This window comes from Grampus griseus, assembly GCF_964374135.1.
Source record: "Grampus griseus genome assembly, chromosome: 19".
In the NCBI taxonomy this organism is placed as follows: Eukaryota; Metazoa; Chordata; class Mammalia; order Artiodactyla; family Delphinidae; genus Grampus; species Grampus griseus.
In genome coordinates this window covers 18,089,626-18,377,983 of record NC_139013.1, presented here as the reverse complement: position 1 = coordinate 18,377,983, position 288,358 = coordinate 18,089,626, and the positions used below count along the sequence as shown (strand labels likewise).

Genomic DNA, 288,358 nt, shown 5'->3' with positions numbered 1-288,358 from the left:
CTGCTGCTTTTACGCTTGCATCGGAACACCCTGGGCTTGAAATAAAGATACTGTACTACCGTACCCTATACATTACTATAAAGTACACAAAAGCACAACCACTGTAGAGGATGCACACACATGACAATGTACGCAAGATATGTGAACTAACTTACGTGACTGGACATGCGAACACACGTTTGCATCTTTGAAAGTTTACAACTTGAAGGTTTGTATGTAGGGGACTTACTGTATATAAAATACTCCACACAACAACAGCGGCGTATACATTTTTTCAAAGGGCTCATGGAATATTCACCATAAACCAAATAATGGGACCATAAAACAAACCTCAACAAATATAAAACAATTTATGTCATACAAAGTATGTTTTCTGACCATATCAGAATCAAACTAGAAATCAAATAATGAAAAAGGAAGGAAAGAAGGAAGACACAAATTCCATACAATCTACTCCAGAAAAAAAGAATAAGAGGAAACACTTCCAAACTCATTTTACAAGGTCAGTATTACCCTTCTACCAAAAACCAGACAAAATAGTAAAAAAAAAAAAAAAGAAAAGAAAGAAAGAGAAAATTACAGACTAACAAACTTAGACACAAAAATGCTCAACAAAATATTAGCAAATCAAATCTAGCAATGTATTAAAATAATTACCCACCATGACAAAATGAAATCTGTTCCAGATACGTAAAGCTGGTTCACCATTCAAAACTCAGTCAGTGTAATCAACCATATCAATAAGCTAAAGAAGAAAAACTGTGTGATCATATCAATCAAAGAAAAACATTTGACAAAATATAATACCCGTTTAGGATAAAAACTCTCAGCAAGTTAGGACTAGAGGGGAAATATCTCAACTTGATAAATACCATCTACAAAAACACTGTAGCTAACATCAAACTTAATGGCAAAAGACTGAGTGCTTTCTCTCTAATATCAAGAACAAGGCAAGAATGTCACTCTCTCCACATTTATTCAATATATTCCTGGGAGTTCTAGCCACCGCAAAAGGAAATGAAAAGAAACAAAAGGCATACAGATTGGAAAGGAAGAAATAAACCATCCTTATTTGAAAATGATATGCTTATCTACAGAGAAAGGGTTTTACAAAAGCATTCCAAGAACAAATAAGTGAGTTTAGTAAGGTCACAGGATAAAAGATCTACACAAAAATCAATTGCATTTCTATATATCAACAATTAACATGTAGAGACCAAAATTTAAAACGCAATACCACATAAAATCACTCCAAGGAAAATGATACATTTAGGTATAAATTTACAAAAGATATCCATGATCCAAATGCTGAAAATTACAAAACGCTAGTAATGAAATCAAAGACCTAAATACGTGTAAAGACATACCACATTCATGGATTATAAGACTCAAGATAGCAAAGATATCAATTCCCTCCAAACTGATTTATAGTTTTAATGCACTTTCTATCAATTTATATGGAAAAAATAAATTCTAAAACTTATATGGAAAGGCATAAAATTTAGAATGACTAAAACAATCTTGCAAAAGAATAAAGATAACAAATAAAAGACTAAATAAGGAATTACTCTGCCTGATAACAAAGCTACTATAGAGCTACAGCAATCAGGACAGTGTGTTACTGATGGAGGGGATAGACACACAGATAGAACACAACAGAGAACCTAATAACAGACCCACACAAATACACACAAATGATGTTTAACACCACCATTCAGTGGTGCTGGAGCAAGTAAAAATTCATAGTCAAAAACCAAGCCCTTCACATCTTAAAAAAAAAAGACTCAAAATATATTATGGACTTAAACATAAAAGATAAAACTTTCAGAAAAAATATAGGAGAAAATTTGGAGGATCTATGGCTAGGCAAGCATTCTTTGACTTGACACCAAAAGCATGATCATAAAAGGAAAAATTTATATATTGGACTTCAGAAAAATTTAAAATTTTTGCTCTGCAAAAGCCCATGTGAAGAGGATGAAAAGATATGCTATAGATAGGGAGAAAATACTTTCAAACCATATATCCAACAAAATACTAGTTTCTAGTACATAGAAAGAACTCTCAAAACTCAACAGTAAAAATACAAATAATTGAATTAGAAAATGAGCAAAAGACATAGCATCATTTCACTGAAGAGTACACACAGCTGTCAAATACGCACACGAAAATTCAGTCAACATCATTAGCCTTTAGGGAAATGTAAATTAAAAGCACAGTGACATATTACTACACACCTATCAAGGTGGACAAAATTAAAAATAGTGGCAATACCAAATGCAAGTGAAGATGCACAGAAACTGGGTCACTCATACATGGCTGATGGGAATACCAAAAGGTAAGCCACTCTGGAAAACTCTTTGGTAGTTTCTTAAAGAACTAAATATGCAACTACCATGTGACCCAACAACTGTACTCATAGGTATTTATCCCAAAGAAAGAAAATTTATGTTCACATAAAAACCTGTACATAAATGTTTATAGCAGATTTATTTGTAATAGCCAACACAGGAAACAGCCCAGATGCCCTTCAATAAATAAATGGTTAAGCAAACTGTGGTACATTCATACCCTAGAATACTACCCAACAGAAAAAAAGGAATGAGTATTGATTACATGCAATGCCTCTGATACATCTCTAGGGAATTAAGCTGAGTGATAAAAGGTCAATCCCAAAGGGTTACCTACTAGGTATATAGTTCTATTTATATAACATTCTTAAATAGCAAAATTATAGAAATGGAGAACAGATTCTTGATTGTCGGGGCTATAGCCAGCCAGCCAGCTGTGGGCATGTGGAAGAGCAGGGTAAGCGATCCTTACAGTGTAGAACTGTTATGTATCTTTTGAGTAGCTCAATGTCAATATCTTGGTTGTTATATTACACTGTAGTTTTACCAGATGTTACTATCGGAGAAACTAGGTAAAGAGTACATGTGATGTCTCTCTTTTATTTCTTACAACTGCATATGAATCTATGATTATCTCAACATTCTTAAGTCATAGCCACTTGGAAAACATTTTGACAGTTTCTTGTAAAGTTCAGCATATAATTACCATATGACCTAGCCATACCTAGAATACCTACTTCAAGGTATTCACCCAAGAGAAATGAAGACATAGGTCTACACACACAAAAAAACTTGTATGTAATTTTTCATGATCACCGGCATTTAGAAACCACCCAACTGTTCATCAACCAGTAGCACATCTATACAATGGAATCCTACTTAGCAATACAAAGGAAGAAGCAATGGACATATTGCAACAACATGGATGAAGCCCAAAAGCCTTGTGCTGAGTGAATGAAGCCAGACTTGAAAGGATACATATTGTATGATTCATTTTATGTCACATTCTGGAAAGGCAAGACTCTACGGATGGAAAATAAATCGGTAGTTCTCAGGGTAAGGGGAGCAGAATGACTGAAAAGGATCCCAAGGGAATTTTGGGTTAAAAGAAATAATGTATATGTAGATCATGGTGGTATTTACACACTGTCTACACTTGTCAAAATTCATTAAACTGTAAGTCTAAAAAGTATGAAAAAATTAACTAAGGATCCTAATTATGAGACAATGATGCAGCCAAAAACTACCAAACATTTGAGGAAACCTAGCCAAACAATGAGGGGCACCAAATTCAATAAACAGAAAAATAATGAGTGTAAATTGAGTCAATAGACAAGTAGAAACCAACTTTAAATGTAGTATTAACAAAATACTATATCTTCAGAGTAACTATGAAAATGGCTATTTCAAACAATCAACTTGAGATCTTGTGAAGAAAAACATAACAGTTAAAATTTAAAAGAAGAAACTCAACAACAGGTTAAATAGAGAATAGACACATGTGAAAAGCAAATTAATGCATTGAAATACTGATTCCCCAGAATAAAACACAGGACAAAAAGATAGCAAAAAAGGAAGGAAGGAAGTGGTGGAGGGAGAAAGGGAGGAAGGAAGGGAGGGATGGTGAGAGAGAGACTTTGAAGGTAGATCCAGAAGTCCTGAGATCTTCCTAATTCCAGAGGCGAAACAGAGAGAATGGAATGGAAGAAAAAGGCAGAGAAATAACATGTGAAAAATCTCCTGAAGAAAAATTGAAATGGTCCATAAATACTAAGCAGAATAAAAGAAAAAACTGTAATTAAAATTACATCTGTGAAATTCAGAGAGCCAAGTAAAAGCCCTAAAGTATCCCAGAAAAAAAAAAAAATGTTACCTGTAAAAGAAAAAGGATCAAAAACAAAACAAAACAAAAAACAACAAGGATCGCACTGGCAACTGATTTCTTTTCAGCAATTCAGAATACTGAAGAGCAACATTATAAAATTTCTGAGAAAATAATTATATTGAATTTACATTTCTATATCCAGCCAAAATATCAGTCAAGCATTTTAAATCATTCAACGACTCGAAGTTTACCACACACAAATCCTTCCTGGAAGAATTACAAGGAGATGTATTGAAGCAAGATAAAATAAAGTAAGACCCAAGACTATTGGAAGATAAAAATAGTGCACAAAGAATTTGGTAAAATTTATAGTTGGGTCTAAATAATCGAAAGAAAATTATACAACAAATGGGGAATAAAACTTCAACAGATAACATACAGGAGGTGGCAGGGGACAGTGGGAGAAGAAGTAGGGAAAGAAATAGTAGGCAGAAGATCTCAATTAAATCTAGAGACAAAAATAAAATCTAATCAATATTTTCAGAGTATATACAAACAAAATTTTTTAATGCTTTAACTGCCAAAATATTGGAGAGAAAACATGTATGTAAAATGTGTAGGAAAAGTTGTAGAGGGACAGGCGCTGGCAATGTTGAGTCCCTGTGGGGGAGATACAGGGGAGGACTGAGGGTTGGTCTGAGGGATTTCAGCTTTATCTGTAGTATGCTCATTTTTACAAGACTGTGTTTGTGTACTTTTGTGATGTTTAACAAAATAAAGTAAATACATATAAAGCACAGAGAGAATGATAAATGTCATCACTGCCCAGAGATAATAAATTTTAACTCTGTAGTGCTTTTCTATCTAGGTTTATTTACTCACACATACACTATTTAGAGATAAATAGAGATAAAGTTAGAGATAACCTTATATGTATTCACATACAGCAGGGTTTCCTATCTTTTTATAAAATTAAGCCTTTATATTTATTGACGTTTTGCAGTTCTTCCATATATTCATAACATATTTCCATACAAGTAAATAGTCTTCAACAGCATTATTTTTAATGGCTGAATAATATTCCATACTTTATGCACCATGATTTATTTAACAATTTATTGGATCAAGATGCTGGAGGAGTAGGACGTGGAGCTCACCTTCTCCCACAGAAACATTAAAAATACATCTACAGGTGGAACGATTCACACAGAACAGCTACTGAATACTTACAGAAGGGTATTGTCAGTGTGGGTGGGGGCTGAGTGCTGAAGCTCCGGCTTCAGAGGATGGACCCAGGGAGAGGACCAGGGCTGGCTGTGGGGAAACAGCCTGAAGAGGCTGGGCTGTGGCAACTAAGGGTGTACGTGGAAGAAGCCTGGGCCTGCCAGGGAGCCAAGGCTCCATATTCAGGGACACATGAGGAGAGGGGCAGGACTACCATAAGAGCTTCTTCTCCTGTGAGCGCTCCCAGGGAACAGGACACCGCCTACAAGCGCTCCCAGGGCAGGCGCAAGTCACCACCACCATCATGGGCTCCAGAGGCGGGCATGGGCCGGCAGTACCAGACCCACGAGCAGAGCCCAGGCCCTGATCCTGCTGTCCTGGGAGGACACAGATAGCACCTGCCCCTAGGAAATCTGTGAGCAACCGCCAAGCCCTGCCCCCAGTGTCCCAGGAGAGGCCAAGGGCGCTGTGCCTGCACACCCCATATCAAGGGGATAATGGTCAGCACACACTAAGGGAAGAGGCAGCAAACATCCAAAGTAAAAGCAGCCCCTCGATTCCAGAAAAGAGGGCTGAGTAGAAGAACCTGAGCTCACCTCCTCTCATAAAGACACCAAAATCACAGCTAACTCCCCAACAACCATCCACAAAAAAGACCGGAACCTACCAAAAAGATATTTTACACTCAAAGACAAAGAAGAAGCCACCATGAGGCAGCAGGAGGGGCACTTTCACGACATAATCAAATCCCATACCTGCCGGATGGGCGACCCACAAACTGGAAAATAATTATATTGCAGAGGTTCTCCCACAAGAGGGAGAGTCCTGAGCCCCACGTCAGGCTCCCCAGCCTGAGAGTCTGGTGTCAGGAGGAGGAATCCCCAAAGCATTTGGCTTTGAAGGCCAGTGGGGCTTGAGGGCAGGATCTCCACAGCGCTGAGGGAAACAGAGACTCCACTCTTGCAGGGCGCACACAAGTTTTCACATACACTGGGACCCAACACAAAGCAGTAACAACTCCATAGGAGCCGGGACTAGACCTACCTGTGAGTCTTGGAGGGTCTCCTGAGGAAGTGGGGTCAGTTGTGGCTCACTGGGAGGGCAACGACACTGGTGGCAGAGGCCCCAGAGAATATTGATCAGTGTGAGCTCCCCCAAAGGTCGTCATTTTGGCATCAAGGCCCAGCCCTACCCAACAACCTACAGGCTCCAGTGCTGGAAAGCCCCAGGCCAAACAACCAGCCGGATAGGAACACAGTCCCACTCATCAGCAGACAGGGTGCTTGAAGCCATACTGAACTCACAGCCACCTATACACACACCACTTGACACGGCCCTGCCCACCAGATGGACAAGACCCAGGTCCACCCACCAGTGGTCAGGCACCCAATCCCTCCCACCAGGAATCCTGAACAAGCCTCGGAACCAGCCTCACCCACCAGACGGCAGATACCAGAAGCAAGAGGAGCTACAGTGCTCCAGCCAGCAGAAAGGAGAACACAAACACAGAAAGTTAGACGAAATGAGATGGCAGAGAAATATGTTTCAGATGGAGGAACAACATAAAAACCCACAATAACAACTAAATGAAGAGGAGATGTTTAACAATTTATTATTGGATATTTAAGTAGTTTTCAATTTTTTGCTAATTTAAATAACACCACAATGGACATCATTATACATGGACCTGTGTGCACATCTGTGATTATTCCACTTGAATTTCTAGAAAATCAATCAGAATATACACATTTTTAAGACATTTAATGTTTACAGCAAAACTATCTTGCATAAAATATATCTCATCTAATATGGAATAAAATCATATTCATCAAACTTCCTTCAGCATTTATAATATTTTTTCTAAATTTCTGACAGTAAGTTAAGACTATTCAGAAAAACTACAATGTGAGACTTCCAGGAAGATGGCAGAAGAGTAAGACGCGGAGATCACCTTCCTCCCCACCGATACACCAGAAATACATCTACACGTGGAACAACTCCTACAGAACACCTACTGAACGCTGGCAGAAGACCTCAGAACTCCCAAAAGGCAAGAAACCCCCCCACGTACCTGGGTAGGGAAAAAGAAAAAAGAATAAATAGAGACAAAAGGATAGGGACGGGACCTGCACCAGTGGGAGGGAGCTGTGAAGGAGGATACGTTTCCATACACTAGGAAGCCCCTTCGCGGGCAGAGACTGCGAGTGGCGGAGGGGGAAAGCTGCGGAGCCGCGGAGGAGAGCACAGTAACAGGGGTGCAGGGGGCAAAACAGAGAGATTCCCGCACAGAGGATCGGTGTCGACCGGCACTCACCAGTCCGAGAGGCTTGTCTGCTCACCCGCAGGGGCGGGCGGGGCCTGGAGCTGAGGCTCGGGCTTCGGTCGGAGCACCGGGAGATGACTGGGGTTGGCGGCGTGAACACAGCCTGCAGGGGGTTAATGCGCCACGGCTGGCCGGGAGCGAGTCCGGAGAAAAGTCTGGAGCTGCCGAAGAGGCAAGAGACTTTTTCTTCCCTCTTTGTTTCCTGGTCCGCGAGGAGAGGGGATTAAGAGTGCTGCTTAAAGGAGCTCCAGAGGCGGGCGCGAGCCGCGGCTAAAAGCGCGGACCCCAGAGACAGGCATGAAACGCTAAGGCTGCCGCTACAGCCACCAAGAAGCCTGCGTGTGAGCACAAGTCACTAGCCACACTCCCCTTCCGGGGAGCCTGTGCAGCCCGCCACTGCCAGGGTCCCGTGATCCAGGGACAACTGCCCCGGGAGAACGCACGGCGCGCCTCAGGCTGGTGCAACGTCACCCCGGCCGGTGCCTCAGGCTGGTGCAACGTCACGCCGGCCTCTGCCGCCGCAGGCCCGCCCCGCACTCCGTGCCCCTCCCCACGGCCTGAGTGCGCCAGAGACCCCGAATCAGCGGCTCCTTTAACCCCGTCCTGTCTGAGCGAAGAACAGACGCCCTCCAGCGACCTACACACAGAGGCACGGCCAAATCCAAAGCTGAGCCCCTGGGAGCTGTGAGAACGAAGAAGAGAAAGGGAAATCTCTCCCAGCAGCCTCAGAAGCAGCGGATTAAAGCTCCACAATCAACTTGATGTACCCTGCCTCTGTGGAATACATGAATACACAACGACTCATCCCAAATTGAGGAGGTGGACTTTGAGAGCAACATTTATGATTTTTTCCCCTTTTCCTCTTTTTGTGAGTGTGTATGTGTATGCTTCTGTGTGAGATTTTGTCTGTATAGCTTTGCTTCCACCATTTGTCCTAGGGTTCTATTAGTCCGTTTTTTTTTTCTCTTAATAATTATTTTTTTATTTTAATAATTTTATTATATTTTATCTTATTTTATTTTAGTTTACTTTATCTTCTTTCTTTTTTTCCTTCCTTCCTTCCTTCCTTCCACCCTCCCTCCCCCCCCTTTCTTTCTTTCTACTTCTACTAATTCTTTCTTTCTACTTTTTCCCCCTTTTCTTCTGAGCCGTGTGGATGAAAGGCTCTTGGTGCTGCAGCCAGAAGTCAGTGCTGTGCCTCTGAGGTAGGAGAGCCAACTTCAGGACACTGGTCCACAAGAGACCTCCCAGCTCCACATAATATCAAACGGTGAAAATCTCCCAGAGATCTCCATCTCAACAGCAGCACCCAGCTTCACTCAACGACCAGCAACCTACAGTGCTGGACACCCTATGCCAAACAACTAGCAAGACAGGAACACAACCCCACCCATTAGCAGAGAGGCTGCCTAAAATCATAATAAGGCCACAGACACCCCAAAACACACCACCAGACATAGACCTGCCCACCAGAAAAACAAGATCCAGCCTCATCCACCAGAGCACAGGCACTACTCCCCTCCACCAGGAAGCCTACACAACCCACTGAACCAACCTTAGCCACTGGGGACAGACACCAAAAACAACGGGAACTACGAACCTGCAGCCTGCAAAAAGGAGACCCCAAACACAGTAAGTTAAGCAAAATGAGAAGACAGAGAAACACACAGCAAATGAAGGAGCAAGATAAAAACCCACCAGACCTAACAAATGAAGAGGAAATAGGCATTCTACCTGAAAAAGAATTCAGAATAATGACAGTAAAGATGATTCAAAATCTTGGAAATAGAACAGACAAAATGCAAGAAACATTTAACAAGGACCTAGAAGAACTAAAGATGAAACAAACAATGATGAACAACACAATAAATGAAATGAAAAATACTCTAGATGGGATCAATAGCAGAATAACTGAGGCAGAAGAACGGATAAGTGACCTGGAAGATAAAATAGTGGAAATAACTACTGCAGAGCAGAATAAAGAAAAAAGAATGAAAAGAACTGAGGACAGTCTCAGAAACCTCTGAGACAACATTAAACGCACCAACATTAGAATTATAGGGGTTCCAGAAGAAGAAGAGAAAAAGAAAGGGACTGAGAAAATATTTGAAGAGATTATAGTTGAAGACTTCCCTAATATGGGAAAGGAAATAGTTAATCAAGTCCAGGATACACAGAGAGTCCCATACAGGATAAATCCAAGGAGTAACACGCCTAGACACATATTAATCAAACTGTCAAAAATTAAATACAAAGAAAACATATTAAAAGCAACAAGGGAAAAACAACAAATAACACAAAAGGGAATCCCCATAAGGTTAACAGCTGATCTTTCAGCAGAAACTCTGCAAGCCAGAAGGGACTGGCAGGACATATTTAAAGTGATGAAGGAGAAAAATCTGCAACCAAGATTACTCTACCCAGCAAGGATCTCATTCCGATTTGATGGAGAAATTAAAACCTTTACAGGCAAGCAAAATCTGAGCGAGTTCACCACCACCAAACCAGCTCTACAACAACGTCTAAAGGAACTTCTCTAGGCAAGAAACACAAGAGAAGGAAAAGACCTACAACAATGAACCCAAAACAATTAAGAAAATGGGAATAGGAACATACATATCGATAATTACCTTAAATGTAAGTGGACTAAATGCTCCCACCAAAAGACACAGATTGGCTGAATGGATACAAAAACAAGACCCATATATTTGCTGTCTACAAGAGACCCACTTCAGACCTAGAGACACATACAGACTGAAAGTAAGGGGATGGAAAAAGATATTTCATGCAAATGGAAACCAAAAGAAAGCTGCAGTAGCAATTCTCATATCAGACAAAATAGACTTTTAAATAAAGACTATTAGAAGAGACAAAGAAGGACACTACATAATGATCAAGGGATCAACCCAAGAAGAAGATATAACAATTGTAAATATTTATGCACCCAACATAGGAGCACCTCAATACATAAGGCAAATACTAACAGCCATAAAAGGGGAAATTGACAGTAACACATTCATAGTAGGGGACTTTAACACCCCACTTTCACCAATGGACAGATCATCCAAAATGAAAATAAATAAGGAAACACAAGCTTTAAATGATACATTAAACAAGATGGACTTAGTTGATATTTATAGGACATTCCATCCCAAAACAACAGAATACACATTTTTCTCTAGTACTCATGGAACATTCTCCAGGATAGATCATATCTTGGGTCACAAATCAAGCCTTGGTAAATTTAAGAAAATTGAAATTGTATCAAGTATCTTTTCCGACCACAATGCTATGAGACTAGATATCAATTACAGGAAAATATCTGTAAAAAAATACAAACACATGGAGGCTAAACAATACACTACTTCATAACGAAGTGATCACTGAAGAAATCAAAGAGGAAATTAAAAAATACCTACAAACAAGTGACAATGGAGACATGACGACCCAAAATCTATGGGATGCAGCAAAAGCAGTTCTAAGAGGGAAGTTTATAACAATACAATCCTACCTTAAGAAACAGGAAACATCTCGAATAAACAACCCAACCCTGCACCTAAAGCAACTAGAGAAAGAAGAACAAAAAAACCCCAAAGTTAGCAGAAGGAAAGAAATCATAAAGATCACATCAGAAATAAATGAAAAAGAAATGAAGGAAATGATAGCAAAGATCAATAAAACTAAAAGCTGGTTCTTTGAGAAGATAAACAAAATTGATAAACCATTAGCCAGACTCATCAAGAAAAAAAGGGAGAAGACTCAAATCAATAGAATTAGAAATGAAAAAGGAGAACTAACAACTGACACTGCAGAAATACAAAAGATCATGAGAGATTACTACAAGCAACTCTATGCCAATAAAATGGACAACCTGGAAGAAATGGACAAATTCTTAGAAAGGCACAACCTGCCAAGACTGAATCAGGAAGTAATAGAAAATATGATCAGACCAATCACAAGCACTGAAATTGAAACTGTGATTAAAAATCTTCCAACACACAAAAGCCCAGGACCAGGTGGCGTCACAGGCGAATTCTATCAAACATTTAGAGAAGAGCTAACACCTATCCTTTTCAAACTCTTCCAAAATATAGCAGAGGGAGGAACACTCCCAAACACATTCTATGAGGCCACCATCACCCTGATACCAAAACCAGACAAGGATGTCAAAAAGAAAGAAAACTACAGGCCAATATCACTGATGAACATAGATGCAAAAATCCTCAACAAAATACTAGCAAACAGAATCCAACAGCACATTAAACGGATCATACACCATGATCAAGTGGGGTTTATTCCAGGAATGCAAGGATTCTTCAATACATGCAAATCAATCAACGTGCTACACCATATTAACAAATTGAAGGAGAAAAACCATATGATCATCTCAATAGATGCAGAGAAAGCTTTTGACAAAATTCAACACCGATTTATGATAAAAAACCCTGCAGAAAGTAGGCATAGAGGGAACTTTCCTCAACATAATAAAGGCCATATATGACACACTCACAGACAACATTGTCCTCAATGGTGAAAAACTGAAAGAATTTCCACTAAGATCAGGAAGAAGACAAGGTTGCCCACTCTCACCACTCTTATTCAACATAGTTTTGGAAGTTTCAGCCACAGCAATCAGAGAAGAAAAGGAAATAAAAGGAATCCAAATCAGAAAAGAAGAAGTAAAGCTGTCACTGTTTGCAGATTACATGATACTATATATAGAGAATCCTAAAGATGCTACCAGAAAACTACTAGAGCTAATCAATGAATATGGTAAAGTAGCAGGATACAAAATTAATGCACAGAAGTCTCTGGCATTCTTATACACTAATGATGAAAAATCTGAAAGTGAAATCAAGAAAACACTCCCATTTACCATTGCAACAAAAAGAATAAAACATCTAGGAATAAACCTACGTAAGGAGACAAAAGACCTGTATGCAGAAAATTATAAGACACTGATGAAAGAAATTAAAGATGATACAAATAGATGGAGAGATATACCATGTTCTTGGATTGGAAGAATCAACATTGTGAAAATGACTCTACTACCCAAAGCAATCTACAGATTCAATGCAATCCCTATCAAACTACCACTGGCATTTTTCACAGAACTAGAACAAAAAATTTCACAATTTGTATGGAAACACAAAAGACCCCGAATAGCCAAAGCAATCTTGAGAACGAAAAATGGAGCTGGAGGAATCAGGCTCCCTGACTTCAGACTATACCACAAAGCTACAGTAATCAAGATGGTATGGTACTGGCACATAAACAGAAAGATAGATCAATGGAACAGGATAGAAAGCCCAGAGATAAACCCACGCACATATGGTCACCTTATCTTTAATAAAGGAGGCAGGAATGTACAGTGGAGAAAGGACAGCCTCTTCAATAAGTGGTGCTGGGAAAACTGGACAGGTACATGTAAAAGTATGAGATTAGATCACTTCCTAACACCATACACAAAAATAAGCTCAAAATGAATTAAAGACCTAAATGTAAGGCCAGAAACTATCAAACTCTTAGAGGAAAACACAGGCAGAACACTCTATGACCTAAATCACAGCAAGATCCTTTTTGACCCACCTCCTAGAGAAATGGAAATAAAAACAAAGATAAACAAATGGGACCTAATGAAACTTCAAAGCTTTTGCACAGCAAAGGAAACCATAAACAAGACCAAACGACAACCCTCAGAATGGGAGAAAATATTTGCAAATGAAGCAACTGACAAAGGATTAATCTCCAAAATTTACAAGCAGCTCATGCAGCTCAATATCAAAAAAACAAACAACCCAATCCAAAAATGGGCAGAAGACCTAAATAGACATTTCTCCAAAGAAGATATACAGACTGCCAACAAGCACATGTTGAATGCTCAACATCTTAATCATTAGAGATATGCAAATCGAAACTACAATGAGATATCATCTCATACCAGTCAGAATGGCCATCAACAAAAAATCTAGAAACAATAAATGCTGGGAGGGTGTGGAGAAAAGGGAACACTCTTACACTGCTGGTGGGAATGTGAATTGGTTCAGCCACTATGGAGAACAGTATGGAGGTTACTTACAAAACTACAAATAGAACTACCATATGACCCAGCAATCCCACTACTGGGCATATACCCTGAGAAAACCAAAATTCAAAAAGAGTCATGTACCAAAATGTTCATTGCAGCTCTATTTACAATAGCCAGGACATGGAAGCAACCTAAGTGTCCATCAACGGATGAATGGATAAAGAAGATGTGGCACATATATACAATGGAATATTACTCAGCCATAAAAAGAAATGAAATTGTGCTATTTGTAATGAGGTGGATAGACCTAGAGTCTGTCATAACTGTATGCTAACACATATATATGGAATTTAAGGGAAAAAATGTCATGAAGAACCTAGGGGTAAAACAGGAATAAAGACACAGACCTACTGGAGAACGGACTTGAGGATATGGGGAGGGGGAAGGGTGAGATGTGACAAAGCGAGAGAGAGGCATGGACATAAATACACTAACAAACGTAAGGTAGATAGCTAATGGGAAGCAGCCCCATAGCACAGGGAGATCAGCTCGGTGCTTTGTGACCCCCTGGAGGGGTGGGATAGGGAGGGTGGGAGGGAGGGAGACGCAAGCGGGAAGAGATATGTGAACATATGTGTATATATAACTGATTCATTTTGTTGTGAAGCAGAAACTAACATACCATTGTAAAGCAATTATAATCTAATAAAGATGTTAAAAAAAAAATCTAGAAACAATAAATGCTGGAGAGGGTGTGGAGAAAAGGGAACCCTCTTGCACTGTTGGTGGGAATGTAAATTGATACAGCCACTGTAGAGAACAGTATGGAGGTTCCTTAAAAAACTACAAATAGAACTACCATATGACCCAGCAATTCCACTACTGGGCATATACCGTGAGAAAACCATAATTCAAAAAGAGTCATGTACCAAAATGTTCATTGCAGCTCTATTTACAATAGCCCGGAGATGGAAACAACCTAAGTGTCCATCATCAGATGAATGAATAAAGAATATGTGGCACATATATACAATGGAATATTACTCAGTCATAAAAAGAAATGAAATTGAGCTATTTGTAATGAGGTGGATAGGCCTAGAGTCTGTCATACAGAGTGAAGGAAGTCAGAAAGAGAGAGACAAATACCGTATGCTAACACATATATATGGAATTTAAGAAAAAAAAATGTCATGAAGAACCTAGGGGTAAAACAGGAATAAAGACACAGACCTACTAGAGAATGGACTTGAGGATATGGGGAGGGGGAAGGGTAAGCTGTGACAAAGTGAGAGAGTGGCATGGACATATATACACTACCAAATGTAAGGTAGATAGCTAGTGGGAAGCAGCCACAAAGCACAGGGAGATGAGCTCGGTGCTTTGTGACCACCTGGAGGGGTGGGATAGGGAGGGTGGGAGGGAGGGAGACTCAAGAGGGAAGAGATATGGGAACATATGTATATATATATAACTGATTTATTTTGTTGTAAAGCAGAAACTAACACACCATTGTAAAGCAATTATATTCCAATAAAGATGTTAAAAAAAAAAGACTATTCAAAGCTGCATATCTTTGATTACTACTAAGGTAATAAGGTTAAACAATTTTTGCCTGTATTTATTGTCCAGTTATATTTCTAATTTTGGTAATTGCCTGTTTATTCTCTTCTTTTTTCTACTTCATATTAATCTATAAAATCTATTAATATTATAAATAATAGCTTTATCCCTTTGATATGTATATTTACCCTTTAATTTCATCTGTGACATTATTTGAAAACAATTTATATTTTTATGCCATCTAATGTATCAGTTTTTTTCTGTCTTTGATGTCATGTTAAGGACACTGTCCTCACTATTACATCAACATTTACCTTATTCTTATTCTATTTTGGTTTCATTTTTGTGGTCTAATCTCTAATACATCTGGGACTATCTAGCTTTACGGTAAGGCTCTACCTTTACTTTTTCCAAATGATTAAATCGTTGTCCCAATATCATTTCTACTTTCCCCACTGATTTTTTAATAAATATCATTTATATTAATTCCAAAAGAATATTAGTATATATCCTTATTTTAAAAGTCAAACAATCCAGACAAAGCAAAAATTCTCTTTGACCAAACCCTTATTCAACTTCCAGTTGCATTCTCTCATCAGAAATAACTGTTGCTATCAGCTTGATATGTGGAAACCCAGAGTTTTTTTCATAGTAAAAATAGCTAACTTATGAGTGCTTACCACATGCCAGGCAATGCTCTAAGTGCTTTACATATATTAACTTGTATAATCGTCCCAACAGCCTACAAAGTAGATGCAACAGCTATTTTACCATTTTATGCAAAAGAAGAAACTGAGACAAGAAGTTGGAGGGGGCGGGGACTGAGGAACTTTCCCAGGGACACCCAGGTGGCAGAATCAGAATTTGAACCCCAGGGAATCCAGCTTCAGAATTAGCCAGAACATTAATCGATGTCCTGCTGTCTCACAATACACTTACCTGCACATCAGTGAAAAATACACAGCATTATTTACTTTTAAAAAGAGAGTTTGGGAATTTGATATGATACGACACATATTATGCTGCAACTTACTTTTTCCAAATGTCAACTTATCTGGTTTGTTTTTCCATATCAATTCATATAAATCAACTTCATTTTTTTACCACTGCTATTCAGTTTATTTAACCCTTCTATCAAGTACATGTATATTTTGGTTGTTTCCAGTCTTTTGTCATTGACAAGGCTGCAAAGAACAGCCATCTGAGCTTGATGTTGTCTAGAAGAGTATACTTTTGACTAGCTTACTAATTTCTTCAATAGAAATTAACATATCTACATTTTTTATGACTTCTTGAGCTAAGTTTGGTAATTTGGTTTTCTTAAACAAAATTCATTTCATCTACTTTTTAAAAGTTATTAATATAAAGGAAGTATCTTATAAAACTTAATTCCCTCTGTATCTGTAGTTACTGCCCCTTATCTTATTCATGGTGCTGTTTATTTATACTCTCTCTTTTTTCTTTATTACATTTGAAGATTTTATTGATCAATTCTAATGGCTTTGTTTTTCTTGTTTGTTTTATTAATGTCAGTTTTTATCTTTATTACTTTCTTCTACTTTCTAGAGCTCTGATAATTTTTTTGTTCTTTTTCTAGTATCCTGAATATTATGTTTGGTCCATTTGATTTCAATTTCCCTCATTTTCTAATGTGTGCATTTAAGTCCATAAATTTTCCTCTGATTGCTGCTTTGGCCACATCTCATAGGTTTTAATATTTAATGATCTCTTGCTTATTTCTAAATAGTTTGTAGCTTGCACTTTTTATTTCCTTATTAACACAAGAATTTTTATAAGTATTTTTATAGTTATGATCATAGGGATCTATTTCCTCTCTCCTTGAGTTGTTATTTCCTTATTTGGTCAGTGAATAAGCCTATATGATCTCTACTTTTTACAAGTTGCTGAGATATCCTGTGTCAAGAATTTTATCAGTTTGTATGAGTGGTTTATACATGTTTGAAAAGATTGAGTATTAGATGTTTCTTAGTGCCAGGTTGTTCATTGTGCCAATTAAATTCTATTTTTAAAATAGTCATTTATTTAAAAAGTGTGCAATTTGTCCTCCTATGATTGCAGATTTGTTAGTTTGTCTTTGTTTTTCTATTTGTTTTTGTTTTATATTTTCCGAAGCTACATTTTTAAGGGCACAGGTACATAATTGTTACATCATCTTGGTGGATACTTTTAACAATATGAATCCCTGTGCATACTCTTTAATGTGTCCCCTCTGACTTAAATAAAATGGCACCTAAATTACATTGAAAAATTTTTGATACAGTTAGACTTATTTCTTAACTCTCTGCTTCTCTCCATTGATTTAACTTATTATTTGGGGGCCACTATCATTTTTTGTTCATTGTGGCTTTATAAATTAATGTATTGGATAGATAAATTATTGGTTGCTCTAGTATATTCATTCATCCATATTAACTTTAGATTTACTTCATAAAATTCCCAAAAAAATCCAATTAAAATTTTTTCTAGAATAGAATTATTTACAACCAATTTGGGGAGATCTCAATGTACTTAAGTCTTCCCACACAAGCCTCAGGAAATTTTTATTTCTTTCATATATGCCTGGTCCACTTCTTAATTACTTTCTTTTTTTTGGATATTTTCTATTTTGTGTCATCTATATAAATAAAATATTTTTCTTTCTCTTTTATCTCTGTTATTATTGTTTTTATTTTATATAGAACATCTTTTGATTTCTATTATGTGTTTTATAATTGGACATATTATTGAAAATGGTATTGGAATATTTCAGACAATGCTCTTAAGGTTTTTTAATACTGTCATAAAATAGCAATAATTTTTATTTGACCATTCCGATCTTTATTCCACAATTTTTTATTACTTTGACTATAATGTTCATTGTGTAACTATCTTAGACTTTGTTTGTTACTATAACAAGAATTCTTTTAAGTTTTCTATTTTGAGTATAGTATAGGCTGTCATTTTCAGATAGAGTATCTTTATCATGCAAACCAGGATTTCTCAAACTTGGCACTTTTGATATTTCAAGCAGGATAATTCTTTGGGGGGTGGGGTGGGGGAAGGAAGCTGTCCTGTGCATTGTAGGATGTTTAATAGCCTCCCTGACCTCTACCAAATAGATACTAGTAACACCAACCCCAAATCACAACTATTAAAAATGTATCCAGATGTTGTTAAATGTCCCCTTGATGGCAAAATTTTCCCTGGTTGAGAACTACTAGTGTAATGATTTATCCTTCTATTACTATTTTAATCATAACTTTCAGAAACACTGGATATTGAACTTTATCAAATATCTTTTTGACATATGATTACATATTTTTCTCCAATGGCCTATGGATATGATAAATTTTTAATTACATATTTCCTAATTTGATCCATTCTTATCATACTAGAATAAGCCTTATTGGTCAAGGTATATTATTTTTTAATAGTGCTCTTCTCTCTGAAGATCATTTTGGCTATTTGGGGTCTTTTGTGGTTCCATGTGAATTTTAGAATTGTCTTTCTATTTCTGTAAAAAATGCCATTGAAATTTTTATAGAGACTGCATTGAATCTGTAGATCACTTTGGGTAGTATGGATATTTAAACAATATTATTTCTTCTAATCTATGAACATGGGATGTCTTTCCATTTATTTATGTCTGCTTTAATTTTTTTCATCAGTATTTTATAGTTTTCAACAAGTTTTTCCTCTCCTTAGTTAAGTTTATTTCTAAATATTTTATCCTTTTTGGTGCAATTGTAAGTGGGATTGTTTTCTTAATTTCATTTTCAGAGAGTTCACTTTTAGTGTCTAGAAATGCAACTGATTTTTGTGAAAATAAATAAGGAAATACAAGTTTTAAATGATACATTAAACAAGATGGACTTAACTGATATTTATAGGACATTCCATCCAAAGACAACAGACTACACCTTCTTCTCAAGGGCTCATGGAACATTCTCCAGCAGAGACCATATCTTGGGTCACAAATCAAGCCTCGGTAAATTTAAGAAAATTGAAATCGTATCAAGTATCTTTTCCGACCACAACACTATGAGACTAGATATCAATTACAGGAAAAAAGTCTGTAAAAAATACAAACACATGGAGGCTAAACAATACACTACTTAATAACAAAGTGATCACTGAAGAAATCAAAGAGGAAATTAAAAAATACCTAGAAACAAATGACAATGGAGACACGATGACACAAAACCTATGGGATGCAGCAAAAGCAGTTCTAAGAGGGAAGTTTATAGCAATACAATCCTACCTTAAGAAACAGGAAACATCTTGAATAAACAGCCCAACACTGCACCTAAAGCAACTAGAGAAAGAAGAACAAAAAAACCCCAAAGTTAGCAGAAGGAAAGAAATCATGAAGATCACATCAGAAATAAATGAAAAAGAAATGAAGGAAATGATAGCAAAGATCAATAAAACTAAAAGCTGGTTCTTTGAGAAGATAAACAAAATTGATAAACCATTAGCCAGACCCATCAAGAAAAAAAGGGAGAAGACTCAAATCAATAGAATTAGAAATGAAAAAGGAGAAGTAACAACTGACACTGCAGAAATACAAAGAATCATAAGAGATTACTGCAAGCAACTATATGCCATTAAAATGGACAGCCTGGAAGAAATGGACAAATTCTTAGAAAAGCACAACTCTCTGAGACTGAACCAGGAAGAAATAGAAAACTATAAACAGACCAATCACAAGCACTGAAATTGAGACTGTCATTAAAAATCTTCCAGCAAACAAAATCCCAGGACCAGATGGCTTCACAGATGAATTCTATCAAACATTTAGAGAAGACCTAACACCTATCTTTCACAAACTTCCAAAATATAGCAGAGGGAGGAACACTCCCAAACTCATTCTATGAGGTCACCATCACCATGATAGCAAAACCAGACAAAGGTGTCATGAAGAAAGAAAACCATAGGCCAATATCACTGATGAACATAGATGCAAAAATCCTCAACAAAATACTAGCAAACAGAAACCAACAGCACATTAAAAAGATCATACACCATGGTCAAGTGGGGTTTATCCCAGGAATACATGGATTCTTCAATATATGCAAATCAGTCAATGTGATACACCATATTAACAAACTGAAGGATAAAAACCATATGATCATCTCAGTAGATGCAGACAAAGCTTTCCACAAAATTCAACACCCATTTATGATAAAAAAAAAAAAACCTCCCAGAAAGTAGGCATAGAAGGAACTTACCTCAACATAATAAAGGCAATATATGACAAACCCACAGCCAACATCATTCTCAATCGTGAAATACTGAAAACATTTCCTCTAAGATCAGGAACAAGACAAGGTTGTCCACTCTCACCACTATTTTTGAACATAATTTTGGAATTTTTAGCCACAGCAATCAGAGAAGAAAAAGAAATAAAAGACAACCAAATCAGAAAAGAAGAAGTAAAGCTGTCACTGTTAGCAGATGACATGATACTATAAATACAGAATCCTAAAGGTGCTACCAGAAAACTACTAGAGCTAATCAATGAATTTGGTAAAGTAGCAGTATACAAAATTAATGTGCAGAAATCTCTTGCATTCCAATACACTAATGATGAAAAATATGAAAGAGAAATTAAGGAAACACTCCCATTTACCATTGTAACAAAAAGAACAAAATACCTAAGAATAAACCTACCTAAGCAGACAAAAGTCCTGTATGCAGAAAACTATAAGACACTGATGAAAGAAATTAAAGATGATACAAACAGATGGGGAGATATACCATATTCTTGGATTGGAGGAATCAACATTGTAAAAATGACTATACTACCCAAAGCAATCTACAGATTTAATGCAATCCCTATCAAACTACCAATGGCATTTCTCACAGAACTAGAAAAAAATTTTTCACAATTTGTATGGAAACACAGAAGACCCTGAATAGCCAAAGGAATCTTGAGAAAGAAAAACGGAGCTGGAGGAATCAGGCTCCCTGACTTCAGACTATACTACAAAGCTACAGTCATCAAGACAGTATGATACTGGCACAAAAACAGAGATATAGATCAATGGAACAGGATAGAAAACCCAGAGATAAACCCACGCACATTTGGTCGGCTTATTTTTGATAAAGGAGGCAAGAATATACAATGGAGAAAAGACAGCCTCTTCAATAAGTGGTGCTGGGAAAACTGGACAGCTACATGTATAAAGAATGAAATTAGAACACTCCCTAACACCATACACAAAAATAAACTTATAATGGGTTAAAGACCTAAATGTAAGGCCAGAAACTATCAAACTCTTAGAGAAGAACATAGAGAGAACACTCTATGATATAAATCGCAGGAAGATCCTTTTTGATTCCCCTCCTAGAGTAATGGAGATAAAAACAAAAATAAACAAATAGGACTTAATGAAATTTAAAAGCTTTTGCACAGCAAAGAAAACCGTAAACAAGACGAAAAGACAACCTTCAGAATGGGAGAAAATATTTGCAAATGAAGCAACTGACAAAGGATTAATCTCCAAAATTTACAAGCAGCTCATGCAGCTCAATATCAAAAAAACAAACAACCCAATCCAAAAATGGGCAGAAGACGTAAATAGACATTTCTCCAAAGAAGGTATACAGACTGCCAACAAACACATGAAAGAATGCTCAACATCACTAATCATTAGAGAAATACAAATCAAAACTACAATGAGTTGACCACCTCACACCAGTCAGAATGGCCATCATCAAAAAATTTAGAAATAATAAATGCTGGAGAGGGTGTAGAGAAAAGGGAACCCTCTTGCACTCTTGGTGGAAATGTAAATTGATACAGCCACTATGGAGAACAGTATGGAGGTTCCTTAAAAAACTAAAAGTAGAACTACCATATGACCCAGCAATCCCACTACTGGACATATACCCTGAGATAACCATAATTCAAAAAGAGTCATGTACCACAATATTCACTGCATCTCTATTTACAATAGCCAGGACATGGAAACAACCTAAGTGTCCATCAACAAATGAATGGATTAAGAAGACGTGGCACATATATACAATGGAATATTACTCAGCCATAAAAAGAAATGAAAATGAGTTATTTGTAGTGAGGTGGATGGACCTAGAGTCTGTCATACAGAGTGAAGTAAGTCAGAAGGAGAAAAACAAATACCGTTTGCTAACACATATATATCAAATCTAAAAAAAAAAAGATAAAAAGGTTCTGAAGAACCTAGGGGAAGGACAGGAATAAAGATGCAGACATGGAAAATGGACTTGAGGACATGGGGAGGGGGAAGGATAATTTGGGATGAAGTGAGAGAGTGGCATGGACTTATATTTACTACCAAATGTAAAATAGATAGCTAGTGGGAAGCAGCCGCATAGCACAGGGAGATCAGCTCAGTGCTTTGTGACCTCCTAGAGGGGTGGGATAGGGAGGGTGAGAGGGAGACACAAGGGGGAACAGATATGTGGATATATGTATATGTATAGCTAATTCACTTTGTTATAAAGCAGAAACTAACACACCATTGTAAAGCAATTATATTCCAATAAATGTTTTAAAAATTAATTTAATTAAATTAAATTTTAAAAAAGAAATGCAACTGATTTTTGTATGTTGATTTTTTATCCTGCAACTTTTCTGAATTTGCTTATTAATTCTAGCAGTTTTTTGTGGAGTCTTTAGTGTTTTCTATATATAAGATCGTATCATCTGCAAACAAGGACAATTTTTTTTCTTCCTTTCTGATTTAGATGCCTTTTTTTTCCTTTTCTTGCCTAATTGCTGTGGCTAGGAAATCCAGTATTATGTCAAGTATAAGTGACAAGAGTGGGAATCAAATCCTCGTCCTGTTCCTGCTCTCAGAGGAAAAGCTTTCAGTTTTCACTGTTGAGTATGTTAGTTGTGGGGTTGTACTATATGGCCTTTATTACGTTGAGGTATATTCCTACTATACCTAATGTGTTGAGTGATTTTTTTATTGTGAAAAGGTGTTGAATTTTGTCAGATGCTTTTTCTGCATCTATTGAGAGGATCATATAAATTTTACCCTTCTTTCATTCATTAATTTTCATATATTAAGCCATCCTGCATCCCAGGGATAAATCTCATTTGATCATGATGTGTGATCCTTTTAATGTGCTGTTAAATTATGTTTGCTAGAATTTTTTAGAGGAATTTTGCATCTATGTCCACCATGGATATTGGCCTGAAAATGCTGGAGGCATCACACTTTCTGGTTTCAAAATACATTACAAAAGCTATAGTAATTAAAACAGTATGATGCTAGCATAAAGATGATATATAGACCAATGGAACAGAATAGAGAACCCAGAAATAAACTCACGCATATATAGTTGACTGATCTTCGACAAAGGTGCCAAGAACATATTCAACAAATAGCGCCAGAAAAATTGTATATTCGCAGGCAAAAGAATGAGATTTGACCCCTTTCTTACACTATACACAAAAATCAACTCCAAATGGATGAAAGACTTAAAAATAAGACCTGAAACTGAAAAAGTCCTTGAAGAAAAGAGGAAAAACCTTCTTGACATTGGTCTTGGCAATGATTTCTTGGATTTGACATCAAAAGTATACGCAACAAAACCAAAAATACACAAGTGGAAATATATCAAACTAAAAAGCTCCTGCACGAGAAGGAAACAATCAGCAGAATGAAAAGGCAGCCTACAGAATAGGATAAAAACTTTGCAAACCATCTGTCTAGTAAGAAGTTAATATTCAAAATACATAATAATCTCCTACAACTCAATAGCAAAACAAAAACAAAAATAACCCAAGTAAAATATTGGCAAAACACTTGATATTTCATTAAAGAAGATATACAAAAGGCAACCAGGTATAAAAACAGATATTCAACATCACTAATCATCAGAGAAATGCAGATAAATACCACAACGAGATAGCACCTCACACTTGTTAGGATGGCCATTATAAAAAAACAAAAGATACATGTTGGTGAGGACATAGAGCAACTGGGTCCCTTATATTGGTGAGAATGTAGAATAGTACAGCCACTATAGAAAACATTATAGAGATTTCTCAAAAAATTAAAAACAGAGCTACCATACGATCCAACAATCCTGCTTCTGGGTATATATCCAAAAGAATTGAACACCAGATCTTAAACAGGTATCTGTAACCCCATGTTCATTGTAGCATCATTAACAATAGCCAAGATATGGAGACAACTCAAATGTCCAGCAACAGAAGAACGGATAAGGAAAATGTGGTATATATGTACAATGAAATATTATTCAGCCTTAAAAAAAAAGAAATCCTGCCATTTATGACAATATGGATGAACCTAGAGGACATTATGCTAAGTGAAATATGCCAGTTACAAGAGGACAAATACTGTATGATTCTACTTGTATGAGGTATTTAAAATGGTCAAACTCATGGAAGCAGAAAATATAATGATGGTTGCCAGAGCTGGGAGGCAGGGAAAATAGGGAGGTGTTGTTCAATGGCTATAAAATTTCAATTATGCAAAATGAATAAGTTCTAGAGATCTGCTGTACAATATAGTACTTACAGTTACCAATACAGTATTGTGTACTTTAAAATATATTAAGAGGATAGAATTTATATTAAGTGTTCTTACCACCAAACACACACACACACACACACACACACACACACACACACACACACAAGAACATAAGGAAATTTTTGGAGGTAATGGATATGTTTAGTACCTTAATTGTGGTGATAGTATCATAGGTATATGTGTATGTCTAATCTCATCAAGATGTATTGATAAATACTAAATGTGCATAAAATTTTGTATATCGATTATAACTCAATAAAGTTCAGATACAGACATAGATAATGTTCTTTTTTTATTACTTTTACATTTATGTTTACATGTAAGTTTGACCTATAGGTTTTGTTTGTTTGCTTACTATTTTTGTTGGGTTTGGTATAAGATTATGCTTGTAAGGTGAATTGGGAAGTTTTCCATCTATAATTATTAGCATAATGATCCCCTATCTCTAAGGAGGTTTAAGTGGATTTCCTACACAACTATCTGTTTTAACATTCTTTTCCTTTCTTCCTTTGTTATTCAACTATTCTACAATTAAAATTTGTAATTTAAGGGGGGGAAGGGATAATTGGGAGATTGGGATGGACATATACACACTACTATATATACAATAAAACAGATAACTAATAGGGTCCTACTATATAGCACAGGGAACTCTACTCAATATTCTGTAATAACCTATATGGGAAAAGAATCTATAAAAGAGTGGATATATGTATATGTATAACTGATTCACTTTGCTGTACAGCTGAAACTAACATAACATTGTGCATCAACTATACTCCAATAAAATTGTTTTTAAAAAGGAAAAATTTTTTGTAATTTAAAATTTCCTAAAAAATCATCCAACAAAATTTTCTATGTTAATACATATTATATTTTCTACCATTTTTTTTAACTTTTTGGAATACATGAATATTTTTTCTTTTTTATTTCTAATGTTTTATATGTTTTCTCACTCTATTTTACTTGAATATTTACTCAAATATCTTTACCTAGTTCTCAATCTTAGATTTGACAATCTACTATCTGTTTTCTGATTCACTAACAGGTTTTGTCTTTATCAGTATCTTCCTAGGTTTATTTTGTTGTTGTCTTTCTAATGTACTGACTTTAATGCTTAATTAATTTATTTTTATTCTATGTTAATAATGTTGATATTTAAAGCTATGTATGTATTTTACCTTGAGTACATCTTTGACCAAACATCATAAGTTTTGATATATGGAATTCTCATTGCCATTATTTTCTAATTGGTCCCTAAGTATAGCTTTGATTTCTTCATTAGCCTAAGAGTTATTTCAGAGAGGCTTTAATAGTTATTTTTAAATTGGTAATTAATATTTTAATGACTTTTTTGTAAAATATATCTGTATACTTTTTTATGTTTAATTTTTTTAACATCTTTATTGGAGTATAATTGCTTTACAATGGTGTGTTAGTTTCTGCTTTATAACAAAGTGAATCAGCTATACATATACATATAACCTCATATCTCTTCCCTCTTGTGTCTCCCTCCCTCCCACCCTCCCTATCCCACCCCTCTAGGTGGTCACAAACCACCGAGCTGATCTCCCTGTGCTATGCAGCTGCTTCCCACTAGCTACCTATTTTACGTTTGGTAGTGTATATAAGTCCATGCCACTCTCTCACTTTGTCACAGCTTACCCTTCCCCCTCCCCATATACTCAAGTCTATGCTCTAGTAGGTCTGTGTCTTTATTCCTGTCTTACCCCTAGGTTCTTCATGACCTTTTTTTTTTTCTTAGATTCCATATATATGTGTTAGCATACGGTATTTATTTTTCTCTTTCTGACTTACTTCACTCTGTATGACAGACTCTAGGTCCATCCACCTCACTACAAATATCTCAATTTCATTTCTTTTTATGGCTGAGTAATATTCCATTGTATATATGTGCCACATCTTCTTTACCCATTCATCTGTTGATGGGCACTTAGGTTGTTTCCATGTCCTGGCTATTGTAAATAGAGCTGCAGTGAACATTTTGGTACATGACTCTTTTTGAATTATGGTTTTCTCTGGGTATATGCCCAGTAGTGGGATTGCTGGGTCCTATGGTAGTTCTATTTTTAGTTTTTTAAGGAACCTCTATACTATTCTCCATAGTGGCTGTATTAATTTACATTCCCACCAACAGTGCAAGAGGGTTCCCTTTTCTCCACACCCTCTCCAGCATTTATTATTTCTAGATTTTTTGATGATGGCCATTCTGACTGGTGTGAGATGATATCTCATTGTAGTTTTGATTTGCATTTCTCTGATGATTAGTGATGTTGAGCATTCTTTCATGTGTTTGTTGGCAGTCTGTATACCTTCTTTGGAGAAGGTCTATCTAGGTCTTCTGCCCATTTTTGGATCAAGGAGAAGACCTATCTAGGTCTTCTGCCCATTTTTGGATCAAGACAGTATGGTACTGGCACAAAAACAGAAATATAGATCAATGGAACAGTATAGAAAGCCCAGAGATAAACCCACACACATATGGTCACCTTATCTTTAATAAAGGAGGCAAGAATATACAGTGGAGAAAAGACAGCCTCTTCAATAAGTGGTGCTGGGAAGACTGTACAGGTACACGTAAAAGTATGAAATTAGAACACTCCCTAACACCATACACAAAAATAAACTCAAAATGGGTTAAAGACCTAAATGTAAGGCCAGACACTTTCAAACTCTTAGAGGAAAACACAGGCAGAACACTCTACAAAAGGATCTTGCTGTGACATAAATCACAGCAAGATCCTTTTTGACCCACCTCCTAGAGAAATGGAAATAAAAACAAAAAATAAACAAATGGGACCTAATGAAACTTAAAAGCTTTTCCACAGCAAAGGAAACCATAAACAAGACCAAAAGATAACCCTCAGAATGGGAGAAAATATTTGCAAATGAAGCAACTGACAAAGGATTAATCTCCAAGATTTACAAGCAGCTCATGCAGCTGTATACTTTTTTTTCTTTCTTTCTTTTTTTCGGTACGTGGGCCTCTCACTGTTGTGGCCTCTCCCGTTATGGAGCACAGGCTCCGGACGCACAGGCTCAGCAGCCATGGCTCACGGGCCCAGTCGCTCCGTGGCATGTGGAATCTTCCCGGACCGGGGCACGAACCCGTGTCCACCGCATCGGCAGGCGGACTCTCAACCACTGCGCCACCAGGGAAGCCCTGGGGTTTTGTTTTTTAATTGAAGTATACTTGGCTTACAATATTATATTAGCTTCAGGTGTACAACATAGTAATTCAATATTTTTATAGCTTATACTCTATGTAAAGTCAGTATAAAATATTGGCTATATTGCCTATGCTGTACAGTACATCCTTGTAACTTTTCTACTTTTCTACTTTGTAGTTTGTAGCTCTTAATCCCCCTCACCCATTTTGCCCATCTCTCCCCAACTCTGTCCCCTCTGGCAACCACCAGTCTGTTCTCTGTATCTGTTAGTCTTTTTCTGTTTTGCTATATTTGTTCATTTGTTTTATTTTTCAAATTCCACATATAAGTGAAAACAACAGTATTCGTCTTTCTCTGTCTGACTTACTTCACTAAGCATAATACCCTCCAGCTCCATCTATGTTGCCACAAACGAAAAAATTTTCTTTTATATGGCTGAGTAATATTCCTGTGTGTGTGTGTGTGTGTGTGCGCGCGCGTGTATATCACATCTTCTTTATCCATTCATCTGTTAATGGGCATTTAGTTTTTACATTTAAATTTAGTTTTTCAAACAACGTCTCAATTATTTAGACCAATACTTCCTAAACATAAATTATGCCTTAAAGTTTGTTCTGCCTCTTCCAGGCAAAGACCTGGGCCTTTTTCCTCCTACACTGACCATCCGTGGCTATGGGCCACACCAGGTGCTGGGAGATGACAGAATTCCCTCAGGCAGTTCCAACTCTCCTTACAGGCCAGGAGACTTCAGTGCCAAAAAGGCACTGAAAGGGGTGATGGTGAACAGGGAAGCTAACAGCAAAACACACAGAAGCTGCTAAAAAGAGAAAAGGGGTCTGGACAGAGCACCAATGGTGTCTGCCACACCAACACTTCAGTGCAGACAGCAGGTGGGAGCAGCGGTCCCTTGGGGGAATGAACCAGCTGTACTTTCTGCAGGCGACCCCTCACCCCGCCCTCCTCACTCTCTGTCGCCCCTCCTATCAGAAGCGGAGGCGCTGAAGAGGTCACACGTGGACTTACCATCACTGCCAGGCTTTGCATCAACTGCATTTGGGCAGAAACTTCGATTCATGGGTAATTCTATCACCTGCGAACCAGAGGGAAGGAGGGCTCTTCTAAAATTCTCAAGTGAAAAGTGAGGGTGTCAGATGCGGGATGTGCGACCGTGGGGTTTACCACTTTATTAAAACTGTGATTGCCCACGTAAAGACTCAACCAGGTCACATATTAATAATTATCCCTGACAATCTTTAACATCAGCCGAAGCCCACAAGTGAAGCAATATTACATCTCTCGGTCTCATTTATCTTACTGCTTATGGCCCCTCTGTGGTCAGCACGCCATGAGCTTCGTGGACATTTAATTATGAGCACGTCGTAAATGTAGCTGACAAGGCAGAGGCTGCCTGGGGAGGCTCCTGGCAAGGGGGTCAGTGTGGAAAGTGGTGACTTCATGCCCCCACGACAGGGAGAGGTGAGAGCACTTCTCTGCGATGTCCCTCTGCGGCGTCCTGTTGCCCGCTGGGATGATACCTGCTTCTCACCAGCCCCTTGAACGTTCAGGTGCATCAGTCATATAGTCTTAAAACTTAAGGCCGGTTTTTTGTTTTGGAGTGTTTTTTGCAGATTATATTCCATTATAGGTTGTTACAAGACATTGGGTATAAATCCCCGTGCTATGCAGTAAGTCCTTGCTACTTATCTGTTTTATATACAGTCATTTTTATCTGTTATTCCCATACTCCTACTTTGTCCCTCCCCCTTCTCCCTTTCACTTTTGGTAACCATAGTTTGTTCAATTTAAAAAAACAAAAACCAAAAGAAACCTAAGGCCAGCTGTGTTCTCTCCTGTCCACTCAGCTCTGAGAGTACCTTGACCCTCTTTTGCTGTTGTACCTGACCCTTACTTATCCACCGTGGGTTAAGCCTCCACCCCAGAGCCCAACGATCCAGGAAGCCCACCTGGACCACCTTCTACCCAAACCACTCAGTTCTAACAGGGGCAAAGGCCAGTGATGGTGCTGAGAAGCCCCCACCAGCCAGGCCTACTCCAGCAATAGCTTTCCACTAAATCAGACAGAGAGGCCCCCTGCAAGACAGACCTGGCATCTGTGTCTAATTAGCCACCACTCTGCCATGAGGGCCACTGCGGCGCACGCATGAGTCCGCGCCCCTCTGCGTGGGCCGGGGGAGCAGCGAGACCAACTGGCATGACGTTGGTCAGAGCCTGTCCCCGTCCTCAGAGGGGGTGAGGGCTCCCCCAGCATCCCCGCCACCCAGCAGACTCGGGCAGACCAGACAAAGCGTATAATCAGGGGGCGCAATGGAGGAGCTCCTAGGAGAATGCTGAAAAGTAGCTATCATGTTGGCAGATAAATTCTACACACAATTATTCATTCCTAGCCTCTTGACATGTAGATTAATGAGTTTGATAACCCAGGCTTCTAAGAAGTAGATTTCACTCTGTTCGCAGGCTTTCTCCCCCTCCACCTACAAACAGCACACGGGTCTATGGAGAAAAAACAAATCGATACATTTGCAGTAGCCATCGCTGCTTTTTGTGATTGGAGCCCTACGTCAAAAAGATGATGTGTGTTCTCAAAATGGCCTCTCCTTCTCGGCCTGGGAGAAGCTGGCAGTGGCCGGGCAGACGCTGGAGGGGACAGGGGACCTCCGACCTTGACCGCGCTTGCGCCCTGGACCATCTGTGGTGGGCTGGGCAGGGAGCACTTCCCACGCTGACCCCAAAGGGAAAGGGCTGTTTGTTGACACAGCAGTATATAACCTGTAGTCACAACTCGGGTCGGAGTCCCACTGGATGTGGCACTGCCCATCCCTGGTGGGCACCAAGACACCCTTGCCAAGAAGGGGTTCTGTGTGAGAAAAGGGCACACAAGAGTGAGACATGTACCCACAGCCTCTCCTGGCATTTCACTGTGGATGGACCGCCCCGAGCTGCATTTTCTGTTCCTTCCAACCCCGATGGAAGGAGTTCAAATCCTCGCAAAGGCGAATTGGGTCCACATTTATCGTCATGATTTGGTTTTTATGCCGTGATTGCACCATCATCCCCAACCAGGAGTGGGTAAATGTCTGAAGATGTATTTGGAGTGTCAGGAGAGTGTTCCCTTGGCCATTGGGCAAAAGCGTTTCTTGATCATCAATGGTGTTTATACTCTAAAAATAACACATGCTTTTTGCAACAAATTCAAACCATATGGAAGGAAACAAAATATTGGGTTGGCCAAAAATTCGTTCGGGTTTTTCCATAAGATATTATGGAAAAACCCGAACGAAACTCTTGGCCAACCCAATAATAAAGGTAGATGTTTCTCCACTCACCCTCAATCCCACTCACAAGGGACAGTCATGGGTTAAAAGGCTGGTGTGGGGCTTCCCTGGTGGCGCAGTGGTTGAGAGTCCGCCTGCCGATGCAGGGGACGCGGGTTCGTGCCCCGGTCTGGGAAGATCCCACATGCCGTGGAGTGGCTGGGCCCGTGAGCCATGGCCGCCGAGCCTGCGCGTCCGGAGCCTGTGCTCCGCAACGGGAAAGGCCACAACAGTGAGAGGCCCGCGTACCGCCAAAAAAAAAAAGGCTGGTGTGTACCCCGTACCCCTCAGGACTTTTCCCTACACCTTGGCCTGTGCTGAAAGAGGATGAGTGGGGCTATGGTGCTGGGTATGGGGGAGGTGGAGGGAATACAGAGGAAGGCCCCTCACCTGCTAATCTGCTACCTGCTAGGAGGCTTTGCCACCACCTTCCCCTGCCAGGCAAGCCCTGTGGGGACCAGAGCAGACTTCAACAACCTGGACAGAGCTCTCCCTGGGTACCAGGTGAGCACATTTGATTCTGTGGGATCTCTGTGGGTGCTGGGGGCACAGGGCTACAGGTGGCATTCTGCAGGCCCCTTCCCGTATCCTATAGAAATAGGAATTAATGCAGCAGAAACCCACCCAGCTCACAAAAACCCAATGTGAGCTTTGATTGGCAACATGGACTAGTTTAAGCATTCCTGGAGAGACAACAGAATTTCAGCATAACCTCCATCCTGCGTCTAAACAGACAGCCATAAGCTATGCCAAAAAGGTCAAGAGTTCCTCCCTGTCCAAGCAGCCGTGAGGTGCAGGGTCATGGTGTCTCAAGCACACAGAGTCTCGGGGTCAGCGCTGCCAGGTTTCCCAAGTAAAAATTCAGGAAGCTGGGGAAATTTGAATTTCAGGTAAACAACAAATAAATTTTTAGTATCAATGTCTCAAATATGCATGAGACATACTTATGCTAAAAAAGTTCCACTATATACTAAATACTAAAATAATACACTAAGAAAATAATCGTTAGTATTAGTATGTCTATAGTATATTAGTATGTATATTAGCATTATATTTGAGACATAGGTATGCTAAAAAATGATTAGTTAGGGACTTTGGGATTGACATGTACACCCTGCTATATTTTAAATGGATAACCAACAAGGACTTACTGCATAGCACAGGGAACTCTGTTCAATATTATATAACAACTTAAATGGGAAAAGAATTCGAAAAAAAATAGATACGTGTATATGTATAACTGAATCACTTTACCGTACACCTGAAACTAACATAACGCTGTTAATCACCTATACTCCAATATAACATAAAAAGTTTAAAAAAATAGCATCTATCTCATGGAGTTTTATGAGAATTAAATGAGATAATCCATGTAAAGTACTTACTTTGTTAGTACTCAATAAATGCTAGCATAGACCTTTGGGGGAAAAACAATGATTTGAAATTCAGATTTAACCAGACATCCTATCTTTCATCTGGCAATCTTAGTCAGGGCGTCCCTGTGAAAGTACTCAGGGCAGAACCTGAGTGGGGCCAGGGAGAGGAAAGCAAAAACAGTTCAGCTACACACAGGAGCCCCGTCCACCCTCCATCCAGCCCCTCCTCAAACTCCCAGCCTCCTGAGCCCAGAGCCCAGATCACTGGAGGAAGCTCTGGACCTCAGGTCCTGAGCAGGTGAGAAGCCCCCATGTCTGGATTCTGGGGCACTGTATATGGCAGCCTAAATGGGGGGTGGAGGGAGTTGGGGAGGTGTATCTCAGACTGGATACCAAGGCAGCAGCACAAGGGACCATGGCCCAGGGAATTCTGGACAAATCTCTTCCCGCTCCCAGAACACAGAGCATCAGCAATGCCCCACAACCTGGCTGGGGCTTCTTCTAGAAGACGGTGGAAGTTTGGAGGTCCTAGTCTCCACCTGGCCAGGCAGCCATCCCCGAACAGAAAAATGTAATGCACTTGGGGGGAGGTGGGGAGAATAGCCAGCTCTGTTTCTTTTTCAAGTCAACTATGGCCAGACTGACTCATCTTCTCTCATAGACCAGAAAGTCTCACATCTTGCTGCTCCTTAATCATATGGAAACCTAAATATAGATATGTCTGCAGAAGGACAAGCCTGAGAAAACTGGTGTCCTTGTTCTCCTGGGGGAAAGCTCGAGTCTCACGATTTTCTCCTGAATTGTGAGTGCTGGGCTGCCAGCGAGACTGAGTTGGGGACAGTGTCCTAGGCAGTGATTCTATCACGGTGGGTGGAGCGGGGGCCTGTCAAAGCCAGAGCAGTAACTCAGACCTGGCTCCAAGTCAGCTGCTGTGCGGGGGTCCCACACACCCCCACTTACTCCCCTCTGGACAAATCTCCAGCTTCACCCTGCCTTGATAGCGGCATAGTGACAAGGACACAGGCATGTTGGTTGCATCACAGCAGAATGCCTGGGCCAGAGGAACCCTCACTGCCATCTGACCTGGAGCATCAGCCCAGGGCTGCAGGCTGCAGCAGAAACGCACTGAGCACCCAGCTGCTTAGGACCCAGTGTAGCCCAGCACCCAGGAACCAGCAGGACCCCCGCAGCACCAGGCTTTCCTACGTTCTGCATCTGAGTCCAATTCACTTCACTCAATTCTGTGAAGTAGCACAAAAGATGCACCTTTTTTGAGAAATAGCTCAATATCCTTCAGGAAGTTTCTCTAGGCCTGAAGGTTCCACAAGCTAGGGTACAGTAGCAAAGAGAGCTGTGTTGAAGAGAACACAGATACAAATGAGATAGCCATCAACACTGTCCCACCAAACATCGATTTGTCCAGAGAAAAATTTTAGAAGAGATAAACGTCCTATCAGATTAGCCACTAAAGGCTTTTCCAGAACACAGTGGTCAAGTTAAGCAGTGAGAATAATGAGACCTGAGAGCCAGGCCAACAGCCTGGTATTCCAAGCCTTCACTGCCCAGCCCAGTGCAGGAGGACCCGGGATAACCCTCCTCTGTCTCCACTGCATGTCCAGAACACAACACGCATGTCCTCTCAGCGTCCCTCGACGAGACACCAAAGCCTGGCAGCTCCCAGTCCTCAGTGCAGGCCACGGTCTTGCTACATTTGCACAGTAGCTCATAAATGTTGGAATTAATTGCCAATATTTAAAAATCAGGATATTTCCCAAGAAAATACTGATTTCCAGGTTCCCTTGGAAAATCAGAAGTTCTGACAATACCGGGCCTGGGTCTGTCCAGTTGGCGAGAACCGGGGAATAGCTGCCCCCTTCGATGGGGCACCAGGCTTAAAAATGGCTGCCAGGTCTCTGCAGTCCCCAAATGCCCTGCGGAGGGGCACCATGGCGGCTCCACCCATGGCCTGAGGACCAAAACAGGACACGGACAACCACTGCCCTCCGCCGTGGTCCCTCCCACCTCTCAGAAGAACCATCATCTAAACATCTTCCCTCCCATAACCACAGGTTCACTCCCCTTTAGATCCCCCAAAGCCTGAGATTTACCATCTGTAATCTCAATAGCAGCATCAATTAATAAGACAAACAACTCCAGAGTCTTGGTAACCATCTAGAAAATAATTTAAATTGAAGAAGAATGGCTTTTGCCAAAACCAGAACAGCCATGCCCAGGGCCCAAGGCAACAGTGATAGCATAGCTTATGTGCCCATTTCACAGACTGTGGCAACAGAGGTCACAGTCCTATTTCCCCCAACTCTATTCCTCTTAACTTCTGGGATGAATGGCCCACCAATGGGGCTGGAGGGGAGGGAGGCTTCTTCAATATGTTGTGTTGAAGGGGAAAAAAAGTTCTGATTGGCTGATTCAGGAATTGGGATTCTGGACAGAGCTTTACAAAAGGATAATGTATCTTTAAGCCTAGGTGCCCTTCAGGGAATGTATTGGATAAATGTCTTCTGAAAAGCCTGTAAATATTCCATCGCCTCACTGTCATTACTACCATGAAATGATAATGAAGCATGAAAGAAATATAATTCCATATTCAGATGACAGCATTAGCCTCCATAAGCAAACTGAAATATTTATTAGTAAAATGTTCAGTATCTACGCCTGTAATCTAAAAAAAGGACCAAAATGTTTTATAATAAAAAAGAGATTGAATGCAGAGGTAAAATCTGGTTGGCTGATTTTATTGCTTATTATTAAATCCTGGCAAAACAATTATTTTTTTCTTTTCATTAGTAAGACACCCAAATTAAAACTATGCCCTCTGGCTGCAAGGTTTACAGTAGTGATTAAAAACAAGGAATTGTGATGCATGGGGCTTTTGACAATGGCATAATCAAATTCATTCATATTGTTCAATCTTCCACTGACAAATATTTTTACAGTGAAATATACCAAACAAAGACTCGCATACAACAACTATCAATACAGAGAAATTAGGAAACCTTGTTATTATTTAAATAGTGAAGTGATACAATGTTGCCATAATCTTGAATACAAACATTAGAGTGTAGTTAATTAGGGTAATTATTGCCTAAATTGTGCTTAATTGTCTTATACTGAATAGGATGTGTGAATGAAGCTTTTTGAGCTTTTTACAATACGTTAAGTGCTGCGGAACTGCTTAGTTATAATTTAATAAGTTCTGATGGTATTTCCTATAAATCAGGAAATACATCTGAATACAAACTGGGAGATAAACAGGAGTCACAGGCCTTGACCTCTGTTTCACCTTACTGAAAAAGAGGCATAAGAGAGTCGTTTAGTAGACCAGCATCACAGAACGTTCCGTAGCTAGAGCGCATTCCTTCAAGGAAAGGGGAAAGAAAAAAATCAGGGTCTTTGAAGTGAATGAAAAATTAGAAATTCAAGTGACCACGATCAATTCTGAAACACTGCACAAAATTAATTACAGTTTTGCATCAAAAGCAAGAATGTAGATTTCAGACCGTCGGTGTCATTTATCTCAAGCTGCACAATATACAAGGCGATTAAAAAGCCAAATCTGTCCCCACCTCCCAAGTCTGAGGCCTCTCAGAAGCTGTGAAGTACAAATGATTAACTCCAAATTATGCAAGGGATTGTGCGGACGCTCCAGCTTGAGTGCAGCGTGTGGCAAGTCGCAGAAGCTGGAGAGGGACAGATTTTGCGGCTCTTTATCAAAATCCAGTCCGGCCACCGATGATGGAATTCAGATGAATTGCACAGAGATCTGACAGTGGCTGTAGGAAGCTTGCTCGGCAAAATCCAAATCTCTAATTTCTATCTGCTTTTAATTGCTCGCCTTAAAATTTGCATTTTTCTACAATTGGTTTAAAGGATTTACTCTATTCCATAGGCTACTCTGACCAAATTGCTTCCCATTTCACATGGAGTTGCAGGATCCTGTCTTGGGGGCTGGGGGTGGAAATTTAGCTTGGTACTCACCTTTCACAAGCAAGCTTAGTGTCCAAAATACACCTCAACTAGGGAGGTGCCCTGCCCTCTCTGACACTCAGGGCTAACCCAAGGAGCCATCGGCATCCAGAAAGCACACAGATGCCCCAAGCCTTTATCCCCAGAGGAAACCCAATGAGCAAATAGCCCACAGAGAAACCCAGCTGCACCCTCCTCCTTCCTCTGGGGCCCCGTTCTCATTAGCCCCCCTTTGGAAAAGGCAGGACGGACATGTGTTCAAAATACATCTTATTCTGTTGTCAAAACGAACTCAATATCAGAAAGGCTGACAGATTTTCCCCGACTCCAAGAAACCACACATGGTGTGTCACACACACCCGCACAAGCACACACAAGCTGGGTGCCTGCTTCATTTAACCCTGCATTCATAACCGACTTATTAACACATGAACATTGCCAAATGAAAAACTATCATTTTAAGATTTGTAAATTGAGCCTCACCTAATGAACTCTTTGATTCTGAGCAATTGGTTCTGGGTCCTGTTGAAACCCCAGCTGTCCTCAACCAGCTGTACCTTAATAAGCTCTACCTGACTTACCCCAGGTCTCCCCAGGTCCTCCCCTGGTGCCTCTGCTGAATCCCCTCAAACCTGTCCCCAGGGGTTTCTTGAACACATCTGGAGACATCACATCACAGAAGCATCTCTTCATCCCACTCTTTCATCTAAGGAAGTCTGTTTATCCCCATGTTCTCGGAAGCAAATGGCTGCTGGGTCCAGGGAGGCCACGTAGTGGGGAAGACTGGTTGTGAGAAAAGACCATTTCCCATTTCCCCTTTGGGTAAAGACATGGAAACAGAGAGTTCTTCATGTCCTGTCAGAAAAAAACAACAATATAAACAGTGGTGGACACCCTGCCCCAATGCCAGGGATACTAGGGAGGGGTGAGGACCGTGGCTAACTTTAAACACACGATCCCTCTGAAGGGGCAGATATTTGCTCAAATAGATGTTGAAATAGATGTTGCTCAAATAGATGTTGCCATGAAGACAAGCCGCTCTATATGGCCAGATATTTCGAATCTTTTATGGAAGCCGAACTGTTTTGGAGAATTCCTTCATTTTTTTCACATTGATTCACATTTTTAAAGTAAATAAAAGAACCATTCTGAATAAAAGCACTTGATGGCCAAATCTATCAGGGCCCCCAACTTGTGATTTTAGGTCCACACCTTTGATGGATATATGCGTTTTCATTGCTGAATGGCTGTAAAGGATACACCTCAAGATTCTAAAGGGCAGATCATCCCCTTAACCCGCGTGATAGTCAGAAAGACACTGTAACAGGAGCCCCTGAATCCCTCCCTGTGTTGTACTAACCACTGCCTAAGAGCCCCACCCTGTAGTGACCACCACTGCTCATAACACTGGACAACTTGTGGGCTATGGCCCAGCTCAGGGTCCATCCCCACGTGGCTTTCAGGTTCTAGAACCAGCCTTGATTCACCTTTTTTTTTTTTTTCCAATCCTTGGACTTTTAGAGAAGTTAAATAAATGCCTAAAAGCACGAGCCCAAGACTTGTACTCAAGTGTGCTGGCCTGGCCACCCCTGATCCCTGCTGCTCCAGGCTGGGCCCTTCCCTGTTATGTGCAAGCCTGGGCTTCCACCCCTCTGCTCCCGCTGGCTGGGATGTGTTCCCTCTCTAGATGGACTTTCCCACGGCCTCAAGCAGCTCAGTAGCACCTCCTGGAGAGAGAAAGATGTGCTCATCTACTGCGGAGTGCCCTCAAGCTGCCCCCTGCCACTGCCCATCACCCTTACAGAGTGAGGTATACAGAAGGCACTGCACTGGGTGCCCAACCAAATGCCGCCCCAAAGCAACCGATAACTCACTGCTGATCACTGGCTGAGAAAACACGCAGCTCCCACACTCTGGCTGCTCCCTGTCCCGGCTCTCCTGACTGTCGAGGCCACGACAGAGACCACATGAACCCAGGAATCTCTGGATAACACCCTGTTCTTGCATTGAATCATTTATGCTCCACCCTGTGGCTGAGGAGGTGTGGCCTGAATGTAGGTTCAGAAGCATGTGGTAGCTGTAGCACCCTGGGCAAGTCACGTGAGCTCAGAGCTTCTGTGGGCGCATCCAGAGAGTTTATACCACCTGCCTTGCAGGTGCTGGAAGAATTAAATTTGCTGTTCAAAGACTTCATATCATCATGTAAACACCAGGGTGAGTCTTTTCTTTTTTTAGGATTACGTGGCAGTGGGGACAATGCACAGTAACTGGGTTCAGCCCTGAGCCACAAAACTTCCACTTTAGGAGAGCAGTGCAATGCACCTTTGAAATGAAATTGGTAAAAATATATTTTTCTAAGAAACTCACTCTGTAATAATTTTAAGATGCATTTTAGGAAGCCCTGGGAAGAACCTAATAAAATAAGAGTGCATGATTCCTACCCTCAAGGAGCTTCTAATCTCTTTTCAGGGCAGAGATGGTGGTGGGATAAAGTGGCTGTGAGGTCCAGGCACCTGAGATCAGGCCCCACTGGCTGGGGCTGCTGTCCTTACTTCCTAAGCTCTGAGAAACAGCTTACCAAAGGCCCATACCAGAGCTGAAAATGGAGAACTTTTTTTTTTTTTTTGCGGTACACGGGCCTCTCACTGTTGTGGCCTCTCCCATTGCAGAGCACAGACTCCAGACACGCAGGCTCAGTGGCCATGGCTCATGGGCCCAGCCGCTCCGCGCCATGTGGGATCCTCCCGGACCGGGGCACGAACCCGTGTCCCCTGCATCAGCAGGCAGACTCTCAACCACTGCGCCACCAGGGAAGCCCGAGAACTATTATTTTTGATGCTTATATTATTTGAATCTCCTGAAAATAAACATTTACCTTCCTAAAGGCAGGGAGAGGCCCAGGCAGGGGTCTTTTTGCCTCTGCACCGCAAGGTGGCTAGATGAGGAAGGAATCCAGGCGGGTTTGCTGCTCCAAGTCTAGTCCATCACCAGGATTTGATTAAATGAGATGACATTTGAGAAAGGGTCTTATAAACTATTCTAGTCATTTAAAATATTCCAGTATTGTCTCCATCAAAGGGATTATAGTGTATAATCTCAGAGTAGTAAAGAGAAAAGAGAAGTGTTGGCTTTGGGAAATCTATGAATCAGAGAGCTCAGCATTTAACAATTTAGGAAATCATTTTTTGTAATATCACAAGTTTGAGTCTGTTCAGGCAATATTTATCTATTTTTTTCACTCTGCATCATGATATAAGCTGTAAGAATTTACTATGAAATTAACAGAATGTCTATCTTGCCATTGATTACATGAAATTAGGACCACCGACATTCATGTTAATACCTCCCAATTACCACTCCTGGTAATTTGGTCTAGGATGCCTCAAATTTACTTGAATAACCAAATTCTCTTCAAGGCAGAAAAAGACAACGTGCCCTGCAGAAGAGACCAGCACCTGGTTCACCCTCTCAAGCTTTGGTTTTCAGAATCAGGGAGCGGCCTTACAATGAGGAAATGAAGGATCAGAGAGATGGAATGACTTACAGAAAGCCTCACAGCAAGTTGGTGACCTAAGACTAGAATGCCCATCTAGAGCTCACTCTCTGCTCCCCCAGGGTAAGGGAGCCCCTCTACTGACACTTGAATATCTCCATGTTCACAGGGGATTGTCTTAGACCTTGGGGAAGGGAAAGGTCATTCATCCTCCAGCCTAAGGGCAGTCCTTACTTGACTGCAGTTCCTGAGTTCCACATCAGCTTCATGCTATGGATGGGTGCTGTCAGAGAGGAAATGCACATCAAAGGCACTTCAAGTCATCTGCAGGGCTGGAAGTGGTAAACTATGTGGAATATTCTCAAGGCCTTCAGGAAAACATGGGTGAAACAAATCTCAAATTACAGGAAAACTTTCCTGAGCATAGCTGTTGAGAGGGTATGTGTGTGGTTGTCTCTGAAAATTTCCAGAAAAAGGGAGACCCCAATTAAATTAGAAAGAGATGGGCTTCCCTGGTGGCGCAGTGGTTGAGAGTCCACCTGCCGATGCAGGGGACACGGGTTCGTGCCCCAGTCTGGGAAGATCCCACATGCCACGGAGCGGCTGGGCCCGTGAGCCATGGCCGCTGAGCCTGCGTGTCTGGAGCCTGTGCTCCGCAACAGGAGAGGCCACAACAGTGAGGCCCGCTCATCGCAAAAAAAAAAAAAAAAGAAAGAAAGAGATGCACAGAGACAAAGTTCATGGGCTATTTTTCATTGACTCTGTCCTTGGCAATGTACCTTAGAGAGATTCTGACAATAACAATGCAAATAAGATGATTTTCATTTCAAATTAGCTATTGGATACCTCACAACCCAAAGCTTAGTATTCTAGGAGAATATCTGTAGCCAAAAGCAATGCATCACACTGTTAAATAAGAGCCAAATAAGTTTCACTAGCAAAGAGAACGATCCAGGGGTCATAGTGGGCCACTACTGATGAGAGTCAGGATTGTGAAGCAAAATGGAAAAACAATGAAACTTAGAGTCAGAATTCCCTACTCTGCAACTGACCTTGGACATTCCTCTCCTCATGTCTCAGTTTTTTCAACCATAAAGTGAGGGTTATATGATACCCCTCTTACCTTTCTCACAATGTTGGTTTGGAGGCTCAAGAGAGAATGCAGATGACAGCATTTGGAAAGCCTAAGGTGCCACACATGCATCAGGCTTTACTGCTGAGATGCTGGCTGGCCCTGGGGACTAGCAAAGTTACAGACTTGATCCTCCTTAACGTGATTTTTTTACATTTTTTAAGAAGAAAATTAATACATGTATACAATGGAATATTACTGAGCCATAAAAAAGAAGAAAATAATGCCGTTTGCAGCAACATTGTTATTCTGAGTGAAATAAGTCAGACAGAGAAGGACAAATATCGTATATCGCTTATATGTGGGATCTAAAAAATGGTACAAATGAACTTACTACAAAACAGAAATAGAGTCATGAATATAGAAAGCAATCTTATGGTTACCAGAGGGGGAAGGGAGGGAGGGATAAATTGGGAGATTGGGATTGACATACACACACTACTATATATAAAATAGATAACTAATAAGGACCTACTGTATAGCACAGGGAACTCTATTCAATACTCTGTAATGACCTATATGGGGAAAAAATCTATAAAAGTTAATATATGTATATGTATAACTGATTCATTTGCTGCACAGCAGAAAGTAACACAACATTGTAAATCAACTATACTCCAATTAAAACAAAAAGAAGAAAATTAAGAATGTCCCCAACATGGAATTTGTCCTTGTGTTGTTTCTTTTCCACTTTAACACAGGAACTTCATGAATAACTGTGGTGTCAGTAATAATATCTATTATTATTAGAGAATTCACTCCAAGCCCACACATGGAGAGAGATTACTTCTGCATGTCAGCATAAGTTAAAGGGTTAGATCAGAGGCCCAGCCAATGGCAGAAGTGGGGAAAAGAGAGGGCAGTGCATACTGTCTGCCCCATAGCCCACTCCTACCCCGGAGGATGAGAGCCCACGTAGAGGAGAACAGAGGTGCCCTAGCCAAGCACTGGTCCACCTCCAGACACTGGAGCGAGGCCAGCCTAGACCATCGGCTGCCCAGTAACCTGCCAGCTCACTGCGAATGTACAAGGAAGCCCGGCAGACCCAGACCAACCAGGCTGGCCCAGACAGTGCAATTGCCCAGCGATCCACAGAACGGTAGTTCCCTGAAACCACTGTTTTGAAGTGCTTTGTTATGCAGCTGAGACATCAAACAACCTCATCGTTATAGATGAAGCAATAGGGCCCAGAAGAACTTCCTCCTCTCCCCTCTGCAGCCCCAGCCAGTCCAATCCACGCCTCTCTCAGCCTCCAGAGTGTCAGTTCCAAATTCAAAACTTAACCATGTCTCTGCCTCCCAGGAGCCTTGCATTCCAAAGAATTGCCCCAACTCCGCCCCACCCAGCTGGCTGTCCCGGGCCCAACTTTCCACCCATGTCTCTCCAGATTGATTTCTCCAGCAGAGGATCCTCAGCCACTACCACTGGTTCTTCGAGAACAATTCCCACCAAGCCTGGTGCTTTCTCAGGGGATCAAGGCTCCAGAGAGACCAAGGTGGCTGACTTCCAGGACCCAAGAGTGGGCTCTTGTCTAACACTCGGAAATAAGTTGCAGAGGAGACACACGTACTGACAGAGCAAAAGGCTTTATCGGAAAGGGGTGCTCAAGTGGAGAGCAACAGGGTCAGGGAACCCAGGAGAACTGCTCTGCCACATGGCTCGCAGTCTCAGGGTTTATGGTGGTGGAGTTAGCTTTCCAGTTTGTCTCTGGCCAGTCATCTTGCTTCTGCCCTTATTTGGTCTGACTCGGGGCCCTTCCTGGTGGCGTGCATCTCTCAGCCAAGATGGATTCCAGCATGAGGGTTTCTGCAAGGTTGGCCAGACGTATTATGGGCTGGCGTCTCCTCCGTCATTTTGACCTCTCCCGAATTCTCTGGGTTAGTTTTCAGCAGCAGCACAGTTCTCCTTATCCCGACCTCCTGTTGTGAGACAGCTCATGCTGGGGGTTATTGTCGTGCCTGGCCGAGGCGGGCGGTTTCCGTCAATGGTTTCCTAACAACCCTGCTCTGGGCTGGTGGCTCCCTTCTCCTCGGACTAGGAGGCTTGTCCTCCATCCACCACTGCCGTGCTCTCACTGCTTCTTGTACCGTCACTCAGCAACTGCCCTGTCCTCAGAGCTCAGTCCGCAAAGATCCAGGGCCTCTGCCTCACCTCGAACACCCCCACAGAACCTGGCATGGGGTCTCAGATTCCCTGGACGCTGCTAAGAGTTTGCTGTAGCTACTGCAGCTGCTGGTGGTGGTGATGCTTACTAACCCTAGCAGGTGTGACACAGGGAGGATTCCAAATGTGTGACGAAATGGAAAGAACCCCGGGTTCAAGTCGTGCCCCTTGCCACCTTGTGATCAAGGGGCAGGTTGCCAAAGAGCTCAGAGTTCTGGTTTCCTCGTTTGCGAAAGGAAGCGGATGAATCTTGGCCCATCCACAGGGACACGGACTGAATTGAACGGAATGCAGGTTCCTCCGTAACACGGTTCACCTGACCAGCTGACGCCGTAGCACGCTCCCCGCCCCTTCCACTGAGTGATGGCAATGCCCAACCTTCACATCCTCTCCCCAGCCGCCTCCGCCACCTACCAGGATGAAAGTTGTGATGCGCATGCGTAAACACGCCCTCTCCTCTTCCTGCGCTTCCCTTCCGGCTGGGAAAAGCCACCCCGGCACCCTTAGTCGGACAAAGGCGACCTGTCCGTCAGCTAATTGGATTCTGTTTCGGAAATCTGCAGGAGGCAGTCCCCAGAATGGAGGCGGCTTCTCTTACGCACCCTGTTTTGTCTCTCCCGGCCCCAAGCAGGGAGTCTGGGAGCGTCCCACGTTCTGCCGAATTGACCCATTTTACAGATTTCCAACAGTCCTTAAAAACCACAACTCCGGTCGTTGGCAACATGCATAGTAATCCTTAAAAACAGAAGGCCTGCCCTAGACAGAGCCTGCCGATCGGGGTGGCACAGATGACAGTGCCACCTAGAAAGTGGGGGTTAAAAGCAGCGCCTCCCCACCCTGCCTGCACTACGTGTACAGCCCCTGCCCCCAGGCTCCATTCCCTAGACTTTCCACCGCATGCTTGGTGGGCACACAGGAGCTATGAGGAGCTGCTTTAGAGAAATGAAAACGCCATCGTCTGACCAATAAAAAGCATCCCTGTACTAAATTTTTAAATTCTCGGTGCTGAGACACTGTTATGTGTTCATGGTTATTATCTGTCCACTTCCAAACCTTAAGAGGTTAGATTGTTTAAAGATTTGTTAGCTATGAACTACTTAAGGAAGGCCAAGTAGAAAACTCCTGGCTAATTGAAAAATAACATTTTATCAGATTCTCCTCTGATATGATATTGTAATGGTCGTACTTAGAGTACTCTCAATACTTCAATAAGTGGTGAAATTTAAAAAATAACATCGTCAGGGCTTTGCAGAAAATGTGCTGTTACCCATTTATACTGCTTTTTTAACCATTATTTTCTTATATTTCCCACAATGCCTCGGATCAGAAGCAAACAGAAACTGAGTGATTACCCCAAAGTGTGCTAGATGAACTGGAAAAAGTCTATTCAAACAAAGCTCATTAGTTCTGATACCTCCAGGGCTATGACAAATTAAGCGGCTGGTGAGTGTGCTTGCAGACAAAAGGAGGATGCCGAAACGAGGGCTGAGCTAGGCACGGTGTCAATAAATTCCCCTGAAAAAGGTAAAAATTACAATTGGCGCTAAAGTGGAATCCCTTTAAGGAGCGTGTACAAAATAGATCATCCCTTCTTTCTTAAGTACATTTGTGAACCCGCCTGTGATGAATTATCGCAGCCTGGAAAGTGGCCACTCCAGAAGGGCTGCCGGGCCAGGTGTGCATCGGCACTGGCTGTTCCAGCGCGTCCGCCCTCTCGCCTCCGCAAAGACTTGGCCCGGCCCAGAGGAAACGGGTTCCAAGCTCAACAAGCAGAGGGCGGACTTTCAAAGCCGCAGGGCGGGGATTGGGCTTGCCTGCCGTGCTCCAGGAGGCAGCTACCCAGCTTCAAAGGGCTCCACGACCTTAAGATAACCTTGGCCAAAAAAAGGAGTAGCCATAGAACCGCGGCTCTCCTTTCCCTGGTTTGTGAATCCATCGATATGAAGAATCTTAGAAAATTCTAAAATGGCCATTGTACTTGCAACGGCTCTGGCACCAAGAAGCTCTAATAATTATTTGTTGAATGAACGAATGAAGGATGAACAAGCCAGGCCTTCCGGTGGGGCCACCCGGTGAGGAAGTGGGAGTATCAAGACTGGGCCCAGATTCTCGAGACTGTCCTTGGGTTTTCTGGTGCACCTACGTGTGGCCACATATGCCCTCCTGGCTTGTGGGAGCCTCACAATGCATTTTTACCTCCTTGGCAGGGTTTCTGTGCCACAGAGAATCATGGTCTAACAGTAATTCTCAGACCAACAGAGTAGGGAAAACCCACAGAGAGCTCCCAGTGCCCTGGTCAAACACTAGAAGAGCCGGGACCAAATCTGACCCACAGACTTTTTGCCCCATGCAGCGCTGCCCTTCCTTTTTATTTGAAATACTTGCCACTTAAAAATTTGGAGATTTCTCACAAAAGTTCATATTCCCAGCTTCTTTGGAAACTTGAAAGATCTGGCCAAACTGGGCCCATATTGCCACATGGCACAGATGACCAGGATGGAATTGCAGTTTCCCCATTCAACAATGATGCCCACCCCAGTGTGCCAGCCTCTCCCAGTGCCCTGCACCCAGATATTTTACCCACTGGCCCCTGCAGGCATCTGAGTTAACAGCCTCTGGTCTAATCAATCATCAGTCTAGTAGACACAGGGAAAATAAGACCCAGAAACTGGGAGTGGTTTCTAGGACCGACAGAGTGCCCGTGGCTGTGCCAGGATTAGATGCCAAGTCTGAGTATTCTCAATGCCAGGCTCACTAGAGCCCTCTACCCCACTCCCCTGCCCCATCCCCAGCAGAGTGAATTTTTCCCTCTTTTGGTTTTACTACTGTACCTTGTTCCTGCCTCTCTCAATGTCCTATCCAGCCATCCAGCCACGCAGGCAAGAGCTAGACTTTGGGCTATCGTGCACTCACCTGTTTGTGGTTCTGTCTCCACCACTAGATTGGGAACCATTCAAGGGCAGGAGGATGGTGATAACTATCTCCATCCGCAGTGCCTGATACGCAGGAGAACTTCAGCAAAATCTTGTTTCCCTTTCATCATAGTCTCATGGCATCCTTCAGGTTCCGGGTCCCAAATGTTGATGGGTGCTTGTAGTAACTTGGGTAGGTAGCCCAAGACCACCATAACCCCTAGTCTCTTCTTCAACCCTAGACTCGTCACCCCTAGACTCATCACCCATTTCCAGCCCCACTTCTGATGCAGACCTCCACATTCTGGCTTTCCTTAGCTTTACTGAGGCTACCAAGAGAAGCACCCGGTGGCCCCCGAAGGTTCATTCCATCCACACAGGCAGGGAATAATTCCCTTCTTTGTGATCCTCCTGATTTATTTACATTTTCAGAACCAAAGATACTGAGAGGCAGTTCTTCTCAAGCTGATGTGTACTCTCACCTCCACGTGAACTTGCCATTGTCTTTGTAAATCTGCCTCAGCATGGCTGTGGCTTGGAGGCGTGTGGCATGTGATCATGGGGCCTGAGAACCACAAGGGAAGCAAGAAGCAGGAGCTATGGGCACCTGTGATGAGGAAACACCAACCCCATGAAATACGGACCCCTGTGCTCCCCCCCATACCACCTTCCACTGCATAGGCAGCTCAGTGCAACACATCTGTTGTTGTAGAGAAGTTAAAAACAAAGGCATGGACAAGAGAGAAAATGAAGAGCAGAACACGCTAAATAAGGAGCACCTTTGCATATAAAAGCCAAGAAAAAGGGATGAAGACTTGGGCTTTCACAATACAATTAGATCCCTTCTGCTGGTTTCTTTTTGTAAAAATACTTTCAATAAACTAAAGAAAATTTTTCTGAAAAAAATTTTTTGTTTACTTTTGTCTTTCAAATGTTGACAAATGGGTGGGAAAAAATTAGGAGTAATGTGCAATCCAGGTGTTCCCCTCACCTAGTCAAAATTGGTCTAGGGAAGAGGAGAGAGTCAGAGCGGGCAACAGTACAGAGCCTGAGGCCCACGTGGGCATCTGAGCAAGACCCCGGTCCCACGTAGCTCAGTCTAAGCACGACCCAACAGACTGCTGAACTCCCTGGAGCACCAACAAAAAGGATGGGACAGAGATGGGCTTGTGGGGCTGGAGCTGGCAGGTCTCCATCAACCCCTCCGAGTTCCCAGGGGCTCCGGAGCAGCTCTGGAAGGCCACCCACGTTTCCCACGCACCCGGGAAGAAAGTGCAATTAGCTGGAAGAGAAAGCAAGCAGCACGGGGGCACCTTCTGCAGGATGAGGCGCTGGCAGGTGTGGGCACATCATGGACCAGTGAGAAATCTCTAGGCAGCAGCATCGAAGGCTATCTCCACTGCCTGCAAGCAAGCCAGCTCCTCTATCCCCTAGATAAGAAGGCGGGAGATCCCTGACTTGACTGAGGAACTCCAAATTAACTGTTTCTCCAGAATTGATTAGCTTGAGTTTCTACCACTGGCATGACGTTTATAGCAACATAAAAAAGTTAGAGTATGTCCCCCCTTTGGTACATCTGACTTGGTGGGCTGAGAACTCGCCCCCATCACCTACTGGTTCATCACCATTTTCGCTTGCTGCCACCACGAGGCATGTTGGAAAGCATCTCTCCCAGGAAGAGCCCCCTGGCCTGGGAGAAGGAGGAGACCAGGTCCAGCTGCTGCCTAATGACTGCAGGGAGGACCGCCGAGGGGAGGGCACCTGAGGGCGGGCGGCAGGTCGCTTGAGTCAAACAGGGAGAGGATGTCTTCCACCTGGTGTGGCAGAAAGACTCTAGCGCTGAGGCCAGCCCACAGGGCTTTGCAGGTGGCCAGGATGGTGGCCTGGGTGCTGGGCCAGTGGGAAGCTCTCTGCAGCCCACCATGGAACCCGAGTATCCCTTCTTCCCAGAAGGGCAGAGTCCACATCTGTCCCCAGCCAGAGACACCCGGGAGCAGGCCAGCCATGACCGCTGACGTTCCCAAAGGGCTTCCCGCAACTGCCACCAAGAGGGGACAGGAGGACAATCCTGTGACACATGGGCTCTGCTCAGCGCTGCTCCACGGGCCTCCCCCAGGGCGGCTCCAAGCCTGGGAACACTGCACAGAGGGGGCAGGCACACAGACAGCTCAGCGGGGCCCTCCCTGTCCTTCTATCCCCAGGCCCTCCCCCCAGCCCCTTGCCAGCTCAGCTCCTCTTGTCTCTGGAGTTGAGGGGTCCTTCTCCCCTGCTTCACCCTGCTCCTCCCCCACCTCCCTGACCATCCCTTCCCGGGCCTCCTAAACGTAAGGATGCCCTGAGATTCTGACCTCCTCGCTCCCGTGTCTCTGCCTGGTGGCCTCGTGCCCATACCTCCGTGGGAGCAGCCTCCGCGTGTCCATTCCCGCCCCCGCCCCTCCCCTGGAGCCAGCCTCCTGCCCCTGTCGCCCACCGGGCATGCCCGCTGAGGGCTTCCATTCAGACTCACAGTGGCCGTTTCTCCAACCTCCCATCCATGTGTTTCTCCAGAGTATTATCATCATTTCAACATGGTATCCTTCCAAAACTGGCAAACAGGGGTCTCTTTTGTAGGAAGTGATCAGGGAGGGCACCACCCCTCCTGGCCAACCACATCTTGCTCACCCCTCCTTCTTCACATCCCTGCTTCAATGCCACCCCCTCCAGGAAGCCTGCCCTGACCACCAAGACGGGTGAGTCCCTCACTATATGTTCCCTTTCTTCAAGATATTTATCAAGATTCTGATCAATAAATTGTCTGTGCAATAATTAATCTGAGTCTTCTCCCTGCTAGAGAAGCAGCAGCAAAGCAATGGGTGATCTCTTGCTTGCACGGTACCTGTATGCAATAAGTACTCAATAAATGCTTGAACGGGAGAGAGCCAGGCACATTTATTCATTCAAGCATTTATAATGCTTGGTGAAAACTAGCCGTATGCAAATTGGAATTTGTATTACATATCCTTATTTGTGATAAATCTGTACCAACAGCACCTATCTAGGAATCTTGCAGGCTAGACATACAGGGCCCACATCTTCTAGTTATTTCTTCATCACAAGTTTTTGCATTCATTTTGACTTTTTCAATACTGCATTCAAATATAATTTAGCCTGATTGCCGTTTGTTTTCACTCCCTTAAATTTTGCTCCTGCGGTGAGAACCTCCTGTGCCTGAACCCAGCCCCTGACCCCCGCCTTGGTCACCACCGTGCAGCCAGCCGCCAAGCCACATACCTCGTGTTTCTGGCATCTCCGGCCACTTGCAGACTTGCAGGAAACACCTCACCTCTGGGTATGGGGCTGGCGTGGTGAGAAGCTGCCGAAGGTGCAACCCAGAAGATGCATCGTGGAAATGCAGAGGAGATACCACCCAGGGGATGAACTGTGACCAGGGGGAAACAGGAGATGGGAGGGAGCCAGGCACACAAATGCCCTCTTCGCCTTCACTCCCAGCTACTCAGAGACGGAGTTTCTGCAGGCACAGCCCATCTGGAGAAGACCACAGAGCCAAGCAAAGCCACCTACAGAGTCACCTGCTGTGTCTGTCCGTCACCACGCAGGACCGCACGTGGCTTCCCATCCCTCCTTGCCTTGCTTCCCCCCGCCTCACTCTCTCTGCCCAGTTTGCGCCTCCCAAATAAAACATCGGCACTTTCATCCCTGCCTCGAGCCCTATTTTCTAGACAGTCTGGGCTATGACAGGTCTGCGTTTGGATTTTATGTTTTGTTATCTTGATCTATTTCGTGGCTTTAAAATGCGTTTCAATATCTAATACAAATTCTCCATCTCTCTTTTTCCCCCAAAAAATGTCCTTGCCTATTATTAATCATTTAATCATCCAAATGAACTTTCCCAGAAGTTGAATTCTGGGGGAAAGAAATGCCTTTCTATTTTTTAAGTCATCTTCACATTTATTATCTTTTTCTAAATCCAACACAAATATTTATTAACAGCTTGGATGAAAGCACAGTGGGCTCTGGGGCTCTAGGGGATCCCAAGGGAATTGTATTCTAACCGGGGCACGAAAGGGAATGATAAACGACCTTTGTGTAAGCCCTCAGGGTAGACGGCAGTAGCCCTGGTTTGCATAGAGCCGGACCCAGAAGTTCCAGAACTGCCTGAGAGGAATGGTGGGGGGAGCCCCGGTTAAGGCTAGAGCCCTGGTCCCCCAACCCCCAAGTCTCTGGTCTGTACACTTGCCAGCCTGGAAGAGTGATGACTGCAAAGGCAGTGAGCCTCAGGAGGGTGTGGTGATGTCACAGGAGGCTTCACGAAGAACAGATAAGATTCAAGGAAATGAGGAAACATCCTTCCAAGGAAAGAGAACATCTGTGGAAGATTCCAAAAGCAAATGGAATTGGATTCCAGAGAGGACCCGGAAGCATCCAGACCCCAGTGGACAAGGCACACATAGAGCAGGCACGCGTAAGTCCTGCGGGTGCACAGCTGGTGGGCAGCCATGGCTTCCTGTCCTAAGTGCTCACTCCTGTCCCCTGAGAATTTTCCTCTGAACCCCCTCCCCTTGGCCGCAGACTAGGCAGAGCCCTCAGCTTGTCCCACACACTGTTTGGTGGCCCGTGTCTCCCAGCCAAAAGTTTCCAGGGAGATGGTCCAAAGCCAGGACAGCAATGCCCCACCCTTGTTTTGCAGGATTTTTAAAATCATCTTCAAATGTGCGATTTTCTTGAGCCTCTCAAAATTTGACTTGAAAATAATACCTCTTATTATGGTAGTGGTCTGCGTGCTTCTTAAAAATTCTCCAATCGAAAATCGATTCGCACGACGATGGGATGACAATGTCTCATCCATGCAGTCCCGTGCACAGGACTCATCATGGGCGCCACCTCCAAGAAATGTAGGACCCGCCTCGCCTTTGTGGGCGGGGACGTCTCCCTGCGTCCTAAGCAGTTATCACAGTGCCCGGAACGTCGTGGACGCCTCAGTGAGTGAAAGAATGAGTAAACTAATATGAACCATGGAGCAGACTCTGAGCCCCTGGTGCCGTGTGAAAAGAGTGCCAGGGAAACACAGGAGAGGGAACAGCCACACACGCAGGGGACACTGTTGAAGCCTCTTTACCCAATTCCGGCTCAGCAGCCAGGGGACCGGGACGGCCCATATCATCCAAGGAGCAGTGTGAAATGATGAACCAACCTCGATTCCTCAGAAAGCAAATGCCACCTTAGGGGATGCGAGTGTGTATGGGTGGGGGGAAGGGACAGATTCCTGAAACAGGACTTTTTTAGAACCCTCTGGAAGATCCTGATTTGGATATTTCAAGGAGCTGGGAAGGCCTTTGCAAAAGCGTGAGGCTAGAGCCGTGAGTGTGCTTTGAGCCTGCAAAGTGGTCCGAGGTAACTGGAGCCAGTGACTGCACAGCATGCAGCCGGGAGGGAGGGAAGGAGGGTCGGGGAAGCCAAGGAGGAAAGCATGGGCGGAAGAATGGATGACCTTGAATGCTGGCGGAGGGGGAGGGGGGCCTCTGAAGGTACTCTGTGTGCCCCTACACTGCCTCCAAGAGAAAGGCTCCGAGAGGTACGTTCATCCCTCGAATATTGGCGGTGCACTTCCTACGGGCCAGGCGCTGCTCTGGTGCTGCAGATGCAACACTGGGCAAGAGAGGTGAGATGCCTGCCCTCATGGAGCTGATGTTCTAACAAGGAGATGAAGCCTTCTGGACGTAAGAGCTTTGAAGAAATGCAACACTGTGGTTTGATGGAGAGATAGCCATCAGGAAGTCAAGACCCCAGTGACAAACTGCATTTCGCGAGCAGAGGGAACGGCAAGTGTTAAGGCTCAAATTTAAGGAACTAAAAGGTCAGTGGCTGGAGGCTCCCAAGCGTCAGAGGAAGTGGCGTGGGGTCAGAGGTCAGGCCTGTCTGAATCATGGAGGTCTGCCGAGGCTGTGATGAGAGGTAGGGGGTTATTCTAATGCAATGGGGAGCTATTGGAAGGGTTTAGGCAGGGTAGTGGCAGGACCAGATTTCTGTTTTAATGATCATTCTCTCTCCCACGTGAAAACACAGGGAGAAGGTGGTGTCCGCAAGCCACGAAGAGCGCTCTCACCAGAACCTGACCGTGCTGGCACCCTGATCTCAGACTTCCAGCCTCCACAACTGCAAGAAAATTCATTTCTGTTGTTCAAGCCTCCCGGTCTGCGGTATTTTGTTATGGGAACTTGAGCTGACTAATATAGGGGTCCTACTGCCATATGGCACTCTGCCCCGCTCCACTCTCTTTCCAGAGAATGCCATGGAGTGCTGGGATTGAGGGGAGTCCAACTTTCAGAGTGTCAAACTCCCCAGAAGCCAACAGCCCCAGCCCGCACTGTACGCCCTGTAGCGGGGGACCTTCTCACCTTTCCCAGCTCTAGCGCCAACTCGTTCACGTGTTTCATTATAATCCCCATCATTATGGGGCATCCAAAAGCTCCCACAAGCTTCTTCCCTGAACACAGAAAAAAGAGAAAGAAAAAACACCTCCACCAAAGATCTCAGAAAAATGTATAAGTGGTCTCAGATACTCCAAAGGAGCTCAAGCAGGGGGGTGTCGAGACCTTCACTCTTGCAATTTTGAGTCACAAGATCTGGCCGTGCACACCAGGCCGATTGCGGGGCTGTTGTTTTTGTCCTTGGATATGGCAATCTACCAACATTCATAGGCACGTGTATAGGGCACATGAGTACAAGATGAAAGACGAAACAACTGCGTAGGGAGTAAATCTGCTTCAGCGTTTAGACTCTACAAGGTGGTCCTACATTGATTGCTATGACTGCAGCCCACAATGCCAACGCAAGACCCAGAAATGTCCACACTTTTCTTTCCAGGATTCTGCAAGATGCAGAGCTTCACTATATCTTGCTACTTGGATCTGATACCTTGTCCCAGGTGGGCATGTGGACGAGACGTCTAAAGAGGGAGCGTTGATCTTGAGGTGGCAGGACGACCGACCTCATTAACAGGGTACACGAGCAAGCCCAGAAGCCAGCACAGCCTCTTCACACACCCGCTCGTTCAACATCAGCCAGCACCGTGACTAGAAAAGCCATCTTGACACAGCTGCTGTCACAATGGGGACCTCATGTGCATATGCCGTGTTGCATGTGCATGTGTACAATGATGTCACAGGGTTGCCTATGCAGGGAAAGCGTAGGACATGCACGAAGCATCTGTCAGAGGCAACTACCTCTTCTACAGGTGTGTCCTCACATCTGGACCACCCCCACCCAGCCCGGATTTTACCCCCTAATGACCCTTCTGGCTCCCAGACCATGCCCAGGTAGGGTGACCAACCATCCTGTTTGCGTGGAACCGAGGGATTCCCTGGATGTGGACGTTCAGTAGCAAAACCCAGAAAGTCCTGGGCAAACCGGGATCAGTTTGTCAAAGCCCAAGGGCCCGGGAGACGAACAGCCCACAGTGCAAAGCCTGGGGCCTCCAGGACAGAGTGGAGCTGCCTTGCACTGCTGGGCTCCCCTCTTGCCTGAGGGCTGGGCAGTAATGGCCAGTCCCCTATCAGGGCCGAGGTGCTCTGCGGACCTTTTTGGCTTCATAGGGCTCCTCAGTCTCCCTCAGGACCCCTTTCTTGCTGGAGAGTTGCTCAAACTGGCAAACACCTCACTACCCCAGTGGTTTCCGCTCAGAACCATGGAGGCAGGCAGGTGTGGACGGTGATTTCTTGCAGGCTCTGACTTACAGAGGGACCCGGGCCACAGAAGAGAGGCCAGCAGGCAGGCTCCCGGGTCTGCAGGAGAGGCAGGAGGGAGCCCTCAGGCACTTGTGTGCTTTTGGAAACCCAAGCCCTGACTGTGGACAAAGGGCACCATCCCAGAGTCTGGGTAGGAAGGTCCCAGATCCACGTGGCTGGCATTGCAAGTTCAGTGTTTGTCCTTCCCCAGCAGGCCACCTGCCGCCTCCCCAATCCACTTGACCTTCAGACGGAATGGCTTTCTTCAGCCTGGTTTTCCATATGGCAACCTTTCTGAGAATCAGGACAGAGTCTCCAAAGGAAATGACATAACAGATCAAGAGAATTTCTTCTCAGGGATATGGGGGACTCTCCTAGAGTTTAAATCCGGGGTACCCTTGTTAATGCAGCAGGTCGGCAACAGAGCCTATTCTTAGGTGAAGGTTATACCCCCAGACCTCCCCCTCCCAAGTGAAGGCCACAGGTGGGTCCCAGAATGCAAGGACATCCCTGAGACAGGCGGTCCCATTGCATAAATCCAGCTCCAGAAACTCTCAGCAAAGGGACCCTCTGTACCTGGTGCAGCTAAACTCCAATCCACCACACGGCGGGGGTGGAGGGGGGCTTTCCGGAAAGCAGTGGCCCTGGACTGTGTGCAAAGCAACATTTAACCTGATGCTGAAGGCTGCATATTCCCACTACTGCATACATTACCCTCTATCTAATTCAACTGGGCCCCAACCCTACCGAACGGCCAATTAATAAGGCAGTATTGGAAAGGTGGGTTGTTCCCGTAGTTGGACATTGTGGCAGTCCCCTGTCCTTGCTTTCACCATCTTCCTATTAGTATGAAAACTTTGTCCCTGCCTCGCCAGAACGTCATAGGCGAGCCAACACCTGCTGGGAAGCAGAGACGGCGCCCTATAGAATGGCCTGAGGGACAAAGAGAGTTTGCGGGAGGCACGGTCTTCTTCATGGGCCCAAGGACAATAAGCAAGAGGCCCCTGGGCCCTGACTTTGTCTCTCGGCTCTCGGACCTACAGACGTCCTACAGGGCATAGGCCCTGTCGAGGCAGCAAGAGCGCCAGCTCAGCGGCCCTTCCTCAGTGGAGTCACTCAGGAAACATCCCTGCCTTCCAGCCTCCCCCCAGCCAGGGAGGCAGGCCTTGGGCAGGGCGTGAGCTGGACTCCAGGAAGTGGCTGCCGTGCAGAGCTGAGGCTTCATCCCTTTTGAAGGGTCAGGTGTGCCCTGTTACAGGCTGCTCCAGCTGCCAATCATGGGAACAGGTGGAGGAAAGAAACAGAGTTTAGGGAGCGTGCTTTTCAAAGGTAAGATCTTAATGATGCAAATGCATGTTTCAGCAAGTAGGGGCCAAGGGCAGTCGGCAAGATCTCTGTGCACCTGACCACTGTCCCCTCTCCCTACCCCTCCTCTCTCTGCCCCCACTCTGCTCTCAATAAGCAATAAGAAATGTCTAGGCTAATAACTTGATCATCAGCGTAAGTCAAGCACTTCCACAGAGCCCAGGGAAGGGGTGGGAACACATGGCGTGGACACTTCCCATCTATGCCCTTCTCCATCCCCCGTCACTGGGCCATCTATGATCAGCAAAGCGCCATCAGAAACTCCTGAGGAGAAAAGAGGCAAAATGCCTATGGGAGCCAGGCAGGCAACCCAAAGGAGTGATGCCAGCCAGGTGTACGAAATACAGCCGTGAAAATCCAACTTTATGTGGACCGCCACTCACAGCAGGGCTAGGAGAAGGTACAGAGCTGTGGGGACCAAGGCAAACGACAGAGCATGGCCTCGCCTGAAAGGAGCAGCCCTATTCGGCACCCCAGTCGTGTTCATGTGGGAATCTCTGGATTTTTTTTCAAGAGAAGTCAGAAATTTGGATTTTACGTGCAAACTTGCGATTTGTAAAGGCTGGAACCTAATTCAGGTTTTGCTAAAAGAATGCAGAGGGAAAGAAAGAAAAAGAGAGACAGAGAGAGACGAGAGAGAGAGAGAGAGAGAGGAAGAAAGAAAGAAAGGAAGGAAGAAAGAGAGACAGAAAGGAAGAAAGAGAGAAAGAAAGGAAGGAAGGAGGAAGTGAGGAAGGAAGGAAGGAGGAAAGAAAGAAAGAAAGAAGGAGGGAAGGAAGGAAGGAAGCAAGGAAGGAAGCAAGGAAGGAAGCAAGGAAGAAAGAAAGGAAGAAAGAAAGAAAAAGAAAGAAAGAAAAAGAAAGAAAGAAAGGAGGGAACTACCTCGACCTGAAGACAGCCCATGGACCATCTGTTTGCAACCTCTGTAGTCCCCAGGGAAAGCCAACTAGTAAGGGATCCTGGGCAGGCTAAAACCCCAGTGCAGGTCCTGACTCAGGGATCTGCCCTCCCGGGAATTGGCATGCCCAGAACCCCTCTTCTGGTCTGTGAGACTTGATCTTGGAGAACAATAGAGAGACCAGGGAGAGAGGACCTTGTCCAACTCAGGCGGCTCACTGCTGGCACACTCTACACAGTGAGCTTTGCAGGGGTGCTGGGGGGCGGATGGAGGGGCCCATCCACATGCAGCGGGAGCTGGAGGAGGATGTGAGTTCCCCTCTCCATGGCCCCGCTGTCAACCCAGTGGAAAAAGGTATTTGAACGAATTAAATTCCACGAAAAAGTTCTGTTTCCCTGTCAAGGCAGCACCTATTTCCAAGTGTCTATGATTGACATGACCCTTCATGTGTGTTTTTAAACGAGACCATTTTGTGTGCAAATATGGCAGGAAAAAGAATTCCCTGGTCCAGCGATCCTGAGGCTTCCTCTCCTGGTGAGACGCCCAGAGATGAAATTGCCCTTGAATGTTATCCTCTTCTTCTATTATTTTTATCTTAGGTTCCAGACCACAAATGAAACACATTGGGGAAATAAGATTCTGTCACCACTTCTGGATGCCTGTCGAAGGTGCTTGCATCCTGGCTGAACCAGTGGCCTTCCCCGCGCCCCGTCAAGCTGTCCTGGCCACAGCTGAGGTAGAAGAGGACCAGTGCTGTAACCAGGGGGACACCAGGCTCCAACTTTGGGTCTCTTCTCTCTAGCCATGGACAGAGGCTGCCACCTGTGCAATGCACAGAGTCCCTCACTCAGATGGGCTCTGCACTGGGTTGAAGAATCTGCGGCTGTGCCTTGAAATTCTTAATTTTGTTAACAAGGGGCCCTGAATTTTCATCTGACCCTGGTCCCCACAAATCATGCAGCCAGTCCCGCCCTGAAGGGCGCACACCGTGACAGCTGCCCTGCTAAGGGGCTCGGCTCTTGAGGGAATTCCCTACCCCAGAAGGTGAAGGTACATTTACTCTGAACTGGGGGCCACCATCACATCCAAGGAAGCCTCATCTAAAGCTGTTTTTTGTGTGGTTGTGTAAGGAGCCCAGAAGCCTGAAGAGGGGGAGAACGTATGCATAGACACAGCGTTGGAAAAGCAGAGCTCGCTGTGGGCTTCCTGGAGGAGGGGACCCAGAGCTGGGAATGAATTGGACAGATAGGCAGGGTCTGGAAGAGCCATGAGGATGGAAGGTGGGGTATGTGGTGCACAGGAAGCAGAAGTGGGATCAGCAGGCCGGGGCCCCTTGATTGTGGGGGAGGTCTTGGAACCCCTGTCCCCAGCCACCCCAGCCACTGAGCAGTGACTTCACTCATCCTCCCAGGGCCACGGCACCTGCCACCCCTCAAGCACCCCCGGCCCCTCATCTCTCTGCACAAAGGCTGCTCTAATTCCCCTTGCAGCCCGGGTGAGAGGCAGTCAGGGAACAATGCTATCTGCGCGTGGTGGCGCCCAAAATACGACTGTCATTTATTTCGTTATATGAAATTAGAGCACGCCTTGTAGCCATAATGAATCATTTCCTTCTTGCCTCGGCCATGGTGTCAGGCAGGAGCTCAGCATCTCCCATTCAGGGCCTTTCACTTCATCGCAGGCTAATAATAACCCACCCGGGTGAGCACACATCTTCCCAAGACAATGGAGGGCCCAGACGGGCATCGTGGGCAGGAGAGCAGTGCCCGCAGGGGAGGGGGAAAGATCAGGGTGTCATGGCAGGAAGAAGACAATGTCCATGGGGAGGGGAGGGAAAGCCTTAGGGCGGTGGCTCTGGTGGGAACCTGGGTCCCCCAGGTCCCTTTTCCAGCTGCTCCACCTGATGGGGGCAGGGAATAGAGCCCACTCCTAGGCTGCCCTTCTACTAGCACTTTTTTCAATCATTGCCCAGGTCCAGCTCAGAAGCCTCCTTCTTTGTTTTTTTTTTGTTTTTTTTTTTTGGCGGTACGCAAAAAGACCTAACATTCATTTCACCAGGGCCTCTCACTGTTGTGGCCTCTCCCACTGTGGAGCACAGGCTCCGGATGCGCAGGCTCAGCGGCCATGGCTCACGGGCCCAGCTGCTCCACAGCATGTGGGATCTTCCCGGACCGGGGCACGAACCCGTGTCCCCTGTATCGGCAGGCGGACTCTCAACCACTGTGCCACCAGGGAAGCCCTCAGAAGCCTCCTTCTTGAGGAAGCCATATCCTGATCCCCCACCACCACTAGCACCTGCATCTTCCATTCGAGTGTGAGCTTTCAAGGCATTAACTGTTCCCACAGCCTTGTCCCAGTCCTGCCCAGGCCTGGAGCTGCCAGGAGTTGGCCTCACCTCTCTCATCTCACATCCCTGCCCAGTGTGGGCTCACTGTGTGCCCAGTGGCAGACGCTCAGTACATGAGTAAGTGTGTCCTGATGGGGCCAGACCTCCAGTTGTCTCCCACTGGGACTGTGACCAGGAGCCCCATCTCATCCTGGGCAGGAGAAGCAAGGCTCAGACCCTGTCCCCTAGAACCTCCTCCTCCAGGACAAGGCAAGGCCAGCCAGGGGAAATTATAGGGTCTACCCAGACACTGTGATTACCGTCTCTTCCATTAACTATAACTTAAGATCTTTTAGTCACCGTATCTGCAGGAACAGACACAGAGCCAGTTTTGTTGAATGAAAGAGTAAATGAATAAATGAATGAGCACCAAAGGCCATGTGCCAAATGACAGAGAACAAACGCAGGGGTGAAGTGATCAGAGAAGGGAGGCTGCTCACTGGTCCCAGAGGCAGACTGGGTTAGGACCTCAAGACCCAAGAAATGTAGTCAGTTCCCTTGGTTTTCCTTTTGCTTCATATATGTTAGACTTGGAAGAGAAGAAGTCAAAAATCTGGAAGCTACAACAAGCACAGACACAAAACAAAAGCCCCAACAAAAGCCTGATCTCTCTAGTCAAAGGACAAAGCAAGGGGCAGCTTAGCAAGACCAAAAACTTTTATACAATAACCAGTCTACTCCACCCAAACACTAGAAGGAAAGAAAACAAAAAACTCTGGCCCCACTCATACCCATACCCACAAAGACCAAATGGAGGAGTCTAGACTTCCATCCTCAAGAGGCTATAACAAGGAACCCCAGAGTCCCCACTGAGGTAATGTCAGAGAAGGACAGGTATGGAAACAGGATCTTCATCCCCACTGGGCTCTCTCTCCCAACAGTGTCAGTGGAGGCTGTGGGGAGCCTGAACTTCACCTCTCTCTTGCCAGTAACAAAAACAGCCCTCCCATTCTTGATGGAGTCAAAGCAGGCCTAGTGGGGAATCAAGACTTTCATCATCACCTAGCAAACAAGGCCACGTCATCACTGTATCAGTGGTGCCCACATGGGGAGCCAGTTTTCCTACCCACACCCAAAAGTAGTAAGGATCCTATTCCCTCCAAAGGCAACAGAGTGGGGAACTTGGAGGTAGACTATATCAGATAAAATAGACTTCAGAGCAAAGAAAATTATCAGAGACAGAGACATTATATCATAATAAAAATGTTGATTCACCAAGAAGATACATCAATCCTAAATGTGTGTGCACCAAACAGAACTGCAAAATATGTGAACTCAAAACTAATGGGCAGCATCCCCCCTCCCCTACTAGAGCAGTGGCAGAGAAAACCATCTAAAACAAAAGGTTTAAGTAAGATCCAGAATCTCCTAAGATAATGCAAATTCCCAGGTTTCAATAAAAAGTCATCATCATACCACAAAAAAGAAAGGTCTCAAACTGAATTTAAAAAGACAATCAGGGGCTTCCCTGGTGGCGCAGTGGTTGAGAGTCCGCCTGCCGATGCAGGGGACACGGGTTCATGCCCCGGTCCGGGAAGATCCCACATGCCGCGGAGCGTCTGGGCCCGTGAGCCATGGCTGCTGAGCCTGCGCCTCCAGAGCCTGTGCTCTGCAATGGGAGAGGCCACAACAGTGAGAAACCCGCGTACTGCAAAAAAAAAAAAAAAAAAAAAAAGACAATCAGATATCAACAACAATATGAAAAAAATGTCAGAATTATCTGACAAAGATTTTAAAGCACTCATCACTTTTTAAATGCTTCAATGAGCAATTACAAGCCCATTTGAAATAAATGAGGGGAAGAAAGAATCTCAACAGAGAAACAGAAGATATAAAGAAGAACCAAAGGGCAATTTTAGAACTGAAAAATACAGTACCAAAAAAACAAACTCAGTAGTTGGGCTTAAGAGCAGAATGTAGAAGAAAGAGGAAATAATTAGTGCACTGGAAGAAAGGACAATAGGCATTACCCAATCTGAACAATAGAGAGAAAAATAAACTGAAAAACTAGTAGAGCCTCAGGGTCCTGTGGGATTATAACAAATGACCTAACATTCATTTCACCAGAGTCCTGGAAGGAGAGGAGAAAGAGGACAGGACTGAAAAGTATTCAAAGAATGACACGGCGACCTAAGACAGCAGGCCACATCAGCCGGGCATGGCAGCATGGAGCTCAGCCTTGGCAGCACCTCTGCTCTGTGGAACCTGCCGGCTTCCTCTTCTCCACTGTGCCCAGTGAATGTTTGCCTTGCAGACTGAGGGGGGAGATCAAAGAGACCCAAATTCTCAAAGAAAAGTTTCCTCGAGCTACAGCTATCAAAGTCACTGACATTTCAGGAGACTGTAGGACAATGTATGAAATTCAAGTCAAATCGGAAGAATTTAAGAAGAGAACTGTCCAGCAGCACCAGATGGTAAATCAGACACTAAAAGAAAAGATCAAATGTATGCATGGATTGTGGATATTTACCTCTGTCCCCAGACACTGACCACGTCCTGGCTACATAGATATTGCTGCTGAAACCTTGGATGAATCTTATTGCCACCATTCTTTCCTAGGCATATGACAAAAAATTTATCTATTTTATTCATAGACATTTCCATATTGTAATTATAGAAGAATATGGTATCTATTTAGATGTTAATTAAAGGCGACAGACAATTAAAAAATTTTTTCATTACAAAAAAAAAAGTATTCAAAGAAAGAGTGGTTGAAAACTTCCCAGGTTTGACAAAAGACATAAACCTTCAGATTCTAGGAGCTAATTTTACCCAAAGAGTATAAATACAGAAAAAGCCATACAAGACACACCATAAATAAACTTCTGAAAGCGAAAGACAAAGACAAAATCTTGAAAGCAGCCAGAGAAAAATGATATGTTAATACTGGGGGAAAGCAATGAGAATAATAGTAGATTTCTCATCAGAAACTATGGAGGCCAGTGGAAGTGACACAATGTTCTTCAAGTGCTGAAAAAAAGGCTGCCTAACCCAAAATTTTATACCCAGCAAAAATGCCCTTCTTTAATTAAAGGGAAATCAAGACATTCTCCAGTGAAAATAAACTAAGAGAACTTGTCCCCAGCAGACCTACCCTAAAAGAAAGGCTTAAAAAGTTCTGTAAAGAGAAAGGATGCTACTAAACAAAAAAAAACCTTGGAACATGAGGAAAGAAGAAAGAATACAGTGAGCAAAAATGTGGATAAATACTATAAGTTTCCCTTCTCTTGAGTTTTCTAAACATGTTTGATTATCAAAGCAAAAATTACAATACCGTTTGATGTAGTTCTAAATGTATGTAGAGAAAATATTTTAAACAACAATATTATAAGTGGAGAAAATAAAGGTAGTTAAAGGGAGGTAATGTTTCTATACTTTATTCAAACTGGTGAAATGATGATATTCTAAGTTATATATCAAGCATGTAATGCCTAGAGCAACCATTAAAAAAGTTACACAAAGAGATACACTCAAAAACATTACAGATAAATCGAAGTGGAATTTTTTAAATGTTCAAACTAACCCACAGGCACACAGAAAAAAGAAAACAGAGAAACAAACCACAGAAAATAAACGAAAGACAATGGCGGAATTAAGCTCTAATATATCAATAATTATATTAAATATAAATGGTCTAAGTATACCAATTGAAAGAGGTGGCAGAAATGGATTAACAAACATGACCCAACTACATGCTGTCAACAAGAAACTCATTTCAAATACAACAACATAGGCAGGTTGAAAGCAAAGGGATGGAAAAAAATATATCATGCAAACATTAAATAAATAAAAGGAGTATAATAATATCACATTACATAGACTTCAAAGAAAATTACTATAGATAGAAAAGGATAATAATGGTAAAATGATCAGTCCACCAAGAATGCATTCTGTTTTTCTATTTTTGTTTTTTTTTTTTGGCCATGTGGCACAGCATGTTGGATCCTAGTTCCCTGACCGGGGATTGAACATGTGTCCTCTGCAGTGGAAGAGTGGAATCTTAACCACTGGACGGCCAGGGAAGTCCCAAGAATGCATTCTTATATACATTATTCTTGTATACTTGTGTATACACTTAGAATGTGTATATATCCTAAATGTGTTTATACCAAACAAAAGAGCTGCAAAATATAAGAAGTAAAAACTGACAAAACTGAAAGGAAAAAGAGATAAATCCACAATTATAGTTGAGTGCTTTAAGTCTCCTCTCTCAGAAACTAGACAGAAAAGCAACAAGGATATGGAAGAACTCAACACCATCAACCAAGAAAATGAACTGACATTTAAAGAACAATCCACACAACAGCAGAATACACATTTCTTTCAAGTGTCCATGGAACATATAGAAAAATAGGGTATACCCTAGGCCATGAAAAAAAATCTCAACAAATTTGAAGGAATTTAAGTCATTCAGAGTGTGCTCTTCAACCACAATAAAACCAAATGGAATGGAAATCAATAGCAGAAAGATAACAGAAAATTTTCCAAACATTTGGAAACTAAACAACACACTTCTAAATAACCCATGGATCAAGAAAACAGTCTCAAGGGAAATTTTTTTAATGAAACAATGAAAATGAGAATACAACAATCAGAAGTTGTAGGACACAGCTAAAGCAGTGCTGAGAGGGAAATTTATAGTACTGAATGCATACATGAGAAAAGAGGAAAGGTCTCAAATAAATAATCTAAGCTCCCACATATAAAAGAAGAGCAAAATAAACCCAAAGGAAACATACAGATGGAAGGAAATAATAAGGTAAGAACATAAACGAAATTAAAACAGAAAAACAATAGAGAAGATCAATGAAACAAAAAACTACTTCTTTGGAAAGATCAATAAAATTGACAAATCTCTGGCAAACTGACCAAAAAAAAAAAAAAAAGAAAGAAAAAAAATTAGGAAAACACAAATTGTCTTAATAGGAATAAAACAGAGGATATTACCACAAACTCTGCAGATACAAAAAGAATGATAAGGCAATATGTAAACAACTCTATACCCATAAATATGACAACTAAAATAAAATGGGTTGATTCCTCAAAAAAACACAAGGTACCATAATTCACTCAATATGAAAACAAGAATGTGAATAGCCCTATAATGATTAAGAAATTTGAATTTGTGATTTAAAATTTCTAAAAAGGAAACCTCCAGGCCCAGATAGTGCTACTGATGAATCCTATCAAATGTTTAAAGAAAAATTAATGCTATTCTATAGGATTTCTTCCAGAAAATAAAGAGAAGGGAACACTCCCCAATTCATATTATGAAGCTTATATTACTCTGATGCCAAAACCAAAGACTGTGAAAGAAAGAGAGGCGGGAGGGAGAGAGAGAGAGGGGGAGGGAGGGAGAGAGTGGAGAAAGGAGGGAGCGAGAAGGGGAGAGAGGGCGAGAGGGAGGAAGGAAAGAAAGAAACTACATGAATGTAGATGCAAAAATCCTTCCCAAATATTAGCAAATAGAATTCAGCAATATATATAAAGAATTACACACAGTAACCAAGTGGGATATGTTCCATGGATGCAAAGCTGGTTCAGTATTAACAAGCTAAAAAATAAAAATCAGGGGCTTCCCTGGTGGCGCAGTGGTTGAGAGTCCGCCTGCCGATGCAGGGGACACGGGTTCGTGCCCCGGTCCGGGAAGATCCCACGTGCCGCGGAGCGGCTGGGCCCGTGAGCCATGGCCACTGAGCCTGCACGTCCGGAGCCTGTGCTCCGCAACGGGAGAGGCCACAACAGCAAGAGGCCCGCATACCACAAAAATTAAAAAATATATATATAAATAAAAATCATATAATGATATTAATTGATGTTGAAAGAGTATTTGATAAAATTCAACATCCATTTATGATATTTTAAAAAAGAATGATGCTCTCAAAAAACTAGGAATAGTGGGGAACTTACTTGACTTGATAAAGGGCATCTATAAACAACCTACAGCTAACATTGCAGTTAATGGTGAAAGACTGAATGTTTTTCCCCTGAGTTCTGGAACAAGGCAAGGTGTCACTCTCACCATTCTTATTTAACATATTGGTGAAAGTTCTAGCTAGTGCAATAATGAAACAAAAAGGGAAATAAAAGACATGCAAATCAGAAGAGAAGAAATAAAACTGTTTCTATTAGTATTTGTAGATGACCTGATTATCTATGTAGAAATCTACAAAAATTCTCTTAGAAATAACAAGTGAATTCAGCAAGGTTGCAAGATACAAGGAAACATGCAAAACTCAGCCGCATTTCTATATACTAGCAGTAAACACATGAACACCAAAATGTTTAATATAATAATTGCTCAGATATAATTTATAATTGCTCAGAAATAATATATTAAGATGTAAATCTAACAAAACATGTACAAGGCTTGTGCAGACAACTACACAGTGCTGATGAAAGAAATCAAAGAAGATCTAAATAATCATTCAAGGATTAGAAGACTCAACAAAGAGATCAATTCTCCTCAAATTGATACACAGTTTTAATGAAATTTCTATCAAAATTCTAGAAAGACAAAGACATACATATATAATACACACACACAATGGTATTCTAAAATTAATTTCAAATGCAAAGGAACTAGCATAGCTAAAACAATTTTAGAAAAAAGGAATAAAGTGAATGGAATTGGTCTACCCAAGTTCAACATTACTGTACAGCTACAGTGATCAATACGGCATACTGGCAGAGAGATAGAACTGTATATCAATGGAATAGAATAGAGAGCCCAAAAGTAACTCACACAGATATGCCCAGCTGATATTTTTTATTGAAATATAGTTGATGTACAATATTATATGTTACAGGTTTTCAATATGGTGACTCGCAATTATTAAAGGTTATACTCCATTTATAGTTATTATAAAATATTGGTTGTATTCCCTATATTGTACAATATATCATTGTAGCTTATTTTATACATAATAGTTTGTAACTCTTAATCCCTTACTCCAGAGTCCCTCCCCCATTCCCTCTTCCTGCTAATTAGTGATGACCACTAATTTGTTCTCCGTATCTGTGAGTCTGTTTCTTTTTTGTTATATTCACTAGTTTGTTGTATTTTTTAGATTCCACATATAAGTGATAACACGGTATTTGTCTTTCTCTGTCTGACTTATTTCACTTAGCATAATACCCTCCAAGTCCATCCATTGTTGCAAATGTCAAGGTTTCATTCTTTTTTATTGCTGAGTAGTATTCCATTGCATATATATATATATATATATATATATATATATATATATATACACCACATCTTCTTTTTCCATTCATCTGTTGATGGGCACTTAGGTTGCTTCCATATCTTGTATGTGCAGCTGATTTTTTACAAAGGCACAAAAAGCAATCTAATGAAGGAAAGATACAGCCTTTTCAACCAATGGCTGTGGAGCAATTTGACATCCATAGGCAAAAACAACAAAAAAGAGAATATTGATCTAAGTTTAACACTTATAAAATAAACTCAAATTGATCACAGACTTAAATGTAAAATGTAAAACTACAGAACTAGTAAAAAGCATGGGAGAAAAATCTTAGAATCTAGGGCTAGGCAGAGTCCTTAGACTTGATAGGAAATCGTAATCCATAAAAGGAAAAATTGATAAAGTATACTTCATCAAAATTAAAAGGTTTTGCTCTTCAAAAGACCATGTGAAGAAGATGAAGACAAGTTCCAGAAAATATTGTATATCTTAAAAAGAACTAGTATCTAGACTATAGAAAGAACTCTCAAAACTCCTCAGTTTAAAAAAAAATCAGTCGTATTTTTTAAATGGGCAAAACCCAAAATATCATTATATGTGCATATTCATTAGCTTATCAAATAACAAGGTCTAATGGCAGATCCAATAATTTCTAAACAGAGATGAACACAAATTATAGTTCGAGACACCTACGATAGCTATAATGCTATATGGAAATATCTCTGGTTTCTATTGGTGACAAAGTCACAGGATATACAAGAGACATAAAAACATAAGTGACACAAAAACAAAGCAATCAGCAAAATCAAGTCTGTAGGAAATGGTACAATTCATCCAGTTCCTTCAATAAATTCCAAGGGTAAAAAAATAAAAATAAATTCCAAGGAAAAAAGAGAAAGAGAAGGTGGGGACTTAGAGATGAAAAACGATGTTATGTCAACCAATTGCAATGGATGGAACTTATCTGATTCAAAGCCCCCAAAAAACAGCTTAAAAGAAAAAAAAAGATTATGAGACAAAACTGACCATTGCCTGGATGTTTGACAATATGAAGGAATTTTTGTTAAAGTGAGATAAAGTTATTGTACTTATGTTTTTCTAAGGAGTCCTTATCTGTTAGAGATGCATTCTGAATCATCGATGGAGGAAGTGACAAGGTACCTGAGATATGCTTCAGTAAACCAGGGTACAGGAGGGAACCCGGGAGTTGGATCTGGGGAATGGGTACATGGGGGTCTGTTTTTCTGTTCATGCTACTTTTGTACATTTTTTAGTTTTCTATAATAAAAAGTCAAAAATAAAGTTGCAGTAAACATCATTGTACATGATTCTTTGTTTTCATTTAAGATTATTCCCCGCAGACATTTCCTAAAAGTAGAATTGTGGCATTCAAGGCTGTGCACACCAAAATGCTTTTGAAATGCACTGCTTGAGTGAATTAGCAGAACATGAAAAACCAGGCACCCATCTGCTGCATTTAAATCATTCATTCATCTAGTCTAGTGGTTAAACATATATGTTTCATCAGTACCTTTCTTTTATACTAGATGCCGTAACAACACACCTATAGTAAATTGCTATGCTCATTTGTAATAATGTCCTCAGGATAAACCCCTAGAGAGGTCTCCCTAGGTCAGAAGAAAGCGTACTTTACCCTCCTGGTAACTTCTCCTGTTCCTTGCCACCACCCCCGGCAGCCAGCCATGCTGCTGGTTCCTCGCCTCTGACTACATACCATCAAGTCCACAAACAACACTGACAAATTTGGTGGGTTAAAATAAGATCACTTTGCCGTTAACATTAGCATCTTTTATTACTGGGAGGTTGAATCTTCTAATTGTGGCAAACCCTTAGGAGCACCGGAGAAAAATTAATCCCTTAGACTCCCGAGGAAAATAAGGTCTAGCATGGATCCTTCCTCTGGAGAGTGGATTTTCTGTTACCAACCCCTCCACAGCCAAAGCCCCCATGTGCCCTGAGCTGTGATCCCAGCGTGGGCCCCAGCCCCTGGCATGGGAACCGCTGGAGAGGAGGTCCTCAGGGAAAACTCCAGGAACGGAGTCTCTGGGAGTAAAGACCGAGCATCACTGAGGGACTCTGATGAAGACTTCTGACCAGCGCCGCATCCCGAAAAACTTAGCGGGGCGCTGTTTCCCAGGAGGCAGCCCGAAACTCTTCTTACTAAATGAGCCAACAAGGAATTAGAGAAGGAAGGAAGGGAGGGAGGGAGGGAAGGAATTGCTAAATTAACTGACCAATATATTCATGAATGAACAAATGAGTGGATTCATCAACAAATGAATAAATGAGGGAGTTGGTGGGCTAATAAATGAACGTCTATGAGAGAGTTGGGGAACCCGGCAGAGATGGAAGCCTGCCAGCCTTCCCGCTGTCACAGGCAGCCAGGTTGGAGGAAGAGGCAGAACCACAGCCCACCACCAACCTCCCTTTAGGCACCCGGGGATGCCTACTGGTGCGCCCCGGGACCAGAGCACCAAACTCCACCCACGATGCTTCTCATAAAACGACAGAGTTTTACGTTTTCTACACACTTTTTCAAGGATATTTTGTATGTGTCCTCACTACTAATGAAATAATTATTTCGGGGCGAAGGGGGAGGAAAACGTTCAACATCTGAAATAAAATAACACAAGCTGCTGAGAAAATGAACACTTGCCTTGTGAGTAAGCAGAATGGATTTTCCAAATTTCCACCAGGGAAGAGAGATCTGAGCAGCTTGGGAGCTGGCAGCTCCTCTCTCCCTTCTCTCCTGCCTACCCCCACCTCCACCTTTTCCTTCTTTATCTTCTAAGAAGGCTTAGCACAGGTGAGAATAAAGCTACTCAACATCCCCTAGGGCTCCCCGATCCCCTCCATGCAGCGTGCAAGAGGCAGGCCTGCACCCCTTGCCAATCCCCACCCAGAGGCTAGAGGAACAAGGACATGTCTGGGGTCCCAGGGCAGCTCACAGGCACTGAGGTCTGGCGTCTCTGCTGTCTGTGTTCAAACCCCGACCCCAGCTTATTCAGGGACCCACAGGCACCTGGGGTGGGATGAGACCCCAGACTTGGAAATCAGGGATAGGCCAATGGCCACAGGCCGGCAGGGCACACACTGCTTCACGTTTTCAGCAGCCCTTGGCTAGAGCAGACTCCTCTCCATAGAAAATCCAGGAATTACTCATTTTTATTGCTTGTTCCTCCAAGTTCTTGAAAATGAGTGGCCCAGAACTTGGGCAGGTTTTCCCAAGGGGTTTCTTTTGCCCCTCTGCTCTGTCTTCTGGAATACACCTCCCCCTCCTAGCAAAGCAGTGGGGCCTCTGCACCCTGGGAAAGCAAGAAGTGCTCAGCCAGTGCCTCACTATTTCCATAGTCTGAGCACCACCACCTTTGTGTGCGTCACTGTCTAATTCTGTGGCAAAGAAACGGCTCCAGCTACACCTGCCCCTGTCTCCACCCCAGGAGGCGAGCCAGGGTGGCAAAGATGAGGCTCTCCCCGTCGGCACCCAAGATGCTCATCGCCTCTCAGCCCAGCTGTCCCTACTCCAGCCTCTGCCTTTGCTGCCAGCCTGTCCTCCTCCCTCACTTTCAGGGGAGCCGTCCGGCCATGCACCTCTTCCCTCCAATGTTACTTCAACTTCTCGTCATAAAACGAAATGATTCCACTGTTGGTGCTGTTAGCTACATTTATCTTTAAGAGCAAAATGTTGAGTTTAGTTTAGTGATGAAAAAAGCCTTTCAAAGGATAACTCATTGGAACTCATTATGTACCATAAAGGCCACTATTTAAAGATTCAGTAATTCCAGTGATGATCTTTTTAAAGCAGATTTATAGCAGAAAATAGTTAGATTCTTTGACTTCGGTTATAATTTTCCATTTTGTAATTTAATACTCCTTTAGTTTATATTTGCACATTAAAAATACAGCATCTAAAAGTCCATCATTAAATACTTTTAATAAGTGCAATAAATAAGTTTTACAGTGCGCATAAATCTAAAAGCAAAACCCAACCTAAATTGTTAATCTTACACTTTTTCTCATTAATTGCAATACATAAACATATGTTTTATACAAAGATATTTGCTACAAAATAAGTATAATAAATACAGTTTACCACATGTATTAATCTTAATAGTTACAAGCTGTTAATCTTATATATTAGGTAATAATTTGCAATAAATAATTGTTTATTATCTTGATGTTTGCTTGTCTTGGGTTTTAGCAAGATGCAATAAAGAAATGCAATTTTGAATAATTTGATTGTAAGACTGCTGGGGAAATAATGTATGTTATAATTAGCTGGGAGACGATTCTGTTCACAAGAAGACAGTGGAAATGGGGTGAAATAACCAAAACATACGTTAGTGAGTCCATAAATAATTTAAGAAAAGTTCACTTTCAAATAATATATTATTTTGAACACTTAAATGCAAATGCAATGAGTGAAACATGTCACATTCTCTTGTGCTTTCATCCTTACATAGTCAAGGAAGATGGAGAAAGTGGTAAGCCTCATGGAAACTACCCAGTTCCAAGCTGGGATGCAAGTACGGCTGCCTTTGGTGAAAAGAGCGAACTGCCCGCCCCATCGGCCAGAGGCTCCCCGCAGCCTGTAAATGCAGCTTCTGGAACAGCCCGCAGAGCATGCACAGATGCAGCACCCTCCAGACCCAACCTTCAGCCAGCACTTGTCCAATTCCACGTGAAAACCGCATATCCATTTTCAGGGAGGGGTTGTCACCTTTACCGAACTTAATAGAAACGGTTCATCTCATACGTAAAGGTAATAATTTGTCATAAATAATTGTTCATTATCTGGGTATTTGCTTGTCTTGGAGTTTAGCAATATGCCATAAAGCTGTGCAATTTTGAGTAATTTGATTGTAAGACTGCTGGGAAAATGAGGTGGGTGGTAATGAGCTGAGGGAGGGTCCTGTGGGTGAGAGACATCAAGAGAGAACCAGACCACTGACTACCAGCGAATGTAAAATCAGGGTCCTCGCCAATGACAACATGGGGTCTTTGCAAATTCACTCAAAGACAGAGAGTGAATCAGTTTCCCTTTCTTCCCTTTTGGAGGCAACCAGCTCTGGCTGAAAGAAGACTTGATCCCTCAGTGATGATGCAGAGATAGCCCCAGGGATGCTCAGGTCCTACTTATGGGTGCTGGGGGTGCAGCTGCAGAGGTACGTCTTGGCCAAGACCCCACAAGGCTCTTGTGCTGGCCAGTTGGTGTCAAAGGCTCACCTGTTGGTCTGATGCTTCTCACTGCAGCAACCACACACTGTCACACCCCTGCAGGCACAGAGCCGGATGGGTCCCAGTCACGATGAGGCTGTGCTGGCCGGGCGCTAAGACCGTGAGAGCTCTGCCCTCATGCGATCCCAAGGGCACAGTCTCTTTAGGAAAACCTCCCCCAGCCAAGAAAGGAAAGGAGGAAGGGAGGAGGGAAGGAAGGGAGGGAGGGAGGGAGGGAGGAAAGAAGGGAGGGAGGGAGGAAAGAAGGGAGGGAGGGAGGAAAGAAGGGAGGGAGGGAGGAAAGAAGGGAGGGAGGGAGGAAAGAAGGGAGAGAGGGAGGAAAGAAGGGAGGGAGGGAGGAAATGGAGAAAAATAAAGAAACAGAATCCCAGATCCATTATAACCATGAACAACTTTTCCAACTGTAGACAATATTAGCAACCCCACAAAGATACACACACACACATACCTGCACACGCACGCATGTGCATCAAGTGATGCAAAAGTCTCCACACCAAAGCACACTAGTAATGTGCTCATGTCAGTAGTTCCTGTGGCTTTAACACCTCCTTCTTCTATGCTTCTGTCACTACGTGTCCCTGGTACAGCCAGCCTGGCTTCTTTTTTTACACCCAGCTCCTTGGACAGCCCTCCCAGCCTCACCTCGAGGGTAAGCCCCTGGCACCCTCTGGCCAGGCTGGGTGTGGCCCACAGGCTGGGAGGAGGCTGTTCATCAGGGCAACAGATCAGCTCAGTCCCTGGACGTTCCTGCCTAGGGTGGGGCTTCAGGCAGAGCTGGTTCCAGGTTCCTAGGAGCAAGTTCCATGAGCCTGAGGCTCAAGGGATCTTAAGATATCACAGACTCACTGACTTGTCCTCTCCTTGGTCACAGCCAGCAGCTTCCATCCCGCTGCCCTGCTCTCTGCTGGACAGGGAGGAAGCCCACCCCACCCCCAACCGTCCCACCTCCACCCAGGCGCAGTCCTCAGTTCTCACTACCCCAGGCTCCCCAATCTCCACGCTGGATATGAGATAACGGGTCTCAGGATGCAGCTAGCACTACGGGGGCAGGGACTGGCCCACTCCCACCCCATCCCCCCATATCATGACTTTGGAGAGGCCTCCTAAGGTTCGTGAGGGGTCGGTAGAGCCGCACCCCAGCTCGCTGAGGGGAAGGAATTTTAGAACATCACTGGATAGTCGGGAAATCCTGACTAATCTGGACTTCCGGTGGAGGGCCCGGCTTGAAGTGGGGACCACTCTGATACCCCAGAAGATGATGTGAAAGCCCCAAAGGGGGAGCCTTGGGCTCCTCTCAAACTCAAGGAGAAGGAAAAGGAGTCAGGAAAAGTCTGCTGCTCAGAGGCAACTGCCTCTAAAACCCAAGATGACGAACACTAAAGCTCGTTTCGGCAGATGGAAACGTGCCTGCCTCCTCGCCTGAAGATGCGAAAAGCAATCCGAGTCCCTGGGCGGCGCAGGGCAACTGCGGAAATCTCGCAGCCAGATGAAGCTCATAAATTTCCCCTATGAACAATTGTTTTCATTTCCCTCCCATGCCACTAGATATTATAAGTGGAAAGCAAAACACAAGTAAATATGTTCATTCCACTCTTGTGATCAGTGATAAACGAGAGGCCGCCGAGGCTGACAAAGGTCAGCGGGCCGCGCGATGGGTCTGCGGGCAGACACTGCCACCCTCCGGCCGCGTGCGGGACTGCACCTGTCGGCGCCGCCCGACTCGCCTGCCTGCCCGCCAGAGCCGCAAGCGCGGTCTGCAGGCTCACTTCCCATAAACGTTCACTTTGCTCCAGTTAGGGCATCAATACATACGAAGTGCAGAAAAGTGAGAAAGTACAGAAAACCCCAAATTAAAAATAGACATCATCCATAACCCTTCTAAATCTAACCGCTCCTATTAACATTTTTGTACATTTTTCTCTTATTCTGTGACCATCCTACAATGCATGCAGAAGTTGTACATACAACATTTTAAAGTGTCCATATAATGTTCAATCCTGATTTTCTATGGAACGTTTCAACTAGAACAATTTCCATAAATAGCTCATGAATATCTTTTTAGGGGCTGCATAGTATTTCAACTTGTGACTGTATGAAAAGTTATTTAACCATCCCCCAATTATTGCTCATTTTAAATGTTTCTGATTTTAAATCTTTGTAGATCATGCTGTGACTGAAATCTTTATGCATAGACTTTCGTTCACATTGTTAAGACTGATCACTGAAGGTGGAATTATTAAGGGAATTAATTTTTAAGGCTCTTAATGACATTATTTCTAGATGTGTAATACCCGTATGAAGAATATTACAGGAAATGATGGGTGAGCATAAAACAGTGCCCAAGTGAATAATGAAAGGTGATACACTAGCTCCTGGACAGAAAGGCTCTGTACTGTCAACATGTCCATCTTCCCCCACCTAATCTTGCAATTTAATGCAAGTCCAATCCAAATTCCATCAAAACTTTTTTGAGGTTTTGTCACAATGATTTCCAATTTTATTTGAAAGCATGAATAAGTAAAAAAAACTGTTCAAGAAACATTTAAAAAAAGAAAAGAAAAGGGAGATGAAGAAATGAAAAGCAAGTTTCTCAACCAGGTATTAAAATATGTTGCAGGAAACAACAATAATTAAAACAGTGAACAATTATGTCGGTGAGAAAAGGATGGCTAATTGATGAGGTTGTAAGTACATTCTACCACTCATTCAAAAAACAAACTAAATCAGTGCCCTGCTTCACACCACATATCAAAACAAATCCTATAGGAATTAAAGATTTTAATTTTTAAGTGAAACTACAGAAGTACCATTTATATAAATTGTAATGGGGAAGCTCTTTCTAAGACCAATTCCAAAGGTAGAAACTAGAAAGATAAAAGATAGCTAGATTTGAATTGTGCATTTAAAATAACCATATGTGAAAAATGCAACTTTGAAACTGAAAGGTAAACCAAAACCAGGAAAAAATATTTTCAACATATATAACAGAGAGGAGGTTAATGATGCCCCTAATGTAGAAAGCTTTCTCACAAATGAATAACAAAGACAAATATTTCAACAGGAAAAAAATGTATGGAGGACATGAGTAGCAATTCACAAAAGAATAAATACAAATGACAAACACATAAAAGATACTCAGCCTTATTAGTAATCAAAGACATTGCAAATTGAAACAAAAATGAGAGATCATTTTTGCTCCTATATTGGTAAAGATGAAAACAATTGATAATATATGGTGTTTTCAAGGAGGGGAGAAATGAATCGTTTCAACACCACTGATGATAGGGTAAATTGGGTAACCTTTATGAAGGGTAATTTGGTAATACTATCAAAATCCTTAAAACTGCATGACCCAAAGATTCTACTTCCAAAGGAATCAATTATGGATGTGTATAAAGATTTAGCTGTAAGTTGTTCATTGCTATTGGAAACAAATCCAACGCCCAGCGATGGACGAGTAGAGAATTATATATATTCTCCATACAATAGAGTCCTTAAAAATAATGTTATACAAATGTACCTAATAACATGTAGGGATGTTCATAACATAATGTTAAGTAATAAAGAGCAAGTTACAAACAATGTAACTATGTTTCCTACACACACAGGAAAAAAACTATAGGGGTGTACCTCCAAAAAATAATGGCAGGTGAGACTACAAGTAATTTTTTTGCATCCATAGTACTGAATCTGTGTGGATAATCGATACAGATAAACAGCCACACCTCACATACAGTCACCAATACTTTTCTTTATTTTATTGACGTATAGTTCATTTACAATGTTGTGTTAATGTCTGCTGTACAGCAATGTCTGCTGTGATTCAGTTATACATATATACATTCTTTTTCATATTCTTTTCCATTATGGTTTAGCACAGGGTATTGAATATAGTTCCCTTTGCTATACAGGAGGACCTTGTTGTTTATCCATCCTATACATACTAGTTTGCATCTGCTAGTCTGGGAATTTGGGATTAGCAGATGCAAACCAATACTTTCTTATACAGTTCATGTTTCAGTACTTCGACACTATTCTATTTACACTCTGTTTATGTACGTTAGAGCCTTTCTAAAGTCAGTGCGTTGTCAACACATTTTATACAGTAATTCATGAGGCGAATGTAGTTAATAGTTAATTTCATATATAAGTAATTTTTAATATTTTTTGCTGATTGGTGTTTGCTAATTTTCTCCATTTAACGATTTCTTATCGATCGTTAATGAGAAAAACAGTTTTTAGAGGTTTCTAGAAAGGTCAGAGGAGAATTTGTGATCTCCATCATCCTCACCCAAAGTTGGATCTGCCTGCTCTGTGTGTATCTAGAGGACCATGTGCTCGGGATAGGGGCAGGGGGGTTCTTTTGTGAAAGGCAGATCAGGAGTTTAATCAGCGTCCTAATGCCCAGAGGCATCACCTGGTTGAGTAGATGCAAAGGCACCAGAAAAGGAGGTGCCTGCGTGGATACAGATACTGGGACTCTAGTTTGGGGTCCCCTTAACCACTTAATTGTAATCCATCTGTCCCAAGTAAGGTATGTGCTAAGAGAAGGGCAGCCCCAAAAGAGTCCCCTGGGCACAGTGCTATGAGAACCCACTGCATTGGCATGGAAAGGTCTCCTAGGGAGTGACACACAGAGCCTACCACGGACATCTTAGGACCAGCAGTCTCTGACATGTCCCAAGGTATCACAATTGACCAAAAGCCACAGCCCAGCCTGGACGACATCACCACACCCAGGCAGCCACGGCATGAAGTCAGAAGGCCTTTCCTTTCCACTCTGGCTGCATCAACAAAGGAGCTCACCTAAAAGACGCCTTAAGAACACACGCATCATCTGTGAGCATCTCAATCCACTGCTCGGCCCTGGCGCTCAGTGCAATGCTTGGCACGTGGTAGACACTGAACAAGTGTTTACTAAATATAGGAAGGCACGGGGAGAGTGGAAGGGAGGTGCAAACACAATCCAATGGCTTGTTTCCCTCCCAGTTTCGTATCCAAAGGCAACATAGCATTTCCGGGTCGAATTCAAGTGCCGTCATCAATTTCATACTGAGCATCTGCTGTGGGAGAGAAGACCATGCCCACAGTCTGGGTGGCTCTTACCTCCATGACAAATCACCTTCCAAAAGACACTCCCCGAGTGCTGCTGGGGAAAAGCATGACAGAGTCAGAACTGCCCTCGGGGACCGCTGCAGCGCAGAGGCAGGTGGGCGGGAAGTTGAGCACATGCTACTCACCTGGCAGTGGGGAAACCTGGACAAAGCTGGGTCTCTGCTTCCCCATCTGTGAGATGGTGTTAATTACCCAGGCTTGTCCCAAGACTCTAATGACGGAATGAGCACAAAAGCCCCTCATTAACCAGGGCTAAAGACATCGCTGTGCCATGTTTGAGAGAAGCCCTGTATGCCACTGGCCAGAGCAGGAAGGGGGACGAAGGGACGAGTACCCCTACCTGCAACACACCGAGCCCAGAATTTCAGCCCTGGGGCTCCTGTCCCTCCTCTTGGGGACCAGAACTGCCTGATGGCTGAGTCCCTACGGAATGCTCAGGTGTACGTCGCTCTGCCCTGGAGGATGGGAAGGGCTCATGGTTGGGGGGCAAGGGAAGGCAGCCCCCCATTTAAGGGTCTGTGCTCCAAGTACCTCCTTTCCTTTGTGCAAGGAGGTGGGGGTGGGGCACAGGGTGGGTACAAGGCTGCCCCCGGTTCAAAAGGCCTCTCCACTGGCTCATCCCAGGGTCCTCACAGGGAGCCCACGGGTCCCCACACGGCACTCAGGCGGCTCCACCATCACTGGACGTGGCAATAGAATGTCCAGCAGGTAGGATGGATAAACAGCAGGGACCTACTGTAGAGCACAGGGAGCTATATTCAATATCCTGTGATAAACCATAATAGAAAAGAATATAAAAAAAGAATGTCTGTATGTGTATAACCGAGTCACTTTGCTGTACAGCAGAGATTGGCACACCATTGTAAATCAACTATACTTCAATTAAAAAATTAAATTAAAAAAAAAAAGAATGTCCAGCAGGGACTCCTCAACTCTCTCTGTCTCAAAATGGCTAAGGGATGAGAGGTGACACAGATTAGGAAGTAGATAAGCACATTTAATAGACACTGAGATGATAGACTCATATTTTTTTTTACCCTGGCGTGAGATCCCTAAGCCGACACAGCCACGCCCACTCCCCAGGATTAGTGTGGGATGTCCCCACCAGGCCACGTGCTCTGGGAAGGGTCTGCGTCCTGCTGCTTCCATGACCACAGACGAGCCCCCAAGCTGGAAACGCAAGGATGAGGCCCGCACCAACACTAAGCCTGCCAAGACGCGACAAAGGCCGTGCCCCTCCCGCACCCGCTGCCATGAGGGTGCCCCTGCAGTCCCCTTCACCACACTCGGGCTCACCGAAGAGACACACACGTTTTAATCCAGAATGCCCCCCTCAAGCTGCTCCACTCAAGGACCCAAGGACAAAACCGGGGAGCTGCAGATTGGCAGGTGTATCCAGACAGCCTGCGGCACCCTCACCCTCCTCAGGCCTGAGGAGGTCACCAGAAAAGGAAAAGAGGCAGTTCCGGCCCGGGGAGTTCACCGTGCGCCTGGGGAAGAAGACCCGAGCTAGCAGGGAACACTGGAGGAAGCAGCGAGCGGGGCACCGCCCTGCGCTGCGTGGCTCCACGCAGAGCAGCGGAGCTGAGCGGGCAGCAGAGGCCCGCCCAGGCTGGGCAGTCAAGGCCTCTACCAAGCGTGTCAGGTCTAAAGTGGCCTTGGAGGAATGTGCTTAATTGGACTCCCTGGCCTGGATGCGCCTGGTGGCCCAGAGGAACTGGCTGGGCCTCTCCGCGTCTCTCCTCTGGGAAGAGCATGGGAACCACAGAGCAGATCTTGTTTTGTGCAAGGCCACACCTGCTGCCCAGCACGTCCTACTCACACCTCCAAAAACCAGGCATCGGTGAGGGACGAGGGGCGGTGTGTCACTCACAGGAAGCCACGAGCGGAGGGCACAGGGCATTTTGCTGGGAGTCTGAGGGCTCACCCAGCCCCCCGTTCTGCCTTTGCTTCCACCTCACATTGAGCACACCAAGCCCCCTTCCATCTACAACTGAGTGGATGTGTCCCCTTTCTCTGGAATGTTCTCCTTGGTCACGTGATAGCCATGCGTCTGGTTGCAGGTCAACCCCCCTTCCTCAGGGGCATCTTCTCCACCCACCCCAGGCCTGGTCTAGTCGCCCCGATTCACAGGGACAGGGACAGGGTGAGGGGAGTAAGGCACTCACCTCCAAGTTTAAGGGGGCACCAAAACACTCAACATTTAGGGTAAGTACAATATTTTGAAAAATCAAAATTAATGTGAAAAAATCCATATGAGCACAATCTCAAATTTTAAAATAACGCTGACCCCGCCTCAGCGGCCTCCCCCAGCCCCAGCCCTGCCGTTTCACATGTCACCATGCCCAGTGCTTTGTCCTCACCACGGCCGTAAATCAGTATTCACAGGGTGACAGCTGGATCCGTCTCTGATCCCACAAGGGCAAGGACAGCGTGCTTCACCAACCCTGGTGTCCCGGGCACCCAGCTGAGAGCTTGGCACATAGTAAAGACGTACCTGGGAATCCCAGAGTGAACATCACAGGTGGAAAATAGCCCTGACAGCTGTGTGGCGTCTGCTCAGATGCTACAACCCGCTAGAGGCTTCGTCCCCCAGCCCTGGGAGACTCGCCCGCTGGACCAGTCACTGCCACCCAACAAGCCCCTATCTTCCCGCAGGAAGGAGCCAGGGCTGGGCTCTGACAACCCCTTTGCTGTCATTTGTGAAATGATACATTAAGGGCAGAGCCGATGGGATGCAAAAGCCAGTAAGACTCGCAAAACAGGCAGATCCTGAGAAAATGTATCACCTATTCATTTCCTACGGATCCCGTGACTTTTTTCCACCTTTCTCCCAAGGGCCACCACCAAATGGCGTAGGAGGGTGTGTCCTGCCAGTCCAGGCGCTTCGGTACCTGGGCTTCCACGGCTGGGGACCCAGGTTGGCTCCATTCCAAGGCAGTTGCTCCCTGTCCACTTCTTCACAGAGAACATTTCTATTTTGAAGAAGCATTATTTGAGGCCGGCCGGAATCACAGTGGATAGGTTTGCCTGAAACATGCTAAAATGCAGGCAACTGCTAAATAAAAATCCCTAAATAACCATGCTCTATTTTTGTGCTTTTATAAATTCTTTGAAAGGAAAAAAAGAAAGATATTAAGAAATGCAGCATTTTTCCATTTTCTTACCTGATGTCCCAGTCGCAGGAAAAATAGGAAGTGGGGGGCGGGCACACGAGAGCAGGGGGAGTCCCACATGGGCCGGCACTCCTGGTCTGCGGGTGGGCACTGCCTCAGCCCTCCTGATGCACCTGTCCCTCTGGTTTGGAGGGGCAACTGTGCTGAGGATAGAAAAGGGGAGAAGAACCCCAATTTTTATCATTCGCTCCCAAGTTCCTCAAAAGATGCCCAGCTGGAGAGGTGCCCGTGCACAGCCCCCAATGCCAGCAGCTCGGTGCTGCCAGCTCCTGGGGACCCAGGCCAAACCAGAGACCAGCCTGGGCTCATTGTTGAGGAGACATGGATGAAGAGGGAAAAGCAACACGCTGTTTTGATTCTTTGTTAAAAACTCACAGGCCCTGGCAAAGGGTCAGTCTCGCTTTCAGAAAGGACGTTAGGTGCCGTTTTCCTCCTGGAAGCTCCACAAATCCCCACGTCTCCTCAATATACAATTCAGAAAAGGCCTCAGAACTGCCACTGCTGTCATGCTAAGCACTGGAAAGTTCTGCTTGACCTTTTATTAACATTTTTCTAAACCAATATGCTTTTTTTTTTTTTTTGCTACAAGCACCCTGAGGAATTATGAAAAATACTTTTTTCTGTAGTTTATCCCATATGCACTTAATAGGCTCACAAATATAATACCATTATAAAAAAGAAAAACTGCCAACTCTGCTAAAAAAATTGTCATAACACTAAATTATTATATAAATATAAAAGGAGTGTGTCTGTAAAATATTCACTCAATGAACATCCCAAGGTGATGGTTTTGCTATGTTGTTTTTATTCCTGAGAGATCCATAACGCATTTGGATACGCCACATGTCACCACATGAATCAGGCTGTTAATGCATGTGCTTTTTAGAAGCAGGGATGTCTTCCCAATAGAATGTGCTATAAAAAAGTGTAGAGATCCGGCTGCTTTGTCTGATAGGCATAATTTAATGTCTTGCTTATAAGACTGCATCTTAAGGAAAAATACACACTGTCCTATGTATTTATTTACAATATATTGCTAAGTCTATGCAAATATGTTTCCCCGAGCCCAGGATTATATAACAAAGGTCAACAGTGTTTGAAATATTTTGAAGCATATTCCCAGTATGCTTAGTGTATGGTGCTAATGTCCAATATATGCACATATATCTTAATATATTTCCAGATAGTTCTGTTCATTGTTCTCGCCATAGATTCCCACAGAATACTATTAGAGGAAGGTTTTCTTCTGAAGAAAGCCAAACATCGCCTATCCATCTTGGAAAAATTTATTAAGGTGGCTAATTATGCGGTCCTTAATATTGCATTAGTATGGAGGTTGCTCAGTGCCACTGCGGGAGAGAAAAAGAAGCCAGTTCGATAATTCTGGAACCAGAGATTCAACGTATGCAGAACAAGCACACACCTATGTGATCCTATTTTTCTGTCACAAATTTCCAAATCTGGCAATTACACAGAGGCATCACACTCATGCATACACACGTACAAACACACACAGACACATACGTGTTTGTGATTTGGTGTACACAAAACAAAGATGACAAGTCACACAGTCTAACTCTCATTTCTAAATATTGCAAATTCTGTCCTTATTTTTCTGAGGGGAATTTTGTGATCACATGTAAATTTCATTCAGATCACTTTCTTAAGCAAAGAAAGTCTGATTAGTTGCACAAGGGTGAGGGAAGGAGTTGTAAAAACCATACTTCCAGTATCCAAGCTATGCCCAGAAGAGATTTGTATCAGAGGTATCTGAGATCTGGGCCCTCAACTCCATCCTCCGTTCCAAACATGCTGTTCTCTTACCATTCCCCAATCACTAGGTTGGACACACACAAAAAAATTTTTTTTCGGCCGTGCCCATGTCTTTCGGGATCTTAGTTCCCCAACCAGGGATTGAACCCGGGCCACGGCAATGAAAGCACTGAGTCCTAGCCACTGGACTGCCAGGGAACTCCCTGGATCAAATTTTAAAAGCCTACACAGTCACCCAGACATCAAAACAAGCAGCTGGCGCATATAAGAAGGAGTCAATTCTAGGAAGATCCTCATCCCCTGTGTCAGTGGGCTTCTCATTTCTGTGCTGTTGTGACACTGTGTAGCTGTCACCAACCCTGGGCCACATCACTGCAGAGGTTCACTCTGCCAGCTTCACACCCCCTTAGTCTTTAAGGTTCTCAAAAACCCCAAGGTAAAACCCTTCCAAACAATCCACCATTTAAGAAACTACAGGGCTTCCCTGGTGGCGCAGTGGTTGAGAGTCTGCCTGCCGATGCAGGGGACGCAGGTTCGTGCCCCAGTACAGGAAGATCCCACATGCTGTGGAGCAGCTGGGCCCGTGAGGCATGGCCGCTGAGCCTGCGCATCCGGAGCCTGTGCTCCGCAACGGGAGAGGCCACAACAGTGAGAGGCCCGCGTACCGCAAAAAAAAAAAAAAAAAAAAAGAAAGAAAGAAACTACAAACATTACCCGCTTCCAAGGACTATGAAATATGTCTAAGATGTTTTATTAGAATCCTTTTCCAAATGATCAATCCAGCCAACCACACAGCCCACCTGATGAGGCCTCTGAAAAGGGCCAAAGCTATGAAATTAACTTTCCTCCACCCAATGCTTTGCATCCCCACCATCAGCAGAAATGAGTAACCCAGAGTGGCCTTGAGCGTGGAGTTCTCGCAGGAGCTCAATCACAGACACAGTGCAGTCTCCTGGTGAGAAGGCACGCTCTCCTTTTTCTCCAGAAGGAAACTTCATTAACAGACTTTGCTCCAGATGACCTTCTTGTTTGACACTGGCCATGGGATCCCCTGCACCCCAGTAGTGATCCCACTTGTGTAGGGGAGATTGGAAGATAGGTCAACACGCATACACATGTGTGCCAAGGACAGCCCCTAGTCTTGCTAAACCGTACACTGGTTTCATGAAGCATTCTAGAAGGTTTCCAGGAAGAGTCTCCCAAAGGCCAAGAGAGCTGTTAGCATCTTTGTTCTCCCACTGGAAGCTCAACTGTGTATAAGGAAGAGCAAATGTTAAATCATTTAAAGAGAGCTATTTTTCATAGTTTCCAGTACATAAATGTGTTTCAGTACATGTTATTGTAAAATAGTGTTTCTACTTACGTTCTTATACATCTGTTGTGTTTACTCATCCTCTAGTTCTGACTCTTAGAGATAGCAATAAATCTATTTTTTAATCCCCTCTTCTGATGACTGATTATTCATCGCTGAAAGGGACGGAGGGAGGCCGTTTGAGGAGTGATCCACCCTCTGGAGCAAGCCCCACTCACGCAAGATAAACAGGGTCCAGGGAGATTCCTCTTCTGTCCTGGGTAGTTTATGCAAACGAAATAAGGAGTCGGTGGCAGCTCACATAAATATAAATTACCCTCTAGTGGGAACTCCAACCACTTGTTACAGTCAATTTCAGCAAGGAGGAGCCCATGGTGACATCTACACAAGCAATACAATTCATTTTTATACCGCGTCCCTAATACAAAGATCACAAATGGCTACGTGGAAAGTCAGTCATCCCTGAGCGAAAGCGAAGAGGATGGGAAGCCAACCAGGTGGAAGCAGGAGAGAGAGAAGCCTCCACTTCTGCGCCCTGAGAAGAGGGGAGGAGTTGCCAAAGCCAGTGCCTAAAGAGCTCTGTCAGCCAGGATAGGATAGGCTTGTGCTGCTCTAACAAACAACCCACAAAGCTCAGTAGCTTAACACGGCAACGTTAACTTTCTTGCTCTCACAAAACCCGCTGAGCTTCTTGGAGGCTCATAGTACAGCTGTCTACATTGCACGTGACTCAGGGAGCCAGGCTGTCTTGATCCTGTGGCCCCCACCTCTTAACAGGGGCCTACGTGAGCAGAGGAAGTGAGCCACGGGTAGCCAAACAGGCACTTCGATGCTTTCACCTGGAAGACGTCCTTTGACCAGAGTAAGGCACACCCTCTGTATTTGCACGGGAGCTGGGAAATATGGCAGAACAGAGGGGAATATTTGGTGAATACCCCTATCTCTGCCACAGAGAGTCAATCATGGCGGAAGGAAGTCAGTTCCCAAGCAGGACACGTAATAAAGGACGTTCCAAGCACTCTTCCTGAAAAACTGTTTTCTCCCTTTGTCTCTAACTAAACTGTGCTTTGTTTAACTGGATCTCTTGGGCTAAGAGATCAAAGAAATGTCATTTCCTCACCTGTAAAATGTGGGTACCAATGCCAGTCGAACAGGTTATTATAAAGATATAAGACTTCATGCATTTGTAAAGCTCACTCTGTTAGCGTACACATGTGGGTTAGCAGAAGTAACAACCACGGCCATTTGGCCAGCATTTCAGCATGCTGGAGCACGCTCTGGTTCAATGGCTAGAACCGTGGCAGCCAGAGTGGTCACCAAATGGTGGTACCCATCTGGTTCCCTGTGATGTTTAGCCTTCTGCTCTCCATGCCTTTCATCGTCGTATTTGCTTTAACACCTCTGCCAAGAATAAACACTTCCATATTTTTTGTATACACATTCCTAACAAGTGTCAGAAGTTCACGGTTCCATGTACTTGATCCCACAGCAGAATGCCTAGATTACTGGCTAGAATTTTGTTTTTTTTAAATGAACTCCAAATATGTCCCAGGATATCTAGCAGGTTCCTGGATTTGCACTTAGTACATGCTTAATCTTGTCAGTTTTCCCACACTGGAAATTTAATTCTAATGGGTATATGAGGGGGTCGTGGATCCAGGTATTTTTCCAATGGTCTCATACTGATTTTCTTGGTTTGGGGTTAGATCTATATTACAAACTATTCTTCCTCAAAGCTTCTTGACACCTTCTCATCTCTGAGTCACACATGAAATGACCAACTGCCAACAAAACCACCTTGAGACTTGACAAGAGGGAAGAGATGAGGTGGAACCTTTCTCACTGGGCTCAGTGGAGATGGCATGGCATGGCAAAGTGGAAGAATCTTGACACTGAACTTGGGTTCCAATCTCAACTCTGCCATTTGCTAACTTGGCGTTGAGCAGATGGGAGCCTCTCTTTGGCCTCTGCTGGCAGGAGAGGAGGACAATACAAGGTGGGTTCAATAAGACAACATGCCCAAGACTGTGGCTTGCTGAGTGCTGAGTGCTCAGAGAAGTCTGGTCCTTTTCCTCAAACCTCTGGTGACACCCTCATCGCTGGGCATCCAAAGTGCAATAAGACTCTGGCCATGTAGGTGTCATGAGCACACGGGTTCAGGGAGTGCATGGGAATAGTCTCCTCTTTATAACTCTGTTGGTAAAATGAAGCCACTTCCAGAAAGTAGCCCGTGAGATCCTCCTTGTGGCTTGAACTGGGATCCCCCAGAAGCCCCCAATAACGGGGCCATCCACCCATGGGCTTTCCTACTCAAACTCACAGGGCAGAGTCTAACCTTTGCCAGTGCCGCTGCCTCCAACATCATGGATTGGAATTCGCGTTGAAATTATCTGTCTGTTCTCAGACGACACCAACCCATGCCCAGTTCAGTTTTCTTAACCAATCTATTGGCTATTTCAACCAAATTACCAAAACACAAAGGTAAAATAATCAGAAATGCTAATTCGTTGCTGAAAATCTGGCCAGCAGGGCCGAGATGGTTGGAGCAGTTTTAATATTATACTTTTGTGCTTTCCTAAACTAATTTAGCCTACTAATTTTCTATAATTACCTGAATGCTCTTAGCTTCCGCTGGTCAGATGAGTTCTGAGACATTTATATAACCAGCATTAAAAAGATGCATTTAGCAGCTCGGACTGTTAAAGTAACAAAGCCTATAGAATCCGGAGGTTATTGTATTCTCCCAAAAGTACTTAAATAATAGCCTAAAATCTGAAGAATTACTTTAATACTTCAATAAAAATAACCCAATTCAAAACATTTTCAAGGAAACAGAGTTCTTTGCTCTAGGCTACCAAGTAATGGCTGAGAGAAAGTATATAGCCTGTCACTTCTGATTAGAGAACTGTGCCTCTGTGCTTTGAATGAGGGGCATGTCTGGTAATAGGAAGTGCAGATATTAAAGTTAATAAAATAATGTGGAATACGATATATATGAAACTTGACCAAGTAGAGCACAGAATATAACATACATTACCCTGTTCAGTCAACTCCTGTGGCCCGGCATCTAATGACAAGCTTAATTTCTGTTTCCAGTGAGAGTACAGCTAAAAATACAATTTCCAGATTAGACAAATATTTTATCCGACTCCCTAACAAATGTAACCAAGGATGGCTGACGTGTCTACACAGATGCCTGGCGACCATGAGAGGGAATTACTAGGATTGCAAACTGCTCAGCCTGAAAAGTCCATGAAACCTCATCATCTTTGAGGTCATTGTAAATAATTAGTTGCAAACCCGGCAGCGTCGAAGCTTCACCTCTGGAAAAGGACTGGGGCGCCTCCATTTCTCTCCTACCCTGCGAGGCTCCCGGCTCCCTCTCGGCACAATTAGGCCTCCCCAGACAACTCGGCATGAAGGCCCCTGCACACCCATTATTGCATCTTTAATCTAAAACTCCAACGCCAACTGTAATGGTTTTGTTTTTCGATACATTAACCTTCAACTCATATTTTCACTATTAAATAACCAGCTTGAGAACCTCCTAGAATTTTTTTTTCCCCAGTCACCTACATGAAACCATACGGTACCCATGATGTGACCCTCTTAGGGGATTTAAAAGCAATTCAATGAGCTAATCTCGGTAAGCCTAGAATCAAAGTTCTTGTTTCCATATTTCACTTTCAAAATATTTAGAACTTTGACAGATATGACATTATGTTTTCATTAAAACAGCTGATTTCAAAATGCTGCACTGTGCAGAAACGCCATAAACAGTTTATGATGAACTGCCATGCTCTTAATTAAAACAATAAATCCAGCACACAATATTTGTGCAGCCTCCGGTCTGACCTTTGCCTCTTGCTATCCACCACCAAGCTGCGGCTGCGTTCCCAACGCCAGACGGGGAAGGTTTTAAAACATGATCTGAAAGGCACTACAGATAAAATAAGAGAAAACGTACCATTAGCCTTCGCAGTTATGATTAATTCAGTTCATTTTTTACAATCTGGTTATGGAGTAAAACTGCAGACTTTACATCAAGTATTTGCCATTCACTATACCTAATGTATAAAAATGCTTGATATTTTAGAAAATGGCACCAAGCTAATTCACCACAACCCCGCGAAGGACAGGAATTGAAATCATAAACACAGAGAGTGATTAGCTGTCCGTCTGAAGTGACGAGCAGAACTCGCTCGTGGGACGGTCAGCCTCGGACGATAAATATGTCGATTGCAGCCCAACCTCACCACGCCACTCTTCTCTCTCTGCCGCTAGATTTCAGACTAAAATATTCCCTTAAATCCTTCGCACGTCGGCTGCTGGAGCAGGCAGCAAGAGTGTTAATTACCAAGCAGGAATAACAGTAAATTTGTTGTACTGGCCCAGAGTCACCTAGTTAACGTGGGTCCCTGCCAGCTTGGGGTGGAAACTGTTCTGAGCGGGGTCTCACAGGCACCCCGCATTAAGAGGGCAGCAGGTGGCTAGAAGAGTCCATTCTGCAGCCTCTGACTTAATGGACGGACAGACAGACAGCAACTGTGCTCTGGAAGAAACTGCTCCAGCCATGGGAGAAGCAGACTTCCTGCAGGAAGGGGAGAAGGGTGGCCAAGCTCTTTTGGGGAAATGGGAACCAACTCCATGGTACCTGCAGCAGACTGGTCCCCAGGTACCTCCCATCCCACCTGATGTGAGCATATGTGTCCAAGCCTTTCCTCTGGGCTTTGTCCCAGCTCCAATTTACTGTCTTTCCAACCCTCCATCATCCCCCTCCCACCCACTGCACATTCACGTGACACGCTCACAGCACTTGGCCATGCCGACAGCTGCGCACAGCAAAGCCTCAGAGGCTGGAGAACTGGAGGGTGACAATGAGAGGCGGGACACCCCCTTCAGGTCCTTGTTGGAGCTACAGGCAGAGCCCACCAGAGTTCCAGAAGATGGAGGAGGGGGAAGAAGTGCCGGTCACAGGAGGCCAGGCAGGCTCTCAGCCCAGGACCTGCATCCCTCCTGTCCACGCTGGGAAGAGTGGAACGCAAGGGGGCCACCTCCCACTGTGAGGGCAAGACCCTCACCTTAGCCTACCTGGCTCTGGCCTTCACTCACCCCTGCAGCCTCATCTTGCCTTGTTCTCTCTCCGCTCCAGGCACCTTGCTTAACTCCAAGGGCCCCTCCCAACCCACGCAGCTGTGAACTCACAGCTCTCACCCGTGTCCAGGTCCTGGAGGAGACTGCTTACCCTTGCATGTCATGGGGCCTCCAAAGGTGGCCTCCAGGGAGAGGTGCGTAGCTGAGCCCCCAGAGCCTTCCTTCTGCCCTAAAGACAGGCCTCAACCCTTGTTTACTTGGAGAATTCTGTCCCAGGTTATCCTAGCAAGGAAAGCCCCCTCCAGGAAGGCTGGGCTCTGGGGTCCCTGAGCACCACACAGCCTTCCTGTGCCCACCCGGCATGGCCCTCTGCAGGAGCCATCACTCAGTATCCTCGCCCTTAAAGTCAAACATCATAGTTGGGGTACATTCCATTCACCTCCCTCTCATCACAGAAGAAGGCATCCCAACAGGAGTCAGATCCCCTGCCCCCTCCAGCTGTCCCCCTTCCCAGCCCCTGGGACACTGCACACCTGGGGTCCCCTCCACAGTGCCTCGTAGCACACCGTCCACTGGTGTAGTCCACCCTGGCTGACAAAGGTCACCCTAATGTGTCCTTGGGGTCACATTTACGCCCTCCCCGCCATTTTGTGCATACCACTATTTTTCAGAAAACTGAGAACCAGAGGATTGAAGTTTCAATCCTGAAGTCACCCAGCCAGTGAATGGCCCCATGGAATGAAAATCCACTCCCTCTATCTTTGAGGTCAGTGCTCCCTCATGGTACCAACCCTCCTTTAGGCAAACTCTGAGACTCTCAAACTGAGGTCCGTGGATATAGTCTCAAGGGTCCATAACTCTTTTTGGTAATTTTTATTTATTTATTTATTAGTATTTTCACATCAGTGAAAATCCATCTAAAAGACACAATGAGAATATCCTATGATAAACCATAATGGGAAAGAATATTTTATTTTTTAACACTTTTATTTTATACTATTTGTCACAGAAATAATGATTAGTTTTGTTAACATTGTTATTGTCTGGAAATTGGAAACTTTTTTTTTTTTTTGGCCACACCACGTGGCATGTGGGACTTAGTTCCCTGACCAGGGATGGAACCCGTGCCCCCTGCAGTGGAAGCGCGGAAGCTTGACCACTGGACTGCCAGGGAATTCCCAAGAATGTATATATATATATGTATAACTGAATCACTTTGCTGTACAGCAGTAATTAACACAACACTGTAAATCAACCATATTTCAATTTAAAAAAAAAGACACAATGAATACATATTCTGGATCATCTGGGGAACCAACTATCGTATGATTTCCATCCCAAGTTGTGTTTTCCATTGTGGGTGTAGAAAAGCGCACTCTTCAAATCAGCAAAGACTAAAGAGTGGTGGCAGAGTGAGTGGGTCCTGGGGCTGAGGGAAGGTCAAAAAGAATTATAGGATTCTGTTCATGGAAGTGTCAGCCTTGTGTTACTCCAAACTCAGAGTGGGGAGGGGGGGTGTTCCCTGAAAGACTGACCTGGGACCCATCAGAAGAGTAGAGAAGGTAGCATATTCCACGTCCACTCTTTTCTCCACTGAGTCATTCTTCAGTCCATATGGCGTCCACCCAGGTGGACACCTGGAGTCTTCACCTTCTGTTCTTCTCTCTCCTCTCCTACTTTCTTGGTCTCTTTCCATCCCTATCTCTTCCCTCTGTATCCACATCCCATGCTGGAGGAGTGGGGTCACATCTTCAGATTCCGTATTGCTGTGAAATTTTAGATATCTCAGGTTCTTCAGACTGTATCAATGACATTTTCTTGTTAAGCTCGACAGCTCTTCAAGCTTAACTTTCATGTGTTGTTGTGAAATTATCTTGTCTTCACTGGTTCTTTAGCAAGGAATGAGGGAGGTCGAGGAAGAAGGGAGCAAGGAAAGAATAATCCCCTGACCAGTCACCAGGGATGCTTCAAGCAGAACACAGGTGGTAGAAAAACTGAATCAGCAAAGTCCCCACCCCACCCCACCCCTCAATATATGTCATCTTAACAATCTGGAAAAAATCTGGGTCACATTTTCAGTTCCACAATCATGTTACAAGCTGTGATTTCATTTCAGCACAACAACATTATCCTTTCCATTAAAGAATATTTCTATTTTAAAATTTATTGGTTTTATAATTTTGTTTGTATTTAATTTGTAAATGAGACCTGGTTTTAGAGTTGTCTAAAAGCTATAAGGACGAGGAGTTTAAATCTACTCTTTTAAGATCTTTAGTCAAGAATATTACTATCTTTCTCCTTGAGTGGTTATAAAGATAAAAGAAGTCATGCAGGGAACATGGTTAGCGCAGTGCCTGGCATATGGGAAGAACTCAGTGTTATTAAATTTTTTAATTGAAGTATCATTGACGTATAATACTGTATTATGTAAATTACAGGTGTACAGTATAGTGATTCACAATTTTTAAAGGTTATACTCCATTTATAGTTATTATAAAACATTTGCTTTGTTCCCAGTGTTGTACAATATATCCTTGTAGCTTATTTTATCCCTAATAGTTTGTACCTCTTACTCCCCTACCCCTATATTGCCCCTCCCCACTTCCCACTGGTAACCACTAGTCTGTTCTCTATATCTGTGAGTCCGCTTCTTTTTTGTTATCTTCATTAGATTTTGTATTTTTTAGATTCCACATGTAAGTGATATCATACAATATTTTTCTTCCTTTGTCTGACTTATTTCAGTAAGCATAATGCCCTCCAGATCCATCCATGTTGCTGCAGATAGCAAAATGTCATTCTTTTTTATGGCTGAGTACTATTCCATTGTGTATATATAGACCACATCTTCTGTATCATTCATCTGTTGATGGACACTTAGGTTGCTTCCATATCTTAGCAATTGTAAATAATGCTGCTATGAACATGGGAGTGCATGTATTTTTTCAAATTAGTGTTTTTATTTTTTTCAGATACATACCCAGCAGTGCAATTGCTGGATCATATGGTAGTTCTAATTTTACTTTTTTAAGAAACCTCCATACTGTTTCCCACAGTAGCTGCATGAATTTACATTCCCACCAACAGTGTACAAGGGTTCCCTTTTCTCCATATAAGTGTTAATAAATTTTGCTATTTTATAGTAATAAATATTACAGCAAAAATAAATCAAGTTACTATTAAGGGTTTCCAATATTTTTTTCTTAATAAGCTACATCAATCAAGCTTTTTTTTTTTGCAGTACATGGGCCACTGTTGTGGCCTCTCCCGTTGCGGAGCACAGGCTCCGGACGCGCAGGCTCACAGGCCCAGCCGCTCCGCGGCATGTGGGATCTTCCTGGACCGGGGCACGAACCCGCGTCCCCTGCATCAGCAGGCGGACTCTCAACCACTGCGCCACCAGGGAAGCCCCAATCAAGCTTTTTGTACCTCTCAAAATTCATATGTTGAAGTCCTAACCCCCAGTACCTCAGAATGTGACTATTTAGAGAAAGGGCCTTTAAAGAGATAATTAAGTTAAAATGAGTTCACTAGGGTGGACCCTAATCCAATATGACTGGAATCCTTATAGGAAGAGATTAGGACTCAGATACACACTGAGGGAGACCATGTGAGGACACAGGGAGAGGATGACCACCTACAAGCCAAGGAGAGAGGCCTCAGAAGAAACCAACCCTGCTGACACCTTGATGTTGGACTTCCAGCCTCCAGAATTGTGAGGAAATAAATTTCTGTTGTTTAAGCCCCCTAGTCAGTGATATTTTGTTATGGCAGCCCAAGCGAACTAATAGACATTTGAACATTGAAAGTCAGGAACAGACTTACATTTCCTTGTGCTCTGCTGGGCCATCACTTCCACAAGAAGAATCCTGTCCAGTCAGTGTGAAGAAGGCGGGGAAAACGATGAATATGAAAGCTTGAGTTCACACCCCAGCCGCCATCCCCCCCCCACTAGGCTTGCCTACCAGCCCATGAGACCCTGAGCCGAGCTATGTCTTGTCCACCGGGGTCTCCCCTCAGGGCCAGTGTCAGCAGGAAGGACCCTGTGGTCCCCCACTATCTGCACCAAATTGGACACTTGTTGGCACGCATCTCACTGCCCCTGTGCCTCCTGGCGGCAGGGTGGGGAGTGGAGAGTGGCAGGGATCAGTGCTGGGGGATGGCCCCTGGGTGGATGCAAGTTCATAGAGGGTGGCCACCCCAGGCTCTGGAGCCCTGGGAGCAGCCTGGCATGCTCCCCACTGTTCCCCATCCATCCTAGGAGCACCCTGCAGGGCGGGAGGGCCAGAGGCACAGGCAGGACCACAGAGGGCTTCCAGGGCTCAACTCAGCTTTACAAGGGGACAAATGGACTGTTTCATTTCCCAGAATAGCTTTCCAGGAACACTTCCATCCAGGGCCATAAAAGAAGATTTCGAACCAAGAACTTTCACAGGTTTTTTTTTTTATCTCCATGAGTGTCTATTGAGTTTTACACCCCTTCAGGGTATCCAATGGCTGTGGGAAGAGTAGGAAAAGGCCTTTTATTAAGTGCAGGAAGGAAGGAACAGTCAGAAACGAGTTGGACTCTTCGCTCTCTGGTTTTAAGGCAATTCTTTTAAAACCCCATGTTCACGCCTGAGCTCGCATCTGAGAGCAGCCCGCGGACTAAAAGGTAGCGCCCTCTGGTGGTTGGTTGCATTCTGAGTCCTAGCCTGAGGTCCAGTGGGGCCATAGTCAAGGGCTAGCTCAGCATGAAAGCCTCCTGAGGGTGACCAGGGCCAGGGATCATGAGGGACAGCTGACCCGCCAGACAGAGAGTGTCCAGGTACCCACGTCCACTGGCCCCTGGAGCAGAGGGGCAGCCAGCTACGCGATGTGCCCAAGGAGTCCTCAGGTCTCCCTGCATCTCATGACCCACCTCAGAACATCCCATCCTGCCGTCGGGAATCTCAGCACTACAGGGTTAGCCTGTGCGTTAGAGACAAACTGTGGTCTCCAAGACCCCAGGTGAAGGAAGCAAGGAAAGGCTTAAAGAGACAAGGACAGGTCAAGGAGTCACCAGGTCTGCAGGCCCCCCATCACACCTGCTAGAGCAAGGAATAGAGCATGCTGTTGGTAACACGGGCTTGAGAGGTCTTACGCCAGCTCCAGCACTGCTGGCTAACTGAATCTAAGCCTCAGCTTCCCCATCTGTACAATGGGAGATTCACAGAACTTGTTCCAAGAGTAAAGGACACACTGCACTGAAATGCTGAGCACCAGCCTGGCCCAGAACATGTCTCTCAATGTAAACCATACTCACCTTTACCAAGATCATGGCCATTACCTTCTTACTAACACTACGTATCCTAGCCAATATAAACAACGGCCCGGGGACCCACAAGGGACCCAGACCTTCCCCAGAGGCAACACTCTATATTTTCCACCAACTCGTGGAGAAACGGGGGGCAGAAAATTTGGCCTAGGATCCCCTACATATTCCCCAGCCCCAGGACTCAAGCAGCATCAGACACTGGCCCGTGTCTCTCTGTGAGTCTTACCTGTTCCTTCTCTCACTCCAAACACCTGCTGCCCAGCTTCACCGCCAGATAACAATGGAGGTCAAGACAGCCAGAGCTGAGCTCAAAGAAAAGTTCAAGGGTGACTAGGAAGGACCCTGGCGTCCCCAAGTCTATTTCCATCTCGAGACTCAAAAATTCTCCAGACACCCTTGGATCTGCCATGAAGGCAGGTCTCTGCCAGAACTGCACCCACATCCACTGCTCCCCAAACCCTACGTCCAAAGCACCCAGCAAACGCAGGTTGTAACTTTAAAAGTATGAAAATCAGGAAACAGAACATTGCTAATTCTCACGGCAGCATTAACTCATTCACTTGCACATATGGGGTATTTGGATCCCAGTAGGTCTTCTATATATATAACTTATTATACAGTAGGTGCAACTTGGAGAATTAATGTTGCTATAGGAACATTCGGATCAAGGCTGGCTTCCAGAGTGAAGAGAGAAAAAATAAGTTTTCCTCCACAGTGTACTTCTCTGTTTTGAGTTTCAAAGAGGAAGAAGCAATGTAATCGAGTCAAATGAGGCGAGGAGGGGCTTCCCCTAGTGGTTTGGGGAAGGTGAGAATTCCTGGAAGCAGCTCACTGAGGAGGGAAGGGGGAGGCTCAGTCTGAGCCCAGTGCCCACGTGGCTGGGAGGGCTGGAGAGAGAGACACCTCGGGGGTGGGGGGCGGTTGGGGGGAGGAGGTAAACACCTGCTCTGGCCAGGAGCAAGCCCGGTGCCAAAGCTGGAGCATTGCCTTGGGGTGATTCCAGAAACTCCCTTGAGGAAGGTAGAAAGCCCTATAAACCCTAGAACATGATGTGCTCGCCTCCCCCAGCCCCATGCCCCTGTGTCCTATTCCTACAACTTTCCATCCTTCCAGGGGATAAGGTCAAGTGAAAGGGGAGATCATGGGTGAGCTTAGTGGTCTGCACTGGTCCCTGGATGGACACTGCAGAGACCCAACTCTGGCTGAACTATGCTGGAAGTTTGTGTCAACCGTGGTATGAGAACTCCGATCTCTTGTTTGGACCTTGTGTTCACCTGCAAATCCCCTTCCTAAACTAAACTCTATCTGTTAAAAATCTGAGCCTTTGGCTCACCCATTACAGGTTTTCCTGACTAGTAAATCTGGATGTGCACGGAATGCCCTAAGTGCTCCAAAATGTGTAAGCCTACTGTCTCCTTTGCGGAGAGGCGGGGGTCCTAACTATCCTCCCCACTCCCTTTCCTACCCTATCTGGGGGTTTTAGCAGCCCACAGCCACAGAGACACAGCCAGAAATTCTACCCGTGGTGAGGGCAGCCCCAGGACACCCCAACACACACACCCAGGTTGAACGCGTCACCCAGCCTCAGCATCCGGCAACATGCTGGGCACAGAGAGGCAGCCCAGAAATGCGCTGGCTGAGGAGCAGATGCTGAGTCCAACATGGCAACAAAGCCAAGAGGGAAAGAGGAAAGAAGAAAGGTCAGCATTCCCAACACCACTTCCAACTCCATGTTCTGCAGGTGCCCACAGATAGCGCCAGGCACTAAATTATGCCCAGGGGATACCCAGGTAAATAAGACATTACCTCTGCCCTCAAGATGCTCACAGCCCATCTAGGGGAGGGTGACAGAGAGGCATGGAACTAAACAGCAAAGGACCATGTCTCGCTTCTGGTCTCCCCAGGAACTGTGCATAGGCACTTGCAGATGCCCGTGGGATGAACATGGAGATGGCAGAGTGGCAGGGACCCGCCCTAGGAGAAGCATCAAGTGTCCAAAGGAGCCCAGAGTGAGGGAGATTCATTCCAGACAAGGAGGTAGCATCCCACAGGCTGATAAAACCCTGCAGGTCCACTGGTGACTAAGGCTTCTCTTTCCATTAGGTATTTCAGACACGTTCCAAATACTGGGACAGGGAAAAGAGGCTGCCGCTACCCCGAGCTGCTGTTTTGCATCTCATCTGAAGCTGTGTCTACTTTTAAATATATATGTAAGAGTCAAGTGGAATATCTAAATGCTCCCCGGTCCACTCCACTTGGAACTTCAGGCTGAGCATCTTCACCAGCGGGAGGGGCTGAGTCCTAAAGACGAAGGGGAAACCGGAGCACCTCCGTCCTCAAGGAAGGCAGGCAGAACAGGCACCCCTGCCCTCTCACATCTTCTACACAGTTAAAATAAATGTGGATTTGCAGCATCCCTGAGTCAACAATTGGTCAAATTTCACATGACAGACCAGCAAGGGAAAAGATGAGTAAAATATACCCAAAGATATTGGTTACTCTGAGATGGGGACGGGCAAGTGGTTAAGGGTTATCTGTTTGTTTAATAGACCCAGTAGGCCTCCCGGGCATCACTGAGAGAGACTCTGTTCCAGGGATCCCAGGTCCCACAGAGCATCCTACATATTGTCACTCTGTTCTGTGTCGAAAATGCTTCTCTTTGTTCCTTTAGCTCACTTTAACTCAAGTGTCGTGTTTTTAATTCTGTCTGTGGCATGATTCTGAAATTAAGCAGTTTGGGTGCTGACAGCTGGTGTTACAACTGGCCTATTCCTTTCCACCCCCATAAGAGCCAACTCAGTGGGTGTGCAGCCTCGGAGGAGCTCACGCACGTCCCAATACCCACCTTCTCTCTCGGGGAGGGGGGAGGGTGCTGGAGAACCAAGAATGCCAACAACCTTGCACAGCCCTGGGTGCATCATGGGGCGGCACGGGATGCACCCCTAAAACATTACCCCCACTTTCCAACACAGCCCTGGGACACTGTCAGGGTCCAAAACACGCTCTACAACAACAGAGGCCTTCCAGCACCTCACAGGTCAGGCCACAGGCCCAGGCTAAGTGTCTGTGCCACTAAAACATAGGAAGGTGTATGTCCCTCGGCTGTTACAGGTGAGAATTTTGGGCACACGGTATGCCTTGAGAGCCCTTTATATTTGTTACTCTTGTCCTTTTGTCTCGACACAGCCCTAAGACTGCCATTAGCCAGGCTACCCGAGACAGGTGCGGGGAGCGAGTTTCCAGGAGGTGGGCATTTGCAAAATTTTGCTCAGTTCAAGGTGCTAAGAAATGGTCCCCAAACACAGAAGCAAATTTGGGAAGGCGACCCCACAAAGACCCAGTAACCATATGCACTTCCAAACCTCATCTGTGCCAACCTGCTGTCCACAACCAGACCCCCCTCCCACACTCCACCTCCCACCTCATCCTTAACCCTCCCCCATGTGCACAGCAGGTCCTAGCATCAGACAGCAACCAACAGAAGCAGTCCAACCCCTGATTCCTGTGCCCATGAAACCTCAGGCCTCGGCCATCCTTGACGTCATCTAACTTATAGGAGGCTGCCAGAGCTGCTTTTTCATTTTCCTCTAGGCATCTGTATCTCCCTCATAACTTAGACCATTTTGCATAACATGAAATTATTAACCTCTAGAAAGTGAAATTTCTAGAGTGACTTTTTCAAGTACGGAGTATTCTAGACCTCAGGATCTGTAAATAAGTCAACAGCTAATCTAAGTATCCAACTTCCTCTTCACATGAATGCAGAGTTGAGATTTCTGTAAAACAAAGAATGTGATGCTGTTCCTTGCAAAGTTCAGTAAGTGGTTCACAAGGTCCTTCATCCTATGAAACCTTTCACTGGCTCCTGCTGGTCTCAGGATAAAGTCCCAACTGCCACCAAGACCCACAAAGTCTGCCTGTTTGGTCCATGCCTGTCACCAGCCATGTCTGCTGTCCCATGCCTCAAACATAGCCATGTCTGCTGTCCCATGCCTCTCACCAGCCATGTCTGCTGTCCCATGCCTCAAACACAGCCAGTCTGCTGTCCCATGCCTCCTTCCACTCCAAGGCTTGTCCCCGTGCCCATGCCTCTTTCTCTGTCTGGCCAACTCCTCCTCATTCTTCTCCTTCTATGTAAATGATACTTTTATCAGAGAAGCAGGTCTTTTCAGACTCTGTTTCATCCTCTCCGAATCCCTACTCTTTTTTTTTTTTGAGAGCATTTTTCACCAGTACAATTATATAAGTACTTGTGAAATTATATTTTTACCATATATCTAACTGCATACAAGCAAGAACAGTACTTTTTCTCACCACAGTATCTCCCACCCTAAACAAGTGCCTGGGGCTTAGTAGGTCCTCAGGAAATATATATATTTTAATGAAGCATTGATTCTCATTATTAAGTCACGGCATACAGTTAGGCTTAAAAGAAAAGTACTTGAAATTGACAAATCGGACCTCATCAAAATTAAAAACTTTGGAGTCTGCAAAAGCCATGTGAAAGAGGATTAAAAAGAGAAGCTACACATTAGGAGAAAAATAGTTGCTAACCACATACCCAACAAAGGACTAGGATCTAGAATATATAAAGAATCCTCAAAACCCAACAGTTAAAAGAATACAATCCAATCTGAAAATGGGCAAAAAACAAACAAACAAAAAAACACTAGCAGACACTTCACTGACGAGAACATACGAATGGCAAATAATCACATGAAAAGTAAAATGGATGTGTCAACAGGCTTTGAAGGGCCCCTTTCCCTAGGTCCAGAGAGTCTACTTCTAGGAATTTCTCCAAAGGAAATAGAAATGTGCAAAGGATGTCAGGATCCAGAATGCTGGTTGCAGCATTATTTACTTACAATAACAAAAAATTTGAACCCTGTAAATCTCCAACCACAAAGGGTTGGTTGAATGACTGTGCTCCTTCCAAACGTATCAGAATGTAAACTCCTCCAGGCTGGGGTGCTTGTTTGAGCACCAGCATATCTCAAATGCATAGAATGAGCTTCAATAAATAGTATCAGATTGACTTGAACTCAACAGTGAAACACCTGGCACCACAGAAAAGTGTGACATGGGAAAATGTAAGTGAAAAAAGAGAAACAGATTGACAGACTATACATACATTGTAACCATAGTTTTGTTTAAAGGAAAAGAAATTTATGTGTGTTTGCATGCCTAAAGACAAAAGGAAAATAAAGCAAGACATTGGCAATGGCTATCTCTGGCAAATGGGCTCTTAGGGGATTTTTCCTTCCCTTACTTTCCCTTCTTTTATTTTCTTTGTATTTTGTGTGTGTGTTTTCTATATATTCCAAATTTTCTACGAAGAATATTGATTCCTTTTTCAAACAAGACAGTGGTATTTTTAAAGTAGTTTTGAATCTGCACTAAGTTACAGTGAATTCTGGTGCAGTGATAGAGTTCCAGGGGGCGGTGCCCCGCCCTTTTGCCACCAGCATCTCACAGTAATGTGGCAGTTTCCCAGACTACTACCATTCACATGACACCTTCAGGATACTCCCCATAAACCAGCATCACTTGGATTCGTATATACTTAATATAATTCTTAAATAAACTCTTGTTATTTAAAGAAACATATTTAGAAGGAATCTTTATCATTACCACAAAGGGAAATCAGTATCTTTTGTCACACATAGAACATAACTATAAAATAAATAACATTTTTTTTCAAAGTGGCATTTTTTAGCTGCAGCTGGATACTGTCCCATGAAGAATTTTCTGAGTCCAAGGCCTCTTCTCCTTTTTTTCACAAAAGGAGGTTAGCAAATATAAGAGAGTCAGGTATTAAAGACATTTTCACACCAAATAAGCCTTTCTCTTTGACATAATCAGCAACCTTGAAAATGGGTTGAAAGGGGAATGATATTTGATTCAGTATCAGTTATTGCCATGTCTCTGTAGCAACCAAAATATGTCACATACCACTAGCGGTCCCCATCCCACTCCAGAGGGCACTGGGCTTCATGGATGAGCCCAAACGAAGCCCTCGAGCAACCCAGCTCTGTTAGCCCTTTGGGCTCCAAGCCAGCCCTCCCCAGATATGGGGCAGAGGAAGCAGAGCAGCATAGACCCAGAGACTAAGGAGGGACCCTGACCTTCGTCAGGTCCTGGGGGGCTCAGCAGGTCACTCTTAGACCTCAGGGAGGGTCTTCTCCCACCCAGGGAGGAGTCGTGGGTAGGGGAAGCAGGAGCGCCTCTCTCCAGCCCAGTAAATCTATGAGATGTACTCTTCTGGGACGCCAGACAGGAAGAACTGGAGTGAATGATCTGCAGTCATGTTTGCCGGTTACAGAGCTAGGAAAAATGATCTTTTTTCTGCCCAGAGCATTATCAAGTGAACTGCACCAGTTTTATTAGTGTTGGAAGCAACCATATGAAATTATGGAACTCATGATCGCTTTGTCAGGGAAACGGTTCCTTTCTGATCAGAAGTTCTATTACACGTGAATTTAATTCTAAACAGTGTTACCAACAGATCTAAATGATTTACATTTTAAGCAATCTTCCTTCATTATCTAATACCTTGTCGGATAGCGAAAGATGGATTTTTTTGAGCTTCTATGATGAGAAATGATGAATGCCCCTAAATGGGAGTCTTTCCCTACTCCAGCTGTTCTGGTGTGGGATCGCATCCCTCAGTCCTGCTTCAGTGGGCCCATTTGAGAACTGAGATCGAAGAAAGGGCATGCAGAAGCTGCATCCCAAACTTTCCTTAAGTTGGATCTAAACAAGGTAAATGTTTCCAGGTAGGGCATTGAATACCATTTGGTACAAAACATTCTCTTCCATTCAGAGAGAAGGAAAGAGAGGGAAAAGGAGAGGGGGGCATCCACTAGTAATGTCAAAAACTGTTACACAAGCTTGAACATTTATAAAAGAAATAACATGGTTTTAACCTGTCAGGACATGGATATGTGAGTGGGGAAAATGGACATTGATTCCCAAACAGAAGCAAATGGGGAATTTTGAATCTCGTTGGTGCTTTGAGCCATCTCAGTGCTAGAGTGTAATGAGGCAAGCTGGGTCTCTCGCTTGCTTTGCATATGCCTTTGCGTTCATTCCATCCAGGGGAGACCTGGACAACCAGCCCAGAGATACCGTGAAGATGGGATGAAGATGAGGTTGCTGCGTGAACTTTTCTAGAAACCTCTGTCCACACGCCAGATTCAGATGAGACATTCCCTGAGGGGCAGATTCTCTTCCCCAGTTTCCTGCAGTTAATTCCTCCCCCACCTTTGGTCCAAGGAAGGGTCCTCTGACTCTGAATGGCTTCGGTGAGCCCTTTGGATTCAATGGTTAAATTAGAGGCTGAGTCACCTGGAAGGAAAAAATGAGATATGCCTGGGGCTGCCCCACAGCTAAGTGGCAACTTTAGACTTCACCCAAATCATAGCACAAGTTTAAACCCAGAAGTTTAAAAAGTGAACAAAATAAAATGCAAGCAACTCCATGCTCTGATTTCCAGATTTTAAAATATATGCAAAAATAGCCTCTGAGAAATCATCTTTGCATCTTCGGGAATCCTGCTGCCCTCTAGGCTTGGGTAGCCTCAGAAGGCTACTCCAAAATGACCAACAACAAATAGAGGGGCAGGAAAGCAAACTGCACGACAAAACGTGAAACTGCCCTCCACTCGGGGAAGGGGTCATATCCTTGAAGCAGGGCCCACGGTTACCCGGAGCCTCCTAGAAATTCTCCCCCTCCCCCTACCATTCATGGTATCTTTAGAATCAAGGCTGCACACTGCATGAATAGCGAGTAATTCAATTAACTCTATAGTCTGAGATGAAAAAAGGGCCATTTTGCTAGCTCGAGTGGAGCACAAGTTTAACCCTGGTGCTCAGGAAATTCCCAGGCCAGACAGCATATTAAACCAGCTCTTCAACTTAAGAACAATTACTGTCATTTATCAGCCTGAATAGCAATAATGCACAAATCGACAGCTTTCAGGAGGCAAAAAGCTAGCCAGGTGTAATGATATGCAAAGCCACAGCACTCTACATTTCGAACTGTCTCCATCCCATCAATACATCTCCTACCACCTACAATTTATCAATACAAATGTGGTGCCCAATGAAGGCAAGACCAAGAAGATAAATATGAATGGGGTGAGGGGAAAAAAGGCTCAGGAATGTTTGAATTTTAAAATGATGAAGTACAGATCACATTCTTAAAGCATTTTACATGCAATGACCCGCTCACATCAAGTTCTCTTCTGAAAGAGGAAAGAGAATAAGGAGATTTTTCTACTCCAAAGTTGCAGGTAGATGCAGTTTTTATCTTCTCTTTCTGTTCCCAGATCATGTCTTGAACAGAGGGTGTGATCATTTAGGGACCTAATATTAAAAGGAAGAGTGTGAATGCTAGTCACAGTGATGAATTTGCATAGAGCCTTTTTCCTGATTCCTTTCACATCTATCATTTCAATTTTATAATATCTATGAGAGGTAAAAAGATAAATGTAATTATATCCCTTTTGAAAGAAGGGGGAACTGAGGCATGGGGTGAGTTTGAGATAGCCTCCACATCACTCACTCAGGGCTAGAATCAGGGTCTGAACTCCCAGCCCGCCCTTGTGAAGTTACAGCACACCCAGGGCAAGACCAGTCTGCCCAGAAGTGATGGGGAGGGTTCGAGAACTCAAGTACCCAAAGAGAGCAGATGTCGATAGAAGTGGGAGCCGTGGAGGTGGGGCAGGGTAAAGATGAACAGAATTTCCAATTTCAAAACCAGACAAGTGGAATCCCAGGGCTGCAGCACACAGTGATTGAGCCCCTACTCTGTGCCAGGCCCCGGGGGGTCGTAGGAAAAAGGCCACTGCTGACCCAGGCCTTGCTTGTGGTCCCCGCTGCCCCCACAGCCACCACACACTGATTTTTTGCTGAGCAGCCATCACTTAACCTGATAGAATAAATTTACCTTATGTCTAGAGAAGCCGGGGAGGGTGGTACCCAAGGTGGAAAACATGCCTGCAAAGACAATGGGGGCCGTTTCCCCCGGGAGCTTTGGATGCAAGTCAGGCAAATAAGGCCCACCTAGCCTTATTATAGCCTTATTATAGGCAAGTCAGGCAAATAAGGCCCACCTAGCCTTATTATTATAGGGAAGTTCTGGGGGTTGTTCACTGCTGTAGCCACTTTCATCCTTCACCTTCCAATTATTCCACAGACCCATCCAAGCCTCCCAGCGGCTCCATCACAGGTGCTTATCATCTCAGCCCTAATATTGTGCAACGGCCTCTAACTCTGGCATGCAAACTCTTGGCCTTTAGGTAATATTTTTAACCTACTTAAAAGGGGAAAAAATGATTGGTGATAAGATTTAAGGGATTTGTTTGCCTGCTTGTTTGTTTGAAAGGTTGGGTTTTTTATTCTGGTTATCTCTCTTTCCTAATGTAATACCTACCTAATTTAAACTCCCAGTCAGAAATAAAATGATCATCTCTTATAAAACACTGAGATAATCATTTGGTGACATGACGTCGTATGTCTTAATTTTTAAAAGGGTGGCAAAAATCTTGAACAGTCTTATATTCTGACATCAAATAAGCATGCGGGTGCATTTCCCTCCCTTTATAAGAAATTACACCTTGCTCTTACTATTAAATTAGAATCTCCTCTCCTCTCTCTGAAATTTGGCTGCTTTACAATAAATACATAAATCAAAAAGGCATGGGATCCAGACGCCAATTTGCAGACGGCACTGTGATATAAGCACCGGGACACGGGTGTGCGGAAGTGTTACAACCTGTTCCAATCTGCTCCTGTTCTTCCTCATAACAAAAGAGGAAGAGAGTCCAAACCCTCCTACACGTGCATGTACACGCACACACACGCGCACACACACACACACACACACACACACACACACACACACAGCAAAGTTTGGGAGGCTTAAATAGAGCTCAGCCTGCTAAGAAGAGCCCCCCAACTGCTTGGGACATGGGTTTCTCACTCTCACCGCCGAGCTGCAACATTTGCCACATCTTGCCAACAGAAGATGGTGTGAACTTGCCACGTGACTGCTGAGAAGTTTGGAAAAGCCTGGGGTTTTGCCAGTATTGTTATCACCATTGTCGTTGTTGTCTTCAGGCCAAAGAAATTTTCCAAGCACTTGAGCTTAGAATTGTTCTCAACAGCCATGAGAGGGTGATCAGGAGAACTACTGCGATCATTCTTGTGACAAAACCCGTCCAGAGAGAATAAGGTGGGCGTAGCAATCAGGACACCTTTGGTGGTCAGTGACAGAAAATCCAACCCAAATTGACTTGAAACAAAAGAGAATGCATTGGCTCACATAAGTGAAAAGTCCAAAGGGTGAGTTGGCTTTGAGCAGGAATGAATCAGAGACCTACCACTCCCAACTTCCACCTCTGCTTCCTGGGGTAACCTTCTTCCCCAGCTCAGTGGAGTACCCTGGCAGCCTAAGGCTCAGGTCTACATAACACAATGGCCTACAGATGAGTCCAAACCAAAGCTCAGAACTGAAACTGATTGGCCCAGATTGACTTCGGTCCTGTGCACATGCCTGAACCAATCACTGCAGCCAGAGGGATGGAGTGCACTGATTGGCTTAGACAAGATCACATGCCTGTCCCTTGGCAAAAGCTTCACCAAAGCATGTGGACTCAGAGAAGTGAAGGGGGAGCCTCACCCAGTAAAACCAGGGGAAGTGGATGTTGGGAGGTAAAATGCAGCAAAGGTCCACTTCAAAGCATCATGAAATTCAATCTTTGGTTGGACCCAAAATCTCCAATTCCAATGACCACGACACTATGCCCAGAGTTCACTTACAGCTTGAGTAGAGAGTGTAGCCACTTACCTATGTCAAATGCCTTGTTTCTTTCAGCATCCAGACTACATATGGCCACTGCAACTCCAGAACCTGATAGGTTCACAAAAATGATTCCTAGAGGAGAGTTTTTCATACACTAGTGTCCAGAATTTTAATAACTGCCACTCTCAAGTTATAAAGCTTATACCAGATGAGTAAAAACCCCCTAGTTAAGAACTAGAGCAAGGAGGTGAACTGCAGGACCAAGTCACTTGTGCTTTATATATTCTCTAAAATTTTAATTAAGATTTCAAGTCAGATTAAGTAATTGCTTTCTATAAGATAGATAAACCCAGAAAGACATCAACATCAAGATTTTTTTAAAGAAACCATTTAGTTTCAACTTTGATGTCTTCTTTTTTTGTGTTCATTAAAATTCCTCTGTTGAAATACAACATACATATGGGACTTCCCTGGTGGCACAGTGGTTAAGAATCCACCTGCCAATGCGGGGGACACGGGTTCGAGTCCTGGTCCGGGAAGATCCCACGTGCCGCGGAGCAACTAAGCCCATGAGCCACAACTACTGAACCCACGTGCCACAACTACTGAAGCCCACGCACCTAGAGCCCGTGCTCACAACAAGAGAAGCCACTGCAATGAGCAGCCCACGCACCGCCACGAAGAGTAGCCCCCGCTCGCCACAACTAGAGAAAGCCTGCATGCAGCAACAAAGACCCAATACAGCCAAAATAAATAAATAAAATATTTTTAGAAAGATACATATGGACAAATGCACAAGTCATCAGTGTACACCTCAATTCACTATCCCAAAGTAAACCTACATTCAAGCAACTACTACTGAGGTCAAGAAAGCCCCAAAAGCCCCGTTTGGGCCCCTTACCAGTCAGTACCTCACCCTTCCACCAAAAGGTAACTACTGTCTGATCTCTAACAACATAGATAATATTTGCCTATTTCTTGAACTTTATATAAATGGAGTCATACAGTGTGTACTCTTTTGTGCCTGGATTCTTTCTTTCAAAAGACAGTCACCCAGAGAAAGATAAATACTGTATGATATCACTTATATGTGGAACCTAAAAACTACAACAAACTAGTGAATAAAACACAAAAGAAGCAGACTCACAGACAGAGAGAGCAAACTAGTGGTTACCAGTGGGGAGAGGGAAGCGGGATAGGGCAATATCGGGGTGGGGATTTTAAAAAGGGTTACTATGGGATTATATGAAATCATGCTTTACTTCTGAAAATCGTAAAGCACTATAGGATTTTTTTAAACATAAAATAAAATTTAAACTTTTCAATTAAAAAAAGTCACCCAAGGTGTTACAAGTAATAGGAGTTCATTCACTTTTCTTCCTGTTTAATAACCCATTATATGAATATTCTGCAGTCTATGTGCAATGGACTATATTTTCATGTCCCCCCAAAACTCCTATGTTGAAATCCTAACACCCAAAGTGATGGTATTAAGAAGTGGGGACTTTCGGAGGTAATTAAGTCATGAGGCGGAACCCTCATGAATGGGATCAGTGCCTTTATAAAAGGGACTCCAGAGAGTTTTCTTGCCCTCTTTCACCATGTAAAAACATAACTGGAAGTTGGCAGTCTGCAACCTGGAAGAGAGCTCTCACCAGAACCTGACCGTGCTCACACCCTGATCTCAGACTTTCAGCCTCCAGAACTGTGAGAGATACATTGTTGTTGTCTATGAGCCATTCAGTCTATGGTAATTTGTTACAGCAGTTCAAACTAATATGCTATGTATTCAATCTATTCATGGTGGTCATTTTGGTTACTGTGGTGCACGTTCTTATGCATATACAGACATTTTTGTTGGGTTTATATCTAGAAGAGGAACTGTTAGGTTACACGTTCATCTTTAGTAGATAAAAGCAAACAGTCTTCCAAAGTGGATGTAACAATTTACTCTCCCAGCAGCAGTAATACCTCCTGAACACCTTCGACCAGTCGTTATTACTGCCTTGATCAGTTCAGCTCTGTTCCTAAGCATGACCCAACTAAAGGAGATCATGTGTAGAGCTTGGGAGGCAGCCAGAGATCAGTTTAAATCCTGGCTTCACCACCTACTGAACGATGAGTGTTTCTTTGGAGAATTTCACTTAGCCTCAGATTCCTGATCTGTGAAGGGACCATAATCATAATGTTCTTGTAAAAATCAAATTGCATTTTATACACAAAAGTGCTTTGCCAACTGTAAAACTATATACCTATGTTAGGGATTAGAAAGAAGCTGTGGGTTCTTTCAGCCAATATTATAGTCAACTGGTGTCAAAACAGAAATCCTCCAGTAGTATTAGGAGAGCAGTGGATAGTAAGTTAGAAAAACCTGGGTTAAAATCCTGTCCACAGCACTTACCACATGACCTTCAAGGAGTTGCTAAATCCCCCTGATCCTCAGGTTTTTCATCCATGAAATAAGAACAGTAAGACTTCCCTGATAGCTGTTATGAGGGAAAAAAGGACATAAAGTATCCCCAAAAAAGTGAGAGTGAGAGCAAGATTGAAAGAAAGAGAGAATCTAAGTATTGATTCCAGCTCCTGGAACACAACAGGCACTCAAAAAATGACAACCATCATTCGTTAAAGGTTCAGAAAATATGGTAGACATCTGGTTCCATGAATCCTTTATATTGATGCTCTTATCTTTCATAATGAAGGTTGGTTTATGCAAAATTATCAATTGACGAAATTTGGCTTTTCTACCTCAAGAGCCGCTTTTTCTGTTTTCTGCCTGTTCCAACCATTCGGGGGCTCAGTCTACCCAGGATCTCTGCCATCCATCCCGCTAAGAAAAGCTTGCTATCAGGAAAGAGTGAAATTTCAGAATTCTATATGACAGTCCCAAGATATCAGAGCTAGAAGGGACCCGACAGCATACAACTCATTCAATTCATTTTACAGATAGTGGCACTGAGGCAGAAATCCAAGGTAACACCTCTGGACAGTGGCAAAGCCAGGGAAAAGGCTCAGCTTTCCCGACAACCCACCCAGGGCTCCCTCTTTAATAGCTCAGTATAAATGTTAATCTGTATCTCCAGTGGTAAATAAAAGAGTTGGTTCTTTAGTAAAGGCCTTTCAAGTATCAGAGAAAGGGTTAAATCACATCTAATCTATTCATAAATTAAACAGGCCCTGCTAAAATTTAAAGCACTGACATAGACAAAAACCAGCAGCATTTATATTTTAAATAACATCTTCTCTTTAAAAAAAAATTGGAGAACTTCTGCTTCTAACCATGACAGAATAACTGATATGAGACATGCCCTCCTGCCAAAAAACAACTATAAAACTAGACAAATATATGAGGCAACTGTTTTCAGACATTGTACAACAGACAGTGCAGGACCGTAATTTTGAGAAAAGGCATACATAGGAGGTGAATCCCATTATTTCTCTGGCTTTTTGCCTGGGAGTACCTTTCTGCCATGGCACAAGGATGAGTGGTACAAATGGAACAGTAGTTGCACTAACCTAAGGAGGTAGAGATCAGAGTTCTAGTCTGTTGAAGCGGCTGAACAGTGTAGAGCAGAACAACAGAAAAGAGGTTGCTTCACAAAGAGGTCCTGTAAATCTAGTGGAGGGTTCACCATGGGACCATGGGCTGTAATGTGCAGGCACAGGGTGACATCAGGAAGCCTAGCAGATGTCTCCTGCTATGGAGCTGAGAGTGGTATGGTGATACTAGAAGTTGTGCACTGCTGTAGGATATTAAAGTTTCAGGCAAGCCAAGGTAGAGAAACTTCACTGAATACTCCAAGCCTCCAGCTGAGATCTTCCAAAGCTCATGTCTTTCAATTAAGGAACACAATCCAAAGTGAAGGCAAGTTCAAAATTAAAATAGATCCTAACAACAAGTTAAACCAACTCTAATGGGCAGAAAGGATCCACTTGCAATGTTACTACCTGACAGAAAAAGCTGAAACTCTTTAACGAAAGATGACATAATCTGGAATCCCAACAGTGCAACATTCACAATGTCCACTATTCACTCAAAAATTATTAGACATGGAAAGAAGCAGCAAAATGTGATCCATAGGGCTTCCCTGGTGGCGCAGTGGTTGAGAGTCCACCTGCCGATGCAGGGGACACGGGTTCGTGCCCCGGTCCGGGAGGATCCCACATGCCGCGGAGCGGCTGGGCCCGTGAGCCATGGCCGCTGAGCATGCGCGTCCGGAGCCTGTGCTCCGCAACGGGAGAGGCCACAGCAGTGAGAGGCCTGCGTAGCACAAAAAAAATAAAAATAAAATAAAATAAAATAAAATGTGATCCATAATTTAAAAATAATACTAATAATAATAATTCAATAGAAACTGACCCAAGGATGACACACAGGTTAAAATTAACAGGAAAAAGTCTTTCAAGAAACTTTATAAATATGTGTTCAGGAACTTAAAAGAAAAGATAATCATAACGAGTGAACAGCAGATATATCCCCCCAAAATTATATGTGTGTTTGTGTGTGTGTGTGTGTGTGTGTGTGTGTGTGTGTGTACCAAAACAACCCAAATGAAAATTCTGGAAATGAAAAATACAATGACTGAAATGAAAGCTCTGTCAGTATAGGCTTAACAGAAAATTGGAGGTTGCAGACAAGTTAGTAAACTTGAAGACAGATCAATAGAAAGTATTCAATCTGAGAACAGAGAGAAAAATATTGGGGGAAAAATGAATGAAGCTTCGAGTACTTGTGGCAAAAATGTCAAGTAGTCTAACATATATGTAATCAGAGTCCAAGGTGGAAAGGCAGGGGATAGAAAACTGTATGAAAGAATAACAACCAATGGGCTTCCCTGGTGGCGCAGTGGTTGAGAGTTCGCCTGCCGATGCAGGGGACACGGGTTCGTGCCCCAGTCCGGGAGGATCCCACATGCCGCAGAGTGGCTGGGCCCGTGAGCCATGGCCGCTGAGCCTGCGCGTCTGGAGCCTGTGCTCCGCAGCGGGAGGGGCTGCAACAGTGAGAGACCCGCGTACCACAAAAAAAAAAAAAAAAAAAAAGAATGACAACCAAATTTTTCACAAATTCTGTGGCAAGTGTGAGCTTATAGAGTCAAGAAGCTCAGTGGAAAAAAAAAAAGTGAAAAAAAAAAGCTCAGTGAATCCCAAATGGCATAAATATAAGAACTACACCTAGATCAGATCAAAGTCAAATTGCTAAAAACTAAAGATGAAGAGTCAGTCTTAAAGCAGCCAATTAATAAAGGCTCACGGCATACAGAGGAGCAATGATATATATAAATGACAGCTGACTTCTCATCAGATTGGAATTCAGATCTACAAGAAGGAATGAACAACATCAGAATGGTAAATATGCGGGTAAATATAAAAGACTTTTTGTTCCTCTTTTAATTTATTTGTAAGACAACTCTCTAAGCAAAAAAAAAAAAAATAGTAACACAAGGCTGAGGGTTTATTAAGTATTATTAAAAATATGACATTAGGATTTTCCCTGTTGGTCCAGTGGTTAAGACTCCATGCTTCCACAGCAGGGGGCATAGGTTCAATCCCTGGTCAGGGAAGTAAGATCCCACATGCTGTGGCACAACCAAAATATATATATATATATATATAAATGATATTAATAGCACATAGGATGGTGGAGTAAGTGGACTTTACTGTTATTAAAGTCTTACACTTTGCATGAAGAGGTACAAGATTAACTCAAAATAGACTGTGGTGAGTTAAGAATGCACAGTGTAATCGCTAGCTTGGTCAATTAAAACAAAACAAAACAAACAAAGAGATAGGTTTCTTTGTATTAAAATGTATAAAAAGAAGAATTAAAATGGAATGCTAAAAAGTAGTACAATAATGCAAAGGTATCCAGGAAAGAAAGAACAAATAAATACAAATTAGATGGAACAACTAGAAAACAAATTGCAAGATGGCAGACTTGCAGACTATTGATCATTAAATTAAATATAATGGACTAAATTCTCTAATCAAAAAGTACAGATGGGATTCAAAAATCAAGATCCAGCTATATACTATCTATAAGAGACATTGTCAATGAAAAGAAATAGCTAGGTTAAATGTGAAAGGACGGGAAAATGACAATAAATCTACTGGAAAGGTAACTTGACTATATTAATATCAGTCAAATAGACCTCAAAATAAAGAATATAACCACAGATAAGGATCTTTCACAGTGATAAAGAGACAATTTATCAGAAAAACATAACAATCCAAAGTATGAGGGAATTCCCTCACGGTCCAGTGGTTAGGACTCGGCACTTTCACTGCCATGGCCTGAGTTCAATCCCTGGTTGGGGAACTAAGATCCCACAAGCTGCATGGCGTGGCCAAAAAAAAACTGAGTGTAATAAATACCAGGGCTTCAAAATACATGAAGCAAAACTCAACTAAACTAAAAGAAGAGTAGAGAAATCCATAATCATTACTGGAGATTTTAACATCCATTTTTTTGGTAATTGATAAAAACAACTAGACAAAAAAAAAATCAACAAATATATAGAATATGTGAAAAACAATTATCAACAAACTTAACCTAATTGACATTTTTAGAACATGGTGCCCAACAACTGTAGAATGCACATCGCTTTCAAGTGTACCTGGAATGTTCACCGAGATAAATCATATGTTAGGTCAAATTCAAGTGTCAATACATTTCAAAATATTGAAATTTTTAACAGTACATTTTCTGACCACAATGGAAAAGCTGCAAATATTTGGAAATTCACAACACACATCTAAATAATCCTTAGGTCAAAGAAAAACTTAAAACAGAAATTGCAAACTATTTTAAACTAAATGATAATAAAAACACAATGTGTCAGAATTTGTGGGATGCAGCTAGAGCAGTACATTGAGAGGATTTTTAGCTTTTAATGGGTATGTTAGAAGGAAAAAAGATTTAAAATCAATGATTAAAGTTTCCATCTTAAGAGGCTAGAAAAATTAAATCAAATTTAACCTAATGTAATTATAAAGAAAGCAGTAATAAAGATGAGACATTGATGAAATGAAAAACATACAAATAACTGGGAAACTAACAAAACCAAAATTTATATTTCAAGAAGATTAACAAAGTTGATGTTAGAAAGACTAAGAAAGAAAAAACAGAGTAAACACAAGTTATCAATATCAGAAGTGAAAAGGGGGACATCACTACAGTTTCTACAGACCCTAAAATGATAACAAGACAGTATGATGAACAATTACTGCAAGAAAATTTGACAGCTTATATGAAATGGACAAATTCCTTGAAAGCTTCTACTTACCAAAACTGATATTAGAAGAAATAGAAAATCTGGAAAGTCTTACTTCCATTAAAGAAGTTGAATTCATAATGAAAAACAAACTCGAGGCCCAAATGGTTTCACTGTGAATTCTATGCAATATTTAAGACAAAGACAATAATCAACCTTACATAAACTCTCTCAGAAAATAGAGGATAAGAGAATATCTCACCACTAGTTTTATAAAGACAGAAAAACACTGATTCTAAATCTGAAAGAGAAAAGAAGGAAAATTACCAACCAATATCCTTCATGAATTAACACAAAAGCTGTTCACAAAATATTAGCAAATAAAATCCAGCAATATATTAAAAAATAATACATCATGACCAAGTAGAGCTTTTCACAGAAGGCTGTTTGGTTCAATAGTCATAAATAAATCAGTATAATGCACTATATTAACAGAAAAAGGGAAGTAAAACTATCATCTAAGTACATATGCAAAAAAAATTTATGAAGATTCTACACCCATTTTTACAAGAAAAAATTTTAAACCAGGAATAAAAAGGAACTTCATCAATCTGGTAAAAGGCCTCTATGAAAAATCTACAGCTAACATCATACTTACTGGTAAAATATTTAATGCTTCCCCCTAATATTGGAAACAAGGCAAGGAAGTCCTCTCTCAGCATATCTATTCAGCATCCTGGATATCCTAGCCAATATAATAAGATGAAAAAAGCAGAGATCAAACAAGAAGGAATAAAATTGGATGCATTTAGAGATAGTAGGGTGGTTTATACTATAAATCCTAAGGAATCTACAGAGAAATTGCTAGAACATAAGTAAATTTAGCAAGGTTGCAGTATAAGTCAGTATACAAAAATAAATGGTATTTCTGTATACTGGCAGCAGCAAAAAATTGGAAATAAAAAATTTAAAATGCTATTTAAAATATAAACAGCATCAAAAATATAAAACACTTAGAAATACATTAACAAAGCACATGCAAGATCCTTTCTCTGAAAACCTCTACAACAGAAATTAAAGACCTAAGTAAATGGAAAGGTATACCATGTTCGTGGGTTGAAAGATTCAATACTGATTGATTTCTAATATTAGAAGACTCAATATTGAAGACTCGGTATTGATCCATAGATACAATACAGTCTCATTCAAAATCCACACTTTTTGTAGGACTTTATAAATTCTAAAAATTTTATGGGAAAGAAAAGAACCTATAAAAAGCCAAAACAATATTAAAAAAGAAGAACAATGTTGGAAGACTCATGTTACCTAACTAATGGTTAAGCTAGAGTAATCAAGACCTAATTTGATATTAATTAGGATCATAATTGACAATTAGACCAATGAGACGGAATAGAGTCCAAAAATAGACCCACACATATTGATTTTCAATAAAGGCACCAATGTAATTCAATTGGGGAAATAAAAGCCTTTCCAACAAATAGTGCTGGAAGAACTGAATAAACATATGGGGGGAAACGAACCTCAATTCCTATCTCAAGCTACACAAAAAATTAACTTGACATAGATCACAGACCTAACTATAAAAGCTAACACTATAAAACTTCCAGAAGAAAACATAGAAGAATATCTTCATGACCTCTGGCAGGTAAAGGTCTCTGAGAGAAGATACAAAAAGCACTCCCTCTGAAAGAAAAATGACTGATAAATCGGGCTTCATCAAAGTTAAAAATTCCCACTCATCAAAAGTCACTGTTAAGAAAATGAAAAGACAAGCTACACACTGGAAGAAAATATTCACAATTCATATGTCTGACAAAGTACTTGTATACAAAATACATAAAGAAGTCATATAAATCAACAATGAAAAGTTAAATAATTCCATTTTTAGAATGAACAAAAGACTTGAATAGACTTTTCACAAAAGACTGCCCCAAAAAAACACATGTGAGGTACGCAAAACCATGAACCATCAGGAAACACAAATTAAAATCACAATGAGATACCACTTCACAACCAATAGAGTGGCTACAATTTAGAAAACTAACACCACCAAATGCTGGTGAGGATGTAAAACTACATACATTGCTTGTGGGGGTTAAAAAGGTACAATCACTTCTGAAAACTAGCAGTTTCGTAGGAATGTAAACGTACACTTTCTATATGACCCAGCAACTCCACTTTCAGATTTTTATCCAAGAGAAATGAAATTTATGTCCACACAAAACTTGTCCACAGATATTTATAGCATCTTTATTCATAATAGCTAAAAGCTAAATGCAACCCCAAATATTCATCAGCAGAAGAATGGATAAACGAACTGTTTACACAATGTTATACAATGGAATACTAATTCACCAACACATACAATAAAGTGAATCTCAAAAACATGTTGAATGAAAGATGCCAGACACAAAAGTGTACATTCTCTGTGATTTTTTTTTTGAAGTGTAAGATCAAATTAATCTACAGTGATAGAAATCCGAGCAATGTTTGACTACGAATGGTGAAGATTCACTGCAATGGGACACAAGGGAACTTTCTGGGGTAATGGAAATGTTCCGTATCTTGACTGTGGTGTTGGTTCCAGGTGTATATTTTTGTCAAAACTTACAGAATTGTACACTGAAGACATGTGCATTTCACTGAATGCAAGTCTTACCCCAATTTTTTTGATGTAAATAGATACCATTTTCACTGAATCTTGCCCAACGATTTTGCTCTTTTACAGGCTTTGCTATTGTTAGTGTTGTTTTCCTGAAAAACTGTTCTTTCAGGTCTTGCTTAGATCCACCTTCCTCCCTACAATGTATGGGAGCTAGACCAGGACCAAATCTGAGCAGGAGATAACCTGCTGTCCTTGGGAGCACATCTCCCTCCAGGGACTACAGAGCTCATGTGACCTTGTTCTCAGCCTTCCAAGGTCTTCCTTTGCTATGATACCCATGCCCTGCCCCCATCTCATGAGAAGTCAGGCAATCCTGGATCCTCCCCTCCTCCCACGTTAGGCTGTGGACATCCAGGGAGAGCTGACATGTTCTTATCTGGTGTTTGTTGCCTTTTCCACTGGCCATTGCCATGAGCTTCTCTGTTCTTGCCTAAGGAACTCTTATATTCCCTCCTATTATTCCCAGTTTTTACTAGTTTATTAAACACTAAGTCCAGGTTGGTAGGGCCTCGGGAAATGAGGGGAGGGCTGGAGTCCCTTCATTTCCAGTCCACTTTGCCCCAGGTGTGGACTCCAGCCCTCGCCTCATTCTCAAAGCTCTACTCACCTGAACTTAGTGTTTAACAAACTTTCTAAAGACTGGAGATAACAGGAAGAAATGGAAGGAAGAAAAAAAAAATTTAACCCTGGAATCTCTTAATTCCCTCAGCCAAATCCCTTCCCTAAGAGCCCCTGGCTCCCAGACTGATGGCACACTGCTAAGACTCTCTGTAATCCTCTCTCTCCCCTGTCCCTAGGTCCGGTTAGAGGGATCAGATAGTAATAATTTTATAAATAAGTAGAAAAGTAAATATATAAAATATATACATGTAAATAAATCATTTACTCTCACGGTAATCTCAGTAAGGGGGGGCTCAGTCTGAAGTCTGTGCATCTCAGTTAAACTCAGTGCTTAGAACCAGCTCCTGGACAAATCTCCGCCTTGGCGTCACAGATGCAAGCTGCTAGGAGGCCTAAATAGACACACCCACACTGAGTCTCCTCCCCACTTCTCTAAGTCCTCACCTCATCAGCAGGGTAGGGAACCAGGGTCCTCTCAGACCCCACTCCCAACCTACCACCTGCACTTAGTTCCCCAAGTCAGACAGGCAGGCAGAGCTGCACGCCCTCCCCTCTCAGTGATTCTTCTCCAGGGAAGCCCCTCACTCCAAGCTGCCCAGACTTCTTCAGCTCAACCTCAGACAACCAGCGTCCAATTACAATAACCGGTTGGTTGGTATCTGGGCTGTTCTTGCTGTTTTCATTCTCAATCCATTTAAGACAATTGCAGCGCCAGAACCAAAGCAAATGATTTATTAATTATTTTTTCTTTTGGCTGTGCCACAGACGTGCGGGATCTTAGTTCCCCGACCAGAGATCGAACCCGTGCCCCCTGCAGTGGGAACATGGAGTCCTAACCCCTGGACCACCAGGGAAGTCCCCCAAAGCAAATGATTTGAACTAGACTCAGAGTTAGAAACTTGCTTTGGGTTCTGGAATTATCATCAATAGTTGGGTTTCCACTTAATAGCTAGGTGACCTTGGGCAGGTTACTGCAAGTTACCTTGACATGACTTGGGCAGGTGACCTCTCTGTGCCTAATTTTTCTCTTTGGAAAATAGGGTTAATAACAGGACCTACATGGGAAAGGCTTAGAACAGTGCCTGGACTAAAGTAAGTACTACTGAAATGTTAAACCAATATAAAATTGTCCTCATGGACTTCAAAAGGAGGACATTACCTAGGGAGAGAAAATTAGTCGAGGAAGCCAAAACTCGTGCACGTTTCTTTAAGTACACCACTGGTGCAACATTTTTAATTCAGCTGAGGGGGAAACTATATACATATATACAAAGGTTGGTTTTAGCTTAGTCAACAAGGGCAGAATCTCCCACATGGCCACATAAAATAACTTCAAAGATAATATTGAAAGAAAGGTGGATGATAAAATTGGGGTCAACCAGTCTTAAATTGAGGGCAATTTCTTGGCTCAACTTCCCTCACAGTAAGAAATGCAGCTGGAGGACATTGGCCCCAGAGCTGCCTGAGTGGTCCAAGCAAAGACACGGCCAAGGCTGGCTTGTGGGCGGCTGCTCTGCGGTCTGCACAGGGCAGGGCAGGAGAGGGACCTTCGCTGGTGTCATCTCATGAGGCAGAGAGGACCAGACTGTCCATCACAGAATCATAATGCAGGACAAAGTCATAAAGCCAGCTGCCACCGCCAGCTCACACTCTCCCTCCACTTCCCCCAATTGCTCCCAGCTCAATGACGGAGGCAGGAGGCCCTGTGCTCTTCAGCTCTTTACTCTTTAAGCCCTGTCACTAGCAGGAGAAACCTCCTGCGGATGGGCTGTCTATCCTGCCTACCTGACAAGGCTACAAGGGCCAGAGCACAGCAGTGTTATTCATTCATTCATTCATTCAACAAACATTGAGTACCTACCATGTGTTAAGCCCTGCCTTAGGCACTGCACACATCAGAGGAGCAAACCAAGAAAGATCCCTGCCATAGTGGAGGGAGCCAGACAAGAGCAATAAATATAATAAATATTATATAGTCTGCTGAAAGGTGCTGAGTGCTTTGGAAAACACAGAGCTGAGGTACCCATAGTAGTCAAATCCATAGAGACAGAAGGTAGAATGGAAGTCATCAAGGGCCAGGGGAGGGAATGTGGAATTGCTGTTTGATGGGCACAGAGTTTCAGTTTTGCAAGATGAAAAGAGTTCTGCAGCTGATGGTGGTGATGGTTGCACGACAATGTGAATGTACTTAATGCCACTGAACAGCAGACTTAAAACCGGTTAAGATGATAAATTTTATGTTATGTGTATTTTACCAAAATTAAAAATAATTACAAAAAACTAGGCAAGGTTTGAGCATGCACTGGAAATTGGTGGGGAATTTAGCCAAGTGGACACCTGGGGGAAGAGCAGACCTGGCAGAGGGCAACACAGAGGCAACAGCCCTCATGGGAGAGGGTACCTGGCGTGGTTGAATCATAGCCTCCCCTAGACCTCATGCCCATGGGTGACGTTGCACGTGGCCAATAATGTCTTCAAACTTCGTTCCTTGCGAGCAGGACTCAATTTACTGCCTGCGTATTTAAGCCCCTGCCAGTCAGGTTTTTGGGCATAAGCACCTTGTGAAGGGCTTTCTTCTGGGTAACACATGTGTCTGCAGATGACATCGTAGACCACAAGCCCCACGAGGCACCCTGGGAACGCTGAGCTGGCCCCAGATTGAGCTGCTGTTGATGAGCTACATGCTGGAGACAAGAGCACGAGGAGGGGAGAGAGAATGGCATTTCATGCTCCACAGGGGACTAAGGTCCTCAAGATATCAGACCCCGGAGGCTTAATGGGTACGTTGATTCACCAGCTTTGGCGATAAATAAACTTCATCATTCCCCGGTCTGCTGATAATTAGCTCTCAGACAAATCAGTGATCAGACTTAAAAAGATGGTCTGTGAGCCACTAATCTCACAGAAGAACAATTGCACAAAAGTTTACTGTAGCCATATGAAGGGAATTTTTATGAACCTTTTAAATCTGCTGATATACTTGGGGAGTGAGTGCATCAGTGGTGCATTTAAAAGTCTATGTGGAAGTAAACATTTTACTGCATGTTTGGGAAGAAGGGAAAAGTTAGCCAAGATTCATATTTTTCTAGGGCAAACGAGGTCATGCACTGGTTTGCAGCTGGTTTTCCCTCCCACCAGGTCTGTAAAGATTCAAGACGGCCCCAAGCACTGCTGCTCTACCCAAGACAGACCAGGAGGCAACAGCTGGAAGATGGCATCGTGGCCCCACCAGCCAAGACAACAGCGCCCACCTACGTCCTCCCACGGCCTGAGGATGGGGACCCCGGAGCTGGGGCAGACATGTCCAGGACCAGACTGGGCCTTCACCCCTGACCTGAGCCCTTCACCCCTGACCTGAGGCCAGGGGAGGACAAAAGAGAGGCCCCTTCTTCTGTTCCTGCTCTCCAGGCCCTCTGGAGCTCACAGCAGGGGTGTGATGGAGGAGTGCCCCGGTGGCCCTGGGTTGCTCAGCAGGAAGGGGCAGTTGTTCAAGGGCACGTTTGCCACTGTGGCTTCTGAGCCTCCAGTGCCCTTCCTCTCAGGTCCCCAGTTTTCTTCGAGACTTCTCTTTCCCTCGAGCGTCCTGCCATCTCCCAGCCAAGAGGTGACCCATCGTCCAGGTTCGCCAATCAGGCTGCTTAACCCAGGCCCTGAGTCTTGAGGGCAGTGATGCAGACAGGGAGCCCTTAGCTCCAGCTCTGGTGCCCGGATTTGCAGAAGCTGCTACATGATGCCGACATCTTGGGCCACCTGACTCTGCTCCTTTCCTGAGCCTTGTTTTCCAGCTTTCCCATCCTCTCTAGAGCTGTCTGGGAGGCTTCCAGTAAATTCCTGATGTGCTGATAATCCCTGGAGTTAGTTTTAGGTGCCTGTTAGCAAGGAATCCTGATGGGTACAGATGGGTATTGTCCCGGGGCATGCTACTGAGCCTAACCAAAAAAGTGCACCTTACATCTCTGTGCAAACACTCACTTTGCCTCCAGAGACCCTACCTTAGCAGGACCAGTGTGCCTCTCTAGGGGTTCAAATGAAGGCCCCAGTGGCTATGAGTTCATTAGTTCAACAACCAGAAGTAAGCCTTGGAATTCATAGTCTTCATGGAGACAGGGCTAGACTCACGCGCTCCAGCACCCTTTCCTAAGCAGGATTCTTAAGTCGTAAGGGTCAGGAGCCATCACACACCAGGATGCCACAATGCAGAATCCTGAGTTTACTTTTTTTATGAGGGTAAAATGTACATAGTGCAACATGTACCATTTTAACCATTTTTAAGGGTCCAGGTCAGGGGCATTAAATACATTCATTGTTGTTCAACCGTCACCACCACCCACCTCCAGAATATGTTCATCTTCCCACCCTAAAACTCTGTACCCATTAAAGAGTAACTCCCCATCCCCCTCTCCCCCAGCTTCTGGAAACCACCATTCAACTTTCCGTCTCTATAAATTTGACGACTCTAGTATCTCACATAAATGGAATCACACAGTACTTGTCTTTTCGTGCCTGGCTTATTTCACTTAGCATAGGTTCAACCATGTTGTAGCTTGTGTCAGAATATCCTGGCCTCTTAAGGCTGAATAATATTCCATTGTAAATCTATACCACATTTTGTTTACCCATTCATCCACTGATGGACACTTGGGTTGCTTCCACCTTTTGGCTATTGTGAATAATGCTGCCATGAACACAGGTGTACAAATATCTGTTCAAGTCCCTGCTTTCAAATCTTTTGGCTGAATTTACTTTTGAAGACTGCCAAATGTGGGTTGCATGGCCTTGTCTTTTTATACAGGTGATTTACATGAATAATGTCTTTCTGAGCACTTGCTAGGTGCAGGATGCTGTGCAGATTCAAAAGACACAAAGATGGATAAGCTGAGGGCCTTCTCCAGCACCCACCAGGAAGACAAGAGGCTCCAGGACAGAAATACCAGGAATAACAGCTAGGTCACTCCCACGAGGTGCAGACAGGAGTGCCAATAACTCTTCCAGGAGGCCCAGGAGGGAAAGGCAAGTGAGGGTTGGTGGGGCACTGGCAATGGGCCATCAAGGGTACTAGCACACAGAGCAGCATCAGGGACCACCATGGCTGGGCCTACCTACCCATCCTGTGGTCAGAGCCTGTTGGTACCTTGTTAAAAAAGGCCCAAGGAAATTCCCTGGCGGTCCAGTCTTTAGGACTCAGCGCTCTCACTGCCAGTGCCCCAGGTTCAATCCCGGTTGGGCATCTAATATCCCACAAGCCATGCAGCATAGCCAAAAAAAAAAAAAAAAAAAAACAGAAAAGTCCAAGACAGGTCTTTCAAAGGCTCCTCCCTCGCGATGGTAAACAAAAGCCCTGTCCCACACTCACACAGCAAGGACTTCACATGAATTCTCAAGGGATGGCAGTGAACCTCTCAGTGCGTGTGATATTGGGTAAGTTACCTAACTCAGGATAAGCTTCCTGAGCCCCTGTTACTTCAGTTGAAAACTCATCAAGGGCTTCTCTGGTGGCAGAGTGGTTAAGAATCCACCTGCCAATGCAGGGGACACGGGTTCGAGCCCTGGTCCGGGAAGATCCCACATGCCGCGGAGCAACTAAGCCTGTGCACCACAACTACTGAGCCTGCGCTCTAGAGCCCGCGCGCCACAACTACTGAAGCCCGCGCGCCTTGAGCCCGTGCTCCGCATCAAGAGGAGCTACCGCAATCAGAAGCCCGCGCACCGCAACGAAGCGTAGCCCCAGCTCCCCGCAGCTAGAGAAAGCCCGCGCACAGCAACGAAGACCCAACGCAGCCAAAAATAATAAATTAATTAAAATTTATTTTAAAAAAAAGAAAACTCATCGAGTTGTTGTCAGAACTAAATGGGATAATCCATGTGGATCCTGGGTTCAGTCCCTGACCGTAGGAACGCCCTCACAGCGTTGACTATTTCTCCCCAGCCCATGAGCTTCATCTGAGCAGGAATCCTCATAACTGCATCTCCACGACCTAGCGTAGTGCCTGATGCCTAGTAGGTGTATAGTAAATTTTTTTTTTAATTCTCTAATCTTCAACTTTTAAGCCACAAAGAAAAACAAGACAGTCATAAGTGAATGGGTAGCACAGTGAATACTGTCTCTCGGTAAAAGTCACCCTCCTGGCACACCTCCCTAGCGCTGGAGCTGGAGGCCTGCAAATTGCACTTGCCACACTCCTGTGCTGGCTGGCCCACTTCGGACTAGGCTCTGCGATCAGGAAGCTCTAGAAGAAAAGTAGCAGGCATGAGGGAGGGAGGAGCCATTGCCCCAGCTTTGGAGGCTCCTCCGGCAGAAGTAGCAGCCCCAGTAGTGGAGGAGGGCCAGCAGGGAAGTGGACACCAGCCAAGGCAGTAAAAGTGGTGGCGGCAGAGACCCAGAAAGTACGGGCCTGGCTTCCTGATCAAGCCGCTCGTTTGCAACCGCAGCCGTGCGCAGGAGGGTTTTACTGATTAGACTACAACCAAGGCAGTCAACTGATTCTAGAAGCAAGAGCCTAGGGGCCCTTCTCCCAGGGCCCCTCTAGATGTGGAGCCTCCTCCCCATCTCTGCCCAGCAAAGGTGGTTACAAGGAAGCCCCACCTGAGACACCGACCACTTCATACAGTTGCGCTGGTTGTTCAGTGCACAAAAGTGCCCTGCTAAGGGCACTTATGCAGCTGAGCTCTGCGTGCCAAGCCCTGTGTGCAGTGATGCTGTGCTCACCTGCAGGAGGCCTTTTCTTAACTTATACGTAGGCTGGTAATGATCGCGCTGAGATGCTTCTGGGCCCAAGCGGGTCTGGTGGGGCAGGCTCTTTCCCCAAAATCCCAAAGGCCCTAACCTCCTCTCAAGTAGTCCCCGGGGCTGTTTTCTGGGCTGCCTGGAGCATTTCAGAGGAGAAGAATTTCAGTTAGGATTGATGGGCATTTCCACTCAAGTGGAGGCCAGGCCAGAACAGAACAGACCCAGGACTCAGCAGAGCTTCTGAAGCTGCCTGGAACCTGGCCTTACATCATTCAACCCATCCCCAGGCCTCCTTTCCATTTTGTATGACTCTGAGCTGGGTGCAGAGAGAAAACAAGAAGTGACAGCTGCTCTTGTGGGGCTCCTGGATGTTGGGACCCCAGCAAGGCACAACTCTCTCTCCATGCCTTCTCCCACGACGTGAAGAACCCAGAAGGCTGCTCCAAGCTCTCCCCAAATCACATGCTCCCCAGGCCAGGCCCTGATGCTACCAGCTCTTCCCAGGCATCTGTGCCAACACGACGTTTCTGAAGGGTTTCAGGTTCTCTGATGAATGCAGTAAAATGAAGCAAGCCCCCCTCTCAGCCCCCTAATCCTTGTAGACTTAACCACTTCTTTTCCTGTTGTTCAGAAAAAGCATGGAGGCCGGGAGACCGTACCACCCACCAAGTTCACTGGAACCGAGGCATCCTATTCCCGCAGGAGAGTGAGCGCACGTATATGCTTGAAACCCTCCAACAATCCCTCGCCATATGTGTCGATTTAAATGGAAACCTAACGGCAGAGGATTCTGACGACAGTCTGTCACTGACAGCACTACTTCCTCCAGTTAATGTATGTCTTCCGTAATCAAGCTGATGCTTTTTAAAAGGCTCCACCTGTAATGGCACTTTTTTGCCCATACGTTCACATTCAAAGGTCCCCAGCCTGGGCGCTAATAGTCATTTGAAGACACTGCACTCTGCTAGTACTTTATCTTCCTCGCTCTTTACCTGTATGAATTAATTAGTGCTATAAATACAACCAGCACATGACTCTTCTAGAGCTAATCAGTCAGTGACTCAGCTCAGGACCTGGAGGGAAATTAGGAAAATTGAATCTTTCAAAAGTTGGACCCATACAAGGCAACTTAGTCGATTTTGGCCTGAGGGTCAGTGGGGACTGGCTGATTTAGGCTCCAACTGGGTAGAAAAGCAATTTCCTTAACAGCAAGCCAGCAACCCCGGTTAAGGTGATACTGACTTATTCCAAATAAAACACAGATGACGTTTTCTTGGCATTTATTGAGGGCCTACTATATGCCTCATCCTGGGCTATATGGTAATTGTCGGGGGACAGGCTTAGGCCTTTCCTACGAAATTGTTTCGGTGGTTTCAGCAAAGCCAGAATACAGTCCAGGGTCAGAAACATCAACCCCCAAAATCAAGCAGAGGAAATCAGGGTACTTGGAGCTGATGTAAAATAGTATAAATTCACCAAGTCATTCAGAGAAATAGTCATTGAACATCTACTATGTGTTGCATGCGAGACACTAGGAATAAGACTCGGTCTCCACTAGAGGGGCTGACAGCCACTGAGACATGAAAACCACAGAAAACCCAGGAATCCACGATGCCCAGAATCGAGGGGAGTGGAGGGGTACAACACAGGATATTCTAAACTGCCCAACTCACCTGGTCATTGGTTTGTCTAGGAAAAAGACTGAAGAAGGAAAGTTCTGTTGATTCAACCATGGGCCTTGGGCACTATTCTTACTGCTGAACCACAACTACCTCTATTTAGTCTGGACCTTACCTCTGAGTGTCTCGGTCGAAATTTGCTTCTGATTCCGTGTTTGGCCCACTCGATCCTGTACACCAACCCTTGGCCTCACACTGCAGGCCTCTGCCCTGAGTCTGGCCTCCATCTGGGTCGCGCGTAAATAGGGCACCCTGAATCCCTATGGCCGACCCAAGAACATCACTTCTCCAGCTCAGTTCTCTTCCATTTACTGCAAAATAAAGAACTCATCCCGTCCAGGGTCTTTCCCTGGGCCAGGAGCCACCGGCTGGTATTTATATCTGTGAGTAGAAGCATTACTTTGATCTCCTCTGATTTGCTTTTGGTTTTGCCCACCTTGACAATTAAATCCAGCAATGCTGTTACACACAGGCTCTGGGCTGGGTGCTGGGGGATCAGGGATGCAAGAGCCTGAGACATGACCCTGACAAAGGAGACAGGCTGCCTGGGACTCTGACTGGAAGCTCAGACCTTGGGGAGATGCATGGGTACACAGCAGGGTCAAGTACACAAGAAGCCCTGAAGGTACAGAGTGGGAGAGATGGACTCTGCCTGCTTCTTCATGTGGGGAGTGGAGAAAGCAGGTAGGAGGTCAGGAGGCATTTTGGAAGAGGGCCCCTCCCAAGAAGGACGATTTAGCAGCAACAGGGGAGAAAAGCATCATGGGACAAGGGAAGCCTGTGGGCAAGGACAGGAATGCACAGGGCATGCGCAGGATGCCTCCCAGCCCATCAGGCATCTTCTGACAGTAGTGAAAGCAGAGACAGTTTCCCCTCAGAGCCAGCCTGTAGGGAAATGATCTCCTTGTGTCTCCTGTGCTTTCCCACCCCCTCTTGCAACCCCATGGTCCAGCTCTATTCTGAGGCAGTCCCTCTGCACAGAAAGAGGTGATTTTTCTTCTCGTTTCCTTGCAGCAACAAACCACCCCCAGATATTTTGCTTCTGCTCCTCACTGAAGGGTCCAAAATGTCCAAACAGAGATGCTTTGCCTGCCCACGTAGAAAAGGGAAAGTCCTACGACTGGGCAAAGTCAGTCTGAGTGGCTACAGGTTGAAGTCTGTGAAACTGGCAAAGAAAAGTACCAATTCCCATTTTCTTAAGATTTTTTCACTCAACCCTAACAATGAACTCTCAGGCCGGATGGGGGCCTGGGACACCACCGGGAGCCCATGAGAGGCTCATTCTGGGGCTGTCCAGGGACAGATGCCACCACCTGCCAATGGACACTGGCCCATATTTTACCTGCCTGGTGAAAGCCACAGTTTTGCTGGTGCCCAGCCAAGGCCACCTCTGCTTTCAGGAAGGTGACAGCCCCTCTGTCAAGGATCTTCCAGCACACCAAGTCACAGCCTGGTGCAGGCGTGGAACCCTACATCCACCAACAGATGGAAATCCTTCTACCTCCTAGCCACTTCCTCTCCTGGCTAAAAAGTCTTTTGTGCCTCCCAGGGGTGCCTCTCAAAGCCACCTACTCCTTCCATCAGGGCCCTTTTCTGAACGTCCAAAGGCAGAGGGGCTTCCCCCAAGATCACCCATGAAACAGCATGAAACTCAGCTCCCCAAATAAATGAATGAGTGAATGAATGAATGAATCATTACACTATCCCTCAACCTGCCCTCTCAGAACAGAAGACCTGGAAGAATAATAGACGTACAAGATCCTGTACCACTTTAGTAGCATTCAGATCTTCCAACTAAGGAAAGCTAATTATCTGCACCCACTCTCGCATGAAACAGCAACATTCAAAAAGGAGTGAGCAGCTCATCTCCAAAAATGTGTAAGCAGAGGCGCAGGGACTATCTGTTCTGAGCCAGAGATATTCCAGCCTTGTGCTACTACCAGTGTGGTCCATGGACCAGCTGCACGGGCATCACCTGGGAGTGGTTAGGAATGCAGAACCTTGTTAGAAACACCTACCCCAGATCTACTGAACCGGACACTGTACTTTAGCAAGACCCCAGGTGATCCTGTGCACATTAAAGTTTGAGAAGTGGCTATGCCCATCACCAGCTGCATATTAGAATCACCTGCGCAAGTTTCGTTTTTAAATATCGACGCCCAGGTCCATCTACAAGCAAGCGAATCAGAATCTCCGAGGGTGGGGCCCAGTTACTTGCATTTTTTTAATCTATTCAAGGGATTCTAATGTGACCTGAGTGAGAACCGCTGCCCTAGAAGATTCCTGCACTTCATATCCGGCTGGACTTGAGATAGTTTCTTTCTCTTCCCTATTGTTATTTTTTAACACGTAATATATTTACACAGCTCTTTAAAAATCAACAAATACAAACTAGTTATACAGTGAAGACCAAGCCTTCCTCCATCCCTAATCTTCAGTATCCCAATTTCCCCCTCCAAATGCAACCACTGCTACCAGATTTTTATGTCCTTTCAGAGCTTTTCTGTGCCTGGCCAAACACGCCCGTGTATATACACCCTTCTTCTTTATATACACAGTGGTGTCAAACTACACATACTGCCCTGCATCTTGCTCTTTTCACTTAGTATATCTTAGAGATTGTTCCATAGCAATAAACATAATTCTGTCTCATTGTTTTTGACAGCGACGTAGTATTCTATTGCATGAATGTAACAATTTATTAATGTCTGCAATTGATGGACATCCAGGTTGTTTCTAATTTTTTGCTAATACAAACCATCTGCAGTGAACAATACATAAAATAGCACCCACTGCAGTCACTCCTTCCCTCATTTTCTAACCTTATTATTTTTTTTCATAGCACATGTCAACATCCCCTCAGGGTGACCATATCATTTATCATGCAGACCGGGACACTTCCGAGAGCAGAAGCGGGTGCTATTGACAGTTATAATGAGGACATAAATGTGACCATCCCAGGCAACTGGGACGCATGGTCTTCCTACCTGACTTACTACGTATGTATTACTTGCGTGTTTTGTTTATCATCTGCCTAGAATATAAGCTCCTGGTGGGTAAAAGCTAGTCTGTGTTGTTCACTGTTGTTTCTCCACTGCCTAGAACAGGACCTGGAATGCAGCAAGAGCTCATTAAGTATGTGGAGAATGAATAAATGAATAATAATAAATAAATATTTTTGAATATTCATCATTGGCACATGTGTGAGCATATCTTTAGGATAAATTCCTAGAAGATGAGTAACTGCGTCAAAGGGTATGTGCATCTTATAATTGAATGGATGTGACTGTCTTGTACTCCATGGAGTATGTACTAATTAACACTCCCACCAACACCGACAGTGGAACCTCTCTGCCCCACGTGATCCTCATGGCCGCATCTGGGTGAGCATGTGTGTGCACAAATACACGTGCATGTGCACATCTGTAAACTCAATATCCCCCACACACAGAGCCCCGCTGCTACAGCACAGCCATAGCCATGGCCAAGCATGGAACATTCTGACTTCCCAAAGGCACACGTGTTGGTGCAGAAGTAGGTGAGGAAGAGGACGTCCTCACATCAGCTGACGAGGGTGTTCGGCGCATCGTCTCTTCTCCCTGCTACTCCCCAGACAGGATCAACATTTGCAAATTACCTTCCAGGCCCCTGACTATCAGACACAGCGTGACAGCACCTAGCTCAGGCCTGGCTCAAGAAATGTTTAATTAATTAATTAATCAATGAGCCAAATCAAAGATTAGGTTGATTATCTAGATCTTTTTATCCATACAACACTAGGCAACGGGTTAATTGCTTTTTCTTCTTTTTTTTTCAAGCTTTATCCTGAAATGACAATATGTTCTGGAATTACGTAGAGATAGCCTCAGAGGTCAAAAACCTGAGCCGATTGCTGCAGAAGCAATAGTCATTACCCTAGAAGTCAATGCCTTGATGTTACCCTAGTGCTGAGGTATAGAATACCCTGGCTTATGAGAGGATAGCTAAAATCCGCAAATACGGTTCTGCGAAAATAAAAAGCCAAACTCAGAAAACCGACTTCAGCACTATTTTCCCCATTGTGGATGTCCATACATATGCTGATCATAAAGACAAAGGAATGTGTTATTGCATAACACTTTTTTTTTTAACATCTTTATTGGAGTATAATTGCTTTACAATGGTGTGTTAGCTTCTACTTTATAACAAAGTGAATCAGTTATACATATACATATGTCGCCATACTTCTTCCCTCTTGTGTCTCCCTCCCTCCCACCCTCCCTATCCCACCCCTCTAGGCGGTCACAAAGCACTGAGGTGATCTCCCTGTGCTATGCGGCTGCTTCCCACTAGCTATCTACCTTACGTTTGGTAGTGTTTATATGTCCATGTCTCTCTCTCGCTTTGTCACAGCTTACCCTTCCTCCTGCCCATGTCCTCAAGTCCATTCTCTACTAGGTCTGTGTCTTTATTCCTGTCTTACACAGCATTCTTAATTGTGCCTCTCCCTGTGGGATTCCGTCAGAATCTCGGCATGGTGTAGCGCTGTAAGAAAATAGCATGGGTAAAATGTAGGAAAGTGAAAACCTGGTAATCAAACAGCCACCACGAGGAGAAATGCTATGTGGCTCCTGTGCTTAATGAGCTTCCCATGGATTGTGGAGATCTCTAGGAAACCCCACCCAGTAGTCTCATGGAGCCCCACGTTAGGTTCCATAAGTGTCTTCATATATTCAATTAAGAGTTCTAAATTATCTGCCTTAGTTTCACTTATAGATCACAAGATGCTGAGATTTTGCGCTGTTTATTTTTAGCTGTAAATATTAGACTAGGCCTTTCTGGCTATTAATCTCACTGGAATTGTGTTCTGGGTGGATTTGGGGCAAAATAAAGTAATGGTGTCCCAAGGCCCTTATCTGGCCATGCCACAACCAGGCACCCAGGGCAGTCGCATCCAGAACCTGCCACTTCTCTGTCACTGGCAGCAGCTTGGCCCAAACAGGCCCAGGACCTCAGGAAGGGGCAGAACTCAGAGCAGGAAATCCTAGCAGGTTCAATTCAACTGGAAATTTCGGGTCACTCCCAGGAGCTGAGAAAAGTAATTCACAAAAGCATCTTTCCTTTACTTTCTAAAGATTTGTCTTTGGTTTTTTAAAAAGCTCTTTTGGGTTGAGTTAGAGCACTCACTCACACATTCGTCTGGGAGCGGTGATCTGGCAGCAGCCCATGCCTCAGAGACTGCCAGGAGGACTCCAGTGGCTGGTTGAGGCCTCGGATTCCTCGCAGTCTGAGCCTGAGCGCAGAGACGCGTGATCCCGACCATAAGCGCTGCCTTCACAGGCTGTCGGGGAGTGTGAACCTGGGACAGCAGAGCTGGCTGGCGGCCCTGCAGTGGCCACTTCCTCCTCCACCACAGTGAGTCGATAGCTGTGGCTTCAGAACTTCCCTCTTTTCAACGCTGTTAACACACGTGCAGCCACACATTGTATACATGTTAAGTCCATAAAGACACATGTCAATGCACACTTCTGTCACGTGTTGATCTTCATGGTCAACTCAACACCTTTAAATGATGCAACTCACCATTCAGGAGTGGCAACCCGGGCCTGGCTAAAGACTGATGTCCACTGGCTCTCAAGGGGTCCAAGGTCCAATCAAGGTCTACCAAGGCTTCAGGGACTGTGGTCTGGGGACCTGGCAACTATGCAGGGACATTTGTGCCTTCTTCAAGCCTGAATCACCTGTGAGGGGACATGCCTCCAGGGTCTGAATGATAGACTATGTATCAGAAAGCACAGAAGTGGTGTCCAGAGGGGCAGGACCTTGAGGTGTGGACCCCAGAGCAGGCCCTGCTCCTCCTGGGGGACCCACATTTTCTTCCACAACTCATCTTCCAGCAAGTGCTATGGTACGACCTCTTAACAGATGGCAGCTCTGAACAACTCGGTTCCAAATTGCCTGTGTCTGTCTGTTTTTAAAAGAAGAGGAAGAGCTGTCTTTCCTGGGGACTCTCACTATGAGCCATGTGGGTCCTTAGCTGCAGGCAGGCTTGGGTTCAGTCTCTGGCTCTGCCATCAATGGCTGGGTGATCTCCAGCCAGTATCAGAACCCCTCAGACCTTTGCTTTCTTAATCTTTAAAATGGGGATGATAGCATCCACTCCCTGGTGTTCATTGTGGAGGATTAAAGATAAGATATATAAAACACTTTGCACCCAATAGGAGTGTGGCATGTAGAGGGGGAGGCGGGGGCCATGGTCACCCCCTGCGTAGGAAAACTCAGTCTACGTGTGGTCTTTCCTCTGCTGCAGGGTAAACTTCCCCAGACCCTCCAGGAAACACAGATCCGACCAGTGTGCTTCTATATAAAGGAGCATAGCTTTGGGATTGACCACAGAAAAGAAGAGTCGAGGATCTTTGGAGTGGGAACGGGTGACAAAGTGGTTATGTGGGCAGGAAGCAGAGGCCTGGCTTAAGGGAAAAGGGAGGAAAACCTTGTGCTAAGCAGGCCCTCCCACACCCCTGATAGAAGAGAGAGGAATTGATGGGTGACACCGGAGGGATGTTATTGAGACACCTAGGAGCCTCACTAGGCAGAGTCCTCACCAGCAGGTCCCCACCCCATGATCTTCATGCCCAAATGATGTGTCTTCAATAGTAGACATCTCCACCCCACACACACACACAGTCACCAAGAGGGTGGGGCCAGCAGTCACCAGCCAGCTCCCCCTAAAGAACAACTCCCTGCAGTATCTTCTCAGACTACTGTAAAACCAAAGGAGACCCTTGGGCACCTATCAGGGTCATGGAGAGGAGCCCCACCCACACGTGGGTATGAAGAGAGAGGACTTTGGCACACCAACGGGGGGCAGTCACACCTCGTCACAAAGGCAGTTGAGAATGTGGCCCATCATTATCATCGTTCTGGTCCAGGAGGTCAGATACACAACAGGGAAGTTGCCAATAAGCTTCCCTGAGCAGAAAAGAGAGATTGAAAGAGGCCCCTGGGAAGCCAGCTTAGGAGTCTCCACAATGTGATAGGAATATAGGACAAGAGGGAAATGTTTCATTTCAGATTTTCTCCTGGAGAAAAACTTTATCTGTTTAGAGGAAATACTTTGATAAGCTGCCTTGTGGTTTGGGGGTAAAACTCCAGGAGCGTGCTCAGGTAATAAAGATGGCAAGCACAATGTCCTCTAAAGCGTATCCTGTCAACTGAAGAATGCTTTGTTGCGTTGGATTTGGGTTTGTGAGTTTGAGGGTAGGACTGAGGAAAGATCTGAGCAGTCTGGCATAAAGAGGAGAGAAATTTTGGATCCTGATATGATGAAGAGCCAGGTGCTGGACACGGCACATAGGACAACTGGGAATGACCAACAGTGGTCACTGGTAACCAGAACTTTCTATTGAGGATGCTAGAAGGTCATCGTGCTACGACTCTCTCTGCCATCCCAGTGCTCATGAGTGCCTTTGGGGGTAAGGACGTGTGGAGTGCAAGGGCAATGTCTAAGTCGACATGTGAGCAAAACAAAAGCAGCATGCCTGGACACAGGGTCCCAGGGATGAGGTAGAGCTGGCATCAGGGCTGCAGAGAGAACACAGGGTAGGAGACAGAGGCTTGTGTGCAGGTACAGCTCTGTAGCTAATGAGTTTTGAGACCCTAGAAAAGCTCCTTCCCCCTCTGGGCTTTATTTACTCAACCCTAAAATGGGCTCATGGCCTTCCAGCCCTAACATTCTATGACTCAAATTTTAGTTCAGCCCTCTCCACAACACACCGGGGGATGGTGGTGGCTATTAGCAGAGCATTTGTGCATTTATATGGAATGTGTTTGCTGCCACCATGACATAATGAATTTTCTCACAAATTACATGTGCAAAGAACTGCTCAGATTGAACCGTAATATCACTTCAGATGCACTATTGATTTTCATTATTTTCGTTTTCTCCATCCCTGAGTTCCCTGCAACCATCCCCCAATTTGATTTTACCCAGCAGAAAAATCTCTGCCTCCTCTTTCTAATAATCAGTTCATAAAACCTCAGAACTTGGGAGTCTGAGGAAATAGGCTGCTTTGGATAGAATGTTTATCCTTCCGGAGGGAAGATGGTTTCTGACCTCCTAGGGCCAGTAGGAATTTCTCTGGCTAGAGCAGTAGGTATCCTTCAGTGGCAGTGTGAAGGACCAGTCATGTATGCATATCCACTCTTCTTATATAATAAAAAAAAGCAACTTATATTATGAAAAATTATCGTGGTAAAGCACAAGTGCTTTTTTGTCCCTACCATGGCTGTCCACCTGGGAATGCTGAGCAGCCCTTCTCCATGGAAGCTCTTCCAGTGCCCACTTTCGCACACTTTTCACCTTGTTTCCTTGCAGTGACTGGGCTGTGCAGCTTCTAGGCAGCACCAGTTCCCCAGAAGGGCAAGCAAGCTGGTTTTCCAGCAAAGGGGGCCTCTCCGGACTTTGCAAGGGCCGTCCAAGGGACTAAGATCCCTCGAGTGTGTTTTTCAGCATTTCCCCTCTGATTCACTGTCATCCTAGGACAGATTAGTTCTGCATACAAACACTGGGATGTTAACATTGGACACTGCTCTGTTTCTGATATTGAGGAACAGTCACAGATGGCTTTGCGTGAAATGACTTCAATAACAGAGCAACAAGATGCACAAGTCTAAGGCTATTTTTTGTAAAGAATAAAAAGTAAAACTGGGGACTTCCCTGGTGGCGCAGTGGTTAAGAATCCACCTGCCAATGCAGGGGACACGGGTTCGATCCCTGGTCTGGGAAGATCCCACATGTCACGGAGCAACTAAGCCCAGGCACCACAACTACTGAGCCCGTGCTCTAGAGCCCACGCGCCACAACTACTGAGCCCACGCGCCACAACTACTGAAGCCCGTGCGCCCTAGAGCCCGCGTGCTGTCACTACTGAAGCTCATGCACCTAGAGCCCTTGCTCCGCAACAAGAGAAGCCACCACAATGAGAAGCCGGCGCACCGCAACGAAGAGTAGCCCCCACTTGCCACAACTAGAGAAAGTCTGCACGCAGCAACGAAGACCCAACACAGCCAGGGGGGACAAAGTAAAACTGGAAGGACCGGCTCAGCTAAAAATTTACAGGAGAGTGGGATATAAATCAAGAGGCCATTGTGGAGAAAAAGACCACAAAGAAAGAGGACTCAAGGGCTTAATGTGTTGGCCTTGGGGACTTGAGATGACTAATTCATTCATTGGGTGTACAAAGGCTCAGGCACTGTCCTAGGTGCTGAATTTCCACACAGTCAAGAATATCAACAAGGTCCCTGCTCTTCTGGCACTTACATTCTAGTAAAGGAAGACCAACAATTAACTTGTAAATATATCATAGACAAGATGACTCAGAAAACTGTAAATGCTGTGAAGAAAACAAAACAGGATGGAGTGACTGAGAGACCTGACAGTCGAAAAGGCCTCTAGTATAGCCTGAGTGGTTAGCGAAGGTCTCTCTGCAGAGGTGACATTTAACAGAGACCTGCAGGTTGAGATCAAGCTAGCCATGCAAAGATCAGAAAAAGAACATTCTGAGCATCCACAACAGCCTGTGAAAAGGTCCATCAGTGACTTCGGGGCAGAGAGGAGGTCTGCATGGCTAAAGCACAGGGGGAGAAGGGTACCAGACAAAATTGGTAAGAGGAAGGAGCCTTGACAAGAAATTTGGATTTTATTCTAAGGGCATCAGGAAACCCTGAGGGACGTTAAGCAGAGCAGTGATAGGAACTGACTTTTGCTTTTTAAAGATGACTCTGGCCACTGCCCACAAAGTGGATTTCAGGGGGCAGGTGTGGCAGCTGGGAGACTAAAGAGAAGGTTCTCACAGATGCTAGGTAAGTGATGATGGTGACCTGGAATGATGGCAGTAGAGGTGGAAAGAAGTAGCTGGACTTGGGATTTTTTTTAAGATTGAGCCAACAAGACTTGTTAATGGGTTAAGTGGGAGGCATAGAAACAAAGAAATTCAGGGTGACTCCTGGAGTTTTTTGGCTTAAACAACTCTTTGATGGAAATGAGTCATCAGTGCATCAGGAGTAATGATAAACCCTGTCCCATCCTTCTTTGGAGAGAGGCAAGGGGGTTTTATTTGTTTGTTTGTTTTTGTTGTTTTTGGAGTTTAGGAGCCAACTCATAAGAAATATAAGGGCCAGCAGCACTCAACTCTGCAAATGTTTTAGCTTTTGTTTGCATATGATGATTTTTCCCTACTTTTTCAGAAAAACAAACGCTGAGCAGAGGTTAGGAACAAATCTTGGCATAAATGTAAACATCCACTCTGTAGAGACTCAACCAAAGGCAGGTCCTTTCTCTGTCAGATATGTGTTTGTTTCTAATGTGCAAAGGGCAGGAGAGGCCTTAACTCAACTGTTTGGTGGGGGATCCAGACTTTATACTTATGCCAGTGCATCTTAAAGCCAACTTCGCAGAGTGTCTTTGTTGAGGATTCTAGTGTATTTGATGGAAGTGAGTGAGCAGAAATAAACTGAGGGTTCAGAGGAGGAATGAGATTTTAGAAGAGGCAAAATATCTAAGAAGAGATACTGCCAACACATTCGAGGGAATCGATTGGCTGCCCAGTAGTAAATATCACTTCTGTGATTCCTGTGAAGGAATCACGTGACTATTTTCAAGTACATTAGCTTGCTGTGTGGATGGCCTCTAATGAGACACGGTTTCTAGCCAGTTAGATTTCACATTGCTCAGTGCCAGCTCAGTGATTTGTTTTGCATGAAACACTGCAGCCTGTTAACCTGGTGAGTTACAGTTTTAGGTGGGCAGCCAGAATCCCTCACAGCACTTAAACACTTTTTTCTTAAAATAAAAAGAAGATGGTCATGGTGATGATGATGATGATGATGATGATGATGATGATGATGATAAAGAAAATGAGTTCAATCAGGTTACCATCTTGAAATCTTGAATTCATCTAGCTAAAATGACCCAGATAATGGGCTTTTTTCAAATCTTTTCTGGATCATTCCAGGGAAGAGCTCAATCCATTTTTCAATCTTGCTCTGCCCTCTACTCTTGTTGGGAAAACTAGGCCTGTCTATTTCTTTCCTTTCAGGCTTAAGGTAATTTAGAGTCCTGAAAGAAGCAGTACACTTTGGGAGTTTGGCCTAGGGCAGACTGAACCTGAGGAGTAAGAATTTAGGAGCAAAGGCATCAGACTTCATTCATCTCAACTGTAAATGGAAAAGTCCTCCTGTGTGTGACAACACCAGGAAAGTAGGTATTTTCTTCTTTAGGAGACGGAAAGGGAACCATCCCCAGCAGGAGTCTGTGCATGTGCTCTCTCTTATTGACTCAAATGAACTTAAAACCTTGGGCTGAGCCAAGTCTGATCTCTGAGCATGCTCACTGAGCTGCATTAGAGTTTCCCACTTACTTGAAAAGTCTATGGTTACCCTCTCCATGTCCCTCCTCTTCTTTCCAGAACAGAAGGGAAAAGGGTGTGCCAGCTTTGATACCAGGAAGTTTTCAGAAATGCTTGTCCCTGCTCCCTTTACAAGGGGACATTTGATGGGTAGAAGAGCTCACTTCCAAACTTCCTTCCCACAAGGTCAGGGCAAGACAACTCTGGTGGCCACAGTCTCAATGGAGGGTGAACCTTGGTTTGCTGAGTTTCAGCTGCAACTGCTACTTCAGTGAAAACTGCACAGAGCTAGTCAGAATATCCGGCTGCTGACAGGAGATGATGAAAGCTACCCTCCATCAACGTATGAAACTTAAATGACAATTTTTTAAAAGTTTAATTAAAGATAATACAAACAGATGGAGAGATATACCATGTTCTTGGATTGGAAGAGTCAACATTGTGAAAATGACTATACTACCCACAGCAATCTACAGATTCAATGTAATCCCAATCAAACTACCAATGGCATTTTTCACAGAACTAGAACAAAAAATTTCACAATTTGCATGGAAACACAAAAGACCCTGAATAGCCAAAGCAATATTGAGAAAGAAAAATGGAGCTGGAGGAATCAGGCTCCTGGACTTCAGACTATACTACAAAGCTACAGTAATCAAGACAGTATGATACTGGCACAAAAACAGAGATATAGATCAATGGAACAGGATAGAAAGCCCAGAGATAAACCCACACACATATGGTCAGCTTATTTTTGGTAAAGGAGGCAAGAACATACAATGGAGAAAAGACAGCCTCTTCAATAAATGATGCTGGGAAAACTGGACAGCTACATATAAAAGAATGAAATTAGAACACTTCCTAACACCATACACAGAAATAAACTCAAAATGGATAGAAGACCTAAATCTAAGGCCAGACACTATCAAACTCTAAGAGGAAAACATAGGCAGAACACTCTATGACAAATCACAGCAAGATCCTTTTTGACCCACCTCTAGAGGAATAGAAATAAAAACAAAAATAAACAAATTGGACCTAATGAAACTTAAAACTTTTGCACAGCAAAGGAAACCATAAACCAGGAGAGAAGACAACCCTCAGAATGGGAGAAAATATTTGCAAATGAAGCAATTGACAAAGGATTAATCTCCAAAATATACAAGCAGCTCATGTAGCTCAATATCAAAAAAAACAAACAACCCAATCCAAAAATGGGCAGAAGACCTAAATAGACATTTCTCCAAAGAAGATATACAGATTGCCAACAAACACATGAAAGGATGCACAACATCATTAATCATTAGAGAAATGCAAATCAAAACTACAATGAGATATCACCTCACACCAGTCAGAATGGCCATCATCAAAAAATCTACAAACAATAAATGCTGGAGAGGGTGTGGTGAAAAGGGTACCCTCTTGCACTGTTGGTGGGAAAGTGAATTGATACAGCCACTATGGAGAACAGTATGGAGGTTCCTTAAAAGACTAAAAATAGAACTACCGTATGACCCAGCAATCCCACTACTGGGCATATACACTGAGAAAACCATAATTCAAAAAGAGGCATGTACCCCAGTGTTCATTGCAGCTCTATTTACAATAGCCAGGACATGGAAACAACCTAAGTGTCCATCAACAGATGAAGGGATAAAGATGTGGCAGAGATGTACAATGGAATGTTACTCAGTCATAAAAAGAAATGAAATTGATTTATTTGTAGTGAGGTGGATGGATCTAGAGTCTGTCATACAGAGTGAAGTAAGTCAGAAAGAGAAAAACAAATACCGTATGCTGACACATATATATGGAATCTAAAAGAAAAATGGTTCTGATGAACCTAGGGGCAGGACAGGAATAAAGACACAGACGTAGAGAATAGACTTGAGGACATGGGGAGGGGGAAGAGTAAGCTGGGACGAAGTGAGAGAGTGGCATTGACATATATACACTACCAAATGTAAAACAGACAACTAGTGGGAAGCAGCTGCTTAGCACAGGGAGATCAGCTCTGTGCTTTGTGACCACCTAGAGGGGTGGGATAGGGCAGGTGGTAGGGAGATGTAAGAAAGAGGCAGGGGATATGTGGATATATGTAAGCACATAGCTGATTCACTTTGTTATACAGCAGAAACTAACACAATATTGTAAAACAATTATACTCCAATAAAGATGTTAAAAAAAAAAAGGTTTGGGTGGCAATAACATGGTTTTGACTCATGATGAGAATGAAAGGCTTTCTTAGCTTAGAGGAGAAGTCAGGAAAGAATGTGAGCACACACATATGGACATGTGTTTGTGAGTGTTATGTGCATAAGTGTACATGAGTGTGTGTGTCTGAGTATGTGTGTGGGTGCAAGAGACACTCCCTCAAAGTACCAGAAGCCAAACTGTCCGTTGATTTTCTTTTTTTTTTTAAATAAATTTATTTACTTTATGTATTTATTTTTGACTGTGTTGGGCCTTTGTTGCTGCACATGGGCTTGCTCTAGTTGTGGTGCGCGGGCTTCTCATAGCAGTGGCTTCTCTTGTTGTGGAGCTCGGGCTCTAGGCGCACGGGCTTCAGTAGTTGTGGCATGAGGGCTCAGTAGTTATGGCTCGCAGGCTCTAGAGCACAGGCCCAGCTGTTGTAGCACATGGGCTTAGTTGCTCTGCGTCATGTGGGATCTTCCCGGACCAGGGCTGGAACCCATGACCCCTGCACTGACAGGAGGATTCTTAACCACTGCGCCACCAGGGAAGCCCTCCATTGGTTTTATGACAAGCTGTATGGTCCCTCTCAACTACCCAAAACAGAAAGATGACCGTCAGCAGACAAATACTGTCAGGAGGCTTGGGAAGTGTACACCAGGCCACCCTAAGCATCTGATTCAACGCACATTGGCAACCGATCACAGTGGAACTTCTGCTCCTGGCCCTGTGGCCCTGTAGGCCAAGGCCAGAAGTTGCAAGGCTCATTAGTTTTACACCAACATGGGCACATTGAAAGGTTGTGCCCTGGAGAGCCACGGATTGCTTTTACGTGTTTTGTGATCTAAACTTTGTGGTCTAATATTTCAAGCAAATACAGTCACTTTCCAAAAGAGGGTATTTCTCCTGTGCCTCTCTCAAAGAACCCAGTGTGAGAAAGCCATGTGGGACTTTTGTTTGGTGATGTGTTTGTGACGTGCTTCCGTAACAAGTAAATAAGCTTTATCAAGGCAGTATGTGGCTTTGTGGCAACTGACAGACAAAAGTTGCTCTAGAATCCAATACAGACAGAGGATTGGGTTATAGCCAAACTCTCAGCTCCAAGAGGGTGAAACACATATCAGCACACAAAGGAGCAGGCAGAAGGCAGGTCCATTCTGAACTATATAAAGACATGCAGTTATTAGTGCAATTCACAGAACTTGTCTTGTTAGACCATCTTACACAAACATTTTCCAACATATTCAATCAGCCCCCTCAAATTGACACTGTCACCAAAATTCAATCAATACTTCTTGTGAGAGAGGAATAGTATCTTATCTAATAATCAACTTATCTGAGATTCACAATGCTGGTTGCCATTACAAAAAGGCATTTCTCTATTATTTACATTTAACTATACATTACTTTGACCTTTGTATCAGTTGCATTGAGATAAAATGTGAGCTTCTAATTTAATTTTGTTTTGGATTTCCTTTGACATATCTATTTATGCCAATTGCCCAGGAGGAAAAGACCATCAGTAATAATAACAGTTATGGAAAATACTTATTAAGCACTTCTACCATGCAGACTCTGGGCTCGAGCCATCACCGAGATTGTCTACTTTAATCTTCGGGCAAATCTACAAGGGAGCCGTGATTGATATTTCCATTTTAGGGCTGATGAACCGAGGCTGAGACATTAAATGTCTTATTCCCAGGATTGACCCAGGCAGTCTGGCTGGAGAGGTCTGCTCCTAACCACTGCGTGACTCCACTTCTTAGTGGTATGAATCATCCCAAAAGGAGACGCCCAAGACTCCTTTACACTCTGAGTTAGCAAAGAATCAGAGGGCCATGCAGATGCCATGCAACTAATAGATGACCCAGGCTCTGAATAAGGTCCAAGTCACTTCTGTTTACTGTTCTCTGTGCTTCAGGTTCCTTCTGTCTAAGATGCTTGCCCCTCCCCTAGGATTATCATCCAAGAGATGGAGTAGCAGTCCATTACATTCTTCAGACAAAAGGCATTTTCTGAGTGAGATAAAAGGGAAGGAAAGGAACACGTGGATATGTATGGCACGTGGATGAAGAGTGCCTGTGTGAAAAATCCCAGCTCATCATCTATTAACTGATAAGCGTCCTGATAGGGGTCAATTCTCTGCACCTCTGTTTCTTCATCTGTAATACAGGGATGGTCATAATGCCTCTGCAACATGAGGTTAGGGAGAGGGTTATAAGAAACAGCTCATGGAAAGCACTCACCACACGCCTGGTACAGAGTATGTGTTCAGTTCTGTTATGTGAGCCATGATCACCTGCCATGACCCCCACCACTACACCCTACATGGCGCACGCTCTGAGGAGTTGTTTATACACCTTCCTTCTCCACTGCACTGTGAGTCCCTCGGGGCCTGAGTTGTGTTCATTCATCTTAGGATCTCCAACTGTCAACACAGTTCCCAGCCCATAGCTGGCACTCGTGGATGTCTGCTAAGTGAGTGAACCATTGCATATATGCACTTACTCCAAGGCCAGCTCACTGAACAGACAAAAGAACTGAAGCTCAGAGATGCCAAGCCACTAACTGAGACCACAGAACTTGATGGTGGCAGAGCTGGAAGGGGGATCCAAGCTTCTCGACTTCCAGTCCAATGTCTTCACATTACAGCAGAGTGCCTTAACTTTGCATTTTCTGAAAAACGTTTAATCAAGACCAAGGCCAAAATGATAACCAGAACATCATTAATATTATCAACCTAGGGACACGTTCAGAATCCATTTTTCCAACTTCCTATAACTTACATGTTAGCAATCCATCACATAAAATGCAAAAAAAAAGTTGCAAAAATATAGGCCTAAACATTTTTAGTGTCTTGCATCTTAAGTAATTACACAGCAATACTATGATAATCTAATAGCAATCGACAAGACAAAAATGCATAGTAATCATGTATTGTACCTGATATAAGCAATATTACATCACCTAATACCCTGCCTTTTACCACAACTATTTCATTACTTGGAAGCTCCCTGGTAATGAATATGCTATTAAGCAGGGTTTTTTTAATTTGCGTGTTTCTCTTAGAGATTCTTCGATAAATTTTTCAGACTTCCTTCATAAATAAGTTTCATTATTCCTCATTATTTAAAAAAAAAACACATTCTCCTTCCCTGAAAGGATACCAGATATTAGATGACCCTCCTATATAAAATCATAAATGGAAAAGGACCAGACAACCTTCAGGAAAATAAGTTATCAGACAACAGGACACTAAATGCAGTTGGCATATATAAGGCATTATGGTATAGTTAAAAGTCTGCAAAAAGAATATTTTACAATGTAAAGAATCAAAAGAGAATTTAGTTTTACTACAGCACAAGACAAATCCCAGCTTTTGTACAATTTATCACCAATTTCTTCATTTTGTTGTTTTAAACATGCTTTTAAGACATACTGGATAACTAGTAAAAATTGTATACAATGCAAATGACATTTCATATAAGTTTTATTGACTTAATGCTCTGATAATAAAATTATAACAATCAGTGTTATTCTGATTTATTGCAATTTTTACTTTCACTTTGTAATGGACTTGGTGCCTCACAGAATTGAATGTAATGTTGCTGCCACCTCAAGGTCACTCACTGAAAATGAGACGGTTCACTTCGGTCTAATGCACCAAAGCACGTAAGTAACTGAGGGCTTTACGAATGAAAATATCACATTGTGGTCACGTCACAGTAAATCTAAACTTTTATTTGCAATGAAACAATGGGTTTTATATTCAATTTGCAATGAAAACATACTCCAGTAATGCTAGGACGGCACAGTGAGTTACCAGGTCTGTGAGAAGAAAGGCTCTTATATCACAGTCCAGGGGAAGAAACGTCAATCCATCAAACTAAAGAGCCATCTGTGCATAACTGGCATATTGACAGGGCATAATCCAGATACAGTGGTTTCTTTAGAAAAAGAAACAGTCCCTGAGTTTATTTTTCTTTCATAAAGCTCACTTGGCTCTTTTCCTCTCCTTCTTAAATCTTTCCCAGTTGGTGACCTCTCTGAACCTGACTCTCTTCCAAATGGATTTATCGAAACTACCCTTAACACGAACGAACAGTTTACAGAGAAGGAAATGGCAAGGAGCCGACTCACTCAAAGAGTTACATGTTTTGCCTAACAGATTGTCAAAGATCAACTTTTGATCCCACTGGTTTGGCAAGGTGGTACTGTAAATTAGAAAAGAGGGAAATGTGGTGATATTTTTCAAATTTTAAAATGCATATACCCTCTGACCAGCAATCTCATATCTAAAGATTTGTTTTTCAGATATATACATACAAGTGCACCAAATGTCTGTACAGGGAAATTTATTACAGCCAAAGATTGGAAACAAACTAAATGTCCATCAACAGAAGACTTGTAAATTACAGTAAGTGCATAAAATGGAATACTGTGCAGCCTTTGAAATCAACAAGGCAGCTTTCTACGAACCAATATGGCACAATCTCCAAGATCATGTGGGGAAGTAGGGAAAAAAAAGCAATGTGCAAAACAGTGTATATAGTATGCTTTGTATGTATGTATTTGCATAGAATCTCTTTGCAAAAATTACAATAAACCATTAACAATCGTTCCTTTGTAGAAGAACTGGGGGACTAGCAATCTAGGTGGGGGAGACAGTTTTCCCTGTATACCCACTTTTGTCTTGAATTTTATACTGTATGTATGTGTTAACTACTTGAAATGTGTAAATAAAAAGAAAGCATTAGACTGTAATTCAAGGGGAAAGCCAAAATTATGAAGAAGAGATTAAGAAGTTCCTGAGGGGGGAAGGGAGGAGGGACAGAGGAGGAAGGGTAGTCAAGGGAAGGTGCTAGAGGCACACCTCCCCCTGGATGCTTCCTCTGCTCTGATCCAGCCTGAGCTTGTATTTCTTTTCTGGTCTCCACATTCCTTTCATTCTCCTCTGACTCCTTCCCTCGCTGTCAATTCTCATTTCAATTCCTCTGCAACTCCTTGTGTTCTGTCTCTCTCTCTAGGGACCCTCAATCCCCACAGTCCCCAGTGTGAGGAGGACGAGAGCCAGCCCTCCTGTTCCTGGTGCCAGCACGTGGCCAGGCTAGCCAGGGACACGCCGAGTGCACTCTGGACATACACAGCATGGCGGTGGACGGCCCCATCGGCCATCGGCCATCTGCCCTCGACTGGAACTCAAAGTTCAGCAGAGGTGGTGTGCATTTCGCTTCTTCTCTAAGCCTAGATACCACAAGGATGACCACTAGATCTGCCCACTGAACAGCACTAGCCAGGATGCAGAAAAACGCATTTGGAACAGAATCTAGAAACCTGGAGCTATTCGCAGTTTGGGAGAAGGCGATGGGTGAGCAGTCCTCCCACCATTTCTCAGAAATGGACCAGGGTCACCGGGCACTCATTGGCTGCCTGTGTGGACTACCTCAGTAGGGGTGGTGAGGGGCACCCAGCAGAGAGAAAAGGGAGGTGAAGAAAGGAAATGGATGCTTCCAGCTGCCCATCTTCATTGGTTTACTGGATTTCATTTGACTTTCCGTTTTCCCTTTTATTAAAACCAATCTCTTGCAATTTTTATAGCTCCTTTCAATGACACATCATTAACAGCGAAGCCAAAATTTTGTTTGACATTGCTTAATAGTTCAAATTCCATCAAACATCCACCAAAATACTAAGCCACGGATAGGCAGCATTTTAAAAGCACATGCATTTTGAAACTTTTGAAAACTGTAAAGCACTACAGAATTTAAAGAATCTTTCATTCAATAAAAAAATTTTAATAAAAAAAATTTTAAATGGGAAATAAAAGCACATGCATTTCCCACTGAACCCACACTTGGGCTGGTTAGTTTCCTCTTGGTTATTAATTTGAAATGTTACGGCTGAAAAGATTGAGTGTTCCTGCACTGACCCAGGGAATTTTACAAACTTTGTCCATTTGGAAAACAGACACCATCATTTTTATTATATTTGGAGGTCATGGAAAAAGTCAGAGGCAAAACAATAAACTGGGACTATTTAGTCTTAGAGGGATACCTTTGTAGATTTCTGACGTATGTAAACTCCTCTCCCTTTTTCTCATAGAAAGGCACCAAGGGAAGGTAACGTGCTAAGCCCTGCCTCACCATGTGAGGGGGACCCCCCAGAAAGGAGGGTGGTGCAGAAACTGGGCACACGGCAGGACTGCTGAGTCCCTGCCTCTGCTCTCCGGGCCCCTCGGTCGCACAACCTCACTGATCTTCCCATTCCCTAAGATCCTTCCAGCCTTAAAATCCTATGACATTCATTCTGAGATAAACAGTGAAGGAAGAGAAAGAAGGTAAAAATGGGGAGCAACGAAAATGGAGCTTGGAAAACTTAAATCAAGCCTTGCACCTAGCCAGAGTCAGGCAATAAGCTTCCATTGTCTTTCCTCCCCCCACCCAGGGTTTTACACAGATATAAGTTAAGATAGATTATATTACGGAGTACTTCTGCCCCCAGGTCCCTTCTTCTACCTTCTGTGTAATTACCTGCAATCATCCCAAACATATAAATAGACACATTTAAAAATACCCCCACCTCGTTAGGTGTTCCCAACTTGGTTTTGAAATGGCACCCTAGAAATCCAAGATCTCCTGAAACACTAGGCCTGCCACGAGTTGAGGAGGAAAAGGGCCAGATCGGGTCTCTGAGGTAGTGGCTGGAGCCTCAGAAATCCAAGCCCTTAACCAAACAAGCCAACAGGGTGGCTGCAGAATAATGGCCCACGGGAGAAGGGAAAGGCCCCTAAGGACAGAACTTGGGGCTGGGGGAAGGAATTCTCTAGAAGAGAGGCACTGAAGACAAGGACTCCATGGTGAGGTTCTGACCTCGTCAGCAGGGATGTTGAGGTGAGGCTCGCCGTGAATGATACCCGTGATCACAGATCTGATGGGTGGTCTCCCGCTAACTACATCCCAGCATTGTACAAAAGGGGGCTGGGCAGGATTAATTACTACAACTGTTGACGTTATAGAGTTTCAAAGATTTTTATTTTGCATTTAAAAGATTTACAGGAAATCTCCAAGCAGTTAAGGCAAGGGGCTGAGCTTGTCTCTCAGCTGGCTTGAAGCCAATCATTCGGAGGGTAACTTTAATTCCTGGGATAGGAGTCATACAGTCAGGAAGCAGCCCTGACCCCTGTAAGGTCAGTGTCGTGGCCAACTACCCCGGGCTCAATTTAGAGACATAACTATGGCAACAACTGTGCCCAATCGGTTATTAGAGGAGATTTATTGACGGATATGCTTGAATAGCAGAGCCATTAATTGCAATTACCAGACAAGACACTTTGTTCATCTCGGGGAACTAGATGCCAAAATGCCCTAACAACTTTAAAATCCCATTTGCTCTTGAGCTCCCGGCTGGCCTCACTGCACCTGCCTCAGCTTCCCAGTACTGGGAGGGAGAGGAGAAGGGGTTCAGCTTGACCTGGCACCAGCCGCAGAAAATGGCAAGTGCTGGGCTATGGGGCACAAGCTACAGGAACCTCACAGAGTCCCAACACCCTTCATAGCAGTGAGGGAGGAATAAGCAGCACTTCTCCTGCTGGTGCCCCTTCTCTGGGTCCCACCAACAGAATAGAGAAATGCCTTCCTCCTTCACTCCCCTGGTCCCTGCCCATCATTTTCTTCAAGACTCTCTGGGTCGCCACTTGGCCTTCCTGTGCCTGGTGTAGCTCAGCCCAGGCTCTGTCCACCTTGTGGTCCCCCGAGCCTGAAACAATCAAGTCCCAGATTTCATCCTTCTGGTCTACCTCCAGGCAGCCTCTCCTGAACACTCCATTTCTCTACAACAGCGACTGACTCTCACCTCCTCCTGTACTTTCTAACCTCTCATTTGCTCTTGTTTCTTCATAGATTGTAGTCATGCTATTTATTGGTCTGCCTGTTTACATGTTTATTTCTATCTTCCCTCACTAGATTCTAAGGTCCACGAGGGCAGAGATTTGGTCTGTTCTTTCCACCGCAGTATTCCTCGTGCCTAGAATAACACCTGGCATACAGTAGGTGCTCAAGAAATATTTGTTGACTGAATAAATGGATTCGGTACATTCTGCAATTGTGCTTAAAGGGCTCTTCTCTCTCCAACTAGGTCATAACTTTCCTGAAAGCAGGGATGCTCCCTATAGCATCTTATTTAGCACTGCACATACCTTAGGTGCTTTAAAACAAAGCAAGTGGATGAGAGAGGTTGCAAACCACAAATTCTATCCGTGCATTGAAACAGGCAAAAGCACACCTCCCTCCACTTCTCATGGAAGAATAATAGCTAAGGCTGAAATATGCTTTCTACAGGGGCATGCTCGAAGCACTCTCTAGAGTATTCAGTCATAAAACCCACATGATACGACCGACTGTGAGATCTGGAATGTTATTCTCTGCATGTTAAAGGCAAGGAATTAGGATACAATGAAGCAAAATGATGTGCCCAAGATTATACAGCTAGTGAGTGATAGAGCCAGGAAATAAACCCAGGCATGGCCCAGAATCTGTGCCCTTAACCTCTATGATTGCCATTTTTCTTGACTTAGAAATCTAGGATAAATACAAAAACAATTAGAAAATGCCCCAAGGAAAGCCTTTGGGCACTAACACTACGTCCCCTTGAGTTTACTCCTATTTTTTTTCAAAGTAGATTATAAGCAACAAATCTCTGCTCCAAATTAAGATGTTGCCTGATCATCTTTCCCTTATAAATAAAACATCAAGACTATATCTACCTGAGCTTAGTGAGGCAAAGGATTTTTAGAAAATTCTTTCTAAGAGAGAGTGGAATGTATTATAGTTCTTCCCTAGAGCTGTGAGAATGCAACTCCCATTCTTGGACTCTGCCTGGGTTTGGATCACAAGAATTCTCAGCTAACATAGATGAACTTCATCAATGCAAAACTGGCCACACCAGGTGCCTCTTTATTCTACAGCATCTCAGTGTTAATGAGCAGCAGGACCTTTGATCACTGAGGCTACTCAAGTAATTGGAATTTTCTATACTCAACACTGAGACCCCATGAGGTGAAGTATTCATTTAAATCAAATTTTCCTCAGTGGGTCTTAGAACTCACAGAAATTTAACCCATATTGTCTATCATCTAGTGCTCTATTTTGCACAACCAAATGGAGTGCTATAGACTGAATATAATGTTCCCCCAACATTCATATGCTGAAACCTATCCCCAGTTTGATGGTATTTGGAGGTGGGATTCTTGGGAGGTATTTAGATTATGTGGGTGGAACCCTCGTGAATGGAATTAGTGCTCTTATAAAAGAGACCCCAGAGAGCTCCCTCGACCCTTCTGCAGTGTGAGGACACAGCAAGAAGATGGCTGTCTATGAACCAGGAAGTGGGTGCTCACTAGATACCGAATCTGCTGGCACCTTGATCTTTGACCTCCCAGCGTCTAGAACTGTGAGAAACCAATCTCTATTGTTTATAAGTCCCCAGTCTATGATTTTCTGTGGTAATAGCCCGGATGGACTAAATCAGAGTGATTTGATATTGGACTGATGAATCTGAAGCACTACAAGAATCTCAGTCACTCAAGACAAACTCCACCATATTTATCATTCATTCATTCATTCATTCATTCAACGTTTGTTTCTTCATCAGCATCTACTAGTGCCAGGCACTACACTAACACAACATGTTGGCTGACATCACAATATCCGCCGTTTATGAAGGGCGGTTGACATGGATGCAATAACCATACAGATAAACTACAGCGATGGCAAGAGCTGTGACCAAAGGGCACAAGGCTCTAAGAAAGCGTAAAGGGATTTAACCTGGTCGTGAAAGTCAGGGAAGGACTCCCTGAGAAGACAGTACTTTGCTGAGACCTAAGGAAGAGTAAGAGATAATCACGTGGAGAGGAGTGGGAAGAGGTAGGAGAACCCCAGGCTCGGTGCAGCTGGGAAACAAAAAAAAACACACCTAAAGGTGGGCGGTTGTGATGGGGTCGATGCTGGGGCAGTGGCCAGGGACATCAGGCCAGACATCGAAGGCTGGGTAAAGGTCTGGATCTTTATTAGAAGCGTTGGAGATTTTTAAGCACCACCAGAAAGGGAAAGATTTGAGGATTATTTGGAAGGTGAAACTGATGCATCAGTTCTGTACACTCAGCTTGCTATGGCAGAAAACTGGACAAAGGGAGAAAAGGAAAGGTCAACAGCAAGGGTTGGAACAAAAGGATTTCCAGGCCCATCTTAAGATAATCGAAAAGTTAAACGATCAGGGTGTGCATTCCCAGAGTGGTACACCTGGGCCAGGTCTCCCAACACTCAGCTCATTCTGTACAGTTCTGCAAACCAGAAACGAGCCTCACAGCTTGATAACGCTGAGGGTCAACTCAAACTCACCAATGGAGATGAGTCCTATTTTGCATTGCTCTCACTAGAACATAAAAAAAAAAAATTCTATAATTCTTGTGCTGCTACCGACATCATTATGCATCAGTATAACAGAGTACTAATTTTAATCTGCACAAAAATCAGAGAATTTTCATGCTGTGAGGAACCTTAAACATAATCTGAATATTTGTGAATTTTTTCAGTATGTTCATAGATGTTTTCATGTATAATTTATTTCCTATTAACATGTATGTTTGGTGTCCTCTAAATAAACTATGTTTTTCATGGACTTAACCCAGGTGTATTGCCTTTGGGGCCCCTATCAATCCCACCTGAACCCCATGGGACACACACACACACACACACACACACACACACACACACACACACACAATGCGCACATGCACATAGATAAGACTGTACCCAGAAGATGCTCAGTCACCACTGTTAGTTGACTATCTGACAACAGACCAAAAGCTCCCTCCAAGTCTGACAGTCAAAGCCGCAAAGTCAAGAGAATGGTCCATTTAAAAGAATCTGGTAAAATCATGGGGTAGAGAAGAGGTGAACAGTCAGACTCCCTCCACTGGCTCATCAAAGAATGGAAAAACCTGGAAGGAGCTAGAACCTTGGTCCCAGCCCTTCTCCATGCAGGGAAGACAGTTCTGTCACCCATAGGAAGAGTGGTTGAGGCTCAAACAGGAGAGCTGAGAAGGATGCCATATCGCTGGTTAAAAAGTCAGGGGGGAAACGAGTATATTCAGCAAACTGAGAAGTGCTGCAATTTTAGAAGGAAAGTCTCTTTCTTAGATGACAGCAGAAGTTACTTCCAGCTTTTTCCTTACTTTGATCCATCAGTGTTGCCCTGGCCACCGACCAAGTTCACATGGTCCAGACATTTTAAGTGGAATCAATGTGTTAGCACCCCTATTTTTCAAAACGTAGAGGACATATATCTAAGATTAAACCTGTACAAACCAACCCCTAGATGTCATTGTTGCTGCTAAAATATCAAATCTTGAGTCTTTGAAATTCTAAATCTGAAGAGATAGCAGTGTTAATCTGAATAAACCACTTAAATAATGCAAATTCAATTCACTTTCAATTTTTCAAAGCCAAGTCCAAAGTCTTCTGGACTTCTTAACCAAAATGTAACTAAATCTTAGGGTGTTAGCACGCATTCTGATGCCAAAAAAATCCACGTTTAGGAAAAATAGGCTGGAAACGCACATAGTCATATGTAACGTGACTAACTGGGCTCACATCAAATTCCACGACTGATGAGCTGATTGTAGCATAGCTGGGTGATCCTGGCCTCTTCTTTTCCGTGTGTCCTCTGACTTCTGTGCTTGCCTCTGCCATTGGTGTTGGAGCCCAGAGCTGTCTGTCCTTCCCACCCAGGGCACACTGAAATAACAGAGGTGCTCACTGGCTCTCCACTGCACACCCTAGTTCCAATCAGCCTCAAATGCTACTTGTTCTCTGATCACAGTCTCACCTCCATCTCTTCCTTCCATTTCATACCATTCCAGTCTGAACCTTTGCAATAATAATACTTGTTGTTTATCGAACGGGCATATCAGTGCTTCCTATACATTATGTCCTTTAAATTTTTCAGTAGCCCTGCAAGATAGGTATCACTATCCCCATTTTACAGATGAAGTAGCAGAGGTACAGAGAGGTTAAGTACCTTGCCCCAGATCACACAGCCAGTGAGTACTAATAGGTTTTGAAGCTCAGGGTGAGACCCAGTCCACAGCCTGGATTCTTAGAGCCTCTCTGAAGTCAACTCCCAGGTCCCTAACCGGACACCGTCTTTATTCTCTCTCCCAAGCCCCAGCTCTCAGTCAAATTGCTGCGATTCCCCAAAATGGCTTTCAAGTAGCTCCTCAAATAAAGCCCAGATCTGGGAGCATGTCTACTGAATGAAATCACTTCTTCATTCAGTCAACAAGTGTTTACTGAGTGTAACTGCATTCGGCGCCCTATTCTAGGCCAGGGGGAATATTGATGCACAAAACTGCCAAGCTCCCTGGGCTCTTGGAGCTCATTCTCTGCCAGGGTAGACAGTTGCTGAGGCAGGGATTACACACATAATTAATGACTGCAGAGCCGAGTCCACAAAGATGTGTGAAACAAGATAAGCAGAGCCCCTAACACAGGGCCCTATACCACGAGGGCCCCCAGTAGATGCCTGCTGCCTGTCTCTGCTCGGCCAGCCTCAGACCCAGTGTGCCTTTCAGGGCAAAGCTCTCCCTACTCCCCACTCCAAGCCCTCCATGCCAGGCAGAAGTATCTTCACAATCCAGACAAATGCCTTGTGTTCACTCTCACCGCACACTTCCGTTCATGTTGGTCCATATTCTTCCACATACCAAGCTGATTTATTCAAGACCTTAGCTCAGGCTTCTCCCCTCCCATCAGCTGGGCACAGGGTTCTCCCTCCATGGGGCCCAGAGGTGTGCGCTGAGGGAGAGGCGCTAGTGTAAGAGGGGTAGAAGACATGGGAGCCTGGCCACCTGCTCATGAAGCTCACATGTGCCCTGCAGCAGCCCCACGCATGCCTGATTCTGGATATACCACTTCCATCTCACAACAGACCTCAGCTGGATCCTCCCAATCTTATGTCTTGCTGGAGCCAGTGAAGACTAGTTTCGGCCTCATGACCAGAAAAGGCATGACAATTACAGTACAGACCGTCTCTGGGTGTCATATGCATTTTCCCTTCCCTTTCTCACTCATGTCTCTTTCTCAATGAAAGAAACACCCCAGAAGATCAAACAATGTTCCTCATGCCTGGTCTTCCATAGTATATGAAGAGCTCAGACTGGAGGACCTTAGAAGGTAGTCTACTTACTGTCTGTGGTTATCCATTTACTGATGTCTTAAGGAAGCAAGAGGTGGAACTCCCAGCCGGCTGATGATGATGCTAGCAGCTTCTCCTAGTCTATCACCTCAAGAGGAGCTGTCAAAATAACAAACGACACATTTGGAGGTCACAGGATTACCCTTTAGCCAGGCCCTCTTGGTTTGATTAGCAGTTACTTTTCCTCTTAGTGTTTTTCTTCATCTTCTCCTCCTTTTTTCATTTTCTTCCTCTGCCCCTCTCATCAATAAAGGTCACTGCGTTAAGGAAACCGTTTCTGTGAGAAGAATTTAACGGTACCCTATTAGAATCACACTGTCTTGTTCAGAAGCAGGTGGTATTACCTGTCAACAGGATTTTGGACATAGCAAATAGCTGACACCCAACTCAGCTGAGGCTCCTGGGCAGATAAAGTGGCCCAAGGAGACAGCCCTCTGGCGGCCTCAAAATCTCATTTTCATTGCCCTAGTAGAAAAGAGACTTACTTTATTGACAAAGACGACTGAAAATTGCTTGAGCGCTCCAATAACCCGTCTGTGTTGAAGCAGAGAGACAGTCTGGCGGAGACCAGCTCCCTGCTCCCCCGTGCAGCTCTGCCCAGCCCTGAGTCTGTGGCACATGCAGACCAGACTGAAGGGAGCCTGCTGACACCCTCACGGGCAGCCCCACTCCACCTCCACACCCAGCCTGCTGGTGCCTTTCCTGGACCCCAACCATAAATCAACATGAATTCAGGACAGCTCTGCCAGAAAGCAAACTCTTAGACTGATTCAGGGACCCAGGGGTCAGGCCTGAGTTAGCTGGAGAAGGCAAATGTCCTGCTTCCCACTGGAGTGTTCTGTGGCTTGACTGCACATCCCAGGTAGGCCACTAGATGTCACCACCATTGATTCTTGTCCTTACTCCCAGGTGCTGGTATAAGACAGAGTCCAGGGACCAAGGGAACTCTACAGAATTCCATCACCGCCAGGACTGCAGGGCTGCTTTAGGTCCTCTGACAGTCTGAGCTCCTCGAGGGCCTCTCCTAAACCAATTAGCAGCTCAGACCCAAAACAGCTGAGCTGAAAGTTAAGCAAACCTCAACTCTGAGAATAGACGCCCCTGCTCTTTCTCCAATTCTTCCTGGTCACTATCAGTTGTGTATCCTTCTAGTTTATTCTGGCCCTCAATAAGAAACAAATTAATATGTGTGCCTCGTAGTACCAGAGATTTTAGATGTCAATGTGCTGCTGAAATGATGTAGGTCTGTGGCTTTTAGCAGAGAATGAATGACAAATGGATAATTTATGATGATTCTTGAGGCCTGAACTATAATTATGAAGTATTTCTAGGTGTACATTCAGATGCAAAGTGTAAGGAACCTAGCGCTAATATTAATTTATTACTGACAGCAGTATATATAATAATATATCATGTCTTTTAATCTTACATTCCTTCTAACTTACATCAAGCAATCTTTTCATTCATTAATAAAATCAAGCCTTGCCATTATTCTTAATGATGAAGTCCCCTTTTGAACCCAGAGGACTCCTATAATTAAACTCTGTACTTCCATGTACCAGACATTTGAAGCTAAAAAAAGAGGATAAATTGAACTTCTTGTCTTACAGGCAGGATGAAAACGTCAGAAAGATGCAGCCTACCTGCCCACAGTCCCACAGGAGCTAAATAGAAAGTCAGGAAAAATTTTTGTGTTTATCTTCTCCACTCACACCACCACATCCTTTTCTTTTCCCCTTTTAGTCCCCTGCCTTCTCTGACCCTTCCACAATCTTTCCTTTCTTGTGTTTTTTTTTTAATTGAAGTATAGTTGATTTACAACGTCATGTTAGTCTCAGGTGTACAGCACAGTGATTCAGTTATACATATATACATACATATATTCTTTTTCAGATTCTTTTCCCTTATAAGTTATTACAAAATATTGAGTATAGTTTGCTGTGCTATACAGTAGGTCCTTGATGGTTATCTACTTTATATATAGTAGTGAGTATATGTTAATCCCATCCTCCTGATTTATCTCTCCCCTCCTCCCTTCTTCTTTGGGAACTATAAATTTGTTTTCTATGTCTGTGGGTGTATTAATCTTTCCTTTTTTGAGGCAGTATATCCAAAGAATATTTTTTAAAGGTCACGATAAAAATTACAACTAAAAGAAATGCAGGCTAACATGTCTCCTCCAATTCTCTGTGCTGTGCCAAAAACCTACATGATTAATCCCTTCAAAAGAAATCTAACCTAATCCTATTACACCAAAGACGAGGTGTCCTTCATGAGTATCATGTCCGGGAACAAGTTGGTCTTCTCCACAAGTTTCAACTGGTTAATGTCTCATTCAGTTTATAACCAGTCATTGCCTTGGCAACTTATTCACTGCACTGTACTGAATGTTCCCCAAATTTAAACAGTGTTATGGTTTAAGTTGTCAAGCACACACCATGGATTATCAGGCAACCTGGTCACTTTAGAAGATACAGACCCTTGACACTTGTAGAAGTGAAACCTTTAAGCTCATCAGCTAATTACTGATCCCAAAATAGAATAATGAGATGTGTGGAGATAAGCATTCAGTTATCTGGGTCATCTCTCATCTGGAGACAAAATCTGATTCCACTGAGTAGGTACTAGATAACTGAGTAAGCAAGTTTCCTATCTATAATGCTAAATCTTAATATGATTGGTTAATTAAATCATGACAAATGACATTCTGTGGCAAGTGGAAGGTGCTTGAAAGAGATTCGGTGAGATATCCACAAGTTCAGTGGAACTATACCTGAACGTCTTTGTATTCCCCTGACCTAAAAACGTTTACTGCAATTTTCTGGAGACCTTCTGTGTAGGAAAGAGAAATACTGAAGTTTTGCTCCACTGGCTTTTTGAAGTTGCCTAGGTTTTTCTATTGGATTCTGTGTCTTATACCTTCTCTGTCTTCAGGTTTTTGTATTGGATTCTGTGTCTTATACCTTCTCTGTCTTCAGGAATGAAGGTCTTAATTCTTTTATTAACATTCCTATCTGCCTGTAATGGTTTCTTCTTATTGATTCTGTCTCTTCCAGTTACTTCAGTGTAGGGAAGAGGAGTGTCAGTCAGCAGTGGTTATGTCGTGGTGAGTAACAAACAGCTCCAAAACCTCAGTGAGGTTTATATATATTCATTGTGGGTCAACTAGGGGCTCAGCTCATCACCACCACTCTATAATGTGGGCTGACAGGGTGGCCACCATTTCGAACACTGCTGGTTATCAAGCCAGCAGGGAAAGGGCACTCTGGAGGGCACTGCCCTGGCAAATAACCGTTCCAGGATGGAAGTGGCACCCCTCACTTCTTCACACAATTCATTAGCCAACACCAGTCAGAGGCCACACCTCTGAGCCAGGAAGAGTGCCAGGAAGTTCTGTCTAACCTTGTGCTGGAAGAGGTACATTGCAAAATAGCTGGTGAATATTAGAAAAGACAACCACAGGAAGTTCAAACAGAGATATACTTAACCTCTCACTTGTTTTAGAATTCCCTTATTTTCCCTAGATTATAGTTTCTCCACTTTGTTTTTGCACTGTGCTCTGGTAAAATAATTCTCTGATTCATGTTCTGTCAACTTTCATATACATGGACATTACAGTTAAGACAGTACTAAAGAAAAGCCTCTCTTCAGGTTGCTTTAAACAAGGATTGTTTGTGTCAGTAGCTCAAGAAGAAAAAAGAAATTTGCACATTAATTGTTTGTTCTCACATTCTTCCTTTTATGTACTTCTGGTTTTCCTCAACTTTTTTCCTTCCACCCTTCCATGCTAGTCTCCTGCTCAGTCTTTTTTATTGAAAAAAATTATTCAACCCTTTATTTTTCCTTCTTCTTAGCTATTTGGTCCAATTGGCAAATAATTCTGTGGAATAGCAGAATTCTAAATTTGCTGGTTTCTCAACCCCCCAACTTCAGGTGAATTTGTATCCTGAGATATTTACTGTATCTCAGGAATTACTGACCTCTCTGAACAATGACAAGGTTTTGTTGGATCTTTCTCCCACTTGATAATTGAGAGTCCAGCCTGCTGCAAAGGTCTCTAAGTACACCTGGAAGTCCCCAAGAGATACAGACATAACTCATTTTATTGTGCTTCATTTTTTCTTTTTAATGAACTTTGCAGATATTGCATTTTTTGCAAATTGAAGGTTTGTGACAACCCTGCATCAAGCCAGTCTATCAGTGCCATTTTTTTCAACAGCATTTGCTCATTTCATGTCTCTGCATCCCATTTTGGTAGTTCTCAAAATATTTCAAACCTTTTCATTATTATTATGTTTGTTATAGTGACCTATGACCTTTGATGCTATTATTGCAAAAAGATTATGAATGTGAAGGCTCAGATGATGGTTAGCATATTTTAGCAATGAAGTATTTTTTGATTAAGGCATGTATGCTGTTTTTTAGACATAATGGTATTACACACTTAATTACAGTAGGGTGTAAACAAAACTTTTATATGCACTGGGTAACCAATTGATGTCAAATTCATGTGACTCGCTTTATGGCAGTGGTCGAGAACCTAATCCACAATCTCTCCCAGGTATGCCCGTATCTCAATGAACAAGTCCATTACTATGACTGGAATCTTCAGTTTTACTCCCTTCCTACTGTTCACGGCCCACATGCTCAGTCCGGATCCAAGCACCCTGCTGTGTAGTTCTCAATACACCAAACCTGTCCAGCATTCCTGAAGTTGGGTGGAACGCTTAACTAACATTGCATTTTACTCTGTCAGCAGTGGGATGGAAACAGGACTGCTTATAAAGCTGGCATGTATGTCATAAAACAGATCCAAATGACCAACACCATGGTGCCCTCAGAGGACTGAGCTTGTGCTACCAGGTGAAGCAAGCTATCAAGTCTGGTCCTACAACTCTCAGGATGAGTTCTTTCCCTCAAAATCCTCAATCTCTCCAGCAAACAGATTTCCCAGGGCCAGCTCTGCCCCTCACCAGGCACACTTGAAGTCCAGCCATGAACCTAGGTAGCACCTCTACATTTTAGCCAAGAACCCCACAAAAAAGTATAGCCCAACCAAAAGCTGTAACAAATTCAGAAGCATAGGGCTGTAAAGAATGTCAACGCCCACTGCTGAGAGCCAATGAGGGAAAGGAAACCTAGCCCACAGCAGGTTTGGGCGACGTGGGGAGACTCCAAAGTGAGCACTCACTGACTTCTAGACCCAACGACCACTCAGAAGGCCACGCTTGGGCCGTGGGAGCCCGACAACCCGCGCCTTAAGCTCACCCAGGAGCCAGGGATTGCAGTGAGCTGGCAGGGTATCCTCTTTGCGCCCGCCCAGCCGGCGTCCCGGGATGCCCATGGGCGGGGCCTGAGCATCGCCCCGCCCCCTCCGCCCGCCACTCGGGTCACCTGACCCTGCCCGCGGCTCACGTGATCCGTCCCAAGCGCCGCCATTTTGGAGCTCCGGATGAGGAGGGAAAAGCTGGGGGAAAGAGGGAAAAGAGCAGGGAGAGAGGTGGGCGAGGACGAGGGTGAGGGCACGGCCGGGCTCCTGGCCGGCCAAAGGAGGCTCGCGGAAGCAGCAGCCGCCGCCCGACCGCAGGTACCGCGCCCCGGGGCCGCCCCTCCGCCCGCTGTTAGCGCCGCCGCCGACCATGTGCGTCCTCCCCTCAGGCCTCTACCGGCGCCGGCTTCCTCCTCAGCCGGCAGACACCCGCCCGATGCTGGCCACATGCCCCAGGTTCCTTGTCCCTTTTCAGTCCTCTGTGCCGCGCACAGCAAGGCCTGTGGAGACCCCGGGCTTGCCCTGCACCTTGGGGGTTGGGGGGGAACCTGCCGCTGCCCGCGTACTCTCACCAGCCTGGCCCGCAAGCAGGCCCGCCGGGTATCGCTTCCCTCCCCTTTGCACGTGTGCAACAGCTTAGGCCTTTTGGGATGGAGCGAACGACGGTGTCCTCACCGCGTCTGTTGATTACTTTTCTCAACCCGCATCTCCCAAGCCACTGCTTGGTGTAGGAAAAGCTAGTACACAGACGCCGTTCTGGTGTTCTGCACCAATTTCGAACCTCCTCCCTGAAGTGGTCTCCCCAGAGATCACGGAGATCATTGGGAAAAGCTCCCACCGTGTAAGACCTGGGGGCATCCGTAGTGAATGGTTTGTGTGTGGAAGGCCTGGATGATTAATTAGGCAGAGGCCACCATCCCACCCCGTAGGCGATCTTTTTAGTACTGCAGTGGGCTGTAATTTGCTGCCAGTCTGCATCTCTCCTATCCGGCAATTACTGGATTTATCAGTAATTGAATTTGTTCTTTGAGTTTGTACTTTCTTCAGTACTCTGCTCTGATTCAGTGTATGGGTTGCATTACTGATTAAAAGAGAATGCCTGGCCCTTCATTTCTTTACTTCACTAACTCGTTTAAAATTAATTTCAGGGGAAAGCCAAATACGTGCTTTCTGCCCTGGCAGTAAACTATTTACTTAACCATAATCGATAAAGTTGCATTCTAGGTGAAATGAATACCATTCTTTGATCTTTTAGATTCATTCTAGGTAGTATAAGAAACAGTAGGAAAGAAATGTAGGACCAGGGCAGGAAAGTGCCTTAGAAGATACATAGGTCAGTCCACTGTGTTTTATCTTTCATGATGCCGTTCAGTTGTAGAATTGCTGGAAGTTTGCAGTCACCCTTTAGATTGTAGTTCTGGTTAAGATTAAAATGGCAATATACAATTTATTGTTTCTTATTTATTAGAAAGTGTTATCAGAAAAACCAATAGTATTTTGAGTTAATTAGATAAATTCTGAGCTAAAACATAAAATGCACAATTATTGGAGAAGTTTCCAGAGCTATTTTTTCTAACTGGTGCAAAATCCTGAAATCTGCTTGTTAGGTAAATTATGTAAATTTGCGTCACGTAATGGGTTGCGTGGACATTCCTCTGAATTTCTTTTTGACATGCAATATTGGGCAATTTTTCACTGCCAGAAAAAAAATCATTACTTTGTTTCACCAAGAAAGAGAAATGTTTGATACTATGTACTTTCGTTCTTGGCCACAGCTGGATTTTGAAGATCGATCCAGGGGACTGTATTAATTTCGGGAATTGATTTGAAAGACACAGGCTCTGCCACTTAACAGCCATGTAACCTTGGGTAAGTCACTTAAACTGCACTGAGTGTTTCCTTATTTGTAGAGTTGTGTAACACCCACCTAGCCTGTCCCAAAGACTTAATGAAGCTCAAACATACATGTTTGATACTGCCTAGCTGTAAGAGGCTGTTGCTCTTTTCATTATTTATACTTTATACATTTTTTTGTTCACACTGAGAATTAAGAGGAAAATTGGTGTATTAAGAAAGGATGGATTTAGAATCAGATAGGCTTGGATTCCAGTTCTTAAACTAGCTATTACTTTGCATCTGTGAACCTCAGATTCCTTATCTGCAAATAAAGAGGCCAGTATTACCAGGAATTTCATGAGTAATACACAGAATCTACACTGGCACGACTCTCTGGTCTGTGAGCACCTCAAGGGCAAGGGTTCCCTCTTACTTATTTTGGTAGTCTCCTGCACATTGCTGGGCACGTTATAGGTGCTCAGGAAATGTTAAATCTGAATATTGGTTAACATTAGTTAGACCTTGTGTCTTAATTGCAGCTGCGAAATTCAAATATTCTCTCAGGCTAGATGCCAGCTAAGAAATTTTATACTATGAAATTCATATACTTTGATATTTGCACTTGGTTTTTTCTTGGTGGGCAATTAATAATTAAGCTAAGGAGATTTTAATTCAAGTAAATTACGGCTGACGTTAGTAAGGTAAATCTATAAATAACGTGTAAGCAGTTTCAAGGTAACTTTTTATAGACAGTTTATAGGACAGGAACATGAAAGTTCATCCAGCACAACTCTTGTTTTACATCTGTAGAATGTAAAATGCTCAGAAACAGTGACTTGCCTAAGGTCACACAGCTGAGGTTCCTCTAGGAGAGGGACCCATGAGCTATGTCCCCTGCCTTCTTTTGGCTGGAGCAAAATGAACATTTTATATTTTACAATTACGATAATACGGAAGAACGAGGAATTGGCCGTTACTTCTATAACACAATTTTTTTCTAATTGGAAAGAACAAATTCTTAGTCTGAAAGAAAAGGTTCTTTATATAACATACTGAACTGTCTTTGTACGTTCACAGAAAATTACGGCCTTTCTCTAGTTCTACCCAAGCCCCCATGAATTGTTCAACTTGATTTTACATATGATAACCATACTGCTATAACTGAAAGGAACTAATTAGATGTACAAATAAACCAAATAGCAAATTGTAAGGAAATAAAGACTACTGAAATAATTTGGCTCTATTTTTGGGAAAGACATTAATTATAAGCTTTTGCCTATGGGAGTCCGTTGTTTAGGGAAGACTTGAGACTCAGTGGAGAAGGCTGTAGAACTTTTCTGGCTTGGGATACAACTTTTGTTGTTGTTGTTTTTGTTTATTTATTTATAACAATTTGATATATTTGGTCGAATGTTATGTCTAAAGATTCCAAACGAGAAAACCCGTGTTTTGCTGATGCCTGTAGTCTTTCCTCATCCTAGTAAACCTTATTGTTCAGCCATACTGATCTTCTCACTAATCCCTAGATAGCATGCTTATTCTCGCTTCTGAAAATCTGATGTTACAGCTGCTTTCTTGTCAGCAAATTCCAAGAAAGCAAAGTGGCACTCTCAGATGAGGATAATTCAGAGAGGATGTATTTACAAAGATACTTATAAAGGTGTAGGATTTGTATAGGCAAACCACGGGGATAACTCTGTCACCTGGAGCTAGCGGCACCAGGAGAAGGGAGACTCCTGTAGAATAGCCTGCCTGGAGAGAATGGCCTTTTGTTGAGGAACACAGCCACTTCAAGGTGACCTAGAGGGAGGAAACCAGGGAAATGAATGTCTTGATCTCCCTTTGCTGCCTTCTTATCTCCTGTCATGGCTCCCCATTGGCATAACTCAACCAGAGGGCGTGGGAGCCTAATGATATAATCCCTCCTGGGATAGACAGCAGAGTGGAAAAGAGGAGACAGCCCAGAGGGGCAAACGGGTGACGTCCAGCATGCTCTTCTTTTGGAATACAGTGTGCATCTTACCTCTTCAAAAAGCCTTTTCTTCCCTCCCTAGACCAAAATGAGCTCTTCAGTCTCTGTTAGGATTTGGTCATTGGATGTTGCCTTCTGACTATTTCACCTTGTGTACAGCTGGGTTATTTTAAAGGTGTTAATTCTTTTTAACTTCTAAATATGTTAGTCTTATCCATTTAACTTAGTTTTAAACTCTGTGAGTATTATAAATTTAAAAATTTTTCAATTCTTCTTGGTACTTGGCTTGGTGCCTTGTACAAAATGTTTTTTTTAATAAATTTATTTGGGCTTCCCTGGTGGTGCAGTGGTTGAGAGTCCGCCTGCCGATGCAGGGGACACGGGTTCGTGCCCTAGTCCGGGAGGGTCCCACATGCCGCAGAGCGGCTGGGCCTGTGAGCCATGGCCGCTGAGCCTGCGCATCCGGAGCCTGTGCTCCGCAATGGGAGAGGCCACAACAGTGAAAGGATCGCATACCGCAAAAAAAAATAATAATAATTAATAAATAAATAAATAAATTTGTTTATTTTTGGCTGCGTTGGTTCTTCGTTGATGCACGGGGGCATTCTCTAGTTGCAGCGAGCGGGGGCTACTCTTCATTGCGGTGCACAGACTTCTCATCGCGGTGGCTTCTCTTGTTGTGGAGCATGGGCTCTAGGCACACGAGCTTCAGTAGTTGTGGCATGCAGACTCAGCAGTTGTGGCTCGTGGGCTCTAGAGCACGGGCTCAGTAGCTGTGGCACACGGGCTTAGTTGCTCTGCAGCATGTGGGATCTTCCCGGACCAGGGATCAAACCCATGTCCCCTGCATTGGCAGGCAGATTCTTAACCACTGTGCCACAAGGGAAGTCCTTTAACTTTTTATTTTTAAAAATTTTAAACATTTACACAAGTAGAAAGAATAATATAATGAACTCCTAGATGCTCATGATTCCAGCTAGAAAATTTGCTGTTCTTATTTTATATCCTCAACCTGTTCACTCGCCCCCACTCCCCCTTGGTAATTTTTTTTTTTTTTTTTAGGTTTCATTCACCTTGATCTCTTCTTGGAGGTCATGGATAGTATGCAGATTATCATAATCCAGGTTGTCGGCAATCTTGAGCCACTAGGATTGAATCTGTACTCCTTATTTTTATCTCTTTTATTATTCAAATTTTACTTCACAACATGTAATCCCATATGTATTCAACACACACACACATACACGTACACGCACATTGGTGGCCTAAGTGAAATTTTGGTGAAAAATTTGAGTTGGCCAATATTCAACTTAACTTCCTCTCTGTGTATACTTTATTATGAGCTGTTTATCTAACCTTTTTTAACAAAGCCTTTTGTATTAATGAGACTTGTGCATCGACTTTGCCATGTGGACCCCAAATGCTTTTTCAGGTGTTTCTTGATGTATTTTATGTTGTCATATCTGTTTTATAGGTGCCATTTCCGTACTTATCCTCAAATGTATGCAGCCTCTAAAATGAGATACTTACATAAATGTTCAGGGAAAATTGGAGCATCTGCTGCAGATTTCCATTAGCTCTTAATGCCTGAGCAGACACAGCTTTAAAATCTGAATGTTTTGTCAGATTCTTTTGTATTAGTCTTTTTCTTGAGATAAGATGAACTCCTCTTCTTCATTTTGCTTTCTTTTTAAGGTACACACTGAAATATCCACGGGGAGCAAATTTGCACTGCTCTGACTCCCTCCTATTATGTCATTAAATAGAAGAAGGATAATGAGTCACCTTTGTAACCCTGTGGGTGTGCAAAGTCTGTTGAGCAAATATTCACTGGTTAACCTCCAGATTATCAGTCAGCCTACGTGGATGTCACATTTCATGGGAAGGAGACCTTCCATCTATAGTACTGCACCAAATCTTATGTAAGAAATTAAATGTTCAGGGATTCCTATTAGCTATTAAATATTTAAGAAATTTGCATTTAACAATTGAATTGAGAGAAATAAAGCCTTAAGTGAATGACCCTAGAGGGAAATCAGTAATCACAAGAAGAGCCAAAGCTTCCCTTGGCCTAAAAATGTGGAATTCTTGGGCAGTAAGGTGACTTATGAAGTAACAAAGGGTTTTTCTAAACAAACAAATTGTTTCCCCCACTGGTCCCTTCTTTAGTAACTTAAGGTTGAGTGTAGAGATTTAAAAACATTTCTGTTCTTCCTACTTGAGAAAGGTATAAAGGAGATAGTCTTTTGAGGTAATGCCCTCAGGTTGTTTAGGGGAGACAGTGGCTAAAGGGCCACTGGCCTTGGGGAGCTGGCATAGCCGTCATTGTTGTAATGGCTGTGGAATGCATTCCCTGCTGGGAGTGCAGCTACTAGTGGAAGAGAAAAAAGCTGATCGCACAGAGCAGGGTATCAGGACAGAGGGAAGAAGTAGTACTAAAGAAGCTGAGAGTAAAATGTTTACCTTTTTGCATGACATGGATCTGGGTATAGAAAAGTTAGTGTGCCACAAAGAGTAGAAAATAAGAGAGGAAAATCCATAACTGCTGTCAGTTGATGTGGGAGAACTGGGCCTGCAGCTGGTCAGAGCACTGGTGAGGTCTTGCAGGAGTTTAGGTATGATCTTGGCAGTGGCTAAAGGGCCCCTATATGTTGATTCAGCCGTTTGAGGGAAGAGGAGCCAGGATTCGCCTCCTGAAGAGAATTCAGAGCCTGTGACTGAGGTTTAAGAACAGTACGATCTTTGGTCTGTAGCTAGTGCCACTAGAAATTTAGCTGGCATTTATTGAATGTTGTGAGTAAGATTCCAGAATGCACCTAAAATGTGGAAAAACAAAACTTGTTGCTGGAAAAAAGTCTAAACTTAAAAATGTGATCCAGGTCAACAAATTAATCTCACTTTAAGCCAAAGGAAATGTTTGAAATGAAAGTAGTGCCAGGAAATAGAGTGTTCAAGATTTAGGCTGAAAGATAAGCATTTTATGTTAATGACTTCCTCGGCCATAACACATTACTACAACCTACAGATAACCTGTAGGAAATGACTTTTTTAAGGCCTCTGTGCTTTTTTAGACCTATAACACGACTAGGATATCAATTTTTTCCTTCTCCGATACCCCTTTCCCTTTCAGAAAAAAAAAATGTATGTGTGTATGAGTAATAGTTAGCCACTAATATGACCTCTAGAAAAAACCACAGCATAGTTTGTGGTTTATCTTCAGGAAAATAAATCAAAGGAAGTAAAAGAAGGAACTGGATCATTGCTTTTATTTAGTTTCATTTGCATAATACTTCTCAAAATACACTGTTCCCTTTACAATAGGTTACATGCCCATATTTTCACAATTCCAAAGATCTAGGGAGAAAAAACAAACAAACATGCTTTTAGTAATAAAACCACAATTATATTTGGTGCAAGAAGTTGGCTCCCAAGAATTGTATCAGTCATGTGTTGGCTTTACAGAATAGTATTTCATAATAACTTGAGGTGATTCCACATGCCCTGGGAATGGCTGTATTCCTTTGATAATGGAATAGCAGTCTTTTTTTTTTTTTTTTTTCCTGGCATTGTGCAAAAGAGAAGGAGTACTGATTAGGTCCAGCTAGATGTCTAGGGGAAAGAAAGTGGAGAAAAAAGGAGATGTAGATTGTTAAAAGTCATTTCCAAAGAAAGAAATGAAGGATGGAAACACCTCAATCATCAGTCTTGATAGGGGACAGCATTCCAAAGAAAAATTGTAAGCAATTTAAGTCTCTGTTGAGGATAGCCAGGTGTATTGATATGGAACTCCCAGGTTAGAAAATACTTAGATTAGCTTAAATTTAAGAGTAGTTTAGATTTCCTGAATTATATGCCTGTAATGATACTGTAACCTGGTGATTCTTTCTGTCATATATTCTCCTTTTTAGATATGGAAGAAAGCAGCAGTGTCGCCATGTTGGTGCCAGGTATCGGGAAACAGGAAGCTATGTTGACTGCCAAAACTGTCATCAGTTCATCACTGGAAGTTGATGAAAAAAGAAAAGCTAAAACAGATCCATTAATCCATGTTATTCAGAAGTTAAGCAAGATAGTGGAACATGAAAAGTCACAAAAATGTCTTTTAATTGGCAAAAAACGGTCACGTTCAAGTGCTGCAACACACTCTCTTGAAAGTCAAGAATCTTGTGAGATTCCAGCTAAAGTAACCCAGTCACCTGCTGCTGATAATAGAAGGGCTGAGATGTCACAAATACATTTTACCCCTGACTCTCTTGCCCAGAACGATGGGAAGGCTATGTCTTACCAGTGTAGCCTTTGTAAGTTTCTGTCATCATCTTTTTCTGTGTTAAAAGATCATATCAAGCAGCACGGTCAGCAGAATGAAGTGATACTAATGTGCGCAGAGTGCCATATTACATCTAAAAGCCAAGAGGAACTTGAAGCTCATGTGGTAAATGACCACGAAAACGATGCCAACAGTCACACTCAATCCAAAGCCCAGCAATGCGTAAGCCCCACCAACTCTTTGTGTCAGAGAACCTCAGGAAGAAATAATGAAACCATTCCTGACATCCCAGTCAGTGTGGACAGCCCACAGACTCATACCATCCAAACGGCATCTGTGGCAGAAATGGGTAGGAGGAAGTGGTATGCCTATGAACAGTATGGCATGTATCGATGCTTGTTTTGTAGTTACACTTGTGGCCAGCAGAGAATGTTGAAAACACATGCTTGGAAACATGCTGGGGAGGTTGATTGCTCCTATCCAATATTTGAAAATGAAAATGAGCCCCTAGGCTTGCTGGATTCTTCAGTGGCCGCTGCACCTGGTGGGGTCCACGCAGTAGTCATTGCAATTGGAGACAATGAACTGAGTATCCACAACGGGCCGACAGTACAAGTGCAGATTTGCAGCTCAGAGTCATTATCATCTTCGTCTCCTTTAGAACAGAGTGTGGAAGGGGGTGTTCATCTAAGTCAGTCAGTTACCCTTGACCCTAATGAGGAAGAAATGCTGGAGGTGATTTCGGACGCAGAGGAGAACCTGGTTGCTGATAGCCTACTTTCATCAGCACAGAAAATCATTAGCAGTAGCCCAAATAAAAAAGGTCATGTTAATGTGATAGTGGAGCGTCTGCCAAGTGCTGAAGAGACTCTTTCGCAGAAACATTTCCTCATGAATGCTGAAATTGAAGAGGGGAAAACCTTAAGCCAGACAGAAGCCAAGATTGGATGTGAAGGAAGAGATGAAGTCTATCATGCTGATAAATGCACTGTCGATATTGGGGGGCTGATCATAGGCTGGAGCAATACAGAGAAGAAAGACAGTGAGTTAATAAATAAAGGACTGACTACTGATGAGAATGCCCCACCAGGCCGAAGAAGGACAAATTCTGAGTCTCTCAGACTACACTCATTAGCTGCAGAAGCCCTGGTCACCATGCCTATAAGAGCTGCAGAGCTAACACGAGCCAACCTTGGGCACTACGGGAATATAAAGCTTTTAGATCCAGACACTGGACAAAGGCAAGTAGATGGTACATTGGCAACGTATTCTAAAATGATGTCACCACTTAAAAGCTCTTCGGAGGGATTGACTAGTTTCAACCAAAGCAACTCTACCTTAGTAGCACTCCCAGAGGGTAGGCAGGAATTGTCAGATGGGCAAGTTAAGACAGGCATCAGCATGTCCTTACTCACCGTGATTGAAAAATTAAGGGAAAGGACAGACCAAAACGCTTCCGATGATGACATTTTGAAAGAATTGCAGGATAATGCCCAGTGCCAACCCAGCAGTGATACAAGTTTGTCAGGAAGCAACGTCGTGGAGTACATCCCAAACGCTGACCGGCCCTACCGCTGCCGCCTGTGTCACTACGCCAGCGGTAACAAGGGCTACATCAAGCAGCACTTGCGAGTCCATCGACAGAGACAGCCCTATCAGTGTCCTATCTGTGAGCACATAGCTGACAACAGCAAAGACCTGGAGAGCCATATGATCAACCACTGTAAAACAAGAATATACCAGTGCAAGCAGTGTGAAGAATCCTTCCATTATAAGGTAAGCATTGGTTCATGACATCATTCGGAGAACCTTAGAATTTTAGAGCATGGAGGGAGCTTTGTAGATACAGTCCACCCACCTCATTTTATAGGTAAGGAAACTGAGCCCCAGAAAAGTTTGGTAATCTGCCCATGGGATCCCAACTAATTAGTATTAAAGTTGGGACTGAAGTCTGGGTCGTCTGGTGTAGGACTTTTTCCCCCTGCCTGCTGCCTCCTTAACAGGCCCTGTGTTTATTGGTTTAGTGTTTCCAAGTGTATATCTTTCTTAAAGTGTGTTGATTTTAAAGTGCAAGGGAATTACAAGGGATGTACAGTGGAGGAACATCGTACACTCATTTGACTTACACAAATTTAACCCTATGTGATCGATGCAAAAAAATACCTATTTTTCATCTTACGTGGCCCCAAAATGCAAGTCATTCACTTCAGCTGCTACACAACCAACCAACAGTGATTTATATCCTTGCACAAGCAAAAATGGACTGTATGGGACTTAATGAAAGACAACACAGTGGAAATAGAGCCATGTATGTTATATTTTATGGGAAGTTTACAGTACCTTCAAGTACCATGATTTTCATTTTAAGTGCTACCTAAAACCAGCAACCAGTATGAAAATACTGTTTTTGTAAAGGCAACTTGTGTTCATTGAATCATTGGTTTAGAACTTTTCTTCAATATGCCAGTTGACTGTTTGCGGGGGAAAAAAGTGTATTGTAAAGGGCTAACTGGGATGTCGACTTTTTTCTCAGATTAGCCAGAGTTGGGGTCCAGCTGGTAGTAAACAGGTAAGCAGGAATTAAAAAGCCTTTGAGTCTGAGATTCACTGCCTCTTGGATTGCTCTCATGAAATTCTGAAATGGCCTCTGGCCACTGGACAAGTAGCCATTCAAATGGGCTGCAAAGGCAAGTTCCAGGAGCTGCTTTTGCTGCTGCACTCTTTTTTTTTTTTTTTTTGCAGTACGCGGGCCTCTCACTGTTGTGGCCTCTCCCGTTGCGGAGCACAGGCTCCAGACACGCAGGCTCAGCGGCTATGGCTCACGGGCCCAGCCGCCCTGCGGCATGTGGGATCTTCCTGGACTGGGGCAGGCGGACTCTCAACCACTGCACCACCAGGGAAGCCCGCTGCTGCACTCTTGATTCATGGGGGTGGGCGTAAGGGGGAAGATGTCCTTGGAGTCGCAGTTCCAACTAAGTCTCTTTTACAAATTTCGTTGATATTTAAAGGCAGAAATCAGCTGAAGTGCAGAAGTTAACTGATTGGATTTATTTTTGTGAAAGTACTGAGTTATTCTGAACACTCTGCTCTTTCCTCTAGGCTCACCAGTGTTTCAGGAAGCATACACATGCCATGCATAAGCACTCCCTAAGACAGTGGTGGCTTCCTTTCAGAGAATGTGAAAAGAGGAACTGCCTTTTTGATAAGATTGTGTTTTCCTTAGTGTATTTCTTTCCATAAGCTGTCAAATGTTTCAAGTAATCTTTTAACACGTTTGATTTTTAAATATTGGTAGCGTGTTCTAGGTACTAGGCGACGAAAGCAGTTAACTCCTTCTACAGCCTCCTAGTAACTGTGTAAATATGTTTATTAAAAATTAAATATTAATTTCTCTCAATTTTTTAGAGTCAACTGAGGAACCATGAGAGAGAGCAACACAGTCTTCCAGATACCTTGTCAATAGCAACTTCTAATGAGTCAAGAATTTCCAGTGATAAAACTGATGGAAAATGTGTTCAGGAAGGTATCTGCATTTTTTTGTATAGACGATATTGATTAGCACATGAAGTAAAAAATGCCCTTCGTTGTCATGTGGGTTATTTTCAGGACTAAAGCTCCATCTATATGCCTCTATTTTTAAACTGTGTGAGTGAATTTTATCTCTGAGTACTAAATGAAGTACTGTATTAGTAAGTACTCAGCCTCAACTGTATATAGGTAGATATACTCTGCAATGTATGCTGTCCTATAAGAGCCAAGTACAGCAGAAACCCTGAGATGACATGCCAGCAAGCCAGGGAAGCTGCAGCACAGAAAGAAAGCCTCCTTTCCTTTCTCAGTACCAGCTGACCCACTGAGAACATAGCTTTTGCAGATGGTAGGCCCCCACCTCAATCTTTAACTGAGGCTTCCTGCTGTGATCTTATTCTTATCCAAGTGTAACTGCCAGATTTCATCTGCATTATTTAAAAAAACAACACAGGCTGTTTTTATGTACTGGTTAGGTATCAGTCAGCCGAGTTTCTGCTAATAGGAATATTAGAATCAAAAGATTTAATTAGAGTTCCATGAAAAGGCAGATGCCACATCCGGAGAATTAAAGTGTAATAAGCTGTGCTTCCTTGCATCATCTCACTTAAATTGATATACTTTAAATGTCTCAAGTGTAGTACATAGTGTTTATGGGAAGTAAAATATACTGGAGTGACTTTCCTTTTTAGATTTCCTAAGAATTAAAGTTAGGAACAACTGCAGAGTAAAGTGTTTTACCATAATGTTTCATTAAACTGACCCCAGAAAGCAAAACTGGTTCTAGAATGTTTCTGAAAGAACTAATTTTGATACCGCTGCAGCACCAAAATTCCCTTGTCAAACAGATGTCATCCCTGTAAAACTATCCAAAACAAAAGGAGTTTATGACATAGCATCTGTTCCTGCCATAGATGGCTGAGCTAAAACTGTTTTGTTTCCTTTTTACAAAATAGCCCTAAATGCCTCCTTTTATTTTAATTCATTATGTTTCCATATCCCCTTTAAAGGAGACATTAAAACATTTGATATCTTTGGGCCATAAATCCCTAATGAAGGAATAAAGTAAGTACTACTCACTCAGTGGCCCCAACTGTGGTTACTACCAGTGGTAGAATATGTCTTTTCTAGCACCATCTCTAAAAACAAAAATTTTAAACTGGCCAAATGGGTTAACAAATTAAAATGCACAATTTGAATTAAAAATATTGAAATGTCAGCTCAAAATTAAAATAACCAATTTGAGCTTCATGGCATTAGCGTCTATCCACCACATTCCATTTTGCAGCCTCTCTTCTTTGTGGCACATGCTCTGTTTCTTAGGGCTACACGTATGGATTTTAAGTTGCTTGCCATGCCTCTCCTCCCCACCCCCACACCTCCACTTGGCTCTATTTGCTGTTCTCTATCGTGGTAGTGTAACAATTCAGACGGCTGATAACCTCCAGCGTACTTACATCTATACTGATACTTTATTGATTCGGTATTAGATTTCTCAAAATCTAGTTTTCAGGCCAAAGAACAAGTTTCTAGCCTACAAAGAAGATAAAAATAATTCATGTTTATCAAAACTTTTTTAACCCTTTAATAAACTAATTAAACAAGAGGGGAGATGCATGCTTCTGTGGCTTCCAGTCTTCATCCATCACAATAGCACTGATAACTTGTGGCACGTTTTTGACTTCGAGATCCAATGTAATAGTACCTCAGACATTTGTTCTGCCAGAAGGCGTGGAGTGCCCATCTTGAGCTGGATACTGTGCTAGGTGCTTGGAGTGCGGTGGAGGTGTCACTGCCTTCGAGGTACCCAGCCCAGTGAGGAACCCAAAACTGTACTGACAGGTATGTCAGCAAACACCACAGGTGCTGTGAGAGCTCTGGGCAAAGCACTTTCATATGATGTTTCTTCATGAAATTTAATTAAATTGTTCTTTATTGTAAATCTGTAATTTGCCAAGTCCTGGGGATTCTGTGTAAGCAAAACAGGCAGATCCCTACCCTCAGGGAGTCTCCAGCTAGTGATGGGTCAGACTTGACCCAGACATGCAGGTAACGTACAGACTGCGGTGAAGGAGGAGTACAACATGCCCCTGGGCTTACCAAACCATGCTGGGAGGTTCCAGTATTTCCATTTTGTAGATGAATAAACTGAGTCCTTAAGAGGTGAAATAATTTGCCCATGATCACATTGGTACTAAGTGGCAGAGCAGAGACTAAGCCCAAGTTTTTGAAATTTAAATCCAATATTCTTTCCATTGGAAACAGTTGCTTGAAGTAGCACAGGCTCTCATTCTGTGCTATATTAAGTTTTTCCATCTGTCATTTTTATTAGTTGTCATTGATCTGTAATATTTCTCACACAAAACCATTATCCAATATTTCACACTTCATTTTTTCAGAGTTTGTTTTTTTTTTAACTGTATCTGGAGCAGTGCCACTTATCAAGTCCAAGTTTTTAACATACCAATTAAGAGCAATACTTAGATTATAATTATGATTAGTGTGTGTATTAATGTTACAGATTTATACCAGGAAATCAGGACATTTTGTTCTGCCTGGCAAAAATAGTTACTAGCAAAAGAAATCTTAATTTTAGAAAGCTTAAATTTAACCTAAGGATTTTCTTTGTTTTGCTAAAATTTCCATGTGGGTTTTCTTTTGTATCACCACTTTTACCTTTATGCAGTGTGTGCTGTGTTCTACCTAAGCTTTCTTCCTGTCGTGTCTTGTTCTTCAGCTTCTATGCTTGCTTTGTTTCTGAATATAAAGCAGTCAGGCTATGAATAGGCTGTGGACTTTGTGGTGACAGAAGCGTAAATAAATCACTGAGTATCTTCAGGAACAGTTTCCTATGACCAACTCATTCTGCTTGTATTGCCTCAAGCTTACCCTGATTTGAATTCCCCAGCCCTGTTGTTGCAGAGTGAGTTTAGTGACAAGGCCTGTTCCCATGGATCCATGTTTCCTGGATTTCGGAGAGCTGCATATTCATGTTAGTCCTTGTAAGCTGTCAGTTTACTAGGTATAATTATACTACATTAAATAGCACTTAATACTTTGCCATTGCTTTCCCTTCTGTTGTTGCTTTGATAGCTGACAGTTATAAACAAAGGAAACCTACAGAGTGAAAAAGCTTTGGGCTTTTTATATTGAGTTTGTTAGATATGCTTTGTAGCCATGCTTTATAATGTTGTATTATAGTATTACAGCTTGTTGGCAAGTCAATGTTTCCTTAAGACAATATATCCAATATTGATTAGACTAACACCTTTCAAATTAACAGTGTATCTCTGGTTAATTCACCTGTTACACAATCAGCAGGGCAGCTGGCATCAGGTTCATTATATTTTAGAATTTTGTACAAGGTTATGTAGAAGCTAACCCAATGTATCTATGTTTACAGATCAGATGATATTCACTTTATATCCACTGATAGTGCAGATGTAGGAGAACCTGTAAAGCTACATTCAAACTTGTTAACTTTATTAAACAGTGAGAAAGCCTTCATTGAAATGTTAGTACTGTGTGGTATACATACTCATTTACAATGGAATGTAAATGCTGTCATTTTAATCTAATCAAAGCACGTCACTAAAACTGTGAAATACTTTGTCCAGGGAATAAGTCGTCGGTCCAGAAACAGTATAGATGTGATGTATGCGATTATACAAGTACAACGTACGTTGGTGTCAGAAACCACAGACGAATCCATAATTCTGATAAGCCTTATAGGTAAGTGTGATGATCCTAGAGTTTTAATACTTGTGTTACAATACTCTATAGTAAAGAAAAAAGTAGAAGTAATTAAAAATTCATAGCAGTTGTTTAAACATAGGTTAAGCACGAAGAAACTTTCACTTCCTGGTTTCATGAGTATTGCTTACTTTGTTAAAGAATATGAATTTTAAGCTTGAGTCTTAGGATGATAGGCTTTTTTTGTTTTTTTTTTTTTTTGCGGTACGCGGGCCTCTCACTGTTGCGGCCTCTCGTTGCGGAGCACAGGCTCCAGATGCGCAGGCTCAGCAGCCATGGCTCACGGGCCCCGCTGCTCCACGGCCTGTGGGATCTTCCCGGACCGGGGCACGAACCCGTGTCCCTTGCATCGGCAGGCGGACTCTCAACCACTGCGCCACCAGGGAAGCCCTGGGCTTATTTTTGACTAGATTTTGTCTAGTTGCAATATAAGAAGATGTCTATATCCGTCAGTTTCATGTGGGTATAAACTCATAGCAGTTTTCAGTGCTTAGAGTACATTTCAATAATTTGGCAGTTGGGGCTTCCCTGGTGGCGCAGTGGTTGAGGGTCCGCCTGCCGATGCAGGGGACGCGGGTTTGTGCCCCGGTCCGGGAAGATCCCACATGCCGGAGAGCGGCTAGGCCCGTGAGCCATGGCCGCTGAGCCTGCGCGTCCGGAGCCTGTACTCCGCAACGGGAGAGGCCACAACAGTGAGAGGCCCACGTACCGCAAAAAAAAAAAAAAAAAAAAAAAAAAATAATTTGGCAGTTAAGTACTCAATATTCCAGCAAAAGATTCTTAAAACTTAAAAGTAATAAAATTCCCTATGAAAGATTCTGTTTTTGAAAATAAATCTATCGTGTAGAGTAAGGTCATTTAATTTAATTTTGTCACTTGATTTTTTACAAAAGCCAATTCTAATACGTATTCAGAAAATATAGGCATTCTCAGTTGATCAAGATAGGCTGATAAATAGAAATAATTACTTCTTAAATAAACTTTGCCCCTTGAGAATAAACTGCTTGTTGTTTAAGTATAGTAAAGATGCAGATATTTTGCATAGTTTGTCCAGCTGTCACAGAGCAATTTGTTCTACTTGCAGCTGTGAGGGAACATCAAGCTTCCACTCAGAGTTAAGCCAGTCACCATAACCAATAGTGAGTGCTAGGCAGTGGCATGAGCTCTTTTAACCCCTTAACAAAACTTGATTCGTGTTTTAACACTCTCCCCAGGTTTTATAGGTATGACACAGGTCACTGTGGGAAAGTTACTGTATTAATATGTAAATGAAAACCTGACAGACTATGCCTTAAAATGCCATTGTTTGATCCCATAGTGTGGCTCTCTCTCTATATATATGTATACGGTTTTAAATATTTAATACACACTTAATTCGCTAACCAGCAGACTTATTTATAATCACTTTGCAGGCAGTGTATCTCTTTGCAAAAAGTTTTGTAGCTCCATGGAAGCTGTTTGATGTTGTGTCATTGTCTCTATTTTTATTTCAAATATTTTTAAAACTGGGATTGCTAAGAAAGATTTTCCCCCTATTATTAAGGCCATTAACCATTATTAACAATAGCTCAATGCCATACATTGTAGATGAAGCATGCTAGGTAGTATTTAACATGTATCATTTACACTAGGAAATATTTAGGAGAGCGTGATGGAAATGGAGGACACTAGTTCATCTGATATGAGGAGAAAGCCTTGTCTTTATATTTCAGGTGTCTGTTCTTAAATTTAATGACATACCATGTAATCCAGGCAAGAATAAGATAACATTCTCTGGGTCTAGAACTAGACTGTTCGTTGAAATTCACTGAGAAATATTTATTGAGCAAATATTATGTTCCAGGGGCTGTGTTAGACTCTTAGACTGTTGTCACAATAAAAAGGTATCATCCCATCCTGATGGTGGCCCAGATTTCACAGAGGACAAAAAGGAAAAAAAAGGTATCATCCCTGCCATCTTGAAGCTTTAGGCAATGAACAAGTAAACTCTCAAATATACAATTATGATAGATTTATGAAGGAGGTTAATGATTGATTCTGGTTCTGTAGAAGAGAGTTTCACATCCACCTGAATAGATTAGTCTTAAGCTAAAAGACTCATTTTGATAGCTTTTGCTATTTTAGGGATTATGTTTTCTCATGTTCTTAAAATACTCACACTCATAGGATTGGTTGCAAGTTGTCCTAGGGACTTCCTTCCAATGGGCAACATCCTGTGAGAATCTTCTTCCTGTTACATCAGAGAAGTCTCAGTATGTTATTTTCCAGATTTGTTCACACTGTCTCACTGGGTTTGGCCTGAGTGCCTTAGAAAAAATGTTGTCATACCAACCCCTCCATGTAATTATTACCTTTCACGTAAGACTTATTTTCCAACTTTCGAATCTTGTGACTCTTCTTTTAACCTTCTTTAAATACTTTAAATACTTATCCTTCTTTGTCTTCGTGGGATTTGCCGTCTACAGAGCATTATGGATTAACATGTTCTATTCCAGTATGTTTCTGGGACTTTCTCTTCATTGTCACATACTGTTTGCCTTAAGCTTAGCTAGGAAGCACAGCCTTCTTGATATCTAATTTAATCACAGTAGTTTTTCTGGCTTATTTCATTTGTGCTTCACTCAGTTCTGCTGCCTAGTACACTTATGGTCAGAGTTGAGACTTGTTTTCTCAGGGTGCCTACCCTGTGCATTTCTCATTCCCTACTTTTTGTAAAGAAACGTGCTCACAAGTAGCAGTGATAAATTTCTTATAGAGTGAGAGTGCATCGCTACACCACATGTAGTCTTTGCATGAGGGCAGAACAGGTTGATTGTGTGTGTTTAATGTGCCTGTTATGTGCCTGTTTCTGCAGTATTGATAACTATTCTTTTCTCTTGCCTTTGCTTTTATGTTGCCATACTGGTCCTTCACTGAGCCCATTCGTGTGATCTGGGCAGTATAGCTTCATGTATCAGAGCCCTGGCTCTGGGAGCACATAGTCCTGGGACTGAATCTGAGCTCTCTGACTTATGGCATTTGTCCCCTTGGGCAAACTATCTCACTTCTCTATGCTTGGCCTTGTCATTTCTAAAATGAGGATAATTAAGACACCTGCTTTACAGGACTGTTGTAAGGACTAAATTAAATACCATATGTAAGATCCTGGCACATCATAAGCACCCCATAAATGGTAGCTGTCTAATAGTTATTGGGCCCAGTTTTTATCCTTACCCCTTCTCACTGATTCATTGTCTAACCATACACACAAAAAAACGTTGACCTCTCATCATTTGGGAAACAGAGTAATTCTGTTCGTGGACAGGAAGCTTATTAGGTTTTTTTTTGTTTGTTTTTTTTAACAAGAGAGATGCTGTACCCAGGCAGAAATACTGTCACAGCTGAGGTCCCCATGCTGTGTTAACTGCCTTGGAGGCGACTCTGTCTTGGGGAGCACTCGTGCTCTAGTCTCAGCCTGGACCATACACCACCTCTGCCCAACCGGGTGACCCTGGGGATGTTATTCTAAGCTAACCCTCCTTTCCCATATGAACCTGGTGAGAATATTGCTCAGCTCATAAATTTTAGGGAGGATTGAATGAGATTATATATATTAAGCACCGATCATGTTACTTGGAGCATTGAAGGGCCTGGTTCCTTTCTTCTGCTCATCAAGTCATGAGGTCATCTCAGAAACCCTGTCCTCATTGCAGAAGGAAGAGAGCTGTTTTTCATTCCCATGTTAGGACAGGGAAAGATGAAAAAAGCATCATCCCATCCCAGTCCTACCAAATGCAGCAGACTTTGTTTTTCAGTGCTTTATTAAGGAACATTCTGAGTAAACCACATACCAGTTATTGTTATACTTGATATTTATAACACTGACCCCAAAAGTTACTAAAAGGTCCATTCAGAATTTTCAGGTATTGGATTGTCTTCAGTTTAGTTTAATATTGCAGTACTAGAGTTCCCCCTGCTTTCCTTCCCCCAATACCACCTTTGTGAATGACTGGCTAGAGATGGAGATGGGACAACAAAACGTCTTCCTCAGGTTCCCAAGTTTCCTCCTGACTATGTGGCATTGAACCCATTTTCCCTTAGAAACATAATTGTATTGGTACTTAGGTTCCAAAACTACATGGCAAGGCGGAGGGTAGGAGGGACAACATGGCAGAGGGAAGTACATGGTCTTTGGACTGAAGTACTCAGTACACTCCCTGGCACATAGTAGGTACTCAGTAAATGACTGGTAATTATGTGTATACCTCAGTTTTTTTAATCTATAAAATGGCTCTGGTTGTATAAGTTTATCATATTTTGAAAATAAATATGTAGTAATATTCTTCCTTAAGTAGAAGAGCTACCCAGATATGTATGTTGATTTTTTAATACAAATTCTATTTTAATACCCAGCCCCAAAATACCCAATATTTCCTTAAATGTTTCAAAAGTATCCTTTTAGAGTTATTTTGTTTATATTAGGAGGTCTAAACATTGCATTTGATTGATAAGTCTCTGTCTCTTTAAAATTTTGAAATACACTTTATAACTTACGGCAGTATATATCATGAAAATTGCGTAAGTTAAAAACATACAGTTTGATGCATAAATTAAAAGCATACAGCTTGATGAATGGTCACAAAGTAAACCCATCCTTGTAACTCCTCAAACCAGGAAATAAACCATTGCCAACTCCTCAGCAGCACCCTCTTCTTGGCCCTTCCACTCACTAACTTCCCCCTATTCCCCCCCAGGTGATCACCATCTTGACTTCTAACATCATAAATTAGTTTTGCCTGTTTGTGAACTTAATATAAATGAAACCATACAGTACATATTCTTTTATGTCTACCTTCTTTTTTTTTATGAATTTATTTTTGGCTACATTGGGTCCTCAATGATGCGTGCAGGCTCTCTCTAGTTGCGGTGAGCAGGGGCTACTCATTGCGGTGGCTTCTCTTTTGGCGGAGCACGGGTTCTAGGCAAGTGGGCTTCAGTAGTTGTGGCACGTGTGCTCAGTAGTTGTGGCTCGCGGGCTTCAGTAGTTGCTGCATGTGGGCTCAGTAGTTGTAGCGCATGGGCTTAGTTGCTCTGTGACATGTGGGATCTTCCCAGACCAGGGATTGAACCCATGTCCCCCGCATTGGCAGGCGGATTCTTAACCACTGCTCTACCAAGCAAGTCCCTATTTCTAGCTTCTTTCACTCAACATCATTGTGTGTAATCAGTGTAGAATTAATGCATTCCTTTTTATTACTGTATAGTATTCCATTGTAAGATTATACCACAATTTATTTTTTTATTGTACTACTGATGGATATTTGGATTATTGCCAGATGTTCCCCCATTGTGAGTAACACCATTTTGAATACTCTTTTACATATGTTTTGGTGCATATATGAAATGGTTCCTTTTCCATTGGTTTATACCTAGGAGTGTAATATGTGGGTAGTGAGGGTGTGCTATGTTCAGGTTTGGTGGATATTGTCAACAGTTATCCAAAATGGTTATACCAGTTTACAGTGGTTGTACCAGTTCATACCCTCATCAACACTTTGTATTATCAGTCTTGAATTTTGATCATTCTGGTAGGTGTGTATGTTGTTGTGGTTCTCATTTGCATCTCCTGATGATTTATGACGTTGAGCATCTTTTCATTTGTTAATTGCACATTTCTTTATTGGGTGGTCTGCCTTTTACTGACTGATTTGCAGCAGTTCTTTATGTGTTCTGAATACAAGTTTTTTTGTCTATTATGTATATGGCACATATCTTCTAAACTGTGGCTTGCCTTTCTACTCTCAGTGGTGTCTTTTGAAGAACACAGATTTCTAGTTTTAATGTAATCGAATTTGTTAATCTTTTTCTTTGTAGTTAGGGCTTCCATGTCTTTATACTCTGAAGTTGATGCTGATTTTTCTGAATAGCCTTGTGAGTAAGGTAGACGATGAAGGGAGGGGTAAAAATGTGTGCTTATAAAATAATGACCCTGATTTTCAGGGATTCACATCAACTGGGTCAAAAAACCTGTGTGCTTATGTGTTAATGACCCTGATTTTCTAATATGACACAAAAAGTAAAAGGAAAATCTTAAAAAAAAATCCAGGGACTTCCCTGGTGGTCCAGTGGTTAAGACTCTGCCTTCCAGTGCAGGGGGTGTGGGTTCGAGCCCTGGTCGGGGAACTAAGATCCCACGTGCCTCGCAGCCAAAAAACCAAAACATAAAACAGAAGCAATATTGTAACAGATTCAATAAAGACTTTAAAAAATGGTCCACATCAAAAGAAAAAAAAAATCCAGAAAGGTTTTAAGCAATGGAAATGACATTTGGAATGACAGGGTTGCCTCCTGTGTGTGGTCAGTCATTGTGAAAAGTCTGGTCTTTATGTAAATATAAACATATTACAAACAGTAATAATAATAGCTAACTTTTTTTTAGAACGTTTTTCATGGACCAGGCAATGTGCTAAGTACTCAATATGTGTCAGCTCACTTAATCCTCATGACAGCCCAGTACTTAGGAATATTACTACCCCAGTGTTGTAGATATGGAAACAGAGGCTGGAAGGACTGAACAATTTTCCATGGTCTCAGAAGTGGCAGAGCCAGGGCTTGAACCCTTGCTCCTGTCAGCTATGCCGTTCTGCGTGTACCTGCTTGGCCAGAGAGAACTCTTCGTGAGCCGTACTGCTGCTGCATACCAAACCACCTCCAACTTAGTGGTGTGGAACAACAGCTCTTTTATTTTGCTCAGGGATTCTGTGGGTCAGGAATTCAGAAAGGACACTATAGGGGTGGCTTGTGTCTGCTCTGTGAGGTCTGGGGCTCGGGAGGGAAGGCTTGAAGGCTGGAGGTGACTGAGACGGCTGAGGTTGCAGGCATCTGAAGCCTCCCTCACCAGTCTGGGGGTTGATGCTGGCTGTCAGCTGGGGCCTCAGCTGGAACACGTACATGATTTCTCCACGTGGACTTTCCAGATGTGCTAGTTCCAAAAGTGAATGCTTAGGTAAGAAGTAGACAAAAGCTGTATTACCTTTTATGACCTACCCTTGGAAGCCACATACCATCACTTCCACCATACTTGCAGACTTCTTAAATCTCTTTTAATCTGAAGGCATGTTGAATCGTTAGTCAATTGTGTTGGCTTGGGGAAAATCTCAAGTCTTTGAAAAACTTCAGTTTGTTTTAAGGAAAACAGTTTAGCTGATAGTTTAATTTGGAGGGAAAATATATGTTTTGTTTGGAAGGAATGAACTAAAGGAGTTTGTTTTTCTCAGTGGCATAAAGAGTTCTTGGGTTCATCACAAAATTTGAAATGGCTACTTCTCTGGGCCTTAGTTATTTATTCCTTTAAAGCATAGAAAACTAATTGAATGTGGTAAGACAAACCCTATTGCAAAATTTCTCCTGCAGTCTTTTCATGTATGTTCAAGTCACACCTCGAATATTGCAGGACATCCGCATTCTGCTTTCCTCTGCCTAACCTCTCAAGACAGTTCCTAATTGAATCAGACCTGGAGTAATGTCCAAGTAAGGCCCCAGGCAAAGGAAATAGGGTAGTTTAACCACATCCTTATCTCTGTGGGGTTCTGGGACTAAAGTAACTGACCCTTTATCGATGGGAGAAAGCCTGTAGAAAAATTCAGTCAGTTTTTTAGCCAGATTGAGAAACCTTGGGTTTTCCAATGTCAGATGTTTTCCACACCACCAAGCAACTCAATTCTCAGCAGATATTAGCTGAGTGTTCTGCAAATTTAATTCAATTCTGACACTTTTCTACCTGGAGATAGTATCAGATCCCACCAGTTAAGGGCCCAGTCCCACAAGACTGCCGTTACTTCAGATGCCAATCACAAGTCTATGTTGTTACCTGTGCTTCTGACTGGCTGACTGTAAATCAGGTTTTAAATCAACTGTAAATGAGGTTCTCGTGACTCCCTCCTCAGGTTTGATTAATTTGCTGGAGAGGATATTATAAAGGATACAGATGTACAGCTGGATGAAGACGTACAGAGGGCAAACTCTGTGGAGAGGTGGAACTTCCATGCCCTCTCTGGACATGCCACTCTGCCAGCCCTTCCATGTGTTCACCAACCCGGAAGCTCTCTGAACCATCCTTTAGGTTTTTATGGAGACTTCATTACATAAGCACCATTGATTAAATCATTGGCCTTGATGGCTGAACTTAATCTCCAGTCTCTCCTCTGGACTGAAAGTTCCTACCCTCTAATCACATGGTTGGTTCCTCTGGCAGTCAGCCCCAATCCTTAGTTTACCTAGGAGCTTTCCAAAAGTCACCTCATTAACATAACGAAAGACTTCACTGCTCTCATTACTTAGGTGATTCCAAGGGTTATAGGAGCCCTGTGCCAAGAACTGGGACTAAGACTAAATACATATTATTATAAATCACAATATCACAGGTTTCTACATTGACTTTCTGTTCTTTTTCTGACTCAACAAAACACGTGGTCATGGAAATTACACCTTCATAAAAGAATATAGATAATAAAAAAGTAAACTATAATTTCAGAAAATGAGTGCAGCGAAGTGAATAGAACAAGATAGTAGTATAATAGTGGTTCTAATTTTTTTTTAACGAAGAGAATTTGGTTTGCTCCATGGAATTGTATAGGAAAAGTGGAGAAGGAATGAAAATGTGAAAATAATATTTTAGCCAACGGAAATATATTCTAAGGGAGAAAAAATATATTTTAAGCCACCTTTACATAACTTCGAAGTTGAGGTTCTCTTATAGTATCCCTTCTCTAATCAGTTAAAAATCATTTTAGTAAATGCTTACCCTTATCAGATTGTTCCTACTTTTTTTTTTCATACTTAGATCTTTTAATGAATATTCACCATTATAAGTGTCCCTTCAGAATAACCTTTGTACCAGGCTAAGGTAGGTACTCATAGAATTAGGACTTAGTTGTTCAGCACACTGCTCTTGCTTTATCTCTCCTTTCCTCTCCTTAAAAAAAAAATTTTAAGGACTTCATATTAAGGGATATTGATTAACAGCAAATTTTACAGAAATAAGTCTTTGTCCAACAAAATGAGAGAGAGAAACTTGGAAAGTAAAAAGCTTCATCTATATGCATTGTTTACTTAGGAAAGCTAATGAAAGTGGTAGATTCTAGGTTAGCTCATAGATTACATTGAATTGTTAGAAAAGAGCATTTCTGACCATGCATAATATTTCACTGTAAATTTTAGCTTTTCTCAAACTTTAAGGTGTACTTGTCCTCCACACACTATTCTAAAAATAATTTGAGTGTTTACTTCTGGAATATGTGATTCACTACTTCTATAAATATCCATTATTTATTTATTTTAATTTTTATTTTTGGCCATGCCACACAGCTTGTGGGATCTTAGTTCCCCAACCAGGATTGAACCCGTGCCCCCTGCAGTGGAAAGCGCAGAGTCCTAACCACTGGACCACCAGGGAATTCCCTCCATTATTAATTTAAATGTGCTTATTTCATCATACCTGGTGTCTCCCTAATGTAGTAAATGCTGACAGGTCAAAAGCCTTAAAAATGGCAATGTCCCACAGTTCAGGAACCTTCTTACCTTTCGGAAAGTAAGAGGGGCAATCAATATGGGGCACACAGGGAGTTTCAAAGGTATACTGGTAATATTCTATATCTTAACTATGAGTGTTCATTTTTTCTTTATTATTCTTAAAGATTATGGGGGTTGGGGGGATGGACTTTATTCTACAGAATAATCAGCAATAGATATAGAACATAATTGTTACAAGATTGTTTATAATGTTTAAAAGATCAAAAACATTCTTTGTACTAATAGTAGAACGATTAAGTGATGACACTTTCATAGAGTGGAACATTAAACCTCATTGAAAATTTATAACTTTTAACTTGAGAAAGTACTATGGAACATTGTCAAAAATAGGATTAAAAATCTGTAGTATTTTCCACTTTTGCTTCAGATCTATGTATGTACCTTAAAAAGACTGGGAAATTATGCAAGTGATTCTTTAGAATCTGTACTTAACTTGCCTGTATATTTTTTGTATAAGGGATATAGATTATATAATCAGGGAAATGTTTAAATAAAGACCGCATTTGCTGACCAGGTGAGTTAGGACAGAAATTGGCTTAGCAATTTTATCTAAACATCCAAAAGCAGGGGCTCCCGTTTTAGACAATATACCAAAGTAGATAAAGTGAACAGCTCTCCCAATGACAATAACTAAAATGCTAGGTAAATATTTAAAACAGTGTTTATATGTATAGTTCATCTATCAGGGAAACTGAGAAACTGCAGAGGTAAAAATCAAAGTAAAGCAGGTAGCCTGTGAGGTAAATGAGCTATACCTATTAACATGAATGAATCTCAGAAACATTGAGCCAAGACAAAGAAGTCACACAAGAATACATAAAGTGTGATTCTATTTATATGCTCAAAAATATGTGAATAAACAATATGTTAGGGATACATATAGGTAAAACTAAGAAAAAGTAAACAAATCATATAATACAAAATTCAGAGAAGTGATGCCTCTTTTGAGGAGGAACAGGTATGAGATGTTGAAGGAACCCACAAAGAGCTCTTCAGAGGTAATGTTCTCCCTTAAGCAAGTATTATGAACCCAGTGTTTATCATTTTTTTAAATTGCATATACACCTTATACCACTCTTACATGATTCACCAAAAATCATTTTTTCAGTCATAAATGTAAAGTATTACAAATTCTGTGGGACAAATGCTGATAAGGAAATGAAGTTAAGTACGTGGATTTTGTGGGTAGTTCAGTTTCTTGTTTGAGGTTTTGATTGGGTAATACATATGTGCACAGATGAACTTTAGAATCAGCTTGTCATAGTTTCCTCTTAAAATAATTCTGTTGCTGTTTGTATTGGGATCATGTTAAGCTTCTAGATTAATTTAGAAAGAATTAACAACTTTATACAAACAAGGTATGGGCTTTTCCATTTTTTCAGGTCATCTATTCTGTCCCTTTAAAGTTTTTTCCATGTATGTTATTGTGTACATTTCCTGTTTTGCCTGTGTGTATATCCACACACACATATATGTGTGTATTAAGTACACAGATAGTCCTCGGTTTGTGCAATAGCATGGGACTTTAAAAATGACCGTGCAAGCTGGAACCATGCAAAGCCATCTTAATTAATGGTGAAAATTACAATTGTTCGATTACCTTTAAACATTTTTCTTAAAACATTAAAAACTCTTTTCTGTCAGTTATATAGGGAAATTAAAAATACTAAAAGTAATATTAACCTAGTACACTGTAACTTAAAACTTAGAAACATTGAGAATTAAAGTGTTTTATTTCTTGTAAGAAACTTCTCAAGAGTAGTTTGCGCGGTGCTTGCCTTCTCATTGTAGGCCTTACAGCATGGGGTGAGCAGCTTTTCTGTGCATTGGCCAGTTGTCATACTCCTTTCTAAGTATGGATCAACTTTCAAAGACATTTTATCCTTTGCTCTTTAAATATCATGAAACATCTCCGAGAGTTTCTGTAATATGAAATTTTTCACTGGCATAACCTCCCTGGGGAATAACTTTCCTTATTTATGTCGTTAAGTTCATCTTCATGGAGATCCTCTGGCTGCATATCCCGAGTTTCTTCAGTGGTGGCAGTGTCAGCATTCCTGTGGTCAGCTATTTGTTCTCTAACTCCATTTACATTTGAGTCTAATTTTACTTCCAGTGTTACCACTTTTCTGTTTCTTGCTCTATGTACTTCCATTTTGTTGGCCAGTTCTCTCTTTTGGATTATCCATTTTTGTAAAATGTTACATGGGTTTATCACTGGGATACAAGGAGGCAACGTAACTACATACTTTGCTGTCTGTGAGTGAATTAATAGAAGTGAGTGACTAATCACTGACAGACTTTGAAAGAAACGACATAATTAGTCACTGATCATAAAGCACCTTTGTTTTCATAGTGGACCAGAGAGTTCCGGTGAAGTTTGTACTCTACAGTTACTCACAGTTAATGTACTATGAAATTTGAACAGTGTTGTTAGGAGACTCATTTAACTAAGCCATAGTAACCAAAATCCATGCATATCAGAACCATACACAGCAAGGACTGCCTACATACACACAAGCACACACATACACACATACTTATTGCTAGGCTTATTCCTATGTATTTTTTTTTTTTTCCATTGCTCTTATAACTTGGATCTTTTTCTTCCTTTCCTAGCTTTCAGTATTGTTACTTGGGAAAGCTGTTGATCTATACAGGATGTTAGCTTTACATGCTTATTGAATTATCTTATTACTTGTAAAAGTTTTTAATTCCTGTTGGATTGCCAGGTATATAATTGTATTATCTGCAAATAATTTTCTCAACCTTTCCTTTATGATATTTGTACCTCTTCTTTTATTACCTAATTGTACTGACTAGTAGCTCCACAACACTTAAGTAATAGTGGGGATAGTGACCATCCTTATTTTGTTCTTGGGCTTAATGGGAATGATTCTGGTGTTTCCTCATTAAACTTTATACTAGTTTTGGGGTTGAAAGAGATATATTTTTGAAGATAGATAGATAATTTGTAGAATTATTCACCTACTGTATTTTGGTGAGAAATTTTATTGAGTGTTAACTGGGTTTAACTGTTGTCAGCCTGATCCAAGTACCTCCTAAAATGTGGTAGGGAACACAGCTGTACCCATGAAGTATATTTGCAAAAAAAAAATAGAAGTGAAAAAAACTAACCCTGAATCTAATGAAACCTCTACATCAGTAGTTCTCACCAGGTGAGACATTTGGCAGTGTCTGGAGACATTATTGGTTGTCGCAACAGGGAGAGAAGGTGCTAGTAGCCAGTGATGCTGCTAAAAACATCCTACAATGCCCAGAGCAGCCCCCACAATAAAGAATTATCTAGCCCAATGTCAAGTGCTAAGGTTTAGAACCCTTTTCTAGATCTCACTACCAGTTTACAAAAACTGGGGGGAATACAGGAACATAACACTAACAGAAAGTAATTAGTGCAGTTCATAATATGAGAAATTCTAGAAGGCAGATGACCTGGTTTCTTCAACATATGAATGGCATGAGGGGGATGGGGGAAAGGAAGAAGAATTATTACAGATTAAAAGAGACTTAAGATATATGCCAACCAAATGCAATATAGTACTACACCATTTTATATGAGGGACTTGAGCATCTCAGATTTCGGTATCTGTGGGAGGTCTTGGAACCAGTTCCCTGCAGATACCCAGGGACAGCTGTGTAGATCTTGTTTGGATCCTCATTCAAGTAACACATTTCTGCAAAAATCAGGGAAATTTAAGTTGGGGGAATACATGAAACAAGACTGGCAGAATGTCGATAATTATTGGAGCAGGGTGGTGGAGATGCATTATTCTTTCCTACTTTAGTTTTTTGCTTAAAGATTTCCATAATAAAACGTTTTGTTAAGATGGATACTGAATTTCTTTAGATTAACTTTCAGTGACAACAGTGAAAATACGACTTTTCTCTTCTGATCCTTTCAAATAGTGAATTATAATAATACTTTTCCTAATATTAAATTCTCTGTATTCCTAAAATAAGTGTCCCTTCTTCATGGTATTATTATTGTTTTAATGTACTGGAAGATTCTGTTTGCCAGCATTTTGTATCTGCATTGGTAGTCATAAGTGAGATTGATGTGTAGTTTTCTTTTTTCTGTTGCCCTTGCCAAATTTTAGTATCAGTGTTATTCTAACTTCATAAAAAGACTTTGAAAGCCTTTTTTAACTCTGGAACTTTTAAAGGTTCAAGCTAATTTAAATACAAAGAAGCTGGCTACTCTATTGACTTCAGCCACTGGAATGGTAGGCCTTTAGAAAAAAAAAATTGGTTATCTCATTTCTTTTTCTTCTTTCTCTGTTTCCTAAAAGAATGAACATATACTGGTGCAAACATCACAGCTTATGGGCTGTGTTCTCAATGACTTTTTTTTTTTTGGCCACACCACGTGGCATGCAGGATCTTAGTTCCCTGACCAGGGATCAAACCCTGCAGTGGAAGCGTGGAGTCTTAACCACTGGACCGCCAGGGAAGTCCCAACTGTCAACTCTTTTTAATAGGCTATTTTTTAGAGGCAATTTAGGTTCATTGCAGTATTGAGCAGAAGTACAAAGATTTCCTATATACTCTCTGCCCCACATCCATAACCTCCCCCATTATCAGCATTCCCCACCAGAGTAGGCCATTTGTTAGAATTGATGAGCCAATATTGACACATCATTATCATCCTAAGTCTGTAGTTTATATTAGGGTTCACTCTTGGTGCTGTACACTATATGCATTTGAACAAATTTATAATGACCTGTATCCACCATTACAGTATTATAGTATCATACAGAGTAGTTTCACTGCCCTAAAAATCCCCTGAATCCCACCTATTCATTCCCCCTCAGTGGCCCAAACCCTGGTGACCACTGATCTTTTACTGATCCCATGGATGTGTAGAGTCACACCTTCAACTTTGTCCTTCTCCTTCAATATTGTGTTGGCTATTCTGAATCTTTTGCCTATCCATATAAACTTTAGAATCGGTTTGTCAGTATCCACAAAATAACTTGCTGGGATTTTTATTGGAATCGTATTGAATCTATAGATCAAGTTGGGAAGAACTGACATCTTGACAATATTAAGTCTTCCTATCCATGAATATAGAATCTCTCCACATTTATAGTTCTTTGATTTATCAGGGTTTTGTAGTTTTCCTCATATAGACGTTGTACATATTTTATTAGTTTTATACCCAAGTACTTCGTTTTCAGGACTGCTAATGTAAATGGTATTATGTTTTAATTTCAAATACCACTTGTTCATGGCTGGAATATAGGAAAGCAATTGACTTCTGTATATTAAGCTTGTGTCCTGCAACCTTGCTATAATCGCTTATTAGTTCCAGGAGTGTTTTGGTGTATTCTTTCAGATTTTCTGCATAGACAGTCATATCATCTGTGAACAAAAAAGTGTATATATATTTAGCTAAGACTTCAGTTATGATGTTGAAAAGGAATGGTGAGGGAGGACATCTGTGCTTCGTTCCTGAACTTACCAGGAAAGCTTCTAGTTTCTTATCAAGTATGATGTTACCTATAGATTTACTGCAGATATTCTTTGTCCATTTGAGGAAATTCCCCTCTGTTCCTAGTTTGCTGAGAGTTTCTATCATGAACGAGTGTTGGATTTTGTCAGATGCTTTTTCTGCTTCTGTTGATGTGTTTAGTATGTTTTTTCTTTACCTGTTAATGTGATGATTTATGTTGATTGATTTTCAAATGTTGAACCAGCATACCTGGGATAAATTACACTTGGTTATGGTATATAATTCTTTTTATGAATTGTTGGATTCAATTTACTGATATTTTGTTAAGGATTTTGCATCTATGCTCATGAAAGCTATTGGGCTATAGGTTTTTCTTTTTTTTCTTGTAATGTCTTTGTGTAGTTTTGGTATTAGAGTAATCCTGGCCTCATAGAATGAGTTAGGAAGTATTCCCTCTGCTCCTATATTCTGAAAGAAATTGTAGAGAATTGGTATAATTTATTCCTAAATGTCTGGTAGATTTCACCAGGGAACCCATCTGGATCTGGAACTTCCTGTTTTGGACCTGATTCAATTTCTTTAATAGATACAGCCCTCTTCAGATTGTCTGTTTTTTTCTTGTGTGAGTTTTGGCAGATTGTGTCTTTCAAGGAATTGGTCCATTTCATGTAGGTTATCAAATTTGTGGGCGCAGACTTGTTCATATTATTCCTTGATTATCCTTTTAGTGTCTGTGGGGTTTATAGTGATGTCCCCACTTTCATTTCTGGTACTAGTAATTTTTGTCCCTCTTTTTTCTTAAGTATCCTGTTTACTTTCTGGCTTATTGATTTTATTGTTCTTTTCAAAGAACCAGATTTTGATTTTGTTGATATTCTCTGTTGATTTCCTGATTTCAATTTCATTGATTTCTGCTCTAATTTTTATTATTTCTTTTCTTCTACTGACTTAGGATTTAATTTGCTCTTTTTTTCTAGTTTACCAAAGTGGAGACTTAGATGATTGATTTTAGATCTTCTTTTCTAATACATGCATTTAATGCTATAAATTTCTCTCCAAGAAGAGAGAAAAGTACTGCTTTTACTGCATCCCACACATTTGGATAAGTTGTATTTTCATTAGTTTAAAATATTGTAAATTTTTTTGTGTGATTTCTTCCTTGACCCATGTGTTATGTATAAGTGTGTTGTTTAATCTCCAAATATTTTGAGATTCTCCAATTATCCTTCCGTTATGGATTTCTAGTTTCATTTTGGTCTGAGAGCAAACACTACATGATTTCTATTCTTTTAAATCTGTTAAGGTGTGTTTTTTGGCCCAGAATGAGGTCTATCTTGGTGAATATTTCATGTGTGTTTGAGAAGAATGTGTATTTTGCTGTTGTTGAATGAAGTAGTCTGTAGATGTCTATTATATCCAACTGATTGATGGGGGTGAGTTCAGCTATGTCCTTACTGATTTTTCTGCCTGCTGGATCTGTCCATTCCTGATAGAGGGGTGTTTACTACTCCAAATACAATAGTAGTTCATTTATTTCTCCTTGCAGTTTTGTCAGTTTTTTGCCTTACATATTTTTACACTCTGTTGTTAGACACATTCATGCTAAGGATCATTATGCCTTCTTGGAGAAATGACCCCTTTGTCATTATGTAATGCACCTTTTTTCCCCTGATAACTTCCCTTACTCTCAAGTCTGCTCTGTTTGAAATGAATATAGCTATTCCTGCTTTCTTTTGAAGAGTGTTAATTTGGTATATCTATGTCAGTCCATTTACTTTTCATTGATAACGTGTCTTTATAAAGTGGGTTTCTTATAGACAACATATAGTTGTGTCTTGTTCTTTATTCACTCTGACAATCTCCATCTTTTAATTGGTGTATTAAGACCATTGACGTTTAAAATGATGATTGATAGTTGAATTTATAGCTACCATATTTATTACTGTTTTCTATTTGTTTTCTGTTGTTCTTTGTTCTATTTTTTTTTTTTTACTCTTTTTCTGCCTTTTGTGGTTTTCACTGAGCATGTTATATGATTCCATTCTCTCCTTTCTTAGCATATCAGGTATACTTCATTTTTTACTTTTTATTAATGGTTTCCCTAGCATTTGGCACATACATTTAAAGCTAATCAAAATCCACCTTCAAGTAACAATATACTGGCTTCATGGGTAGTCCAGGTACATTATAATAAAATAACCTAATTCTTCTCTTCCATCCCTTGCATCACTTCTTTCATTCATTTCACTTATACATAAGCGTGTGTGTGTGTGCGTGCGCACATACATAAGCATACATAATCGGATACATTGTTGCCATTATTATTTTGAACAAACTGTTATCTCTCAGATCAATTAAAAATAAGGACTTCCCTGGTGGTCCGGTGGTTAAGACTTCACCTTCCAATGCAAGGGGTGCGGGTTCAATCCCTGGTTGGGGAGCTAAGATCCCACATGCCTCCTGGCTAAAAAACCAAAACATAAAACAGAAGCAATATTGTAACAAATTCAATAAAGACTTTAAAAATGGCCCACATTTAAAAAAAAAAATCTGAAAGAAATGCGAGAGAGGAGCTTCAAGATGACAGAAGAGTAAGATGGGAGATCACCTTCCTCCCCACAAATACATCAGAAATACATCTACATGTGGAACAACCCCCTAGAGAACACCTACTGAACACTGGCAGACGACCTCAGACCTCCCAAAAGGCAAGAAACTCCCCACGTACCTGGGTAGAGTAAAAGGAAAAGGAAAAAACAGAGACAAAAGAATAGGGATGGGACCTGCACCAGTGTGAGGGAGCTGTGAAGGAGGAAAGGTTTCCACACACTAGGAATCCCCTTCGCAGGCAGAGACTGTGGGTGGCGGACGCAGGAAGCTTCAGAGCCACGGAGGAGAGCACAGCAACGGGTGCGGAGGGCAAAGCAGAAACATTCCCGCACAGAGGATCAGTGCCGGCCAGCTCTCACCAGCCCGAGAGGCTTGTCTGCTCACCTGCCAGGACAGGTGGGGGCTGTGAGCTGAGGCTCCGGCTTCAGAGGTCGGATCCCAGGGAGAGGACTGGGATTGGCTGCGTGAACACAGCCTGAAGGGGGCTGGTGCGCCACAGCTAGCCAGAAGGGAGTCTGGGAAAAGGTCTGGAGCTGTCGAAGAGGCAAGAGACTTTCTTGCCTCTTTGTTTCCTGGTGCGCAACGAGAAGGGATTAGGAGCGCCACTTAAACGAGCTCGAGACGGGGGCGAGCTGTGGCTATCAGCGCGGACCCCCGAGACGGGCATGAGACAGTAAAGCTGCCGCTGCAGCCACCAAGAAGCCTGCGTGCAAGCACAGGTCACTATCCACACCTCCCCTCCCGGGAGGCTGTTGCAGCCTGCTGCTGCCAGGGTCCCATGATCCAGGGACAACTTCCCCAGGAGAACACCTGGTGCCTCAGGCTGTTGCAACGTCAGGCTGGCCTCTGCTGCCACAGGCTCGCCCCGTACTCCATACCCCTCTCTCCCCCCAGCCTGAGTGAGCCAGAGCCCCCAAATCAGCTGCTCCTTTAACCCCATCCTCTCTGAGCGGGAACAGATGCCCTCAGGTGACCTACACACAGAGACGGGGCCAAATCGAAAGCGGAACCCCAGGAGCTGTGCGAACAAAGAAGAGAAAGGGAAATCTCTCCCAGCAGCCTCAGGAGCAGCGGATTAAATCTCCACAATCAATTTGATATACCCTGCATCTGTGGAATACCTGAATAGACAACGAATCATCCCAAATTGAGGCAGTGGACTTTGGGAGCAATGATATATTTTTTTTTCCCTTTTTCTCTTTTTGTGAGTGTGTATGTGTATGCTTCTGTATGTGATTTTGTCTGTATAGCTTTGCTTTTACCATTTGTCGTACGGTTCTGTCTGTCCAGTTTTTTTGTTTGTTTGTTTTATACTTTTTACTGCTTGTTATCATTGGTGAATTTGTTTTTTGGTTTGGTTGCTCTCCTCTTTCTTTCATTTTTCTTATTTTTAAATTTTTAATTATTTTTTATTTTAATAACTATTTTATTTTATTCTGTCTTTTTTTTCTCCCTTTTATTCTGAGCCGTGTGGATGACAGGGTCTTGGTGCTCCGGCCAGGTGTCAGGGCTGTGCCTCTGAGGCAGGAGAGCCAAGTTCAGGACATTGGTCCACCAGAGACCTCCCAGCTCCACATGATGTCAGCCGGCGAAAATCTCCCAGAGATCTCCATCTCAACGCCAAGACCCAGCTCCACTCAGCGACCAGCAAGCTACAGTGCTGGATACCTTATGCCAAACAACCAGCAAGACAGGAACACAGCCCCACCCATTAGCAGAGAGGTTCCCTAAAATCATAATAAGGTTACAGACACCCTAAAACACACCACCAGACACAGACCTGCCCACCAGAAAGACAAGATCCAGCCTCATCCACCAGAACACAGGCACTAGTCCCTTCCACCAGGAAGCCTACACAACCCACTGAACCAACCTTAGCCACTGGGGGCAGACTCCAAAAACAACGGGAACTACGAACCTGAAGCCTGCGAAAAGGAGACCCCAAACACAGTAAGTTAAGCAAAATGAGAAGATGGAGAAACACACAGCAGATGAAGGAGCAAGGTAAAAACCCACCAGACCTAACAAATGAAGAGGAAATAGTCTACCTCAAAAAGAATTCAGAATAATGATAGTAAAGATGATCCAAAATCTTGGAAATACAATGGAGAAAATACAAGAAACGTTTAACTAGGACCTAGAAGAACTAAAGAGCAAACAAACAATGATGAACAGCGCAATAAATTAAATTAAAAATTCTCTAGAAGGCATCAGTAGCAGAATAACTGAGGCAGAAGAACGGATAAATGACCTGGAAGATAAAATAGTGGAAATAACTACTGCAGAGCAGAATAAGGAAAAAAGAATGAAAAGAACTGAGGACAGTCTCAGACACCTCTGGGACAACATTAAATGCACCAACATTTGAATTATAGGGGTCCCAGAAAAAGAAGAGAAGAAAGGGACTGAGAAAATATTTGAAGAGATTATAGTTGAAAACTTCCTTAATATGGGAAAGGAAATAGTTAATCAAGTCCAGGAAGCACAGAGTCCCATACAGGATAAATCCAAGGAGAAACACGCCAAGACACATATTAGTCAAACTATCAAAAATTAAACACAAAGAAAAAAATATTAAAAGCAGCAAGGGAAAAACAACAAATAACATACAAGGGAATCCCCATAAGGTTAACAGCTGATCTTTCAGCAGAAACTCTGCAAGCTAGAAGGGAGTGGCAGAACATATTTAAAGTGATGAAAGGGAAAAAAACTTACAACCAAGATTATTCTACCCAGCAAGGATCTCATTTAGATTTGACGGAGAAATGAAAACCTTTACAGACAACCAAAGCTAAGAATTCAGCACCACCAAACCAACTTTACAGCAAATACTAAAGGAACTTCTCTAGGTAGGAAACACAAGAGAAGGAAAAGACCTACAATAACAAACCCAAAACAATTAAGAAAATGGTAATAGGAACATACATATTGATAATTAGCTTAAATGTAAATGGATTAAATGCTCCAGCCAAAAGACACAGACTGGCTGAATGGATACAAAAACAAGACCCATATATATGCTGTCTACAAGAGACCCACTTCAGACCTAGGGAAACATGCAGACTGAAAGTGAGGAGATGGAAAAAGATACTCCATGCAAATGGAAATCAAAGCTGGAGGGGCTTCCCTGGTGACGCAGTGGTTGAGAGTCCGCCTGCCAATGCAGGGGACAGAGGTTCGTGGCCCGGTCCAGGAAGATCCCACAGGCCGCGGAGCGGCTAGGCCCGTGAGCCATAGCCTCTAAGCCTGCGCGTCTGTAGCCTGTGCTCCGCAATGGGAGAGGCCACAACAGTGAGAGGCCCGTGAACCGCAAAAAAAAAAGAAAGCTGGAGGAGCACTTCTCATATCAGACAAAATAGACTTTAAAACAAAGACTATTACAGGAGACAAAGAAGGACACTACATAATGATCAAGGGATCAATCCATGAAGAAGATACAACAATTGTAAACATTTATGCACCCAACATAGGAGCACCTCAATACATAAGGCAAATGCTAAGAGCCATAAAAGGGGAAATCGACAGTAACACAGTCAGTAGTAGGGGACTCTAACAGCCCACTTTCACCAATGGACAGATCATCCAAAATGAAAGTAAATAAGGAAACACAAGCTTTAAATGATACATTAAACAAGATGGACTTAATTAATATTTATAGGACATTCAATCCAAAAACAACAGAATATACTTTCTTCTCAAGTGCTCGTGGAACATTCTCCAAGATAGATCGTATCTTGGGTCACAAATCAAGCCTTGGTAAATTTAAGAAAATTGAAATCGTATCAAGTATCTTTTCCGGTCACAATGCTATGAGACTGGATATCAATTACAGGAAAAAAATCTGTAAACAATACAAACAATACAGATACACGGAGGCTAAATAATACACTACGTAATAACCAAGAGATCACTGAAGAGATCAAAGAGGAAATCAAAAAATACCTATAAACAAATGACAATGGAGACACAACAACCCAAAACCTATGGGATGCAGCAAAAGCAGTCCTAAGAGGGAAGTTTACAGCAATACAATCCTACCTTAAAAAACAAGAAACATCTCAAATAAACAACCTATCCTTACACCTAAAGCAATTAGAGAAAGAAGAACAAAAAAACCCCAAAGTTAGCAGAAGGAAAGAAATCATAAATATCAGATCAGAAATAAATGAAAAAGAAATGAAGGAAACAATAGCAAAGATCAATAAAACTAAACGCTGGTTCTTTGAGAAGATAAACAAAATTGATAAACCATTAGCCAGACTCAGCAAGAAAAAAAGGGAGAAGACTCAAATCAATAGAATTAGAAATGAAAATGGAGAAGTAAAAACTGACACTGCAGAAATACAAAGGATCGTGAGAGATTACTACAAGCAACTATATGCCAATAAAATGGACAACCTAGAAGAAATGGACAAATTCTTAGAAAAGCACAACCTTCCAAGACTGAATCAGGAAGAAATAGAAAATATAAACAGACCAATCACAAGCACTGAAATTGAAACTGTGATTAAAAATCTTCCAACAAACCAAAGCCCGGGACCAGATGGCTTCACAGGCGAATTCTATCAAACATTTAGAGAAGAGCTTACACCTATCCTTCTCAAACTCTTCCAAAATATAGCAGAGGGAGGAACACTCCCAAACTCATTCTACGAGGCCACCATCACCCTGATAGCAAAACCAGACAAAGATGTCACAAAGAAAGAAAACTACAGGCCAATATCACTGATGAACATAGATGCAAAAATCCTCAACGATACTAGCAAAGAGAATCCAACAGCACATTAAAAGGACCCTACACCATGATCAAGTGGGGTTTATCCCAAGAATGCAAGAATTCTTCAGTATACTCAAATCAATCAATGTGATACACCATATTAACAAATTGAAGAATAAAAACCATATGATCATCTCAATAGATGCAGAAAAAGCTTCCGACAAAATTCAACACCCATTTATGATAAAAACCCTCCAGAGAGTAGGCATAGAGGGAACTTACCTCAGCATAATAAATGCCATATACGATAAACCCATAGCCAACATCGTCCTCAGTGGTGAAAAACTGAAACCATTTCCACTAAGATAAGGAACAAGATAAGGTTGCCCACTCTCACCACTGTTATTCAACATTGTTTTGGAAGTTTTAGCCACAGCAGGCAGAGGAGAAAAAGAAATAAAAGCAATGCAAATCAGAAAAGAAGTAAAGCAGTCACCGTTTGCAGATGACATGATACTATACATAGACAATCCTAAAGATGCTACCAGAAAACTACTAGAGCTAATCAGTGCATTTGGTAAAGTAGCAGGATACAAAATTAATGCACAGAAATCTCTTGCATTCCTATACACTAATGATGAAAAATCTGAAAGTGAAATTAAGGAAACACTCCCATTTACCACTGCAACAAAAAGAATGAAATACCTAGGAATAAACCTACCAAAGGAGACAAAAGACCTGTATGCAGAAAACTGTAAGACACTGATGAAAGAAATTAAAGATGATACCAGTAGGTGGAGAGGTATACCATGATCTTGAATTGGAAGAATCAACATTGTGAAAATGACTATACTACCCAAATTAATCTACAGATTCAATGCAGTCCCTCTCAGACTACCACTGGCATTATTCACAGAACTAGGACAAAAAAATTCACAATTTGTATGGAAACACAAAAGATCCTGAATTGCCAAAGCAATCTTGAGAAAGAAAAATGGAGCTGGAGGAATCAGGCTCCCTGACTTCAGACTATACTACAAAGCTACAGTAATCGAGACAGTATGGTACTGGCACCAAAACAAATATAGATCAATGGAAGAGGATAGAAAGCCCAGAGATAAACCCATGCACATATGGTCACCTTATCTTTGATAAAGGAGGCAAGAATATAGAATGGAGAAAAGACAGCCTCTTTAATAAGTGGTGCTGGGAAAACTGGACAGCTACATGTGAAAGAATGAAATTAGAACACTCCCTAACACCATACACAAAAATAAACTCAAACTGGATTAAAGACCTAAAGGTAAGGCCAGACACTATCAAACTCTTAGAGGAAAATATAGGCAGAACACCCTATGACATAAATCACAGCAAGATCCTTCTTGACCCACCTCTTAGAGAAATGGAAATAAAAACAAAAATAAACAAATGGGACCTAATGAAACTTCAAAGTTTTTGCACAGCAAAGAAAACTATAAGCAAGACAAAAAGACAACCCTCAGAATGGGAGAAAATATTTGCAAATGAAGCAACTGACAAGGGATTAATCTCCAAAATTTACAAGCAGCTCATGCAACTCAACATCACAAAAACAAACAACCCAATCAAAAAAATGGGCAGAAGACTGAAATAGACATTTCTCCAGAGAAGATATACACATTGCCAACAAACACATGAAAGAATGCTCAACATCACTAATCATCAGAGAAATGCAAATCAAAACTACATTGAGGTATCACCTCACACCAGTCAGAATGGCCATCATCAAAAAGTCTACAAACAGTAAATGCTGGAGAGGGTGTAGAGAAAAAGGCACCCTCTTGCAGTGTTGGTGGGAATGTAAATTGATACAGCCACTATGGAGAACAGTATGGAGGTTCCTTAAAAAACTAAAAATAGAATTACCGTATGACCCAGCAATCCCACTACTGGACATATACCCTGAGCAAACCATAATTCAAAAAGAGTCATGTACCACAGTGTTCATTGCAGCTCTGTTTACAATAGTCAGGACATGGAACCAGCCTAAGTGTCCATCGACAGATGAATGGATAAAGAAGATGTGGCACATATATGCAGTGGAATATTAGTCATAAAAAGAAACGAAATTGTGTTATTTGTAGTGAGGTGGATGGACCTAGAGTCTGTCTTACAGAGTGAAGTAAGTCCGAAAGAGAAAAACAAAGACCATATGCTAACACATATATATGGAATCTTTAAGAAATAAATAAATAATGGTCATGAAGAACCTAGGGCCAGGATGGCAGTAAAGATGCAGACCTACTAGAGAATGGACTTGAGGACACGGGGAGGGGGAAGGGTAAGCTGGGACAAAGTGAGAGAGTGGCATGGACATATATACACTACCAAATGTAAAATAGATAGCTAGTGCGAAGCAGCCGCATAGCACAGGGAGATCAGCTCCGTGCTTTGTGACCACCTGGGGGGGGGATAGGGAGGGTGGAAGGGAGGGAGATGCAAGAGGGAAGAGATACAGGCATATATGTATATGTATAGCTGATTCACTTTGGTATAAAGCAGAAACTAACATACCATTGTAAAACAATTATACTCCAATAAAGATGTTAAAATAAACTGTATTAATAAATATAAATAAAAGCTTTTATTTTATTCTTCTTATACCTTATCTGATGTTTTTCCTTTGTGTGGATCCAAGTTTCTTTTTTTTTAATTAATTAATTTGTTTGTTTATTTTTGGCTGCGTTGGGTCTTCATTGCTGCGTGCGGACCTTCACTAGTTGTGCGAGTGGGGGCCGCTCTTCGTTGCAGTATGTGGGCTTCTCGTTGCAGTGGCTTCTCCGTTGCCGAGCATGGGCTGAAGGTGTGCGGGCTTCAGTAGTTGTGGCTCACGGGCTTAGTTGCTCTGTGGCATGTGGGATCTTCCTGGACCAGAGATCAAACCCATGTCCCCTGCATTGGCAGGCGGATTCTTAACCACTGCGCCACTAAGGAAGTCCCCTAGTTTCTTGATTTATATCATTTACCTTCTCTCTAAAGAACTTCTTTAACATTATTTACAAGACAGATCTATTAGCAACAAATTTCAATTTTTGTTTGAGGTGGTCTTTATTTCTGCTGTTTTATTTATGTATTTATTTATTTGGTTGTGCCAGGTGTTAGTTGCAGCATGTGGGCTCCTTGTTGCAGCGTGCAGACTCTTAATTGTGTCCTGCATGTGGAATCTAGTCATTATTGTTTAAAGTATTTCTTCTGTTCCTTTCTCTCTTCTTCTAGTATTCCCATTACACATAGATTACACCTTTTGTAATTGTCCCTTTTTTGGTTGTATATTCTTTTCTGTTTTTTCCAGTCGTTTTTTTTGTTTGCTTTCTAGTCTTGGAGGTTTCTATCTATTGAGATATCCTCAAGCTTAGAGATTCTTTCCTCAGATGTATCCAGTTCACTAATAGGCCCCATGATAGGCACTCTTCATTTCTGTTATGTATTTTTTATCTCTTTTTGGTTCTGGTCTCTTTTGATTTCTTTTTGGTTCTTTCTTAGAATTTCCATCTCTGCTTTCATTGCTCATCTGTTTTCCCAGGCTGTGTATTTTATTCATTGGAGTTCTTAGGATATTAATTGCAATTGTTTTAAATCACCAGTCTGATAATTCCATCATCCTGCTATATCTGACTCTTGTTTCTTTGCTTGCTGTGTCTCTTCAGCTTTGGTTTTTGCCTTTTAGTATGTCTTGTAATTTTTTCTTGATAGTCAGGCATGGTGTACTGGGTAAAAGGTACTGCTGTAGATAGGCCTTTAGAAATGTGGTTGTTAAAAGTGGGGGGAGAGGAAATGTTCTGTAGTCCATAACTAGGTCTCAGTTTTTTAGTAAGCCTGTGTCTCTGGGCTGTGAACTGTACTTTGCAATCCCCTCCCTCCCCAACCCTTGGTAGACAAGATAGCTGGAGTGGGCTGGAGTTGGGTATTTCCTTCCCTCCAGTCAGATATGCTCTGATAAAACTCCAGTAGGTTAGGCTCTGGTTAAATGATTTCTCCTGAGAATAGACCTTGCTAAGAACAGAATGTTCTGGGACTTTTGTGACGTCCAGCAGTGAAGACTCCATGCTTCCACTGCAGGGGGCACAGGTTCAATCCCTGGCGGGGGAACTAAGATCCCATATGCTTCGTGGTGTGCCCCCCACCCCCACCAAAACAAACAAACAAAAGAACAGAATTCTCTGGCATATCCCAAAGTGGTTCTTTTACCCCTCTGCTGACTGTCTTGTTGTGAAGAAGAGTTCAGGTAAGTTACCTGATTTTTGTTAAGTTTGTAATTAAATATTTAATAAAAATGTCTTTTTAAAAGTACGTTTTCATTTTCCTAAAAAGATAAACATAATTCTGCTCTTATGTATTTACCTAAATGATGAAAACTTACACTCACACGAAAACCACACATAAATGTTTAATAGAAGCTTTATTCATAATTGCCAAAACTTAGAAGCAGCTAGAAGATGTCCTTCAGTAGAGAAATGGATAAACAAACCAGTACATACATACAATGTAATATTAATTAGCGATAGGAGGGAGAAAAAAGAGCTCTCAAGCCATGAAAAGACGTGGAGGAACTTTAAATGTGAATGGAAAAGGGAAAGAAACCAGTCTGAAAAGGCTATATACTGTATGATTCCAACTATTATGTGACATTCTAGAAAAGGCAAAACTATGGAGACAGTAAAAGAATCAGTGATTCCCAGGGATTGGGGGAAGAGAGGGATGAATAGGTGGAGCACAGAGGATATTTAGGGTTGGGAAATTATTCAGCATGATATTATAATGATAGATTCATGGCATAATGCATTTATTAACATACATAGAAGTGTACAACACAGTGAGCCCTTAATGTAAACTGTAGACTCTAGTTAATAATATATCAATATTGTTTCATCAAGTGTAACAAATATTCCACACTGATGCAAGATGTTAATAATAGGAGGAACTGTATGCAGGGGAGAGAGTGAGTAAACCTTAAACATGCTCTGAAAAATAGTCCGTTACTTTTTTTTAACTACTTCATTCAGTTCAGATTTTACAAAGGATACCCAATTATGTGAAACAACTATTATTTTGAATAGAAACTTTAAGATTATTAATTATTTGTTTTACTTATGAAATCTAAATTGTTGAAGCATTTCAGGACTACTTACATTTTCTGTGAATCTGTAAGTAAGCACAGAGTTCATGTTGAAAATTACTTAATTCTTTCCTGCTTTCTTAAGAAATAGAGCGGTATAGAGTACTGATTTTGTGTATTTGTGTATGTGGGTGTTGTTAAATAATATAGAGCAAAGATTTTTCATATTACTATATTAGAAATCTTTCCAAATACTGTAATAGCTAAAATAATTTGGGATGTTGTCCTGATTCTTATAAATTCTTTATAATGTAAAATACTTTATTTCATTGATGCTGAGATATCCACCCTAGGACATTTTAGCCTCTGAAATCAGTATGTCTCTTATAATCAGTGGCATCTTAGATTCAGTGAAATGTGATATCTAATAAGTCTTCAGGAGAATAAATTTAATAATTGTTACAGAATCATTGTAATTACTAAAAATGATATGGGATCATCTGATTTACTTCATATCTATCTTTCAGATGCTCTTTGTGTGGGTATGTATGCAGCCATCCTCCTTCTTTGAAGTCTCATATGTGGAAGCATGCCAGTGACCAAAATTATAACTATGAACAAGTAAACAAGGCTATTAATGATGCAATTTCACAAAGTGGCAGGTATTTGATCTTACTGTTATATATAAATAGGTTATTGTTCATAATTATATATGCATTATATATAAAGTTAGGATTAAGTCTACTAGTCTGCATTATAACCAACTCAAGGTTTGATGTGTTTTCTTTTGTTTTTAAGAGTTCAGGGGAAATCCTCCGGAAAGACTGTGTTAAACAGCAGTGAAGAAGGAGCCGATTCTCTCACTGGAAGTTCAGAAAATTTGGTGTCATCCTCAGAGCTGATTTCCCAGGCTCCCAGTGAAGTCGTAGGTACCAACGAGAATGAGAAACTAAACCCTACAAGTAATACCTCATATAGTTTAGAAAAAAACTCCAGTCTGGCCCCTCCTGGCGTGGAGTATTGCGTTTTACTCTTCTGTTGTTGTATTTGTGGTTTTGAGTCTACCAGCAAAGAAAATCTTTTGGATCATATGAAGGAGCATGAGGGTGAAATTGTAAACATCATCCTAAATAAGGACCACAACACAACTCTAAACACAAATTAGGTGGAATAGTTATCTGAAGAGGAAAACAGCAGAAGAGGAAAACAGCAGAAGAGGAATCCTTTAAACCACAGTTTGCCCTTTGTGCTGTCCAGTAACTTACTAGGCACAGAAGAAATAGTTGGTGTGATTTTTGAAGAAATGACAGGTGTGACTTTGGAACGAAATTTGTAATGTAATAAAAGGAATTCCAAATGGATAAGGGGTGATAATATTTAAGCATTTTGAGTGAGGAGAAGTGGGTTGAGGCAGCAAAGATGTACTCTTATAATAACCCTCTGTTACCTGTTAGTTTAAGTGTATTTATTATTAAAAGCTTGTTATAGTGTAGAAATGCAAGCAAAAGAGTTAAGAAAGGGCTTTTCAGGAACTATTCTAAAACTTACTGTTATGAAAGTGTCACAATCTTAAGCAGAGCTTAATTTTCTTCATTCTCAATTTTGACATGAATGACAACCCTCTTGTGAGAAATGGGAGGCACGTGTCTGAGGGTTTTTTGGTATCAACAAAGGAAGGAAAAGATCATTACAGGGCTTTGAGATGATCAACCTAAATCTTTAGCCAGATTGATAGGAACAAATCATATACTCAATCTGAGATATATTACTTTACTCTTTAGAAAGAAAAAAGAAGAGAGACCTCTAAATCCAAATCTAGATTGTAAACAGGCGTTTACAAAGGAAATTATTGTCTTAAATTTACAGTGAATGTCTTGTGGGCAAAGGAGGAAAGAGGTGAATTCCCACCAGCCTCAAACCAAATCTCAAGGTTCATAAAAATGGTGACTGGTTGAGCACAGTGCACTTCTCAGAGGTTCTTTTCAGAGTGTTGATGGAACACTGCAGCTTCTCAATAGTTACATAGGCCTTCTTATCCACTCTTCTAAACTAGACCAAGCTTGTTGTCTAAAAACAACAAAGTAGGAAAAATTGCATTTGCTTATCAGACCTTGGAAGTAGGTTGAACTGTTAAATAAAAAACATTTGTGGGAAGAGGAATGAAATTCAAAAGCCCCTTAAAATGAGTACTACTATTGAGATTTTACTTCCTGGAGCTTTCTATTTAGTTATACTTAGCATAAGAGATACAACCAAATGTGGCTAAAATGTAGTAAAAATTCAGGTTGTTTATAAAACGTTTAATAACAAACAAAAACTATTTGGGTTTCTCCTATCCAGGAAATTGTATTTTATTGGTGTGCAATAGGACACATGGGAAGCCAACTAAAACTTGCCATCAAATAGATGTAATCTTCTCATTAATTACACATTTGTATTACAGTGTATTTCAAAGAGTGAAGAGAGCAGGGTTTTTGGGGTTTGCTTTTGTAGTTCTGATCATTTACGTATGCATTGTTCTGTTAATGTCAGTTCTGCCTACAAGTCAAAAGGCGGCCGGTGCACCACGCGGTGCACCGTCTTCACGGTGCTCTTTATGAACTTGACTCTAACATCTTCTAGAGCTGAGGCTGTGCCTCTCATAAAGCTTAGAAAACATCGAAAACAGAATTTCTTGAATAGGATACTCTGTAGACACATTTTAGGAAAAGAATTCTCTTCCCAAAGTCCAGGTATGAATCGAATGAATTAACATTTTTCAGATAGCATTAGGAACTATTTAAGGGGGGCCAGGTAACCTGAAATACTGTCTGATTTGCGTGCTTTTGTTTTGTTTTGTTTTGTTGCTTTGCTTTTTAAAATCTAATTTGATGATGATATTTGAACAAACAGAGTTGATTGTAACTTTGCAACTCTTCAATTTACGTAGCTTTAGTTTATTTGTGAAAGTTAATCCATTTCTGGTATCTGGTTTTTAAAAGAGAAAATGAATTCATATATACTAAACTATATTCCGCAAATCCACATGCAGTGGGTTTTCTCATTTTCTCCTGTTTTCAGAATTAAAAGTTATATTTCATTTCAAATTCAAAAATAAACTTTTAAATGGTTCCATTATTAACTATATTGTTCCCACTTAGTTTTTTCATTACTGGTAGCTCTGACTCAATGTTTCTTTATAAAAATCTATTATTCTGAAAATTAACAACCTTAGAAGAGTTTTTGTTTTATAAATTTTCCTTGGCTTTAATTTTATATAATCATTTGGAAAATACTAGTAACCAAAAAACATTCCCAAAATTTCAACAGTGTATTTTTAAATTAACTTTCTTCATTTCCTTAAACTACTTCCATTGACTGTTAAATTTGCCATTTGGAATCATGAATTTAAAATTTCCCTAGCTCATGGGAAAAAATTAACCCAGAAGTTCAAAAGTCTTTAAATATTCATCTGCTCCCAGCCTAAAATATCTTCAAAAGCTTTCTCTTGGCCTATAGGAGGAACCATATACCAAGGATGTTGTGTACCTTCCCATTATGGTTTTGAGGCAAGCCTTAAGTTAACCCTCCCCACTAAGAACAATTGAATACGATGAAGACTAAATATGCAATTTTAATTATAGAATAGATATTAAAATAATCAGCAAGAATTCCTTTATAGGAATAACATTTACTGGTACTAGATCTTTTGCCATGTAATGCTCAGTATTTGTTTTCCCCTCTGAACACTTACAATTCTAAGATTTGACAGTGAAAATAGTTTTTAAAACACTTACTGGATAAGGCAAAGGTGGGGAGGGGGAAGATGATGCATTCTGATCATTATAAATAATACTTTTTCAGGGCTCTATCATTTTCTCTCTTTCTCTAATAATCCAGAATATGGTTGGTATCCCCAGTGTTCTAACAGTACTATGCCTATATTCCACTTGACCTGTAGACTTCAAGTTCTGTGTCCAGCCAGTGCAGTGTAGTGACACTGACTGAAGCCTTTATTCTAGATCTTTCATCTATTTGAGGTAGCTATCAGTGGCTTTGTTATTATTTTCTTTGTCTTTTCTCACAAAGCAAATGGTGGGCACCTATGTTTACATTGTATCTTCCTGCAGTGTACTTGGCTTGACAAAGACAAGTAGGCTTCTCTTTTGAGACTTATTATATTTTTAGTTTTCATAGACACTTATTTAATCTTTTTTTATTGTACAGCAAGGTGCTCTAAGTAATATTCTATAAAATATATTTAATAGAGATTTGAGTTTGATATTCATGGACATGAATACATGTATTTTTTTAAGAAATAAGTATTGTGTAACACTATGGCATTGCTTCTATAGCCAAAGTCTAAAAATTTCTGGAACACTGACATGTAAAGACTACAGTTAATTCTGACACTGTATCTTATTAAAATAGGATGATTTGCATTTTGTAAAATTATCCTGCACATCAAGCTGCATGCCTTAATGCCTAAAACTCTAGGATTATTTTCATGGTAGAACAGTTTATCTGTTCAACAAACAGTGAAGCAAGGTCTTAGCGCTACTTTAACTACCTTTGGAAATACTGTACAATGTTAGAATAATTTATTTTACTTTACAGAAGTTTGTCATGTATTGACTTTAATATTGTATTTTGGTAATAAATTTTTTTGTTAAAAACACTTGCCTCTAAGTTTTATTAACAAAAAGTTATATCCATTCTTATTTTGGAAATGTTGATTTAATCACTTAGAAATTTGGATTTAAATAATGAAGAACTTCCCCAGGCTTAAACTAAGGCTTATGATTACCCTTTGGTAACATGTTAAACTATTGATGACTAGCATTAAACTCTGTTACACAAAGGTAATTGAAAAAGCATTTAGATTGTTTTAATCTTTTAAAAAATTCAATCTAGGAACTCTCCTGGTGGCGCAGTGGTTACGAATCCACCTGCCAATGCAGGGGACATGGGTTCAACCCCTGGTCCGGGAAGATCCCACGTGCCTCAGAGCAACTAAGCCCACGTGCCACAACTACTGAACCTGCACTCTAGAGCCAACGAGCCACAACTACTGAGCCCGCGCCTAGAGCCCGTGCTCCACAGCAAGAGAAGCCACTGCTATGAGAAGCCCACAAACCACAACGAAGAGTAGCCCCCGCTCACTGCAACTGGAGAAAGCCCACGCACAGCAATGAAGACCCAACACAGTCAAAAATAAATAAATAAAAAATTTTTTAAAAAAATTCAATCTAATTTTGTAGTTTTTCTCCTTGCTACACAGTTCTTCACTTTATCTTCCAAATCACATCCTTATACGCTTTAAATTCTGATGTATTCAAACTGCTAAAGTAGCTCTCTTAACGGCAGTTAGCATTTTGCACTTGCATTGATCCGTTGCATTGGCAAGTGAAGCTAACATCATCTGACTGTATCATTGGTCTAGTTACACATTTGTGCCCTAGAATCCTGGGCTACCTCGGCTGCGAGTGTCTGAGGCCAAATATTTCTCCCCAAAAGCTTTAATCCCTTGTCCTGTCTCCCCAGGGGCAACATAATTATGTCCTATCTTTTAAGAGCCAAATCCCAAAACCGTCACTAACCTCTGGACAGTTGTAGAAATCTCAGCATGAAAGATCCAGAACATGTGCAGTTTGGTAGCCACCAGCCACATGCGGCTGTTGAGCACTTACAATATGACTAGGATGCTAAGTGTATAATATACAACAGTTCTGAAGACATCATTTTTTAAAAAAGTATCGCATTAATGTATTTTATATTGGTTGTTGAAATGATATTTGGGATATTTTGGGTTAAATAATATTAAAATTAATTTCACCTGGTTTTCTGTGTAGCTACTATAAAGTTTTAAATTGCATATGTGGCTCACATCGTATTTCTGTTGGACAATGGTGGTATAGAAGAAGGATTAGTAAACTGACAGCCCTTGTTTCAAATCTGGCCTGCCATCCATTTTTGTAAATAGTTTTATTGGAACACAGCCACACCCAGTCATTTACATACTGTATATGGCTATTTTTGAGGTACAACAGCAGCACTGAGAAGTTGTTACAAAGACTGTATGCACCACAAAGCCCAAACTATTTACTATCTGCTTAATAGTAAATCGTTTGATAGAGTTTGCTGACCTGTGACCTAGAACAATGGTATGATCTGTGCTTTAAAGCTCCCAGGAAAAAAAAGCTTCTTATAAAGAAAGCCTTATATAGCATTATTTTATAAATATATTATTTCGTCTCCTGTTCTTCTACAGCCCTACCCATAATTTATGACTTAACCTATTTCAACATCTCCACTACTTAAAGCCAAACACAATGTTTAAAATAACAACATAATTAAATAATAAATAATGCCGCTTTTAAAAAGTATTGTTTTCCTCCTGACAACCTTATGGTGCTGATGGTACCCTCTCTGCTTCACCCTTTCTGTGATGTGGTCATGCCACCGGCATATCTAACTGCGGTTGGGAGGTAACCGTGGCAGCTAATCCACTCAACTGCGGTGACCATTGATTTGCATAATCCAGGATATAAAGAAAAGTCTTAGACACACCTCTTTATAATGAATAACTTGTCTGAGTCTAAAATCAGATTCTGGGGTTGGGTGGCGGTTGTAGTTGGCTTTGATGTAGAACTGTTGACTAAATTGGCAGATTAAGAAAAAGTCACAGTATTCGCCTACATAGATTCTTCCGAATCAAGCAGCAAAGATGTAAAATGAACATTTTTGGCCCTATAAATTCTCAGAGTGAGTTTCTGTTTTTAATTGATGCCATACAATAGATAGTATGTTTTGGTTTATATCTTAGAATTCAAATGACTGTAAGATGCTTAAACCATTTCCAGAGTCCTAGATGTGCAGCAAAATCTGGTTTGTGTGTTGTGTTGGGGGACTGTAGACCTCATTTTTCTGGTGGTACATTAATATACTGCATCCAGTTTTCTCATTTAGACCATAAAGTGTTTGTAAGATTATGACATACTTGGTTTTTATCGATTTTTTTTTCCCAATATGAGTAATTCCTGTTTAAATTGTTTGCCTTGCGAAAGTTGATTCTAGTAGATCTTCCTTTGAATTAAAAGTTTAATTTTAGGCATCTAATATAAATTCTTACCATAATAGAACAAAATCATAAGATGTTGGTGTTGTTTTGTTTCCTAACTCAACCACGTTTACACCAGTTGTGTCACTTAATCCAGAGAGTAAAGGCACCATTCAGGAACAGTTTGCAAAACTGAATGTAAGACAGATACTTCCATGATAATGCTGACGTAGATGGGGCCTTGGCTTGAAAAGGACATGATGTGTTAGGTGGACGGAGTTATATTTACACAAATCAGAAAATAATGAATCCTTGACCATGAGCTGATAAAATAGACCTAACTATTTTATCTTTCTAATTTCTCAGCTTTATCCTCTGTTAAAAGGAAAAATTAAGAATAATTGTCCATGTCATTGCCACTGGTATCAGTAATTGTAAAATGTTGAGTTATTAATAAAGTATGTCATCTTAAATATGTACACAATAGAAAATTATGACCTGAAGAGACCCTCAACAAAATAAAACAAGTTATTCATTTTTCAGGTCTTTTATTAGTACCTGATGTTATTTAAAGGCTTAGTGCACATCTCCAGATTTCTGGGTTTTTTCTACTTGTCATTTTATTAATTTTAGTATCCATACTTCAGCAATAATGTGGCTGCATTTTACTGAAACAGACACATCAATCTACATCTTGCTCTTTTTTGTTTATATCTGCAATCCCGTTTAAACTTAGTATTTCCAACCACAAAAGGTGTTAGAAAATTCTGTTTCAGGCTAGTGAGAAAAAGTACAGCAGGATACAGTTCAGATCATAAGCTGTATTTATTTCTGATCTCTACAGCTCACATTCTACAAAAAATAGTTATGCTGGAATAATTAAATAATTGTAGGAAACCAGCGGTTTCCAAGTTATCTTCATTTTCCAAGCCCTTCTCCATATGAAGCATGAGAATACAACTGGTGAGGTCGTGCCTTTCCATAATGCTAAGATTGGAATCCATGCAGGGTATCACCCTGTAGGTTAAAAAACTAAAAATGAGGCCCTTCAGAATCTGTGCCCAGCTGGAGCACCCCTGTGCTCCGTGTGCAAATGCTGATAAAGAGGCTCCAGTGTACTATGTGACACTTTTTAAAACTCACTTTGTAATCACAGGAAAAAAGTGTGGATCTTCCTAACGGGAAAGCGGTCACTGTGTCCCATCTGAAGCAAGGGGAGGACATGGGTGGTGGACGGCCTGCCAGCTGCACACTGAGTGGGTATTTTGCTACCTCAGCTGGTTTGAAATATAGTTTGGCTTTACCTTTTTGAACCTCTTGTAAGTTCAGTTATGTCTTCTATTTTCTGAAATGTGAAATTGATTTTATAATACCAACCTCAGAGAGTTATGTGGACTAAATGAGAAGATCGTCTGTAAGATACCTAGTTGAGTTCTGACAGTTCTGGATGGTGTTGGTTCGAAGCCATGTGACCTTGAGTAAGGCATTCAACCTTTTTTTGAGCCTCAGTTTCTGCATCAGTAAAACAGATGGTAATACTTAAACCTTGTAGGGTTGTTGTGAAGATCAGCAACCATGTGTATAAAAGGCCTGGCCATCTGTGAGCTCAAACAGTGGTTCCTATCATGGTTTGAGCACTCACTGTGTGTGCTGGGGGCAGGGACGCATTAAACGCCCTTATAAATCATGGTATCAAAGCTACGTGTTACAGCCTTGGAAAGGACTCTAAGAGCCATACTGCTTTGTGTTTTGAGGAAGGATACTCGCAACAAAATATCGTATCTCTTAAAATATACCCAAAAAAGACAAACCTGGTACCTAGAATATTGTATACAATTCATGTCACATCTAAAAAGACAACAGCCTGGGAGAAAGTGTCAGAACATTACCCTGTTACCATCACATTAAGTTCATATAATCATTCTCTCACACCTATAAACCGCCATTAAGGACTATGTGAAAATGGTCCTTTCCCTAAATCAGCTGATGAGCGGGCAGCATTGGCAAAACTTAGGCCCAAGGAGAGAGAATGGTATTTCAAATTGTATACGCTCAGTATAATCAGCCGCTAACTATACAGGATTGAGTGCCATGCACTGGACCATTACGGAAAGGTAACAGTTCTTGGAAACGGTGAGAAATGGCCTGGCTCTGACCATGCAAAGCTCTCACACGGAACTCAGTCTTCTAACCATCGCACAAGGACTGTTTCACCTGCAGGACTCGGGTGCAGAGCAATCCTAATTCTGAAGCATACCTGCAGTCCAGCCCTAAAGCCAGCCTCTTCATATGGGGTGCTGTCCTGTGGGCCTGGGATGTAGCTCTGCTAGTTTCACCGAGGAGACTTATGACCAGGTCGGAAAACGGCAGAACGGGCAAAGATAAAATCCAAACCAGCATTTGCGTTTAACCACTATCCACTGATGTAACTTAACATTATTTCCAGTCTCCCCCCACGCCTCCAACACACACACATACACTTATGCATAGTGAAAATACAAGAGAAAAGTTAAACTCTAGAATTTGGCCGGTGTTCCAACCACCAAAACTTAATCTGTATCAGCGTTTCAACCTTTTTTTCATTATCACGTCCCTAAGGAACTTTTTTTTAGACTTTTCCTGATCACCCCCCTCCATGAAATTTGAATACCTAAGATATACTGTATATCTGCACTTTATACATTAAAAGAATAAGGTTTTTTCCAACCCCCAAGAGCCAATTTTCTCCCTGTTGGGGGCGGAGGGGGTAATATCACCACGGAGAACGTATGCTCATATAAATGAACTGGTTGGTGACAGTTGTGAGAGGAAACAAACTTTGTTTCCTGGTATCTTGACTGAAAAAAATTTAAAGCCATCAAGAGACTGTGATTAAAAACCTCTCAGAGGTAGCTGTATTCGTTCCTCCATCATGTGGGGAGCACAAAAGGACAGAGCCTACCTACTCCAATCTCCACACAACTATTGGGGTCGTTTGAGTCCTAGCAGCTTTCAGGCCTGGTGAGATGCAATGAAGCCTGTGAATTCCTAAGCATAAGTCCTTCAGGCTAGTTTATTAACATCCATGGGTGGACTCAGGAAGATCTGGGGACAGCACGTGGTTAAGTGTTAGTGAAAATCCAACCCAGTGCTAGATTAGCCATAATTTAAGGCATGATAAAATATCTGAATTTGAGGGTATTAGAAACACATACATTTCTGGCTGAAAGTCCTACTTCGTCCTACCAAAAAAAAAAAAATCCCAAGCCAGACTGTACACCTTGGCATCTGTTAGTAGGAAATGTCTATTTCTAGGGTTTTTAGACACCTGTTGTATATACCTGTTTTGCAGGGAATGACATTAGAGCAGTCCAAGGGAACAAATTGGAAAGACCAGCCAAGGCTGGTTTGTGGACTAGAAGAGCCAACATCTAAGAATCATCACACTTCGCCAAAAGCTTATTATGTGATAAAGCACCATCATCTGCTTTAACTGGATAACCTGACTATTCGTGTCCTTATTCAAAAACATACAATAGTTATTCTAACCATGGAAATGGAAAAGAAAGGCGTAGGTGGAAACAGCAGACAAGTAGAGGGAAGAAGAGTACCAGGTGTTGAAGAAAATGAACCAACCTTGACAATGTTTAAATATTTTGTTAACTTTATTTAATAGAGTCCTTGGATAATTATACACCTATGCTAATCTGCCTATAAATTTCATTCTTCTAAACCATTACAAATCTAGTTAATACGAAGTTGATCAAAGGAAGAGAGAAAAAGTAACTAACAATATTACATAATACCTTTTCTTAAGAATCTTCCCAGGGAAGGAGGCAAGTATTTTAAAGGCGGGGTGGGGGGGGGGTATGGGGAAGGACTCAGGTGTAATGCTGATTCCTGTGCAACTCTGGAATGATCTGTGAGCACTGAGAAAGCTGATCTCCAGGACTCAGCATGGGTTGCCTAAGACCAAGAGTGCCAAACTAGGCTCGGAAGAATGCCGTAGACACGGCTGATCTCTGAGGTCTCTGACATGGGTCATACGCAAGGAGTGTATAAAACAACCCATGGGATGTAGGAAGAACATATTAGGATTTCCATATATTGCAATACATAATGTGTATATATATGTATGTATACACACACATATACGTGCACACGTTCACACACAGAGAGGACAAACATTTTTGATTGATGAAGTTTTGAGATCAAAAAGTTTGGAGACTACTGCTCTTTTATTAAGACACTTGAAAAACCAACCCTGTGGACGAGGTGGCAAAATAAGATTGCATGAAACTACTGTTGCAAAAATATGTGTAAGTGGGCCAAACTGTCTTCAACTGAATATGTGTTTCTGTAAAAGAATACTCAGTATTGTAAAGATCTCATTTCTCTCAAAGACTTCTTTACCTTTTATACAATTCCAGTAAAATAATCTCCATGGATTCTTTTTTGGAAACTGGTAAAAGATTATAAAGTTTATATGAGCAAGAAAATATGCAAAACTTGCCAGAACATGTGTTTAAAAGAAATACAGTATGTAGAACTGTTGCAAACTAGTTCTTTTTAAAAATCATTTAAACACAATAAATGAGTTTACAAATAGGCCATATACGTACTAGAATTAGTATGTGATGCAGATAATTCAAATCAGTAAGGTAAGAATGATGGTGAAACAACTGATTCTCCAATTAGAAAAAAAATTGTCAGATCTCTCTCTTCATATTAAAAAGGTGCAATATTTTTTAAAACTAGGAAAAAGTATTTTTAAAATTTTACAATCTTGGGATGGTAAAGGTTTTCCTAAGTATGTTGGAAAAACCCAGAAGCTTTTATAAAGGGAAGATGATAGACTTGATAACAGAAAATGGAAAACCAATGCAAAGCGAAACACACTATATGAAGTACACAACACTGAGAAATACCTGCAAGGTATACAACAGAAAGTTAATATCCAGGGACTTCCCTGGTGGTCCAATGGTTAAGACTACGCACTTCCATTGCACGGAGCACAGGTTCGATCACTGGTCAGGGAACTAAGATCCCACATGCCACGCGGTGCGGCCAAAAAAAAATGTTAAAATCCACAATCTATAACTAATCCCTTTATATAAAGATTAAATCGATGATTGGCCAAAGAACATGAAAACATAAATCACAGAAAAAGAAATACAAACAGCCAATAATGTCCTGATATTATCTCCACCTAATACATTTAAAATGATATATCATTTGTCGCCTAAGATTGGCAAAGATTAAAAATATCCATTGTTGACAAGGACACTGAAATAAGCCCCGTAATGCACATTGGTGGAAGTGTAAATTAATACAATTTTTAACCTTTTGTAATGTAGTTTGCCAATGTTTATCCTAATTTAAATTCTACCAATTCTATTTCTAGAAATATATCCTAAAGAATTACATAAATATAAGGATATTCTCTATGCACTGCATGTAACAGGGTAAAGCTGGAAACAATCTAAATGTCCAATTAGAGGGCAATATTAAATAAATGATGATACATCCATACAGAGGATGACTACTATATTGAATACCCATCATTGTATAACAAAATTACCCCTAAACTTAGTGGCTTTAAAACAAATATAAACATTTATTATTCTTACCGTATCTGTGCATGAGATATTTGGGAGTGGCATGGATGACATGGAGCTGGCAGATCTTCCTCCTAGGTGGCTCACTCACATGGCAGGCTGGTTGTTGGCCAGAGGCCAGGTGCCGCCCATGTGGCCTTCTCTACACGATGTCTGAGTGTCCTCACAACATGGTGGCTGGCATCCCCCATAAGTGCGCAATCCAAGAGAGGATAAGGCTAAAACTAGGATGTCTTTATGACCTGGCCTCAGAAGTCCCACACTGTCACTTCCACCGTATTCTATGCATCACACAGAAAAGCTATGATTCAGTGAGAGGGGAGGATATAAATATCAAGCAGCAAGGATCATTTAAGCTGAAATTTAAAGGCTGAATAGTAGTTAAGTCAGGCACTTATAAAAACTTGGAAATTTATGAATAGGAAGTAGGGATGAGGCTGGAGAGGTAAATGGAGCCTGACTCACAGCAGTACTTTCAAGCTTGTTAAGGAGCTTTTTATATAAAGCCAGTAAGCCACCAAAAGACTTATATCTTAGTAAGATCAGTATGTTTTTTATATGGAGGGTGGACTGAGAGGACAAGGCCAAAGGGCAGGAATGGTGGTAAGGCAATCGGTTAGCAGACTATTGAAATGATCCAGACAAAAAATTGTGCCTTGGATTACAGTAGTGGCAATGGAGATGGGGAAAAGTTGGGCAAGTCCTGAGATATTTAGGAATAAACCCAATGGGACTCAGTGTTTGACTGGATATATGGGCTACACAACAGGGAGGAATCAAGTTTGGCTCCTAAGTTATTGACAGCAATTAGGAAAAGGGGGCACGTGGGATGAAAAGTAGGTTTGGGGATTAGAAAAAGTTTAATTTTTAACGAGTTGAGTTTGAGTGCTCTGCACACATGGAAATTTCCAATAGGCACTACATGTATGGGACCTGGCTGTCAGGAGCTATGTCTGGACATAAACACTTACAAGTGATCAGAATATCACTGGAAATTGGAGCCATGAGCCAGAGAGGAAGAGTTTACATGAGACTGAAAAGGAATGCCAGAAAGGTAGAGAGGAGGAATACTGGGAGAGTCTATTGCCACAGAAGGGAAGAGTGATCCAGAGTGTTCATACTACTAAGCCAAACTACTGAAAACTGAACAAACATCGTACATCAGACAGGAAAAAGCCAATGGAGAAGGAGAGCTCTCTCCCTTGGTCCAACGCAAGATGCTTTTATGGGAAGGATGTGACTTCCCATAAGAAGACATTAATGACTTCGCGTGCAGTGCTTCTCAATGTGTGACGTACATACAAATAACCTGGAGATTATATTAAAAAGCAGATTCTGATTCAGTAGGCCTTGGGGAGAGCCGGAGAGCCGACATTTCTAAGGTCCTAGGTGATGCCAACACAGCTGGTCCACAGACAATATTTTGAGTAGCAAGGTCCTGCTATGGCTCTCAAACTTTGCTGAACACAGACCCACATGGAGAACTTCTTAAAACCAATTGTTTGTCCCTGACCCCTACAGATTATGATTCGGTAGGTATGTCTAGAACCCGATAATTTCCAACAAGCTCCCTTATGATGTTGATAGTGATGCCACAGGTTTCCAGGCCATACTTTTGAGCTGAACTGTTCCAGCACAACTTAACTATTGCTGGCCCCAACAGAGGAAAAGCCAGATCCCACTGGGTTTCAAAACACAATGCAAACAAGTATTCCTGTAGACCTCTGCAGTCACAGCCCATGACCAGAGGTCAATAGGGGCAAAAGTCTACCGCTCATTACCCATCACCCCCATGGTTGCTGTATCAGAATGAATTCATTCTTAATTAACTTATTTATTACCAAGACTTACCCTCAGCAGTGGATGTCTATTGCTCTCAAAGCGTTATTTTGCTTAGTAAAGCCATTTCATATGAAAACAAGCAGGTGCTAACAAGTACTATTTCCTTTACTCAAGGGACGCATGTTTCACAACAGACATTTTTTTCCCCAGTGCGCAAGACAGTTTAAGAAAAAACCCTACATAATAAGGTGGGGAGGAGAGGGGGAATTCTACTTAAGGAGGAATCAATTCACATATGTATTTATTAAACACACAAATGTATCTTATGTAAAGCATCTTAAGGCGAAAGAGAAAGATTATAAATATACAGTCCCTGTTCTCAAGTCCATAACATGAAAAAAAGACACCAACAATCATGTTAAACATGACAAATGCCACCTGAAAAAACAGCTGACATTTATTTTTATTAAAACCACCAGCAGATACCTCAACCCATTGACACAGAATGTGTGTCTGTTATTAACAGCAACAGACACACAAAGGAGGAAGAAAATATCAAACAGTGGAAACAAGGAAAGGCACCTGGCTGAAGTAATTCCTGGAATTAGACAGACGAGCAGTCCTCTTCACAGGTGGAAGACCCAGAGGACCATTCCTTAATAAAAATCAATTAACATGTGCTCTGAGAATCTGCTAACAAAAGGCTTTACCTACTGTTCATCAAAGTGTGATTAAGAAAGATATCCACGTATACAACACAGCAACTGCCCTCCGAAAAGGCTTACACTCTAGTTTGGAGACGGAGTAACATAGGAGCCTAAGAAGACAGAGGAACGTATTCTACACAAAATTTGGAAGAAGACAGCGCGCCCTGCCCCCCTCGCCAAAAAGAGGCGCGTCTTTGGAGATGCGAAAGTACCTCACTGGCAGTCGGTAAAAGACTTCCAAACACACATCACCGGCAGTTGGGGCCTGGGGGTGTTGCCAAGACCCGAGAAGGGGGCGCGCCAGGCCTTGGCAACGCGGTTAGCTGGGAGATGTCCGAGTGGTCGGACTGCTTCCGTTCACCGGGCCCTTACTGACCCCTCCACATCCACCAGCACAGGAGACAGGAGGGCACCGGCGCAAGAAAGAGTTTTTCGCGGCCTCCAGCCCGTCTCACCCTCCCCACCCGGGGTTCGACTTGAGGCCACCCTTATTCGCATCCCGGCCCTTTTCCCCCGAGCAGCGCCGCTCGCTCTGGCCTGGGGGTGGCGGGAGTCTGCGTAGGCGAAGGTGGCCTCGGGCTCCTCGGTCGGTGACGGGGGTCCAATGTTCTTCGAGGGGTGCCGGGAGCCGCTCGACATAGCGGAACGGAGCGGAACTCGGCCAACACTACAGCCCGGCGGCCGGAAGTGCGCCGCTTCCTTCCGGCCGGCGCCGCACGAGACGGGGCGGGGCGCCCCGAGAGGGGGAGGTGGCCCGTGCTGACGGACGGCTCCCGGGACCTATAAGCGCGGCCTCAGTGGCCCAGCCTCCCCGGCGCGCCCCCTCCCCGGGGCGGTGACTCCCCCCAGCCCCCCATTTCCAAGGTGCAGCACAAACCTCCGCGGCTGCTGGATTTTAGCTTTCCCCGCGGCGCGTTGCTGGCCGTAGTGCGGCCCCGCCCCCGCGGCCCTCTGCGACCCCGGCCGGCCGGCCGGCCGGCTGCCCCCGTTCCTGGTCCGGAGCCGCGCGCGAGGACGGCTGAGGCCGCAGGTCTGTGGCTGCGTTTCGGGCCGCGGGTAGCGCGAGGGGACGCACGAGCGCGAGGCTCCGTCGGCGGCCCCGGACTGTCCGGCGGGCGGGTGGCGCTCCGCCCTTGCGTGGCGGCGTTCGGCTGAATCTGCCGCGAAGACCGAAAGCCCGCGGGCCGCCCCGCTGCGTCGCTCAGGGTGGGGGCGCGAATCCGGCCCTCGCGGCGTCTGCGGAGACCGGGTGTGGGACTGGGCGCCCCCTTGTCCTCCCGACGTGCGGGACTGGGGGCGGCAGCTTAGGAGAGAGCAAGTTTGCCGAGGGCGGGGCGCCTTCTCGGGCGACTTCTTGCTTTGGCCACGCGGGCGGAGGGAGGGGCTGGGTGGTCTCCGGCCTCGGCGGCCACGCCACTTCCTAGGTGAGCCGGAGCGAGTTACTGAACTTATTCGGCCCCTCAGCGTCCGGCGGGGACTCCGATAGTGTAGATTGGGGTGCGGAGGTGAGCTGAATAATGTGCCCTGCAGCGCCCCGGGGTGCCCAGTACGTGCTGGTTCTTCTAAGCAATGGAGAAAAAAACCACCCGCTCTCATTTCCCTTTTCAAACATTTAAGATGGCATTCCTTGTAATTTGATGGGGAAACTTTTGTTTCTTGGGTTCATGCAGTTATCACACGTAGTTGGCACTTAAACATTTGTTGCCCTTCTGTCCTAATGTGTTACGTTGTATCAGTTGTGGGCTTTTTACAACTCCGCTTGGGGCCCTTAGAAAGGTCATGATTCTAGGATGAGGTAATTTGGGGGTAAGCTCATCTGTAGAGGTACGACTTTGCCCACACTCCTTTTCTCCCTCGTTGCTCCAGAGTCTCCATTTTCGGTGCTTGCACCTTTTTCCTCTCAGATTTTTTTTTTTTGTATGAATGAATGAATGATATAACGTTGATTGGTGTGTTCTTTTCAGTAGAGCAACTTGTTTACCTTTAGGAATTAATAAACTGCCCCGACAGTCGTGTCCGGCAACCGGTCATAGTTAATAAATGGTTAAACGCTGTTCATTCGTCGGAGGAGTGACGCCAGCTGTTCCGGGGGACTGTAGCCAGCTTACTCACTGCCACCACTCCCCTGCCTCCCACTTACTGCTTCCAAACCAGGCCCCTGCTCCCTGCCGTCACTCCCACTGTTGCTGCCTGGTGTAGCAGCTGCCCTGATTGGCACACCCCCGCTGCCATCACCACTGAGGCATATTCCTAAAGCTTCCAGTGTGAATTGTTTGAAGGAGCACCAGTATCAAAATCCAGATACCGGAGACAAAACAGTGTTTCAGTTCTTCAAAATCAGACCATCAACAATCAACAAATTTACTACTTAATACCTTTTCCATGGTTGGTACTATAGAAAATAATATAAAACTACCTAATTATGTGACAAAATGCGTGGTAACTGCTATGCCTCGGGAAGGGGAGAGATCAGTAGGGGTTGGTGCATCCCAAGAAAGAAGGCTTCCTGGAAGAAGGGCAGGGGCTTGTCTGTGATGCTCACCTGGGCTCCTAACTCTTGGCAGTGCCTGCCACAGGACAGGCGCTTCATAAATGTGGTTGTGTTAAAGGAATATTTGTGTTGTGTCTTGAGAGTAGCTTTGAAAGCCGGTTAAGGTTTGGATGGGAAAATGGGAGGGCGTCCTAAGCAAGGGAAAATGGCTCAGGTAAAGTCTCCAAAACACAGATGAGCACAGGCTGTATTTGGCAGAGAGGGTACGGACATATGGATGGTGGCTTAATTCTGTGTTGTTTGTAGGAGTGGTTGGAAGAACAATGCATGTGAGTCTTTGACACCATGATATCCATCAGGCAAAGAAAAGGAATACAAACCACAGAAGTTTCAGAGGATTACGTGGCACAAGAAGAAAATGTGAAGTTGGAAAATAAATTGTCATCTAGTAGGTGATTTAAATTAAAGCAGCATTTGGGATTGCTTTTTTGTCTGCATATTGAAATAATCACTCTCCAATAGGATAAAAATTTGGTGAGACCTAATAGGTGAAGAAACTTATTCTATTACCTTGATATTTTAGTTTTACAGATGATTTGATCGCAATGTGATAATATTTGTTTTACAGTTATGATTAGATAAAAGACCTCTGATTAGAGCCCTTTGCTTCTCAGCTGCCTGTTCAGTATAGTTATGCCAATCTGATCCTTTGACTTTGAGAGTAATACTTTTTCCCACTGTTCAGATTTTAGTCTACTTCTAATTTTTCTGGTTTGTGTATGCTGTTCACAACTAGACAGCCTTACCTTGGGTGAGTTTCTCATTTCATTAAAGTATTGAAAGATGAATCAAACTTTCTTTTATTCTTTATTTTCAGTTAAATTCCTGAAATTTTCTAATTTGCTTTTTTTTTTTGGTGGGAAAAGTGGTCAGAATTTGGTAAATTGTTTAAATAATGTTGAAGACTCTTGCTAAGCCATACATCAAATGGCATTAATTACCAAATTCCTGCTACCCGAGTTGCTTTCTTAGGCTAAGCATGGTCAGGATTTTTTAAAGTAAGCATGAAAAATTCCATGTCTATCAGCCATTTTGGGTATCTGACAGAGTTTACATCAGCTGCAGCTAGAGCTAGTAAAGTAATTTGGGGTAACAGTTTTATTTTTTATTTATTTATTTTTTTGGTGGGGGGGTGACAGTTTTATAAAATAAAAGTAATCTATATTGAGCAGTCATGCCATCCAACTCAGCTATTAGCAATTTAGGACAATACAGAGTATTTTCTGAAAATCTTATATAAAAACAAATACAGGTTCAAGTTTGTCCTTTTAAATTAAAACATAACTTTGAGGACTGTTCATTTTACCAAAGCAGTATTTATTCAGGTCAGAAAAAAAAAAGAAAACTAAAGAAAAGCAAAAATGAAGGAAAAAATACTCCCACAAACCCACTCATCCTGAGATTACCACCAATGACACTTTATCTTGCTGTCTAAATGTTGTTCTCTGTACATGTACACCTACAAGCATTCAGATGTGTTTTTTCTCAAAATTGAGATCCTACTCGCTGTTGTGTAACTTGCTATCTTTCTCTTGTTGTGTTATGAACATATGTCAGTCAGTGTATTTTTAAAATTTTGTCAGTGTGTAGTCACTGTGTGACTGTAGCATAATTTATTTAATTTCTTATTGAATATTTAGATGATTTTTAACCTTTTACCTATACAACCTGAACCACAGTGGCCAAATGTTTGTTTAAAACTTTATTTCTTTGGGGTGTATGCCTAGATTTGCAATTATTGGTCAGATAGTGTGCTCATTTTGGTGGCTTTTACTTCCTGTTGCCATGTCACATTCCAGAGAGGTATCCATTTATTCTAACACCAGCAGTGTTTAAAAAATGTCTATTTAAAAAAAAAAAAAGGCGATATTTTTGTATCCTTACCAAAACAGAGTACTAAGCATTTTTAAGCTATCAAATTGGCCACTATTGTAAAAGTTATAGCTCTTTGTTTTGGTTTGCATTTCATTAATACTAACTTTTTTTTTCTATTAAGTTTATTGGCCATTTTTTCTTCTGTGCATTGCCTATTCAAGTCCTTAATCAGTTTCCTACTGAAATATTCATTTTTTTTATTATCCTGAAAGTATTTATCCTATATTAAGGATATTTTATCTTTCTTATATGTACTATAAATATGTTTCTTAGTTTATATTCCTTTAACTTGTGTGATGGGGTTTAAAATTTTAAGTAATCAAGTTTGGGAGTAGCTTTTAATGAATAAACCACACATTGTAAGTAGATCATCTAAAAGACTGTTTATATTTTAGATCTGTAACCCATTTATTCCTCTATTTAAGAAACTTAGTAGTTAAACTAGGTCAAGCACAGGTCCTAGGTGTTAAGATGAATAAGATAATATGCTGGTCCTCAAGATGCTTACATTCTAGTTGGCAAAATGGACAAATGAACAGTTAGATACAGTGGGGGAAAAAACTATAATAAAAGTATGAAAAGTATAAAAAGGTCTGTGGAATCACAAAACGGAACCCCTAACTGTCTGCTGGAGACACAGAAAGCTTCACCACTAACGGGCAGCTGGAACTTGGCACGTTGGACAGTCTGAAATAGAACTATTAACTGCTAAATCCTTTACTGACTTGGTTTTTCATCTGTTCATTTTTCTAAAAGGTTGTACCAATAGAAGATTATGGACGATTCTTTCATTTACAGTTGGTGGAACTGTTGCCCTTTGCACTGGACTTCTTACATCTGTCTACCTGGCCACTTTACATGAGAATGATTTGTGGTTTTCTAATATTAAGGTATGAACATTGTATGATTTACCCATCAGTGTCTCCAGTAGTTAGTTAGCCATTTAGATGAATGACCAAGACAGTTCCGTTTTGCCATAAAGAATCCAGTCTCTTGAAAAGTTTGGCTATAGAGTAAAATGACTTTTTCTTTGTTAGTTTAAAATAACATCAGAATTTTTATAATCAAGTGAGTTTTCCCATTATCGTTAGTTTATTCATATTATGCATCAGTTACTCTAAACCAGTATTTTTCAAGCTGTAGATTGTGAAATTGGTGTAGTAGGTCATAAGTAGCATTTTTCATAATGAAATCAAATATAAGAGAATACTATCACATGGTAAGGTTGATAATTATTTGTGAAACTTTTATTTTAATTATATGTATGTATGTACAAACTAGGTCACAGTATAAATTTTTTTTTTCTGTTGGATACAGTAAAAAAAAAAAATGAAAGAAAGAAAAAGAAAGCGAGAGCTACTGTTCTAAACCAGGGAATTTTAATCTGGCTCCATAGATGACCTTGATGTGGTGTACCTTTCTAATAATATATGCAGAAGATTGAGAGGAAGCCATAACTGTCATCAGATTTTCAAGAGCGTGTATGACTCTTTAAATACCAGTTTCCTTGTTGTCTTTCCCTTCCCTCCCTCCCTCCCTCTCTCTCTTTCTCTCTCTCCCCTCCGACATCCTTTAATTTGGCTTTGGTTCAGAGCAAGTATATCACTTAAAACTTACACATTGCCAGTGATTTTCATCCAGATATACCTTTCTTTTCATCAGAAATGTCATGATCTTTGACCTTATTTCCCACCATGGCTTTTAATGATTAGTTGCTTACAAAGGTAAAATTGAGTTTCACAGGGCAAAGATTTATCATCTATGAGAATATTCAAAAGTATCTATGCAGAATGTGAAGACAGTTCCCAAAGAGAATTTTCCAAAATATTTTGAGCTTTGGTTCCATTATTGGAATGAGTCTCCAAAGGAGACTGCTTTGAATGACAAATTTTATTTTTATCAGTAATTTCTAGTATGTTTATTTTTAAAACCTGTCATATTACTTTATAGGTACAGCATGGATATATCTTTATACAAATAATCATGGTACCAAAAAATAATAATTCTTACCCTTCAGTGACAGTTGGTAGATTTTCTTGTCAAGAAACATTTTACTCACCTGTCTCTTTAAAATTGAGTACCTATAAACAGATTCCCTGGAATTGAGAAATTTAAAACTTATTTATTAATACAAGTATTCTGAATAAAGCCTGGAATTTCCCCTTTGTGGGCATAAAGTCAAAATTAAATGCTAGTAACTCTATAGCAAGGAGACATGGTGAAAGAGATCACATAATTTTAAACTGTAAGTTTAGCTCTTTAATTTAAAGCTTATACATGGCCCTACTAGCACCCTTAAATAGATATAGCCCATCATCAAGAAACCTGAAGAAAAGGCCAGGTCATGTATGGCTTTGTAGACTGGGCAGGAGTTGGAAGGATGTACTGATTCATCGTTTGTGTGGAGTGCAGTTGAGGAGGAAGAATTATCAGTGATGACCTTCTTTCTCCCGTTAGCAGAAGGATAGATGGGTAGATCTTCATTCGCTATGATTGTGAACCCTGTGGGAGGAGCAGATCTGAAGGGTACAGTGACTTCCGACCAACTACCCGGAGTTAAGCCACACTTTATAGGTTGAGGGCACAGTCATCCCCAAAACTGACCCTTACTTCAGAAGCCAGTCACAACTTTGGGGGACCCCAGGCTACTCTCACTTCTGACCAACTGGCTATCCATTCACTAAAATGACACACAACTCAGGAAAGCTCTGTACTTATAATTACAATTTTATTATAGAAATAGAATACAAATCAGAACCAGCCAAAGGGAGAGGCACAGTGGGAAAAGTCTGGGAGAGTCCCAGACTCCAAGTTTCCATTGTCCTCTTCCTATAGAGTCAGGATGCATCATCCTCCTGGCACATCAGTGTGCAACAGTGTGTAGAGTATTGCCAGCCCGGGAAACTTACCTGAGCTCTGGTGTTGAGAGTTTTTACTGGTGTTTCTTTATGTATGCATGATTAGTTAAATCATGGGCCACAAGGTTGAACTCAATCTCCAGCTGCTCTCCACTTGCCAGAGGTCAAGCTGATATCTGTTGGCTCAGAGCGCCAACCCTCTAAGCATACGGTTGGTCTTTCTGGCTTGGCCAGCTCCCATCCTGAGTCATCTCCTTAGCAAAAACCATCTAGGGGCCCACCCTGAGTCACCTGTTAGCACAAGCTGTCAGATGTGGGCCGGAGCCTACCATGAATAACAAAGATACTCTTGTCACAGGGAAATTCAAGGGTTTATTGGCTGCCTCTCAGGAACTGGAGACAAAGGCCAACCACATTCTTTTTTATGCAGGAGGCAGCGAGGCCAGAAATGATGAGTTCAGGTTTGGATACATTGTGAGTCACTTTCAAAACAATCCAAGTAAAGATATGGAGTAAGGGGAGCTGGATTTACGGATCTGAAGGCAGGAGTTCCATGTGTGTTGGAAACGGACCTTTTCATGTTACCAGCTTGTAGCTGTGTGGGCAGGATTGTTTGAGGAGTATGTAGCATGAGAAGAAAGAGACCGGAGGCCAGATTCTGTCTCTGCCTCAGACACAGGCTGGGAGAAGCTGGGAGACAGGCGCACCCTCTCACAGGCCTCCCCACACCACCCGCACCCCTTACACTTAAAGCTGAGCTCAGAGTCTTGGTGCGTTTTTCCCTCTCTATTCAAGCTCTCTGGGTTTTTCTCACCCCTGTGTCACAAGAGGAATCCTCAGATGTTGTAATCATTTCTCAAACCAGATGATAGACTGGCTTATTTTTCATCTTAGAATTATCTAGACCCAGTGGTCTCCAACAGAACTCTCTGTACTGAAGGAAATGATCTAAATCTACACTGTCCAGTACAGTAGCTGCCAGCCAGATGTAGTGATTGAACACTGGAAATGTGGCTAGTGCATCAGAGGAACTAATTTTTAAATTTTATTTAAATTGAACTTTAATTTTAAAGTGCTTATACATTTTCTGTGAATAAACCAGTGAAATCAGCCATTACCGATCAACGGTATTACTTAGCCAAAGGGAAAGCTCATTTTCAGAGTTTATACGCCTTCCTAAATTTACTCCTTTACATTTTCATCTTGGGGGATGATGGGAATATTTGAGAAGTGTAAATCTATTTCCCTTTTTTATTTGAGTTATAACTTATCAAAATTGCCAGGCTAGTTTTTTATGTAAATACTTTGATCTTTTGAATACTCTGAATTAGTTGTAATTATTCAGAGAGTAAAAATATTGCTAATAAAATAGACTAATCATATATTCAGTTTATGCATTCAAAGTAATTTTTTTAAATGTTCATAGTAGTGTTAGTATTTCATATGTGGGAACCATGGGACAGAAACTTGGAGCCGAAAAGAAGATGTTGGTTTAAATGGTCACAGAAAATGTGTATGTAGTATCCTTTCCTGGCATATTTTTTAAATTAAAAAGTCAGTTTCTTGTTGTCTTAACCATTGTGTTATATTGCCCTTGCTGCGAAATTTAAAGTATAAGAGATTTTTTTAAATATCCTTGATTGAATGTCTGCTATGTCCTTGGCACTGTTATAGGTGCATTCTACTTTTATTTTATTTAATCTGGTTGTTTCCAAAGCCCAAACATTTTAACTCTAACTTGTCCTTTAAATGCAACCTGCTTTTTTTTTTTTGCTGCTCTTTATTATAAACAAAACAAACTAAAGGGTTTAAAGCCCATACTCTTACTTGCTGTGCTCCCCTTACAGTGCCTGGCACATCGTCAGTGCTGAGTAGACAGTGGTCTGTTGGAGTAGAGTTAATCTCTAGTGGGGAGGGAGTGGTGTAGGCAGGGGAGGCAGGGAGACACCTGGCTGCTGTAAAGAACCTGGGTTGGAATTGGAGCAAAAGGATGCAACTTTGGAGCTTGCCTCCAGAGATAGGACATAGTTAGTACTGGCAAGTGGGGAGCCAGTCATTGCATTTTTAATGATTTGTGTTTCGTAGGTGCTGGAGTAAATCTCTGTATGGTCTTGATTGTTTTTCTTTTTGGAACATTGTGTTTTTTATTGCACAGACTATACTGTGACAACAACAGAAACTTTTTTTAATGAAAAACATTACTTAGTGTTCATTACCCTTAACAAAAAACAATTTTCATTTTTCCCTTCCGTTCTTCATCCTGTACATGTATATATTTTACTTATTTATGACCCCAATATAGATAGTTTTTACAATCATCGTATGCATTTTCCATATACAATTATATATTTTCACAAACACTTACAATTATTATATAAATTAATAGCTATATACTTTAATATTTTTGACATTTTTATACCCTTGGTCATTTCACTATTTCCATGCTCCCAACTTGGGGTAGATTGTTTCTAATTGTGTGGTTAGACCCCTAAAATTGCTTACTTAACTTCTCATTTTAAAGCGGTAGGATAAAGATGTCAGTTCCTTCTTTTGTTTAGAATTACCTCAGAGCAATGAAAGAAAATGAAAAACAGTCAGATTCCTTCTTTGATGAAACTAAGAGAGGTCTGTAATCTGGAACCACAATATATGAGGAAGGGCTGCCAAATCCAGTGAAACTCCAAGGAGTGTAGAAAGATGCTGCGAGAGAACTCCTAAAGCTGCAGATTTTAGGTAAAGCTGCTGAAGTTTAGTCCTCCAAAGTCACTGGCACATTCTGAGGGATAAACCAGTGGTCCCCTGTGTGAGACCATGGGACTAGATGTGAGGAGTAATGACAGAAGCTTCCCTGTATACACTTTGGTATGAAAGAGAAACAAGGTAGACAGGCTGAAAGGAGTAATCACAGAGACAAACCATTTTTGTAAAAGTAGAGTTTAAGCAGACCAGGATAAAGAGAGAAAACTTGCATTTTCAACAGCCCTGAAGCTGCCGATCTCTGAAGACTAAAATGAGGAAAAGACTAAAGAGCTCACTCTTGTAATCCACTCTGTATCAGCAGAAAAATTCTTGCTGGCCTGAGTTATGTCCCAGCCCTCTCCCCTACATGTAGCTGATTTGGTAAGAACTTGCCACATTTAGAAATGACTAGTAATCAGAAAGGAACTAGCACAGGATCTGTACAATAATACTGCAAGAAAAAGGGAAGAGAAAAACAAGAACAAACGATACATGAAGAACCAGAAAACTTTTACAGCAGAGACGTGAAGATAGTGGCCAAACGTGTCACATTAAAAAACAAACATAATAAAGCATTTGCCACTGTAGAAGGTGAATTCAAAGCAGGAATGTAAGAATGTATATACCATCTTCAAAGAGATTTGTAGGAAGATAAGAGGAAATGAAACATGAGCTGGCAGAACTTAGTCAAGAAATAGAATCTTTAAAGATATAACCGTAATAGAAATCATGACTATGTAAGGAGCAACACACAGGAGACCAGAATCTGCAAAAAGCAAGAAGAGAAAAGTTGGACAGGACTGATGAAAGTAAACAAAATGAAATAGAATTAGTAAAGTTAAAATATTAGAAGTGACAGCTAAGGAAGACAACAGAAAGATTGCATTTTTTGTGTCCCAAAGGAAGCAGAACCATGAAACGGGGAAAAAAATGTTTAAATCTGTAATTCAAGAAAACTTTCCAAAAATAAAGGAAAACTTGAATCTACAAACTGAACGGACACGATGGGTCCCAGGAACATTTGGCCTAGAAAAATCATTAGCAGGATATAGCTACGAAATTCCTGTACCTAAATGGTAAGAAACCTTTGGACATCCAGACAAAAGATCAAGTTACCTATATGAGGAAACAAAGGTCAATCTGGCTTCCAAGTTTTCCAAGTAACATATAGTTACTCAAAGACCTTGAATGATGTCTACAAAGGACTCACGTAAAAGAAAGTGATTTATGTATTTTAACCCAGTTATTCCATCATATATAAAGCACCATTCAAATGTTTTTGACTCTGAGAAATATGTATTTTTAAGAACACCTGGAGAAATTGGTAGAGGAAAAACTTTATCCAGTCAAGAGATAAAAGGCAAAACAATGTTAGAAAGATTGTCAAATTTATTTAACTGTAGAACTAAGACTAAATAGTTACAGAACAAAATATATATGATATGAATAGTATAATAACATAAAAATGTTATTATGTAATAGTAACACAATAGCAGTGTAATAATTACATAACACAAGTTAGAAGAGGAAGGGAAAGAAAAGGTAAAAAATGGTGGAAAGGGCTTCCCTGGTGGCGCAGTGGTTGAGAGTCCACCTGCCGATGCAGGGGACACGGGTTCGTGCCCTGGTCTGGGAGGATCCCACATGCCGCAGAGCGGCTAGGCCCGTGAGCCATGGCCGCTGAGCCTGCACATCCGGAGCCCGTGCTCCACAACGGGAGAGGCCACAACAGTGAGAGGCCTGCATACCACAAAAAAATAAAAAATAAAAAGATGGTGGAAGTATCCTGATGTATCTTTTATAGCTAAAAGTCAAAAAGTTACAACTAAAAGTGATGTCAAGAAACAGACACACAGTATATATAAAGAAAATTCCAAGAAAAATAATATCAAGTAAAATTGGGCAGGGGAGAAGTACAAATTTCATAAGATTGTCATAACTTGTTATAGAAAGTCAGTAGATACTAGCCATAGAAACGAAGAATTAAGTTACTCTCTGAAGTTGTAAAGAAAGGTAACCCCTAGAACAAAAACATCAACCTTCCAAATTAAAGACATGTACACACATACACACATATTGAAACAAGCTGACACAGATCATGTAGTGAAGGATTTGTTGTAAAGAGCAGTAAAAAGCATGATACAATATCTATTAACACAAGTATGTCTAATTATTTTTGATTAAATAAGTATCAATGGGTTTTACTCACCTAATAAAAACTCTGGATCACAAAGCAAAATCCAAATCACATCATATATGCATAAGATCCTCCCAGAACAGTAAGAATCCTCCTTAGACAGATTAGACCACAGGTGTGGATAAGAACTTAATAAATGCAGAAAGGGGAAAGAAAGTATCAGACAGTATTAAATGAGGCAAAGAAGGGCAATATTTCAGTGATAAAGATACAAACCATAAGTATGACTATCCATGCATCAGATAATCACAATATTTACAAAGCAGAAACCACAGGAAATGTAAGAAGAGTATAGAAATACATTAGTATTGAGTTTTAATTCTTTCCCAGTTCATATAAAAGCAAGTGGACAAAAATAAGTAAGGATATAGAAGACCTAGTGAAAATATTGAATATGATAGATCTAATCTGTAAATATCTAAAGATACATTCATTTCCAGTATCCACAGAACATTCACTAAACCATTGATAAATTAAGCCATAAGGAAAAATCTCAGATCCAAAAATACAGAAATTATATGGACAATATTCTCTAATCACAGTGTGATAGCACATAGTCTTGGCCTGTTCCTGACTTTGGGCATAAAGGTCACAGTGTCCTCTTTTGTTAATTTGTTCATTCACTTAAATAAAAATTGCAGGTAACTAAAAAGAAAAATTGCTTACTATCTAGAAATTTTAAAATATTTAAAATAACTTTTGGGCCACAGGTAATTAAAACTGAATTTATAGAAATTATAAATGAAATCTAGAAAATGATGAAAACCGTATTTCAGGATTATGGAATATACCTAAGAGAGTACTCAGAAGAAAATTCGTAGCTGTAAATACTATATTATGAAATAATTAATATATTGTGCAATAAATGAATTATTCCACTTATGAAATCTCACAACAGAAGGAGCGATAAAGGTAAAATAAATTGATCACCTAGAAAGTAGGAAAACAGTTCATAAATCAGTGGTTATTTAGGGGGGTGAAAACTAAAGAAATGAAAGGAAGATAAAGATGGGGTAGGAAATGAAAATATCCAAAATAAGAAATAACACAGAAATATTTATGGAGATGGAACTTCCCTGGAGGTCCATTGGTTAAGACTCCGTGCTTCCACTGCAGGTGGCACAGGTTCGATCCCTGGTAGGGGAACTAAGATCCCACATGCCGTGCAGCACGGCCAAAAAAAAGAAGAAATAATTACAGAGGTCATGAAATATGGTAACAGAGAAATAACCATAGAGACCATGAAATAAGAAAGAGCCACATGAGACTATTTTGTTTGATTTTATGCAAATTAGATGAATAGATGAAATGAGTGATTTCCTATAGGAATATATTTTTTAAATATTTATTTTATTTATTTATTCTTATGTTTTGGTTGTGCTGGGTCTTAGTGGTGGCACGCATGGGATCTTCATTGCAGCATGCAGGATCTTTAGTTGTGTCATGCGGACTTCTTAGTTGCAGCATGTGAACTCTTAGTTGTGGCATGCATGCAGGATCTAGTTCCCTGACCAGAGATCAAACCTGGGCCCCCTGCATTGGGAGTGCAGAGTCTTACCCACTGGAACACCAGGGAAGTCCCTAGAAGAACATTAATTACCAAAACAGCCCCAGTAAACACAATTATTTCTGTAGATGTGATAGAGAACACTTGAGAAATATTGTACCTACCTATCCCCCAACCCCAAAATACCAGACCCTGTTGACTTTATGGAGGAATTCTATCAAACTTTTAAAGAACCAAAATATTCCAATGCTATTTGAGCCATCCTAGAACACTAAAGAGGAAGAAAACTTCCAAATTATTGCTATAAATCAGGTATTACACACCAAAACTGAGGATCAGACTGTAACTACAGTCAGTTCTTATTCCCACCAGTTATGTTATATAAAGTCACTGAGAATAGTGAATTAAGCGAATACTGAACCGTGACTCCTGGGGAAATATGTACATATGTATAGACACACTCATATCACACATAGGTTACAATCTTAAATCCTAAGAACTCCTCCTGGTAGATTCTATTTTCTTTTTTTCACAAAACAGAAAGTGAGTTTCAGAAATGTTAAGTGAGTTGCCTGAGGCCATCCACTAACTGGTGCCAGAGCTGGGATTCAAACCTTCTGTGACTGGCCCCAGAGCTAGGGCTTCTCGCGCTGTGCTGCACTGCTGCCCTTTACTGTCTTTATCCTCTGATCATCTCTGTGTGAGAGCTGGAGCAAGAGGCAGACCACAGCTGGGAACTATGCACATCAGGCAACTCACATGTCTACAAATGACTGCAAAATACAGCAAGTATTGATTTTTGTCATTTTTGTTGTTACAAATAAATTTTAGCTAGTAGGCAAATTTGCAAATAGGAAATCCATGAATAATGAGGATCAACTGCATATAATCCAGATAATATTAAAAAAACGAAACTCAGAGACTAATCCCACTATATATATTGGACCCAAAATCCTAATTAATGCTAGTAAAGAGAGTCCAGTAGCACATTAAAGCATGCCACGCCATGAAAAAGTCATTTTTCTGCCAGGAATGCAAAGGAGATTGTTGGGAAATATATACTTTTTTTTTTTTTTTTGCCATATTAGTACCTCAAGAGATGTAAAAAAAGGTATTTGAAAAAAATTCAACATCAGTTCTTTGTAATGTACATAACTCAAAATAGGAATGGACTAGGTGAGCCCATCACATCAGTAGAATACACAAATAAAAACCATGTGATTATCTCAAAAAACACAGGAAAAGCATTTAACAAAGTTTCACAACCTTTATGATAAAAATGCTCAACTATCTAGAAATAGAAGAGAACTTTAGCCTCATAAAGGGCATTTGTCAAAAACCCACAGTTAAGAGCATACTTAATGATAAAAGACTGAGAGCTTTCTCCCTGAGATCAGGAACAAGACAAGGACTTCTGCTGTAGCCACTTGTATTCAACATTGTACTAGACAGTTTGTCAGGGAAATAATGGCAAGGAAATGAAATGAAAGGCATGAAGTAAAACTGTCTCTCTTTGTAGATGACACGTATATAGAATCCACTAAAAAAAACTTTTAGAACTAATGAGTTTATCAGGGTTGCAGGATAACAAGATCAATATGCAGAAATTAATTGTATTCCTATACAGTAGCAATGAGCAATCCAAAAGTGAAATTAAGAAAACACTTCCAGCGCTTCCCTGGTGGCGCAGTGGTTAAGAATCCACCTGCCAATGCATAGGAAATGGGTTTGAGCCCTGGCCCGGGAAGATCCTATATGCTGTGGAGCAACTAAGCCCTTGTGCCACAACTATTGAAGCCCGCACCCCTAGAGCCTGTGCTCCGCAACAAGAGGAGCCACTGCAATGAGAAGCCTACACACCGCAACGAAGAGTAGCCCCTGCTCACCACAGCTAGAGAAAGCCCATGCGTGGCAACGAAGACCCAGCACAGCCAAAAATAAATTTATTAAAAAAAAAAAAAAAAAGAAAGCAATTCCACTTACACATCAACAAAAAGTAAAATACTTGGGAATAAATTTAACCAAAAAGTATAAAACTTAAACCATGTCCATGCATTGAAGACAATATTGTTAAGATGGCAATGCTCCCCAAGTTCAACATGATCCCTCTCAGAATCCCAGGTGGATTTTTTGCAGATATTGACAAACTGATCCTAAAATTTATGTGGAATAAGAGGCCCAGAATAGCCAAAACAGAACAAAGTTGGGAGACTCACACTTCCTGATTTCAAAACCTGCAATATCAAGACTACAATAATCAAGAGAGTGTAGTGCTGGCTTAAGAATGGACATAAAGATCAATGGAGTGGAATTGAGAATACCTTACGTTTATGGTCAGTTGATTTTCAACAGAGGTACCAAGACAATTAAACGGAGAAAGAATAGTCTTTTTAACAAATGGTCTGGAGACGACTGGGTATTTACGTGCAAAAGAATGAATTTGGGCCCTTTTCTCATACTACATGCAAAAATTAACACAAAATGGATCATAGACCCAAATGTAAGGGTTAAAACTATGAAACTTTTAGAAGAAAACATGAATAAATTTTCATGGCCTTGGGTTGGCTAAGCTTTCTTAGATACAACACCAAAAGCACAAGTGACTAAAGGAAAAATAGTTAAATTGGACTTCATCAAAGTTAGAAACTTTTGTGCTCCAAAGTACACCATTAAGAAAGTGAAAAGACAACACTCAGAGTGGGAGAAAATGTTTACAAATCATGTCTGGTAAGGGATTTGTATCTAGAAAATATAAACAACTATTACAACTTAATGATAAAAAGACAACCTAATTTTTAAAATGAGCAAAGGACTTAATAGACATTTCTCCAAAGATGATTTACATATGGCCAACAAGCACATGAAAAGATGCTCAGCCCCATTAACTACTAGGGAAATTAAAATCAAAACCACAATGAGATAACACTTCACACCTGCTAGCAGGGTTATTATAAAAAGACATAATAACAACTATTGACAAGGACGTGGAGCAGTTGGAACCCATCTACCACTTTGGAAAAAGTCCAGCAGGTCCTCAGTCAGACATAGAGTTATCACATGATCTTAGCAGTTCTACTCCTAAGGGTACACCCAAGAAAAATGAAAACATATCCACAAAAAAATTATAAACAAATGTACATAACAGCATTTTTCATGACAGCCAAAAAGAGGAAACAACTCTAATGTCATCAATAGATGAATGGGTAAAGAAAAGGTGGTATATCCATACGATGGAATATTATTCAGCAGTTTTGAAATGAATTACTGATACATGCTACAGCATAGACGAACCTTGAAAACATGCTAATTGAAAGAAGCCAGGCGCAAAGGACATATTCTGTGATTCCAGGAGAGGCCAATCTAAAGAGACAGGAAGTAGATTGGTGATTGCTTAGGGTTAGAGGGCATGTGGAATCTGCAGGGTGACAGCCCAGGAGTGTGGGTAATGAAAATGTTCCAAAATTGATTGTACTGATGGATTCATAACTCTGTGAATATAGTAAAAGCCACTGACTTGTGCACTTTAAAAGGGTAAATTGTATGTGAATTCTATCTCAGTGAAACTTAAAAGACTAGATGCATACTTTTTGTTTAAATATAGCATGCATACGTCTAAGACCAAATGTTAAGACCTTACTGATTAGGGAAACACTAGAAAAATGGTGTTCAAAAGAAATTTCTGTTGGCTGAAGAGTTCTTTATCTGTGCTGTGGTAATACTATAGCCATTATCCAAATATGCTCAGGAACTGAGAAAATGAACTTTTAATTGTTTTTTTAAATAAATTGATGTATGTATGTATTTATTTGCAGCGTTGGGTCTTCGTTGCTGTGTGCGGGCTTTCTCTAGTTGCGTCAAGTGGGGGCTACTCTTCGTTGTGGTGCGAGAGCTTCTCATTGCGGTGGCTTCTCTTGTTGCGGAGCATGGGCTCTAGGTGCGCGGGCTTCAGTAGTTGCGGCATTTGGGCTCCACAAAAGCCCAGGACCAGATGGCTTCACAGGCAAATTTTACCAAACGTTTAGAGAAGAGCTAACACTGAGCCCTCTCAAACTCTTCCAAAAAATTGCAGAGGGAGGAACACTCCCAAATTCATTCTATGAAGCCACCATCACCCTGATACCAAACCCAGAAAAAGATATCACAAAAAAAGAAAATTATAGACCAATATCACTGATTAACATAGATGCAAAAATCCTGAACAAAATACTTGCAAACAGAATCCAACAACATATAAAAAGGATCATACACCATGACCAAGTGGGATTTATCCCAGGGATGCAAGGATTCTTCAATATATGCAAATTAATCAATGTGATACACCATATTAACAAATAAAGGAATAAAAACCATAGGATCATCTCAATAGCTGCAGAAAAAGCTTTTGACAAAATTCAACACCAATTTATAATAAACTCTCTAGGAAGTGGGCATAGAGGGAACCTACCTCAACATAGTAAAGGCCATATATGACAGACCCACAACAAACATCATACTCAATGGTGAAGAACTGAAAGCATTTCCATCAAGATCAGGAATGAGACAAGGATGTCCACTCTCACCACTATTATTCAATGGCGAAGTCCTAGCCACAGCAATCAGAGAAGAAAAAGAAATAAAAGGAATACAAATTGGAAAAGAAGAAGTAAAACTGTCACTGTTTACGGATGACATGATACTATACATAGAAAATCCTAAAGATGCCACCAGAAAACTACTAGAACTAATCAGTGAATTTGGTAAGGTTGCAGGATACAAAATTAATGCACAGAAATCTCTGGCATTCCTATACACTAACAACGAAAAATCAGAAAGAGAAATGAAGGAAACAATCCCATTTACCATCGCAACAAAAAGAATAAAATACCTAGGAATAAACCTACCTAAGGAGGCAAAAGACTTGTACTCAAAAAACTATAAAACACTGATGAATGAAATCAAAGATGACATAAACAGATGGAGAAATATACCATGTTCTTGGATTGGAAGAATCAGTATTGTGAAAATGACTATACTACCCAAAGCAATCTACAGATTCAGTGCAATCCCTATCAAACTACCAATGGCATTCTTCACAGAATTAGAACAAAAAATTTTACAATTCATATGGAAACACAAAAGATCACAAATACAAAAGCAGTCTTGAAAAAGAGAAATGGAGCTGGAAGAATCAGTCTCCCCAACTTGATACTATACTACAAAGCTGCAGTAATCAAGACAGTATGGTACTGGCACAAAAACAGAAGTATAGATCAATGGTACAGGATAGAAAGCCCAGAGATAGACCCATGCACGTATAGTCACCTAATTTACGGCAAAGGAGGCAAGAGCATACAATGGAGAAAAGACAGCCTCTTTAATAAGTGGTGCTGGGAAAACTGGACAGCTACATGTAAAAGAATGAAATTAGAACACTACCTAACACCATACACAAAAATTAACTCCAAATGGATTAAAGACCTAAATGTAAGACCAGAACTATAAAACTCTTAGAGGAAAACATAGGAAAAACACTCTTTGACATAAACCACAGCAAGATCTTTTTTGACCCACCTCTAGAGGAATGGAAATAAAAACAAAAATAAACAAATGGGACCTAAATAAACTTAAAATCTATTGCACAGCAAAGGAAACCATAAACAAGACGAAAAGACCACTCTCAGAATGGGAGAAAATGTTTGCAAATGAAATGATGGACAAAGGGTTAATCTCCAGAATATACAAACAGCTCATGGTGCTCAATATCAACAAAAAAAACAAAAAACAATCCAATTAAAAAATGGGCAGAAGACCTAAATAGACATTTCACCAAAGAAGACATACAGATGGCCAAGACGCACATGAAAAGCTGCTCAACATCACTAATTATTAGAGAAATGCAAATCAAAACTACAATGAGGTATCACCTCACACCAATCAGAATGGCCATCATCAAAAATCTACAAACAGTAAATGCTGGAAAGGGTGTGGTGAAAAGGGAACCCTCCTGCACTGTTGGTGGGAATGTAAATTGGTACAGCCACTATGGAGAACAGTATGGAGGTTCCTTAAAAAACTAAAAATAGAGCTACCATATGACCCAGCAATCCCACTACTGGCATATACCCTGAGGAAACCGTAATTCAAAAAGAGTCATGTACCACAATGTTCATTGCAGCTCTGTTTACAATAGTCAGGACATGGAAGCAACCTAAGTGTCCATCGACAGATGAATGGATAAAGATGTGGCACATATATACAATGTAATATTACTCAACCATAAAAAGAAACGAAATTGCGTTATTTGTAATGAGGTGGATGGACCTAGATTCTGTCATACAAAGTGAAGTAAGTCAGAAAGAAAAACCAATACCATATGCTAACACATATATATGGAATCTAAAAAAAAAAAAATGGTTCTCAAGAACCTAGGGGCAGGACGGGAATAAAGATGCAGATGTAGAGAATGGACTTGAGGACACGGGGAGGGGGAAGGGTAAGCTGGGATGAAGTGAGAGAGTGGCATGGACTTACATATACTACCAAATGTAAAATAGATAGCTAGTGGGAAGCAGCCGCATAGCACAGGGACATCAGCTCCGTGCTTTGTGACCACCTAGAGGGGTAGGATAGGGAGGGTGGGAGGGAGACGCAAGAGGAAGGAGATATGGGGATATATGTATATGTATAGCTGATTCACTTTGCTATAAAGCAGAAACTAACACACCATTGTAAAGCAGTTAAACTCCAATAAAGATGTTAAAAAAAAAAAAGTCATGTACCACAGTGTTCATTGCAGCTCTATTTACAATAGCCAGGACATGGAAGCAACCTAAATGTCCATCAACAGATGAATGGATAAAGAAGATGTGGCACATATATACAATGTAATATTACTCAGCCATAAAGAGAAACGAAATTGAGTTATTTGTAGTGAGGTGGATGTGCCTAGAGTCTGTCATACAGAGTCAAGTAAGTCAGAAAGAGAAAAACAAATACCGTATACTAATGCACATACATGGAATCTAAAAAAAAAAAAATGGTACTGGCAGGGCAGGAATAAAGATGTAGACATAGAGAATGGACTTGAGGACACGGGGAGGGAGGGGGAAGCTGGGGCGAGGTGTGAGTATCAGCAACATACATATACTAGCAAATGTAAATGGTTAGCTAGTGGGAAGCTGCTGCATAGCACAGGGAGATACAGCTCAGTGCTTTGTGACAACCGAGAGGGGTGGGATAGGGAGGGTGCGAGGGAGGCTCAAGAGGGAGGGGATATGGGGATATATGTATGCATATGGCTGATTCAGTTTGTTGTACAACAGAAACTAACACAGTATGGTGAAGCAATTATACTCCAATAAAGATCTATTAAAAAAAAAACTTTCTGTTTGCTGTAAAGTTCTTTATCTTTGCTGTGGTAATACTATAGCCATTATCCAAATACGCTCAGGAACTGAGGAACTGAATTTTTAATTTTTTTAAATATACATTTATTTATTTATTTTTTGGCTGCATTGGGTCTCCCTTGACTGAGTGCGGGCTTTCTCTAGTTGTGGCGAGTGGGGGTTACTCTTTGTTACAGTGCGCAGGCTTCTCATGGTGGTGGCTTCTCTTGTTGCGGAGCACAGGCTCTAGGCACGTGGGTTTCAGTAGTCGTGGCACAGGGGCTCAATAGTTGTGGCTTGCGGGCTCTAGAGTGCAGGCTCAGTAGTTGTGGCGCACAGGCTTAGTTGTTCCACAGCATGTGGGATCTTCCCAGACCAGGGCTTGAACCCATGTCCCCTGCATTGGCAGGCGGATTCTTAACCACTGTGCTACCAGGGAAGCCCCTGAACTTTTAATTGTAATTAAATTAAGTAGGCACATGTGGCCCACATTAAATCCTTCAGGAAATCCCAATCAGTTTTCTTTTGACAGTGTCTAGAATCCGATCACCTCTCACAACCTCCGCCTTTGTCTCTACCAGGATTACTTCAGCAGCCCCCTTCCTGGTTTCCCGGCTTTGCCCTTGTCCCGTAGAATCTATTCTGAACACAGCAGCCAGTGCGATTCTTTTAAATATATAGCAGTGTATGTCTCTGCTCAAAACCCTTCACATTCAAACTCAGCATGTCTAAAACCAAACTCCTGACCTCCACACCTCCTGCACACACACCTTGTAGCTCAGAGTATGAGCCCAGAGTCCTTGTGTCTCCCAGACTGAGTGGTCCAGCCCCTAACCCCACATTACATCTCAGATTCTACTTCTGCCCCTACAGCCCCCCGACCTTATTACTGCCCCTTCCTTGTTCCCTCCACTCCAGCCACACTGTCTTCCTCGCTGATCTCCAGGGTGCATGTGGGCTGTTTTGCCTGACTGATGGGCTCTCCCCTCAGACATCCACATGGCTCACTACCTCACCTCTTCCGCTCTCTGGTCAGTGTCACTTCATCAGCGAGGCCTTCCCTGTCCACCTCCAGGATCATGGCACCACCCCCTTCCCTCCCTATACCACTTCTCTGCTTTCCTTTGTATATTTTACTTGTTTATTTGTTCCCTTCTCCTTCTGCTCTAGATTATAAATTCCATGAAGGCAGAGATCTGTGTCTCTTTTCTTCCCTGCTAAATCTCCCAGCAAAAGAATGCTTGTCAATTGTTGGTGGTCAGTAGGTATTTGTTGAATGAATAAATGAGTGGATGGATGGATGAGTGAATGAGTGAATGGCGAAGATCGATTGGAGGAAGAAGATACCAATTAGAAGCACAGAATCCAGTGGGGAGGCTAGTTTAATAGGCAAAGCATTGTCATTCCTTCTAATTGATACCTGTGTTTCCTTGAACAGTCATTTTCCTTTTTAAAAAATGCATTGTTCTTTCTCATTGAAACTTAAACTCCTTGGAATCAAGGACTGAATTCTTATCCCTTTTTGTTTCCTCAGAAAATAAACGTTCAGTTATAAGGAAAGGTAATTCTCATTTGGCCAAAAGTACTCAAGTCACTCAATTTTTTAAAGTCTTTTTTCTTTATGCTAACATTTTTTCTTATTTATTTGATTTTATAGAATTTGCACATCTTCCCATTGAATACTCCTGCAAAGCAAGGAGTCTTTAGACCAAATAGGGTTAATCCGCACAGTGGTAACTATGGTAGAACCACAACTGATAATTGCTTCAGCCGAGCCCAGTGGAAATACTGTCACTTCAACAATAGTCTAACCTAGTCACAAACACTGCTTGGCAGCTGTCATATGTCATGGCTTTTAATCAACTCTAGGGCAAGAATCATTCCATTCTAACAGATGGACATGAATTTAACCAGACAATAAACCATGTATGTGCCATAAATATGTTTGCTGACGGCATGATTCCCTGTACGGAACTTTAAGAACAGCTGTCTTATCATGAGCTACTGTTGCTTAGTGAGATGATTTGTTAACTTAATTCTGAAAGATTACATTTGTCTTTAATGTAATCTTTAATGTTAATTTTACCTTTAATGTTAATCTTTCAATGGCTTCCCCACTACCAGTTGCCTAGTTGTTTTGGGGGGGGCAATTTTATAAACAAAGTTATTTACATGAGATTTTTTAAAACTAATGATATGGTTCCTTTGCAAATTTGGTGTCATTTGTCTAAAAGGGCTTATTACCTTTTGTGTGTTGCCAGGGCATGCAAAACATTAGTTGCATGCCCTGGCAACATTAATTAGTCATTTTCTTTTCTTCATACTTATTTCCTTTTAGTACCTCTGTTAAATTACTATATTAACTTCTACTTAAATAGGTTTAGCTGTACAGTTTCCTAAAAATACAATTATTTTGTCTTTCTGCTTTTCTCTGTCATCTTCAGAGACAATGTTTTTTATTCTCTCAACAGTGCTTCCCCTGTGGAACTTGTGCAATTTAAAATATGAAGTATTTGTTCGTTTTGTGTTCTTCACAGGGTAACTTCTATTGATGTACCTTTTCATTGGCACTATCCACCAGGCAAAGTATAAATTGCTGTATAAAAACTGGAAAAGTGTTTTGAGTAGAGCAGATGTTCTCTTAGCATGAAGCAGATGTAAAACTTGCAAGTGTCTGTCTAATAAAGTATAGCATTTGGTTCTATACAGCTGGTGCCAAGATTACCAATTAATCATGTTGAAAGGCATTTTTACTAGTCGGGATCTCCTCTGTTCTTTACACATTCTGGGTATGTTAAAAGAGAGAGAGATGGGGCACAAAAGTGGTTTTCTACTTTTAGTACTTTGAGCGGTTTTTTTTCTCTTTCTGCATCTTCATGAAGTCAGTCTCCTTTTAGAACCATGTCCGATAGGGAGCCCCCTACATGTGAATGACTGTTTTTGTTCTCCAGTTTGGTTTGGGCATGAGTGTTTGATGTTAGAATATTCCATTGAAGGCAGCCACACTTTGAGCACTTCAAGGCAGCTGGAGAGAAGGAAAGGAATGTAATATACTTAATGTGTTTTTTTTTCTTATTTGCATGGGCAAAAGCTAGTATTTGCTTAGTTAATGTCACTTCATAGTTTCTATGGTTACCTGACCACGGAGGAGGTTGAACATTCTGGAAACAATTAATACCAATTTAGTTTTATGTTATAAAAAGCAGTGGAGCAGTTTTTCCCAAAGATTAAAGGTGAATGGATTAATGTGACTGCCAAAAGATAAAACTTTACAGGTATGAAAGACCCAACACAAATCAGTAGCAAATGTAAAAGCTAAAAGAGCTACATCATTTTCTGTTGTCCTTTTTGTAAAGCAAGTGTGCTAATGAAATTAAATTTCAAAACCCAATGAGCCTTTTTTTTCTTATGTTTGATTTCCCAAGGATAAATTTGTTTTCTGGGCTCCCCTGGTGGCGCAGTGGTTGAGAGTCCGCCTGCCGATGCAGGGGACACGGGTTTGCACCCTGGTCCGGGAAGATCCCACATGCCACGGAGCGGCTGGGCCCGTGAGCCATGGCCGCTGAGCCTGCGCGTCCAGAGCCTGTGCTCCGCAACGGGAGAGGCCACAACAGTGAGAGGCCCGCGTACCGTAAAAAAAAAAAAAAAAAATTTGTTTTCTGTGAAAGGAAGCTCATTATATAAGAAGGTTTGCTACCCTGTGCCTTCTGCTTTTTTAAAAAAGAGTTAATGATGAAACATAATTGTTTTAATATCAGTAAGTGGATGTTTATACTCTTTGATAGTAGAGTATTCAATGCTTTATTTGTGAATTAATTTATAATACTTTTTTAAAGGGTAGGAGAAATATTTCTTTAAATATCTTTTTTTATTTTTTTTATTTTTGGCTGTGTCGGGTCTTAGTTGCAGGCGCACGGGTTCTTCGTTGGCCCACGGCATGTGGGATCTTCGTTCCCACACCAGGGATCGAACCTTCATCCCCTGCATTGCAAGGCAGATTCTTAACCACTGGACCACCAGGGAAGTCCCTCTTTAAATATCTTAAGGGCAGATCTGAAGATAAATAGCATGACTGGTTCTTTTAATGAAATGTTTATTACTATTTGAAAAATAATTGGAGGTTGGGGAAAACAAAGATGTGCTAAAAGAAGTTTATCCACTAGAAAGTAAGATATTCAGTGTTTATCATCCTGCACCAGTAAAGTTGGGTTTGTGGAATATGGATCCGCTGTATAGGAAAAAACATAGATGGTATTACATTTTAGACAGTGTGTTGCAGAACCTGGTTTTTTCAACACTGGTGTAAAAGAATCTATAATGACATAGGTTATAATTTATTTATTTATTTATTTTTTGCGGTACGCGGGCCTCTCACTTTTGTGGCCTCTCGCACCGTGGAGCACAGGCTCCGGATGCACAGGCCCAGCGGCCGGCTCACGGGCCCAGCCGCTCTGCGGCATGTGGGATCCTCCCAGACCGGGGCACGAACCCCCGTCCCCTGCATCGGCAGGCGGACCCCCAACCACTGCGCCACCAGGGAAGCCCCGGTTATAATTTTTTGTTCATTTATACTGTTATATATATATGAAATATAGGATCTAAGAGTATTAATAGGATTATTCCAGAAAGTCTTACCCATTCTTGTTACCAGTTGCCTCCATATTTTATATTACTGATTTAAATCTTAAATTTCATAAAAGCACCTTACAACCAAATCCACTAATAGCTACTACTTTAAATTTTCAGTTCTTCTAAAATTGAATATTTATATAAAAGCAGTTTAATATTTCTTGTATCCATTTTCCTACGTGAACATCTTTCCACCAAGGTTACACTTGTCAAAGTAAAATTCACATGTAAAAGGTCTGCCCCATTTTACTAAGAATACCTTGTATTCTTAGAATAAAAAGAAAATTATTAATCTTATATAATATTGTTAGCTTTTAGGCAGGTGTCTAATGCAGTTATAGTTCTTTTTATTTGAGAGATTTTTCTACTGTCCCTATTTTGTTTTTCACTAATATTACATAAGAATGGTGGTACTTTTTTAAGGTTTTAATTTGTGTGAAATTAAAAACGTTAACTCTGAAACATTAACTTAAATGGAACTAGTTTTCTCCATTGTTAAAAATGGTTTGTTATAGGAAATTTTAAACATCCACAAAAACAGCGAGAATAGTGAAATAAACCCCTATAATATACACCCAGCTTCAATAATTATCAGCCTTTTATTGTTTTTATTTGCCAAGATTTCTTAAGACTGTTGTCAGAGGTTTTTGTTTTTGTGTTTTTCTTTTAAGTTGTAGTTCTATATCCTGTTTCTACAGTGACAACAGATATTTAAACAAAACTAGGTCATGTAAACCCAGTAGACCTAACTTTATTTCAGGAAGTGGAGCGAGAAATCTCATTCAGAACAGAATGTGGACTGTATTACTCCTACTACAAGCAGATGCTGCAGGCTCCAACCCTCATGCAAGGTAATCACAACTAATAGTTTTATTTGGGGTCTATTGCATTCTTTTCAATATTTCTGCTAAAATATACTTTTGCACTAATGCATTCTAAATGCTTTATAGATCTTGTGTAGTTTTTCCTTGAACTTGTATAGTTTTTTTCCTTTTTAACATAATCAATCCATGAAAATGTTTTGCTTTGGAAGAAGTTACGTAATATTTTATGTAGTTCTCCTCTCCTTGCTTCTCAGCTCTACTCTATCCCTAATTATCTGTTCACAGTTTCTTGGTTTTGCTGTTAATTGTTTTCATGGTCATTTTGGAAAAGGTCTTTGTATGTGAAAGGAGTATTGTCTGAAAACAGGAGACGTTTTGGTAGTACAAATGAGAATTACAGTTGTCTTTTTTGTCCCCAGTGCCCCCATTCATTCCTTTATTTTGCAGTTACCATTTTCCCACGTTTTCTGTGTTTCTAAGTGGTTTAGAGCACATACTCTTTACCTTTACTCCATTTAATGGAACCCTCCAAAAGGGTCTCTCCTACTCAATATATGCGTTATGTGCTTCATATGGGTGCGTATAACAGAGAATTGCCTTTTTCTAGGCTTTGTTTGGAATCAGATATATTTTTGGTAAGAATTCTTCATGGGCGATGTTTTGTACTCTAATTTCATCACGATAGGAGACATGAAATTTTGGTTGCCTTTCTTTTAGTGCCATAAAAGTTAATCAGTTGATTCCTGTGTGGATAGTTGCATTCACACATAATAAGGTTAATTACTCACCAGCCTTGCACTTAGTGGTTTTAGCAGCCATTGATGACTATTGCCTCTGTCCATTATTTCAATAGAGTTACAGAAGTGACTCTCATTCCTCCTGCATTTATTAGCTGGAACTCTGTTAGATAGAAAACCTTTTTCTCATCAGCTATTTGATTACCCCGAGCTACAGTTTATCAAAAAAGGCAGGATAAGTGTTGATTTTTCCCCCATACAGTTGATCCTCATTATTCATGGATTCTATATTTGCAAATTCACCTACTCTCTGAAACATATTTGTAACCCCAGAATCAATAGTCCTGGTGCTTTCACCGTCATTCACGGGCATGTGCACAGCAGTGAAAATTTTTAGTTGCTTCATTTGTGTGTTCCCAGCTGAGGTCAAATAAGGTGATGCAGTGCTTTCGTGTTTCAGCTCAGACTACAGAGTCCTTTTCACAATCTGTTTAGTGCCATGTGTTTTTTGCATTTTTGTGGTTTTCGTTGGTGATTTTCCTGTTTAAAGTGGCCCACAAGCATAGTGCTGCAGTGCTGTCTAGTTTTCCTAAGTGCGAGAAGGCTATGGTGAAGGCATACAGAGAAAATAACGTGTGTTAGATGAGCTTTGTTCAGGTGTGAGTTAGAGTGCTGTCGGCCATGAGTTAAATGTTAATGAAACAACAATATATACTAAAGGTGTCTTTAGACAAAAACTCATATAAATCAAGGTCATGTGTTGATCAGTTGATGAAAATGCATGACCAGAAGCTTGTAGGAAAGTAACCCTGTATTTCCTCCTCATTCAGTATTGCTAATACAGTTTTCATTGCAATTTTATAGAACATAACTGTGGTGAGTAATGAGAATCAGCTGTACTTACAAGTTCTCAAAATTATGAGTTGCTTCTCTAGCATTCCCCAAAGCAGGGGTTCTTATTGAAGGGCAGTTGTGTCCTGGGGGACATCTGGAATGTCCAGAGATGGTTTTGATTGTTACACTTTACAGGGGAGAGGGTGAGTGTGCTACTGGAATTTAGTGAGTAGAGGGCAGAGATGCTGCTAAACATCCTGTGGTGCTCAGGACAGTCCCCCCAACAAAGAAGTATCAGGACCAAAATGTCAAAATACTGGTAGTGTTGAAGTTGAAAACCTCTGCTCTAAAGGTGAATAATGAGTATTTTCTTTCTAATCACTATGAACTCAGTGGTTGATTTGTTTCAATTCATTTAGTTATTTGTTAAGATTATTCTTTTAGAAACTTTCAAACATATAAAAAGGTAGAGAAAATCCTCTAATGGATTTGCACTCAAGTATCACTCAATTACAGTGGTTACCAGTTTATGACCAATCTTGTTTCCTCTCTACCCCCATCCTCAACCTGGATAATTTTGGAGTAACTCCAAGACATCATATTGCTTCATCTGTAAATATATCAGTATAATTTTCTAAAGAATGGCAATTCTCTTTTTTTTTTTTTTTTTTTTTTGCGGTACACGGCCCTCTCACTGCTGTGGCCTCTCTCGTTGCGGAGCACAGGCTCCGGACGCGCAGACTCAGCGGCCATGGCTTACGGGCCCAGCCGCTCCTCAGCATGCGGGATCCTCCCGGACTGGGGCACGAACCCGTGTCCCCTGCATCGGCAGGTGGACTCTCAACCACTGCGCCACCAGGGAAGCCCATCCCTTTTATAAACATAACCAAGTTGTCATTATCACAATTAAGAAATTACTTAATATCAAATATCTACTCAATATTCTCGTTTTCCTCTTGTCTTACAGATTTTTAATGTAGTTTTGAAATCCAGATAAAGCTCATACATTGCAGTCTTTCGCTATGTCTTTGTTTCTTTTAAGCTATGGATTTCTCACCATCTTTTTTTTCTTGTAATTCTTCACTGGAAACACTGATTGCTTTGTCTGAGTTTTCCACTTTCTGGATTTTGGTGGAGCCCCAATGGTGCCATTCAGTGTTTCTCTGTTGTCTGAATTTCCTCATAATTGGCAGTTAGATCTAGAGGCTTGCTCAGATTTAGGTTCTGCTTTTTAGCAAGAATACTTCCTAGATGGTGTTGTCCACTTCCACATCAGGGGGTGCATAATGTGCAGCTCATTCTTTTGGAGTTTAGACTGAGCCATCCACTATTAAGTTCTTAGTTAGCCTTTCACCTAGGTTTATCACCATTGATGATCATTACTTAAATCTGTTCATTACATAAGGACTATAGTGTGGTGATATTCTGATTCTGTAATTCCTTCCATCATTATCAGATGGACTTCCTCTCTAAATAAAAACGTTTTCTCATCAACTATTTGGCAACCCAGAATGTCAGTTCCTAAAGGAAAGGTGGGATAAGTATTGATCCTTTCCCTTTGTTTTAGAATGGGTTACCTCTCTAGCATCCCCTAAAGGTTTGCTTTTTAAATATTATCATAAACACATGGATTTCTAACATATTTCATGCATTTCAATCTTTTGCATTATTCTTCTTAAAACAAGTTGTCCAGTCTTTGGCCAGTGGGATGCCCTTCAAATCAGCTGCTGTCTTTTTTTTTTTTTTTTTTTTTTTGGCTGTGTTTTTCGTTGCTGTGCGGGCTTTCTCTAGTTGTGGCAAGCTGGGGCTACTCTTCATTGTGGTGCACAGGCTTCTCATTGCGGTGGCTTGTCTCGTCGCGGGGCACGGGTTCTAGGCATGCAGGCTTCAGTAGTTGTGGCACACAGGCTCAGTAGTTGTGGCTTGTGGGCTCTAGAGCACAGGCTCAGTAGTTGTGGCACCTGGGCTTAGTTGCTCTGCGGCATGTGGGATCTTCCCGGACCAGGGCTTGAACCCTTTTCCTCTGCATTGGCAGGTGGATTCTTAACCACCAACTGCTGTCTTTTTGACATGACTCCAGTAGCCTTTGAAAACTCCTTTGGCATGACAAGATGTTTCAAGCCCATTTTGTGTATTTCCTACCCGTGACCTAGAATCAGCTGTTTCTCCCAGGAGCCCCAGTTCTCTTTAGTGGCTATTTATAGACCACAGTCTGGGTACTAGAGGCACTTATTGCTACTAGTTTGGTCCTTATTTCCAGACCTTTAGTGAGCAGAGTAGGAAATGTGATTTTTTTTTCCTAAAAGAAAATATGAATAGAGCTATTTTTAGTTCAAAATTAGGATAACAAGGTTTTTACTTTTTTGACTTTATATTTGTATCTTGTTTTCTTTAAGTTGAAAATTTTGGCTTCTATGACATTATCACTTATTTGTTTTATGCTGCTATGTAGAATACTTTCAGTGTAGCAATGATAATATTGCTACTAACAGTATGATTGCCTGAAAACAGTTCAAGCTGTCTTTGTAATTCTTCTTGTCCTTAGGATGTAGCCTACTAGGAATTTACAGTCATATTCCTCTATTCCCAAGAACACTGGAAAGAGTTCTTTTTATGTGACCAAGCTACCAACTCAGTAGGTTTCTTTGTTTTATCTTGCTTTTGGTTTTCAGTGATTGCTTTGTTTAAAAATTTTATATATTTTTTATACTTATTAAAAAAATGTTTACATGGTTCCAAAGTCAAAACTATAAAACAGGGAGCATTCAGGGAAGTCCACCTCCATCCCTGTCACCTCCACCCTGTTTCTTTCCTCACTCTTTAGGTAACTATTTGTATTAGTTTTTGGTTTATTCTTCTACCGTTAGTATTTTCAATGTAAGCAAATACTTTATATATTCATATTTTCCCTTTTATTACAGAAAAAACCCTGCTTACTGTATACACTGTCCTCTATTTTGCTTTTTTCACTTGACTGAAATCTTGATCACTCTATAGTAGAGTATCATGATATTCCTTATTTATTTACTTACTTATTTTCTTGCAGTTGCATAGTACTCCTTGGTGTGGGTAACCATAAGTTTATTCAGGTAGCCTTCTTGTCTTTGTCTACTCGGGCTGCCATAACAAACTAACATTGACTGGGTGGCTTAAAAAAACAGAAATTTATTTTCTCACAGTTCCAAAGGCTGGAAGTCTAAGATCAGGGTACCAGCACAGCTGGGTTCTGGTGAGGACTCTCTTGGCTTGTTGCTGGCCACCTCTCTTTGCATCCTCACATGGAAGACAGAGACAGAAAGCAAGCTCTCCAGTGTCTCTTCTGATAAGAGCACTAATTCCATTATGAGGGTCCCCCTCTTATAACCTTTGTCTCTACCTAATTACCTCCCAAAGGCTCATCTTCAATACCATCACATTGGAGGGGGACGGCCTTAGGGCTTCAACATAGGGGGCCATATAAAGTCTCAGTCCATAACACTCCTGTATTAGTCTAGTAGGACTGCCGTAACAAAATAACACAGAGTGGGTAGCTTAAACAGTACAAATTTATTTTCTTTCAGTTCTGGAGGCCAGAAGTCTACGATCAAGGTACTGTCGGGGTTGGTTTCTGGTGAAGCCTCTTTCTGGCTTGTAGCTGGCCACCTTCTTGCCATGTCCTTACAAAGCCTTTCCGCTGTGTGTCTGCATAGAGGGAGGGAGAGAGCCCTCTCTTGTTGGTTCCTCTTCTTATAAGGACACCAAGTCCTATCTGATTAAGGCCCCACCCTATGACCTCACTTAACCTTTTTACCTCCTTGTAGACCCTATCCAAATACAGACACATTGGGGTTAGGGCTTCAACATAGGAATTTGGGGGGACACATTTCATTCCAAAACACCTCCTGTTGATGGACTTTGGCATTGTTTCTGATCTTTTGCTTTTACAGATGGCACTGCAGGAATGACCTTGTACCTATGTCATTTTGTCTTTTTGCCAGTCTGTCTTTGGAATCTGTTCCTAGACATGGGCTTCCTGGATCAAAGAGTAAATGCACATGTAATTTTGCTAGGTGTTGCCAAATTGTCTTCCATAGGGATTATACCATTTTGCATTCCCAACTACAGTGTATGAAAGAGCCTTACAGCCTCACTAACAGAGTATATTGTCAAACTTCTTGATTTTTTCCAAGCTGCTAGGTGAGAAACGATATCTTAGTGTAGTTTTAATTTGCTATTCTAGTAGGAGTGAGGTTGAGCATCTTTTCAGATGTGTAAGGACTGTGTGCATGTTTTCTTCTGTGAACTGTTCATACCTTCTGTTAATTAGTTGGCTTGGTTACAGTAGCAAATGACCTCAATATAACAATGGAATTCTATAACAACAGATTTATTTCTCACTCTCATTATCCAGCCCCTATGTGGAACATACTGTTACCACTGCAGAGGGAAAGGGCAAGATTGCTGGTGGAAGCATGCACTGTCTCTTAAAGATTCTGCTCAGATGTGACCTGTGTCACATCCACTCACCTGCCATTGGTCAGAGCAAGTCAAATGGCCAAACCCATCCCTGGGGGTGGGAGGGAGGCTTCATATACTCTCCCAAAGGAGGTACTACAGGTCTCATGGCAGGAAGGCAGAGCAGGGAAATATAATATCCTCTTGCCCAAATTTCTGTAGAAGAATCATACGGTTCTTCTGTTACATCACAGAAGTTATAATTTACCTATGTTTGTGTAAACATTTAAATAATGTCCATCTATTATATGGTACGCTTTTCATGGATAGGACTATTATATCCACAACACCTAGCACATTCTCTGGCATATACTAAAGAATCTATGAATAGTTTTGAATGAATAATTTAATTATAATTATCTTTTACTGAATTTTCAAATATCAATCTTAGGTTTTCATGGCTTAATATATGATAACAAAACCGAATCTATGAGGACAATTAACCTCCTTCAACGAATGAATATTTACCAAGAGGTTTTTCTCAGTATTTTATATAGAGTTCTACCCATACAGGTATGTTGTGTTCTGTGACATTGAATTTAATATTAGATGAAAGTCAAAGTCTGACATTTTAAGTTGAATGTTTCACATATGTTTTTCTGATCTTCAACTGGCTTGGTATAAAAACAGTAGTATCCTAATTTTCTCCACACATATTGTGAATTTTGCTTTTTATTTATATTTTATAAGATATTTTTACATATAGATGCTTCCAGGCTTAAAGTATGCAGTCTAGAAGCTGATAAATATTTTCATTTGGAAACATGTGATCACTCCTCATTTATCTTTGAAATAAAAAAACAACAACCTGGAGAGTTAGCAAATCACAGTGACCACTTCTCATGTGAATAAGGTAATACTGGATGAAGTTAGCTGTAAAACTCGTCTAAAGAATGAAACTAGGGACTTCCCTGGTGGTCCAGTGGTGAGGACTCCGCGCTCCCAATGCAGGGGGCCTGGGTTTGATCCCTGGTCAGGGTACTAGATCCCACGTGCCGCAACTAAGACCCAGGGCAGCCAAATAAATAAATAAATACTTAAAAAAAAAAAAATGAAGCCAGAATCCTCAAGGACTTCCTTTTCTGCTTTTGTATTGAGAAGAAAGGCTGCTAGCACACTTTTACACAGGAAGGAGTGATGTACGCTTATTTCTTGGAATTAATACCAAGCTTCTGAATATTAAATTTCCACGGTCATATTTTGTAAATGGCATGAGAAGGAGTAGGGCTTCTTTAACAGACATTTTTTATCATTCCCTTACAGAAATATATAGAGCCAGTTTATTTTTATATTTACACCTTATTTGGACTCCAAGCAATTTATGTCACAGCTCTTTACATAACCAGCTGGCTCCTGAGTGGTACGTGGCTGTCAGGACTCTTAGCAGCTTTCTGGTATGTCACAAATAGGTGAGTTGGAATCAGTATTCCCTTCTCCTTTTCTAAGGTATAAGTTAAAATGAAGTCACTTCATTTCCAGTTTAAAGAAGGTTGTTCTGCCACATTTTGTTGGAGTATTTTCTCTTTGGGTTACCTAGTGGAGGTTTTCTTATTTAGTAAGGTAGAAAGTCCTACTTTTATATGTACATCTACAGCTGAGGAACAAAACACTGAATTGTAAGTCAAGAGAATCATCTGTAATAATCCCAATTCTATTACCAACTTGCTGTGTGATCAGTATTTCTCCAGCCACAAATCTCATCTCTTAAAAGGTTTATTAATATCTTTATTATCAACCTCAGTAAGATTGTATGCAGCTCATAATTAGCAAAGTATAAAGCACTGTACAAGTGTAAGGAAGTTCTTACATTATTTAATTAATATCTATTAATTTCCAAACCCTGGAGCATTATGAAATAGCATTTTTAAAAAACATATTCGAGATAAATCGAATTATTGCCTTACCTATTAAAAGCAACACCAATAGTCAGTAGCAGGCTTAAAACTTGAACATGAATTCTGATGTTGATTTTATGTTGTAATCCTCAACAAATTACTTTTTATTATAACCTTACTGAGTGCTCACTATATGCCAAGCACTTTACATCATACTTTATATGTATGATTTTAACAAACCTGTAGAGTGGGTACTATTATTATTACTATTTTGTTTTATTTTATTTTGTGTGTGTGTGTGTGTGTGGTATGCGGGCCTCTCACTGTTGTGGCCTCTCCCGTTGCGGAGCACAGGCTCCGGACGCGCAGACTCAGCGGCCATGGCTCACGGGCCCAGCCGCTCCGCGGCATGTGGGATTCTCCCAGACCTGGGCACGAACCTGTGTCCCCTGCATCGGCAGGCAGACTCTCAACCACTTGCCGCCACCAGGGAAGCCCATTATTACTATTTTAGAAGTGAGGTAATTGAAGCTTAAAAGGTTGTTTTATACATATACATTATATGTATAAATATATAAAAAGGTTATGTGTGCATATGTATATATATATGAGAATATTTATATAGGCATATATATTTATATATAGATAAAGGCACACACACACACACACACACACACACACACACACGTGCACACATGGAGCTAAGTCTTGGTCAGAATTCAAATGCAGAGTGTGAGACCACTATGTTATGCTGCCTCTTAACATTTTATTTATTTTTTATTTATTTATTTATTTTTTGCGGTACACGGGCCTCTCACTGTTGTGGCCTCTCCCGTTGCAGAGCACAGGCTCTGGACGCGCAGGCTCAGCGGCCATGGCTCACGGGCCCAGCCGCTCCGCGGCATGTGGGATCTTCCCGGACCGGGGCACGAACCCACGTCCGCTGGATCGGCAGGCGGACTCTCAACCACTGTGCCACCAGGGAAGTCCGCTCTTAACATTTTAATCTAACATATTATTCCTGCTAAGAGTAAATGAAAGTCTGTAATTCAGCTATACTTCAACAAAAAATAAATTTTAAAAAAGAATAAATTAAAGTCAAATTTATTGTTCCTATTAAAAGTAAATAAAGACATTTATTGGATTCCTAGTATGTATAGGGATCGTTCTTGGTACTAGGTGTACAAAGTTGAAAACTTAACTACACTTGCCCTCTGGGGGTTCACATTTTAGGGGAGTCAAGGAGCTTTTAAAAGTTTATTAATCAATGACAAAATTAAGACTCAAGTATAAAGCACTACCAGTTCTACCCCAGTTCTACCACTGCATACCTGTGGACAGGTTAGTTAAATTTTCTCAATGCCAGTTTTATGTTGCAGGCGTGATGATGATGATGATAAAGGCAAATTATTGAGAACCAAGAACCAAAATCTAAACATACTTAACATAATATGTCTTTCACTTTAGGAAATCTTTGAGGTAATGATAGTAAAAATTACTACTTTGGTCCTTTGTGTTTTCCTTGTGCAGGATAGATACCACAAGGGTTGAGTTTACCATCCCACTGAGAGAGAATTGGGCGCTGCCATTCTTTGCAATTCAGATAGCAGCAATTACATATTTCCTGAGACCAAACTTACAGCCCCTTTCTCAAGTAAGTTTTTATAATACTTTGTATATATTTTTAGTTCTCCAATTTTATCTTAGAAGCTTCAGAAAATGTGATGTTCATCGTGTCCAAGTGCATGTTAATAGTTCTTATTCCATGACCAATTTTTTAACTTGAGTTAAATTAAGTTTTCTTTTTCTAAACCTGTTGCTACTTTGCAAAGAAAATGTTTTCATTTTTGATGTTAAAAATGTACTCTGCATTATCTGCCCTTAAACAGTTATGGCAAACCCACACAAAATTTCTGCAGAACTGTCAGAATTTTTAAGCCGTTGCTCTTGAGATGTGATTTGGTGCATTATTGCCTCCATGATAATATGGAGTACACATACCATATGTGAATATTTATATGCAGAGTGTCACGTTAGGCTATTTAGAACTTAAATAACAAATGCAAGAGTTTTCAGAGCAACAGTGCATAGTTTTTCTGTTTGGTTTATAGAGATATTGGCTGCTCTTGAGAACACTTGTCTGAGAGGCTTTTTATTACTAGAGACATGTAAATTATACAAAGATTTTCTTTTTACAGAGGCTGACACTTCTTGCCATTTTCATATCAACTTTTCTCTTTAGTCTAACATGGCAATTTAATCAATTTATGATGCTGATGCAAGCATTAGTGCTGTTCATACTGGACTCCTTGGACATGCTGCCAGCAGTGAAGGTAAGGTTTGCTCTCTTTTCTCAGTTGAGATGGTTGTTGTTTAATGTTTTATATGATAGAATGAGCTCAAAATATGCACATGCTTAATGATAAAGTTGAAGCTGCTTCTTAGCTATAATGTAAATATGCTGTAGTCAGTTGAAGCTGAGTAATTTATGCAGCCTAGTTTGATCATCTTAATTTTTATTCTGCTTATTTTACATTAAAAGATGGATTTATTTCGGGACTTCCCTGGCAGGCCAGTGGTTAAGACTCCACACTTCCACTGCACGGGGCACAGGTTCGATCCCTGGTCGGGGAACAAAGATCCCACATGTGGCGTGACCTTAAAAAAAAGATGGATTTATTTGGAGCACAAATGTCTAAATCAGTTGTCCTTTATAGAGTTGACTTAAATTTTAAAATATAAGATAGCTATTTTAAAATGTATAACTGTGTATTGTCCCACCTTTTTTCCCCCAAGGAAATCAATGGGTGTATAACAGCTTTTCTGTGGTACTTTGTAAAATTTTCATAGTAACATTTACCAGTACGGGATGTGAATCCCTATTGATTGGTCAGAGGTCACATATGAAATAAGGAAATTATAAAGGAAACCATTGTTTGTCTCCCAGTGTGTGCTGCTGTCATTTAACTGTATGGTTTTTGTCATGTGCAGAAATATGTTTTAATGTGTTGTATATGTTTTTAAGTTGCTCATAGTTACTATTCCAAAGTAACAGTAACTTAAATATTTTCCAACTATAAAATATTATCACCAGGTCTAAGGCAGCAATATAATCTAATAGAGAAGAGTTGTACTCATATATTCCATGTCAAAAGAGATGCAACAGTCTTTGGAAACTGACTGAATCTGAATTAGGAAACATTAAAGTCAACCAACACACATATATTATCTATCTACTGAGTCATAATAATAGGATAGGCACTATAGAAAATTCCAACCTGTATAAGACATTGTCCCATCCACAGGGAGTTTGCCATCTAGCTTGAGAAATAAAGATGTCTATACAATTAGAGGGATGTCTGTATATCTATAGATGTCAATTTGTAGTAACAGTAAGTGCCAGAAGTCTAGAAGAGGAGACTTCTTTTTCGGCTAGAAAGGTTTCACAGAAATGAGATTCTAGAGGTGGACCAAAAATGAGGAGACTAGAATTTGGATGGAGTTTGAGAGGGGAAGATATGAAGGTAAAATACAGTAAAGAAAGCAGGTGGATAAATGGGAAAAGTATGTGAAAAAGAATGGATACTTCTATGGGTATAGCTGAATCACTTTTCTGTATACCTGTAACTAACATATCATTAATCAGCTATACTCCAATATAAAATAAAAATTAAAAAATTAAAACTATTTTTAATTAAAAAAAGAAAGCAGGTGGATAAGCCAAAGTTAAAATGTGTATATATGTGTGTGGGTGTATAATATATGTATGTGTGTGTATATATATATGGTATTAGATAATGATAATAGAGCCCACATGCCTCTAAAAGCTGCATGTACAAATGAAGCTGAGTCTGTTGCTGTCTGTTTATATTTGCTTTCCTGTTTTGTAAACTCTCTATGCTTTGTTCATGGAGACTTGCAAGCTAAGGGGAAGAGGTGCCTAGATACCTTTGTATTTCTTCTTGTCATACACTCTTAGGCCAGTTAGTCTCTTCATATCTGATATCACTTTTCCCCCCTTTCTAACAAGTATGTTCAAAAGAACATTGTACATTTTAACATAAAAAATAATTAATAAATGAAAGAAGAAATAAAAATAAATAATATTGAGCCATTTTGAAAATACATATATAAAACTTTTTTCCTAGTGTATAATTTTTCTGTAGTGTATTTTCACAGTAGGTATCAAAAGCCTAAGAAAACACGTATGTCTTTTCACCAAATTTTGACCTCTTGAAATTTATCCTAAGGAAATAATCAAACATGTTCATTTTAGCTGGACTGTAATAAGAAAAGTCTGGAAATGACCTAAGTCAATAGCAATAGGGTATTGTTAAACAAACATGTCTTAACTATGTAACACAGTGTTAGTTATATATAACCATTAGTTTTCCTTCTCCCTTTTTTAAAAATAAAACATATGTATAGAGAGAGGAAAGTTTCCAGAAATATATGCATTAAAGTATTAGCAGTCAGCTATGTGATTGATGCTCTTATTTTCTTTTTGTTCTTTACATCTCTTGAATATTTCTGTAATGAACATCTGTTTCTTTTTCTTTTTTAAAAAATTGGAAAACAGAATAAAAGTACTATTTTGGCACACACAAAAAACTAAAGAATAATACAGCTAATTTATTTCATATTCAGTTCTAAGCTTCGTTGAACTTTTATATTTGAAACTCTGTTGGCGTTAGAAGTAGTTAAAACTATCAGAATTAAAGGAGGAACAGTATTATAATGAAAGGATCTGGGTTATAATACCAAGTTGCTACTATCAACTCTGAAGATAACTAGCTCTTTAAACTTTGTCAAGTGATATAACTTCTTGGAGCCTTAGTTTCTTCATAAATTGGAATCACTGATCTCTAATCATATTGAATGGGAAAGAGTCAGAATAATTGATATAGAAAAAAGTAATACAAATTCAGAGCCTGATGTGGTGACAAGAAGCAATATCTTTTTCAGTACACGTCATCTTCTTTTCATGGATGATGGAAACTCTCTTACCATCAAAAGATCAAGTTTTCAGTGAGAAATGTGTACAGGGTTTTAAAATATAAAACAGAACAGTAAATGTTATTACTAAGCATATAATTCTGTTCGATTAAAGACTAAGAATGTGGAGACTACCTGTTGTGAAAACAAAACACATTAGTGATCAATGCCTAAGAGGCAATTTTAAAGTACTCCATATGGTTCCAGACAAAATGAAGGAAACGCACTTCTTATTCTTCCTACTAAGTACAATTAAAAGCCCTAGACAATATGTAAAAAACAAATATAAGAAAATTTTGAGAGGTGGAGAAAAGAAAGTAGACTACACCTGGAGACCTCGAAACCAGAGGAAGAATATGGCAGTGAGTTCACTGGGTTTTCTTTTTGCTGCATATATCTCAGACTAGGTACTGGAAAAGTCAGCAATCAGGAGAAACCAATGGACTCAAACCAAAAAAGCCCCAAGAAAAGCCAAAAGGACAAGAAAGGGTGAAGCATGAATGCCACGTGGAGAACCTTCAACTTATTGGTAATGAGACAGCCCTCCCCATCCCTCCCGGGATGGTGTCAGCAGAGAGCCTAAACTTTCCTCTTCACCCAGCAGTAATGAGACACTCCTTTCTTCTGCCCCTCAAAAGTCAGTGGAGGTCAAATGTCCAGGTCACCCTGGACATCCAAACCCATCTGGAGATAATGAGGCAGTGTCCTTCTTTCCTCAGTGGCATGACGCTGGCATGGTGTCAGAGGAGGTCTGCTGACGCAGAAGATTTACATAAGATTCAGAGTTCCATAACATAATACAATACAATTGAAGATCATTTGTTAACCTGAGAACCAGGAAAATCTTTTGAATGAACAGAGACCATCAGCAGGTGCCAAAACCAAGGCACACAGAAGTTGAATTACCTGACAAGGAATTTAAAGCAGCTATCATAAAAAAAAAATTCTCATTGAGCAATTACAAACACACTTAAAACAAATGAAAAATAGGAACTCTTAACAGAGATTTAGAAGATAAAAAGAAGAAGCAAATGGAAATTTTAGAACTGAAAAATTCCAATAATGAAAATAAAAACCTCAATAGATGGGCTTCCCTGGTGGCACAGTGCTTAAGAATCCGCCTGCCAATGCAGGGGACATGGGTTCAATCCCTGGTCCAGGAAGATCCCACATGCTGCGGAGCAGCTAAGCCTGTGCGCCACAACTACTGAGCCTGCGCTCTAGAGCCCGCGAGCCACAACTACTGAAGCCCACATGCCTAGAGCCCGTGCTCCACAACAAGAAAAGCCATTGCAGTGAGAAGCCCACAGACTGCAGTGAAGAGTAGCCCCCGCTTGCCTCAATTAGAGAAAGCCCGCACACAGCAACGAAGACCCAATTCAGCCAAAAAAATAAATTAATTAAAATAAATTTTTTAAAACCCCAAAACTCAGTAGATGGACTCAACAGTAGACTGGAATGGTCAGAGGAAAGAATCAGTGAACTTGAAGACAGGACAATTTAGAAATGAACTAATTTGAACAAGAAAATAGACTGGAAAAAAATGAACAGAGCTTCAGAGACCTATGGGACCGTAACAAGAAGTCTAATTCATATAATCAGAACCCCAAAAGGAGAGAAAGAGAGTGAGGCTGGAAAAAGTATTTGAAAAAAAATACTTTTTGAAGGAATGTCAAAAACTTCCCAAATTTGTCAAAACCTACAGAATCAAGAAGCTGAGCTAATGTCAAATAGGGTAAACCCAAATAAACCAATGCCAAGATACATCATAATCAAACTTCTGGAGAATAAAGATAAAGAAAAAAATCTTGAAAGCAGTCAGAGAAAAGTGATACCTATAGGGGAAAACCAGTTTGAACGACAGTTGGTTTCTCATCAGAAACCATGGTGCTGAAAGAATAGAATGGTCAACCCAGAATTCTATAGCCAGCAAAAATATCTTTCAGGAAAGAAAGGGAAAGCAAAACATTCTCAGATGAAGGAAAACTAACAGAATTTGTTACCTATGGACCTATTGTTAAAAAAAAATGGCTAAATGAAGTTCTTGAAATAGAAGGAAATGATAAAAGAAGAAATGTTGGGACATCAGGAAGAGAGAAAAGGCAATTAAAAGTAAAAATATGAATAAATATAATAAACTTCCTCTCTCATCTTGAGTGTTCTAAATTATGTTTGATAGCCGAAGCAAAAATAATAATATGGTCTTATGGTTCTCAGTGTATGTAGAGGAAATATTTATGACAGTTGTAAATGAGAAAAGTAAAGGGACTTAAATTGAGGTAAAATTTCTACACTTGATTCAAACTGGTAAAATGTCCACACTAGTAGACTGTAATAAGTTATGAATGTATAATGTAATAACCCAGAACAACCACTAAAAATCTGTACACAGAGATACATTCAAAATACTATAAATAAGTAAAAATGGAATTCTAAGAATATTCAAGTTCAGGAAGGCAGAAAAGAAAACAGAAATGGAAAACGGAGTGAACAAACAGCAAATGATAAAATGGCAGATTTAAGACCTATCATATCAATAATAACACATATATACAATAGAATATTACTCAGCCATAAAAAGAAACGAAATTGAGTTATTTGTAATGAGGTGGATGGACCTAAAGTCTGTCATACAGAGTGAAGTAAGTCAGAAAGAGAAAAACAAATACCATATGCTAACACATATATACGGAATCTAAAAAAAAAAATGGTTCTCAAGAACCTAGGGGCAGGACAGGAATAAAGACGCAGACATAGAGAATGGACTTGAGGACACGGGGTGGGGGAAGGGTAAGCTGGGACGAAGTAAGAGAGTGGCAATGACATATATACACTACCAAATGTAAAATAGATAGCTAGTGGGAAGCAGCTGCATGGCACAGGGAGATCAGCTCAGTGCTTTGTGACCACCTAGAGGGGTGGGATAAGTAGGGTGGGAGGGAGATGCAAGAAAGAGGGAGGGGATATGTGGATATATGTATGCACATAGCTGATTCACTTTGTTATACAGCAGAAACTAACACAACGCTGTAAAGCAATTATACTCCAATAAAGACGTTAAAAAAATTACATTAAAGGTAAATGATCTAAATACAACTATTTAAAGACAGAGATGGGTTAGAATAGATTAAAAAAGCACAACCCAATTGTTTTCTACAAGGAACTCACTTCAAACAAACAGTATAGGTAGATTGAAAATAAAAGGGTAGGAAAAGACACAGCATGCAAATATTAATCAAAAGAAAGTAGGAGTGGCTATATTAATATCAGGTAATGTAGGCATGAGAGCAAAGAAAATTACCAGAATAGTATATACTAATAAAAGTATTAATCCACCAAGAAGACATAGCAATCCTAAATGTACATGTACTAACCAACAGTGCCACAGTATATGTGAAGCAAAAACTGACAGAACGGAAAGGAGAAACAGACAAACCCAAAAAGAGTTGAGGACTTCAGCACCCCTCTCTCTCAACAATTGAGAAACAGACAGAAATCGTTAAGGATATAGAACTCAACAACACCATCAACTAACAGGATCTAACCAACATTTATAGAACATTCCACCCAACAACAGCAGAATACCCAATGGATTGCACCAATGGATTCAAACTAGAAATCAACAAAAAGATAAGGAAATTTCCAATATTTGGAAACTAAGCAGCACACTTCTAAATAATCTATGGGTCAAAGAGGAAGCCTTGAGGAAACACTGAACTCAGTGACAACAAAAATGCAACATATCAAACCTTGTGTGGTGCAGCTAAAGCAGCACTAAGAGGGAAATGTGTACCACTACACACATTATAAAAGAGGAAAAATCCAAACCATAACCAAGCTCCCACCTTATGAAACTAGGAAAGGAAGAGCACAATAACCCCAACTCAAGCAGAAGGAAGAAAACAATAAAGAAAAGAACAAAAATCAATGAAATTGAAAACATAAAAACAATAGAGAAAATTAGCGAAATAAAAAGCTAGTTCTTTCAAAAGATCAGTAAAACTACAGACCTTCATAATTCCCTTGGAGCATTAAACATTCAATGTTAGCACACTTTGATACCAAAGTTCTGATTCTCTGTGGCAGTACTTATGTTCTAGCCAGTTAAGAACATAGACTCTAGAACCAACTGCCTCGATTTGAATGAGTTGATATAAGTGAGTCATTTATCATACTCCCTGATATTTTATGAATGTTAAAAAATGTTAATCATGTTTAATTATGAATGATAATGAAGAGCATGAGTATGCCATTGAAGAAAATTTTGATTATTCTGTATAGGAAGAATGTATTATTGCTGCCTTGTTTCTAAACTCTGAACTATTAGAACCTGAGAAGGAACATCAAAAGTACCACTGAAAAAAAAAAAAAAAAAGTACCACTGATAATCCACAACTTTCTAGTATACAGTACTGCTCAGTATTACATTTCTGGCTGATCACCCAGTGTTTCTCTTGAACCTAGGATATCATTACAGTTGACCCTTAAACAACATGAGTGTCACTGCGTGGGTCCACTTACGTGCAGATTTTTTCAATAAATACATACAGTCCTCTGCAGTTGGTGGAATTCATGGATGCAGAAGGCTGACCATGGGACTTGAACATCCAAGGATTTTGTTAATCCACTGTGGGTCCTGAAACCAGTCCCCCACAGATACCAATGGATGACTGTACATTTATAAAGCTGTGCAGTCTTGTAACACAGACTGCTCTTTGTTCTCTAAATATTCCTACTTGGTGTAAAAAAAGACTGCCAGCATCAAAAAACATCGTAATCCAAATAAAGACAAAAGAAGTTTTATTTTAAAAAAATGTATTCCTGAATGAGTCATTATGCTTAAAGAGTTCCTACAGATTTAATGAGGAAAATATTTACACCCCTATGGGAAAGGGAGCAAAAGATACAAATACTTCGTAGAAGGAAAAGCATCAAAAGGAATAAAATATGTAGGTATAAATTGAACAAAAGAAGTGCAGACTTATACCCAGAAAACTACAGAACACTGTTGAAAGTTTTAAAGACCTGCATAAATTGGAAAGATTTCCCATGTTCGTGGATTGGAAGACTTTCTATTGTTAAGGTGGCAGTACTCCCCAAATGGATCTACAAATTGAACATGGTTCCTCTCAGAATCCCAGTTGCAGAAATCGACAAGCTGATCCTAAAATTCATATGGCAACTCAGGGGACCCAGAATAGCGAAAAAGATCATGAAAAAGAACAAAGTTGGAAGACTCATACTTTTCAGTTTCACAACTTAACTTCCAAGGTACAGTAATCAAGACAGTGTGATACAAGCAGAAGAATAGACATAAATCAATGGAATAGAATTGAGAGACTAGAAATAAACAGTCAACTGATTTTCAGCAAGGATGCCAAGATAATCATGGAGAAAGAGTAATCTTTTCAATAAATGGTGCTGTGATGGGACTTCCCTGGTGGCACAGTGATTAAGAATCTGCCTGCCAATGCAGGGGACAGGGGTTCAAGCCCTGCTTCAGGAAGATCCCACATACTGTGGAGCAGCTGAGCCCGTGCACCACAACTACTGAGCCTGCGCTCTAGAGCCCACGAGCCACAACTACTGAGCCCACGTGCCACAACTACTGAAGCCCCCATGCCTAGAGCCTGTGCTCTGCAACGAGAAGCCACCGCAATGAGAAACCCACGCACCACAACAAAGAGTAGCCCCCGCTCGCCGCAACTAGAGAAAGCCCGCGCTCAGCAGTGAAGACCCAATGAGACCAAAAATAAATAAATAAAAATTAAATTACATTAAAATTTTTTTAAAAAAATTGGAAAACGCCATTTAAAAAAATGGTGCTGTGATAACTGGATATCTATATGCAAAAGAATGAAGTTGGACCCCTTCTTCTTACCATACACAATCATTAGCTCAAACTAGATCATAGACCTGATTTTAAGAACTAAAACTATGAAATGTTTAGAGGAAAAGATAGGAATAAATATTTATGACCTTGGAGTAGCCCAAGCCTTCTTTGATATAACACCCAAAGCACAAGTGACTAAAGAAAAAATTAGATGAATTGGACTTCATCAAAGTTAAAAACTTTTGTACCTGGAAGGATACCATCAAGAAAGTGAAAAGATGGGCTTCCCTGATGGCGCAGTGGTTGAGAGTCCGCCTGCCGATGCAGGGGACACGGGTTCGTGCCCCGGTCTGGGAAGATGCCACATGCCGCGGAGCGGCTGGGCCCGTGAGCCATGGCCGCTGAGCCTGCGCGTCCGGAGCCTGTGCTCCGCAACGGGAGAGCCCACAACAGTGAGAGGCCCACGTACAGCAAAAAAATAATAATAATAAAGTGAAGAGACAACTCGCAAAATATGAGACAATATTTGCAAATCATATATCTGAATAAGGATTTCCAGAATATATAAAGAATTCTTACAACTCTTTCAACGTTAAAATATGGACAAAAGATTAGATAGATATTTCTCCAAAGAAGATATATAAATGTTCAATAAGGACCTGAAAAGATGCTCATCATTAGTCATTAGGGAAGATTGGGAAATAATGGAGTACGGTAAAAATACTGATTGTTAGAATACAATAAAATACTATAGGCCATAACTGTAAAGGGATTTAGAAGAAAATTAAAGACTACAAACAGCATTTGCCTATTCCTAGAATATATTTATACCATTGTTTGCTTCCTCTACTTCATATATCCCTGTTCTTCTTAATGTTATAAAGTTTAAAATGTTCTGTAATTAAAAGGTAAATAAAGAGTTACTATCTTCCTTTCTTAGATTGTATTACTTGATGCTAGGTGTGTTTTCTGCATTATTTATAACTTGAGATGTATCCAACTAGTGACCAACCTGTCAGCATGTGGGAGTCTCTTGATAAAAATCTGTTTAACCATCTAATCCTTGGTTGTTGCAGGTGACATGGCTGTATGGTATACAGCTAACAGGTTTACTCCTTGTCTGCATTCTTCAGTTTTTTAATTCCATGATTCTCGGATCATTGCTTATCAGTTTTAACCTTTCGGTGTTAATTGCAAGAAAACTTCAGGTAGGACTTTTTTTTTGTCCTTAATCAAAGTAAACTTTTTTTTTAATTGTGTGGTTGTTTAGACCTTGTTTTCATATAGTATACAAAGGAAAATTTATAACCAAATTCCCACTAAAAAGCAGTAGGGCCATTATTTGCTTTTTTTGAAGTGCATGGTATAGCATTTGTTTTCAGGCTTTCTGATCTGCCATTCCTTTGTTCTGACGTTTATTATTTCTTAGAAAATTGGAATCTTAATTAAATTCAGGATTAGCCAGAGATACTTGTTTGACTGCCATTGGTTTAAAGTTGGAATAAAAGAGAAAAAAATGTTGACTTTTTTCATGTGTGAACTCAAGAGTGAGAAGAACATATTGCTTTGTGGAAATGTGTTTGTCACAGTCTTTAAAGTTGGTGGACACCTTGTTATTTGAAGTAGTAACACCACTCTTTCCCCCATCCTTCCATATCATATTATTGATTTTTAAGTGAGTTAAAATTAACTCTGTTTTGAGAATTTTGAGATTCCAAATAAATACCTTTAGAAAAAAATGGGACATTTCCTAGAATAACATGTTCGACATTGGCCTCATCTTTTGACTTTATTATATAATTAAAATCTCTTAAATTTACATAAAATTTAAGAGTTAGTTGTTTTTCCTTAATAATGTTGCAAAGCCTGTTTTCTGTCTTATAAGCATATGAGAAACATTTCTCATAAGCACTTTCATATCAAGAAGCTGTTTTGTTTTCCATTTTGGGAAGAATAAATACATTTTGTTATTAGTCTTTTGAGTGAGAGCTGCTATGGACAAATCTTCACAAAATTTTAAAAAACAGGCTTTTAGTTGACTATTAAAAACTGTACTTCTCATTTATCCTTTTAACCTTAATTATAAATAAACATCACTTATATTTGAACTGTTTAGATATTATTATATTTGATAATCCATAAAGTTATTTGAGGGTTATAAGAAAACTATTATGTATCAAAGAGCACAATTTACTTTTTTTATATACGTCTTTTATTTAATGGGTTATAGTCTGTGATATATGAATCAGTGGATAAAAAGATGAATCAGTGGATCAGGTTCAGTCAGTATATGCTGAGTACCTTCTAAGTGGCCGACTCCATACTCTGGTTGAAGAGGTCTTTAAAAAAAAAAAGGACTAGGACACATTTCCTCATCATATGGAGCTTATTATTAAGTGATTCATTTACTATTAGAAAAAGACAAATTTTAAGACAATGTAACCTCATGAAAATTAGGTTATATTTTCCCTATATGTTGTGTAACCCAATGTTTTAAATTCTTAAGTAATCTCATCTTAAATGTTTATGAAGTTATATTAAAATTAAAAAATTGAAACTCAACTCTTTTAATTTCTAGAAAAACCTGAAAACTGGAAGCTTCCTTAATAGGCTTGGGAAACTGTTGTTACATTTATTTGTGGTTTTATGTTTGACACTTTTTCTCAACAACATTATTAAGGTAGGTTAATAAAATGACATATTTAATTTAGCATTACTAAAGAGTTACCAGTTTTACTTTAAACAGACTCAGTTTTACCTTTGTTTCAGTAACGGGATTATTTTCTTGATTTTAGTCCTTGATTTCTATTTGCTCTTAACATGTTCTACTTTGAACCCACCTTTTGAGTTATTAAACTTTTTAAAAACTCAGCTTTAAAAGCATTAAACAAGTATTTCTCTAAATTTAAAGCTCCTGCTTTTTAGAGCGTTTTCTGTACTATGGTACTAAAAAAAAAAAAAGACATGATTTTTATTGGGGTAAGTTCATAAATAAACTGGGTTTACTGTCGGAACCACATTGATTAATTGAGATGATTTCGCCCCTCTGGGAAGGCTGGGCTCAGGACAGAAGACAGCTGCATGTACATGACAGACTCTTCTTCTGTAAGAGAATGGCAGTCTCTCTCCCTGTCTGTTGACTGTCAAAGAAAAAACAGACCCTTCACTCAGTCAGCCCACATTAAACACCTCCACTCCAGGTCCTTATCACTATTTTCTTAAACTCCATATAGTTCACTACTTATCAAAAACTTATTTGAGGGACTTCCCTGGTGGCTCAGTGGTTAAGAATCCACCTGCCAATGCAGGGGACATGGGTTCGAGCCCTGGTCCGGGAAGGTCCCACACGCCGCGGAGGAACTAAGCTCGTGCGCCACAACTACTGAGCTTGCGCTCTAGAGCCTACGAGCCACAACTACTGAGCCAGAGAGCCACAACTACTGAGCCCGCATGCTGCAACTACTGAAATCCACATGCTTAGAGCCCATGCTCCACAACAAGAGAAGCCACCGCAATGAGAAGCCTGCACACTGCAACAAAGAGTAGCCCCCACTCACTGCAACTAGAGAAAGCCCACGTGCAGCAACAAAGACCCAATGCAGCCATAAATAAATAAAATTTATTAAAATAAAGAACAAAACATTTGAGCAGAACAATCAGCATTTCTGAAAGACTGGCTGAAAGATATGCAGTCCATCCATTTCACCACTCTACATGTTCAGTTACCTGTGCCTGGATTAAGCCAGGAGAGAGCTACTTGTCTGGACCACTGTTTTTTGACTCCCCAAAGAATAATGCCTACTGAATTGCACTTGATGTTCTGTCAGCTACCTACAATTGGAAGAATTTTAAAAAATAGTCTTTGAGACTATTCGCTGTTTTTACTGTACCCATGGGGAAAATTTCTCTTGAGTCTCAGTTTTAGGATTATAAGGATGTCTCTTGAGCAACTGGTTTGTTTTAATCTTATGACCCTGTGCGTAGCATAAATGCTTTTACTTCCCTCTTTGTATTTGCTACTAGAATGCATGAGCCCGGATTTGTGGCTCATATCTACTGAATATATTTTGTGTTCTAACCTCAGTTCTGGATTAATCTTATTTTCTTTTCTATCGTCATTTTTCTTCTGATACAATTTCTTCACCCATTTATGTTATATGAATTTTTGTAAGCCATAAATTAAAAATAAAATAATGTGAATTAAAATTATACTCACTAATGATAAACACTGGCATTTGTCTCTTCACCCCTTGAGGGTTATTGCTGTGTCTTGAATTGTCTTTGAAAGAATGAGTCTTATATCAGTTGTATCTGCAGACAGAAAAACCCAAAGCAAAACAGGCTTTGTGGGCTATGTTCCTATTGGAGGTTTCAGATCATGATATTACCGGTTTTCTGATTTTAAAAGTTGTACTCACTGGGCTTCAGCTGTCTCCCTCTCCCTGAAACCAAAGAACCTCATCTTTTATCTATTTTGCACGTTGAACTTATGCCTAGATTTTGTTTGCAAAAACGATTCTGATAAAAAAAAAATAGGAATGGAGGGTGTTTGAAAATCCCTGCTTTTGAATGAAATAATGCCATTTGCAGCAACATAGATGGATCTAGAGATTATCATACCAAGTGAAGTAAGTCAGAACAAGACAAACACCATATGATATCACTTATATGTGGAATCTAAAATATAATGCAAATGAACTTATTTACAAAACAGAACAGACACAGACATAGAAAACAAATTTAGGATTACCAAAGGGGAACGGGCTTGGAGGAGGGATAAACTAGGAGTTTGGGATTAGCAGATACATACTACTGTATATGAAATAGATAAACAACAAGTTCCTACTGTAAAGTACAGTGTACTGTATTCAATATAAACCATAATAGAAAAAATATATATGTATAACTGAATCACTTTACTGTACACCAGAAACTAACACAACATTGTAAATCAGCTATACTTAAATAAGAATTTTTTTAATGAAAAAATCCCTGCCTTAGAATTTCTCAGTTCTAAGACCTATTGTAAACATTTACTAATTTTACACATACACACACATACAGTCCTATGAAATGCAGCGCTGAAAATGTGTATTCAATGGGAAATTATCAGAAAACCATGCATAAAGAACTGATAGCAATTTTTATTTTCTCCCTCCCCGATAGAAATTTCTTAACCTCAAGTCAGACGAACACATATTTAAATTTCTGAAGGCAAAATTTGGATTTGGAGCAACAAGGTATGACTGAATTTAAAGTCTGTGTTTGCTTTTTATATTAAATCAGCAGGGTCTTTAAAATGTAAGTTATCAGTTCTTAATTTCAGGCTTATTTTGAGGAAAAGTTGGAGGTTTACTTATCTTGTACTTGAATTTAACACTTTGCTTTCCCTTTGTTTCCTAGAGATTTTGATGCAAACCTGTATCTGTGTGAAGAAGCATTTGGCCTTCTGCCTTTTAATACATTTGAAAGGCTTTCAGATACTCTGCTTTTTTATGCTTATATATTTGTTCTGTCCATCACAGTGATTGCAGCATTAGCTGTTGCCTTCCGTAATCTCAGGTATGGCATATTTCAGAAATCTAATTCTATGCTTTAATGAACTTGTTCTGTGTTGCAGAAAAATTGCTAAATTGAAAATCAAAACATCAGATACAGAACAGAGTACAGTCATCTTAAAGGGGGAACGTACCCAAGTTAGCGTGGACTGTACTCTCAGTTGGTAAGGGTGGAGTAGTTAAGAGACAGTAAAAAGTAGTAGATGCCATGCACACAGGTCTGGGTTGAGGTCCTGGCTCGCATACTTGGGAACAGTGTGATCTTTGAGCCAGTTATATAACCCTTCATTATTTCCATTTCCATTTCTGTAGAATGAGAGCACTAAGAGTACTTACTCTACAGGGTTTTGTGAGAAATAAATAAATGAAAATTACATAAAGTACTTAAAGCAGTGCCTCATGCGTAGAGTATATTGTGTAGATTTCAGCTATCATTAGCAAGTGTTGTTATTATTGACTTGTAGTCTCTCTGTTTTGCTCCCATTATTAATTTCCTGTGTTTTTCTACCTTTCTTTCTCCAGCTACCTTTTTTATTTCTCATGAACTGTCAAGAGTTAACCATTGTTTATTAATGTTTTGTTGCATCTTGTTTAAGGGCTTATAAAGTTGGAATGGACCATAATTATTAGCATCTACTAAAAGTCTTAAGTATTAGTTGACAGTGTTTTAAAACTTAGGATGTCTGCTAATCTACTTAAAAGAGAAAGTCAGGGAGTATGAAGAACACCTACATATCAAGCTGATGGAGGTTTTTGCATTTACTATCCATGTTAAATTGAAACAAGATTAAGTGTAAGAAGTTGAAGCTACTGTCATTTGTGGAAAAGTAATGAAGCCCAGAAGGAAGCCCTTTTCCTGTGTAGCTACCTTGCCAATTAAGGTGCTGGTGAGCTGTGATTCGCAGCCACCGGAGAGCTGTGCTGGGAGAAAGTCATTACAATGAGTCCAGATCAGTTGAGGTGTTTTATGATTATTAAGAATGAAGCAACATTGAACCATGAAGCTATTTCACTGACTATAAACTATTTTAGTATCTTTCAGAAGTGTTCTTTTTATACCGAGTCCAAGATAAAAATTTAGCCCCATGAAAATAGATGGAAATTATTCTAGACAGTGTAACTTAATGTTACTCCAGACACACCAGGTGTCGACAGGACTCTAGACGGCATGCAAAGCAGGAAGTTCAGTTGGCCTGCAGCGTTGTGTGAAAATGTCTGCCATGCTCAGCGTGAACCTATGGGCCGTCCTTGGAAGCTTATTTGGTATATGATTATAGATAAAGATTTTACCAGGTAGGGATATTAGGACTTTATTAGAGGAAAGCACTACATTAATTAAAGTCATTTAAGAATTATAGTGTCTCAATGTGAATTAACGTCTAAGTAATTTGAAGGATATATTATCAATGCCAAGTATTTAAAGTATTTCTACTTTCTAGTACTAGGAAGGATGGTACCATTACGTTTATACACCACATCTACATTGGTGTGTAGTATATAACTGAAAAGGATACCCTGTTCTATACTCATGGGATTAATAGAGCTTTCCAGCTCCGTTGTGGGCACCGGGAGAGGTGTTGCAGAATTCTCCCAGGTATCAAGGGAGGATGAGAGGGTATGTTCTTGTCTGGAGTAATCTTTTAGTATCAGTGGAAGCCAGAGTTTGGGTTGTGATATATAACGTTTAAGTAAAGATTATCACCAGTGGTGAAAATTACCATAGAGTATCATTTTAATTTTCTTATGTATCTAGGGTGGTGAAAAAGAGGATTTCCAGGAAATAACAGGTCTGTAGTTACATAGAAGCATTGTACATATCCAAGTCTATTGGATTTGTGTGAAGGATAAGTGGGGCCTTTTTAGAAGTATTATTTTTATCCTAAGCTGGCAGCCCTTACTGTTGTTTCCTTTTCCCCTTGACAACAAATTGTGCAAATCTGAACCCACTCATCCATCTCAACATCATTCAAGTGGGGACAACCAGACAGTACGTGCTTCCCAGTGTGATGCAATATGGAATACATCATATCCCCATGAAGTGTACTTGCCAAAATAAATGAACTTGACTCTAATAATTAACCTCTAGATCTAATTACAAGTTTATAAGAAACATGGGAATAGAGAAATAATATAAAATGGCACCACGAGGAGACAATCGGCCAAATCCAGAAGGTAGGAACAGTTATAGGACAAATTGTGCATTTTCTTCAACGAGTAAATGCCCTTAAAAGTGGGGAGGGGGGAGTACTTATATTGATTGAAAGATAATTTAAAGAGACATTGATGAAATGCAGTATGAAAGCTTTGGATCCTCATTCAAAGAAACCACCTGAAAAAAGCTATTGCAATAAATAGAAAATAGAACGTGAACTGGGTGTTAGATGATGTTGAAGGGTTACTGTTAATTTTATGGGTGCAGTCATCTTAATGTAGCCATATTTGATTTTTTAAATCACGTTAGGGTACTTGCCTAGTGACGCAGTGGTTAAGAATCTGCCTGCCGATGCAGGGGACACGGTTCGAGCCCTGACCTGGGAAGAACCCACATGCCGCGGAGCAACTAAGCCCGTGCGCCACAACTACTGCACCTGCGCTCTAGAGCCCACAAGCCACAGTTACTGAGCCCGCATGCCACAACTACTGAAGCCTGTGTGCCTAGAGCCTGTGCTCCGCAACAAGAGAAGCCACCGCAATGAGAAGCCCGCACACCGCAACAAAGAGTAGCCCCCCACTCACCGCAACTAGAGAAAGCCCACGTGCAGCAACAAAAACCCAGCGCAGCCAAAATTAAATTAATTTTTTTAAAAATCATGTTAGTTATATGTAATGAGGTATTGTGGTAGGTTAAAAATGTGATCATTGGTTCGTAAAGGAACTGAATTCCAAGTTCATGGATACATTTTTACTTACTTGTAAAAACTAGAAAGATATGAGTAACTACTATGACATCTCTAAAGATCTCTTGTAGTTTCAGTGATTCCAAAATAATATTTTTTTGCTATCTCTTATAATTTAAAGGATTGAAGGACTTTAAGGTTTTGCTTAAATTAAAATGAAATTTGTTCAGTTTTAGTTACTCTAATTATTAATGCATTTATATTATGACACTTTTAGCCTCATAAACAAATTCAAAATTGATCAGAGCTGATTCACTTTATCTTAGGGAAATAAAACATTTCTAAATATATGAAGGCGTAGGTTTCTTCTTTTTTTTTTTAGTTATTATTTTTGGCTGCGTTGGGTCTTCGTTGCTGTGCGCAGGCTTTCTGTAGTTGTGGCAAGCAGGGGCTACTCTTCATTGCGGTGTGTGGGCTTCTCATTGCTGTGGCTTCTCTGTGGAGAATGGGCTCTAGGCACGTGGGCTTCAGTAGTTGCTGCACATGGACTCAGTAGTTGTAGCATGTGGGCCCTAGAGCACACAGGCTTCAGTAGTTGCAGGGCATGGGCTCAGTAGCTGTGGCGTGCGGGCTCTAGAGCGCAGGCTCAGTAGTTGTGGCGCATGGGCTTAGCTGCTCTGCAGCGTGTGGGATCTTCCCAGACCAGGGCTGGAACATGTGTCCCCTGCATTGGCAGGCAAATTCTTAACCACTGCGCCACCAGGGAAGTCCTTCTATCTTCTTTTTTAAGAAAGATTTAACTAAATTAAAATTAGTTACCCAGCTTTAATTTTTGTATATGTACTATTTTATGCAGTGATTCTACAAATCAGCAATCCATGTATAAAATGGGAGAGTACAGAATCGGCCTGAAACCAGAAACTGCCTACAATTTAATACATACGATTCTGTTTGGATTCTTGGCATTGAGTACAATGAGGTATTTTTGTTTTATCTGTTTATTTTTTTATTTGACCACTCTTTACCTGACATAGTTTAGCAATATAATTTGGGAACTGATGATCATCTTCATTAATGATTATGGTTCCCATAAAAATGTCCTTGTTGGGGCTTCCCTGGTGGCGCAGTGGTAGAGAGTCCGCCTGCCGATGCAGGGGACGCGGGTTCGTGCCCCGGTCCGGGAGGATCCCACATGCCGCGGAGCGACTGGGCCCGTGAGCCATGGCCGCTGAGCCTGCGTGTCCGGAGCCTGTGCTCCGTAATGGGAGAGGCCGCAGCAGTGGGAGGCCCACGTACCGCAAAAAAAAAAAAAAAAAGTCCTTGTTTACTATCTTCTCCCAGTACAAAATAGTATTTATAACCAGTTTTTTCCTAATTGCCAATATTCCTCTACTTTTACTTATATGATGGTTCTCAAAAGGCAATGGAATTAATAAGTAACCCCTTGGCAACGGTCTCTGCATAGTTTTAGTAAGATTTTACTATCACAAATAATACAGCTGTCTCAGACTCCAGGTTTCTACACAGCTAGCACTGTTGACCTTTGCCTGCTTCTCTTCTTACAGAATGAAGTACCTCTGGACATCACATATGTGTGTGTTTGCATCATTTGGCTTATGCAGCCCTGAAATATGGGAGTTACTTCTGAAGTTGATCCATCTTTATAACCCAAAGAGGGTCAGTGCTATCTCTTTTTCCATTTCATTTTTATGACTTCTAGTATTTCTTTAATTATCAATTCTGCTGGGTTTTTTTTTCAGTTGTCCATACATCAATTTGATAAAATGGATACTAAAATTTAAAGCTACAAATAATTGATACATTATGATTTTATAAGGAATTATTTTAAAATAATTTTGTTTAATTTTAGCTTTATTTTCTAAATCATTTTTTTCCAGACCATAAGTTAGATATGTTCATTATACAGAATTTGGAAATACTGAAAAGCACAAAAAGTCAAATTAAAAATCACCAATAATCCCATTATCCAGAGTTATCGCTATTATTATTAAGTATTATAATATAAACATAATTACTACTAAGTGTACAGTAATGATTAATGGCCCATAAGTGCAGTTCTGGGTTGTTCTGCCCTATAAATTCACTAGGTGGCAATATGGTAGGAGCTACAAATAGCTTATGAATGATTGACTCAGTTGTCTTGCATATCAGAGACTCATGCTCTGTTAAATTATATTTTTGTTGTTTAAAAAAAATGTATTTACAAAGCAAAAATGTAAAAGCAAAAATATTCCAAACACTTGTAATCTAAATAATGTCTTTCTTATATAGATATGTATAATGCGATATTCAATACCGATATTAATACTGCTGTATCTGTGCTATAAGGTAAGGTTGATTGTCCTCATTCCTGTCTTTAATCTATTTAGCAGAATAATTGCTTTGACTCAGTGTACTTTGTGTGTCATTGGCAAGTAGAGTGCTTTGCAGAACTTACAAATATCTACTTAGCTGCTTCTTATGGCAGTTGACATCGATAGGAAGACTGATGTTCTTCCCAAAATGGGATTTAACAGGTAAAAACATTATAACAAAAAATACTACAATTTAATTATTCTAATTAATTTTGGTTTTGACTTACTAGTCAGCTGATGCAAATTCTGAAAACAAAGATGTTTTCAGACCTATTTTGAGGTGAATAAAGGAGAAAAATTAGTTTTCCCTGTTACATGCTTTTTATAAGAGTAAGATCCTAAAATGCATCTTATGTTAACCTACATATTTTATTAGATGCTTAAAATCATCTTTGTAAGAGGGCTGGGCACATATAAATACAGTCTAAGTTTAGCCTTATTATGTCTTTCAGTTTCAGTAGGAAATAAAGAAATTCTTCATATTCTCAGTTGACTGATTTCTGAAACAGCATTAACTGTGTTTCAGTTCTGAGACTCCTCCATATGAGACAGTGAGTCTTTCATCACACCTTTGAGATTTAGAGGCTTGAATTGTTACCTGGGCAGGTAGCTAGGATTGTTTTATCCAACTGAGCTCTTATGCTCTCTTTTAAAAACAAATCTTACATATTTTTTAAGTTTAGATTTTTTTCTTCAAACTTTATTTTAAGGTAGAACAATGGATTTCAAACTCTACTGTGTACAGTTCCTGCTTTGGGAGGGCAGCTAAAGGGAGTGGGGAGGTGGGTGGGACTCTCCTACAGAAAGGATCAGCTATGGCAGCTCAGCTTCTGGGTTTATTTGCTTATATTTTCATGTAAGATTTTATTTGAAGCAAAGGTTTTAGGCTAAAAGAAATGTGTGATAATCACTGTTAGACAATTCTCTTGTAAATGTTTCAAAAAATTATGTTCTATCGTGTTCCTATCTATCAAAACATTTGCTGTTATGGGCGGACCACTGTGCCAACTCCCAGATACTAGAAAACATAGAAATAGGTCATTTCTGCCACCATGCCTCTGGGAATTTTATTGCTCTACGGTAAATAAATGAAACTTCTTACAAACATCTGGAAAGCAACAATTAAGGATTAGGCAGAGTATATGTTTAATGATGAAGGAGGTAGCTTTATTACACATTGATTCTGAGGGATAAAGCACCCTCCTCACAGAGAAGATGCAGCTCATCATCATTCCTGTCTCACCACTAAAGACATACACACACCGTAACAGTCCTTTCCCACTGTCTCTGTGTGTAGGCTGAGTTCCTTTATGTCTCAAATATTTATTTGAAAATTTGTTGATTTTTTAATAGCTACTTGAGGACTTAAGTCTCTTGTTCTTGATAACATTGAGGAAGGACATTATAGAAGAAATAAACAAGCAGCATCAGCATCACCTGGGAACTTGTTAGAAATACAGATGTTTGGGTCCTACTCCAGACCTACTGAATCAGGAGCTCTGGGAGTGGGGTCCAGTGATCCAGGTTTTAACCAGCCCTGCAGGTGGTGCTAATGCACCGTCAAACTTGAGAACCCCCTGCAGAGAACAGGGATTCTCAGCAGCGGCACTGTTGACATTTTGTCTAGATAATTCTTTGTCTTAGTAGCTGTCCTGTGCATTATAGGACACTTAGCAGCATCCATCCCTTCTACCCACTACATGCCAATAGCACCAACTTCCAGTTGTGACAATCAAAAATGTCCCCTTGCAGGTGTGGCAGAATCCCTCCCCCAACCCCTCTTGAGAACCAGTGCTATGGAAGAACCAATGATAGCCCTGAAAAGGCCATCATTTCCTCAGGGAATCTTTGTAGATGTACCCTGAGTAAGAGAGTTAGTAGTCATTCTGAAGAATCTCTCCAAAGACAGATGGCCTCGCCTCTCTCAGTATTGGACTTCAGGAGAAATCTTAACGCATCCAGCTTTCACTGTATAAAACAGTTTACGTATTTCAGCTTCTCAAAACTGTGTTTGTGTTTTAATACAAAATCACAAAGAAAATAAAGATCTTATTATGAAACTGAATATGTTTTCCAACTATTGAACAGATTTATCTGTAAGAAATAAGAACTAATATTTCAAAGCCTGATTTAAGTTTTACATAGCACTTATAATGAGGATTTCAAATTTTCTTGTTCATAATACTAATTTTGCTATATGTCTGCTTAGGATAATCCTGTTTAAAAGGGAAAAGTATGTGCTAGTCTCCACTCTAAAATCAAGAGTTTAATAACATTATTGCTCTCATGTTAATTAACTTATTTGGATACCTAAAATCTCATATAAACACTGCTGATCATTTAGGAACAGGATTTAGTTAATTCAGCATTTGTTTTCACGTTGTTTAAGAAGTTTATCATAAGACTGTGTTACCAGATATTAACATTTTCAGAAGTAACAGCAAATTTCAAAATAGAAAAATATCTAATAACCACTGAATTCACAGATTTCAAAATGTTTTATACAAAAATAATTAAAACATCATTTAAAAGTTGGTATTCTATTGTTATCAAAATTAATAGGGATAATGGATAATTGGAATCTTATAGAGGTATCATTTAATCAGTAATTTTTATTACATCTCTTCTGAAACCTAGGACTAGTAGTGCTGACACCTGATTTTCTGTCACAAGCACCAGCAATTTTCCTGACTTACCCACCCAGCAGACAAGATATGAATGAGTAGTAAAAATGACCAAAGATGAAATGACAAGATAAGAAAGTGATAGGGATAAAAAAAAAACATCCATAGACCAGTCAGGTGTCACTTTGCTTCCAGTTAGTGGTTCTTAAATAAAAAAGATTATACTTGCAACTTTAATGAAATGTAGATACATTATCACTGGGCTTCTATTCCAATATAGGAAATGAGTTCTGCAGTTCACCTTAGCATGTATTTAGATGATCAAGTCTTTTTAGCCAACTGCCATTTGATAAAACAGTGAACATTTAATTAGTTGTTGAATTACACAGACAAGTTATATTAGAAAAGCAGTGGATTCAGAGTGTATTTTTACATTATATCTGCATAGCTTAAGTTACTCAAGTTGAGTAGGAGGCACCAGTGGCATAAATATAATACTCAGATGTACCAGATTTTCCTGGACCGTCCTACTTTCAAATATTCTTCTCTCCCTTTGTACCTGTAATTATGTTAATATTCATCAAACCATTTGTCCAGATTTCTAGTTTAAACAATATAATCACCATATCACACAATGAAAAGTTTCCAGTTGTGACTCTGCCACTGTGATCTGAGCAACTCAGGTTATCTGTCTCTCTGAGCCGAGGTCTCCAGACTAGTAAAATGAAAAATAAATAGCCATGGTGATGATGCCTTCTGCGTCATCTGTCTCCCTGAGGAGTTGTGAGGATAAAATGAGATTCTGTATTCCAAAGCATTTTTGCAGCTCTAAAATGGTGCTGTCTTCTACAGGGTACATTCTACATTTAAAGATAAATTACATGAAGTTAGTTAGTCACATTTATCTCATATCCTGTGAACTTTCTCATGGTTGCTATTCCTGTCATATCCAAATTAATGTTTTACTAGATATTAACACCACATACAATAGAATTTTTATTAGTGTAAAATAAAAGCTCATTTTTTAAAGTTGGCAACACCTCTACTTCTAATTAGCTCCAGCTCACAATAATTTTGGAAACTTTTCTCAGACTTCATCTCACTTACACTAGAAGGGTTGACTGCAGAAGTGAAGTAGTTCTAATATTCCAGTTACCACGTTTATTTAGTTCACAAGTTATATGCAGTTTCTCCTTTTTCCCTTTAATCTAGTGATAGTTGTGGGTCTGGGGGTGGATTTTGGTTTTGTTTAGTTTTGTTTTTAATTTCAGTTCTGGCCAGGAATGATGGATGAGCTCTCCGAGTTGAGAGAATTCTATGATCCAGATACAGTGGAGCTGATGAACTGGATTAAGTAAGAGGATTTTTTTTTTTTAACTTTTAAATTTAAAGTGCCTTTTAAGAGTCACTGTAGACCTCATTTGGTTTTTGGTTTTTTGGTTTTTTTCTGAATCTAATTATGAAGATACATTCATTCTCAAGTTTTTCTTTAAAACTCTATATTTGCAAATAGTTTCTTTCCATTCAAAAAATATTCTCTCTAACCACAATCCCGTGAAGAAGGGAAAGTACCAATACGGAGAGGGAAACAGAATCAGAGGATGCATTTCAAACCAGTGACAGCAATGGAAATAAAGTTTTATATTCTCTGCCAATTTTATCTTTATCATTTCTTTCATTTTAATACCATTCAAATTTTCTATTAATACTGACACATAAAATATTCTTTCCTTGTTAATCACTTAAAAATTATACTGTAAACTACAGTTAATTAGAGTCATACTAGCTCAGTGCAGATTTCATTTTAACTAATCATATTGCCCAAGATTAGGCCTAGAGAAAATTTAAAATTCAAAAGCTAGAGCTTTTCCTTTCTTGAACATCATAATGCTTTCCTGTTATATTGGTTTGTATTTTTGCCTGCACGATTGCTTTGCCTCAGCATTCAGCATCAGAATGAGACTTGTGTTTTTCAAAGTTTTGTTAATGAAACCTGCCTCTCACCAGCAAAAATAAACTTTTTTACCCAGAGCAGCATTCCTGTGCCCTGTAATATTGTATTTCCCTATTTTATAACCAAAAAGCAGCATTGTAATTATTCACACTTAAACAGGTGTCGCAAATCTTATGTGACATATTCTGAAAGCATCGGCTGTATTGTCTCCATCACTTAGAATTTTAGTAGCCATATTGGCACTTGCTGGTGACTAATGTTTACTAACCAGTACAGTTGAGCACTGCTTGTGTATTAAGAGATGGTAAATGTTTGATAGCTTAGGTCTCTTGAGTACAATACGTGGATTTTATAGAGATTTGTATCTAAAATATATATGTGGCTTTGGTCCCAATGTTGGACTGGGTTGACTAGATGCATTGAGTATAATTTTTCATATATTTTCAGTGCTGAGGGTACGAAGTGGTGCTTTGTCTTTATATATTTATTTAACTTTAAATCATGGCAGACAATTATAGAGTAAGTAATTCCTTCAGTATTTATTGTGTAAGGGAAAAGAGGGTTATTCATATAAAGAAAAGCTAATTACTTTTGCATTAGCTATAGTCAACTGGAAATTTATGACATGTGCATCTGAAGGTGAGGCTGATATTTTCTATTTTTCAAATTGCACCATTGATAGGAATGGTGTAGGCTACCCAGTCTGGTAGAATCCTGAAGGTGGCAGATCTTCTGGAGCTACTTGGATTGGCATTTTAAAACATCTCACCTCTACTCCCCAGCCTTTTAGGAATTAACTGTAGTGTCATTAAAATTTTATCCTAGCAGAGTTGACTTTGGCTGTGTCAGACAGGATATACTTTTTGTAACGCCTTTATTTTCATGCTTTTGCTCACAGAAAATTATTTAAAATAACATTTCTGGTTCTGAAAAATTATGGATGAGAGCTTATTCCATGTGTAAAGAAGATAATCTTTTACTCTGCATTTGGGGAAGTGGTCTTTGTTCTTACATTCTCCTTTTACTAACAGTTCTTCTCCCTGTATGTAGACTTACTCTTTTCACTTTTTAAAAATTCTCAGCAACTGAAGGATTTGTATTGTTCCAAAAAATTGGTTCTATTGTGATCTAATCTTGACTGTTTTCCCTTCAAAGTCTTCAAATCTAAATTATTGTTTTGCAAAATAGCTGCTAGGCATGTTTGTGAAATAAGCTTAAGTGATGATGAATGTATGCCAAAATAGGGTCTGTTAGACACAAAGTGTATTTGTTTAAATCAACATTTAAATCAGCTCTGGTTTGTAGACTTCAATTCCAAACACAAGTGCATGCATTTATTATTCTTTTAACCTGCCCTGATTTCTTCTGTTTTTAAAACATAAAGTATGACCTTCTACTTTCACTCCACTACCTTGATTAGTCACACAGTGTCTGTGATATTAGTAGGTCTGAGCTGTGCTAGAGAAAAGGCTGTGGGCTAAGGATACAGAGTGTATCTAAAAATCTGTTTGAAATTGTCTAAAGGCAGCAGCCAGACCTCTGGTCCCCACCCAGCACTGTTAGTGAGGAACACCTCCTCCCCATCCTGTCTGCTTCTGTTCTCAAATAACCAAAGTGATACACTCACATCTGTCCTTTGTCAGGGCGGTCGTGACAGCATCTATTGGGGTGGGAGCGCAGCTTCCCTCACAGGATGGCTGCCTGCCCTCCGGGATGAGTGAGAACAAGGAACAGTGACCTGCAGAAACTCGAGGGGGACACAGATGACCCTCCACTTTGGCACAGGGCAACTCTTGCGTAAAGTGTTGAGAAGAAGCTACCGCCATCTCCCAGTCTGCCTCGTGTACTTGATGCTGGGGCTTCATGGTGGATGCTTCGGGATTCAATTCTCTTTAATCAGCAAGGATCTTTTGTTGCAGTCAGGCCCCCAGAGTCTTCCCTATGAGAAGTAGGGCGACATCCGCATGCCTTCCACAACCCCGGCCTGTGTGTTCACCGGGCTGGTTGCCTGCCTTCCACGTTATACTGAGGTGCTGCACGCGCTGTTTCCCAGCAGATTTAAATGCGTGTGTTCACATTAACCCCTTTTTACTGATGATGTTTCCTGAATACAAAGATTAAAAACCTGGTTTTTTGTTTTTGTTTTCTTACTTTCTGGTATCTCTTTCAGCAAAACCCAGGTGGTACTTTTATAGGTTTTATGTGTGATTAGAAAGCACGTTTACCTCATCAAGGCCAAATGTCACAGCAATTGGTAGTTCATACCTCGTTCCTTAGAGTGTTTCATTTTTGGCTCCTGAAACATTTCTTTGACATTGTGCAATTAAGATAGACTGTAGATTTGACTTCTGAAGTGCGACATTTTACCTACTTGGCTTTAGGAGATTTTCGCTAGAAATAGTTTCTTTCCAGTGATGAAGCCTGCATGTGCAATATTTTCTCAATGGGCCTGAGAAAATGGACCAAACTTCCTTCACATTTAATCAAAGCAGAGAGAATTACTGTATATTTTAAACATGATGTAGGTTAAGTTCAGACCTTAAATGCCTGTAAGCCTCTTTTATACTTACTGAATCATTTTGTGGCATTTGCATAATTCTATAAATTTTGAAGTGTAGATAAAACAAATGTTCACACATTATACTATAATGCTTAGTTTCCCCATTAGTTCAACAGTAATTAACTTGTTGAAGCTTAGAGCTTCAAAAATAAATGAGATTATTTGTTCAAAATGCCATCAGGTCTTCCTGGAATGACATTTAAATTATATAATGTAAATCCATTTGACCTGTGAGTCCTTGTCATTATTTAGTGACATTTCTTACAGAATAAATGGTTTGCAGGTTGGGCAGCCTGCTATGGAGCTTGGCAGAGAACTATAAAAACAAATTATTCTTTCATTTTATACATCATTTGTTCAAACATTGGTAAAAATTGCTTTGTTTTTCTATAATAGAGAAGTGTCATTCAGTGGATAAAAGCACATTAGCTATTTTAGACACAGACCACAGACTGTGTCAGCAAAAGTATCTGTGAAGGAAGAATACCCATCATTACATCTGTCATACTGCATATTTTAAGTTAAAGACAAAGAATCCCTTCTCCCTTTGCCTACTGAGTTTACCACAGAGAATGTAAAATACTGCGAATCTAGGTTTTTAAAGTCTAGAAAATGTGATTTTTTTTCATTTTGTTTCACTTTGCTTGTTTTACTTTTTGCATTTGCTTTATGGATAAACTTAAATATTCAAGAGAGCAGTTAAATATCCCAGATTTACCATAGGGCTAGCATATACAACCAAATTAGACAATCAAGTGAATAAACATCATCTCTGGTATGCTTGGAAGTCAGTCGTTTTCAAAGAAATGTATCTAATCCATTAGGGTACTTGTATTTTGCTATTTAAAATAAAACCAAGGACCTTTAGTGAAAGACTGTTAAAAATCCAGAGGATTGTGCCACCGGCAGTTGAGACGGACTGCGTTTCTTTTAAACTTCCTGACTCTTTACTAATGAGGCCAAACGTTAAAACTTGTCACAATCGAATGAACTTTGTTCCATTTTTTCCTCAACTCCTCTAAGCAGTCATGTGACATGACTTGCTCACCTGGTGATGGCTGCTGTTGCCTTGGGGACCGTACCCACTGGGGTGGCAGGGAGCAGCAAGTGCTCTCAGAGCCTACAGAGGAGAGACGCCGTATTTACTGTGTCTGATGTGTTCCATTTCCAGCATAGCTGCAGGCCCACAGAAAGCAGTCGTCAGTATGTGGTGGACTAACTATGGGCTTGTTTTGAAGTGTTTGCCTGTAATGAGAGCTGAGTCTATTAGCCAGTAAGCTTCTTGAAGACCGGGTATCACCAGCCCTGCACATAGCAGGCCCTCAGTAATAACTTTTAGCTGAATAAAGAATAACCTTATAACTCCCCAGCAAGCAGTTTAGGATTTTTGACATTTTAAACCTTTGTGAACTGTATAACTCATCAAAGTATTGTGATGATGGCCCAGGAAGGGGGGTGGGGGGGTGTGTGAAACCTTTGTCATTAGCCATGAATAGATACCAGGCCAGTCATCTATCTCTGCCACAACTAGAAACAGCTCTGTGCATCTCCCTGATGCTGAATCCTGTTATATATTCAAAATGATGATGCTGAGACAGCCTAAAGATTTGAATGGATACTATCAGCTCAGCTGCTGGGTTTGTTGTTTGTGAAGAGAGACAAGTTTGGCACTCTTAGGCAGTAAGACTGTACAGACCAGGATGGTTCTCTCTCTGTTAGCTCTCCCCTCTACCTCATGCTTTGCCAGACATGGAGACCAGACTCATCTTCTCCCTGCATTCTAAATCTCTTTGGTTCAGAGGACCCAAAGGCAGCCACTTTGTGGCATTAATTTTATAACTTATTGCAGTAGAATGGTTTGTGCCAGTTAAGAGTATACGGAAGGAAAGAAGACTGGTTTGGAAAAATAGTGACACATTTTCTTTAATTTTATTTGTTCATATTTATTGTATTTAGCAATTACGGTCCACTGTAAATGAGGGCAGCATTGTATATATGGCACAGACTAAGCGTTTAGTAAGTATTCATTGAATAAAATGGAATTTTTATATAAACCTTTCACTAAGGAACTCAGTGCACCTCTTTTCATTTAATCCCTCCTGTTTCCCTGACCACATGGGACACATGTCAAGAACTCCTTATAAATTGCTGGTTCAGGGGGACAGAGCAGACATCTATTTATGCCTGTGTTCCTGGGTCTGGTTGTCAGAATGATGACATCCTATGAAGCACAGCCAAGTTCACATAAAAGTTTTTCTCTTGTAATCCATTCTGGGGTCTGACAGGAATAAGGGAGGGTGAAGATTGTGTCATTCCCTGGGTGCTCCTTGTAATTCTATCCACTTTTTCATCACTTAAGAAAGCTTACTGGAATTTGAGTGAACGAGAGTGTCATTGTTAGAAAATCTTGCATTTTCCAAAAGTAAATTACTTGTAACTGTTTCAGCTTGAGCTGTAGGATGCCTTGCTTGTAGACATCCAGAGGCCTTTGCTGGGTGGCATTCGTGCTGTAGTCTTAGCATTAAAATGGAGTAAGTAGAACATCCTCCTGGAATATGTGAATATGATGAGGCTTCTCTTAGAAACTTGAACACTAGAGCAAGTTTCATGCCATAATGTCCAGAAACACTGAGGAGAACGGCCTGCTGTGGCTTTTTCTGTAAAGTATGTTGAGTTTTAATGATTTCAGTTAGACTCCTTCTCAAAAGAACTATGTCCGTCATTTTAACTCACCCTAGCATGTTGTTAACACAGGAAGGGTGAGTATACCTTGCAGTATTACTACTGGGCCTGTATCGGAGATGGTGCTTCGAGCAGAGTCCATGGAACAGCCGTATGTTCTTCACAATAAAACGACACCTCGTTGATTTGCAGGTGGCTCCCAGGTTTTAAAAAAAATGGAAGGGAATTAAATGAACTACTAAGATTCTTGTTTTCCGAGGGAAAAGGAAAGATGCTTTCACAGAAATCAGGAAGTCTTTCCTTGGCCCTCCATCACTGTCCCTCGCATCCCATGGAGAGGCAGAGAATCACAGCTTGGTGATAATTGGAAAGTGAGATCTTAATTTAATACCAGAATACCCTGTGTTCCTTAAGATGCATGTAGTCTTTCATAATCAGGACTAAAGAAAAGGAATACATAAAATACTTCCGCTTCCGCATCAGAAATATTGTACATCTTCATACTGAGTATAAGATAAGAAGATACCTGCTAGTTCAGAATCTTCTTTCCGTGTTCTTTTGTTTTTACTAATTCTTTTTTTCTAAAATAATTTATAGTAATATCTGTGATCTTTTTTTCTTGTTTTAACCAAAAACCCTTGGAATTGATTCACGGCAACTGCAGTTTCTGGCTTTATAGTTTGTTTTACTCTAGGCAGCCCTTTTAGTTAAGTTTAATACAAAAAGCACTGGCAGTCTTCTAAGGCCTCGTGTTAGAATCTGCCTCTTTGGAACAAGAGCAGGAGAGGGTTGTGGGTTTTAGCCTAGAAGACTCAGGAGATACCCACATCCTAAGACAATTCATTATAAGAGTAAACCCATCAAAACAGTAAATGAGAAGCTTCCCAATCATTGTCAAAAACAGACACGAAAAATTTCATAAAACAGTTTGAGTGCAAATCAGAATCTCGAGCAGCCTCCTGTGTTTTTCCCAACTCATAGCCCTTCCTAACATAGCTGGGTGATCCTGAGTGTGTGATGCTATCTTCGTGGAAGCCTTAGCAGTGAGGTTAATTTAGACGCCAAAATCTTTTTTTTAAAAAACATCTTTATTGGAGTATAATTGCTTTACAATGGTGTGTTAGTTTCTGCTGTATAACAAGGTGCATCAGCTATACATATACATATATCCCCATATCCCCTCCCTCTTGCGTCACCCTCCCACCCTCCCTATCCCACCCCTCTAGGTGGTCACAAAGCACCGAGCTGATCTCCCTGTGCTATGCGGCTGCTTCCCACTAGCTGTCAATTTTACATTTGATAGTGTATATATGTCCATGCCACTCTCTCACCTTGTCCCAGCTTATCCTTCCCCCTCCCCATATCCTCAAGCCCATTCTCTAGTAGGTCTGCGTCTGTATTCCTGTCTTGCCCCTAGGTTCTTCATGACCTTTTTCTTTTAGCTCTAAAACTCCGAGGAAGGCTGTGTTTGCTGGAAGCATGCAGTTACTGGCCGGCGTCAAGCTGTGCACGGGAAGGACCTTAACCAACCACCCACACTACGAGGACAACAGCCTGAGAGAGCGAACCAAAGCGGTGAGTGCCTCTCCTGGCTGGCTCGTGTCCGGTAAAGCTGGGGCTTCTGCTACCTGCAGGTTATGAGGGGAAGGCAGAGCTGAAGTGCCTGTCAGGACTTGCGTCTCCAGAGTCTAGACCTTGGCCTGCCCTGTCTGTTAAAGGCATGCTGTTTCGGCCTTCTGTTCCTCTCGGGTAGAAGAGTAAATTGAGGAGAACACCTTGAGATGTACAGAGCAGAGTGTTTGAGGACAGAGTCCTCAGAACTTTGAACTGGGGAAGGAAAAGGGGCAGAGACATACTGGTCACATTTTTTAATGGGCTGTTTCTTTTTTTTGTGTGTGTGTGTGTGTGTGTGTGTGTGTGTGTGTGTGTGTGTGTGTGACAGAGACAGAGAGAGAGGGAGAGAGACAGAGAGAGGGGGGGGGAGAGAATAGGCAACACAGCCACACAGTAAAAAAGCTCAGAGCGTGCAAAAGAGAACATAGTGAAAAGTCTCCATCCCACCCCTGTCTTCCAGCTACTGCTTCCCCTCCCAGGAGGCAAATAACATTACCGGTAATTTTATGTATATACAAATGTGTGTGTGTGGATAGATACATGAATTCATATTCTTTTCCCCCCTTTTTACAAAAGAACTAATTACATCTTGCTTCTTTTGGCATTTCATGTATTTTGGAGATCACTCCACATCAGCATATCGACAGCTTCCTTGCCATTTTTAAAGCTGCATAATGTTTTGTTACGTGGATGTGGCAAATTTTATTTGACCGTTTAGGTTGTTTCCCTGTCTTCTGCAATTATACAGCAATTTTCCAAATGATACGCCTGTATAAGCATCGCTCTGCACAGGCACAAGGTGTCTATCCACACATGAGGTTCTTAGAAGTGAAGTTGCTGGGTCACAGGATGTGGGCATTTGTAATCGAGATAGAATTACCAGGTCTGTACGAATTCTGCCAATTTACACTCCAGTCAGTGCTACAGAAGTGTACCTGTCCTAGTCCTCGCCAGCAGTGGTTTCAAACTTTTTAATGTTTTATATCAGTCACTTCTTAATCTTGGTGGCTGAAAATTTGTTGAAAAGTCTTGTTTGAGGGGTGAGATTTAACTAGCCTAAAAGTAAATGATTTTTACTAAATACTCCATTTTTAAGAGAATCGTCTTAACATAGATTCCTGCTAAAATGGGAATTTTTCAACTAGCCCAAGTGTTCCAGATGGCCCTGAGTTAGCTAGAGGAAGATCGGAGGGTACCTGGATCACCAGAACCCAAAGTTCAGCTGGGAGGTGGCCACCACTTTGACTTGAGAGAGATGCAGATAGAGGCATGTCAGAGGCACAGGGAGTCCTGTGTTCCATCCTCTCCAAGATCCAGTCCCTGCCTAGGTGCTGAGTTTTATGTCCTAAAAACTGATAACCTTGAAGGTCCTAGTGCCCTTCTTCAGTCATGACCTTCAGATCCTTGGAATGCCTTAGCCTGAGGCTGGTGCTGGACTGTAGAGAGGATGACCTCACAGTGTTAGCAATAGAAGCAGATAACCCCCCACCATTTCAGCATATCCGTTAAGACATGCTGACCTAGGCTCTCAGAACCCAGTCTTTTAAGTCAGAGACCTATCATTAGACATCAGTGGACAACAAAGGAAGCAGCTCCTCTCTTCATTACCCCTCCCCCAACACACACACACCATTCTACCTTTCCCAGCGCCAAGTCCCAGGATATAGGCCACTCACCATCTGCGTGTATTTACTTAACGTGTGTGAGGCTGGTGGTGACTGGGAAGGCGTGCCTCCTGATGAACTGCCACTGGGCGCTGCAAGTTGCTCTTCCTCCAGGAAGGATGAGAGAAAGATAAAGTGTAGGGTCTCCTGGTCAAGCTGAGTGCAGCAGGACAGCAGTAGAGCAAGGGTGCTGCCCCTGCCTGGGGCCAGGGACCCTATGGGGGTCCTGTTCCCCAACTGCCACTATCAGAAGCTGGGTCTCCTTACAAGTATCTGTGCCTCCAGACTGTACCACCACCCCCAATGGACCCTTTTAGTCTAAAGGTCCCCTTTTTAAAGGTAGAGACTGTGTTTTATTTACTTAATCGCATTATTTACCTTGGTGAAGCGTTCTTAGAATTGGCATCTACTGATGAATATATTCATAACTCAATACATCCTAAATCTTTGGTGTCTAAATCCAAATGTATTCAGCATGACTCACTCTCCCCCATCCCAACAACTTTTTTTTTTTGGAAATTTCTCACATACACTCCAGGACTACAGGTGAATGAGCAACCTGCACAGGAAGAGGTGAGGGGAGCAGGGTGTCTGCGATTAGACTCAACCCCTGTGGGAGGTTGCAGCAATAGATAGTCCTTGACGAACTTCCCAGCAGTTAAGTGGTATTTTGCCCTATTCCATTTTTATCTTGTTTTGAAGGTCTATCAGATATATGCAAAGAGAGCCCCAGAGGAAGTGCACGCCCTGCTAAGGTCCTTTGGCACCGACTACGTGATCCTGGAAGACAGCATCTGCTATGAGCGCAGGCACCGCCGGGGCTGCCGGCTGCGGGACCTGCTGGACATCGCCAACGGACATGTAAGCATGCCTTCCGCCCCGTGTGGGGCGTCCCCTGGGGAGGAGAGGATCCAGTGTGAGCCCTAAGGAGTGTAACTACCTTTATACCTTGTAGAATTGCACAATGGATCAAGCATTCACCTCCGTTGCGTTCTGCAGAACCCCTACCTTGGCACGTTAGTAACTTGCCACGGGGGCTGGAGGGGCGGGAGAGATGGGAGGGGAGCTCTTGTCCCCACTGTCACACCAAACAGAGCAACTCTGTCTTCAGCTGGTCTGTGTCACGAGGCTTTGCATAGAATTTATTTTTTAAGGTTTTGCTACTAAAGTGAAAAAACCTCAACCTTTAAAACCGCTGCTCCAAAGCATCATTTTGGCCGATACGAATGTCCATGAGGGCGGTGCGCCAACCCAGCACCCCACAGCCTGTGTGGTAGAATCTCACTCCTCTCCCTGCTCTCTCGCTAGGTGTCCCTTTTCGTCCACTGGCACACTTCCACAAAGATGGCTTTCTATGGCCAAGCTTACACTCCTGAGCAGGAAAACAAGCTACTTCTCTTTTCTTCTTTCTGAGGAAAATGTTTTCGGAGATATGCCAGGTCTCAGGTAGAGAAAACATAAGATTTTCACCCTTTAGAGGTGGTGTGTGCTGTAATTATTGGTATAAAAGCGGATAGATATTTCTAAAATGAGTGGGGGGAAAAAGTGATAAACCTAGCCTACATCTGAAAAAAATAAATAAAACCTTGACTGTACAGAATTTGAGATTCAGAACACGTAAGATCTACTCTCTTAGCACATTTCAAGTGCAGAGTACAGTATTATTAACCCTAGTCACCATGCCATACATTAGGTCACCAGAGACTTACTCATTTCATAACGGCAAGTTTATACCCTTTGACCAACATGAATGTTATCGGTTAACTTGATTGTAGTAATCATTTCACCATGTATATGTATATCAAATCATCAGATTGTATACCTTAAATATATACAATTTTATATGTCAATTATGCTTCAATAAAGCTGAGGCAAAGAAAATGAGATTTGATTTTTGCTCAAGGAAAAATAACTGTCCATAACTATCTTGAATTCAGAGGAGGTGCAGACCAAATACATTTAAATTTTGCTTTGTGTGTAACTTTTTCTAACTAAGCCATCTGATGAGTTACAGAACTTTCTCTGGTCATAGTAATTCTTCTCTGTGTTTCATTTTTTGAGAGGGAATGGTGTAGTATGTTCTTCAGGACAAGGAGATCCAAGTTCTGCTTCTAGCTTTGCCATTAAAGGTGAACATTGTTTGACACCGAACTCTGCTCTTCAGCCTCGGGTCACACTTCCAAAGGGGAAAGGGATGGACCAGATGGTCTCCAGGCAGCCATTGACATTCGTTCAGTTTAAGTTCACTAGCATGTCATTCTTAAAGAAACCCAATCCCTATTCCCACTTCTGTTTGTCTTTTGTAAATACGATTTTTTTCCAGATTGTATTGGTTTTGTTTTGGCTTTAGATGATGGATGGCCCAGGAAAGAATGATCCAGATTTGAAACTTGCAGGCCACCCTCGCTTTTGCGAAGAGATAAAAAGAAACCTGCCCCCCTACACGGCATACTTCACTAGAGTGTTTCAGAACAAAACATTCCACGTTTACAAGCTATCCAGAAACAAGTAACAGAGCTTTCTATTTAATCTCTATTTTTGATATGTGAAACTCCATCATAATGAAACTCAATAGATAATGTTTCAAATGTAATTAGGTAACCGGTACCTTAAAGCTGTGATATGATTAAGTCTACAAATGTTTACACAAGCGTTACCATCTTTGAAAGTATCTTATACATGCTTCAGTCTTTGTCTTGTTTCATTAATGTTCTTTAGCCTAAATGTTTTCAACTTTCTAAAAGTGATCTAGAATTTTGTTGTTGGGGAGAACAGTTAAGTGTTCCATAGGTAGCCTGAACAGCTGCATATCATGTTGGAAATCTAGAGCCTGTTTCAAGATTTGAAATACTTCTAATTTTTAATTGACTTACAACAGCTATAGTTGAATTGAATTGAGGGGATACATAATTAAATTATTTAATATTTTTTCACTAGTGAAGACCAACTGGTGGCTTTTTAAAAAGCTCTCTATTGTCCTGTTTCACCTAAAAATTTTATAATGTTTTTAATTTGTCATGCTTTGAATATTTTTTTAAAAATCATGTTAAGTCTTCATATGTATCTAAAATTTTTTGTTGTGCTCCATCTGAAATGTAATGTGTAGCACTTCAGTAGTACGTGTCAGTGTGTGTGTGTGTGTACACGGGCATGTGCATGAATGTTTCAATGCTGGGCACAGAAAAGTGTTACAAGTTCCATATTGTAAGTCCTTAAAGCAGCAGAAATGTTATGTAGCTGAGTAGAATTTGTTACTGTATAGTGTTACTATTTTAAAACCTGTTGATACTATTTAATCTATCCTGCAAGTAAGAAAATTCTTCTTCATTTCTTACTCATTCAGATTTACTGGGTTTGCAAAATTTTGTAAACTCTTTGTTTTTAGCCTTTGTATTTTTTACAGCCTAGAACCTTGCAAAGTCTTACTATTTTTAAAATGTTGTATCTTAACTAACTCACTACTATGATATTTTTGGCAGAGAGCATTTTCATACCAAGTTTGATTTGTGGTCTCCAATCTTACTGTGAGGGCCCTTGATAGGTGGTTCTTTTTCTTACTCAAAGGTAACCAAGTGCCTCTAAGTCATGCTTATTTGTAAACAACGAAGAGGATTATGTGTACCTTGTACCTGCTCAAAAATTTTTTGATAATTGCTTTTGTAATTAATTTCTAATGATAGGGACATGTAAAAGTTACTGATAAAAGCATATTGTGTATTTAATTAAATCAAGATAGCTAATGAAATTAACTTTCACCTCTCATGCCAGTTGGAAATGATTTAAATATTTCTCCTTGCAAATCACTGTAGACATGAAGACGGATATATCACATGTTCAAATGATTTTCTCTTCAGCTACTACTTAAGCAGTATTCAAAAAGAAATTTTACACTATCATGTTGGGTTCAAGGAAGGATACTTGGCTTTTATCAAAACTTATTTAAATAAAAAATTGACAGTAGCTGGGTTATTAAATTATGCAACTGAAACTCCTGAATTATATCTTTCTTGTATCCCTTAATAAGGTTGGAGACCACTGCAGTTTAGGATAATACAATAATAAAACATTTTAATCAGTACTGAAACTTTAATTAAGCCAGTAATGATGCATGCCTGTTGCAGCTGACAGCATGGGTCAGTCCATCCTTCAGTGAGTGCCTTACTCTAATTGAAACCAAGCACATGTAAGGTACAGCGTGTTCGACTATCTAGTTACGTTTTTAAAACCCTCTATTACCTTCTCAGAAATATTTCAATTTATTTTAAATATTCCTGTATTATTAATCTATGCATTTGGGTATTTGGAGTTTCAGTATACAAGAAACATGTACTTAAATTTTTATGCTTATCATCACCACATTGATCACATACAGTAATCCTTTTTTCACAGTTTAGGTGCCATTTGTTGCCAAAACACTTAGTGTTCAGTCTTTAGTGAAAAATATAAAGTGCCAAAAATTCTTGCAAGACAGAATCCATACATACACTCTTTCCAGAACACTGTGACCATGTATAGTTGACATTTTTATTTCCTGATGACCAAATCTCTTAATGAATCATGTGAAATATTTTTAGTGCTCCTCAGTCTTCTCTTTTATGACCTTCTCATTGGAGTACATGGGAGGAAAGAGAGGAAAAGCGGCTGACCCTGGCTCTCTAAGCTCCCTGCCACACGATCTCAGTGGCTGTGCTAATGTTTGGTAATATCCTCAAATTACGGCTGTATTTTATAGGTAGAAAGACCACTTGATTTTGCTTCAGAGTTAGCATTCAAAAGAACCTCTAAGTACAGTAAGTGCTCTTAATTAACCTTTACTTACGTGACTCACCGGGTCCCTTCACAGTCTCCATCCCTCTTGTAAGCTGACTTCGGCCCAGCACCAGTGGGGGCTGCTCCCTGGCATTCTCAGGCCTCTGCTCTCTCCTTTGAGTTCTCTGCCTGCGCCAACCTTGTCTGCATGCTCTACTTCCCGCTGTAAATACACGATTCAACATAAACCCAGGAAATTTCGCTCTAAAATGGAAGGGTTATTTCTGCAAAAATTAGCTTGAATGCTTTGGTAAGATTTGATAACGGTTGCCACTAATAAAAATTACTTTTAAATTAATTGTGGTTGGGAAAATTATAAAATATTGGGATAACTTAAAATTCAAGAAAATTTCTGAGCTTAGATTGCTTCACAGATTTATTTATTTTAGTCCTCATTTCACCTTAAAAAAGATCTAGACTGATCAGAAGGTATTAAAAAGTACCCAAATCAGGGCTTCCCTGGTGGCACAGTGGTTGAGAGTCCACCTACCGATGCAGGGGACACGGGTTCGTGCCCTGGTCCGGGAACATCGTACATGCCGCGGAGCGGCTGGCCCGTGAGCCATGGCCGCTGAGCCTGCGTGTCCGGAGCCTGTGCTCCGCGATGGGAGAGGCCACGGCAGTGAGAGGCCCGTGTACTGCAAAAAATAAATAAATAAATAAAAAGTACCCAAATCATATTATTGGTATGATTTATGCAAAAATAAAACTGTAATCATTGGACCCTTATGCAAAGGAAAGGCCTCGGCTTTACATCAGAAGATGAGCAAATGAATGTACAATTATACATTTGAGGTTATGATTCCCTACTTTAACCAACTTTAACTTCATTAAATGACCAACTACTGATACTGATCACAGTGGCTAATCTACTTCTACTAGAGTTGAAAGGTTCCAGTCACCTTATTACAGACTTAAAAAGTAGGAATTCATTTCAGATATATTAGCCAGGAGCATAATTAGGTGTTATCTAGGCCATTTGTTGTCCACTTAAAGGTGATTTTCTTGACCTTTGTGAGATCAACTAAATAAATGTGTGTGTGTGTGTGTGTGTGTGTGTGTGTGTTGGGTTGGTGCTGGTGTTGGCAAGGACATATGTAGATATTTCATCTGGTCTGCATCTTTACAATTAAGTAAAAAGGTTTATTCTGATTGCACATGAACCTTGTAACAATTGTAGCTCATCTTTGGCCAAAACGTACCTGAATTAACTAGAAATAGTCCATTTTTAAATTTTCATTTAAACGTTGGAATTATTAATAGAAGGACAAAATGTTCTCAGATCATATATCTTGGCCAATATGCTCCGAAATGGTTTATATATGGCAACCTTTTGGCATAGAAGAGAGTGCTTGTCTGTTCATGGAAAAAAACTTTTAAACTGAGAGAGTGGCTTACTTTCTTGTGGCAATTGATTTTCTGTACTTAATATCCTAGGGGTAGAATCTTACAAAGAGCTTTTATAATTTGTTGTACTGAATTGTATGAAGATTGTGTACTAAATAAAGCTAAGTTACACAGGATGAGTGTCTTTCATTTCTTTGAAGGTCAAAAACCAAGGAACTGGCTTATTGAAGTG

At 41.3% G+C, this 288,358-nt stretch overlaps 2 protein-coding genes and 1 pseudogene across 3 annotated transcripts; all 3 read left to right on the top strand.

Annotated features, from left to right (window-relative positions):
* Positions 1-60,982: 60,982 nt before the first annotated feature.
* Positions 60,983-61,377, top strand: LOC309837429 (bolA-like protein 3; annotated as a pseudogene). Its single transcript has one exon. The product of its transcript is annotated as a bolA-like protein 3 (transcript).
* Positions 61,378-155,065: 93,688 nt separating this feature from the next.
* On the top strand, positions 155,066-202,289 carry ZNF507 (zinc finger protein 507). The gene is made up of 7 exons (XM_082676076.1): positions 155,066-155,202; positions 156,660-156,753; positions 162,601-164,735; positions 166,365-166,482; positions 170,105-170,219; positions 198,233-198,367; positions 198,504-202,289. The coding sequence occupies exons 3-7, from the start codon at positions 162,603-162,605 to the stop codon at positions 198,868-198,870; spliced, it is 2,868 nt and encodes a 955-aa protein (XP_082532202.1). The 5' UTR covers positions 155,066-155,202; positions 156,660-156,753; positions 162,601-162,602; the 3' UTR covers positions 198,871-202,289.
* A 13,371-nt stretch (positions 202,290-215,660) lies between these two features.
* On the top strand, positions 215,661-284,864 carry DPY19L3 (dpy-19 like C-mannosyltransferase 3). The gene is made up of 18 exons (XM_082677207.1): positions 215,661-215,769; positions 218,013-218,146; positions 239,311-239,401; positions 245,831-245,952; positions 246,703-246,848; positions 248,805-248,928; positions 249,473-249,607; positions 259,179-259,310; positions 260,681-260,782; positions 263,269-263,342; positions 263,506-263,664; positions 267,354-267,476; positions 268,063-268,174; positions 268,790-268,846; positions 272,768-272,850; positions 280,135-280,267; positions 282,673-282,831; positions 284,321-284,864. The coding sequence occupies exons 1-18, from the start codon at positions 215,667-215,669 to the stop codon at positions 284,480-284,482; spliced, it is 2,151 nt and encodes a 716-aa protein (XP_082533333.1). The 5' UTR covers positions 215,661-215,666; the 3' UTR covers positions 284,483-284,864.
* Positions 284,865-288,358: the final 3,494 nt, after the last annotated feature.

Excerpts from the sequence above, each read along its gene's own strand:
- ZNF507 (XM_082676076.1), top strand. The coding sequence starts at position 162,603 with ATGGAAGAAAGCAGCAGTGTCGCCATGTTGGTGCCAGGTATCGGGAAA. Across the intron at positions 166,483-170,104 it reads TGGAAAATGTGTTCAGGAAG|GGAATAAGTCGTCGGTCCAG; the intron begins GTATCTGCATTT and ends TACTTTGTCCAG. Across the intron at positions 198,368-198,503 it reads GCAATTTCACAAAGTGGCAG|AGTTCAGGGGAAATCCTCCG; the intron begins GTATTTGATCTT and ends TTTGTTTTTAAG.
- DPY19L3 (XM_082677207.1), top strand. The coding sequence starts at position 215,667 with ATGATATCCATCAGGCAAAGAAAAGGAATACAAACCACAGAAGTTTCA. Across the intron at positions 245,953-246,702 it reads ATAGAGTTCTACCCATACAG|AAATATATAGAGCCAGTTTA; the intron begins GTATGTTGTGTT and ends ATTCCCTTACAG. Across the intron at positions 280,268-282,672 it reads TGAGAGAGCGAACCAAAGCG|GTCTATCAGATATATGCAAA; the intron begins GTGAGTGCCTCT and ends CTTGTTTTGAAG.